Source organism: Heteronotia binoei, chromosome 19 (assembly GCF_032191835.1).
Source record: "Heteronotia binoei isolate CCM8104 ecotype False Entrance Well chromosome 19, APGP_CSIRO_Hbin_v1, whole genome shotgun sequence".
Classification (NCBI taxonomy): Eukaryota; Metazoa; Chordata; class Lepidosauria; order Squamata; family Gekkonidae; genus Heteronotia; species Heteronotia binoei.
Window position 1 is genome coordinate 1,038,856 of NC_083241.1, and position 211,108 is coordinate 1,249,963.

Consider the following 211,108-nt stretch of genomic DNA (forward strand, 5'->3'; position numbering starts at 1 on the left):
TCTTGAGAGCCAGTTTGGTGTAGTGGTTAAGTGTGCAGACTCTTATCTGGGAGAACCGGGTTTGATTTCCCACTCCTCCACTTGCAGCTGCTGGAATGGCCTTGGGTAAGCCAGAGCTCTCTTAACTTGGAGAACCGGGTTGGATTCCCCACTCCTCCACTTGCACCTGCTGGAATGGCCTTGGGTCAGCCATAGCTCTCTTATCTGGGAGAACTGAGTTTGATTCCCCACTCCTCCACTGGCACCTGCTGGGATGGCCTTGGGTCAGCCATGGCTTTCGCAAGAGTTGTCCTTGAAAGGGCAGCTGCTGTAAGAGCTCTCAGCCACACCCATCTCGCAGGGTGTCTGTTTTGGGGGTAGGAAGATATAGGAGATTGTGAGCCGCTCTGAGTCTCTGATTCAGAGAGAAGGGTGAGGTATAAATCTGCAGTCTTTTTCTTCTCCTCCTCCTTCTCCTCTCTGAGGGTCAGGAGAGCCTTGTGTACCACACTGCGGGGGGGGTGCTTCCTTCTGTCATCAGCGGAGGAGGGGGCAGTTTTAGTAGATATTGCCCTCGTTGTTGCAGCATCCTGTACCGTTGTACATCTGACGGTTGTGCTTTAAGAACATAAGAGAAGCCCTGTTGGATCAGGCCAGTGGCCCCTCCAGTCCAACACTCTGAGTCACACATAAGAGAAGCCATGTTGGATCAGGCCAATGGCCCCTCGAGTCCAACACTCTGAGTCACACATAAGAGAAGCCATGTTGGATCAGGCCAATGGCCCCTCCAGTCCAACACTCTGTGTCACATAAGAGAAGCCATGTTGGATCAGGCCAACGGCCCATCCAGTCCAACACTCTGTGTCACACAGTGGCAAAAATTTTTATATATACACACACACTGTGGCTAATAGCCACTGATGGACCCGTGCTCCATATTTTTATCTAAACCCCTCTTGAAGGTGGCTATACTTGTGGCCGCCACCACCTCCTGTGGCAGTGAATTCCACATGTTAATCACCCTTTGGATAAGAACATAAAGCCATGTTGGATCAGGCCAGTGGCCCATCCAGTCCAACACTCTGTGTCACATAAGAACATAAGAGGAGCCCTGTTGGATCAGGCCAGTGGCCCATCCAGTCCAACACTCTGTGCCACACAGTGGCCAAAACCCCCCAAACCCAAGTGCCATCAAGAGGTCCACCAGTGACACTAGAAGCCCTACCACTGTGCCCCCCCCCCCCGAAGCACTAGAACACAGAGCATCACTGTCCCAGAGAGTTCCAATGATAAGCTGTGGCTAATAGCCACTTATGGAGCTCTGCTCCATATGCTTATCCATTCCCCTCTTGAATTTGATTCCCCTCTTTGATTTTGGGAGCAAAGAGCAGGAGATGGGGGAGACCCACTCTGCCATCTCCTTCTGCGGTCTTTGTTATTGGATCCAACCCGTTGTGTTGTATGTTGAGTAAAATATGCATTGAGAGACAAAGAATCACACTTTCCACTGTGTTGGAATAATTCTTATAAGTGCAGTATAACTATAGAGTGTTCGTACTTTTAAACTTAGAGGATTCTCCGTTCTTTTTTTCAGTTTTACATGTGATACCAACAAAGATGAGGCTGAGAACGCGGAAAGCTTCTCAGCAGTCGAATCAAAATTACCCGCAGCGTGCCCTGAGGGTGAAGCGGAAATACTCAGAGGTCGAAGAAAGCCTGCCTGTTGGTGGAGGAAAACCACAGAAGAATGAAACTGGCTTATTGTCTTCAATCAAAAAGTTCATTAAAGGGAGCACCCCCAAGGTAAGTGCTCAGCAGCTGTTAGGGAAATTTTAATTTTCTTTAGAAAACCTACATGCTGGCTCTCCATCCATGGAACCTGCCTGAGATGGCTTACCAAACAAAATATAATATAAACCATAAACACAACTAACAGCCCTGCCAGAACGCAGGGCAGTAGAAAACACCGAGCGGTTTAAAATGAGCACGATAAAACAGATTGCAAGGTGAAAGCAGGCTATAAAATTGATGTTAAAAGATTACACCTTAATTGAACTTCGAAGTAAAAACATTTTATCTCGGTGCCTGAAAGAGAGTAGGGTAGATGTGCCAGGCAAGCCTCAAGCAGGCGGCCATGCTTCAGGAAAGTGCCACGGCTGGAGAAGCCCTGTCTGTGATTGTCACCCTCCTTACCTCTGGACACAGCAGGCAGGGGTACTGAAGAAGATCTGGTCCCTGGCAGTAGGAGAGGAGGTGGCCCGTTAGGCCCCCTGGTGGTCACAGGCCGTTTAGGGCCATAAAACTGAGAATCAGCCTGGAAAGAGAAGGGCAGCCAGTGCAGATTATCAAGCCAGCGACACGGTTCGATTCCTCTGACAGTGTGTTTGTTTAGAGGAACAAATTAACCACCAGGCATTTTGCAGAGTCTTTAAATGGCTGTTGCTTAAACAGTTTGATCCCTTCTCTAAAGACTGTTCCAAGGGAAGGGGTGAGTGTTTCCTCCCCGCTCTTCTGGAAAGCGTGAGAGCAGCCCTGGTGGGTCAGGCAGTGGTCCATCTCTTAGCATCCTGTTTCCCTGCGGCATCTGGTCGGCCCCTGCCGGCAGACAACAGCTGTCCCCGTGGTCGGAATCCAGAGGTCCCTTTTGGCTGCCACGGCTGGATTTCTTATTCAGTTATTTGCTTCGTTTATGTATTCCACTTTTCCTCCTGCTGGGGACTGAAAGCAGCTCCCATCCTTCTCCTCTCCTCCGTTTTATCCTCACAGCAACCCTGCGAGGTAGGCTAGGCAGAGAGGGTGGGGCTGGCTCAGGGTCACCCAACAAGCTTCCAAGGAGGAGGGGGGATGAGAGGATCTCTCTAATCACTGCACACACACACACACCCCGGCTCCCATAATTCCACAATAGATCTATTGAACGCCTTTTTGAAGTACCTCTAAGTCAGTGGGCATTGCACGTCTTGTGGCAGTGAGTTCCACAAACTAGCTACCTGTTATGTGAAGCAGAACTTCCCTTTTGTCTGTCTTGAATCTACATTCAATCAAATTACATAGGTTGGCCCCCAGTTCGGTTACAATGGAAGAGGGGGGAAGACTTTTCTCTATCCAGTTTCTCTACCCCGTGCATAATCTCGTAGACCTCTTAACGTGTCGCCCCACGCTCACCTTTTTTCTAAACTAACCCCTCCCCAGCTGCTTTAGCCTTGCCTTGTGGGGCAAGTGCTCCAACCCCGTGATCATTTTGGTTGCCCTTTTCTGCACTTTTTCCAGCTCTTCAGTATCCTTTTTGAGATGTGGCGACCAGACCTGTACACAGTATTCCCCATGAGGCTGCACCGCACCAGTGGTGTCATCTGCACTGTGGAGCTCCTCTCGGGGGGAGAGTCACCAGGTCTGCTATGTTGAGATTTTCAGGTGGCTGGATTAAAATGTCTTGCTTTCTGTCAGACTTTCCGTGAACACACTGAACTGAGCGACTTCACTTTTGGCGAGTTGCTGGTAGTCTTAGATGTGCCAGTTTGAAGACCAGCTTGCTGATGTGAGCGTGACAATAAATTGAGCGCTATAGTTCTTAGCATGGGCAGCAAATACAGAGGGGGGGGGATCAAGGACAAAAAAAAAATGTTTGTAGTTTGCTAATTCCCTGTATGGAGTTCATTGCCCTCAAAGAAACTTAATTTAGTGCTTTCAGCAGAGATTCATTCTGCTGGGTGTCAAAAGTGTAGTCCGGTCCCTGTGGTACTGATACAGCCCATAACCTCACCCCACATGTCCCAGTCAGGCGTCAGAAAGGTGGGTTAGATTGTTCTCTTGTTGTTGATCAGAATGGAAATGTCCATCTTCCAGAAGAACAGCGAGGGGGGGGCATTCTTTGGATTGGGGAATACAAGGAAGCTGTACCCAGAAAGGGAACACGTTTGACCCACAAGGGCTGTGCTGTCAAAGGTTCTCCTGGCTGAACAGAGCAGGGGATTTCTGTATGCTCCTAGAGCAGGAGTGGCCAAGCTAGCTTAACATAAGAGCCACAGAGAATAAACATCGGATGTTTGAGAGCAGGGAGGGAAAGAGAGGTGGAAGGAAAGCAAATTTTAACTTTATATTCATTCTCCAAACTGCTAGCTCGCTTGGCTTGGAGAAGTGATTGAAATAGAGAAATGCCTTCTCCCAAGCTGGCCAGGGGGGTGGTGGGAGCTTCAAGAGCCACACAATATGTACGAAAGAGCCACAGTTTGGCCACCCCTGTCCTGGAGCGATGCCCTTCTACAGGGTGGAGGAGAGTCTTCATGGCAACTTTTAAGCTGTGGCAATTTTCGAGTGGGCTTTCCTGTACCTTAAGGTAGGACAGGTAATTGATGCAAAATCTCAGGAGTATGGGAGGACGGAAGTATATCAGCCAGCCTCAAAAAAATCTTGACAGCATGGCCTTAGCATTCAGCACTGCTTAAATGAAATGAATTTGAGCCTTTGGTCTTTGTTCTCCATTGCATGAGGTGTAGAAATGTGAGGGGTGGAAATGCAGATTGTTTCTGGCCCCTTTTATTTAAGTCACAACTCCTCCCCCACCCCTCCCCGTTCAGAAATGAACTTTGAAGGATGTGTCAATAAAGTGAGGCAGATGCTGGTGTTCAATGCCATGCTCCCAGAAGTGAGGATCAGTAGAAGTTGACCCAAAAATTTTTGCTGGTAGTTGTCTTAAAAAAAAAACCTGGTTATGATTTGGGTACATTTTCTGTTTTAAGGATGAAAGAGAACATCCAGCTAAGAGAAGTCGCATTGAGCGTGATATAGATGACAACCTGATTAGTTCTACTCCTCGAACAGGAGAGAAACCTAACAAACAGATCTCTCGAGTGAGGCGGAAAAGTCAAGTGAATGGAGGTTTGTGAATGTTTACCCCATTCGTTCCTCTGAAGTCCTTGTTTCTTTGGCACCACTGAAGTTACTAGGACTGTTGGCGCTCATTTAATAAGCGGAAATAACTGAGCTCATAGTAGCAGGACGGCGTTGGGGGTGACTGTAACATGTATGTCGTGTCTTTATTGTGCACTAGCCGGGAATAGGGCGATTAATCAAATGCAATAAATAATAAAAAAATGCTTTTTGACTTTCCCTGAAGCTGGAGTGGGGAAGGGGGCTGCATGAGCGTTCAGACAAACTATAGAAATATCTGATCATGCATTGGTTTCCTCCGCTCCTTATACGCCCTTTCCAGAGAAAGGGAGAGAAACTTCCTAGTTTAAAATTCACTTTAATTTGTTGCGATATCTGAATCGGCTTCCTTAACAAATTGCCCCAGGATTTTACATAAGAAATAAACTAGATTCAAGGGGGGTCATCGTGTTGGTCTGAAGCAGCAGGACAAAGTTTTCGTTCAGCCAGACACCTGAAAGACCAACCAAGTTTGTGTGCACATGCACCTTTCATGCATGTGCACACAAAAACTTCTACCTTGAATAAAACTTCACTGGTCTTCAACCTGCCGCTGGGCTCAAAAGAAAAAAACTTGAATTTGTTAAGCTTCCAATTTGGATGTCAAGACAAGTGACACTCAGTTCTAAACCAGGAAGTCTTCATTGTTGGAGCATGTGAGGCCAGGAGGAGTCCTGCCCAGGGCCACACAAGAACCTCCTCCCTGAGCTGGGATCTGCCTCTTGAGCTCTCAGATTCCGGCCTGCTCAAGTGTGCCAGTCCCCTAGGCAGGCAATGAAGCTGTCTGCTCTCGGCTTGATGTGAGAGCCGTTCTAGGGCATGCTGTTGCAGGGGAGCAAGATCACCAGTGCAGGTAGCGTTTCTTCCTTTGGGAAAACGGGTTTCTCTATGTGCAGCCTTTTCTCCCTATGAATTCATCATTGCAGAAGCACACTTTCTGTTCTTTAAAAAAACAAACAAAACCCAGGACACTCTGGCTATTGCAGCTCTGTCCCAGCTGCCTGGGTGAACTGTGTGTGATTGTTGCACTGTGCCATCATCGCCTGCTGCTTTCTAGCAGCCCTGGGGCTGTGTCCTTCAAGGGGTCGTGCTCACTCATTCGACACAGGCAGTGGTGGCCTGCTGTGATGCGACCGATTTCTTTGCCTGGGAGGCTACCAGCCAGGCAGTCGTGTCAGCTCTGCATAGTGAGGGGCTGTTCTGGTCCGTGGGTCAGACTAGGATCTGGGAGACCCAAGTTCAAATCCTCGCTTCTGCCCTGAAAGCTCACTTGAGAGACCTTGGGCCAGTCATAGGAGCATAGGAAGCTGCCTTAGACTGAATCAGATCCCATCCCATCCCGCCCTGCCCTTGGTCCATCACAGTCAGCACTGGCTACTCCTCACTGGCAGTGGCTCTTTAAGGTCTCAGGCGGAAACCTTTCCTTTCCCCCCCTGCCTGATCCACAGTGTGACACAGAGTGCTGGACTGGATGGGCCATTGGCCTGATCCAGCATGGCTTCTCTTATGTTCTTCTGTGAAACAGAGTGCTGGACTGGATGGGCCATTGGCCTGATCCAACATGGCTTCTCTGATGTTCTTAGCCTTTTAACTGCAGAAGCCAGGGATTGAGTCTGCGGCCTTCTGCATGTGAAGACGATGCTCTGCCCCTCCAGCCACAGTTGGCCCACTCCACCCCACAGGTTTGTTGTGAGGTGAAAATGGAAGAGTGGAGAACCATGGAAGCCTATTTGGCTCCCAACAGAGGAGAAAGAGGGCATAGAAGCGAAGTCCATAAATTCTGCCTGAAGGCCAGGATCCTGGGTTAGGCCGAAGCACATGACAGAGGGCAGAGAATGTTGCCTAGAGGTGTCATGGTGACAAAGCCTTGCGGCATCCTAAGGACACACACAGTTACTGTGACGTAAGCTTTTATTGTTTATTTATTAAATTTCTAGACCTCCCTCCCCAGTAAAGAAGCGCTCAGGGTGGTGTACATCAATAAAAACATTCAGATATTTAATTCACAGTTAAAAGCGATAAAAACAATAATTTCCCTGAGGAGATGGTGCTAAACTACCAAATGATGCCACTGCTTTTTTGGGGGGGGGGCGGGGGGGAGGAGGCAGCAGTGGACATGAGTGCCAGGGGAAACCCTTGCTGCCCTCAACCAGACACCCGAGCCAGAGTCCTAGAAGTTCTATCAGGTGCAATATTGTTTTTCCTTCTGTGCAGATTTTCATGACATGGTTGAAAGCTAAATGCACATCTCTAGTAACGGAGGTTCATGTAATGGCACCTTCCATCATTCGTCACCCCAACCCTGGCGGTAAAATGGCAGCAGGAAAATTGTTGGAGTAGAATGTTGGCTACTAGAAGTGTTTTTTTTTTGTGTGTGTGTGTGTTCTAGAAGCTGGAAATTATGAAATGACAAACCAGCACGTTCGGCAAAATGGAAAATTGGAAGATAATCCCAACACCGGCAGCCCCCCACGAACTACGTTACTGGGGACCATCTTTTCTCCCGTCTTCAATTTTTTCTCACCAGCAAATAAAAATGGCAAGTATTGTGCCAAGCTGCACTTACATATGAAGTACTGTGCAATAGATCTCTTCTTCTGGGCAGGAAATAAGGCTTTTGGTTATTCATTTTTTTAAAGCATCTTAATCTGAAAAGAGAACCTGGTGGTGTCGATCCTCAGGTCGCCTGAGCTGGTTGCAGGGGCAAACTGTCAAGGGGATCTCATTTCAGGAACAGCTGGTTCAGATTCCCCAGGGCAGGCTGTGGAAGCGGAAGAAATCGTGAAACAGCTGGATATGGAGCAGGTGGATGAGATCATCACCAGCACGGCCACCTCAGCCAATGGAGCGTCTTACGCCAGCCAGACGGTGCAGGTCCGGTCAGCCATCGACAACGGCTTGGAGGAGGTGCCTGACCGCGATCTGCCCCCGCTCACAGGTAAGGGCCCTGCGTGTTCTGGGTCGCCTCGGGACACTTAGACAACCAGCTCCGCTCAGCCTTTGCCGGTCCAGTCCCAGTCCGCGCCAGTGAGGAGGCGCTGAGGTTGCTACGCGGTTCATCCGGCTGCCTCTGCCTGAGGAATGCAGCAGGAGGGAGAAACACCTGGGGACTTTGGGGGTGCAGCAGCTTGGACTCAAAAGAAACTGAGGCTGCTAGTCCATCCACTGAGCAGTCGGCTGTAGGAGATGACCCAACTCTCTTGGGTGGGGTATTCAGATGTGCCATACATGTTTTTGTGTTGGTACTTTAAGAAAACCTTGCGTGAAATGACCGGTGATTCTTGCAGCTGGCCTTTTGCAGCCTTTAACCATTTCATTTGGTTAGTCAGTCTCCTTAGAAAGATAAATTGTCAGGATACAGCATAGCCCAGCCTAGTCGCCCTGAGGCAAGTTTTGATCAAATTGGCGCGTAATATAGACTCTGCCGTTTTTGCTCGCTTCTTTGCAAATAAAATCTTTTCTGCCCACTTACTGGCATTCTGGCCTGTGTGCAGATTGGGCGATAGAGGCTAGTTGAGGGTGTTGACAGGGTTAGAGGAGGGCCGTTTCCTGCAGCACTGGCTAGCCATGTGCTGAGACAATGTGTTGGGAGAAAATTGGGACACCCAAGGATCAGGTTAACAGCGGCTTTTTAAAATAGGTGTGCTTCCTGAAACTTTTCAAAGGAAGCTTTTTGGGTTTAAAATAATAGCTGGGAAAAATGCTTTGCAGCTGGTTTGGTAGGTCTGTTAGCAACGCTTGATACCATTGATTACACCGTCCTGTTGCCCCACTGGGAATGCAGGGCAAGTGAGGGGGCGGGAGTGCAGTCGTCTCAGTCATGTGTGTGAAAAGACACAGGGAGTGATCAAGGGAGATAACAGTCTGAGTGTTGGTCTGGAGGAGTGTTGCAGGGCTGTCGTCTCTCTCCACCAAGGCACCTGGGGTTTTTTTTGGCCACTGTGTGACTGGGTGGGCCATTGGCCTGATCCAATATGGCTTCTCTTATGAGCTTATGTTGCAGCAAAGGGGCAGGCAGTGGTAACTCTCCTCTGCGCACGGTCTCTTGCCTTGACAACTCTGCAGGGTTGTCATAAGTCAGCTGTGACTTGACTGCGCACCAGTTTTGTGATACTCTTGTGGCCAAACTTGTGTAATGCAAGAGCCACATAGAATAAATGTCAGATGCTTGAGAGCCACAAATAGATGGGGGAAGGGGGAGGTGGAAAGAAAGCAACTTTAACTTTAAATGCATTCTCCAAGCAGCCAGCTGGCTTAGCTTGGAGAGGTGATTTAAAGAGTCAGATGCCTCCTCCAGGCTGGTCCGTGGGATTTTGGGGGCCTTCAGAGCCACACAATATGTGTGACACAGCGACGTGTTGCTCCCAAGCCACAGTTTGGCCGCCCCTGGTCTAGTAGAATGGTTCAGGAAGGTGCTTTATAAGAAAGAAAGGGACGTTGGAGTTATACTGCTATGTACAAGATACATTATTGCCCTGTTCTCACTGCAGTTTCTATTGATGTGATTTTTCTTCATTGTGTCTGCACTCCACATCACGCCTGATCTGCTGTGTTCATTCAGTTTTATATAATCCTAGTCTGAGCATAATGCTTATTAGGGATCTTTTCATATATTGATTGCATTGGTTTACATTGCGTAATCTGCACTGAGCATCAGTCAGAAAGGTGGACTTATAAATGAACAATGACTCAATGCCTGGGGCTGCCCTCAAGGAGAACTCAGAAACTTCCATTCGTGTGAACGTGAGTGCCTTCTCCCCGCAGAAGCCAGCAAGGATGCTGGCAGCAGGAAATGCACACCGCTGGTCCAGAGGAGGGCTCTTCCTCTGGTAGCTCCCGCCCTTTGGGGTGGGCTGTCCATTGACGTGAGGACTTGTCTCATCTTTGCTGCTGTTCAGAAGTTGCAGAGCAGAGCTTTTTAAAATGGCCTTTGGTTGATTCATGGTTTTGGTGCGAGTACTGTTTTTGAAGCTGTAAAATTAATTTGTTTTGTGGACTGGATTGGACTGTTTATGGAAACTGCTTTCAGTGATATGGAAACGCAGCATATAAATACATTTCCAATAAAACGCTGCTAGCCTCCAGTCAGCTGCTAGAAGAAACATTCTCTCTCCTTTAGATTAAATAAGTGACAACTAATCTTGTTTTTGTAGCACCAGTCTCTCCGGACAGCGGTTATTCATCAGCTCACGCCGAAGCCACCTATGAAGAAGACTGGGAAGTCTTCGATCCGTATGTATTCCTCTTTTATTTCAGTTTGTAGTTCTAGGTGTTTTATGAGATACATTATATGTATGTATGTATTTATGTATGTATATATGTGTGTGTGCGTATACACACAGAGTAGCCCCATGGTGCAGAGTGGTAAAGCTGCAGTACTGCAGTCTGAGCTCTCTGCTCACAATCTGAGTTCAATCCCAGTGGAAGCTGGTTCAGGTAGCCAGCTCAAGGTTCACTCAGCCTTCCTTCCTTCCTTCCGAGGTCGGTTAAATGAGTACCCAGCTTGCTGGGGGGAAAGTGTAGATGATTGGGGAAGGCAATGGCAAACCACCCTGTAAAAAGTGTGCTGTGAAAGCAGCGTCACCCCAGAATCGGGAACAACTGGTGGTTGCACAGGACTACCTGTTTCATTGGTGATTAAAGAAAGTGAATCAACCCTTAAATACTTTATGATACTTTTACTTTGAGCATAATTCTGCCTGCCACAGTTGGGCGTCTGTGGTGATTAAACTGGCATGAAACAACCTCATTCAGCCCCTCATTCTCTTTTCCAAAATGGGTTTGGGGGTTTTGTGTGTCCAGTAGATTATGCCAGCCACTGTACCACAAGCCTGGTGCTTTATATCAGTTTGCTAGCCCTTAACCCTAACTTTGAATTTGCTTCTAAGTTATTCACCCTCTCTGCAGTCACTCCAAAAAGCATGCATTGAAGTCAGCGAACAAACAGTGTCTTGGTGTGTCTTCCTCGCAGCTACTATTTCATCAAACATGTTCCGCCGCTAACAGAAGAGCAACTTAATCGGAAGCCTGCCCTTCCCCTGAAAACCAGAAGCACACCAGAGTTCTCCTTAGTTCTAGACTTGGTAAGGATTATAAATTATGCTTGGCAGAAACTTGAACCTTTGGTTATGGTGGGTGGGTGTTTCCTGTCAGATAACACAAATCAGTTATTAATCTTTTGACCATTAAGTCTTTCTGTTTTCTTCATTCTTTGTAGGATGAAACGTTAGTCCATTGTAGTCTAAATGAACTAGAAGATGCTGCACTTACCTTTCCAGTCCTTTTCCAAGATGTCATCTACCAGGTAATCACAACTTAATCGGGATGAAGGGTAAACCTATTTGTATGAATTAATGGGCAAAATGTTCTCTTGCCCTCCCTATGTGCTGAAAGTTGAGTGGTATTGGTTACATGTCGTTTTCTTGGGCAAGTTTTCAGGTATTTGAAGTTCTGTGGTGCACCGCTTATTTGTCAGTTGCAATATTGATTAGTTTAGGAAGTCAGATGGATTCCTCTTATTGTATTTCTTCTGAATAGCCTTACCAGCAAGTGGAGACAGGAATGCTGGAAGTGTTAAATGGCGAGCAGTCTGCCAGAGAAGACTTTGGCCAAAGGCATCCTTTCTTCCTTGCTCGAGGGAGCTAATCCGTGCTGTGTTTAATTGCTTATTTCTGCAAAAATTAATGAATAAAATCTTTCCTGAGATGCTGATAACTTTGCTCTCTGAGCAGGTCCCTCTCTTCGTTCGTTCCCAGTTGCTGCTTTTTGTGACTAGAGTTGCTTTTGTTGATGGAGTCTGCCAGGTTGCGAGCTGTTGGTTGCTCTTCACAACACTTGCTTAGCTTTCATCTACTGGGCACTCAACAATTCTGTATAGGAAGGAGCAGGGGAAGGAGGAGGAGGATGTGTGTTCCAGCAACTGCCAAAGATGCTGCACTGACCCCGGCTGTTGTTCTCAGGTCCCTATTGTGTGATGTACTGGGAGTAGCAACAGCTTCCCTCCATGTAGTTCGCACGATATTGGACCCCTCTGTAGTATCTTTGGAGAATGGCATCAGGCGCCTTAAACGGACACTTGTCCAGGTACTTTACCCTAATTTTTAAAACTTGTCTTTTGTCTTTTGTTTTATTTTTAAATCCTTCAAAATTCTGGGGCTCAAAATGAGATTAAAAGACAACAACGTGGGTTTCCTGTCTCCTGTTTGGTTATGACCATGTCCACTTCCCTCTTAGACTAGACTGGGAGAAACCATTGACTCTTGGATAGCAGAAGTCAGGGCTGGAATTCTGCTTTGGCATTCCTTCCACCTGTGCAGTCTGTGACTGAGGTGCTCTGTACGTTGGACTGGAGCGCAGCTCAGTAGCAGGCACTGTTCTACAAACGTCCGTTCAAGTGTTTCAAAAGGATGATTCTGTCAGTGATCTGGGACATGTTCGAATTTGGGGGGAAGTTAGAATTTACGCTGGGCAGAGCCCTGAACAGTCTCTTTGGCCTGAAGTGTGTCTGTGATTTCATAGCAGGGGGTTGACAACTCAGCAGACTCCAGCTTCTACAGTTATAGCAGCATTTTCCTGGGAAACTAGTAACTGCCAATCTTTAACCTGTCCACTGACTCTGTTTCATTAAAAGTTTCTTCCAAGTAAACAGGCTGAGATGTGCAGCTAGGAATGCTCCAGAGGTGGTCCTAATCCATAAGCGTTTTGCATTTCAAGAACATTTGGGAATAAATTGCACTGTTTTATTGGTACCAGTTTTCAAATTATATATGCCTTAGGTTCTGGTTCATATCATTTACGGCTATAGACAAAAACAGAGGTTACTTCTTGGGAAACTCACTTCTGCCACGTAATACTTCAGAGATGAAGACTTTAAGCATTTCATCTGTGTCTAAGAGGAATTCTCTGCAAAACTAACTCATTCATCTATTATGATTTGGATTGAATTGCAAGTTTTATATATGCACCAGATAACAAAGTTGGAGTCCAGTGGCACCTTTAAGAACAACCAAGTTTTATTCAAGGCATGCACACTTCTTCAGCTACACATCACATAGTATTCTTTAAGCTTTTCTTGTTGTTTTTCTGCTGATGAGGAAGTAAATGTAAAGGGAGTGTAAAGGGCAAGAAAATATATTAATGGATCGTCAGGCATTTGTAGCCCTTTAAGATAATAACTGAAGTCTCGGTGTTGTCCTGTTTTTTTACTAGATTCTGGAGAGAAACTACCGTTTAGTCAAAGTCAAAATAAGGGTAGCTGTGTTGGTATCCTGTATCTGTAGGTTGGAGCTGAGGTTATTAGAGGCACCAGCTGTTTAGAATGTGTAGAGCTTCCTTGCTAAAGACAGTAGCAATGCTGGGAAACGTGTTCTGTGGCTGATGTGGACTGGTAAGTGTGACTGGGAGGATGTCTTGTGCCTGGCTTTGTTCTGGGACATCTCCTTCTGCTGTGCCTTGAAAACCATGTTTGGTACACTGGGCTTAGCCGTGTAAAGTGAGGATTCTCTGTCACAAAGTTAGTTTAGTAGTCTTTGGCAAGGCGGCCCCTTTTTAACCTGCTTTTTCCATAAGCACGGCACTCAAAAGTGTCGTAGGAATTGCTGGTCCTGAGGGGGGGGCATAACCCAGGTACCATTGTTTACACTTAAAGAAACTTTTTAGAACTTCTTTCCCATCACTTCACAAAACGTGTGGAAACATCGCTTTGTTCTGATTTGGAAGTGCTGCAGACCTCAGTATTGTAATACTGTCTTTCTACTGTTTGTTTTTTCCCCTTATGATTAAATGTACACATAAATACAGAAGGGATTTTTCTAGCGGACAGGTAGTATGCCTAGTGTGGCAATTGTTGCAGCAAACCTTTATTGGAGCTGATGTGAAGGTGATGTTTGTGGAACATGAGCTTGCTGATTTTCTCTTTGCAACTAAATAATGCATTGCTTTTCTCCAGAGGAATATTTTCCTCCCACTGGTGTCCACTGCCTGCCTGCATTCCAGTGTGTCAGACTTGATGCTTTCAGGGGGGTTGGTGCTGGAAGGCTCATTTTATCTCTCACCTATTTTGTGAATATTTTTGTCATTCTTTCTGAATGTTAACAGCTGCAGACTTTCAGTGTGTTTCTGCTAATAGCTGCTCGATGTCCCGTACAGCACAAATGGGATTTCATGCCCTGCTTGGAGTTTTGCCCTTCAGGGTCTTTTGGAGCCTTCCAGGCCTGGGTTTGAGAAGGAGTAAAACGTGCATAGCTGAGAGAGGCTTGTTTCGCTTCTGACACCTCCCTGCACATACTGGCTGTGGCCTGGCAGGATTCTTGGGGGGGTGGGGGGGAGCTTTAAGGCTTGGCAGCTTGATCCTTTGAAATTTCCTTGTTGATGGAAGATGCAGAAGTCACAAGGCGCTAACTAGATAAAACTGTATCGTTAACTCTGGGTGGCAGGTTCTTGAACGTTCCCTGAATGCAAATAGGTTTTGAAAGCTAAGTGGTATAGAAACGAGTTATTTCCTCTTTCTCCAAGGGGCATAAGAATTTATGGATATTGCATTGTTTTCTGACGATGGTACTAACTTGTGAAATATTTCCTTGGGCCTGAATTTAGCATACTAATCTGGCAGAAGCATTCTAGCCGAAGGGGAATTCTCCTGAGGGTCAAAAGTATGCATTTTATTTTATTTTACAAATGACCCTTAACTTGGTGGTTCCATATGTGATATTTCTGGTGGAACCTTAAAACATTTGGACACCAGGAAGTGAAAATAACTCTTTGACTTAAGAGAGTGTCTGCTACATTTGCTGCTGTATCAATAGCAATAAATCACTCCTGGATGTTGTCTCTTAGACCAGCAAATAGTATCATATATTGTAGAATAAATTCTTTTTGCTGACTGTGGTGTTAATATACGTTTGACGGAAGAATTTAACTGGTATCTGTAGTTCACTTCACGTTTGATGCTTTCTCTCTGTTGAACATTCTGTTAAATTGTCTTTGTGTTCTAGGTTTATGTGCGGTTAAGACCATTCTTCAGAGAATTCCTGGAGCGCATGTCCCAGATCTATGAGGTAATGCAAGTTCTCAGGATTGCGCAGGGGTCTCTTTAAGCGATTTCCTGGCTGGGCAGGTGGTAATTGTGTCCTTGCTTCATTTGTAGATCATTCTTTTTACTGCTTCTAAGAAGGTGTATGCAGACAAGTTATTGAACATACTAGACCCTAAAAAGCAGCTGGTCAGGTAAGCCTGGCCACGACCCATTGGGAGCGAGACACACCTTTGCGATGTAAATGTTGATGGTTGCATTTCAGAATTGTTGCCCTCTTGAAGCACACAGCATGCTCAGGAGCTGAACACAAATGTGTGATGATGAAAAGCTGGCATGATTTCAAAACAAAGCCTTGACAATTTCAAAACCATGAGTATGTGAGGTGTTAAGCACCAACGGTATAATTATAGGAAGTTAACTTTGACAGCATGGCTCATGACCTGGTTTGGGCAGCTCCGGAATTCTGCTGCTGCTACTGCCGCGAACCTTTGGGCACAGGGAAACGGGACTTCCAGCTTTGTGGCCAAGGGCAAAATAATGCACATGGGGGCCAAGAATCCCAGCTACAAATACAAGTTGATGGGGTGTGAACTGGCAGAGACTGACCAAGAGAGAGATCTTGGGGTCGTGGTAGAGAACTCACTGAAAATGTCAACACAGTGTGCGATTGCAATAAAAAAGGCCAACGCCATGCTGGGAATTATTAGGAAGGGAATTGAAAACAAATCAGCCAGTATCATAATGCCCCTGTATAAATCGATGGTGCGGTCTCATTTGGAGTACTGTGTGCAGTTCTGGTCGCCGCACCTCAAAAAGGATATTATAGCATTGGAGAAAGTCCAGAAAAGGGCAACTAGAATGATTAAAGGGCTGGAACACTTTCCCTATGAAGAAAGGTTAAAACGCTTGGGGCTCTTTAGCTTGGAGAAACATCGACTGCGGGGTGACATGATAGAGGTTTACAAGATAATGCATGGGTTGGAGAAGGTAGAGAAAGAGGTACTTTTCTCCCTTTCTCACAATACAAGAACTTGTGGGCATTCAATGAAATCGCTGAGCAGTCGGGTTAAAACAGATAAAAGGAAGTACTTCTTCACCCAAAGGGTGATTAACATGTGGAATTCACTGCCACAGGAGGTGGCGGCAGCTACAAGCATAGACAGCTTCAAGAGGGAGTTAGATAAAAATATGGAGCCACAGTGTGTGTGTGTGTATGTGTGTGTGTGTATATATTGGCCACTGTGTGACACAGAGTGTTGGACTGGATGGGCCATTCGCCTGATCCAACATGGCTTCTCTTCTGTTCTTATGTCTGAGGCAATGATGTTCTGTATTCTTGGTGCTTGGGAGGGCTTCTAGTGTCCTGACCCCACTGATGGACCTCCTGATGGCACTTAGGGTTTTTTTTGTCCCCTGTGTGACACAGAGTGTTGGACTGGATGGACCATTGGCCTGATCCAACATGGCTTCTCTTATGTTCTTATGTTCTTTTGGTCAGTTTGGCTTCCTTCCTAAGGTCAGTCATGGGGGGACTCAGCCTCTGTGGAGAAGAATGCATTGCCAGGGTTTACTGTACGAGATTGTCTTCTACAGTAATGGCAGGGGCCTTCACCTTCTGCTCAAGTGAATCATTAGAGCGATGCATTCTTCTTTAGCTTTGAGACTCTCTCTCTCTCTCTTTTAAATTATTACTGCTGCGAGCCTGCTGCTTTGTTTATGTCTGGGCAGGGGGGCCAGCCTTTAGTGATAAAGGGGCTTTCTCGTGAGCAAGAGCTTGACTGCTGGGCAGTGCTTTGAGACGGATTCTTATCCGTGGGAGCCCCGGTGGGTTCCACGGCCCAAAGCAACCGCTTTCTAAGCAAGGGCAGCTCCCCGCCCCCTGGGTTGGCATAGCTGGATGATCTGTGGGGTGGCTTGTAAAGGCCATTCAGAATTGGCAGTTCATCATAATGACTGTATTTCAGGGTGGATAAAAATCAGTGGGTTTTTTTAAAGTCAGGTTGTAATTTTCTTTCTCTTTTAAGTGATAATATTTCTCTTTTAAAATAAAAAAACTTTGAGAATGAATTGAAACTTAATGCCGACGCATAAAATGGAATGGATTCTGTGACAGCAACTTGCGTGTTTACAGCAGTTTGGCTTGTTTCTGAAACGAGGAGCTACAAAGTCTCTCCACTGATTGATAGAAGTGATCTTTTGCTGCTGAATTACCCCCTAATGGCTTTAGGTTTAGATTCCCGGGGGTGGGGGGGGGCGGAGGGCAGTTTATATGGCAAACAAAAAGGGGAAAGAAACCAGTATGGATTCCAGCTTCCCCCTCTCCACAGAAGGTTGTCCTGGATGCAGGGCGTAGAGGGGGGGCAGTGAGCATTCTGGTCGAGATCCTTGGTGGGCCACTTTCTAAGATAGTTGGGAGGTGAAGATTGTTCCGGGAGGGGGGGCGGTCTGCAGCGGATCAGCTGAAGTCGAGGCCAGGAGCGCCTGAGGGACCCACAAGACGGTCAAGGGTGGGTTAAGTCAAATGGGATTCCAACTTGTATTTAATGAAGAGAACTGTGACTGTCGGAAGCTTATACTCTGAAAACCTTGCTGGTCTACAAAATGCTACTGGACTTGAATCTGGCTAACATATAGAATTATATGTAAGAATAATAATAGAATTTTTTTTTTAGTGAAAACAGGTCTTTTCCCATGCACCATTGATTTAAATTAATCTACCCTGACATGTTTGATAGCGCAGAAATATTTGCACTGTCTCCTGTTTGTTTCTGGCCACAATGTAAAGGTTTTGGGCGGGGGGAGTATAATTCAGGAGACCACCTGCCTCAGGGTCTTCCTTAGAGGCCCTTCTCCTGTTGCTCCGCCTTTTGGGAGCTGGATGAGGGGCATCCTGGTGGAGGGAGGGCCTTTTCTGTGGTGGCCCCGCCTCTGTGCAGCATTCTGCTAAGGAGTGCTCACTGGAAGCCAGTGTTGGTGCCTGAACAATCTCCTTCTTTCCTCTCAGGCATCTGGCAGCCCTCTGACTTTGATCATTCTTTGTCATCTGGATTTTTTAGAGTGGGAGTTTGCCATAGATTTTTGGGCCTACAAGTTGTGCCCTGAATGATGTATGTTGCTTGATACCTTGGTTAAGTATTGTGAACTGCTTTAAATATCAATAGTGGAAAAGCCAGAGTTGAAGTGCTTTACCTCCGTAAACTGGGTGGTCCAAGAACGGAACGTCATGAAAAAGGTTGTGCTCAAAACTGAGCCCATTAAGATGGGAGTTGGTTTTGACATTGCGACACCGTGACGATGCATTTTCTCCCTTTTAACTCACCACAGGCACCGACTTTTCCGTGAGCATTGCGTTTGTGTCCAAGGAAACTACATAAAGGATTTGAACATCCTTGGTAGAGACCTCTCGAAAACGATCATTATTGACAATTCACCACAAGCCTTTGCCTATCAGGTGAGTATTTCTTCTTCTTCTTACTCAACTCTCGTAAAACAGAAGAGGGAAAAGTACATTATCCGCTGACATCTGGGCTGTTTAGTGGTCTCTGAGTGGGAGAAAGCAGGGCCACCTCCTTTGTGGACTCTGTCCCTAGCAGAGGCAGCTTCTGAACTGTCTACCATTTCATCCTAAGAGTGGGGTCTTTCCCTCTTCTCTCCCCCGGGTGTACGTGATTCCCCAGGAGTAGAGATGACTCCTTAGCACTCTGCCGTCTGGTATCTGCTGTGCTAGAACTAAGAAAATCCTGATTGCGGGGTTCCCTGCCACATCACAACAAGTGCCTCTGTCTTGTTCTGATGTTCACCACTACACACAATCCCTTGAAGTAGGAAGGCTGGGCTGTTTTGGATCCTGTGGATGCATGAGTGGAAAGAGCTGGTGGCCCACTACCACCGCTATGCTCAGTAAATCCCTCCCCAGCAGAACGCCCTGCAACTAGATTGCTTCCCACGTTGTCTGGCCACATGTCGAGTAGGCATTTGTCTTGTGGGGATACGTCTCCAACCAGCCTGGGCCCAGAGTCTCACAGAGATACCCACGCGGAGGAGAGAGCAAGCTGCTCTTAAGCAAGAACTGGCCAGACCTTTCTGAATTTGGTAGGACGGGGGTGTGGGGGGGGGACTAGTTACAGACTACAGGAAGAGTGGAGGCGAAGGCTGAAGTGAAAGTCTGCCTTCCTCATCAGCTGGTGGAGAAAGCTGCATTGGGTGAATGTTCTGCTGGTGCAGTTTTGCCCGGTTTTCACATTTCTGCCCCCTGCTGGTAGTTTTCCATGCCATGGTGCATTTTTTCAAAGTTCACCTAATACTCAATGAAATACTTCTGGGGTATGAAGCCAGCAGCCAAGGTGGGGCGTGGATGAGGAAGGTGAGGGAAGTTCTGTGTCTGTGCTCGTGGTTCTGAAGGTTGGAGATCATTTTCAGCTGGAAGCGGCTTCAGCATTTTATAAAAATACAAGTTGTTTTATTTATTTATTTATTATTTATTTATTTGTAATTTATATCCCGCCCTTCCCACCAAGTGGCTCAGGGCGGCTTACAACATATAAAACCTAACATTAAAATATAAAGTTTAAACATTTCATACAATTTACATGGATTAAAATTAAACAAGACAGTTCAGGCAATTTACAGATTAAGATTATTAAAACATACAGCAATCTTATCACACTACACTCAGTTTCAGATTTCAATGCCGGTTAGTGAAAAAGCCAGCCGGAAGAGGGCTGTCTTACAGGCCCTGCGGAATTGAACAAGATCCCACAGGGCCCTTACCTCTTCCGGCACCTGGTTCCACCAGATAGGGGCCATTACAGAGAAGGCCCTATCCCTCGTAGATTTCAAATGGGCTTCCTTTGGCTCGGGGACAAGAAGAAGAAGTTGTCTTCAGGCTGTATCAGTTTCGTTGCCAGATGTAACCCCCATGCAGCTCGGGATCAGGGGACAGGGTGTGTTTCAATGCAGAGTCCCGTGTTTTGAGAATGGAGGACTGCTGGTGTTCGTCTTTGTCATGTTGCGTACATTTTATAGGGAATGCGGAATGGCTGTGATTGGTTGACGCAAGAACTGCTGCTGAGTTTATTCTAGTGTCCATGCGTTCTGCATTTAAAGCTACAAAGACAGCCCCCCCCCCCCGAGCTGTTTTTCAGAGACTAGAGGGAAATTTAAAGTATAGTTGGGCTTCCAGAGAGACAAATGGCAAAGGAAACTCTTGGTCAGCTAGGAAGTTCCTGTGAGCTGGGGCTCTTGTGTGTCTCTCTGGTTAGCACCACCCCCCCATCCCTGCCTCACTTCTTTCCCTTTCAAATAAATGCTAGCCCAGAAAATTAACTTGCCTTTGGTTTTTATTGCAGCTTTCAAATGGGATTCCTATAGAGAGCTGGTTCATGGATAAAAATGATAATGAACTCTTAAAACTGATTCCTTTTCTGGAGAAACTTGTAGAGCTGGTAAGTACTTTGGAGACAGATCTCTCTCTCTGCCTTGTGGCTTCGTGAGAGCTCCTCTGCCTGGGCTCCGGAGGCTCAGCGGGGCTTTAAAAAGCCCTCCCCCCCTACAAATGCCCTCTGGTTCCTCTCCCACCCTCTGGTCAGGCAGCAGGATGTGCAGGGGGATGGAGGGTGGTCGGCGTGGCTTCTCTTTTGTGCAAGTGGACAGAAGCAAATAGGGTGGGCATGATCCTGCTCCTCTTTCCTCCTCGCTCCCCTCATACAATCTCTGCACCCTCTTATGTTCCCTGGGCTGTGTTTTTGCTCACAAAATTGCGAGTGGGAGGGCGGAAGGAGAGAATGCCAGGCCTACCGGAGACAGTGCCTCCCTGCTGAGTTTTCTCAGCTTCTGAATCAGAGCTCTAAGAGTTGTTTTGTGGACTCGGATTGTAAATGTTATCAAAAATAAAGATGAGACAACTCACTAACATAGAAAACTCTGTTTCTGACATGAAAATACGGAAGAGGTCACTGTGGTTTGTTTCTCCCTCTTTCAGAATGAAGACGTCCGACCTCACATCAGAGACAGATTTCGCTTGCATGACTTGCTGCCCCCCGACTAGCCCCCCCTCCCCCTCCCCCGGCCTTCGTCAGACAACCGAAGGGGGGGGGGGAATGCAGGAAACTTTTTTTTCCCTTTTGGACTGAAACAAAAAACATTGCCATTACTGTTGAAAGTTTTGCATTTTTGTACCCTGTCTCGCTTTTCTTATCTCTGACGCCCAACAATAATCAAGGGTCACAGAAGGACTTTCTATTTCGCCAACGGAATACAGATTAGTGCCCCATGCAGCAGCAGGTAGGCCGGAACAGAAGCCTCTTTAGAACTAGTGCAACTCCAGGTTTTTGTTTTTGTACAGGACATCTGCCGTTTTTAAAGAATTCTGTATCTGCCACCAGCAGTTTGACCTGTAAAAACACAGGATTTTACGAATAACAGAGATTGAAAATGGACTCTTCTTTTCTCTCTGTTCGGTGCTCTCTAAGTGGGTTTTGTAGCCACTTTTGTGTTAACTTTTCAGATCCTCATTTCAACAGGAATGGCCAGTAAACGTTGGGTTGGGGTTGTTTTTCCTGTTAAGGTTTATAACCTTTTTACATTTTTGACCTGTATTAGATTTTAGACATTCATTATGCATTCCTTTTAGTTGAGGCGGCTTCATAGTGTCTCTCCCCCCCCCCCCCCCCCCACTCCCCCGGAACTAGCCAATTTTTACTAGTTTTTTATTATATGATTGGATGGCCGTTTCCCTGCTTTGTCTGCCGGCATACTGTATATTTGTTTAAAAATATTATCTAGTTTTATTCCATGTAAGTTTCATTTAGAAATTTGCGTTTATATATTATTTTGGGGGTTTTTTTGTTTCTGTAATATTCTACTGTAGTGGAAATCTTTTCAAAAATCAAGAGACTTGGCTAGATAAGAAGAAATATAAGAATTACTAATATTCAGAATATTGAAACCATTGTGATGGCATGTGCTCTGGACAGACTCTCAATGGTTGATGGACAAGAACCAGTACCTCAGAGTCCATGGTGCAGAGGAGTCCTTGTGGAGGCCCGTGGGGTCAGTTCAGCTTCTCCCTGCCTTCAGAGCCCCCCAGGAGTGAAGTACGGTGGGAGCCGTTCAGTAGCTGAGGCTGGCATGGGGAGCGGGGGGTGGGGGGGCGGGACTGGTGGTCCTTCCGCTGTACAGCTGTGACCCTTCTAAATTGTGTGTAGCTTGGATGGGGCCGCCACAGCAACTATGCAGAATCCTGTGGTCCAGTCCAGACCAGTACACTCCTCTGCCACCCATGCAGGTGATATGCTGTCAGAGTGGTTTTCTATGCCCTATGGAAATGGTCTTGAAGCCGTGGTTCTCTAATGCAGCTCACACAAGAGGTGGATATTTTTTTAATGGAGCGTAATCTCCTTTTTAGGAGGCTTTTTATGGAAGGGGAAAATTTGTAAAAGTTAGTAAGTTTGCCTCGAAGCTGCATTAACATGCCATGGGCTCGGGCCGTTTTTGTGTAAAGGATGCGGCAGAACGGCACTTTTTCTAAAGAGAAGTTTGATATTTTGTATGCTTGTTAAAGAAAGTACAGTATTGGAAATTAAAGGTGGACAACTGATAATTGAGAAGTATGTCAATTAATTTTTTATGTATATTACCTGTTTACTTGTACAATTTTATTGTACAAATTACACGCAGCTTCATTTTTCCAATGAGTCCTTAAAATAAGGAAAATCTTTTTAGGAAAACATTTAATTTTTGTATTTTTTGATTTGAAAAGGCATGAGTTATGTCAACTTTTTCCAGTGTATTAATGAAAATTTTAACTTTTCATCAGGTTGAGTGTTTTTCTTACTATATTATCTGTTGTATATGTAGCTAGCACATTGTGTCACTGAACTGTTTAAAAAAAAGTTAGCATGTAGAGCAAGCCTGTTTTGTGGGAAATCATTACTCATTGGAAACAAAATCATGGCGGATTTTCTGCAAAAAAAGTTTTAAAAAACATTTGCTGTCCAGAATGCTGACTTCTTTTGTATTTTGAGAAAGGTTTTTTGTTTGCAGGGAAAAAAATGCTACAGATTCATTTAATGAGAATCTTTGAAATGTATTTAACTTTAGGGCATCGGAGCATCTTTACGCTGTTTATCTTAATGTCTTTATTGAAATAAAATGTACATAATGTTACATTTTTAAATATGTGTGCACATATATATATATCTATATATATATCTACACACATACACACATATATACATGTATATGTAAGTGTGTGTGTTTGTGCAGACGTGACCCCTTTGTCCACTCCCTCCCTGTTTTTCTAATAATGGGGGATAGATAGACTTGATCTGAAAATGTAAAGCTACAAATTTCTCTGTGAGTTCCTTCTCAATAAAAGATGGATTGAAGAATAGTTCTCCCCCAAATACGCCCCTTTGGCTCTTCCTGAGACTTGCCCATTGGCTCCTGGGGGGCGGGGGGGGGGCTCTCTGGTGGCCGAAGCGGTCAGTGGAGCCTCTCCAACACCAGCTGCGACTGGCGGGAGGGAGGGCTCCCCCCCAGGAGCCCTCAGGAGGGGGGCAAAAGATCCTTCCCTGCCCTATGTGATATGTGGGTGCGGAGAGTGAGTGAGTGTGTGTGTGTGTGCGTGTGGGCGCATGCATGTGCTTCTCCATTACCATAACATTTTGTTTGCTATGCTGTATTAAGAGATTATTTTCTACAGTTCACAGATAAATCCAATATAGTAGGCCCTTCCCCCTGAGTAAAATAATTGATGGACATTTTTCTGTGACTCCAAGGAAAAATTGTACAGCTCCTTTTTAGAGTACCTTTTTGAAGCATTTGTGTATTTTCAAGTCAAAGCCAGGGCTGCTTGTAGTTAAGCTAACCAACACCTTATTTCCAGTGTCCCTGTTCTGTGATGTCTGGTCACTGGAAAGAAAAGAATGCGAGCTCTGACAACCTGGATTATTAGAATCGTAGGGGAATTCTTCAGTTCTGTTTAGGACGACAAAATCAACCAGTGCGGGCTGCTCTGTAAATACATATTAAAGTATCGTTTTGTAATTTTGCTGCAAGTCTGATTTTTAATTCCCTTTTTCCCTTTCAGGGGAAACATTACAACTGCTGGTGCAGTGGCTGTTGCTGCTGTCCCCACAACACTGAGAATCTAAGTCTCTTGGGATGGTTGGCTTTGGTTTCACGGAAGAGGAGGAAACGAGGAGCTGTATTTCTAGCTAAGGTCTTGAGACGAATCACTCCCTTGTTTATGGGAAGTTTGTAGGGAAGCCATAGCGGGACCCCAAAGAGTTTAAAGGCAAGTCACCCAGTCGAAGCCATCCTTGTTGAATAAATGTCCAAAGCTGTCGGGGTTGTCCAAAAGCTAATTGTTAGTCAAATCTGGCTTATTGGATGTGCTGAGCGCTTCTGGTTTTATAAGCTGCAGGTGTCCCCAAGGCAGCTGCCGTTGCTCTGACTGGGGCTTGTCAGTTCAGACATCACACCCAAACATGGGTTGCAGGATGATTTCCAGCAACGGGTTCAAATTCTGACATCCTGGCCCATCGTGAAGCATGACCCGTGATGAGGCTGAACTGAGTGTGGTCCTGGGACGTTCCCATCGACTGCTGCTACTAAGCAGGCAGGCCTTTCACCGTGGAGAGTAGGGATGGGTGGATGCCTAGTTGGCCCCAGGAGTCGCAGTGGGGTGGGAGGCATTCCCCATGTGGAAAGCAGGAGGGGCCCCCCCCATGTTTAAGGGGAGGGTCTCATATAGTTCAGAGGGCAGTCGTGTGGACCTGCAGTAGGAGAGCGAGATTCGATTCCAGTGGGACCTTGGAGACCAACAAGCTAATGGGGGAGGGATGAGCTTTCAAGAGTCAGCTCTCCCTCCACCCCTTGCGATCTGGTAAGGGGGATTTTGGCTCTCGAAAGCTCATACCCCCAAAAATCTTGCTGATCTCTAAGGTGCTTCTGGATTCCAATTTAGCCCTCGTGATCATTCAGAGCGGGGCTTGCAACTTTCTGCTCGGCGTTGCTCTAGAACAAACCTGTTTTAGGCCAGCTCAGAGGGGCCCTGACAGAAGGACACTCCCGCTGCCAGGGAGGTGGGGCGGAGCTAAGCCCTGCTTTCAAAACACTGCTCTGCAGCTCCTGACTGCATACAGCAACCACCCTCCTTTTCAGCACTCTCACAGTCACAGGCTGGCTTAGGATCCTAGAGTTGGAAGGGACCTCCAGGGTCATCTAGTCCAACCCCCTGCACAAGGCAGGAAATTAATTCATAAACATGCCCCCCCTTGCCAGAGCTGTGCATTTGGATGAAACTGAGGGGAGGAAGGGGGGGTGTTGGACAGCACAGATGCAGCCTTGAATGGATTTAAATCAAAGTCGCTGTAACCGCTTGCCTCTGGAGTGGTTCTGTTGTGGGGCGTGATAGCATCAGTGGTTTATCTGCTGGATCTATTCTGGAGCAGGTGGGGTGACCCGGCAGCGTGCCTGAGAACCCCCTTCCTCCCACAAGCAGCCAGGCCTGTGCTCCCCGAGGGCTGAGATGAGGGTGGATAGTCTGCTTCACCAGTGGTGTGAGGTGACCAGATTCCACAGCAGGGGGCTCAGTGGTCAAGCTGCAGCCTTTTGAAACATTACATTAGCTACAGAGATTGTCCCTTGCTTGTTGCTTTATGTGCAGCCCTGTCTCAGCTCTCTCCCGTTTATGGTTAGAGCTACCTCAGAAGTGCAGAAATCCCAGTTTTTATTTTCATGGTGAGTTCAGAGTGCTTGCACTTGGTCTCTGTGGAATGCATTCCCTGGTGAAGAATGGCTGCTGGGATGTGGAGGCAGGGGGCACAGAAACGGGGTTCCTCTTTCTCTTTCAGTGGGAAGGCACACCATCACGCACAGGGGGTGGGGAACAGTCTCGTAGCAGAGCTCCCTCCCAGAGCCAGGGACAGACTTCCGAGTGGAGAAGGCTCTTGAGAGAGGCCTGTTGCAGTCCCCAGCAGACAGAGCCGGATGGGCCACTGTGGTGGTAGAAGAAAAAGAAGAATTGCAGATTTATACCCCGCCCTTCTCTCTGAATCAGAGGCTATATCTCCTATATCTTCTCCCCCCACAACAGACACCCTGTGAGATGGGTGGGGCTCTCACAGCAGCTGCCCTTTCAAGGACAGAGTCTCAGAGCGGCCTACAATTTCCTTTCCCTTCCTCCCCCTCAACAGACACCCTGGGAGCTGGGTGGGGCTGTGAGAGCTCTGAGGGAAGCTGCCCTATCAAGGACAACTGTGAGAGCTCTGACTGACCCAAGGCCATTCCAGCAGCTGCAAGTGGGGGAGTGGGGAATCAAACCTGGCTCTCCCAGATAAGAGAGCTCTGGCTGACCCAAGGCCATTCCAGCAGGTGCAAGTGGAGGAGTGGGGAATCAAACCCGGTTCTCCCAGATAAGAGAGCTCTGGCTGACCCAAGGCCATTCCAGCAGCTGCAAGTGGAGGAGTGTGGAATCAAACCCGGTTCTCCCAGATAAGAGAGCTCTGGCTGACCCAAGGCCATTTCAGCAGCTGCAAGTGGAAGAGGGGGGAATCAAACCCGGTTCTCCCAGATAAGAGAGCTCTGGCTGACCCAAGGCCATTCCAGCAGCTGCAAGTGGAGGAGTGGGGAATCAAACCCGATTCGCCCAGATAAGAGAGCTCTGGCTGACCCAAGGCCATTCCAGCACCTGCAAGTGGAAGAGGGGGGAATCAAACCTGGTTCTCCCAGATAAGAGAGCTCTGGCTGACCCAAGGCCATTCCAGCAGCTGCAAGTGGAGGGGTGGGGAATCAAACCCGGTTCTCCCAGATAAGAGAGCTCTGGCTGACCCAAGGCCATTCCAGCAGCTGCAAGTGGAGGAGAGGGGAATCAAACCCGGTTCTCCCAGATAAGAGAGCTCTGGCTGACCCTAGGCCATTCCAGCAGCTGCAAGTGGAGGAGTGGGGAATCAAACCCGGTTCTCCCAGATAAGAGAGCTCTGGCTGACTCAAGGCCATTCCAGCAGGTGCAAGTGGAGGAGTGGGGAATCCAACCCGGTTCTCCCAGATAAGAGAGCTCTGGCTGACCCAAGGCCTTTCCAGGAGGTGCAAGTGGAGAAGTGGGGAATCAAACCCGGTTCTACCAGATAAGAGAGCTCTGGCTGACCCAAGGCCATTCCAGCAGCTGCAAGTGGAGGAGTGGGGAATCAAACCCGGTTCTCCCAGATAAGAGAGCTCTGGCTGACCCAAGGCCATTCTAGCAGCTGCAAGTGGAGGAGTGGGAAATCAAACCCGGTTCTCCCAGATAAGAGAGCTATGGCTGACCCCAGGCCATTCCAGCAGCTGCAAGTGGAGGACTGGGAAATCAAACCCGGTTCTCCCAGATAAGAGAGCTCTGGCTGACCCAAGGCCATTGCAGCAGCTGCAAGTGGAGGAGTGGGGAATCAAACCCGGTTCTCCCAGATAAGAGAGCTCTGGCTGACCCAAGGCCATTCCAGCAGGTGCAAGGGGAGGAGTGGGGAATCAAACCCGGTTCTCCCAGATAAGAGAGCTATGGCTGACCCCAGGCCATTCCAGCAGCTGCAAGCGGAGGAGTGGGAAATCAAACCCGGTTCTCCCAGATAAGAGAGCTGTGGCTGACCCAAGTCCATTCCAGCAGCTGCAAGCGGAGAAGTGGGGAATCCAACCCGGTTCTCCCAGATAAGAGAGGTCTGGCTGACCCAAGGCCATTCTAGCTGGTGCAAGTGTAGGAGTGGGGAATCAAACCCGGTTCTCTCAGATAAGAGAGCTATGGCTGACCCAAGGCCATTCCAGCAGCTGCAAGTGGAGGAGTGGGGAATCCAACCCGGTTCTCCCAGATAAGAGAGCTCTGGCTGACCAAAGGCCATTCCAGCAGCTGCAAGCGGAGGAGTGGGGAATCAAACCCGGTTCTCCCAGATAAGAGAGGTCTGGCTGACCCAAGGCCATTCCAGCAGCTGCAAGTGGAGGAGGGGGGAATCAAACCCGGTTCTCCCAGATAAGAGAGCTCTGGCTGACCCAAGGCCATTCCAGCTGCTGCAAGTGGAGGAGTGGGGAATCAAACCTGGTTCTCCCAGATAAGAGAGCTCTGGCTGACCCAAGGCCATTCCAGCAGGTGCAAGTGGAGGAGTGGGGAACCAAACCCGGTTCTCCCAGATAAGAGAGCTCTGGCTGACCCAAGGCCATTCCAGCAGGTGCAAGTGGAGGAGTGGGGAATCAAACCCGGTTCTCCCAGATAAGAGAGGTCTGGCTGACCCAAGGCCATTCTAGCTGGTGCAAGTGTAGGAGTGGGGAATCAAACCCGGTTCTCTCAGATAAGAGAGCTATGGCTGACCCAAGGCCATTCCAGCAGCTGCAAGTGGAGGAGTGGGGAATCCAACCCGGTTCTCCCAGATAAGAGAGCTCTGGCTGACCAAAGGCCATTCCAGCAGCTGCAAGCGGAGGAGTGGGGAATCAAACCTGGTTCTCCCAGATAAGAGAGCACTGGCTGACCTAAGGCCATTCCAGCAGGTGCAAGCGGAGGAGTGGGGAATCAAGCCCAGTTCTCCCATATAAGAGAGCTCTGGCTGACCAAGGCCATTCCAGCAGGTGCAAGTGGAGGAGTGGGGAATCAAACCCGGTTCTCCCAGATAAGAGAGCTCTGGCTGACCTAAGGCCATTCCAGCAGGTGCAAGCGGAGGAGTGGGGAATCAAGCCCAGTTCTCCCACATAAGAGAGCTCTGGCTGACCAAGGCCATTCCAGCAGGTGCAAGTGGAGGAGTGGGGAATCAAACCCGGTTCTCCCAAATAAGAGAGCTCTGGCTGACCTAAGGCCATTCCAGCAGGTGCAAGCGGAGGAGTGGGGAATCAAGCCCAGTTCTCCCACATAAGAGAGCTCTGGCTGACCAAGGCCATTCCAGCAGGTGCAAGTGGAGGAGTGGGGAATCAAACCCGGTTCTCCCAGATAAGAGAGCTCTGGCTGACCTAAGGCCATTCCAGCAGGTGCAAGCGGAGGAGTGGGGAATCAAGCCCAGTTCTCCCACATAAGAGAGCTCTGGCTGACCAAGGCCATTCCAGCAGGTGCAAGTGGAGGAGTGGGGAATCAAACCCGGTTCTCCCAGATAAGACAGCTCTGGCTGACCCAAGGCCATTCCAGCAGCTGCAAGTGGAGGAGTGGGGAATCAAACCCGGTTCTCCCAGATAAGAGAGCTATGGCTGACGCAAGGCCATTCCAGCAGGTGCAAGTGGAGGAGTGGGGAATCAAACCCGGTTCTCCCAGATAAGAGAGCTATGGCTGACGCAAGGCCATTCCAGCAGGTGCAAGTGGAGGAGTGGGGAATCAAACCCAGTTCTCCCAAATAAGAGAGCTCTGGCTGACCCAAGGCCATTCCAGCAGCTGCAAGTGGAGGAGTGGGGAATCAAACCCGGTTCTCCCAGATAAGAGAGCTATGGCTGACGCAAGGCCATTCCAGCAGGTGCAAGTGGAGGAGTGGGGAATCAAACCCGGTTCTCCCAGATAAGAGAGCTATGGCTGACGCAAGGCCATTCCAGCAGGTGCAAGTGGAGGAGTGGGGAATCAAACCCAGTTCTCCCAAATAAGAGAGCTCTGGCTGACCCAAGGCCATTCCAGCAGCTGCAAGTGGAGGAGTGGGGAATCAAACCCGGTTCTCCCAGATAAGAGAGCTCTGGCTGACTCAAGGCCATTCCAGCAGCTGCAAGTGGAGGAGTGGGGAATCAAACCCGGTTCTCCCACAAAAGAGAGCTCTGGCTGACCCAAGGCCATTCCAGCAGCTGCAAGTGGAGGAGTGGGGAATCAAACCCGGTTCTCCCAGATAAGAGAGCTCTGGCTGACCCAAGGCCATTCCAGCAGCTGCAAGTGGAGGAGTGGGGAATCAAACCCGGTTCTCCCAGATAAGAGAGCTCTGGCTGACCCAAGGCCATTCTAGCAGCTGCAAGTGGAGGAGTGGGGAATCAAACCCGGTTCTCCCAGATAAGAGAGCTCTGGCTGACTCAAGGCCATTCCAGCAGCTGCAAGTGGAGGAGTGGGGAATCAAACCCGGTTCTCCCACAAAAGAGAGCTCTGGCTGACCCAAGGCCATTCTAGCAGCTGCAAGTGGAGGAGTGGGGAATCAAACCCGGTTCTCCCAGATAAGAGAGCTCTGGCTGACTCAAGGCCATTCCAGCAGCTGCAAGTGGAGGAGTGGGGAATCAAACCCGGTTCTCCCACATAAGAGAGCTCTGGCTGACCAAGGCCATTCCAGCAGGTGCAAGTGGAGGAGTGGGGAATCAAACCCGGTTCTCCCAGATAAGAGAGCTCTGGCTGACCTAAGGCCATTCCAGCAGGTGCAAGCGGAGGAGTGGGGAATCAAGCCCAGTTCTCCCACATAAGAGAGCTCTGGCTGACCAAGGCCATTCCAGCAGGTGCAAGTGGAGGAGTGGGGAATCAAACCCGGTTCTCCCAGATAAGACAGCTCTGGCTGACCCAAGGCCATTCCAGCAGCTGCAAGTGGAGGAGTGGGGAATCAAACCCGGTTCTCCCAGATAAGAGAGCTATGGCTGACGCAAGGCCATTCCAGCAGGTGCAAGTGGAGGAGTGGGGAATCAAACCCGGTTCTCCCAGATAAGAGAGCTATGGCTGACGCAAGGCCATTCCAGCAGGTGCAAGTGGAGGAGTGGGGAATCAAACCCAGTTCTCCCAAATAAGAGAGCTCTGGCTGACCCAAGGCCATTCCAGCAGCTGCAAGTGGAGGAGTGGGGAATCAAACCCGGTTCTCCCAGATAAGAGAGCTATGGCTGACGCAAGGCCATTCCAGCAGGTGCAAGTGGAGGAGTGGGGAATCAAACCCGGTTCTCCCAGATAAGAGAGCTATGGCTGACGCAAGGCCATTCCAGCAGGTGCAAGTGGAGGAGTGGGGAATCAAACCCAGTTCTCCCAAATAAGAGAGCTCTGGCTGACCCAAGGCCATTCCAGCAGCTGCAAGTGGAGGAGTGGGGAATCAAACCCGGTTCTCCCAGATAAGAGAGCTCTGGCTGACTCAAGGCCATTCCAGCAGCTGCAAGTGGAGGAGTGGGGAATCAAACCCGGTTCTCCCACAAAAGAGAGCTCTGGCTGACCCAAGGCCATTCCAGCAGCTGCAAGTGGAGGAGTGGGGAATCAAACCCGGTTCTCCCAGATAAGAGAGCTCTGGCTGACCCAAGGCCATTCCAGCAGCTGCAAGTGGAGGAGTGGGGAATCAAACCCGGTTCTCCCAGATAAGAGAGCTCTGGCTGACCCAAGGCCATTCTAGCAGCTGCAAGTGGAGGAGTGGGGAATCAAACCCGGTTCTCCCAGATAAGAGAGCTCTGGCTGACTCAAGGCCATTCCAGCAGCTGCAAGTGGAGGAGTGGGGAATCAAACCCGGTTCTCCCACAAAAGAGAGCTCTGGCTGACCCAAGGCCATTCTAGCAGCTGCAAGTGGAGGAGTGGGGAATCAAACCCGGTTCTCCCAGATAAGAGAGCTCTGGCTGACTCAAGGCCATTCCAGCAGCTGCAAGTGGAGGAGTGGGGAATCAAACCCGGTTCTCCCACAAAAGAGAGCTCTGGCTGACCCAAGGCCATTCCAGCAGCTGCAAGTGGAGGAGTGGGGAATCAAACCCGGTTCTCCCAGATAAGAGAGCTCTGGCTGCCCCAAGGCCATTCCAGCAGCTGCAAGTGGAGGAGTGGGGAATCAAACCCGGTTCTCCCAGATAAGAGAGCTCTGGCTGCCCCAAGGCCATTCCAGCAGCTGCAAGTGGAGGAGTGGGGAATCAAACCCGGTTCTCCCAGATAAGAGAGCTATGGCTGACCCAAGGCCATTCCAGCAGCTGCAAGTGGAGGAGTGGGGAATCAAACCCGGTTCTCCCAGATAAGAGAGCTCTGGCTGCCCCAAGGCCATTCCAGCAGCTGCAAGCGGGGGAGTGGGGAATCAAACCCGGTTCTCCCAGATAAGAGAGCTCTGGCTGCCCCAAGGCCATTCCAGCAGCTGCAAGTGGAGGAGTGGGGAATCAAACCCGGTTCTCCCAGATAAGAGAGCTCTGGCTGCCCCAAGGCCATTCCAGCAGCTGCAAGTGGAGGAGTGGGGAATCAAACCCGGTTCTCCCAGATAAGAGAGCTATGGCTGACCCAAGGCCATTCCAGCAGCTGCAAGTGGAGGAGTGGGGAATCAAACCCGGTTCTCCCAGATAAGAGAGCTCTGGCTGCCCCAAGGCCATTCCAGCAGCTGCAAGCGGGGGAGTGGGGAATCAAACCCGGTTCTCCCAGATAAGAGAGCTCTGGCTGCCCCAAGGCCATTCCAGCAGCTGCAAGTGGAGGAGTGGGGAATCAAACCCGGTTCTCCCAGATAAGAGAGCTCTGGCTGCCCCAAGGCCATTCCAGCAGCTGCAAGTGGAGGAGTGGGGAATCAAACCCGGTTCTCCCAGATAAGAGAGCTATGGCTGACCCAAGGCCATTCCAGCAGCTGCAAGTGGAGGAGTGGGGAATCAAACCCGGTTCTCCCAGATAAGAGAGCTCTGGCTGCCCCAAGGCCATTCCAGCAGCTGCAAGCGGGGGAGTGGGGAATCAAACCCGGTTCTCCCAGATAAGAGAGCTCTGGCTGCCCCAAGGCCATTCCAGCAGCTGCAAGTGGAGGAGTGGGGAATCAAACCCGGTTCTCCCAGATAAGAGAGCTCTGGCTGCCCCAAGGCCATTCCAGCAGCTGCAAGTGGAGGAGTGGGGAATCAAACCCGGTTCTCCCAGATAAGAGAGCTATGGCTGACCCAAGGCCATTCCAGCAGCTGCAAGTGGAGGAGTGGGGAATCAAACCCGGTTCTCCCAGATAAGAGAGCTCTGGCTGCCCCAAGGCCATTCCAGCAGCTGCAAGCGGGGGAGTGGGGAATCAAACCCGGTTCTCCCAGATAAGAGAGCTCTGGCTGACCAAAGGCCATTCCAGCAGCTGCAAGCGGAGGAGTGGGGAATCAAACCCGGTTCTCCCAGATAAGAGAGCTCTGGCTGACCCAAGGCCATTCCAGCAGCTGCAAGTGGAGGAGTGGGGAATCAAACCCGGTTCTCCCACATAAGAGAGCTCTGGCTGACCAAGGCCATTCCAGCAGGTGCAAGTGGAGGAGTGGGGAATCAAACCCGGTTCTCCCAGATAAGAGAGCTCTGGCTGACCTAAGGCCATTCCAGCAGGTGCAAGCGGAGGAGTGGGGAATCAAGCCCAGTTCTCCCACATAAGAGAGCTCTGGCTGACCAAGGCCATTCCAGCAGGTGCAAGTGGAGGAGTGGGGAATCAAACCCGGTTCTCCCAGATAAGACAGCTCTGGCTGACCCAAGGCCATTCCAGCAGCTGCAAGTGGAGGAGTGGGGAATCAAACCCGGTTCTCCCAGATAAGAGAGCTATGGCTGACGCAAGGCCATTCCAGCAGGTGCAAGTGGAGGAGTGGGGAATCAAACCCGGTTCTCCCAGATAAGAGAGCTATGGCTGACGCAAGGCCATTCCAGCAGGTGCAAGTGGAGGAGTGGGGAATCAAACCCAGTTCTCCCAAATAAGAGAGCTCTGGCTGACCCAAGGCCATTCCAGCAGCTGCAAGTGGAGGAGTGGGGAATCAAACCCGGTTCTCCCAGATAAGAGAGCTATGGCTGACGCAAGGCCATTCCAGCAGGTGCAAGTGGAGGAGTGGGGAATCAAACCCGGTTCTCCCAGATAAGAGAGCTATGGCTGACGCAAGGCCATTCCAGCAGGTGCAAGTGGAGGAGTGGGGAATCAAACCCAGTTCTCCCAAATAAGAGAGCTCTGGCTGACCCAAGGCCATTCCAGCAGCTGCAAGTGGAGGAGTGGGGAATCAAACCCGGTTCTCCCAGATAAGAGAGCTCTGGCTGACTCAAGGCCATTCCAGCAGCTGCAAGTGGAGGAGTGGGGAATCAAACCCGGTTCTCCCACAAAAGAGAGCTCTGGCTGACCCAAGGCCATTCCAGCAGCTGCAAGTGGAGGAGTGGGGAATCAAACCCGGTTCTCCCAGATAAGAGAGCTCTGGCTGACCCAAGGCCATTCCAGCAGCTGCAAGTGGAGGAGTGGGGAATCAAACCCGGTTCTCCCAGATAAGAGAGCTCTGGCTGACCCAAGGCCATTCTAGCAGCTGCAAGTGGAGGAGTGGGGAATCAAACCCGGTTCTCCCAGATAAGAGAGCTCTGGCTGACTCAAGGCCATTCCAGCAGCTGCAAGTGGAGGAGTGGGGAATCAAACCCGGTTCTCCCACAAAAGAGAGCTCTGGCTGACCCAAGGCCATTCTAGCAGCTGCAAGTGGAGGAGTGGGGAATCAAACCCGGTTCTCCCAGATAAGAGAGCTCTGGCTGACTCAAGGCCATTCCAGCAGCTGCAAGTGGAGGAGTGGGGAATCAAACCCGGTTCTCCCACAAAAGAGAGCTCTGGCTGACCCAAGGCCATTCCAGCAGCTGCAAGTGGAGGAGTGGGGAATCAAACCCGGTTCTCCCAGATAAGAGAGCTCTGGCTGCCCCAAGGCCATTCCAGCAGCTGCAAGTGGAGGAGTGGGGAATCAAACCCGGTTCTCCCAGATAAGAGAGCTCTGGCTGCCCCAAGGCCATTCCAGCAGCTGCAAGTGGAGGAGTGGGGAATCAAACCCGGTTCTCCCAGATAAGAGAGCTATGGCTGACCCAAGGCCATTCCAGCAGCTGCAAGTGGAGGAGTGGGGAATCAAACCCGGTTCTCCCAGATAAGAGAGCTCTGGCTGCCCCAAGGCCATTCCAGCAGCTGCAAGCGGGGGAGTGGGGAATCAAACCCGGTTCTCCCAGATAAGAGAGCTCTGGCTGCCCCAAGGCCATTCCAGCAGCTGCAAGTGGAGGAGTGGGGAATCAAACCCGGTTCTCCCAGATAAGAGAGCTCTGGCTGCCCCAAGGCCATTCCAGCAGCTGCAAGTGGAGGAGTGGGGAATCAAACCCGGTTCTCCCAGATAAGAGAGCTATGGCTGACCCAAGGCCATTCCAGCAGCTGCAAGTGGAGGAGTGGGGAATCAAACCCGGTTCTCCCAGATAAGAGAGCTCTGGCTGCCCCAAGGCCATTCCAGCAGCTGCAAGCGGGGGAGTGGGGAATCAAACCCGGTTCTCCCAGATAAGAGAGCTCTGGCTGCCCCAAGGCCATTCCAGCAGCTGCAAGTGGAGGAGTGGGGAATCAAACCCGGTTCTCCCAGATAAGAGAGCTCTGGCTGCCCCAAGGCCATTCCAGCAGCTGCAAGTGGAGGAGTGGGGAATCAAACCCGGTTCTCCCAGATAAGAGAGCTATGGCTGACCCAAGGCCATTCCAGCAGCTGCAAGTGGAGGAGTGGGGAATCAAACCCGGTTCTCCCAGATAAGAGAGCTCTGGCTGCCCCAAGGCCATTCCAGCAGCTGCAAGCGGGGGAGTGGGGAATCAAACCCGGTTCTCCCAGATAAGAGAGCTCTGGCTGCCCCAAGGCCATTCCAGCAGCTGCAAGTGGAGGAGTGGGGAATCAAACCCGGTTCTCCCAGATAAGAGAGCTCTGGCTGCCCCAAGGCCATTCCAGCAGCTGCAAGTGGAGGAGTGGGGAATCAAACCCGGTTCTCCCAGATAAGAGAGCTATGGCTGACCCAAGGCCATTCCAGCAGCTGCAAGTGGAGGAGTGGGGAATCAAACCCGGTTCTCCCAGATAAGAGAGCTCTGGCTGCCCCAAGGCCATTCCAGCAGCTGCAAGCGGGGGAGTGGGGAATCAAACCCGGTTCTCCCAGATAAGAGAGCTCTGGCTGACCAAAGGCCATTCCAGCAGCTGCAAGCGGAGGAGTGGGGAATCAAACCCGGTTCTCCCAGATAAGAGAGCTCTGGCTGACCCAAGGCCATTCCAGCAGCTGCAAGTGGAGGAGTGGGGAATCAAACCCGGTTCTCCCAGATAAGAGAGCTCTGGCTGCCCCAAGGCCATTCCAGCAGCTGCAAGCGGGGGAGTGGGGAATCAAACCCGGTTCTCCCAGATAAGAGAGCTCTGGCTGACCAAAGGCCATTCCAGCAGCTGCAAGCGGAGGAGTGGGGAATCAAACCCGGTTCTCCCAGATAAGAGAGCTATGGCTGACCCAAGGCCATTCCAGCAGCTGCAAGTGGAGGAGTGGGGAATCAAACCCGGTTCTCCCAGATAAGAGAGCTATGGCTGACCCAAGGCCATTCCAGCAGCTGCAAGTGGAGGAGTGGGGAATCAAACCCGGTTCTCCCAGATAAGAGAGCTCTGGCTGCCCCAAGGCCATTCCAGCAGCTGCAAGCGGGGGAGTGGGGAATCAAACCCGGTTCTCCCAGATAAGAGAGCTCTGGCTGACCAAAGGCCATTCCAGCAGCTGCAAGCGGAGGAGTGGGGAATCAAACCCGGTTCTCCCAGATAAGAGAGCTCTGGCTGCCCCAAGGCCATTCCAGCAGCTGCAAGTGGAGGAGTGGGGAATCAAACCCGGTTCTCCCAGATAAGAGAGCTCTGGCTGCCCCAAGGCCATTCCAGCAGCTGCAAGCGGGGGAGTGGGGAATCAAACCCGGTTCTCCCAGATAAGAGAGCTCTGGCTGACCAAAGGCCATTCCAGCAGCTGCAAGCGGAGGAGGGGGGAATCAAACCCGGTTCTCCCAGATAAGAGAGCTCTGGCTGACCAAAGGCCATTCCAGCAGCTGCAAGCGGAGGAGTGGGGAATCAAACCCGGTTCTCCCAGATAAGAGAGCTCTGGCTGACCAAAGGCCATTCCAGCAGCTGCAAGCGGGGGAGTGGGGAATCAAACCCGGTTCTCCCAGATAAGAGAGCTCTGGCTGACCAAAGGCCATTCCAGCAGCTGCAAGCGGAGGAGTGGGGAATCAAACCCGGTTCTCCCAGATAAGAGAGCTCTGGCTGACCAAAGGCCATTCCAGCAGCTGCAAGCGGAGGAGTGGGGAATCAAACCCGGTTCTCCCAGATAAGAGAGCTCTGGCTGACCAAAGGCCATTCCAGCAGCTGCAAGCGGAGGAGTGGGGAATCAAACCCGGTTCTCCCAGATAAGAGAGCTCTGGCTGACCCAAGGCCATTCCAGCAGCTGCAAGTGGAGGAGTGTGGAATCAAACCCGGTTCTCCCAGATAAGAGAGCTCTGGCTGACCCAAGGCCATTTCAGCAGCTGCAAGCGGGGGAGTGGGGAATCAAACCCGGTTCTCCCAGATAAGAGAGCTCTGGCTGACCAAAGGCCATTCCAGCAGCTGCAAGTGGAGGAGTGGGGAATCAAACCCGGTTCTCCCAGATAAGAGAGCTCTGGCTGACCAAAGGCCATTCCAGCAGCTGCAAGCGGAGGAGTGGGGAATCAAACCCGGTTCTCCCAGATAAGAGAGCTCTGGCTGACCAAAGGCCATTCCAGCAGCTGCAAGTGGAGGAGTGGGGAATCAAACCCGGTTCTCCCAGATAAGAGAGCTCTGGCTGACCAAAGGCCATTCCAGCAGGTGCAAGTGGAGGAGGGGGAATCAAACCCGGTTCTCCCAGATAAGAGAGCTCTGGCTGACCCAAGGCCATTCCAGCAGCTACAAGTGGAGGAGTGGGGAATCAAACCCGGTTCTCCCAGATAAGAGAGCTCTGGCTGACCAAAGGCCATTCCAGCAGCTGCAAGTGGAGGAGTGGGGAATCAAACCCGGTTCTCCCAGATAAGAGAGCTCTGGCTGACCAAAGGCCATTCCAGCAGGTGCAAGTGGAGGAGGGGGAATCAAACCCGGATCTCCCAGATAAGAGAGCTCTGGCTGACCCAAGGCCATTCCAGCAGCTGCAAGTGGAGGAGTGGGGAATCAAACCCGGTTCTCCCAGATAAGAGAGCTCTGGCTGACCCGAGGCCATTCCAGCAGCTGCAAGTGGAGGAGTGGGGAATCAAACCCGGTTCTCCCAGATAAGAGAGCTCTGGCTGACCCAAGGCCATTCCAGCAGCTGCAAGTGGAGGAGTGGGGAATCAAACCCGGTTCTCCCAGATAAGAGAGCTCTGGCTGACCAAAGGCCATTCCAGCAGGTGCAAGTGGAGGAGGGGGAATCAAACCCGGATCTCCCAGATAAGAGAGCTCTGGCTGACCCAAGGCCATTCCAGCAGCTGCAAGTGGAGGAGTGGGGAATCAAACCCGGTTCTCCCAGATAAGAGAGCTCTGGCTGACCCGAGGCCATTCCAGCAGCTGCAAGTGGAGGAGTGGGGAATCAAACCCGGTTCTCCCAGATAAGAGAGCTCTGGCTGACCCAAGGCCATTCCAGCAGCTGCAAGTGGAGGATGGGGGAATCAAACCCGGTTCTCCCAGATAAGAGAGCTCTGGCTGACCCAAGGCCATTCCAGCAGGTGCAAGTGGAGGAGGGGGAATCAAACCCGGATCTCCCAGATAAGAGAGCTCTGGCTGACCCAAGGCCATTCCAGCAGCTGCAAGTGGAGGAGTGGGGAATCAAACCCGGTTCTCCCAGATAAGAGAGCTCTGGCTGACCCGAGGCCATTCCAGCAGCTGCAAGTGGAGGAGTGGGGAATCAAACCCGGATCTCCCAGATAAGAGAGCTCTGGCTGACCCAAGGCCATTCCAGCAGCTGCAAGTGGAGGAGTGGGGAATCAAACCCGGTTCTCCCAGATAAGAGAGCTCTGGCTGACCCAAGGCCATTGCAGCAGCTGCAAGTGGAGGAGTGGGGAATCAAACCCGGTTCTCCCAGATAAGAGAGCTCTGGCTGACCCGAGGCCATTCCAGCAGCTGCAAGCGGAGGAGTGGGGAATCACTTGCAGCTGCTGGAAGGGCCTTGGGTCAGCCAGAGTTGTCCTGGAAAGGGCGGCAGCTGTGAGAGCCCTGCCAGGCCTGTCGCAAGGGGAGGAGGTCGTGAGCCGCTCCGAGATGCAGGGCGAAGGGCGGGGTAGGGATCCACCGCTGCCTCTTCCGCCCTGCACGAAGCTCCTGACAGCCAGGCCTCGACTGCGCCTGCGCACACAGCCCTCCGCCAACTACCCGGAAGCGCCGCTGGGCGGGGCCGGCTGCTTCCGCTCATCCCGGCATGCCGTGCGCGGCCTCGTTGTGGGCGACGGAGCGCGATGGCGGCCGAGACGGACTCCTGGGGTAGGTGCCCCCTCGCCCCCCTCCCGCCCCCGGCCCCGCCCCCTCTAACGCCTCTCCCCTCCCCCCCCCCCGCAGACGCCGACGCCTTCGAGGCCCCCCCGCCCCCCGCAGGGCCCCTCCGCACCGCCGCAGACCGCTGGGCCGGCGAGGACGAGGACGACGACGTCAAGGTAGGCCGCAGGGAGGGAGGGGGCCGCTGCAGGGAAGGCCCTGCCCCGCTCGGAGGCTCCTCTGCGGGACCCGCTGGGAGGGCTGGGCGGTGGCCGCGACTCAGGGCCGAATGGCATCCCCTCCTGCCCGACCCCAAGGCCAGCATCGCCCCCGCTGCTCCGGAGCTTCCTGGCGCCTCTCTGGGCACGAGGAGCCTGTTCCGGGGGAGGAGCCCGTGGGGTAAAAAAGCCGCCTCCCAAAGCTGGGGCAGCAGCAGCTGGTTGTGTGTGTGTGGGTAGGCCTATATTGCATTGTATTAATACAGCACCATGAAATGGTTTTAAATAATTTAAATATGTAATTATGTTTTATTGGTTTTAATGGGAGTAATGTAATGTTGTGAGCCGCCCTGAGTCCGCTTGCGGAGAGGGCGGGATAGAAGCTTAATGTAATAAATAAATAGAATTAAAGGCAGAGACTCCGCCTGCCATATGGGTTAGCACTGAAAATTTAAAATTAAGATTTGTAACCATATGTTATCAATAAATTGTTAAATACAAGGCAGAGACTCCATGCATCTTCTAGCCGGTTCTCTGGGATGAGATGCTTGTAGGGTGTAAAAAAGCTGCCTCCCAAAGCTGGGCCTTTTCTTTGGGGCAGCAGCAGCTGGTTGTGTGTTTGTGTGTGTAGGCCTATTTTGTATTGTATTAATACAGCACCATGAAATGGTTTTAAATAATTTAAATATGTAATTATGTTTTGTTGGTTTTAATGGTAGCAATGTAATGTTGTGAGCCGCCCTGAGTCCGCTTGCGGAGAGGGCGGGATAGAAGCTTAATGTAATAAATAAATAAAATTAAAGGCAGAGACTCCATGCATCTTCTAGCCGGTTCTCTGGGATGAGATGCTTGTAGGGTGTAAAAAAGCTGCCTTCCAAAGCTGAGCCTTTCCTTTGGGGTGGCAGCAGCTGGCTGGTTATGGTGCGTGGGGGGGGGCACTATTTGGCCAAGAGAGCTGGAAGCCCAGGAGGAGGTCAGGAGAAGCACTGAAGCTTTTGCTGCAGGCAGAACTTCTCATCTTGGGATGGGCAAAGGGCCTCCCTCTTTTCTGAGCAGCTCCTCACTTATGCTAGCCAGTTGAAGCCTTTGGAGGCAGTAATTAAGTCTGCGTGAGTGCCAGTTTTCCAGAACGTGTTCTGCAGAGCCTGCTCCTGACCTGGTCATGTGCACAGGTACAGTCACATGATGGTGGCCACAGCTGCTGCTAGGAGATGCAGCCTGTAGGAGAAGCTGCTTTCTAGTGGAGTAGGAGTCACGTAGAACTGGTTTCAAAATCCTGGCCAGTGGGCATCCTTTCAGGGTTCCAGTTCTCTGTTGTGCCTCAGGTTTCTCAGACCCAGTTCCTTAAGTCAGGAGGGGTGGAGCGAGGGTTGCCACAGTCAACTAGCAGACACAGGTGGCCTTCAAATACTGACCATGGGTGCCACTTGCGGTGGTGTTCTTCTTCCCTCTCTAGGATAACTGGGATGATGAGGAGGAGGAGGAAAAGGAGGTGGAGGTAAAACCAGGTAAGCAGCAAACGATGCTTGGGAATGGTTGGGAGTCCTGACGCCACCCTGTATGCACGGATGGAAGTTCAGGCGGGACACCTGCAGCTCGTCCCTGGCTTAATAGCGCTTCTTTTTCCTGAAGTTCTCAGCATTTAAAAAACAACGATGTTGTGCCCTGTTCGCAGAGCCCAAAGTTTCAGAAAAGAAGAAAATAGCAGAAAAAATAAAAGAGAGGGAAAATCAGCAGAAGAAAAAACAAGAGGAGATTAAAAAAAGGGTAAGGCTTCTTTTAGCGGAGATTGGCGAGCCGCTTTGGTGCCCTGCTGCCAGAAGGAAACCAGGGGTCTGGAGCAGAAACTGCTTTCCCAAGATGGCTGTTACATAGAGGCGAGCGTCAGAGTTTAGGGGAGAGTTTCTCAAAGAATGCCCTCCTAGTCTGGGCTCGTGCCATGTGGCAGCCTGCAGGTTGCTCCAGATCTGAATGGCTGCTGGAAGCATGACGGCCACAAGGCAGCCTCATGGAGACCATTGGGAGAGGTTAGGGCAGAGGGGCACACTGTGGCGTCTCAAAGGTGCACAGTTCCTCTGGGGTAGGTGAGTTTGTGCCTGTAGTTTATCTCACCATCTCTGAGTTGGACTCCTCCTATATGATAACAGTTAAGGAAGAGTTAGATGTAGTATCTATTTGTAAGACTTCTGCATGCTTCTCTCCTTGCTGGTGGGGATATTTAGAAAAACATAAGAAATTGAGGGTAAGAGGAGCAAATGTCCACTGTATAAATCTGGCGCTTGCATTTTCCCTTTCAATTTAGTTGTAGTAAATAGCACTGAAACACTGCCTAAAGGTTCCCGCATGTCATTGAATTTGGGTTTGTGTCTTTTTAGATAGAGGTATCAGAAGAGCCTAAGGAACTTACCCCAGAAGAAGTGTTAGCAGGTAAACTCCGGCTACAGAAATTACAAGAAGAGGCTGACCTTGAAGTAGCAAAAGAAATTTTTGGTGAGTTCCAAGGCAGCTGAAACACAAGCAGACCTTTCTGTGGCGGCGAGGGGTGTGTGTGTATGTGTTCAGCCTGCCGGATTTCGAGGTTGTAGGGCAAATAATCTTTGAAAGAATAAGAATGGTAGTCAGTGAATTGTCTGCCTCCAGAAGACCACGAATGCCCAAAGGGAGGCATCCTAACTTTGCAACTCTGTCATTGGCTGCTAGCTCTCCCTGAGGTTTGGCCTTTCTTCTGCAGGCGTAAGCAACACGTTTGGAATAGATGCAATGAATCCATCTTCAAAAGATGACTTTACGGAATTCGGCAGAGTTTTAAAAGAAAAAATAACACAGTATGAGAAATCCCTATATTATGCTGGCTTTTTGGAAGCCTTAGTAAGAGACATTTGTATTTCATGTAAGTATGTCGGAAAAGAGTTGTTTTCTGTTGGCTCTCTTTTCTTTATCAATGAGTGTGGGGATAACATGGAGATCGAGCAAGGGTAACTGGGCAGCTTTTAAGTCATTTTTTGACACTTACAACCCTTCGGAGGAATTGTTTTTTCTAGAAAAAAATATGTTGGGGTGGGATGAGCAGAGTATTTACTCTTTGTCAAAGCTTTGTTTTGCTCTGGAAAGATCATAAAATGCTCCAGGCACATAAAACTGAAACATCTTGGATGTTTATATTTCTAGGTATAAATGCTTTAGTTTTATTCAAAGTGCAGATATACCTGGGAGGGAGGGTTGCACATTCTACACTTTGTTTTAGTCAACTGAGGTTTTATTACCTGCAGAAACAGACCGTTGGTCATTTCTGTCCCCCACCTGCTTCCTCTCTATTTTATCCAGCCACTGTCAGCTCTCTCAGCAAGTTGCTCATTTCCCTGTAGCAGGGGGTGGGGGGGAGGTTGAGCATGGGCAGGTCGAGAAAACAGGCAAGCGGATTCAGAATCAACTTCCAGCATCCCTAAGGTAGGCCAAAGTTTCCAGAGGAAGGCAAGCAAAGAATTTGACTCTTCCCAAAGAAAGAATATTTCGCAAGAATATTTACAGATACCCCCCCAATCTAAATTTTATGTTGGGGAAAATGGAGTGAAAGCTTTGAGGAAATATGTCCTCCAGATGTGCTCAGAAAGGCCTGTAAATGATCCCCCCCCCCCCCGCTTTTATTTCCCATTTAGTGGAAGTTGATGACTTGAAAAAGATCACAAATTCCTTGACAGTTCTATGCAGTGAGAAGCAGAAACAAGAGAAGGTGGGTCTTTGCCATGCTTGTTTTCTGAATTGGGGCGGTGGCCGCTTCATCTGAGCTTCTGCACCTATTGCTGTGTTGTCTTTTGTATGTTGCCTTTCACTCAGTGTGTTGGCATTTTCCCGTCCATCTCCACTTGCTCATATTACGTGTACACCTGGCACCTTTTAATTGCTGTATGAAAATGAAGGCCAGATTTTTGCATTGAACCAATCTTAAGAAAATGCTAGTTTTATTCAGTATCCTGATAATGCTGTGAACAAGCTAGTCCACAAACGTTCGCCTTCTGTAAGGGAGATCTTTGAGCAGCTTTCTTTTTCACTTTGTGTTTTATGACTATTTCTGGTATTTAAGCAAAGGGTGCGTGTCTGTACACACACGCTCATTGTTCTCCACCCTAAGTAAAGCCGGCCTCTCTGGTCTTCTCCTCTAGCAAAACAAAGCCAAAAAGAAGAAGAAAGGCGTGGTTCCAGGCGGGGGATTGAAGGCGACCATGAAAGACGACCTTGCGGATTATGGTGGCTATGACGGGGGTTATGTCCAAGACTTCGAAGACTTCATGTGACCTTTCTCCTCCTTTCTGTTGTCTTTCTGTTGCCCAGAATTCCGTAAATGTGTAGCACAACTTCTTTCCTTTTAAATTCTGCCAAATGCTACAATCAAAAGTGCAGCAGTGTTTTTGTGCTGGCAGCCTTTCGACGCCGGGCTGCAAAAGCATTGGATGCCCCATCTTGACGTCAAGGGAATAAAATTGAGGCTCGGTTTGCTTTGCTTGATCATAGGACAGGACTTTAAAGAATATTTGACTTCATAGCAGCAGCAGAAGCAGCACCCAGTTGGAACCGCAAGGCCCAAATTAGGTTACCGGCACCACATAGTAATAACCTTAACCGTGCTCTCCAGTTGACTCTCCGCCCAGTTTGCAGCAGGCATGGGGGTGTGTGTGCAGCAGCATTAGTGTTAAGAATGGCTTTCTCTCTCTGTACACTTAGAGCTTGAGATGTTTGTGGGAGAGTGGGCAAGGGCTGCAGCGGGGAGGGTTCTGCCCGTGGCCACACAGCTGTGGAATCCTCCTTCCTTCAGCACTTGAAAGCAGCGACTAACACTGGTTTAGCCCGGATCTGTTGCATTTGGGGGGGAAGCGTGTCTCTCCAGTCGAGGGGGGGGGCCTGAGCGTGTCTTGCTTCGACTCGGTGGGGATTCCTTGCCACCCCGTCTCGGTGGCCACGGCTGAGCGCCGTCTTCTCTCATTTCCAGAACCCCCGCTTATCGAACTGCAACAGTTATGACAGTTGGGCAAATTGTTATGTTAACAATTATGACATCTGCAATGTTTTATAAGAAGTGACTAATTTAATAAAATCACTATTGTGAGGGCTGAGAGCTTTGTCCGCCTCTATTTGCAGTGGGACGGGATCTGCTCCTGGAATGGGGCAACCCCTGAAGCGCGGGCTCCTCAGCCGGGTGCCGAACGTTGCCACGGGCATCTCGAGATGGGCTGTGCAGCTGCATTGAAGCCCCCCTCAAAGAAACACCGTTTGGCAGGTAGAGAGCAGCCAGGCAGTGAGGGTCTGCTTACCTCTGAGGCATGTGACGGCTGGGTGAAGCATTGCTCTCCCCACTGATGGTAGAAGAGGGGACCAAATGCAAGGAAGGGGAAATTCCTGCCTGTGCCAGATGGGTCAGAGTCTCATTTGGAGTTGATGGAGTCAGACTGCAAGACTGGTGGAGCTCATTCCAAATAAACCTGGGCGGGATAATCCTGCATCACTTGGTGAGGACTTGAGATTGTACACTGAGTGGTGAGTACGACAGGGGGAGGGAAGCCCTGGGTTTGCATGGTGGTGGGCAATGTGCCCTCAAAGCTGCCGAGTCTTGTGAGCAAAAAATTCTACTTTGTGAGCTGACATTAAAGTTGTGAGCAGCTGCATCAATTAGTGTGCTCTGGGGTCACCTTTCCTGAGCGAAGACGAAAATGTGTGAGCTGGAGGCTAAAAGCCTGTGAGCTAGCTCACGCTCACTCAGCCGAGAGGGAACACTGCTGGCGGGTCCCCTCTTCCTTCAGCCTCTGCTATCTTCGTGGATTTACAGCATTAATACTGGACAGCCCCAATGGTGCTGATTTTCCAGCTGTATGGGGTGAGTATCTGTGTGTGTGTGTGAGACACCCCATATCCACACAGGGTGGCATACACCCCCTCCCCCCAATACGATGGCAAAATTTTTGGCCGTTACTGTGTATGGCACAGAAGGGAGTTGGCAGAGTGCCGTATTTGGAGTCTCAAAGCTAAGGCACTGGCAGGGATGTGAGACTCTCTGGGCAGATTGACACCGTGTACAAATTGAGGCGGGCGAGAACGGGCACCCCCAGGGAAACAGTACTGTAGTGGAAGGTAAATAGAGGAAACAGGAGGCTCATTCTGCTCCCATTGCTAGCAGGAGGCCATTTGACAAATGGTCCCCCCGATCTCCTGTGGATAGGGAGAAGCTTGCAGCCAGCACAAGACCTCTCCAGACTACTTTGCAGCCGCAAGAGGATGGGAGGGAAAACTTTAAAAAGTTGTTTTGGGGGGGGGGGGGGGAGAGAATCAGGAAACGTGCATTAATGGAGAAGAGAGTTTCCAAGGGGGCAGTGGAGCCATTCATTGCAGGCTCAGATCTCCAAAGAGCCGTGGCCTCCCTGCCCACGGAGTGCAACCAGCCAAGAACAACAGTACAGCTTATTGGGGCTGCGTTGGATTCTTGGGAAGGAAAAGGCTCGGGAAGAAAAAGCATCTGTTCCCGTTGTCTCTGTGACTAAAAGTGATTGCTCCCGATTTGCCAGTAACCCTATAAAGCTGCAGTACTGCAGTTCTAAGCTCTGCTCACAACCTTTCGATCCTGGCGGAAGCTGGGTTTTCAGGCAGCTGGCTCGAAGTTGACTCAGCCTTCCATCCTTCCAAGATCTGTAAAATGAGTCCCCAGCTTGCTGGGGGGAAAGTGGAGATGACTGGGGAAGGCAATGGCAAACCACCCTGTAAAAAGTCTGCCCTGAAAACGTAAAAGCAATGTGACCCCAGAGTGAGAAACGACTGGTGCTTGCACAGTCTTTCCTTTCCCTATATTACAAGTCCCTAAAACAAGAGAACAATGATGGGGTACTTCTTCACTAGAATTTGCTACGACCAACCAGTTTCCCCCCAAAGAGCAGCTCTTTGACCTAGTCTTACATTTCTTCCAAAAGTAGTTCCATTTTTCCTATAGCAAGTTCAGAAAGTGAACATTCGTTACACTCTTTGGATGTCAGAAGAGGGCTGTTATTCTATCTCAGGAGGACCCGGGGTCTTCACAAAGACAAAGCACTTGGGGGGGGGGGTCCTAAGGGGTAAAAGAGCACCTGCTTCAGCCCCTCCTGTCTTCTAGGGAAGAATGATTATTGCTATTGGATTTCTACCCAACCCCTTCCCTCAGAGCAGCTTCCAATCTCCTTCTCTCCCCCCCTCTCCACAATAGACAGCCCGTGAGGCAGGTGGGACGGAGAGAGCTTGGCTCTGGAGAGAACTGTGATTGACCCAAGGTCACCCTGCTGGTTGTATGCGGAGGAGGAATGGGAATCAAACCCAGTTTTCCAGATTGGAGTCCACTGATCTTAACCCCTAAACCAGACTGGCTCTTGGAAGCCATAGTTAGAGCCACAAGGGAATGTGAGGACTGGGCTCCCAGACCCAGGGGGTTCCTACAAGACTGAGCTGCAGCTTTTTAAAAAAAAAATGAAAACAAAATGAGGTCAAGGGTCTCTCTAAACCACGGAAGGTTAGATGTTTAGAAAGCACATTTTTAAACAAAGTGTCCTCAAAACCCCACAGACCAGTTGCATTAAAAGGGGTGGGGGTGACCAGCACCCTGCATGTGGAAACCCAGCAGCAAAAGCCTCCCATTTCCCGCTTCCCTTGCCAAGGGGTCGCTCAGAGCAACAGCAGCAGCTCCGGGCATGAAGGCCTGCAGTCTCTTTGCACAAACAAATCCTTCTTTTCAAAAGTCTGTGCTGAGTGCAGCAGCCAATACTAGCTGTGGGGGGAAAGAGCAAGCCCCTCCTGTCCCAGGTGCTGAAGCCGGGGCTGGCTCTCCCGCGGCTCCAGCTGTCCTTCCGGTGCCCGGCCTAGTTTGCCAGAAGGTCATTCAAGCAGGAGCCTGTCTGGGGGTCCTGCAGGAGCATCGTCACCACGTCGTAGAGCTGGTGGTCGTAAGCCAGCTTGTAGTACACGGAGATGTCCTCACAGTAAGTCAGAAGCCTCTTCAGGTTCTTGAGAGGAGCAGCAGTGCTGCTGGGGTGCTGCTTCAGCCTGGAACAGAAGGGCACAGGCATCACAGGGCTGCCACCTGCCTCTGACAGACCCTTCCCCAGGGGGTTTATATCCTGCCCTCCACTCTCAGGGTGCTCACAATCTCCTTTCCCTTCCTCCCGCACAACAGACATCCTGTGAGGCAGGTGGGGCTGAGAGTGCTCTGGAAGGTGCTCTTTCAAGGACAACTCCTGTGAGAGTTCTGGCTGACCCAAGGCCATTCCAGCAGCTGCAAGTGGAGGAGTGGGGAATCCAACTCGGTTCTCCCAGACAAGAGTGCTTTGGCTGACCCAAGGCCATTCCAGCAGGTGCAAGTGGAGGAGTGGGGAATCCAACCCGGGTCTCCCAGATAAGAGAGCTCTGGCTGACCCAAGGCCATTCCAGCAGCTGCAAGTGGAGGAGGGACGGTGGCTCAGTGGTAGAGCATCTGCTTGGGAAGCAGAAGGTCCCAAGTTCAATCCCCGGCATCTCCAACTAAAAAGGGTCCAGGCAAATAGGTGTGAAAAACCTCAGCTTGAGATCCTGGAGAGCCGCTGCCAGTCTGAGAAGACAATACTGACTTTGATGGACTGAGGGTCTGATTCAGTATAAGGCAGCTTCATATGTTCACATGAGTGAGGAATCCAACCCGCTTCTCCCAGATAAGAGAGCTCTGGCTGACCCAAGGCCATTCCAGCAGCTGCAAGTGGAGGAGCGGGGAATCAAACCCGGTTCTCCCAGATAAGAGAGCTCTGGCTGACCCAAGGCCATTCTAGCAGCTGCAAGTGGAGGAGTGGGGAATCAAACCCGGTTCTCCCAGATAAGAGAGCTCTGGCTGGCTCAAGGCCATTCCAGCAGCTGCAAGTGGAGGAGTGGGGAATCAAACCCGGTTCTCCCAGATAAGAGAGCTATGGCTGACCCGAGGCCATTCCAGCAGGTGCAAGTGGAGGAGTGGGGAATTAAACCCGGTTCTTCCAGATAAGAGTCCGCACACTTCACCACGACACCAAACTGGCTCTCTCAACAGCTCACTGCAGGGCTTTAAGGAGCAAGGGTAGAACTGGGGGCTGCTATTGGGTCACAGTTTAGATGTGAGCAAGTGAGCAGGGACTCCCGAAAGCGCCTCCCCTGCAGCCACAGATTTTGTTAGTCTTTTGGGTGCTCCTGGACTCTGGCTCTTTTCTCCTGCTACAGTTTCAGTGGATTTTTATTGATGCTTAGCTATAGTTTAAGGTAAGTGTAGGAAACCTCCCGAACACCCTCTGTGGGGCGAGAGGCAAGAGGAGGGCGAGGGTGGTCTGGCCCCCCATGCCAGGAGGAGAGGGGCTCCCTCCTTCCAAGCTGCACTGCCCAGTACCCAAACTGGACAGAAAGGGGGCTCCGCAGGAAAGGCCACCCCTCGCAGAGCAGGGCTGGCCTGTAGACTCACTTCTGGGCAATGTCCTCAAAGGTGCTGGCTTTCAGCAGGCCTCGCTGCTTGTACTCCTCCAGGTAGCTGAAGTCACCCTTGACAATCACCTGCTGATACAGGACCTCCGACCAGTCCGGAATGAAGTCGTAGGCATCGGCCACAATGGCAGCCTGGAGAGAGAGAGAGAGACAGAGATTTTGGAGAGGGTGAAGAGAAAGGGGGGGGGGCAGACAGGTTAGCACCCAGGGAAGGGAAAAAATGGCCATTTGACTGTGTATTTCCATTCCTGGTGGTTCCAAATGGGCCAGTCCCTTCTGTTGTCTGATAACACTTCAGGGAGAAGGGCTTCCCTTTTGACTTCCCCAACACTATCACCTGTGAAATCCTACAAAGTTAACTGGGAACAAAGTAGAGTTTAAAAATATTGCCACAACTGGGCAAAACCCAAACTTATTTTTCTTTTAAAGTGAGACATTTACCTGTAAAGTAAATATTAAAGGGAAATGTTATCCCCTGAACTGGGGATAGGATATTTATTTTATTTAGAAATCTCATGGCTGCTTTTCCATTTGGAAGTGCACATAGAGGAAATGAAGACCAAAGCAAATCTCACGCAAGCAGCCGGAGACCTCAGACACCTTGACTGGAGTGTGAAGGATGAGGACAGAATTTCCCTACGTAATAAATCAATAAGCAAAAAGATCCTGGTAGAAATCTGAAGAGCCTCTAATGCTCACATATGTTCACCCAGCCTGTGACTAATGGGATCACATTTTTAAAATGTTGTAATTCTCTTTGAGGCCTCTGTGGTTTAAAAAGTGGGAACGGAGAAGTAAATGAAAGAGCAACAAAAAGTATCAAGGCGCTGAAGCCCTTTCCCTGTGGCAGCAGGCACTGGAGGCTTTTCTGTTTAGGGGAAAACATCACCCAGGTTGGAGGCAGATACACTGATGCACGGCCTGGAGAGAACGGAGAGGCAGGACTGGGGAAAGGGAGCATTTCTTCACACAAGGACACGAAGGTGGCTTCAGCCACAGCACAAAGGAGTGAGAGAGACCCACAGAAACAAAGCTCTTTCTCTCCAGCAGGAGAAGCAACCGAGGGGGGGGGGGTGAGCACCCTCCTTGGCCTACTGGTGAGCTTTCCTGGGGTGTCTACTTGAGCTGCTTCGCTCAAGGGCTTCTGGCCTGGCCCAGCCGGGCTGTGCCCTCCTCTCCCTACCTGGTAGAAGCGGGGCAGGCTGACAATGCACTCGAGCAGATCCTGCTGGCGGAGGTTGATCAGCTTGGTGCTGGGGCTGCTGCCGGTGCTGAGGAAATGGAGCTGCAGGGTGATGAGCTTGGTCAGGCGGCTGCAGCGCAGGGACTGGCGCACACAGAAGTCCTGGGCAGGGAGCAGAGGAGGGCATCAGACGAGCAAGACAGGAGCCCCAAGGACCCCTCCCACGCCCACCTTCGAGGTTGCCACCAAGAGCACAGCAGCAGCCTGGTTCAGCTAAGCCCCTGTTGGAAATTCCTCTGGGCAGCTCCTGGGCAGAGCTGCCTCTCCCAGCCGGAGAACTAGCCTGACCTGCAGAAGCCGCTTTACCCAAGACAGAGCAGAAACACCATCGCTTTGTTACTGAGATTCCTGGAGAACTTCCCGCAGGCTTTTAGCTTAAAAGAGGAGGAAGGAAGAGCCAAGGGAGGGAGGGAGCCTGTTCGGTGGCTTCCTGAGCGAGACCGCTCTCTTTTCCTCTGATGCATGCCTGTTCCTGGACAGGCTATAATCATTTATGACAAACTCACAAAAAGGAGGGACATATTCTTTTTCTGTTAGGAGATTAATCTGGCTCATGGGTTCTCTCCCCTTCCCTTTTCAAGGGGGCAGGCAGATGTACCTGGCTGGCTCTGGCTGCTGTCCTTGCTTGGCCTCCCCCCAAGGGACATCTGTGATGGAGGACAGCCCCTCAAGGCCACCAGGCCTGCGAGGATGGCTTTTTCTTACCTAGCGGTTAGATTGGCGACCATCAGGGGCACCTGCCACGCTCAGAGCCCTTCTCTGTTAGCTCAGGGCAGGAAGAGAAAACCTGAAGCCACTGCACTTGCTTAGCATGGCCGAGAGAGAGAAGAAAAGGCGGCTCCTGACCCCTTTGACATGCAGGATGGGCCAAGCGGCTCCAGAAGTGCAACAGGCCAACTGCCTCCACATGCAGCCCGCCATCCCTGCCCCGCTCACCTTGGAGAAGCTTTCTGCCGCATCCAGGAAGAGGGTGAGGGCTCTCATCAGATGCTTCTTCAGGTTGGGGATGTCCTGGAGGCTCTCCTCTGCAAAGGACGGAAGGACTGCTCACCAGGGAGGGGGGGCAGAGATGCTGCCTGCTTGGGGGCCAGGAGGCCAGCCAGGGATGTGCCAGGCAAGAGCCCCTTGGCACCTTTGTGAGGTCCCAAATGAAGGGGAGGAGGGGGGGGGTCAAAGGAGTCCTGTTATGTGCCAGGCGAGAGACGAGCTCCTGCCACCCGCACAATCCTTTTTGAAGAGAATGCCAATGGAGTCCCCTTCTCCTCTCACCCCACGTCTGGGACTCGATGAGCTTCAGCTGCACATTGGCTGCTGCCTCGTGGTTTTCCCCGATCTCTCGGCACATGCTGAAGCAGAGCGCGATCATGTTGTGCTTCTCACTGTCCCCGGGGCGGCAGCGCTTGATGTAGTCCAGCAAGGCCGTCTTGAGGGTCCCACTCTGTCCGGAGAGGAAAGGAAAGGCCGCACGGGGGTCAAGTGGGGAAGGACAGAGAGCAGATTGGAGGACTGGCAAAATTTGGCCAATGGGGGGGAGGCATTCCAGCAACCACTCTTCCAAAACATTCCGTAGGTCAGGAAGTAACATTTCTCTCAGTGCTTCCAGAGGGTTCCCACAGAACACAGCGGGACTCACTCCACAGCTCACAGAATTCATTCTCACCTCCCTGACCTGCATGGCCCCGGCCGGCCCAATCTTGTCAGATCTGGGAAGCTCAGCAGGGTCAGCCCTGGCTAGCATTTGGAAGGGAGACCGCCAAGGAATACCAGGGCTGGGAGGCAGAGGCAGGCAATGGCAAACCAGAGGAATACCAGCACTGGGAGGTAAAGGCAGGTAGCCATGTTTTCTGTACCCACCGGATCCAATTTCTTCCTCATCAGCACCTCAAAGTAATGTTTTTCATGCAGCAGGTCGAAGATGTAGGTCATCTCGTTGTATCTGCCGATTCCAGTCAGAAGGCGAACCTTGGCAGAGAGAACAGCCCCAGTGAGCATCAGTCCCCGAGGAAAGACTTCGCCAAGTGCTCGTGTCGAGTGCTCTGGGGGTCAGAACACTGAGTGGGGGGAGGCACAAGCCCCACAGGCCACAGCCTGGGGAGTGCTGTTACCCAGGGACCAATCACATGAAGGGGAAGGACAAAGCCAAGCCCTCCATCCCACTCATTTGCTCATTCCTGCAGCGCTCATCTGAGTGGATGGTGCTGCTTCCGCAACAGGAGAAGCAACACAGAAGGAGTGCAAACCATATCAGCAGTGCTGCCACCGCCTTCCCTGCTCGCTGCGGAAGACACCAAGAAGCTGCCCTGCTGCCCCTGTTGCCTCCACAGCAAGGCTTTCTGGAGCACTGACATACCATGAGGCCATACTTCTCCTTGGGCGCCAAATGTTCATCGGTGAGCAGCCGGGCGGCTTGGAGGACACGCGTGATCCCTTCCATGTGGCAGGTCAAGCTAAAGCAGCGGTGGGCAAGAATCAGCAGCTCCGTAGCTGTGGGAGGAGAGAGGCCCACCCCACCCGTCAGCACCAGCCACAGCCAGAGAGGACGGGGCTGGCTCTCTAGGGGCAAGTCCCTCCTTGCTAGGGACACTGTGGGGCTCGAAGCCAGCCTCAGTTTCCCCCATCTGCAAAAGGGGAACAACCGCTCTGGGGGCAAGATGCCTGGAGCAGCTAAGCTACCTCAGGGGTTCCCTCTACAAGACCCCCAGCCTGCCCACCCGCCCGGGAAGCCCCATTCACAGCACCAGGGACTCCCAGCCAAGGAAGAGGCCACCCCAAAAGACAGGGAGAAGAGGAAACTGCGGCCCCCTGAGCCAAGCCCTCCCCCTCAAAATCCCCTCTGGCTCCCAGTAATTACATGGGCATCGTCCTGAACAGCAGAAACAAAAATGGATTCTCTTCCCGGGGTTGGGGCTGGGTCTGACCGTGTTTACTTAGAAGGAATGTTCCACCGCCTGAAGGCGACGGGGGTCCACCCAAGTAAGCACGGCGGCCGTAAGCAGCCCGTGACTCAGCAGTCCTTTGCAGGGGACACATTTTGATTGATTTGAAGGAATCACCCTCTTGGTTGGCACCCACACTTACTGCAGCCAAGTTCCCCGTGTGGCACGGAAGAAATTCTATCCAGGAGCTTCACGCCCACCAGAGTGCAGTCCGGGCAGAGTTTGGCCAGCTGCAAGAACGACTGGCTCTCCTCTGCCGGATTCAGAATGGGGTTTTGCCCTGTGGGCACAAGAACAGACACCGTGAGAAGACACGGCACCCTCTGGGACAGGCCCTAAGGGCAGGGGAACTTGCACCAACCCCCCACCCCCACGGCCCAAGGCTCCCCACAGCCAAGCCATTTTGCTTCTGGACCACATCAGTTCTAATTTTGCTTCCATGGTGAGGAAAAGAACTTGGGTATGGCCATGGGGCACAACATGTGTTGTCCTGAGCTGAATCAAAATGCACCTTTCGCCCAAGAAGCAGCCACAGAGAGCTGAATGTCCCCCGGCCAGCCTGCCCCACTCACCCCCTTCCCCTGGCGAAGGGGCCAGCAGCTCCCGCAAGACCTCCTCAGCCACCAGCTCCGCCACTGCCTCCGGCTCCAGCCCCTGGGTGGTGATGAACGCCTGCGCTTTCTTGCACCTGTCTGGCTGCTGAGAGGACAAGATGGCCCGCAGCAGCTTCTCAGCGTCCTGGGCGGAGATCTCGCTGAACGAGCAGGCCAGCTCCTGCAAAAGCCGCCACAGCAGCAGCAGTGGGGAAGAAAGGTGAAGCTTCTGTTGCCATCTTCTATCGCCTGGAGAACCCAGCGTCCTCCTGGCACTCCTCACTCCACAACCCCCTGCCCAGCTCCAGACAGGGACGTACCTTGGACAGTTCGTAGAGGCAGAGGACCTGCCGGCAGTAGTTCCGCCCGTGCATGCACTCAGCCGTCAGGTCCTGCAGGCTGCCCACAACCTTATCGTCTGAATAGGGGACCCCCATGAAGGACCAGGACTCCAGGCTGGAGGCTGGAACCAAGAGCAAGACTCAGGAGAGCAAGGAACAGGCATGCCCAGCAGAACAGCCCCAGAGAGCAAGCTACCTGGAGCCAGAGGCCAAAAGGGGCTAGTGGTGTTCAGGGCATGTGCCTTCTGCCATCGGGAGGACCACCCAAGCAGTTCAAGAAGGATTTAAAGGCTTAATCAGCCACCCTAGAAAACATTATGAATTGGAAATTTGAAATAGGAGCTAAGTAATGGAAAACTCTTAACAGCCCCGTGGCACAGAGTGGTAAAGCTGCAGTACTGCAGCCTGAGCTCTCTGCTCATGACCTGAGTTTGATCCCAGCAGAAGCTGGCTTCAGATAGCTGGCTCAAGGTTGATTCAGCCTTCCATCCTTCCAAGGTCGGTAAAATGAGTACCCAGCTTGCTAGGGGGAAAGTGTAGATGATTTGGGAAGGCAATGGCAAACCACCCCGTAAAAAGTCTGCCATGAAAATGTTGTGATGCCCCAGAGTCAGAAACAACTGGTGCTTACACAGGGGACTAACTTTTTTAAATTGAAAACTCTACAGAATTAAGAACGGCAACAACCAAAGCTGCTATCATGCTAAATGCTTCCCTTCCCCTGAGAGAGCACCCCCCAAAACAATTAGAAAGAGGTGGATGTGCGAATAGCTCAAACCTCCACCCAACTGAGACACCAACGGCTGCCTCTTACTGCTCTGTGGTTGCCTGTTCTGAAGCTCCCGGTCCCCTTCCTCCTCCTCTTCCTCTTCTCTCCTCGCAAGGATGGCTCGGATCTCCGGGTGACAGTCGTTGCCCAAGGCTTCCCCGGCCGCCAGCGCTCTGCAGTGCAAGACCAGCAGCACGTCTCGGCTGTAGAAGCTGAAGTACCGGCACACGCGGCTGGCTTCGTGCACCCTCCCCTCATCCAGAAGGCGCCCAATCAAGAAACTCAGGGATTCCAGGTCAGCGTCTGGAAGGGTGGTCCACGATGTCTCTTGGGAAGGCAAGTGCTCCAGACGCAGGTACTTGGGGGAGCTCAGGGCAGGAAGCTTGGAAAAAGAGAACTCTTTGGCTAGGGCATCAAAGGAAAGTTCGCCACTCAGGGAAATCTGGTGAGAGAAGCGATCCTTGGCTGGCCCAGAACCCTGGCTCAAGGTATGTTGGGCGATGTGACAAAGCCAGATTTTCCTCTCCGTCTCCTCCAGTTCATCCAGTGGAACTGGATTGCTGGTGGCTAGCCAGTGGCCAGCCAGCGTGAGAAGAAGCCGCCTCTCCTGAATAGGGGCCATTCCCTCGTTGTCCAGGGACTCAGACACCGCGTCTGCCTGAGCAGAGAAGAAATCAAAGGCTGTTTGATTCAACACCCCATTTCTCACAAAGTTCTCCTGGCATTTCTTCCAAAATTCAATCCTCGTCTGCTTCTGAGGCCAGTGGCCGCTCTGTTGCAAGAGATGCAAATTCTGGAGCAACTGCAAAGCGCAAGAAGGATTAAAGAGATGACAATTCTCAGTCACTTCTAAGGAACAATGAAAATCAACATGGGAAATGGGTGTGTGTGTGTGTGTGCGCAGCCTGAGGGGTCACGCACCGACTGAAGAGACCCTCCATTGCCTGGTCTTTCAAGGGTCACAAGGGACCAGCACAGTAGGCTATCCACACACATCTGGGCATACACATATAGGCAGGGAAGGGACGGGAAGGCAGGGCCCTGAGTTTGCTGCAGTTAGTGGGGAAATGCAGCCACCAACTATAAAGAGGGGAAATCCCTGAACATCACTGAGTGGACCTGGCATACCTCTTGGACAACAACATCATCCACAGGCAGCTCGGCCATTGCTGCCACGTCCCGTGCCACAGAAAACAAGCTCCTCTCCTGAAGCTGCTCCAGGATTCTTCTGCACTCGTTTGAGAAGTTCCCAGGAGTGTAACTGCTTAGGAGGGCACGGCTGAATGAGACAGATGAGTCCTTCAGGATCCAGCAGAGGGCACTCAGCTTCTTCATATCTGGCCCTGGTTCCAACAGGAGCACACACACACAAAACAAACAAGATGCTTAACTGGACGGGGCGGCACCCTCCCCACTTAGAATCATAGAATCACAGAGTTGGAAGGGACCTCCAGGGTCATCTAGTCCAATCCCCTGCACAATGCAGGAAACCCACAAATACCTCCCCGTGAATCCAGAGGATCTTCAAGTCAACAGCTTCAAGGAAGGGGCAAAGGTGTATCATGCGGCTCTGCCAAAAATGCCCCAACTGGGGGGGAGCAGGGGGAGGAGTCAGGAACGGAGAGGGAAAGGCCTGGATACAGCCACGGGCTTGTGGGCAGGATACTTGGGGGTTCTTGGACTTGTGTTCAAAGAAATCATCCTCCTTTGCTGACCAGCCAAACATCTACTGGTCTCCAGTCCCCCTAGGAATCAATGGTTCTATTTCTCAGTCAAAACTATCTCGTTTCTGTTTGGTTCGCAAAAATACTTTTAACTCATCTCACAACTGAATTTCTCAAGATGGCATGGAACAGTTTACGTACTTTTTTAAGTTTCAGAGGTCATAAAAGTGCTACCAATTGGCAACAGAGAAGCAGTTAAATGCACAAGTAATAAAATTGCTAGATTATTCATTTTATAGACAAAGGTCCCGGAAAATAACAACATATCTTTCCTGGCTGCCTGAAATCTGAAAGAGTGGAGGCCAGGCAGGAGAACGGGTGGAGGGGAAGAATTCCACCAGTCCAGCAGCAGCACCAAGAAAGACGCCCATCTGCAGCGTCTCTCTCTGGCCTTTGAATATGGAGGCACAAACAGCTGGTTTCCAACCATGACAGGAACAGTCAGGGGAAAGTGGTCATTACAATTTCACTGTCCCGACTTCAAAAGAAGAAGACCAGGCAGCAGCTAAGGAAAGCTTTGGCACAGTTTGCTCCTGGGCACAGGGACCAGCCGGCACGCCTGCATGGAGAACTAACCAAAGTGCCACAACAGTTTCTTAAGTGAACCCCACAAAGAGTGAAGAAGAAGATACTAGATTTATATCCCACCCTATACTCTGAATCTCAGAGCGGTCACAATCTCCTTTACCTCCCCCCACACACACACACACACACAACAGACACCCTGTGAGGTAGGTGGTGCTGAGAGAGCTCTTACAGCAGCTGCCCATTCAAGGACAACTCCTACGAGAGCTATGGCTGACCCAAGGCCATTCCAGCCACTGCAAGCAGAGGAGTGGGGAATAAAACCCTGTGAGATGGGTGGGGCTGAGAGGACTCTCACAGCAGCTGCCCTTTCAAGGACAACTTCTGCAAGAGCTATGGCTAACCCAAGGCCATTCAAGCAGGTGCATGTGGAGGAGGGGGGAATCAAACCCGGTTCTCCCAGATAAGAGAGCTCTGGCTGACCCAAGACCATTCCAGCAGATGCAAGTGGAGGAGTGGGGAATCCAACCCAGTTCTCCCAGATAAGAGAGCTCTGGCTGACCCAAGGCCATTCCAGCAGGTGCAAGTGGAGGAGTGGGGAATCAAACCCGGTTCTCCCAGATAAGAGAGCTATGGCTGACCCAACGCCATTCCAGCAGCTGCAGGTGGAGGAGTGGGAAATCCAACCCGGTTCTCCCAGATAAGAGAGCTCTGGCTGACCCAAGGCATTCCAGCAGCTGCAATTGGAGGAGTGGGGAATCAAACCCGGTTCTCCCAGATAAGAGAGTTCTGGCTGACCCAAGGCCATTCCAGCAGCTGCAAGTGGAGGAGTGGGGAATCAAACCCGGTTCTCCCAGATAAGAGAGCTCTGGCTGACCCAAGGCCATTCCAGCAGCTGCAAGTGGAGGAGTGGGGAATCAAACCCGGTTCTCCCAGATAAGAGAGCTCTGGCTGACCCAAGGCCATTGCAGCAGCTGCAAGTGGAGGAGTGGGGAATCAAACTCGGTTCTCCCAGATAAGAGTCCACGCACTTCACCACTGCACCAAACTGGCTCTCTCAGCCAATAGTAATCTAATCTAGACATGATCAGGGCATGAGTAATTGTGACTAGTCCTACTGGCTAAATGTTTCTGAGTTATACTTTAGGTACACTGCAGACATTGTAAAGATTCCGGTATTTCTTTAGGCTGCCTTGAATAATACATAAAAGAGAAAGATGGATGATGATTTTCGAAACCGACACTCCTTGCTTTTCCAGGAACGTGAGGGGGGCGGGGGCAGAACTAGCAAGCTGACCAAACCTGGTCACAGCACTTTCGTCTGACTCCATTCAGGCGCCTTTAAGAACAACCCAGTTTTATTTGTTGCTGGTCTTCCAGGTGCCTGCCTGAACTCAGACTCTGTTCTGCCACTTCAGACCAATCCAGCCACCCCCCCAATTCAAACTTGGTTATAGGCACTGTGTGCTGCAAACAGAATCTGGCTGCCCCCCCCCCCCCCCGGCAGAGATAGGTTCAGCTGCACCCCCAGTCTTTGAAACCGTTTCTCCAGGGAGAGCAAAGTCCTCTCCAGAAGAAGCTGATCTCAATCCTGAGTGATACTGTCAGTCGATAGCCCCTTGTCACTCCAGCCTGCACTGAGCTTCACGTCACTGGCTCACCCCCAGTCCTTTTAGTTCAAGCCTTACCCATGGCTGTGTTGTAAGCCATTTCCAGAACTAAGTCTTGGTCAGCACTGAGCCAAAGGAAGCCCTAGAACAGAGGTTTCGAACGTATGGCCCAGGGGCCGGATCAGGCCACTGGAGGGCTCCTATCAGGCCCCCATGCAACTGGCTCTTGTCTGCTTCCTTCTCCCTCTCTCTTGCTTCCTTCTGCATCACAGCTTGCTTTGCCAGGCTTGCTCAATCGCACAGGAGCGACAGAGCAAAGTCTCTTTTTTCTCCATTGGCTAAGGCTCCTCCCTTGGGGAAGATGGAAGGGAGAAAGAGCTTGCTTTGCCAGGCTCTCTCAATCGCACAGCAGAGCTACCGAGCCAAGCCTCTCTTCCTTCTATTGGCTTCTACCCCCTCTCATCATCTGGGGAAGGAGGGAAAGAACCCGAGCTTCCTTTGCCCAGTTCCCTCAATCACACGGGAGAGATGCAAAATATTGAATTGTGTTTGTCTGTGTCCTTTATAAAGTTTATATCTCTGCTACCTGGCTTACCTTTCATGACACACATGGCCCAGCCCAGCAAGGTCTCCTTTCGGTCAGATCCAGCCCTTATAACAAATGAGTTCAACACCCCTGCCCTAGAAGCTGCCCACGCAGCAGCCAAGAAACTTCAGTTATGAAAAAGCCGCTGGTCCTTACCGCAAGGGAGAACAGTGTCCGTGTCAGCAAAAATCTGAAGGAGTTTCCGTAACTCGTACTGCGTCCTGCACTGCTGCAGCATCAGCTCCAGGAGAAACAAGACCTGAGACTTCAACCACAGCACAGGCAGAAGGGGAGGCGACTCTTCCTCTGCGGCCTGAAGTTGGTTAGAGACCATCTAAAATAAGTCAGGCCCTAAAGTTCCCCCCATCCCAGTCAAAATGAAGGCAACAAACTGTCTGCTTAAGAGTGCAATGCTGGGTTTGTTCGCTCGGGTGGACTGGGTTGTGGCGAGGGGACTCACTCACCTGCCAGCTCAGCAGGCAGAACTTTGCAGAGTCCTTTCACTTCTCGTGGAAGCCAGACCCCCAAGTTCACGAGCCAAGAGAAAAAGTGTGGAACTTTAACTTCCTACATCTCTGTAACAATCTGAACAAACTGTGGAATGAGCACTGAGGAATCGGAAGACGTTCCAGACCAGCCAGTGCTCCATCCAGGCCCAGAGCGGATCAGAGGATTCTGGAAACCAGCAGGCTCCTGACCACATCCTGGGTGTGAAGGGAACCCTTCAAGCCACCAGGAATGACATCTCTCTCGTCTAGTCTTAGCTAGAGAATTATAAACGTTTGTTATCAAATAAGTATTGGCTGCAAGTTTTATATAAGCTGCCAACGGCAAAGACCGGGGGGTGGGGGTGGTGGTGGTGGTGGTGGTGATTCAACCAGATAATTTCTGCTCTAATTTTTAAAGATCTCAAAATAGCTAAACCTGCTGAGTCTTGCCCAATTTTGCACAGCTAGAATTGAATCTGAAGCAAAATTGGAAACGACTAATTCATCTGTAAACCGGCAGGTTTCTTGCAAAAGAATTGTCAGCTTTATGAACAATGTCTAAACGTTCTGAGTTTCTCATCTTTGAACGCCAACCAGCAATACTCCGTGAGATAATATGAAATTCTGACTTGCCCCAATCGTTTAGTCAATGAAGTGTTTCAATTCCAAGAAGAGCTCCATGCTTAGCTGTTGAGCACCCAAGGATTTGATTTAAGAGGACTTAGGTAGGAAGAGCCGCCCTCAACAAACAATACCCCCCTAGTCCTCCACAAAAACTGCCGTTGGCTGTTGAGCGCCCAAGGATTTGATTTAAGCGGACTTAGAGAAGGAGTCGGCAGTTTTTGTGGAGGAGGACTAGGGGGGTATTGTTTGTTGAGGGCGGCTCTTCCTACCTAACTAAAATCTGCCCTGCCCTCATGAACTGAACCAATTCATAACCAAGTAAGTTAAACCTGACCCCTAGAAAAACACAACATTCCAGTATTTATTTATTAGTTCATTTATTTATTTGATTTATATCCTGCTCCTTTCTCTGGGAAGCAGGGCTCGGAGCAACTAGTAAATACCATGCACCCTGAAGCTCTACAAGCCCATGCCTTTGTCACCAGATATTTAAATTAACGTTTTGCTTACTTTCGAAAGACTCGCGTGAAGCTTAAGGAGTCTGGTCTGAGCTTCGGGGTAATTTCTGTAGTCCATGCACAATTCGTACACCTCAAGCGCCGTCAGCAAGGCAGACTCCTTGGATACAGGAAGAGGGCACACACGTGTTAATAAAAGGGGACCCCAAGCCAGAGGCACCATCATTGAATGCTCCATATAAAGGTAAACCCAGCAGGGAATGTGGAGGGGAGTGACAGAAAACGTGTCCTTAATTCAGAACGGACACCCAAAAGGTTGTCAAACAGAGGTCTGTCGCTTCCCGCCTTCTCCCAGCTCAACCAACATATTGTGTCATGCTTGAGAGGCCTCTTGCCTTCAGAGATCTCAGGTTCTGCTCCACCCAGGCCACACTCTCTCTGTGGCTTTTATTCACGTATGCACCTTGATGGGGGGCTTCCCTGTTTGCTGGGGGCAGAGGAAGGGAAGGGAGGGGGGCTTTCCTTGCCAGGAAACTCCCTTCAGCCAAGGGTTCCCTAGAAATTGCCCTTGTCGCCAGCTGGCACCCCTCAGGGACCCCCTGAGGTGTTGCTCTGACTTCTTCCTGGCTCAGCAGAAGAACCTCTACTTGGCACATGGAAGGTCCAAGGCTCAGTCCCTGGCACTACCACTTAAAGGGTGATGTGAAAGACCTTTCTCTGCCGGAGACCCTGGAGAGCCACTGGCAGCCTGACTAGAGCGGGCTGACATTGACGAGGGGTCTGGTTCAGGAGAAGGCAGGGTCCTGGGTGGGTGGAAGGCAGGCCAGGCCCTCCCTGAAGGCCACCCTCAGGCTCTCTTGCCCAGAGGAAGCTGGCTGTGCCTTGGAGGATCCCCCAGTTGGCCAAGGCAGGGAGAAGGAGGCCTGCCCCCACCCTCAGACTGAGGCCCCATCGCGGCGGAGCACCCCCAAGACCAGGGTGGGGGGTGGGGACGGGGGATGGACAGAGAAGGCCCCAGTTGTCCTGGAGCGGCTCTGATGGCTACTGCCCCCTTCAGAACAGCTTTGCTGATGCAAGTTGTTCCCATGCCTCCCTTGGCACAGAGGATGCCTTCTGACGTGCCGACTGTATGCCAAGCACTCTTCATGGAGTGCGTGCATGCGCGCACAGAGTTCAATTCTGCAGCGATCCTGAGGCTCCAGGGACAGCAGCCTGGTGCCCTCAAGGCCTCAGAGAAGGAGGAGACAAACTGCTCTTGAGACAACATCCCTGCCCTCCAGCAGGACTGAAGGCAGGAACACGTTTCCTGCTAGCCAAGAAAACCAACCAGAGACTCAGAGGAGAAGAGTTGGTTTTTATACCCCACCCTTCACTACCCAAAGAAGTCTCAGAGCGCCTTCCCTTCCACTCCCCACAACAGACACCTTGTGAGGCTGGTGGGGCTGAGAGAGCTCTGAGAGATCTGTGACTGATCCAAGGTCACCCAGTTAGCTGCACATGGAGGAGAAATTGAACCAGGTTCTCCGGATTAGAGTCGGCCACTCTTAACCGCTGCACCACACCGGCTGAGAACCTCTTCCCCAGGCTTACTAGAAGAGCCTGCCCTGGACCAAAATGAGATGCTAAGCAGGCAAAGGCTCCCCAGCTCCAGAACCAATGAAAAACCAGAGCTGCCCCACTCAAACTCCTCCAGGATGGCTGCGAAAGGGAAATGCTCACCTTCAGAAAGAGCTGAAAACCACTCAGAAGAGTTCTAACTTTTTGCCTCCTTAAAAGGACCTGCCAGAGGGTGGCCAAGTCCTGAAGCTCCCACTCGTGGGCTTCCACGGAGCCTCTGATGTGGTCGGTCACTTCATCCATGGTGGAGCCATCCAGAGAAGAGATTATCCAAACACAGAGGCAATGGAGGATGTTGGCCTCCTACCGAATGGACAGATGTGGACAGAAAAGAGAGCAAGAAGGGGAGGGGAGTTAAAGAGAGAAGACCCTCCACTGCTTCGAAAGAAAGGTTAGAAATTCTGCCACAATTCCTTTGCCCAAGTCCCACTGAAACTAACAGGAGTACAAAAGAACATAAGAGAAGCCATGTTGGATCAGGCTAATGGCCCAATCCAGTCCAACACTCTGTCACACAGTGGCAAAAAAAACCCTCAAGTGCCATCAGAAGGTCCATCAGTGGGGCCAGGACACTAGAAGCCTTCCCCCTGTGCCTCCCAAGCACCAAGAATACAGAACATCATTGCCCCAGACATAAGAACCTAAGAGAAGCCATGCTGGATCAGGCCAATGGCCCATCCAGTCCAACACTCTGTCACACAGTGGCAAAAAACCCCCTCAAGTGCCATCAGAAGGTCCATCAGTGGGGCCAGGACACTAGAAGCCTTCCCACTGTGCCCCCCAAGCACCAAGAATACAGAACATCATTGCCCCAGACATAAGAACCTAAGAGAAGCCATGCTGGATCAGGCCAATGGCCCATCCAGTCCAACACTCTGTGTCACATACGAACATAAGAGAAGTCATGCTGGATCATGCCAATGGCCCATCCAGGCCAACACTCTGTGTCACACAGTGGCCAAAAAACCCAGGTGCCATCAGGAGGTCCATCAGTGGGGCCAGGACACTAGAAGCCTTCCCACTCTTGCCCCCCCTCCAAGCACCAAGAATACAGAGCATCCCTGCCCCAGACATAAGAACACAAGAGAAGTCATGCTGGATCATGCCAATGGCCCATCCAATCCAACACTCTGTGTCACAGTGGCCAAAAAAACCAGGTGCCATCAGGAGGTCCATCAGTGGGGCCAGGACACTAGAAGCCCTCCCACTGTGCCCGCCCCCAAGCACCAAGAATACAGAGCATCCCTGCCCCAGACATAAGAACATAAGAGAAGCCATGCTGGATCAGGCCAATGGCCCATCCAGTCCAACACTCTTGTGTCACACAATGGCTCAAAAACTCAGGTGCCATCAGGAAGTCCTCCAGTGGGGCCAGGACACCAGAAGCCCTCCCACTGTGCCCCCCCACCCAAGCATCAAGGAGGGCAGAGACACCCCTGGAGTGACCCCTCTGAGAGCTCCTACCTGGCAGCAGGCTGCAAGCACACTCAGGACAGGAGCGCAGTGCGTCAGGGTTTCGCCCAGGAGGTAGCGCCAAGGGTGGGGCTGGTTCTGGCACCGAAGCAGGATGTGGAAGAGATTGCTGGTGGGGCTGCCCCCCTGGCCTCCTACTCCAGGGAGGGGGGGCTGCAAGCTCTCAAAGGCCAGCCTCAAATGGTCCCGCAGAGGAGGGGCGAAGTCAGGGAGGATGGCCAGCACCTGGGGAAGGGGAAACACACACACACCTCTCCAGTTAGAAAAGCAAAACAGGAGCCACATCAGGCTATGAGTCTTGGAACAAAAGAACGCACACAAGGAATCAGAAACAGCCTGGCCCATGCAGGCACCTGCTTCAAGGGCAAATATTCATTTTCTCTCTCTCTCTCCCCTCCCTTTGCCACCAGAAGCTTGGCTTGTTTATTTTTTTTAATTTCAAAAGGGATTCTCTTCCACCGGCAGTGGGCACCAAGACTACACTCCAAAGTTAACCAATTTTGACCAAATTATCCTGACAGATCAGAAATTAATTTCAAAAATTTACGAATGGCTATTACGAGAGAAAATGTTGGGGGAGGTAGTTAAAGAATCTTGGATAAAATGGTTGGGAGATTTTGGGTTTAATATTAGTTTGGATGATTGGGAGAAAATATGGAAGCGAAATGTAAAACTAATTACGCCGGCTTTGTTTAAGGAAAATCTGTACAAAATGATCTACCGTTGGTACTTAACACCAGACCGCCTAGCGAAAATATATCCAAACTACTCCAACAAATGTTGGAAATGTAAAAAGACTAAAGGATCATTATTCCATATTTGGTGGAATTGTGAGTTTGCTAAAAAATACTGGGTGTCAATTAATATTTGGACACAGAAAATTTTAAAAATTAAATTACACCATTCTCCAGAGCTGTTTCTTTTGAATATTTGTAGAGAGGATTTCCCACCTAAAACGATTAAGGTATTAATGTATATTGTTACTGTGGCAAGAATATTATTTGCTAAATACTGGAAGACGCCTCAAATCCCTTCTAGGGAAGAATTTATTGTTAAACTTATGGAAGCTGTGGAGTTAGACTTAATGACTACAAGACTCCATGAAGGTAATCTACAAAAATGTAAAGAGACTTGGGAACCAATATATTGTTGGGTAAAAAGTAAAGGACTAATATTGGAACAATAGAAATATTACAAATACCATATATAAATCTCTGTTCGTACCCGGGATGCCTGGGAGTATGCTTGTGGGGTGGAGGGAGTTTGGATTTATTTGGAGGATGTATGGAATGTGTATGTAGATGTATTATATGTATTGTATGTATCTGTATTTTTACCTGTTGTATTTGTGTTTTCACTTGGGTGTAATAAATGTGTTTAAATTAAAAAAAAAAAAAAAACAAAGTTAACCAATTAAAAATACTCCACCAGCAGGGCCAGGGTTTCGCCTCCACCCTCCCTGGCTCCTTACCTCGGCTGGCTGGTAGTTGTACCTTTGGGCCTCAACAATAAACTGCAGCCACTCATTCGACCTGGCGCACTCTTTCAGGTAGGAGGTGTTCAGCTTGAGGTTGTGGAGCCTGCAGAACTGGACCACTAATGACCACTGCTTCCGGGCACTGCTGGATGTCCTACGTCAAGAAAGGCAAGGTTATGTTTTTTTTTCCGGCAGGCAGCCAATAGCCACAGATGCAATTCTTTTGGGGGAGGGCGGGGGGGGGGGGAAGAGGGCAGAGGCAAGGATTCATCTAAAAGTAAGGGGGGAAAACAGACATTCCTTGAAGAAACACAGTTAAAGGACCAGTAAAAACCAAGAAGGCCATTTTAACCTCCCACGAACCTTTGAAAGATTCCGTTTGTGCAACAAGCAGAGAGTTGCTAAGTTACTGCTGCAGAAGTCTCAAAGAAGGAGCACAGGCCATAAAGGAAAGAAGGGAAAGCGCATGTGTGCACATCACTGGGGTCATCACCAGTGTTTCCTCTAAGCTGAGTTATTGTGAGCTAGCTCACAGTTTTTTTAGAATCCATCTCACACATTTTTATCTAAGCTCAGGAAAAATGGTCCCAGAGCAAACTAATTTATGCAGTAGCTCACAACTTTAACGCCAGTAGCTCGCAAAGTAGAATCGTTGCTCACAAGACTCCAAAGATTAGAGGGAACACTGGTCACCACCTTCAGGGAAATCTTTCCAAAGAGCAAATGTAGTAACTGGTGAGAAACTTGTTTGCCTAGCCTTCCCTGAAGGGACATTTCAGAGTGCAATTCCATATACAGAAGACTCAAGAATTCAACTTTCTACAGATCAAGTTGCAAATACTTATTTCTTCAGAAGTAATCAGAAGCTCATCTGGCTTAATGTTCCAGCATAACTCATGAGACAGAAACTCTCACTCTTGCACACTGGTTTTTTTAGAAGACTCAGATTTACACCCTGCCCTTCTCTCTGAATCAGAGACTCAGAGCAGCTTACAATCACCTATATCTTCTCCCCCCACAACAGACACCCTGTGAGGTGGGTGGGGCTGAGAGTTCTCTCACAGAAGGTGCCCTTTCAAGGACAACCCCTACAAGAGCTATGGCTGACCCAAGGCCATTCCAGCAGGTGCAAGTGAAGGAGTGGGGGAATCAAAGCCCGTTCTCCCAGATAAGAGTCCACGCACTTAACCAATACACCAAACTGCCTCTCAAACTTTTGTCAAAAGCACCACAAGACAACAGACTACAGAACTCATTCCCCACAGGACCGTGTGCTCGCACCCCACTGCGAGAGGAGGAGGTGTTCCATATAACAGGACACACAACCTCTCCTCCCCAGGACTAACTTTCTGGTCATTTGGAACTACATGGCTGACTCACTTCTTGATGTTCTGATGCTCGACCTTATCCCAAACAGCTTCCTCCAAGCAAACCAGGAGCTCTTCTGCAGCTGTTTTTACTCCCTCCACCAGCTCTGCCAGTTTTTCAACTAAAACCAAAACGGGGAAAGCAATTGCATTACTACGTTTAGATCTTGCCTCCCCCCCCTCTTTGTGGGAATCAAGACATTCTGCGTAAGATTCCCAGAAGAGCTTTCTGCTCCAGGCTCTGCTTAAACTCAGCAAAGTCGCTAAATCACACACTTTTCATGCATATCCTGGGGTTTTTGTTGAGAGTACATTTCTTTAAGTGACAGCTGTCTGTCTCAGCTTGCAAGACTGATCCTCAGGCTGTGGATAAGGGCCCCAGGTTGGTCTTGAGCTTCTCCCAAGTGAGTCTCACAAGGCCAAGAGAGAGGAGATTGTGGAACCCCGAATGAACATGAAATACAGTTCCCACTGCTCCACAAAGCTACACATTTATCCAGGGCTTTTTGTTGTAGCAGGAACTCCTTTGCATATTAGGCCACACACCCCTGATGTAGCCAATCCTCCTGGAGTTTACAGTAGGCCCTGTAAGAAGAGCCCTGTAAGCTCTTGGAGGATTGGCTACATCAGGGAGGTGTGACCTAATATGCAAAGGAGTTCCTGCTACAAAAACAGCCCTGGATTTATCAGATACTAAACATGAAAGACGTAAAGTTGCTTACTGTGAACCAAAGTGAAATTCTCACTTTTTATGCAGAAGCTGCAGCCTCAACCTTTTGGGATTGGGGTCAGCTTCTGCACTGACTGGGCAGGGCTTTCCCTTTCTGCTTTCCCTCCACCCAGTCAAAAAATAAGCCTCTACTAGGCAAGCAGCCAAAAACAGCATATCTGATAGGGGATAATGGTGTACTTGCATTCAAAAAACGCGGCAAGAATACAGCCAATTACAATTCCTCAACCGGGACGGGGGGGGGGAGTGTTTATGCTTCAAACAGGCACAGTGGGACATATATTTCAATGTATCCCTACAGTAATTCTAACATGGCTGTGGATTTTTGTATTCATTACAGGTGGTAGACTTCCTGGAACATCTCCAAGTGCAGTCACAAAGGACCAGCTAAACTCTCCATGCTTCTGAGCGGCTGTTTCCTGAGAGCCCTGAACTCCTCCCATGGCAGCTGGGCCTCTCTGTCCCTTGAGAAAGCCAGTTGTGAGTGCGAGAGGCGCTACCCAAGGACTCCCGGATGGAGTCGTGCTGCGGCTCCTCTCTTCGAGACATGAAGCTCAGGATGACGTTTGCCACTCTGACATCCACCCGGAGCTTGAGGCTGTCCAGGCCCAGCAATTCCAGAAAACAGACACAGGCAGCAGCCATGGATGGAACGTGGAAGAGAGAGAGGGCCAAAGCATAGGCTTCGTGACCGGCCTGCAGAACCCTGGAAGAGGAAGAAGGAGGGCAATTAGCCTGCTGTGCTCAAAGCACAGAGGTCAACCCTGAAGAATGCAAATCTGAGTGAACCTGAAAGGAGAAATCCGAGAAAAAAGTTCTCTCCACAATTCCGGTTGCCTTGAAATACTCACAGCTGCTTCGGGGTTTTGCTCTTTATCAGCTGCTGGACTAAGAAGACCCCAAAAGCGAAGGAGGGGCGCTCGTGCCTCAGGTAGTAGCAGAAGTCCAGCCGCTCGATCACAGCGTATTTGTTGATGAGTTTGGGGCAGGAGAAGTGAGGAAGGGCACTCCCGGCATCTGGACAGAACAAAGAAGAGTCTTTTACAAAGTCTCCGCTTAACGGGATCACATTTCCCACCGCTGACTTGATAGTACTAGATAAGGCTCCAAAACCCTTAAGTACTAGATAAGACAGGAGGTGGTGGCAGCTACAAGCATAGACAGCTGTAAGTGGGAAATGGGGAAAAACATCTGGAGCAGAGGCCCATTAGTGGCTGTTAGCCACAATGTGTGGATGGAACATCTGTGACTGGAGCAGTGATGCTCTGTATTCTTGGTGCTTGGGAAGGGCAACAGGGTGAGAGCTTCTAGTGTCCTGGCCCCACTGGTGGACCTCTGGATGGCACCTGGTTTCTTTGGCCATTGTGTGACACAGAGTGTTGGACTGGAGGGGCCATTGGCCTGATCCAACATGGCTTCTCTTATGTTCTTCTGTCTGGGGCTGGGATGCTCTGTATTCTTGGTGCTTGGGAGGGGCACAGTGGAAGGGCTTCTACCCCACTGGTGGACCTCTTGATGGCATTTGGTTTTTTTGGCCACTGTGTGACACAGAGCGTTGGACTGGATGGGCCACTGGATGGTCTGATCCAACATGGCTTCTCTTATGTTCTAAAGACTGATGTGACTGAGAGTGAATGCTGTCAGGATCCATCCTTTCAAGCTTGTTTGTGAGGCCAGGAGCATAACTAACGCTCTGGACCATACATTGGCTGGCAATTAAACCATTTTTCATTCACAAGAATTTTTTTTAAAAAAGCTTTCAGATCCAGGTCTGCGCCTTGATATTTATCCCTATCCCCCCTCCCCAGTTCCAGGTGCGATGGCACCACTGCGCATCTCCTGGAAAACCACAAAGTGTGCCTCTCTCTCACCCACCAAGGCTGAGGGGGGGGGACATCCTAAAAACTCTTCTATTTGTGAGCAAGAGCCTAGAAGCAGCAGAATGGCCTTCCTCTTGGAAAGAAAGCCCATTGCAAGGGTCTATCCTCAACACAGAGCGACACAGAGCCAGTTTGGTGTAGTGGTTAAGTGTGCGGACTCTTATCTGGGAGAACCGGGTTTGATTCCCCCCTCCTCCACTTGCACCTGCTGGAATGGCCTTGGGTCAGTCATAGCTCTGGCAGAAGTTGTCCTTGAAAGGGCAGCTGCTGTGAGAGCCCTCTCCAGCCCCACCCACGTCACAGGGTGTCTGTTGTGGGGGAGGAAGATATAGGAGATTGTGAGCTGCTCTGAGACTCTTTGGAGTGGAGGGCGGGATATAAATCCAATATCTTCTTTTCTGCTCCTACCATTTGCCAGTGGAGTGACCCCCCCCCCCCCCCCGTCCTGCCCTTGGTGTCTGTTCTCCTGCCTTGGGGACTGAGAACTGGCAGTCCACAGAAGAGACCAAGTGTGATCTTGATGCATCTTTTTGTCTTGTTTGAATTAACCTGATTCTCATTCACTTAGGCTCATTGAGTTGGAAGGGGCCATCCAACTCCCTGCTCAGTGCAGGATCAGCTTAGAGCATCCCTAACAAGTGTTCATCCAGCCACTGTTTAAAGACTGCCAGTGAGGGGGAGCTCACCACAACCTTAGGTAAGCTGATTCCTCTGCTGAACGACTCTTACCGTTAAAAAGTTTTTCCTGATATCCAGCTGGTACCTTCCCACCCTCAATTTAGACCCATTATCGCGTGCCCTCTCCTCTGCTGCCCACAGGAACAGCTCCCTGCCCTCCTCTAAGGGACAGCCCTTCAAACACCTCAAGAGAGCCATCCCGTCCCCCCTCAACCTCCTCTCCTCCAGACTGAGCATTCCCCTGAGCATCCTCACTGCTCTCCTCTGGACCCGCTCCATTCTGCCCTCATCCTTCTTGAAGTGAGACCTGCAGAGCTGCACGCAAGACTCCAGGTGCGGCCTGACCACTGTGGTGTGGTGGAACGAAGACATCTTGTAATTTGGATGCTCTGCCTCTGCTGATGATGACTTTCTCCATAATGGGCACCTAAAATGGCTTACATCATTCTCCCCTCTTTCTTTTTATCCTGTCAACAACCCCTGTGAGACAGAGTGACTTTTACCACTCAGAAGACCAGTTGGTACAATGAAACCACAGGCCTTTTTTTTGCTCAAAAACAATCTCTCGGCAGCTTCTAAAATAGGTCTGCTTAATGGTATACACCTAGATGTGATTTATTCTAATTTTAACGTGGTCACGAGATGCTGGGAGTTACTCACCAGGCATGGCAAGTGAATTTGCCGGCTGCCAGCCAAACAGTTTAGCAGGATCAAATGGAACTAATGCCTGAAAATTTAGAAAACAATGCTAAAACGAACACTGACAAAACTTCCAGGATATTTTCAAACAGAGCACAAAAAAAGATATTAATTCAGTGTAAATTTCCAACAACTTCTGTACATGGTAGAGTTACATTTTCCAGCACTGTCCATATCAAAGAATGCAGCTAAAGACAACATGAAGTAAGAGGCGAAAATCATCTACGCGATATGAAATGCCATTTGTTTCTTCAATTGCACTTGGTTCTTAAATTAAAACCATACTTGGACTCAGCTAGCCCGGCCATGCCATAGTAACCTCAGGGTTAGACTGCTATAACACACTGTATGTGTTTTTTAGTCTGTTATAAGTCTGGTTTGTATTTTCCAGACTAAATACCTGTATTTTTTCATTTGTTTTATTGCAACGCACCTCAGGTGCTTTGCAAGAGAGACAGGGGAGATGTTTCTCCATTAACAGCTTAACACTGTAGCTGCTGCATTAGAGCCCTCTGTTATAACAGGAAACAGTGGCAAGCTATTCTCCTTCTGTCCCTTTTTCTCTTGTATTATATTGCTCTGAATCAGAAATTGCCTTGAATGTGAGAGCAGAAAGGTGGGATATATATAAATCAAACAAACCCCCAAACCTCTTCTTGTCATGCTATCCTACCCTAGAGTTACAAAACCAAGAAGAAGACGAAATCGCCACTGAATCCCTGGCACGAACTACATGGCCACGGCTTCCACACTGGTGGTGAAGGACCATAGAGCTGAAATGGTGTCTGCTTGCCACTGTGGCCCCTAAAGGCATGGGAGTGTCACGAGCCCAGTTACCCAGACCCTGTAATGTCTGGAAGAGATAGACACTCTCACATCAGTCACACCGAGACAAGATATTTCGGGAACTTGCTAAGCTACTGTGGATTTTTTGCATGCTAAGCAGAATATTTTACATGTTTGCTGTGAGAATCTTTGTGTTGCTATATCTTAAGCTGAGAGATGAACCCTATATAATAAAGGCCACTTGCTTTGCATGCAAAGCATTTTCTCCTCAACACGCATGTTGTGTGGTTCATTCCAACAGGTGGAAATTCTACACAGGTGTTACTAAGAGAGGAAATCGCTGGCGATGGGGGGGGGGGAGCGATCTCAGGTGTGGCCACCTTAATTTGTTGAACTCTCTCCTTCTGCAGTACTCAGGAACCTGCAAGAACCACATACCGGGACCCCGCCTTCCTGTCGGGACTCCTCCCACAACCTGCACTGTCTAAACAAAAACTGTGGCTGATTCAGCTATGGCTGCTGTCACTGTGGGCTATACACATACACACGCCCCTCTGGATGTCAAGTGATTGCTGTCTGACAGAAATTGTTCACAATTGGATTGTTTTGTTCACATGGGGAAATCGAGCAGAGAATGACCCAAAAGAGCAGAGGCCGCATGAGGATCATTTTCTGACAACAAAGTCTTGAGTCCAGAGGCACCCTTGAGATCAACAAAGTTTAACTCTGGGTAGAAGAAGAATTGCAGATTTATACCCCACCCTTCTCTCTGAATCAGAGACTCAGAGCGGCTTACAATCTCCTATATCTTCTTCCCCTACAACGGACCCCCTGTGAGGTGGGTGGGGCTGCCCTTTCAAGGACAACTCCTGAGACAGCTCTGGCTGACCCAAGGCCATTCCTACAGCTGCAAGTGCAGGAGTAGGGAAACAAACCCGGTTCTCACAGATAAGAGTCTGCACACTTCACCACTACACCAAACTGGCTCTCTGGTAGAAGCGTTTGTGTGTGTGTGTCTCTTGTGTTTGAAGTGTGTGTGCACACAAAAGCGTCTATCTGCAATTTAACTTTGGTTGTTGGTCTTAAGGGTGCCGCTTTCTCCTTTGCTTTGGGGAAGCCTCAGACCCCACCTTATGAGGCTGTGGCTGAGCTTCAGCCCTCGTGGCTCAATGGCCATACAGCAACAGCACACGTACCTGAACAAGATGGTACAGAGAGACGTCGGAGGGCAACGTGCCATGAGAGGTCAGCGGAGAGAAGAGGGCGGCTTTGAGCTTGGGGTAAGGAGCAAGAGCCATCCTGACCAGCTGGGTGTCCACATTTTGGGCAGGGCTCCCTCCTCCACTCCCACTCTGAAGAATCTGCAGAAAACAATGTGAGAAAGGCAGCCAGGGCAGCCTGCTTCTGCAAGATACAAGGTGAGTCCCTGTGGGGCTGTAAGATGGGGGTGGGGGGTTCCCTACAAAGCAGCAGCTGCTGCTGATACTCACAAAGAAACAGGAATGATTCATTTCACTGACCAGCCACAGAAGTTCTTTTGTACCTGGCTGAAGGCTTTCTCTGCATCCGAGAGGCCAAGAACTTGTTCTAGCCATGTCAAGGCTACTAAGTGGATGTCAAGGCCTTGACTTTTTCTACTAGTCTAAAGGAACAGTGCACTACTGACCCACCTGGTCAATACCTCCCGGAGCATACATTGTAGTCGCCAGGGCCAGAAGCGTCCGTCCTTCCAGCAGCATAGTGCTCACGCTGGCCTGGTTACTGGGAATCAAGATTTGGGCATTTGCCAGACTAGCCTGATAAACCATCTCTGCATCTAGTGGGGGAGGGAGGGGAGAGAAAGAATAATGAAAACTTTTCCTTCCAAACTGAATTGTTATTTAAAGTATTCGTGCATTGCCTTTCTGCCCAGAAGTTGGTCTCTAAGGTGGCTGAAAACAAGAGAAAGGGAAATACAAACAGTAATAATTTCCTCATATTTTTTGCTACCTCTGAGTCACAAATGCCAGGCAGAAAGCAGCCTGTAGAGGAGAAAGAGCACCGGTTGCCCTCGTCGATGACCTCTGTTTTTGGCTGGACATTTCTTTTAAATTTCTTCATAATAGATGCAGAAGCAGCAGTTGGGGGCCAAGCATGCAGGATTCTTTCAAGAACTGACCCACAATACTTATCAGAATCACTGAATTCTCCTGAGCTGTAACTCTCCTGGCAAAGTTCATCTGTCAGGGCAGGCATGAACCCGAATTCAAATGGGCCCAAATAATCCATCTCCTCTCCAAGACTGCAGCCCTACCCACTCCCTCATCTTGGCTGAAAAGGGAACGTGTCCCAAGATTTGACCAAACCCACTATGGTTGTCTAATGGATGCAAGTCATTTTATCCACAAAATCTACTGCAAAGAATCTAGTGAACCTGTATGTTTTCCAAATCAACCGAGCCTATCCTGCCTTCCCCAAATCTTCCCAGCCAGCTCCACAGACTTGAAATTAAGGACATGACTTCTTGCTCTAGACCAGAGATCTCCAATCTTCTGGAGCCTGAGAGCACTGTTGGAATTCTGACCACAAAATGGCTGCTGCTAGAGGTACACAGCCAACAACAAAATGGCTGCTACAGCCAGCATCAGTTAACCAGAGAAGAAAGCAATGTTTTTAAAAACCTGCACAGCCAACCAAAACTCTGCCCACTTTCTCAAGACACCTGATGGGCACCAGATGTGTCAGGGGGTGCCTCAGTGCCCACAGACACTGTGTTGGGGATCCCTGCACCCCCCCCAAACCCCGCCACAAAAGAGCAGCCGCATATCTCTAATAGAGCTGATCAACATGACAACTTGCCAGACACAAAAGTCCCCACTGGGGAGAGATGTTAGGAGCAATAATGCTCTCTGCACTACCACAGCTGTAGTTTCTGGAGGTGTTTTGAAACCAGCCCCACATCCACTGCAGGACTCTCATCTGGAGGACCCCACCTGTCTGAACAGGACACAGCTGGAGTACCCGCTGAAGCCAGGGAAACAAGGTCGAGTCCAGGTGCCCCCCCCAGCTGTGAACCTGACCCTTGTGGGGGTGGGGAGGAGTGCCACCTCATCTCGAACCATCCCTGACTCAGTTATGGGTCCAGATCCAGCTCCCCCCAGGCTTGAAAGAGGTGCAGGAGCAGCAGTGCCTACCTCCGGGATTGCTGGCGATGTCTCGACACCTCACGAGGAATTCAAACCAAGGATGAGCTTCGTGTAGCGCCTGATCGCCCAAAATGGGGCAGTTTGAAGGCGATAAGCTTGAAAGAAACCAAAGGCACAAGCTCAGCTTCATGCAACGATATGCTTCCCCCACCCCCACCCTCCCAAAAAATAAAAAGATGGGGCCAGACTTAGGACCAGGAATCAGCTGTTGGATAAGGAAGACACTTGCCTCTGTTCTGGAGTGTGGAAAACAGTGTGTGTGTGGGGGGGGGCAACAATCAGAAGTTCTCCCTGTCTCTATGATGCCAGCACTCTTAACTGTTCTCCCTTGGGGCTGGCCATTATATCAGGCATCAGCCGCAGGCCCAAACAAAACCCTCCCCCCAAAGGCAGGACAGAGGCTGGGGGCAACAGGGTGTGGTGGTTCTGCTGCTTTTACAGGCAAGATCAAGGAGAAAGGATGAAGGAAGCCATTCTTAGACTACAGAAAACACACACGAAGGGCAGGAATATGGCGACTGTTTTTAAAAGAGTCACCCAAATTCCAACCATTTCTCCTAGGAGATCTGAGGGTCCAGCTATGTAAATTGCAGAACTGGAATCCAGCAAAATACATGTGCATTAAGAGCAATGCTCCCTCTAAGTTGTGGAGTCTTGTGAGCAAAAATTCTAATTTGTGAGCTTCTGGTATTAAAGTTGTGAGCAAGTGATTTGGCTGCTGCATCAATTAGTTTGCTCTGGGGCCATCTTTCCTGAGCTAAGACAAAAAAGGTGTGAGCCAGAGGCTAAAAAACTGTGAGCTTAGCTCACACTAACTCAGCTTAGAGGCAACGCTGGTTAAGAGCCATTCTTCACACATCACACTTCACTGTTCCTATTTTTTTTCCTCAACTACTTGTCTTCTTTTTTTTGCTCCCAAGTTGCAGCCGACTTATGAAGACTCTGCAGGATTTCCATGGCAGGAAACGGGTGTTTTGCTATTGTCTGCCTCTGTATAGCAACCCCGGGCTTTGCTGGCGGTCTCTCTTCCAAGGACTAGCTGGGCCAACTCTGCTCCACTTCTGAGACTTCACTGGGCCATCCAAGTCAGGGCAAAGATAAGCAGAGGTGGTTTCTGTCATGGCCTGCCTCTGTGTAGGGACGCTGGACTTCCCTGGGGAGGGACGGTGGCTCAGTGGTAGAGCATCTGCTTGGGAAGCAGAAGGTCCCAGGTTCAATCCCCGGCATCTCCAACTAAAAAGGGTCCAGGCAAGTAGGCGTGAAAAACTTCAGCTTGAGACCCTGGAGAGCCGCTGCCAGTCTGAGAAGACAATACTGACTTTGATGGACCGAGGGTCTGATTCGGTATAAGGCAGCTTCATATAGGGGAGGGACGGTGGCTCAGTGGTAGAGCATCTGCTTGGGAAGCAGAAGGTCCCAGGTTCAATCCCCGGCATCTCCAAAAAAGGGTCCAGGCAAATAGGTGTGAAAAACCTCCGCTTGAGACCCTGGAGAGCCGCTGCCAGTCTGAGAAGACAATACTGACTTTGATGGACCGAAGCTCTGACTCAGTATAAGGCAGCTTCATATGTCCATAGGTCCACTGACCAGGCCAAACCCTGTGGAGCTTCTAAGATCTGAGGAGATCAATACTTGCTACAGAGATTTAATTTTTGCTACAGATTCCTACCGATAATAGTCTAAATAAGTGTAGAGAAGGTGGTTCAGCCCGTGGTCTAAACAGTAAAGGACAAAGCAGGCGTGGAAATCTAAGCCCGCCGGAGACGAGAATTCTGGGATGGGCTGTGGATTCTGCATCACTCCTCCAGCATGAGTCAGTCTTTGAAGAAGGCACTCGAAATCTTCTAGTTCTGCTGGTGCAAAAATCCCATTTCTGTCAAGAAAAAGACAGCCACAGTTGTATGTAGCGTTTGCAGCTGTCTGTGCGTTTCAGTGGCATTACAAACTACAATGGGAAACCCTGGTAGCAGCTGGATGGTTGGCTGAGAGGAGAAGGCGCGTACCTAGCCAGGTGGTCCAATATTTCATTCCTCATGTAACCGCTGCAAAGGGTACTTCTGTCAAGAGCCTCTGTGGGCAGCACTGGCCAGTTTGTGCAGCCACCGGGGGACTGGCAGTCTGCAGTCCACAAACTGATGTTGCCCCAGTCATGCCAGGATGACAAGTGCGCCCAAAGAACCTCTGGATTGCAGGACTTGAATTCTGAGTTGAAAGAAAATATCACAACAGGTCACCACGGCAGGGACCGTCACAGCAATGCACATCTATGGGGTCAAGATGTTATCAATGGGGAATAAAAGCTACCGGGGGGGAATAAGAATGAATAATAACTCAGAACTGAATTCAGAATTCACTTCCATGTTCAGAAGCGGTCAACCTCTGAAACCCTGAGCCAGGAGGCAGCATCAAGGGAAGGCCTCGGCCTCTCTGCCCTGCTGTTGAACCTTCAGAGGAACTGGCTGGCTGCTGTGGGAGACAGGATGCTGGACTAGATGGACCCTCACTGGTCTGACCCAGCAGGGCTCTTCTGATGTTCAAATGAAGGCCTCAGCCTCTCTGCCATGTTGTTGAACCTTCAGAGGAACTGGCTGGCTGCTGTGTGAGACAGAATGCTGGACTAGATGGACCCTCATTGATCCTGCAGGGCTCTTCTACTGCTCAAAAAAAATCAAACCTAATTGCTATTTCTTTATAAAATATATGCAAAGATCCAAGGTTGCCCCTCCAGTATGAAACCCCATTGCCCATTTCCCCGAGCCTCACAGTGCCCAAAGCCCACTTCTCGAAGAACCACAAAACCACTTGAGACGTGGTGGATCGCTTGCCTTCGGGCAATCGGGTGGGGAGGAGAACGATCTCTCGCGTGACGTGATCCCATGCCTGAGCCCAGCTTAACATCACTCGGTGCTCTTTGTTATGAACTCGGTCCTTATCACTATTCATGAGTGCTTCCCAAGCAGCCGTGTGGGCGGACGGGTCCTTTTCCTTCTCCCATCGCCTGAAAGTGAGGACAAAACATCTTCATGATGGCTGTTTCTTTGGGGGGAAGGCAGGGAGGCTCACCCATCATTTTAACACTTTATGCTTTGCTTCAATTCTGTTTTTCGACTTCTAGAGGATTCTACAACTCTTATCCTACCGTGCAGTATATTGAATGTCCTATCCTGTCAACTGTACAAATAGCACTCTGTATCCTCCACCTTAAGACCAAGTGAGAAAGGCAGACCATCAATAATGTAAATATATAAAAATCTTCCCCTTGTATTTTACTTCAAAGAGACTACGAATCAAGATCTTTTGTACAACACATGCAAACGATGCATGTCACTCACAGAAGTCAACAAGACAAACTGTCACTCTGGATGCAATAATCAATCGGTTCCCCATTCTAGAAAGGATTCCACCCAAAATATAAATCTGGGGTGTTAAGTCAGAAACAGAGGTCAAAGTAATCTCTGTTTCTCCACAAACTGTGCTCCAAAATGTTTGCACCAATGTTCAGGGCCACTGTAAGTGAGAGAGAGCCCCCTTCTCCTTACCACACCTCCAGCCCGACTGACTCACCTGAGATTTTAGCTAATCTTAACAGTGTCAAATGCCACTGACAAAACATTATCAAACAGTTTTCCCTAATCCCTGTATTAAACAATAGTTTTGCCACCTCCTAGAATGCACCTGCCCATGTTTCTCCTGGGACAGTCTGTCCTAAGTCAGCTTCCTGCCTGTTTTTGCTGTCCTGTCTTATTTTACAATTCTTTTGAAGGCACTGATCCATCTTGGTTAGCTAGCCCTTCAAAACTGCCCTTGACCAATCAAGGTCTTTTCAGTTCCATTCAAGGATCTGAACACCTTTGTTCTCCTGAATTCCATTCCTCAGCTGAAAATACTGAAACAAAAGGATTTTTACTGCAGCACTTGTCCACTCAGCAAAGGACATAAAGTTGCCCATTTCTCGGAGACGGATGAACCTCTGGGGACCTGCCTGCATCTTCTGGTCAAAGGTCCCGGCTCTTAATGTCTCCTGCGGTCCCTGGGCAGACCTCTGAGGCTTCAGAGGAGAGTCTTTAAGCCCCAAACCGTTAAAATGTCTAATTCCAATTTCTATTAACACTTCCCATGACATTTATATGGTCTTTCCAAATGAATCAAGATCAAATCCACTGGCCCGTTTCTAACACAATCTTTTCAAAGTACCCTGTGGCAATATATGGCGTGTCACCCACAGCTGATTAATTTAAGTCTGTAGCAGGAACAAGGGGCAGCAGCCAGTGTGAAAATTCCCACCAAGCGCTAAGAAGAAGACTGCAGATTTATACCCCGCCCTTCTCTCTGAATCAGAGACTCAGAGTGGCTTACAATCTCCTATATCTTTTCCCCCACAACAGACACCCTGTGAGGTAGGTGGGGCTGAGAGAGCTCTGACAGAAGCTGCCCTTTCAAGGACAACTCCTGCAATAGCTATGGCTGACCCAAGGCCATTCCAGCAGTTGTAAGTGAAGCAGTGGGAAATCAAACCCGGTTCTCACAGATAAGAGTCTGCACACTTAACCACTACACCAAATTGGCTCTAATTGGTTAAGGCGCACCACAGCCAATGAACGAAAGCTCCCAGCTGGACAGGACAAGGGCTTGCCTCTGCTTCACTAGCACAGGCTGGGATTTCAACTCTTGCACCAGGGTCCCCCCCCCACCCCCACAACACGATGCCCAGGGTGCCTGTTTTTAGAAAGTGGACAGGGCAAGGTGAGGCTTCCGATTGGCTGTGCAGATTAAAAGACATCCTCTTAAACAGATCTTCTGCCTTCAGTGTTGAAGAGTGACTCTATGTGGGTCAGGCATCCCCTCCCTCCCTGACATTTTGTGACTGACTCTGCCATTTTTGGGTTGCATCTACCCCCCCGAATGAGAATCTGAAAGATGCCCACAGGTTCAGGAAGGCCAGAGACCCCTGCTGTGGATTATTGTGCCGCCACATCCCTCATCCTTGTTTTGCCCAAGAAAACGCAGCTGAAGATTTCTTACCTGGACTGGGTGTTCTCAGCATTCTTCCTGCCAACTCTCGAGTAAGCATTCTCCACCTGGTATACAAAGTCGATTGTTTCCTTTTCAGCCTCAGAAAAGTGATTTTCCTCTTGCAATACTTTCACCTGAAGAGTCAAACATGGATTAGCCTTTCAAGCTGAACTCTGCAGCTGGTGGAAAGAGACAGGGGACCCAACCACAAATATGACCAGGGTTAAGAGCAAAGGACGGACTGTGTGTGTGGGGGGGGGAGACACACTACGTATGCAGTGCAGACCATGATGATGTGGCAGAAACCTCCACTTAGAGATTTCTGCCACTGGTGCCAGGGGAAAGGGAACATTCAGTCAAACTTGGGATCTGGGTGGAGCAACGATTAAACCAAGATGGGAGAGTGCAATTAGCACACACAAAACGCCACCGAAAAGAAGCTTTTCTTCACTTACCAAGAAGTCACGGACAGGCTGCTCACTGGTGTAGAAACATATTTTGTGCAGCTGCTTCATTACATCGAATCCCTATCCAAAAAGAGCCAGTGTGGGAGTCACAGTGTCAGTCTAGGATCTTGGAGCCCCGAGTTCAAACCCCAACTCTGCCATGGATGTGTAATGGGTGACCTTGGGCTAGTCACATGCACGCAATCTAACCCACCCTCAGTGTGAAAATGAAACCAGAGGAGGGGTGACTACACACACTGTCCTGACCTCTTTAGAGAAAGGAGAGGGTAGAAATTAAAATGAATATCAGTTCTATATCAAGAGAGCCAGTTTGGTGTAGTGGTGAAGTGCGTGGACTCTTATCTGGGAGAACTGGGTTTGATCCCCCACTCCTACACTTGCAGCTGCTGGAATGGCCTTGGGTCAGCCAGAGCTCTCTTATCTGGGAGAACCGGGTTTGATTCCCCACTCCTCCACTTGCAGCTGCTGGAATGGTCTTGGGTCAGCCAGAGCTCTCTTATCTGGGAGAACCGGGTTTGATTCCCCACTCCTACACTTGCAGCTGCTGGAATGGCCTTGGGTCAGCCAGAGCTCTCTTATCTGGGAGAACCGGGTTTGATTCCCCACTCCTACACTTGCAGCTGCTGGAATGGCCTTGGGGCAGCCGGAGCTCTCTTATCTGGGAGAACGGGGTTTGATCCCCCACTCCTACACTTGCAGCTGCTGGAATGGCCTTGGGTCAGCCAGAGCTCTCTTATCTGGGAGAACCGGGTTTGATCCCCCACTCCTACACTTGCAGCTGCTGGAATGGCCTTGGGTCCTTGAAAGGGCAGCTTCAATGAGAGCCCTCTCAGCCCCACTCACCTCACAGGGTGTCTGTTGTGGGGGGAGAAGATAAAGGAGATTGTAAGGCGCTCTGAGTCTCTGATTCAGAGAGAAGGGCGGGGTATAAACCTGCAATCTTCTTCTTCTTCAATATTGGCCACATTTTCAAAGGAACTTAGGCCTGGACAGCATTTTACAAAGCACTGAATTATTCAAAGTTATTTTAGGACACTGGGCTTAACGTTTGCTAGGCTGAATCTTAAACTAATTTTCCCTTAAGCAAAACATGGAGAGAACTGAGTAAATGAAGTTATTTGTCAGAAGACCCATTCTGTTGGTTTTCTGATGTAGACTTTCCCGGTGACGGTATTGATTTAGCGTTTGAAGCCACAACAGTACCACATGGGGGTTTCTGCAAGTTAATTTTTCACTTGACTGGCGTTTGGGGCCCGCAGCTCACCATGTTTGTTAAGAGCCTGGAGGCTTCTTGGATGTTGCCCTGCCGAAGGCTTCCGTAGGCCAGGTCCAGCCCTATCTGAGTCAGCTCCTCTAGCTTCTGAGCAGGATCGCCAGTCATCCGGAAAAAGGTCTGTGCTTCTGGCAGCTTGTTGTTTAAAACAGCATTGGCAACAATTTCCTGAAAGGGTAAAAAACAACAACACCCAAAGTATGTTTGCAGCACAGTAACTGCTTTTGGAGATTCCTAAAAAATCAAGTGCTCCTTCTTGGAAGAGGCAGTTGAACTAGTTAAAACAATCCAGTACTGAGAAAAGCAAAATGTACTGTTCACCTCACGTTTGGTGTAGTGGTGAAGTGCGCAGACTCTTATCTGGGAGAACCAGGTTTGATTCCCCACCCCTCCACTTACGGCTGTAGGAGTGGCCTTGGGTCAGCAATAGCTATCGCAGGAGTTGTCCTTGAAAGGGCAGCTGCTGTGAGAGCTCTCTCACAGCAGCTGCCCTTTCAAGGACAACTCCTGCGATAGCCATTGCTGACCCAAGGCCACCTACTTCACAGGGTGTCTGCTGGGGTGGGGGGGGAGAGGTAAAGGAGACTGTAAGGCCTCTGAGATTCAGAGTGAAGGGCAGGATATAAATCCAATATCATTTTCTTCAGTCCCCACCCTGATTCATGGAGTTTCTAGCTGCTAAATACGAACTAAACACGGCCCTAGCTGGTTTGTTTTGTACTTATAATGTAACAAGTCTAGAAAGCCTTCAGAGAGGCTGGGTTCATCTACCTCTGTGCTGCACTGCTCCCACGCTTGGCGTTGCTGCACTCCGGGCACATCTTCTTCGAGATCCCAGGGCGTGCTTGGGATGCTGGACTGCTTATGTGGGAACTTTAGCATAAATGCCCGAAGTTTAGTGATGTAGCTGGTTAAAATATTCACACATCCATTCAGATTTTCATCCAGTTCTGTGAAGTATCAGAAAGACGCTCCATCAGGCAATCATCAAATCAACAAGTCGAATCAACACATCGACAACAAATCAGTCATCCCCCTTGTGCTGCTTTTCACATAGGCAGAGGACGGTGTGTGCGCATTCTTTCACGCATGCCAAGGCAGGACGGGGCAGAGTCACCACTAACAACAATCCTATCTGAGTTAACCCATTTGGTGGCACCCTCATTCTGCTGGTCCACCCGGAGACCCGGTGTTGGGATGCAGGGCCGAAGCTGTACTGAAAAGACCAAGATTCAAATCCTTATTTGACTGAGCCTTTCAGCAAGTCCCTCTCTCTCGCAGCCTCTCCTCTCTTTCAAGATTACCGTGCAGCTTAAATAGGGAAATAAAGCTCTGTCTCTCAGACCTCTTTGGTGGAAAAGTACCGACATGAGTAGACAATGAGACCATGGAACTGCTAACATTCAGGGGGTTTTTTGTAGCAGGAACTCCTTTGCATATCAGGTCATACCCCTTTGAATTGCCAATCCTCCTGGAGCTTACAGCAGGTCCTGTACTAACAGCTCTGTAAGCTCTTGGAGGACTGGCTACATCAGGGGCGTGTGGCCTAATATGCAAAGGAGTTCCTGCTACGAAAAAGCCCTGCTAACATCCTTCACAAGCACAGGAACCACACCGCAGCAGCTGGCCCTCCAAGGATCGGGGAGTCAGTTCAGCTGAAATGCAGGCACAAGGAGTTAGCACCGGTACTGTGAACTGCATGTGCTCAGCCTCACCTTCCGTGTGGACAAAAATCTCACAGAGCTGTTTGTTAAGGAAATTCAGCGTGAGGCTCAGCAGCTGCTCAGAGAAGTGTTTGCTCTGCGCTTCCGAGTCGTTTTCTTGGATTGCCAAACAAAGCAGGTCCAAGGCCGGCCTCAGTTCTTCAACGCCTGTAAGAGAAAACACAGAAGATCACCTCAGAGGGCCAAAATATATTTTCATAACAGGAATGAAGTTTGCTTCCATTTTCACTGGGGCAACTGACTGCATGCCGTTTACCCTGTGAGGCATTTTGAAAAGATGGAGTACGATGCTACCCCAAGGGACCTCTCCCAAGCTGACTCATCCGCAGGGTCTTCTCAGCCCCCCTGCAGCCCCCATTCCCCTAGATGCAGCCAGGGCAGCATTAATTCAAAGCAGATGAGCCCTGTTGCTCTCGGGCTCGCTATACCTGCAAAACTTTGCACAAAGAGCAATGCCTGTTTGTACCTTCAAGCTGTTTTACTTACTCTTCAAGTAAAAATCTGATGTGGTGCTCGAAGTCTGGTCTTGCAAGGAGCAAGCTGAAGTGAGACTGAAAAGATTCTCCTTGTTCTTTAGGAAAAAATCCACAGTGTCCAGCTGACGGTTCTCCAAGCCAGCCTAAACAAAAGGGAAGAGGCTGTGAAGAAGTTCAGCTTTGCTGAGGCTTATTACTACTGGCTGCATTCAGATGTCATGAGAGCTGTAGCTCAGAAGCCACCACTCGGTTTCCTGTAATAATTCCAGATGGGTTTACATGAAGCAAAATAAAATAGGAGCCCAGGCCAGGGCACCTTCAAGAATTTCAAGAACTAACAAAATTTGTGGCAGGGAAGGAGCTTTTGGGAATCGCCTGATATCTGAAGAATTGCACAGTGATTCCTGAAACCTCTTACCCTGCCACAAATTTTTGTTAGTCTTCAAGGCGCTGCTGGACTCTGGCTCTTTGCTAAAACCTGTTCCAGCATAAGCTTCCATGAGTAAAGCACCACATTCTCAGATTCACTGAAGCTCATGCCGGTTTATTGTAATACTGGAATGCTGGCTGCCCAAAATGGTTTGCTGGTGGGTGCTAAACTGAAAGAGGGCTTGGCCAAGTATGTCTGTCTCTCAGGCCAGGTATGTTGTCTTTACCTCTAAGGCATGTATGGGAATGGAACATCTTCCCCATCCGTTGAGGCGGCAAAGAGAATCCACCGTGCCGGCGCTTCCATGGATTATCAGCCTGTTTAAGAATTCTTCTTGAGTTAAGCCAAACAGAACCAAGGAGAGGCCAGGCTCTAAAGGTTCAAGTTTAAAAAAGGAGAGATGAGTCATATATATTATGTACCATCAACACATGTGGTGCTTTACGGTTATGAAAGGCAGCACAACCTCCTCTAATTACTTCCTAGCACTTAAGAACGAAGACTTCTTTCTGCCTTGAAAGTCAGCTCCCAGACTGCCTCTTGGTTGCTGTCACTGATTCTCACCTGAAAGAATAAGACTTAAGTGCTCCTCTTGGCCGCTTTCCACAAAGAAGGAATTCCTGCCCACATAAGAAAGCACAAGATCTTGAGTCTCCAAGTCCCACAGAACCAGAGTCAGTCCTTCGCCCTCGCCTGAGAGGGTGAACAATGCACTGAAACCTGTCACAGACTTGCATTCCATTTTCACGCAGCCTTCCGGCTCTCCTGGATGCAGGCTCTTCCACCACCTGTCGCGCTCCTTTGCGGTTTTGTGATCTCTCCTCCTTGTGTTTGAAAAGACGTAAGCGACATCCTGAATAAGGGAGGTCTCGGCAGTTTCATGGACCTTACAGTCACGGTGCTCGAGATGCAGATGGTGTCGATACCAAGGCAAGTAAACATCAGCTACCAAATTCGGAAAATAAACTCTTTTGGTTTTTTCATATAATGAAGTTAAGTGTGCCTTCCAGGACCTAGGGAAAGGAGAAAAAATTTGCCACCATTTTAATTGATGATGCCAAAAGTGTCCAAGACAGGGTAGCCAAACAGTGGCTCTTTCACACATATTGGAAGCATCACCCCGTCTGCTGGCTTGGAAAAGGCATTTCTCTCTTTAAATCACTTCTCCAAGCCAAGACAACTGGCAGCTTGGAGAATGCAGTTAAAGCTGCTTTCTTTCCATCTCTTCTTCCTTCCTTCCTCCCTTCTGTTCTCAAACACCTGGTGTTCATGACTTGTGGCTCTCAAACATCTGATGTTTATTCTTTGCGGTTCTTACCTTAAGCAAGTTTGGCCAGCCCTGGTCTAAGAGAAGCTAAACAGGGTTATCACAACAAAGATATAGATCATTACCTACAACGAGGGCCCCCATGAGCCCCACGGCACCCAGCCATCCACACCTTTCCTGGAGCTGCCAAGTGTTTTTAGAAAGTGGGCAGGGCCAGGTGGGGCTTTGGCCCACCAAGGCTTCTGATTGGCCATTGGAGAATTGATTGGCTGTGCAGAAACACTGCTTTAGCAGCAGCTGTCACCACAACACAAGGATCTTCACTGTGTGACTGAAAGTAAGCTCTAGCAACTGCTTTGCAGCTGGCTCTGCAAAGCTGGAACTCATTTGCATATTAGGCTACATACCCCTGATGGCACCATTGTTTCATGCAGGGCTTTTTTGTACAAAAAGCCCAGCAGGAACTCATTTGCATATTAGACCACATCCCCTGACACCAAGCCAGTCGGAACTGCATTCCTGTGCGTTCCTGCTAAAAAAAAAATAAATCCCTGATTTTGTGGCTGGATCCATCCTGCTGTGCCAAAATTCTAAAGGTGCCCACCGGCTCAGCAAGGTTTGGGGCCTCTGTTCTACATATGGTCTGTCTACTGTAGCTGAGACCACTTCTGGGAGTAATGAAATCAGCGTTCACATATTTGGTGCCTTGGCTCGGAAAGAAGGCCAGGGCTCTCAGCTTACACTCTTGCTGTTTTGCCCTCTTGAATTATTTTAATAGCAGAAGAAGCAGCTCATGCCAGAACAATAAAAGGGAACTCATATGTGAATAATCTGGCTCATCTCCTGCATTTTAAGAGACATAGCAACAGGTGAGTTGGCCTACCTGTCTGTCCGAAATGCCTGGTTAAGAAGTGTCATACTGTAATCAGAGCTCCTGAGATCATCCTCATCCATCTCCTTCAGCTGTTCTACAGGGAGGCTGTCAACATTTCTCTTACAGAGTAAATGCCCAGGATATTCTCTGTTGGAAAAGAGACGTCCCCATTAGTTATCACTCAGCGGCCTCCCAATATTGTACGAATTACCATCCCCCCCACCCCTAAACATAGTATGGGATACAATTACACACAGCTCTTTCCATAGCACCAGTCCAAAAACAAACCCAAAATTTCACCCCTCAAGTGCCTCTCCCACTTACTGCTGCTGTCTTTTCATCTCCAGATGGGTCTCATGACCAATGTTCCCTCTAAGCTATGGCATCTGTGAACAAAAACCCTACTTTGTGAGCTGCTGGCATTGAAGTTGGGAACTCCTGCATGAATTAGTGCGCTCAGGGGCCATCCTTCCTGAGCAGGCTGAGCTAAGACAAAAATGTGTGAGCCACAGGATAAAAAACTGTGAGCTAGCTCACATGAACTCAGCTTAGAGGGAACACTGGTCATGACCATAATCTATATGAGACTGCCTGGACATCAAAAATGACAAATAAAACCAGATTTCCAGATGCTCAAGAGGGACATCTCTGCCAGACTAATTGGTGCCCCAAATTAACCTTACAGAATATACAGATACTGTTAATAACCAGTACGAAATACAAAGATTAGGGAAACTCTTTGGGACAGAGCAATGATAATCCAACTTGGAAGGCACCAAAATATGGATAAATCAGCTGAATAATGTGGCAGCAATGTCTTCTGCAAGCAAACCGACCAACGAATACTGGGGTGATTGATTGGGTTTCACACAAGGAAACTGCCTCGAAAGCTCTTGTGATCCCATCTTCATGATGCAAAGCCAAGAGGACATTGCTTCAAGGAACACTAAAAGGTAAAGGCAGTCCCCTGTGCAAGCACCAGTCGTTTCTGACTCTGGGGTGACGTTGCTTTCACAGTGTTTTCACGGCAGACTTTTTACGGGGTGGTTTGCCATTGCCTTCCCCAGTCATCTACACTTTTCCCCCAGCAAGCAGGGGACTCATTTTACTCACCTCAGAAGGATGCAAGGATATAAAAGCTTTATATCTCTGCTAAAGGTAAAAAGGTAAAGGAAAGGTCCCCTGTGCAAGCACCAGTCGTTTCCGACTCTGGGGTGACGTTGCTCTCACAACGTTTTCACAGCAGACTCTTTACGGGGTGGTTTGCCATTGCCTTCCCCAGTCATCTACACTTTCCCCCCAGCAAGCTGGGGACTTATTTTACTGACCTCAGAAGGATGGAAGGCGGAGTCAACCTCGAAACAGCTACCTGATCCTGGCTTCCGCTGGGATCGAACTGAGGTCGTGAGCAGAGGGCTCCAACTGCAGTATTGCAGATTTTCCACTCTGCACCACGGGGCTCTTCCTCGAGGAACACCATCAAGCAATTAAACCTGAAAATCTACAAGCCTACCTGAAATATAAATCAAGGTCAACCGCCGCAGCACAGCCTGAGGAGTTGGTGATAACAGCAACACTGAGATCATGGGAGACCGTCAGTGAGGTCAGGGGCGACAGGACAGCTGGGTTCTTCTCTTCTGCCCCCTCTGCTTGATAGAGAGCAACATCAACATAGGCCAGATACGTTCCATCTACTGCATCAAAGACATCTGTGCACGAATGTCAAAGAAAATCCCTGGCCCAACCCTGTAAGAAGCACAACATGCAAAGGAAGCCTTGCCATCCCAGGAGTACAGGGAAAGAAGACACAGTTTCCTGTCTGAGAGAGCGGAGTGCAGCATTCCAGACTGTAGTGCTTGTGCCATGCTCTGTGACAGCAAATGACATTGGGCCACCATTAGAAAAAATCTGCTTCTGCTGGGCAGAGCCACTCTCTGCAGTTTCAAATTCTTCTTCCTGGTCAGGTCGGTTCACACCTTCCCCTTTCAATTGCACTTTTTCTATTTGCAGTTATGGAGAGTTGACTTTATGCAATAGTTTCATCAGCTGCTTGCTGTTTTTGTTTCTCTTAATACTATAATTCCTGCAGCTTTCTCACACATATTACTGTAAAGCTTCAGAACAACCCTTGTGACAGACGGAGAGCCGTACCAAGACTACTGGCAAAAGTCCGGTGGCACCTTAAAAACTAACAGCGTTTATTCCAGCATGAGCTTTTGTGAGACAGAGCTCACTGAGGCTTCAGGTGCTACAGGTAAGGCAGGTGGATTATTACCCACATATTACAGAGGGGGCAGGCCCTGGGACGGACAGATCACCTTGTCCCCAAGACCACCCAGCAAGGCTGTGCCAAAGAGATTCAATCCAGGTACTTCACGGTCCACACGTTTTATCCTCTTACCTACCAGGTTAGTTTCCTTGGGCAACTCTTCTTGATAGACTTCAGTTAATTGTTTTAACTGATTTATTATTACAGAATCAGAGTTGGAAGGGACCTACAGGGTCATCTAGTCCAACCCCCTGCACAAAGCAGGAAATTCACAAATACCTCTCCCCACACCCACAGTTACCCATGCCCAGAAGATGGTAAAAAAAACCTCCAGGATCCCTTGCAAAACTGGCCTGGAGAAAAATTGCTTTGTGATCTTAAAGTCGTAATCAGCATTTCCCTAGGTGTGTAAGAAAGGGTCATGAGAACTAAGGCCTGATGTAACCCTTCCTGTCCTCCTTCTCACGATCTCCCTAATTTACTGAATCAGCATTGCTGTCAGGTGGCCATCTAGCCTCTCTTTTAAAACCTCCAAGACGGAGAGCCCACCACCTCCCAAGGAAGCCTGTTCCACTGAGGAACTGCTCCAACTGTCAGGAAGTTCTTCCAAATGCTTAGCCAGAAACATTTCTTATTTAATTTGAACCCACTGGTTCTGGTCCAATCTGGGACAACAGCAAACTGTGCAATCCTCTTTATGGCAGCCCTCCCAGTTGTTGTTGTTGCCTCTCTAGGCTCCTTCAACCTTTCTGCATAGGACTTGGCCCCAGGCCCCTCACCATCTTCATTGCTCTCTCTGGACACATTCCAGCTTGTCTATATCTTTCATAAACTGTGGTGCCCAAAACTGAACAAAATACTCTACATGAGGTCTAATCAGTATGAACCAACTCAAGAACATAGATCCAGGCGAGCAGCTGTATTGCAGCAGAACAAAGTTAGAGTCCAGTTACTCCTTTAAGACCAACAAAGTTCATACCATGAATAAAACTTTGCTGGTCTTAAATGTGCCACTGGTTGTACACTGCTCATGTAGACACTAAACGGACTTAGCTTTACATAGAAATAAGTCTGATGGAGTCCACTGGTGTGAAGCCTCAACTAAATATACAACCCCAGCTGAATATAGCAACAACGTCAGACAGCGGAAATTCTTTAAAGAGACTAGCATTTAATCTTAACTTTTTTAAATTCAAGAGTTGGCAGGCTGCCTAGCTTTCAACAAACTTCAGGTCTATATTCCTCCCACTTAAAGGCACATTTTCCCTATAAAGGATACAGATCCACCCAGACTCATCTAACAAGATGACAACGCCTCTGCAAAAGGAAGCATCCACAATCCTTTCCAAAACTTGTGGTGACAAGTCAAGGAAAAAGCAGTCTTCCACATCTTCGGCCTCCCGCGCTCCTCCCGGAAAAGCAAGGCGCACAACGATAAAGTTGTTGAGCATCAGGAAAGCTCTGTTGTTTTCAAATGAGAGCACTCTCAAAGAAGAGACTGGTGGTAAACCTGAACGAGGAGGTAAAAAGGACATTCTCAGATGCAGCAGCAAAACACAGAAGTAGCCACAAAGCCAGGATGAGTCTCTCTCTCTCACTCCCCCACCCTGAAAAGGGGAGAAGCCACTGTTGGTCTTTCCTATCGTTCAAGCAAACAAGTGCAGACACATGTCAAATAGCTCACTTCATACAATCCAAAGGAGAGTAACATCCTTCAAAGCTCACAGAGACTGCATGGTACATTTCATAAGCGATATGGGAAGTGACCATGGCTCAGTGGCAGAGCAACTGTTTGGCATGCAGAAGGTCCCAGGTTCAATTTCCAGCATCTCCAGTTAAAAGAACCAGGCAATGGGAAAGATGTCCGCCTAAGACCCCGGAGAGCAGCTGCCAGTCTGAGTAGACAATGCTGACTTCAGTGGACTGATTCAGTATAAGATAGTTTCACACATCCAATACCTGCCTAATCAAGTTACATCTCTTCCTCACAAGTTTCAGTCCCTGCAACTCAGAGGGCTGCTAGCTCCCAGAGCAATCCCAATCTATGGCATGGATTTACTCTGCAAGCCACCCCAAATAAACTAGAACATGACTTTTCATATGAATGTTACATTTACAGACACTCACTAATGTTTTTTTGTTCGATCAGCTTCTTTAGCCTGTCTTCACTGCAGCTGTGCAAGAGCATCACTTCACATTTTCGCACCTTTGTAAGAACTTCATACACAGAAAGTTCACGGGTCTGGCTTAGAGTCAGTAGCTTCAGTTTGTCCACTGCCGGATCATTGTCTTCAACATTCTCCCACACAAAGCTGGGAAACAATATTTTAAATACACAATCTTTACCTCTCATTCTTGTCTTCTGAACATCTAAGCATCCTGTGGTTTAGAAAGATATTGCCCGTGATACCATTCAGCATAATATCTGATTTTCTAAATAGATTTATTATCTGTTTTTTCTGCTGAGAGGGGCTTACAGAACAGAAGCACTGACTAACAATTCTAAAAATGATCACAGCATTAGAGAGTTAAGCACAGGAGCTGCCCTGGGCAAATTTCAAGACACAGACTCCAGCAAGCAACAATAACTCATTCTGCCTTATAAAATACAAAATATAACAAAACAGAGATCACAGTGTATTAAGATGTATAAACAGAAAAAACACTGTGACTAATGACTGTTGTGGAAAAAGTTTATCTAAACTCTCTTATTTAAAAAGAGTTCATCTAAAGTTTATCTTATCTAAAGTTTATCTGACTCTCTTATTTAATGTCTCACCCCATTTATGTATCAATGGAATAAAATCTATACTCAAATTACAAATGATTATAATTCACACAAACCCCTCCCACTTCTTCACACTTTATACCACAATGTGGGCAAAGTATATAAGTTAACACATCACAACGTGGACAAGAGCCACTAAGTGTTGTTTTGTATTTATATTTTACAATTTCAACAGGCAAACAAAAAACCCAGTGACTGTTTCCTGTTACTCTGAACTCAAAGGGCAACACACAGAACGCAGGGAAGGTGGGTTCTTATCCTCGCATCAGGATTTCAGAGCAAGTCATGTAAGTAAAACGCATGCTTCATGCACGTCCCCCGCAAGGCCTTCACCGTGGTGGCCCCTGGGCCTCCTTCCATTGGAAGGTGCAGAGAGGAGCCGGAAGTGGGGGCGGGGTCAGGCCTGGCCTTGCCTTGCCTGGGGCGAGGAGGACTTCCGTCCCAGGCACTGCGGGCTGCCAACTCTGGGCGGGGGAGTTCCTGGAGCCTTGGGGGTGGGGCCCCAGCAGGAGTCCTCCCTCCCCGGCTGCCAATTCCTCCAGGCCCCACCGGGAAAGGCTCCCTCCTCGTCCCGACTCACTCCAGGCAGGCGCCGGGCAGGGCGACGAGGGCGGGCCGGCCTCCTCCTTCCCCGGCCCAGCGGAGCTCCCCCTGGGAGGCGAGGGCCAGGGCCTCGTGGCGGCGGCTGAGCTTGGCCCGGGCGAGGGGCCCCGGCGGTGTCGGTGGCGCCTGGAGAGGCAGCAGGAGGACGGGCAGCGCCGCCCGGGCCATCTTCTCCACAGGCAGGCGGGACTACATCCCCCAGAAGGCCCGAGCGCAGGGGCAGTGCACGCCGGGAGGTGTAGTCCCCGCTTCAGGCTCCCGCAGCGCCCATTGGTCCCCTCGTGACGCAGCCGCCCTCCTTCCGGTCCCCGCCCCAGCGGCGGCCGGAAGTGGCCCTCTGAGGCGGATCGGAGCGGGCCGGTCGATGGAGGCTGCCGGGCGGGATGCTGTCGCTGGTGCCGGGCCTGGGGCTGCTGTGGCGGGCGTGGTGGTGGAGGCGGCGGCCCTCGAGCGGGGGCCATGAGCAGCAGCAGCCGGCGGCCGGGCGGGGGAGCAGCGGCGGCGCCATGGAGCAGGAGCGGGCCCTCGAGGTCTACGGTCAGTGGCCTGCGTGGGAGGGAGAAGCCGGAAGGAAGCCCCTCTGCCGCAAATACGAAGCTCTGCATGCTGAGCGCGAGAGTCGCGTGGAAGGAAGGAAGGGGAGGGAGAGGCGGAGAGGAAGCAACTTTATACGTCCCCATATGTTCCCCAGAGAGCGCTGCCATCTAGCTCACAAAATCTTCTGGAAGTCATTAGGGTTCCAGAAGTGCCGTGTTATTAGGTCATTAGGGCTCAAGTGCCGTGTTCTACTGGAGAAAGTTTTCCTTCCAGACGTTTCGTTCTCGGCTGCGGAGAACATCCTCAGTGGCGTTGCAGCCGGAGCAGGCGCTCTGACCTTCTTGGCTGCTGTGCATTGAGTGGGGCCAGGGCTGCTGGAGAGCTGCTATTTCTAGGCTGGAGGGGGTGTGATGAAAGGGCAATTGGTTTGTGGATGTGCCACAGGAGGTGGTGGCGGCTACAACAATGGGCGCATCCACAAACCAATTGCCCTTTCACCACACCCCCTCCAGCCTAGAAATAGCAGCTCTCCAGCAGCCCTGGCCTCACTCAATGCACAGCAGCCAAGAAGGTCAGAGCGCCTGCTCCGGTTGCATCGCCACTGAGGATGTTCTCTGCAGCCGAGAACGAAACGTCTGGAAGGAAAACTTTCTCCAGTAGAACACGGCACTTGAGCCCGGAAGATTCTACAAACCCTAATGATGTTGCCAGCCGTGAAAACCTGAAATCTGGGCCAAAGGAGGCCAAATTAAAAACAACTAGAGAGCAGGCCTTCTCGAGACAGGCACCCCAGTGGTGGAACCAGCTGCCGGAGGAGGTGCGGGCCCTGCGGGATCTCAGTCCGTTCCATAGGGCTTGCAAAACCGCCCTCTTCCAACTAGCTTTCTAAAACAGAACTTGGTAGTAACGTCAAGCCATCTTTGTACATACTGAGACTGTGGCACTGAGATTAAGTTATACTGGTTTTGGACTGTTTATTTAATATATTTAACCTATGAATTGTATTTTAGCTGTATTATCTTGTTTTTTTATTGTTATAACATGGTTTTTACCATGTCCTGCAAGCCGCCCTGAGCCTGCTTCGGCAGGGAGGGCAGGGTATAAATAAAAATTTATTATTATTATTAACTTTAGCTTTAAGTGCATTCTCCAAGCCACTGGCTAACTTGGCTTGGAGAAGTGATTTAAAGAGACGAATACCTTCTCCAAGCTGGCTGATGGGGTGGGGTGGGGGGGCTTCGAGAGCCACACAATATGTGTGAAGGAGCCACATGTGGCTTCCAAGCCACAGTCTGGCCACCCCTGGTATGTAGAATAAAGAACTTTTAAAATGTATATTTTATTTTGTTTGCTTAAATTTTTATCCTGTCCTCTCCCCAAGCGGACTCAGGGTGGCTAACAATCATTTTAAAGCAACAATATTAGATTTCAGTTTTAAAATGGTAAAACTTAAATAATTAAGCAATTAAAACGACATAATAGGTGCCACACAGAAAAATTAATCGTCAAAACCGCAAATCAGGATATGAACTTCCATGGCTTGCTTCTTAAGATATATAGAGCAAAGAAAAAACACGCTTAGTATTTGTGGCAGCAGAAATTGCAAAATTCCTTCTGTTTCCTTCTATTCCAGCACTTTAAAGGCTTAACATGGTTTGGGGCACGGGAGGAGCATTTGAGAGAGTCTGTTCACTTTTTTGGATACAGCTGAAACGTGAGTCCATCTGTCCTTGTATCTTGGAGAGTGGGACAGTGATTTCATATCCAAGATATAAGGGCAAATGTGTCAAGCATGCAAGTTATTTTTAATATAAAGCTGTATTAGTTAGACTGTTACTGTACCATTGATGCATATCAAAGCTATGTAACCCCTTCCTTAGTTCTCACCTTCTGTAACAAATGCAGGAATGCCTGCTTTGGAGATAGTGCCTCCCGAGACAGTTCCCAAGCTCAAGCCTGGGACTCAGGATGTTTCTAACCGCAAAAGATAGTCAAATGCATAGTTGTAGCAATTCACACGCTCATGATAGAATTCCGCGTTATCTTCCCTTTGATGTATCCCTTAAAGCCAGATGCCATACACTGGAATGTATCACTTTCAAGTTGTTCCATCTATGAGCACAATGGATTATCAATAAACTAAGACTTTGTTTCTAAATCATCGCTTGGTTCTTTTGAAACTTCCATGCTTGACAAGATGGACTAATTAACTGTATCTGAAGAAGCGCTTGCTGTTTCCTGTTATCAGAGACAGACTAACCCAGGTACCCTTCTTGACGCCTTTTGGTTCTCATACAGACATAATCCGGACTATCCGGGACCCCGAGAAGCCCAACACCCTGGAGGAGCTGGACGTGGTGACGGAGAGCTGCGTGGAAGTGCAGGAGATCTGTGAAGATGAGTTCTTGGTGACAATCAGGTTCACACCAACTGTCCCTCATTGCTCGTTGGCTACGCTCATTGGTAGGGCCTGTCCTTGCTGTAGAGCCTGTGGGGAAAAGGAGTAAAGCTGCAGCTGTGGGGGGGGGGGGGGGGCTTTGGGGACCAGTGGTTTTGCTTGTTTCATTTGGAAGGGTATATTTGCAAGCAGCACAGAAATACAGCTGAGTTTTGGGTTCCAGTGCTGACTCTAATTTGTGGCGCTTTCCACCACCAAACTGTTCTCTAGCATGTCTGTTAGTTATCTTTTATATGAAAATACAAACCAGTGTATTTAGTAATGAAATAGGGAAGCACTGAACTGCCCTCTTAGAGCAAGCTGCTTGTTGTCAGCAGCTGTGACACCAAACTCTTCTGTTTTTTGCTTGCCAACGAGTCTAGGGACTGGTCCCACATGTGGTTGCAAGGGTTAGTGGCCTGTTAGTGTTTGGATCATTTAAGAAATTCAACCTCCTTTGGCTTCCACGGCAGCCACTACATTGCATGCTGGTGGTGGGTAGGGTTCTCTTGATGTGCCTTCGTGATGAGGCATCAAGAGGCAAGGATTAAATTATTTAGCACCCACTCTCCTGAGGCTGAGGTTCTGGCACAACAGAAGGGTTGCTGCCTCCCGCTCCTCCATTGACTGCAGCCGTGTAATCCTGAAAGAAGGCCCAGTGAAGGGCAAAGTCCAGAATGTTGCAAGAAGCTCTTTGCTGTCTGGTGTGAAATGTTGGGGGGGAGCTCTCACATCTTTTTCCTATCTCTGAACACAAACTGCTCTAAGATAGCAGACAGGTACAACAGCTTGCAGTGTGTGAGCGCTATTTGGAGTTTTTGCATGTAGAAAACAAAAGCATTTTTAAATAATAAGCCAAATACCACAACTTTGAATTCTGTGTGATTTGTAAATAACACATTGTATGCCGTTAAAGCAGTAAAAGGAGTTTAAGTTTCGTAAAGCATTACATATATTTCATTTTTTCCAGTCTTTAGCTAAATCTTGCTTTTCTCCCCGGTGGCTTCAGAATTACTGTAAACTTTACATTCTCTGGCTGAATCACTTCGCTTTGTGACCGTTTGGCAAAGAGATCATTAAATGGTGTTTTTCAGTGTCGCGCAGAAAGAAAATTAATGTCTTTTCAATTATAGGGCTGTGTTTGAGGATCAAGCTTCAGAGATGTTTGCCTTTTAAACACAAGGTATGTTGTCCTTGCATTAGCATTTGTATCAAAAATATTTGAGAAGTGAGTTGCCAGGAACAAGTATGTTCAGATTTCACCCTTTTCCTGCTCTGTCTTCTCCCCCCCCCCCCAATATTTTTTATTCAGTTTGTAATAAAAGGAATAGGGAATACAGAAAAGAAAGGGGGAAGGGAAGGAAGGAAGGAAGAAAATTAATCATATTATTATCTGTGACTTCTGAGGGTGCTGTTGTGGAAAGATACATGGTGAAGCCCATTTTAAGTTCAAGTAAGAATCTAAATGGGCTGGCATCCTAACTTCTGCCAGTGAAAGGAATATGACTCTTTGCCACATGTATGTCCTGCAGTCCTGTCTGACCCTTGTAAAGTAAGTTGCTGGTGTCATGGAGCTCATGTGGTGGAAGGGGGACAGAAATCTCACTGTCTCTTCTGTCAAAGGAGCTGCAGTAACAGAAGGGAGGAGAGGGTGGTTTTTACCTGTGTCCCATGCAGCTCCTGGAAATGTATTTTGCCTGGATTGGAAGACTCAGCTTGGGGAAAGAGAATGGAGCAAAGATCAGTAGTAGTTAGCATTCCATCTGTGGGTGTGCCACTGTCTAGCTTCCCCAAGATAATGGAGACTTCCTTAAAAGACTTTGGTATGGGGAAATTCAGGGTATTTCTGTATTCAGTCCCTCATGCAGAATGTGATTTTGAAAGAGAAGAAAACAAAATGAAGCAGGAGAAAGTGAAGGCAGTGAAACGATGGCATGTTTCTTAGTTAGGAAGGTCCACTGAAAGCAGCAGAGTGCAGGATGCAGCTGGCTCTCACCACCACACAGCCTGCAGCCCTGGTGTGATTTTATTTATATATATCCCGCCCATTCCAAAACGGACTCAGGGCAATTAACAGTCATAATAAAACCAACATCTCAATTACAGTACAAAATATAAATAATTTACAATTTAAAACACAATATTGGTGCTGATGGTGATTTGCTAGAGACCCTTCTCATAGCTGGATACATGTGAGGTTGTAGTGTTTTGAGCCAGCTGTGTGAGTAGCAGTGTGTATTCTGTACAGATACTTGGACTCCTGTGTTAAACGAATAAAACTTCTTTAAACCCGCTCTCTCTCCTGCAGCTGGAAATCTACATATCAGAGGGAATGCATTCCACTGAGGAGGACAGTAAGTGTGTCTTCATTTTGTTTTTCCAAACCATCTGGCCCACTGATGTTCATGCAAGTGAAGGCTGTGTGACTTTGCTAGTGTGGAATATGCTAGGGGCTGATGTAGCCATGCTTTCCACATGTTTTATGCACCTCAGCCCTTTGTGAGAAATAGTTGGCATGAGGAAATTAGTCACCCTAGCAAATTGGTACGCAACAGTTGCAGCATAGAAAAATTTAGCTTGGTACGACAGGACTCTTAAAAAACCCTTTTGTTGGTGGGGGTGGGGTCTAATTTTTGCCTTTAAAGAAAACCTGTTTAAAAATAACTCAGCTGCTCTGGGATCACCAAATTAGGGATGGGGGTAATGTTTGTTTTTCATGTTACTTTGAAGGTTACTTAATATAGTTTGAAAGAATGCAATAAGAAAAAGGGAAGTTATATCCACGGTAGCTTTGGAGCCTTTCATGCCTGGTTTTTGTTCATTAAATTCTAACTGATCAGAGATGCAGCAGAAATGTTTTTTGCCTAAACTGCTATCTATTTACAGCAAAGCAGTTCAGGGCTTTATAGGTGAACTTCATTATCTCCCCCCGCCCCTTTAACTTGAAGCAGGAAGCTGGAACTTGAGTCAGGACTTGTTTTACTTCCAGGGCTCAGTTCAAGAAATGCAAAGTGATGGATGGTCTCTGAGCACTAGCAAAGTGCCTTTTAAAGTTATGGAGTGACTTTAACCAGTCTTTCATAAACTAATATACATTTAATATAAAACCAGGGCTTTTTTTTAAAAGGCAGTTGTGCCTTGTTGTGGCTTTGTGCGTGTCTAATGAGAGTACTTTTCAGCCTTAGAAAGAGGGATCACACTTATGGGATGCAGATAAGTAGCAGAGTCTTTTTCAACTTAACTTTCTGCAGTTTCATTCTGTGCGGGAAAGGACACAAGTAACAGAGTTCTGCACAGAAGGTTTTGCGCACTGGCTCATCCCAGTAATTAGTGGCCATTAATCAATACTGAACCAACTTTGTCGTCCTTCTCTCCGCCCCCCCCCCCCCCAGCCTTGGAAATTGCTGCAGATGAAGAGGCTTTAGTCTGAGTGACACAGTACTAGCCAGTCCTCTGGCCAGGAGGCAAGCTGCAGGGCCCTGCTTCTAGTATCCAGTAGAAAGTGGCCATTCCCTGTGATGTCAGCTTCTGCATTCCTGCTTGTTGCAATTTCAAGACTATATTATGCCACAACAAGATTTCAAGAAGTATAGACACCCACTGCCGCATCTTAAAAGTCTCTGAGAGACACCCAACAAGTTCCAATTCTTGATTGATATGTCATACTTGCACCCCATTTTCCCCCTGACTTACAGTAAATTCTAACATGTACTTTTGTTTATACAGTTCATGTGTTTTATAGGAATGTTTAGTGAATGGGGTTTTCTGGGTGTTCTTTCACTGTTTGTTGCAGTCAACAAGCAAATAAATGACAAAGAAAGAGTCGCAGCTGCCATGGAGAATCCAAACCTGCGGGAGATCGTGGAGCAGTGCGTCCTGGAGCCGGAGTAGCCCTTGGCCTGAGAGTTCGTTCTCAGGCATCTTTAGGGTTGGTGTTTTGGGAAAACGTGGAGGCCTTTGATATTAAAAGGGTCTCTTGTAGCTTCTGTATATATATTTTTAAAATAACTTTATTAAAATAGTTTAAATTAAAAAGGGAGGGGTATGAAGACGCAAAATGGTCAAACTTAAATGAGTGTAAAGGATATGTAACTTTTGATGAGAAGAGATTTTATATAAAGATTGAGCCATTTGCTACCTAATTAATTCATATAATGTTGAAATGAATGCTGCTTTTGAAGGTTATTTCTCCACTTTGTGGTGGTGAAGTATTTTTTTCATAGCATCACTGGAAAAGATGAATAAAATACGATGTTCTTGTAATTGTCTTTCAGTATTAAAGGGTTATTTTGTTGTTTAAGAAGGTACAACAAATCAGATTAAAAAACTGGCATCACTTTGAAAATGGGATTAAATATTGGGTTATAGTCAGAATTTTTGCAGCAATATTTCTGTTCCGTTTGAGCAATTTTAGTGAAGATTAAGTTATAGATACCTATTAAACGGGTTGTAGAAAGAGAATGGGTTCAGGATGGTGTGCGTGGTTCTCCCATCCTCTGTTTTATCCTCACAACAATCCTATGAGGTTGTTTAGACTGAGGATTTGAATGTGAGTCTCTCAGGTCCTAGAATGCTTGTATGCTTGCACTAAATTGGCTTGAATTTATGACTAACTCTAAAATTCCTCGTTGTGTGCAGAAATTCCATTTCCTTACCAGCCAATACAGTTTATTCTTTTGTCAGAGTTCAGAACATTACACCCACGCTGGTTCAGAGCAGTGGTCAGTAGAGCCAGCATCCTGGGTGATACAGTGGTCTACCAGTTACTATGGAGGGCAAAGAGTTCCAAATACATCATTTTAGTAAAACAAATTTTGAATCCAATTAGGCACCTCTACAGCCAGCAGAAGTTTATTCAAGGTATAAGCTTTCATGTGCAGGCACACGTCCTCAGATACATAGAAATGGAAGTTAATGTTTCATATACTTAGGCAGAGACACCTGTTATCTTCCATTTCAGAGGATCTGAGGAAGTTGTGTGCAATAAACTTTTGTTAGTCTTAAAGATGCTACTGGACTCGAAATTTGTTCTATTGATTCAGACCAAAACAGCTGCACGCCTGGATCTGTCATTTTAATAAGTTATTATAATGTATTGAGAAAAGCAGCACTTTATTACGTAGTAACATTTCCCCCCCTGCAGTTAAAAGTTCAGTTCAGTATTGTTCAGCTTCATTAGAATTTGGCTCGTAGAAATGCTCAGCTTTCTCCCCCCAAAATGAGAGGATTCTTGATGCTTTTTGGGGAGGGCAAGAGAGGGAGGGCTTCAAGTGTCCTGGCCCCACTGGTGGACCTCCTGATGGCACTTGGGTTTTTTTGCCACTGTGTGACACAGAGTGTTGGACTGGATGGGCTGTTGGCCTGATCCAACATGGCTTCTCTTATGTTCTTAGGATATGAAGACTTAATTTTCTTTAAAAAAAAAAAAAGCAGTCTGTTTGGATACTTGGTGTCTGCTGAATATTTTTACCCTGCTCTTCTCCATCCCCCTCCATTTTATACCCTACAGCACTCTGTGGGTAGATCAGGCTAAGAGCCGTGTTGACAGAAGATCACTCAGGAAGTTTCCTGGCAGTTGGGATTTGTACTTGATTTCCTGGGCCCCCCCAACTGCTCTTCCACACCAGCTGAAATTCTGTCATGTTTCTGCTTGATGAGAGTAAAGTTGTTAATGGTCTCCAGATGTGTGTTTTAAATATTAATAACCTGGCATCAACAGAATGCATTCCTCCAAAGTTCAAAGCCCTGTTCCTCTTTGCCAGCAGAGGGCCTTCCAGCACTGAGGACCCCTTCCTTCCTTCCTTGCCGTATGTTTCACTATTGGGTGTTTGTCTGGAACATTTCCTAAAAGCAGTGATGAGGGTAGCTATCCCATGGCGAGTTCTCAAGGTTGGATTCTCCCCAGTTGAGTATTACAGAGCAGCTCCGTAACCCAAGGCACAGCAGATAAACCGTCTTTTATAGTACCTAGGAATTCTGTTCATTGACACTTTTGTCCCATCAGACTGAAATTTGGCACAGGCTACCCTTGGCATGTGTAAGCTGCTCCACTTTCAGAAAAATCTTGTTTTAAAAATGTCCTGGTTACAGAAGCAGAAAAACATTTATTGACAGTTGGGCAAATGTCCTCTTTAGTCTTGTCTGGTGGGTCAGCAGGGCAGCTAGCAGCCACTCAGCCACTCCCTGGAAGGGCTGGAGAAGCCGGGGTGTGTTTTTTTTGTTAGCTACGGCTTTCGATGGGCTAGGAAGGTCTTGCCTCAGGAGACTTCAAAAATCTCAGGCTGCCTTTTGGGTGTGGGCAAAGGAAAATAGTTAAAGAATGGTGATAGGATTTTGTTTTCGAAGGAGTGGCTGAAAGAAACCCTTTGCTTGCAGATTTGTAATATCTCGAGAGTCCATTTTTGGGAAGAAAGCTTGACTGTTCTCTGTACTTCTACATTATCAACTGTAACATTATGAATGGGCCGCCCAGCAAGACTATATTGCGCCTGTTAATCCTCTTTTCTGAACTTCTTTATTCCCTTTTCCCTGGGAATAAATAAAAATGTCTGCTCTTTTCCCTCATGGATGCTGGACTTGATTCCATTCAGAAGTCACTTGAGTTAAGTCTGTCAGGTAGAGGGTTGGATCCAGCTTAGTTCTGGTGGCCCCTTCTTACATACTCAGGGAAATGCTGATTGACACTTTGGGGTCAGTCAGAAATTTTTCTCCAGGCCAGGTTGGTAAGGGATCCTAGAGGGTTTTGCTGTCTTCTGGGCATGGAGTAGGGATCACTGGGGATGTGTGGGTGCGGGGGAGGAGGTATTTGTGAATTTCCTGTATTGTGCAGGGGGTTGGACTAGATGACTCTGGAGGTCCCTTCCAACTCTGATTCTGTGATCCTATCACACTGCCTCAGTGTTATTTAAGACCCTGTCCCAAGTGCAAAGCCACTGTGTCAAGGGCCGATATTTCTCAATAAGCAGTCTTTTGTTTTAAATCAAAGCTGTTTTATTGTTAGAAACTCAGAAGCTGTATAAGCCTTGGGAGTAATGACGTATACAGGGTTACACAGTTGCTATATAGGATATCTTCAAAGGTTACATTACAGATGCATACTTGAGTCACGGGTTCAAAGGTTGCTAAACACTATCTTTTTTATTACTAAGGAATTTAGGCTATTAAAAACATCTCCTTTTCTCACACTTCCATAGCAGAAGATAAGAGTTGTCTGTGTGAACCTGTGGGAGAGGCGACTTGAAAGTGGTACCAGCCAGGCTGTAGCATAAACATCCTTGGGCCAGATGGATTTATTACTTGCCCAATTGTTGTAAATAAGGGGGGTGCAGTTGAGAGCTGGTGACCTGCTCTATGTCTTAGAAAAAACCATGTTACAGAAATAAGCGCACTTGACACACTGATGTTTTTGATGCCTATCTGTACTTAAAACAGACCTTTTCATTTTAAATGTAGTCATTCTAAAACATTCCACCTGCCCTTGCTCATTTGGTGGAGCTCTGTTGTAGTAATATACAGTGGTGCAGTTTCAACGTTCCCATTGGTGTTACTCCTTGAAGCTTAGGCCAAGTATGACCTTGTGTTTGGTCATTAAACTCAGCTTTGTGAATGAAGCAAAACTGCTTAGCAGAGAAAGACTGAGCTCCAGCGTCCCAGATTAGCTAGCGAGGAAGACAGCTGGGCTGTTAGGAAAGCAGTTGTGTACACATGAACGCTATCGGGGCTTCCTCTGTTTTTTTTTTTTTGCATCGTGGTGTAATTACACTGTTGTACAATATCCTAATTGCGCAGGAATCCAGTAGCACCTTTAAGACCAACAAAGTTTTATTTGGAATGGAAGCTTTTGTGTGCATGCGTGGTCTTAAAGGTGCCACTGGACTCCAACTTTGTTCCATTGCTTCAGACCAACCTGGCTCTACCTGATTGGGCAGGAGCATTTCCCATTCCTTCCATTGGATCTGTTTTGAAGTCTGAGTTTCCCATAGGTCAGTTTCATACCTCTTTATCTCTGCTACTGAGGGAAGCTGAGGATTAGGGTTGTGGTTTGTTGCCTATGTTGAATTTGTTGTGGTTTGTTGCCTATGGTTGTGGTTTGTTGCCTATGTTGTGGTTTGTTTGCCTATGTTGAATTTGTTCTAATAGTTACTTGCAGAGTTCTTCAGCAGAAGAACTCCTAACAGCACACATTCAAGCAGGGGCTTCTGAGGTTTTGCTCAGCAGTGATCCTGTGTGTTGTGTGACAAACTGTGTTTGAGAGTTAAGAGATCGGCAACTAGTTTGCAATATGGCATGGAAATTAACCGCTCATCTGAAAAGAGCTCCATTTGGGCTGCCACAAGTCCTTTGTGTGGGCCTTAGTACTCTTTAGTTTAAATGAGTTAGATTACTCTTATTATTTCAAACCCGAGGTTCCTTTGCCCCTGTTCTGCTAGTCCAGAGTTGAGAATTCTCTCATTTGAGTGGGATTTCGGCACTTTTAACTCTCAGCCCCCTCCCTTGTTAGTTATTAATCTGTGTTCCTCCAGCACATCCATAAACAATTCCTTGTGATAGTAAAACGAAGCTGTCCCTGCTGATTACCAGAAGAGCACGAGCAAGGGGAGCCTCCAGGTCTGCAGGAGAACAGGACTTTCCTTCTCCTGATCAGACGGAAGGCTCTCGTGCTGTCATGGAAGGCCAAGCACAGCCACCCTCTGCTGCGTTAAGGACTGGGAGCTGAAGGGGGCTGGTGGGAAACTTGCAGTCCACCTCATTAAAGAAGCATCTCTAAGCTGCCCTATGGGGTGGGCAGTGGTGCTTGACCAGGAAGCAGTCTCTTTTCTGACCCTTTAACCTTGGAGCTGTAGGGCAAATTCCCATGGGGCAGGATTTCTGAGCCTTGGCTATTGAACGGCAAGATATTCTGTGGAGGAAGAAACAGACGTGCCCCAAAGCTGGGAAATGCAGCTCTCGAGGGGAACTGGGTGTGGTTGCTGGGGGAGAAGCAAGTTTGTTCTGTAGTACTCAGCTGTGGCCCCTCCATGCTTGGAGCTTTCTCTGGAACTCCTTGATGGCATCTCTTCAGTGGGCATTTTCTTTGCCAAGAAATGGTTCCCCAAAGTTTTTCTAGGTTTGGTGTGATTGCATATTGTACCAGCAGAGTCTCTCCTATTGTATAGGGAAAGTGGGTCAAATGCATTGCTAAAGGCTGCTTTGTAAGCCAGGGGCCCTCTTGCCTACCTTGCAAGGTTCTTGCTGCTGAGAGGCATTATGTTAAGCCTTTGGTCTCACATGTTTCCTGCTGAAGCTGTTCCCAGCATGCAGATGTTCCCAGCTGGTACCCACCTCTGCAAAGAGCCAAGTGCCGCCTCCTGCTGCACTCTCTGTGGGCTGAGACAGCAAAAAAATTGTCACAGCTGCTGTGCAGAGTCATTTCTTCCATATAAAAGTATTTAGACAGCATTGTTTTCTTTGGATGAATTTTCTGGGTTGGCTCTTCCAGGATTTAGAAGGGGTTGGGGAAGGTGAACAGACTCCCAATTCCCTGTGCCTGGAATTCTTGCTTCTTGAACTCAAATTGGGGCAACTGAGTAGTCGGGAAGCTTGTGTGAGATGGGACATACTATTATTCTTGGGTTCAGTGTGTGAATGTGGCTGCGGCATTAGAGGGCTGGCTGAAACTATTCAGAGGGCAGCAGGAAAAGGCTGGGCCTATCACAAAATCAAACTCTCAAGATTCAGTGACTGAAAATGTGTCTGTCCGCAAACCTCTGAACTATTACTTTCTGGTGTGCTTTCTTTGTTGAAATAGTTTGTTAGCTTTAAATTTTTAATTATCCAAAAACTGGTATTTCCCCACTAACATCTGTGCTGACCAGAGAGAAGAATTAAGTTGGGGGTTTTTTTTGGGGGGGGGGGGATTCTGTACTTAAATGGAAAGTGGAATATTTTATGATAGATGGTATGAAAAATTTCTTGGTGAACAGTCCTAAACAGGTCTACTCAGATTCAGGTGGGTAGCTGTGCTGCTCTGAAGTAGCAAAACAAAGTTTGAGTCCAGTCAGGCCCCTTGAAGACCAACAAAGTTTTGTTCCAGGTATGAGCTTTTGAGTGCAAGCACACTTCCTCAGATACAGTGAAACGCAATTTCCTCCACCATTACATATAGGAAGAGAAAGTGGTGGGGTGGGAGTTGTCAGCCCCCCCCCTTCTTATATTCAATTTCACTGTGTCTGTTTGTCTGAAGTCGCAGAGCTAAGTGTGAGTCCAGGGGAACCTTAAGACAACTGGACTCAAACTGTGTTCTGGATCTGAGGAGGTGTGCCTGCACATGAATAAAGCTTTGTAGGTCTACTCAGAGTAAGTCTCATGTTATTCAATGGGGCTTACTTCCCCAAAAGTGCCCTCAGAACTGCATCTTTAGAGAGGCTGTCATCTAAATGTCCTGTGTTTAGATTAACACTTGGAACTCCATGTGTAGTAAACCTACATCAAGGCCTGACTGGGTTCCATGTGTGCTGTTGTCTCAGTCCCAGGCTAAGCAGAGCTACCCTCTTCTGACCCCATTGACTTGAATGGGCACAAGATGGAATTCTGCTTAGGATGGAACTGTAAGGAAGGAGTGGGGGGGGGGGGCTGGAGAAAGCACAAGAAACTGTTCATAATACACAAAACAGGATCTGTCTGAGGCTGCAAAATGTATTTTGCAAAGATTGTCAATAAGCAGACGTCTGGGGGTGGTGGTGTCCACTGTCCCAACAAATGACAGGAAAAACAGAAGAAAATGCACCACACCCCCCCCTTTCCTGTTGCGGCTTCATCTTACAGCAGAGTTTGGGTCCAGCATCTAGTCTCCTCGGTTTTGATTCTGAGGAAGTTTCCCAGAGGACCAAACATCTGCTAAACCAGTTGTAGGAGCTGGAGCCAAATCGGCAAATAAATGGTGGTACAGAGCGAAGCCCAGAAGACTAAAGTGGTGTGACGCAGTCGGCCGAGGCCACAAGCGTCTCTGCGTGGCTCATATCAGGTGCAGCTGCCTAGCGCCTTGAAAGTGCTATAACTCGGTCAAGAGGAGGGAAGAGGAGCCAGGGTTTTTTTTTTTAAACAAATAAATGTGTTTTGAAAAGATTACGGTGCTGGTTGATCTTGCTGCACTGAAGGAAACAAAGATTTTGTTTTATCAGAATGATAACTGCTACCTGAATTTATTTATTTAAAATGGCCTTGTCTCAAGGTGGCTAACAAAACAACAAGAAGTTGCATCCTAACAAAACACCATCTGGCAATATCAGGCCTGGGGGACGGCTGCATATGGACCTTTCTGCATCAAGTCTCAACTCCAGTTTTCAAATCTCGGGTCCTGGTCAAACACCCTTTTATTCAACATTTAAGTCCTTTGAGAATGCATGGGAGAGATACCAGGAAGGGTTCTTATGAACACATCACTGAACTGCCTTGAATTCTGAGTTGTGTTTAGAGAGGAGTTTGGGGGTCTTGCATATACATCGATTTATTCTTGAACAATGATTGGCTTTGATGAATTATCAGTCTCCAGCGAGGTAGGGGCCTCCTTTGTAACATCACGTGAAGCTGTCTCATACTGAATCCGACCCTTTAGGGGTCCATCAAAGTATTGTCCGCTCAGACTGGCAGCGGCTCTCCTGGATTCCATGGCGGAAACTCCCTCTTCTTAATCCACTCCCTACTGCTATAAGACTGCAAGTCTTTGAGTCCTGGTCAGTGCAAAGTCCAGATGTTCCAGGTTTTCTACAGCAAAAAGATTGTTGTTTAGAAATGACAGCAGGGGACTCGGTCCTGGAAGAAGACGAGATGGGATTTAACTCCTGCTTGCGTTGAGTATCTCAGGGCTTTTATTCATGGAGCACAGAGTCAGGGAAGAATCTTCTCCCACCCCAAACCTTGGGTTATTTCTGTGGCCTTCTAGTCCCATTTTTAAAGTCAGTGCCAGCATTTCATGTTTATCGCAAAGTTGGCGATCAAACTGTAGGGGGCGCTGGTGGCCTGCAGGTTGGTGGTGTCAGTGTGAAGGGTCATATGCCCCTCCTGGGCTCTTCCCTGCCTCGCGGAGACAGTTCACCTTTGCACACTTGGTGGTGCTCTGTTTCTTGGGTCGCAAGAGTTCAGATGCTGCCCAGACAGCAATCTGATAGCAAGGCCATAGTTTACAAGAAAAAGTAGTAAATGTCCTTTCTGGGAAAAATAACGCACCGTCTGCCTGCACATCTTTGGATCTGGCTGTGGCTCAGCTCACAAACCTTGATTTCTTGCAGGGCGATAATTTCTAGGTCTGTAATTGCTTTGGGACTGTTGCAGCAAAAGAACCCTTCAGGATACAGAACAGATGGATGTGGCTTTGAAGAGCGCAGCTATGGTTTCAGCGCAGCTTTTTTTTAAAAACGTCAGTCGCTATAGTGACCAGATATGACTCACTGTTTACAGGAAACATTCCTGGAGAATAGTCTGATGAGAGTGATGGTGCCATTTTTTCCAGCCACGTGCGGAAAAGGAATTGTCCAGCAGGGAATTCTCTGCCTGAGCCAGGTCAAGGAGCCTTGTGGCACCAGTGAGTTGTTTGCCACTCTTCCACCCTTCAAATGGAGCCTGAAATCCACCTGCCTGGGAAATTTTTGAGTGAGGATTGGGGGGCTTTATTGTTTTAACGTTCAAACATTTGCTGTTGGGGAGAGGAAATGAAAACAAACTATCCTCAAAGATGGGAAACGGCAGTTGAATTCCCTGGGAGCAACTATCTGCCTGCAAAGATGCCTTTCACACTTCTGGGCAGAAGGAACCTTCACAGTGAGCCTAGGCTTCCGAGCCTGCAGCATTTACTCCCTCTGGCCAGCCTTTCTCTGCTTTTCAGACCTGGGCTGCACCTATGGAACTGCTGCACACTAAACCATCCTTTGGTGTGAGTTCAGCCCCTCCCCCGTCTGTTCTCGGCTTGACCCTGGGGCTTGGGGATTTGCTTACACCAGCTGGTTAACCTATCATTTGAATTGTATCAAGCCCTTTCATGGTATGACCACTGGAAATGGCTGAGTTTCTAAAGCTGGGCATGTTGACATTTCCAGGCATGCCACTTTTCTGGACACGGCTGTCCCACAAGAGGGGAGGCATCCCCCAAATCCTTGAAGAGCTGCCCTTGAGTACCTTGCACTACGCCCAGAAGTCTGTTGTACAGATGCAGATCCCATCGTCTGCTGACTTGCCAGTTCTTGTCTCTGTTCCGCAAAATGTTTTGGGCGCCTGGTGCGTGGGAATATGTCCAGTATATGCTCCAAGACCTTCTGCTTACCAGATGTTTGAATGATGGAAACAGTCACGGGGCTGAGCGCTGGCTCTGAGGAAGGGTTGCATTAAGGGTGAGTGCAATACAAGATTGCAAACCTCTTTACAAATCAAATCACGCTGCCTGCATGACAAATAGGGGTGACATTTGGGACTACAGGGGAGGAGACACAGTCTGGTACTTTTTGCCCTGTACCAGTCGTCTGGATGCCTCTGAAGCAAGAAGAATCAAATGCTATAGCCTTAGACTTGGCAAAAAATGCTCCTCTAGTGTCAAGGGATCAGCAAACATGGTCCTTTCAGCTCCTCAAGTTTCTGTTGCTTCCACATGTAATTTAAGTTCAAGGACACACACAGAGCAATGAAATACACTTTGCTGAAAGTCAATGTTACTCCAGCAAGGTATTCACTAAGGTTTTAAATTCTGTACAGCCAGTTGGCCTCAGCCTGCCCCATCAGCAGCTACAGCCGCCAGTCAAGGTTGCCTTCTGTTTCTTGGCACGTGCCAAGAAAACCTTTGTTTGTGACAGCTAATCGGTCAAGCTGTGGCCTCTTCCAGCTGCTCACTTCCTCAGAACTAGGATCTTACATATAACATGAACGTAAAAAGCTGCATCACTGGACTCTGGCTATGCAGATGGTGTTATTGTTGGGAATTGTCTGGTTTCTTGGACTAGGCGATCAGAACAATGGCGAGCACCTCATGAGTCCTGGAAAGGGCGAGTTTGCCAAGAACCTTGCAAGCGGAATCAAGGAGGCTGCAGTGAGGGGGGGAGGAAACAGACCACGTATTAAGGAACAAGAATGTGTGTGGCCAAGGAGGAAGGTGCTGGGTCATTTGCAGGATGGGGAAACCAGTAGTGTGTGCTGCTTATGGTCTCCGATGTTTTTATACTAAAGCACAAAGTGTGGGAGCCAAATAAGGTGAATGTGAAGCACAAACTCTTGAAGGAAAGTGCAGTCCAGCGGGTTATCAGAACTGTTGGGATGAGATTCATCAAAAATAAGTCATGTCACACCAACCTTATTTCCTCCTTTGATAGAATTACATTTGGGAATATTGCATTCACAGACATACAGATCACAGGAAGTTATCCTTCAGTATTGATCATCCCTCCTTTGGAATGCTGGGTCTGAGCAAACTCGAAGGCAGCCAGAGGAGGGCAGCCAGGAAGACAGGTGTGTGTGTGTGTGTGTAGAAACCCAGCACTATAAGGAAAGATTGGAAAAGGTGGGTACACTTAGCCTAGAGAGATGACTGCGGTCTTCAAAACCCCAAAGGGCTGTCATGTAAGATGGAGCAGATTTGTCCTCTCTTGCCCCAGCGGGCAGGACTAAAAGGGATCAAAATTAAAAAAAAAAAACTTTCAGGAGAACGGGAACAGATCGCATTGGAAAGTTGGTGACTTCTCCTTCATCGGGGGTGGGGGGTATCTTTAAGCAGAGGCTGGGTGGTCATCTGTTGGGTTCCTTCTTGTAGTGGGGTCTGAGGTCACTGGCCCTTTTTAGGAGGATACACATTACAGCCTTCCAAGAAGTGTTGTGGAATACTCTTATCAGCCACAAGACCCGCCCCCCCCCCCCAAAAACAAAAAAAACCTTTGCACGAAACACAGAGGAGGAAGAATCTGGGAAAGAGCCATTCACATGGACTGGATCCATGTCATGACGAGTACAAAAAAGAGGATTTAAAAAAGAAAGGGAAATGCGCTGCTTTTATTTTTATTAAGGTTAACTTAAGACCAATTTCTTTTTTTTAAACGAATGAGAATTACAAAGACATCCTCTTCCATATAGCATCTTCTTGGAAACAGTTTTACTGTTTAACTCGCTTGCCTCTGTGATGAATTGCTGTGGAAACTGCATGGGACAAACTGAAGAGGGAAAGGGAATGGGAGGCTGTGTGTGCACACAGCCCTGCACAGCTGGCTTCAAGAAAAGTCTCTCTCTCCCTGGGACAGACAAAATATACACTGTATGGCCCCTCACTGGGTTCTCTCTCCTGCTGGAAAACCAACCATCTTCAAGACATGGATCCATAAAGCAATATTTTCAGTAGGATTCCACGGGAAAGGGGTTGTGCCCTCCAACCCTAAACAACGATTCCGTGATGCCATCTGAGGCCCCAGAGCAGGGCAAGCTCATTGTCACCCCCGAAACGACAGGGAACTCTGAGCTTTCCTCGCACTCTTTGAATTCCAACGCAGGTTAAAATGAAGAGCCCTGGTTCCTGCCGCTGAGGGCAAATTTGGTTTGAATGGCGGCGGCAAGAAAAACAGGCCCTGCCATGGGGGAACAGCAGTGAAAAGGAGCAGCCAGTTGTAAAAAGCAAGACGTCCGAGAGCAAAAAGAAGTCAGAGAAGCAGCCTCCTCCCTCCCTCCTTCGCTGGGAGGAATTGCGGTGAGCAGAGCAGCCAACCCAATTCCTCTCAGTTTGGTGTAGTGGAGAGCCAGCTTGGTGTAGCAGTTAAATGCATGGACTTTTAACTGGGAGAACCGGGGGTTTGACTCCCCATTCCTCCACTTCCAGCTGCTGGAATGGCCCCGGATCAAGCCATAGCTCTCGCAGAGCTGTACTTGAAAGGGCAGATTCTGGGAGAGCTCTCTCAGCCCCTCCAATATTACAGGGGGTCTGTTGTGGGGGAGGAAGGTAAAGGAGAGTGTAGGCTGCTCTGAGATTCAGAGTATAGGGCGGGGTATAAATCCAATATCATCTTCTCAGTAAGTTTGATTATAGCTGATGACCAGTTTCTGGCATGGGAGGGGGGGGGTGTCTTTCAACTCTCCTTGTAAACATCCTTGAGTGACCTGCCCGCTTCTGGCCTCTCAAGTCAATAATAAGGACAACGAATAACAATGGAGCTACATAGTTTAGATTGCTAGATGCTGATGTATAGAAAATACAAAAATAACTGTTTTGAATGAGTCAGTCAAGCGCCAGGTGCTGGCCCGCCAACACCACGTGAACCTGAGTGTATCCAGGACGATAGCACCAGAGACGCTTTCGCTTCTCTTTTCTTCAAATGCTCATTGGCCGGACATGGAACAGGAAGGCCTGGCGACTTCCGGCCCTTCCCTGGCAGCCCCAAACGCCATCTGGGGAACTTATTAACCACAGCACCAGGCAAGACCCCAACCGGAGAGAGGGGCCGTGGTGAGCAGACAGACTCTGCCCACCCCTGCTGGAAGGAAGGGAGGGACCTGCTTTGTAGAACACCTCAGACCCTCCTGGTCTTCACTGCAGAGTTGCTGGAAGGGAAGTCTTCACCTCCGAGAGGCACGCTCGTTCCCACGGTCCCGGGGGCTGTGGCCGTGTTGGTGGCAAGTCTTACAGCACTGCGTATTGACTGTGGGCAGGTGGCACCTCCCCAGGAAGAGCAGCGTCTGGCAGAAGCTGAAGGAGAGACGGTCCCGCTCACAGACGAAGCCTGCGGCAAGAACACAAAGGCAGCTTTGCAACCTCTCCAGCACACTTCCTGTCCTCCTCCTCCTCCTCCACACGACCCTCTTTCCCCTCCCTTCCCAGGCCTCCCCTCTTTTCATTCCCACTCCACAGCAATCTCTCTCTCTGATTCTCACAATGAGCTCCCTTCCACCCTTCTCCTCCATCCCAGCGCCTTCTCTTTGCACTCTTTGCACTCTTTGCACTTTCATCTGTTTTTTCATTCCATTTGGCCCAGTTTCTGCCCTCCTGCCCCCACTTTGCTGACCCCAGCACATGGGGGGGGGAGGCTGCAGCAGGCCAAAAGAACAGCACCATCTCCACCAAGTGGGCCCAACATCAGTGTTCTCTTGAAGGGGGTGGGAGATCCTCACAAAACTGCAGGGAAAGGCTGCAAAAGCTGGAGAGTGGAATTCCCCAGGGGGAAGTGGGGAGACGGGCTATAAGTACCTGTATTTTGCAGGGGGGCGGTATAAGTGCATGTTGTTTGATTATTTCTATTTGTATCCCAGCCTCCCTGTGAACAGGCTTATGGCAGCTAAACAGATGGTGACCTAGCTGCTGTAGGGGATAAGAACATAAGAGAAGCCATGCTGGATCAGGCCAATGACCCATCCAGTCCAGCACTCTGTGTTGCAGAGTGGCCAAAAAACCCAGGTGCCATCAGGAGGTCCTTCAGTGGGGCCAGGACACTAGAAGCCCTCCCACTGTGCCCCCCCCCCCAGCACCAAGAAGACAGAGCATCACTGCCCCAGATACAAGAACATAGGAGAAACCATGTTGGATCAGGCCAATGGCCCATCCAGTCCAGCACTTTGTGTCACACAGTGGCAAAAAAACCTAGGTGCCATCAGGGGCCAGGACACTAGAAACCCTCCCACTGTGCCCCCCTCCCCCCAAAACACCAATAGTACAAAGCATCACTGCCCCAGACATAAGAACATAAGAGAAGCCATGTTGGATAAGGCAATGGCCCATCCAGTCCAAGACTCTGTCACACATTGGCCAAGAAAGGCCAGGTGACATCAGGAGGTCCACCAGTGGGGTCAGGACACCAGAAGCCCTCCAGTTGGATGGGATGGAGCACCAACTGGACTCTTCTTTGCCCCACAGCTTTGCTCATTCTCCTTGGAATAGGGTGAGCCTTTGGGAGAAGAAGCGTCTGCCTTCTGCAGCCATGTCTGCAGCTACGTGAAAACGTACACTCCTCTCCGCACCTGGCTGAAAAAGCAACAGAAATCTGCCCATCAAATCATTCTGCACAGTTTCAGATTTGGAGAAGGAAGCTTTGATTCTTGGAAGTTCATCCCCCCCCCCCCCCCCAAAAAAATCCTGTTGCTTCCCAAGATGCTCTTGGGCTCAATTCCAGCTGTTCCACCGAAGCCCAACACGGCTGCCCTCTGAAATGCAGTTTCATACGTAAAGTGATGTTAAAACCAATGCTGCAACACGGTTAATCGCAGATTTCCCTACATGGAGGTCCATTTAGAGGGCTCGTTAAAAGCCGTATCCTGGTGCTGATTAATGAAATCCCCCCACGCCAAGCTGATAGAATGCTTGCGCTGAGGTCATGGCTGGAGCCTTGGTTTCTACCTCATGACCCTCCCTCCCAGCACATCACTTTTGCCTCCTCTCCCCCCCCCCCCCCCAACTTGTCCAAAGGCTGCAGCGTAAATCGCTTGGCAGACTCCTAGGAATTTGGGGAGGGCTGAGGGAAAGAGGTAAGGAAGGGTCTGTTGACTTGATGGGGGAAGCAGAGACCTGCCCCTCCCTTGCAGACTACCTCATCCGCATTCCTTGGCCATGCAGTCACAACTGACCCCCCCCCCACCATTGCCTTAAGGCCTCTTTCTAATCTTCCCATTGAAAGACTCCCAGGGAGCCCCCCCCCCCTCTTGATTTGGTTGTTAAGCTTCTCAGAGAAGGGCCCCTGCTGGGTCTCTAATAGCTGGTTCTTTTGTTGAGGGGGGTGGTCAGTGTCAACTCACTGACTGAAGAGGGTAGAGAAAGGGGCTCCTCTTGTGCAAACGGATTAGTATGACTCTTCTCATGGCCCAGGCCTTGGTGGGGAGGGGGAGGCCTGGGCCATGAGGACAGAAATGTGGGTGATCCCCCTAGCAGACCCAGGTGCCTCCAGGGGGAACAAAGTGTGAGAGGACAGGGCACAGGAGTGGGAGGACGTGAGTGGAAACTTCAGGACCATGTTAAATGTTGCATGCAGCCAACAAGCATGCCTCATGCCCACAACGTTAAAAACACTGGAGCAGCAGCGATCCCCCCCCCCATCCACAAAAAGATAGAGAAAAAAACGAAACACAAATGACTAGCAGCAGCCATCATGCCCTCCGGAAAACCTCAAAGATCTTGGCCTGCGTTTCAGGAGAGAGGGAATTCCATCTCCCCTCCCTCCAACATTCTGCCGCCTTCCTTCTGCAAAACCAACTCCTGGGCCCCCCTGCATGTGGGAATGGGCATTTGCTGGTGTGTTCATCCCCAGCTGCTGGTGCCAGACAAACATGACGACAGACAAAGGGGGTTTCCAGGAAACAACGGGGGGGGGGGCAGGCAGAATTCACCCTCGGGTGTGTTTGTGCCAAAACCCGGTGGCTGGCACACTGAAGCAGCTCCCAAGAGACAGGGAAAGGGAATTTATTTATTTAATTCAATTTGTAGACCACCCTTCCCATAGAACAGGCTCAGGGCGGCTTACATCATAAAAACAAGTCAACAGTAAAAGACCAATTTAAAAAATATAAAATCTAAGATTACAAAGATGAAGGTGGCAGAATTCTGCTTCACAGATGTGACCTATTGTCCAAGTCCAGTAGATCTTGTAGCGCTGGGACGGAATGAGGGGGGGGGGGCGGTCACAAGTGATGTCCGCTGCCTCAGCTGAAAGCCTGGCGAAAGAGCTCTGTTTTACAGGCCCTGCAGAACTGAAGCAGATCCCGCAGGGCCCGGATCTCCAGGGGGAGCTCATTCCACCAGGCAGGGGCCAGGGCTGAAATCTGCACTGGGCCTGGACAAACAGGTCAAACTAGCCAATGTTTTGGTTTTGCACTGAAATTAATGCAGACAGCTGCATGGAAGGGGGGGGGTGCAAAGGGGTGGCTTAACCCTCCTCTTGATGGCTCCAGTCCTCCCCAAAGGCCCCTTTCCAAACTCCAAGAAGAAAAGCATCCTTGGGAAAAGTGATTTCAGGTGGACGAAGACCAGGAGCCGGAGAGCCTCCTCGCCTGCTGTTCCTTCACTGAGCTAGGCAGCTGCGTTGTACTTTGGTAGGAGGTTACGGCAGCGATCGATGTGCACAAGGCAACTCCCGGAGAATCTCCAGCTTTTCATTTGTAAAGATGCCTGGTCTTTGTGGCTGTGAAGAGATGCCTGATATTCTTTTGGCAATGCCTGCTGAAGCTCAGAATCCAGAGAGGGAGATGGGGGGAGGGAGCAGCTCCCCCCCCCAATCCCTCTTCCCCGTGTGAGCCTTTGCAAGCCCGTTCCTCTTTGGGAGGTCTGTGGTCACAACTGTCATGGCTTTATTGGCTAGAGGGACAACCCTCAAAGCTAATTAAATGTTAGAGGCAAATCCTTCCTCGGTTCGTTTTGGGATTTCTAACAAGTATCTTGGGCACCTCAGGATGTCTGGAAAACTGACACTGCTACACACACACACCCCTTCCACACGTTATTAAAAATGAGATTTTCTTAATGGTTAAGAGGTACTCCATGCCAGGTAATAATCAGCAGAAATCCCACAAGGCTCGGAAATCTTTCTGCAATATTCAGAAGATTTACTCCTCGGTCTACTGCTGTGTTTTCAAAATACAAATGTGATGTGCGCCCCTTGCTGTTTTCTTGGGTAGGGGAAACATGCCAGACCAGGAAAAGATTTCCCACCGTTTTTAAAATGGGGAGCTCAGCCGTTTTCTCTATGCTGAGAAATTCTCGCCTAGAACTGCTGTTTGCTCCTTGGAAGAAAATATGCAAGCCTCACAGGAGCAGCACATTTTCTTCCGCAGGGTGGAAATCATCTCTAAGAAGCAATGTGGAAATCAGGCAAACAGCACAGGAAGGGTTAATCTTCCTCCCCACCCCACTCCTGGGGCAGCCCTGATTCACGCTGCTTTCTGCAGCTGCCAGCAGCATCGCCCCCCCCTTCCAAAAAATGTGCAAAATTTGTTCACAATCCCTCCATCGTGTGATCAGGACACTCTCTGATGTTTCAGCCAGACTGGCTCCTGCTTCAGCTTGCAATAGCGCCTTTCCTTACACTGAGTGAGGCGTGGGGCACACAGGGAGAGAGGGAGGGGCCCAGGCTGCCTCAACTCCAGCCCTTTCCCTATCATAGCCCCTCTTGCTGGGGGTGGGGGGTGGGAAGAGCATCGGAATGAAAGCAAGAAGCGGGCAGAGAGGCCAGAGCTGAGAATCCCCTCCTTGCATGCAAGAAGTGGGCAGAGAGAACAGAGCTGAGAATCCCCTCCTTGCATGCAAGAAGCGGGCAGAGGGAACAGAGCTGAGAATCCCCTCCTTGCATGCTCTCAAGAGACACTAGGCCCCCTGTGATCTTCTGGAAGGCCTTTGATGCTCTTGGGACTCCAGCCAGCATTCCTCACAAAGGCCTTCTCTCCTGCTCCTCGGGCTGGGCCCCCACTTCCTCCTCTCAGAGCTTTCCTTTCACTGACCTTCCAAGGGGTTCTTCTACAGAGCCCTTTGTATGGGCAAGACCAGGGACTGTCTCTAAGCACCTGGGAGTCCTTCCTTCTCCCTGCACGAGACACCCACCCACCACAGCATTCCAGAATGCAGAGAACTGTCAAGAGGCCTGCAAAACTGCTGATTAGCTGCACTGAGTTATATCACTTCTTCCCGCCAGATGTTCCATGCTATTTTTAAGAACGGCCTCCATTTCACACAAACTGCAAAAGAGAAGTTTGAGGAGTTAAATGGACCTCTGTCCCAACAGCCTCTCTGTTCCTCCATCCAGGGCTGTGCAGAATCCTGGCGTCGTCTCCTGTTGCTGTTCAATTGCACAGTCAAGCCTGACTCTTTGTGACCCCCTGGGCCAAGTCACGCCAGGCCCTCCTGTCTTCCACCATCCTCCGAAGTCCGCTCAAATTCCTGTTGGTTACATCAGTAACGCTGTCCAGCCATCTCCTCTTTTGCCATCCCCTTCTTCTTTTGCCTTCGGTCTTTCCCAGCATCAGGATCTCCTCCAGGGAGAGCTTCCTTCTCACTGGGTGGCCAAAGTATTTGAGCTTCAGTTTCAGCATCTGACCTTCCAAGGAACAGTCTGGGTTGATTTCCCTTAGGACTGACTGATTGGATCTTCTTGCAGTCCAAGGGACTCTCAAGAGTCTTCTCCAGCACCACAGCTCAAAAGCATCTATTCTTCTGTGCTCAGCCTTCCTTATGGTCCAACTCTCACAGCCATACATTACTACTGGCAATATCATCGCTTTGACTGTATGGACTTTTGTTGGCAGGGTGATGTCTCTACTTTTTATTATACTGCCCAGGTTTGCCATAGCTGTCCTCCCAAGGAGCAAGTGTCTTTTAATTTCATGACTGCAGTCACCATCTGCAGTGATCTTGGATCCCAGGAATGTGAAGTCTGTCACTACTTCCCCTTCTATTTGCCAAGGTGTGATGGGGCCGGATACCATAATCTTAGATCTAGACCCCCTCAAGCCAGTGGCATCTCCCTCCCTTCTTCCCTCCCTCCCACTCAGGGTGGAGGGTCTGCAGCACAAGTCTTGCTTTGAAATCAGAGTTGGAAGGGACCTCCAGGATCATCTAGTTCAACCCCCTGCATAATGCAAGAAACTCACAAATACCTTCCCCTAAATTCACAGGATCTTCATTGCTGTCAGGTGGCCATCTAGCCTCTGTTGAAAAACCTCCAAGGAAGGAGAGCCCACCACCTCCGGAGGAAGCCTGTTCCACTGAGGAACCGCTCTAATGGTCAGGAAGTTCTTCCCTTTCACGGGGTGGTAATGGGTGGACTTGCCAGCTCAGAATGTTGCTATTTATTTATTTAAAACATTTTGCTGTTTATTCATTTAACCACAGGAGAAGGGGTTTCAGCATGAATACAAGCAAAAAAATATACTGCTACCAAACAGTACCGCTGAAAAACCATGCAATTACTTCAGTCCTATTATAATTTTATATATACCAGTGTATACAACGTATGAGGACATTGTATACACAGGTATATATAAAGGATTGAAGTAATTGCATTATTTTTCAGTGGTCCTATTGGTAGCAGTGCATTTTTTTTTGCATTTATTTATTTAAAACAGCCTATCTTCCTTACGGAGTTCAAGGTGGCTTGCAAATGTAGATAAAACATATTAAAAGCATTACACCAAAATGTAAAATCACTACTAGGGATTGCTACTAACCTTAAACCAGTGCAGTCCTAAATAAAACCATCAAGGACTAAATGTCCCAGGCCCCTCCCCTGATGTGATGCTTCCCCTGGATGGGTCACCCTCCCTCCCGACCTCCAAGACAATGGACGGGAAGGCATTCCTTTCCATTCCTTTTGAGCAGTACGACTGCAGGATTTCCCCCCCCTCCCCCATGTATGCTGCAAATAAGTTCAGCCCCCCACAACTCAGTCCCCAGGAACTCATTGCAGAATCAGAAGCCAGGCAGCTAAAGAAAGAGACCTGTGAGGCGCGGACACCTTGCAGCACAGCCAGCATTTGGGTTCTGGTGATTTAGACTCTCATGTTGTAGCCTGAACTGGAGAGTGACCAGTTTCCGCCTGCTCACTCTCCAGTTCAGCTATTTATACCCTGACAGACTGCAGCTGCTTCAGCTTAACCTCTCCCCCGCCCCAACTGGCGATTCCTTCCTGGCATTCTCTGCTACGATATTTTTATGACCCTTCCGGCCCCTGATAAGAGAAATGGCTTTATTCATAGGCTGGGCAGAAAATTCACTATGGACATGGTTTTGCTTTTCTAAAAGGGAGGTACAATACATGCTGATTGATTCTTGGGCAGTTCAAATGTGGCTCACAGGCCATTCCGTTAACTAAGGTCAGAGTAGAAGATTTAGAAGGAGAGACTGCATTTTTACCCTGCCCTCCACTCTAAGTCTCAGAGCGGCTCACAATCTCCTTTACCTTCCTCCCCCGCAACAGACACCCTGTGAGGTAGATGAAGATATTGGATTTATACCCTGCCCTCCACTCCGAAGAGTCTCAGAGCGGCTCACAATCTCCTTTATCTTCCTCCCCCACAACAGACACTCTGTGAGGTGGGTGGGGCTGAGAGAGCTCTCACAGAAGCTGCCCTTTCAAGGACAACCTCTGCCAGAGCTAATGGCTGACCCAAGGCCATTCCAGCGGCTGCAAGCGGAGGAGTGGGGAATCAAACCCGGTTCTCCCAGATAAGAGAGCTCTGGCTGACCCAAGGCCATTCCAGCGGCTGCAAGTGGAGGAGTGGGGAATCAAACCCGGTTCTCCCAGATAAGAGAGCTATGACTGACCCAAGGCCATTCCAGCAGCTGCAAGTGGAGGAGTGGGGAATCAAACCCGGTTCTCCCAGATAAACGAGCTCTGGCTGACCCAAGGCCATTCCAGCAGCTGCAAGTGGAGGAGGGGGGAATCAAACCCGGTTCTCCTAGATAAGAGTCCGCACACTACACCAAACTGGCTCAACTCAAGATCCAGAGTTAGCCCAGGCAAGCCCGATCCCATCAGATCTCAGAAGCTAAGCAAGGCCAAGGCCTTGGAAGGGAAACCTCCAAAGAATACCTGGGCTGGGACGCAGAGGCAGGCAGTAGCAAGCCGCCTCTCTGAAAACATCCTAGCCCCAGCCGGAGTTGCCAGAGGTCATCATGACTTCCAGGCACGCACGCACTCTCACACACACACACAAATACTTTTTTTTAAAAAAACACCAAGATCTGAAGCCGGGATCTAATTTTTTTTTTAAACCATGCAAATGCAAAATCCCAACTTTATTCCAGCCTGGTTCCTGCTATTGCTGCTTCACAGCCTCCCCAGCCAGAGGCATGCTTGACAAAAGCAGCACAAAATCAAAATCTCCCTCACACCACTTCTGGCTGGCAGGCACCCCGACCCAGGGCTCCATCCTGCTTCAGCCACCTCTTCATTCATCCCTTGCCCCCCCTCAGGGAACCCTCCTTGCAGAAAGCTCTTCCCCCCCCCCCTGCACTGGAGAAGGGCGGCAAAGCCTTGCCCTTCCCCTAACGGAGGTTTTTATGCAGACGTCATCCACAGGCTCTAGAACTGGTGGGGAGGGCAGGCTGGAGAGGGAGCAGCCCTCTGCGCTCCCCTCCCCTTGCTTCAGGCTCCCGGCTGCTCTGTCCTTGGGGGGCGACAGTCAGATCTCTGGGCTAAGGAAGCCACGAGGGAGGCCCTCCACTGCAAGACCTGAGCAAAGCTGTTAAGAGGATGTTTTGGAGGCCATCGGCTCAAGAGGTTTGCCAGAAGTCGGAAGCGGCTTGATGACACTTGACACAAGGGTCAATCGCCCTTTGGACATCCTTCTCCCGTATTACTTGGAAAGTGCCAGACTGACCATTTGCTGGGCCACCAACTGGAACAGGAGGTTTCCCCAGCAAACACCCACCACCACCACACTGGTGAATCCTCCAAGTACACGGACTCTAAGGAGCACCAGCTGTCCAGGCAACCAGGGCTGGCAGTTTGGTGTAGTGGTTAAGTGTGTGGTCTCTAATCTGGGAGAAATGGGTTTGATTCCCCATTCCTCCACTTGCAGCTGCTGGTGTGACCTTGGGTCAGAGACAGTTCTCAGCAGAGCTGTTCTGCTCAAGAGCAGTTTCTGTTAGAGCTCTCTCAGCCCCACATAACTCACAGGGTGTCTGTTGTGGGGAGAGGGAAGGGAAAGGAGATTGTAAACCACTCTGAGATTCCTTTGGGTAGTGAAGGGTGGGGTATAAATTCAATCTGATGAGGAAAGCCTGAAGGGGCTCAGTCTGAAGGTGTCTCTTGACCGGCACACACTGCACTTCAGGGGTCCACACTCTGCAGCAGGAAGGAACAACCCAGGAGTGGCGAGTCGAGCAGAGACCTCCAGAGGACTCCCCCTCCCAGGATCATGTGACTCAGGCCTCACAAGGCTGCACCTTGGAGGGATGGTGGCTCAGTGGTAGAGCACCTGCTTGGTAAGCAGAAGGTCCCAGGTTCAATCCCTGGCATCTCCAAAAAGAGTCCAGGCAAGTAGGCGTGAAAAACCTCAGCTTGAGACCCTGGAGAGCCACTGCCAGTCTGAGTAGACAATACTGACTTTGATGGACACAAGGAGGGTCTGATTCCATAGAAGGCAGCTTCATGTGTTCACCACTCACCTGGCTCACTGTGGGGGCAATTTTGGAGACTGCACTTCTGGGTCTTCTCGGGGCGCTGCTCGTGATCACACCGGCTGCTGTCCTCTTCTGCCTCCCCAGTCTTCACGTTCACACACTTCACTTGCCTCCTCTGAACGCCTCCGCCACACGTGGCCGTGCACTGCAAGGAAGGAAAGTGCTGAGCCCACCAAGACGCAGACAAGCCAAAGGGCACTTTGTTGCAAGTGACAAAGCTGCCCAGGAACTAGGCACTGCTCGGGGTCAGTTCCCACTAGGAGTTTATCCCGTTCCCTCGCAGGCTGGCTCACCTGCCCCCAGGATCCCACCGTCCACTTGGTGCAGGGGTGGACATTGCAGAGCCTTGTGTTGTTGGGCCGGACGGCTTCGTCGCACCTTCCAGGCTCCGGGCAGGTCACCAGGCGCTCTTGTTCCCCTCCTCCACACAGCTCAGAACACTGGCCAGAAAGAGACAGGCAGCTAAACAAGGCGGGGGCATGGCTCAGTGGCAGAGCCTCTGCTTGGCATGCAGAAGGTCCCAGGTTCAACCCCCGGCATCTCCAGTTCAAAGGACCAGGCAGGAGGGAATGGGAAAGATGGCTGCCTGAGAATGCCAAAGAAACCCTGCCAGTCTGAGTAAACAACACTGACCTTGACACACCAAGGGTCTTCCATATAAAACAACCTCATCTGGCCACTAGGAAGACGAACGCACATGCCTGGTTTCTAGGAAGCAACCCCCCTGGGGCTTCCAGGGCTTCTCTCCTGTCAGCTTCCCACGGGCAAGGACTGGCAACATCCAAGGCTGCCTCCTGCCTGGCTCACCTTTCTGCTCCATGCTATCAGCTGGTGTCTCTGCAAGCCCACTGGCTCTCTCGCTCTGGGCGAGAGCACCAACCTGAGTCCTGGCTGACTGGTCTCGTTTCCTGACTTTGCCCATGCTCCAGCCAAAGTCAGTCATTATTAAACATTTTGTGGCCACAGTGCTTTGTGAAAGGAAGGAACTTTGGAAGACTGCTCAGGCCCCCTGCTAAAGCTGCTGCTTATATGACTCAGTTTGAGCCCCTCCAGAGCTCAGATCTTGCAAGCTTGGTTTTAGCCAAGGCTTGTAACGTGCTCCTCAGCTGGGAAACTAAGCAGAGGATGCCCTTATGCCAAGGAAGACGGCAAAACGATACTGGAATGCAGGCTTCAGTGCTGAATGATGTCACGTGATTTTGTTTTAGAATAGTCAGAAATACAACATGGAAACATCGACACTTGCCTTCCTGTCGTTCTTTTAATTCCTGTTGTTTATTTTTAAGCTGTCATGGTTGCCTCCTAGGCCGGGGACTCTTCTGTCTGCATCATTTCAGGCTGCTCTGTTCTAAATACTTTTATTGGCTGTTCTTACTGGCATGTTTTTTATTGATGTTATTTGTTCTTACTGGTATTCATTGTTTTCACGCTTATTTACCTCATTCTATTTCACTGTTTTACTGTGAGCCGCTTCAAACGGGTTTGGAGAGGAGACAGGCGTAATTGTTTCCCTGAATAAACACACAGAGGGGATCGGGGTTGGGGGCTCCAAGATCAGGGAAAGGACTTACATTTCCACCTGGCGGATGCTCAGGGATCATATATCTACAATGTCAAAAAAAGAATCTGCTATGATGACATGCCACCCAACAGGGCTGGTGGAAGTTGAACAAGATAATGGCAGATTTGGTTCCACGTGGAAAGTTACACTGAAGTGGGAAGCCTCAGGGTCCCTTTTGCCTTTCACCAAACAGTAAACATGGATACTGCAGAAAGCAGAGCTCCAAGCCACACCTCACTCTCCCAGATCATAACCTAAGAGAAGCCATGTTAGATCAGGCCAACGGCCCATCCAGTCCAACACTGTGTCACTTAAGAACATAAGAAAAGCCATGTTGGATCAGGCCAATGGCCCATCCAGTCCAACACTGTGTCACTTAAGAACATAAGAAAAGCCATGTTGGATCAGGCCAATGGCCCATCCAGTCCAACACTCTGTGTCACTTAAGAACATAAGAGAAGCCCTGTTGGATCAGGCCAATGGCCCATCCAGTCCAACACTCTGTGTCACTTAAGAACATAAGAGAAGCCATGTTGGATCATGCCAATGGCCCATCCAGTCCAACACTCTGTGTCACAGAAGAACATCAGAGAAGCCATGTTGGATCAGGCCAACGGCCCATCCAGTCCAACACTGTGTCACTTAAGAACATAAGAAAAGCCATGTTGGATCAGGCCAATGGCCCATCCAGTCCAACACTCTGTGTCACTTAAGAACATAAGAGAAGCCCTGTTGGATCAGGCCAATGGCCCAGCCAGTCCAACACTCTGTGTCACTTAAGAACATAAGAGAAGCCATGTTGGATCATGCCAATGGCCCATCCAGTCCAACACTCTGTGTCACAGAAGAACATCAGAGAAGCCATGTTGGATCAGGCCAATGGCCCATCCAGTCCAACACTCTGTGTCACAGAAGAACATCAGAGAAGCCATGCTGGATCAGGCCAATGGCCCATCCAGTCCAACACTCTGTGTCACAGAAGAACATAAGAGAAGTCATGTTGGATCAGGCCAATGGCCCATCCAGTCCAACACTCTGTGTCACACAGTGGCCAAAAAACCCAAGTGCCATCACGAGGTCCACCAGTGGGGCCAGGACTCTAGAAGCCCTCCCACTGCCCCCCAAGCACCAAGAATACAGAGCATCCCTGCCCCAGACAGAGAGTTCCATCAATACGCTGTGGCTAAGAGCCACTGATGGACCTCTGCTCCAGATGCTGATCTAGTCCAGCCCAACTCCTCTGTAACACTGCAAAGGGTTCTAGGATTCACCACTCTGACCTCATGTGAGTTTTTGGACACCCTTAAGAAATCTGCCTGCCCGCAGTGATTAGACTGGCACTTGAACTCTCTCAGCTAGGCTCGCAGGCTCTCACCTCCCTCCAGGATGAGGTGTACCAGTCCAGGCAGTCTTGGGTTTGGCAGGGCATCCTGGCTAGTGGCTTATAGAGGACGGCCTGGCAGTGAAATGGACGCAGAGGCCGCAGGTCTCGTGTGTCAATGCAGCTGATGTCCCGAACCTTCACACCGCTTCCACAGCTCTTGGAGCACTAGGGAACAAACCAGGCAAAGATGATGATGATGATATTGGATTTATATCTTGCCCTCCATTCCAGATCTCAGAGCAGCTCACAATCTCCTTTATCTTCCTCCCCCACCCCCACAGCAGACATCCTGTGAGGTGGGTGGGGCTGAGAGGGCTCTCACAGCAGCTGCCCTTTCAAGGACAACTGCTGCCAGAGCTATGGCTGACCCAAGGCCATTCCAGCAGGGGCAAGTGGAGGAGTGGGGAATCAAACCCAGTTCTTCCAGAGAAGAGTCCGTGCACTTCACCACTACACCAAACTGGCTGTGCAGTTACAGCTGAACCAGCAGCGCCACCCATGCTATGGATCTCGGAAGCAGCATGCCTGTTTTGGTTTGAATACTTGACTTTGAAGCACTAGCCCGTTGTTATTTTTTGAACCCTGGAAGCATCTGGCCCATAATATGTCCCTCAGTACAACAGAGCCTTGCTATTCATGGGAAATCCATTCCCAGGATCACAGCAGATAGTGAAATCCATGGAAATCCACCATGAATGGTAGCAAATCAACCACATTTCCACAGAGTTTAATGATGGAGTGGTAGGACTAAAAACAGACAAGAAGGCATCATGTGACCGCACCCCCAGTAAGCGAAACCACAAATCTTCAAGCGGAGTGAGTGGGGCCTTCCTTCTTGCCTATCCTGAACAAAAACATCTCTCTTGGAGCTGAGAGGATCTTCCCAAATTGGCTACATTGCGCCTGTGCCAGGGGATGAACCCAATTTCTAATTGCATGCCGTGGGTTCTCTTTAGCAATATTATTCTATTTCTGCTAAAGTTTTGGCAATGTTCAGTATGCATCGAGACGGAGAAAGAAGGGTGAGCAGGAAGAGTTTGGGGGACAGAAGTATTAAGACGAGAGAACAAAGGCATCGAAAAAGACCAAGTGAGGCCCAGAGGCTGCATGCCAGGTTGTCTACCTTGCTCCAGTTTCCAACATGCCAGGAAGAACATGGTCTCAAGTAACACCTGCGGGCAGGGATGGGCTTCCTGGTGGCGCTGCAGTCTTCCTCCTCACCAGAGCTGCACCGCACTGTCCTCCAAATGGCACCCAGGCCACAGGTGGTGGAGCACTAGAACCAAGAAGAACCGTCAGCACCCATCCCCCCCAGGCAGTCCTAGCAGAGTCAGTGGAGACCGGCTGTCACATAAACAAGACCACTGACCACGTGCGTCTCACCTTTCCTTTCCTAAGCCTGCGCCAGCTTTTCCCAGCTGCTCCTGCCAAAGTTCTGTTAGCCTCTGAGGCACAGAAAGACCCAGAGGTAAAAGAGCATCTGATCCAGTCCCCAGAGCTGCCCCTCAAGGACTCTGGACCAGCAGGTGACAGAAGCAGAGAAGAAGAACAGACAATGGGCAGTGCCCCACAAATACCTGCAGAGCAAAGAGTGACACAAGCCTCGTACTCTGAGGGAACACCCTGCCCTATGGCAAGAGATTGGGTCTGCTGGACCAGGAAGGACCAGTGGTTGGGGCTGCACCTGCTTCACTTGCCTCACTCCAGCTTCCGGCTTCCCAGCGGGCCTTAAAGATGGGTGTGGTGGTAGCAGAAGGCACCAAAGAGGAGGCTTCTTCCCTTTCCATTTCCTGCCCCTCAGCTTTGAGGCTGGGCCCACTGCTGCTGCTACTACTAAATGTCCACTGAACTCCATCGGGTGAGTTTTTGCCCAGCACTGCGCTGCTGTTTCTGTCGAGTTCTTGGTCCTTGTGGGAAGAGATGAACTTGTTGTCCAATTCTGCCTCTATTTCATTGGATTTCTCCTGTCTTGGCCTAGGCAGCACGGAAGGGAAATGGCTGGGGGAGGTGACCTCCTGCTCCAAAACACTTGGCTCCGAAAACAACTGAAGATCTAATGCGCTTGGTGTGGAAGATCCAAGCACCTTTTCCCCATGTCCAGCTGAGGTCTCCTGGTACACAGAAGTGGTTGTGGCTGGACTCCCATCACTGGACGTGACACCACTGGGATAGCGCTGGTGGAGCTGCGGACCCGTCTGGTCGTTTTCTGAACTGTGTGAGCTTGTAACGTCGTCGAGGTTCTCTCTCGTTCCTTGAGTAATGGAAAGGCTTGTGGTGGTTTCTGCAGACTGAAAGAACCGGCGAGGGAAGAGAGGGGAAGGCCCACGCATCCTTGCAGCTGGCATCGTGACTGTGCTCATCGGGGCAGCTTTCGTTCCAGACGCAGGCCTGGTGCCATGGTCGCTCCAAGCAATGGCCCCACCTGTGTTGTTTCGTTCTCGGTGCCCTTCCTTTGCAGCATCCAACAAACCACCGTCTGGATTACTGCCATGATCAAGAACCTCTGCGCTCCTGCCAGGACCTTGCGTACTCTCAGGAAGTCTAGCAGGATTTCCCCCAATGCCGCTGCTCTTGCCAAAAGGGGACACAGAAGTCAGGAAGTCCAAGTAAGGCAAGCTGGTGGGAGAGACTGTGTCTGCCATGTCTTCTTTCAAAACTGCAGGTGTAAAAGAGTCTTCTGGGGTGTCATGCAGAGGCACAGGGCCACTGCTGGGAAAAGGAGACCGTCTCCCCGTTGCTGAAGTGGAGAGTCTGTCTTCCAAAAAAGTAGTCTGGATGCCCTCGCTCTTGAGTGTGAAGGAGGTGGCCGTGGTGTTAACAGAAGCATTGTGCAAATCAGCAATAGTGTTCCTGTCTTGAACTTTATCATCTTCAACACTTTGCCCAACGGTAGGAAGCGCTGTGCTTCTGCTCTCTGTTTTTAAGGTAGGGAGAAATCTGGGCTGTGATTCTTTAGAATCCTTCCCGTTGCCGATGGTTTCAGTTCCAACATTAGGCTTGGAGTCCTCTCTCTTCCTGTCCTTTTCATCGACCACATCGTAAGACAGATCTTCGTGGAAGTTGATAAAATTATAATCGTAGTAAAAATCATCTACAAACACATTATTTCCCTTTTTGTTGCTGTTTGAGGAAAAATCTTTCTCCGTTATGACATTGAAGTCTTCAGAGTCGGGTCCCAAAGGAATGTATTTTGGGATGCGGTCGTTGGGAAGGAAGTGGATTTCATTGAATAGTTCCCGGCTTGAAGAGCCGCTGCCAGACCAGTCAAGGAGGCCGCTTTCTGTCTTCTTCTGGCATGGCGGCAAGGAACAGGCCATTCTAGACATCGGCCTTTGGGCGAGATCACAGCTGGCTCTGGAATCACTGGGGCAATAAATTGGGCGCCACTGCGTTCCATTCCCACATGTTGCTGAGCACTGAGAAAGAGAAGAGTAAACAGCAGGTGTATGAGATGTTGGAGGTCAGTACATCACTCTGGCTAGGGGAACGGGAAAAAGAAAAGTTGGGAAACCCTCTAGAGCAGGGGGGGCCAAATTGCAGCTTGGGAGCCACGTGTGACTCTTTCACACACATCCTGCCAGCTTCCACCATCCTGCCAGCTGACTTGGAAAAGGCATTTCTCTCTATAAAACACTTAGAAGAAGAAGAATTGCAGATTTATATCCCGCCCTTTTCCCTGAATCAGAGACTCAGAGCGGCTTACAATCTCCTATGTCTTCTCCCTTCACAACAGACACCCTGTGAGGTGGGTGGGGCTGGAGAGGGCTCTCACAGCAGCTGCTCTTTCAAGGACAACCTCTGCCAGAGCTATGGCTGACCCAAGGCCATGCTAGCAGGTGCAGGTGGAGGAGCGGGGAATCAAACCTGGTTCTCCCAGATAAGAGTCCGCACACTTAACCACTACACCAAACTGGCTCTCTAAACCAAACTGGCTCTCTACACCAAACTCTACTTTGCCAAGCCAAGCCAGCCAGTGGCCTGGAAAATGCATTTAAAGTTGCTTTCTTTTACCTCCACTTCCCTGCTCCCATCTATTTTCCTTCCTTTCTTCATGACTCGTGGCTCTCAAACATCTGATGTTCATGTCTTGTAGCTCTCAAACATCTGACGTTTATTCTGCATGGCTCTTATGTTAAGCAAGTTTGGCCATGCCTGCTCTAGAATGAGAGGCAGGGTGTCCTTTCCTCTGCAAACCCTCCAGCCCTCAGCCTAACCCCACCCTTAAATCTCTGACTGTCCATTTTCCAAGTGACGCCTGACGCATACACTAAACCTAGAGATCTGGGGGCCAGAGATAACTCTGCATTCTTGTTGCCATCCCCATCAATTAATGGCCTTTGTCTGAGCAGGAACTGAACAAGTCTGAATCTTCTAGCTGAAGCAAGAAGCCGTTTTTGTTGAGGGAAAGCAGATCATAGATTCCTTGACCTTTACCTAGTGTTGAAATGACCTGTGTGACAAAAATAGTTTCACTCCCTAAGACGATGCAGATCCCTGCCTGCCTGGCTAAGGGGCAGACGGGGTCTGATTTGGAAGCCCAGAGATGTGTCCAAGGAGAAAAAGATGCAGGCCTCTCCTTCCGTCTCCCTGGGATTATTCCAGATCTGCCTTATTCTCATCTCAGTTGCGGAGCTCCAAATCTCAGCTCATCTATGAGCTAGCTGGAAATCAGCCCCAGAGTATCCAGCAGAGGACCACCCATTTCCTGTGGATCTTGACCTTGGCCTTCCCAAGGCACTGAGCCTCAGGCAGCCTTTGCCCTGCAAAGTCCCTCACCTCAGACCAGTTGCCCACGATCCACCGAGCCGGGCAGGAGACCTCTCGGTTGCAGGGGGCTGTGGCATCCGGCTTGGAAAGGTGCCGGCATTCGGTGGGCTGCAGAGCCCGCTGCTCATCTGGGGCCACGCTCTGAAGGCAGAGGACGCTCCTCTTCATCAACCCAGAATCGCCACATGTGGCCGAACACGCCTGCCACTCTCCTACCCACCACCTGGAGGCAGCAAACAGTCAGAATGAGCAGACCTTAGCAGCAGTTGACAGACTTTAACTCGGGCGGGGGGAGTTCTAGATTGACAGGGCTACAGTTATTCAGCCTTGATCTGGTCAGAGCAGGCTGGCTCCATCTCCTCAGACCTGGGTCAGCCCTGGTTACTACTTGGATGGGAGGCCACCAAGATGCCAAGGCAGGCAGTGGCCAACCAGCACTGTTTGCCTCTTGCCCTGAAAACCTTGGAGGGGGGCGTGCTTAAGTTGGCAGCAATTTGACAGTTCTCACCCTGCCTTTGATGGCCGATTCTAGCCAGATCTCAAGAGATCCTGGAAGCAAAGCTGATTAGCCCTGCTTGGTACTTGGATGGGAGACCACCAAGGAAGTCCAAGGTGGCTATGCAAAGGCAGGCAATGGTGTGTGTCCACCCCTCCCAGGAGGCCGGCTGGAGGTCTTGTAGTGGAGCATCTTCTGCAGAGCAGACAGCAACTATCACTGGTCTCTTCAACAGCCAGAGAAGCACAGAAGGGCCTTTGCTGCTGTCTAAGGATGGGCATGAAACATGAACATGGCAGCTCGTTTCACTTCATGGTTCGTTGGTTTGCCTGAATCGGTGGTTCAGTTTGTTTCATTTTTCTTTTTAAAAAAAATTCTGACTGAATTGTGGTTCGTTGGTTCAGGAGGGCTACAAAGCCCCAGCGCGCCACAAACGTACCCAGTGTGATGATGTCACCAGGAGGTGACACTATCAAGCAAAGGACATTTTCCGGGACAACATGCCTGGTGCAATAGCATCACTTCCAGATGATGTCATCATGCCGGGCATGTCATGGAGCACAAGGAGGATCTCCCGCCAATAACACAGATGAACTGCCCCCCAAAAACAAGCCACTTCATTTCGTGAGTTGCGTGTAGCACAAGTACCTGAACTGATTTGGAATGAACCATGAATTTGCTATTTTAGGCACGAATCATGATTCATACTTTGATTCGTGCCCATCCCTCCTGCTGCCTGATCAAGGAAGCAGTGCTGGAAAGAGCCCAGGTGCTGACCTGGATGGGCACGGCTCCTCGCTGCAGCTCCTCTGTTTGTCATCAGGCCGGCTCAGCATGTCACAGAACTGCTCTTCCACCACCCCGGCCACCTTCTCCACGCAGCGCACGATCTGCCGCTGAACACCTGAGGGCAGAAGGAGACAGTGAACCACCAAGTGCCCCTCTGGGCCATCAAGCGTGCCAAGGACCGCAGGAGATGGCAGCCAAGCCCGCCACCACTCCCCAGATTGCAGCTCCGCCTAGGAGTATGGCTCGGGTCCAGAGAGCTCATGGTGTGCTCCAAACCCCTCACTTCTTATGCTGAAACAAAGCAAGACTCTTTCCCCCAGCTCTATCCTCACATCCATTTGTTGTGTTGGAGGCAGGACCCCACCCCCTTCAGAAATGTTTGCTGAGTCCAAAAGATTCTCTCTTTCACACACACACACACACACACACACACACACACAGATAGCTGTTGTGAGGGTTGGCTGCCCTCCTGCAGGGATGTTTGGAGGCAGCTGGGGGGCTAGCATCGCATGCCTGCAGCTCTCATGCCAGAGAGGCCAAACACGCACCTGCCCATCGCTTGGGGGCTGGGTGGGACACAAAGCCTGGAATGCTGTAATTAAGTCACCAGAAATAGCTGGGGGTGGGGGGCAAGGTCAGCAAATGTCAGGTTGAAGCTGCACATGCCAAGACCCGCTCCCCTCCCCCCCACGGAGCACCAAATAGCCCACAGAGACCTCTTTGTCTCCCTTCCTCCTTGGGAAGGTAATCCTGCAGCAGCTCTCACCCCCCACCATGTTTAAATTATCCCAGGGAAGGGCTAAGTTAAAAATAATGCTGACTATATCAGAGGGAGGAAATTCCCCTCAAAGCAAAAACTCTTTTTTTTTAAAAGCTAACTGGCCCAGTTGCGAGGTGGGTTTTACCCTCCGGTTGCCTTAACCCCTGAGCTCCACCAAGCTCTAAATCCTAGATCTTGGCTTTTTACAAGCCCTGTTTTAACTGAGCTTTTTAAAAAAACCAAACCTCCTATTCCTTAATCTGTGTCTCCATTTTATCTGCAGTGCCCGCTCAGAATAATTTGCTTGTAGTGAATGGGACCCCGGGGCAGGCCAGCCTTGTGGGCCACAATGCCACAGATTGTCTGTGGGAACAAGGGATCCATTGTGGCCGAGCCTGGAGACTCGGTTCAGGGAGTGGCAGCCCAGTCAGATGTATGAAATGCCACCGGGTAGGAGAAGGAGCCTGCAGACGCATCTCCCTCTCTTTGGCTAGAAGTCAAGGCTCTGAAAGAAGACCAGCCCCTCAAGAGCATCAAAACATGGCACCATGAAAGGCCGGGGGGTGGGCAGGGGCATAGGACACCTTTGCTTAGAATACGCTGAAGGAGTAACGCCGTCGTAGAAAAAGAAGTGCCGGAGCTCATTAGCACAACTCATTTGCATATGCCACACACCCAACATCACTGGAAGGTATACTAAAATTTCCACCTGGTTGATGCTCAGAAATGCCTTCTCCAAGCTGCCAGCTGACTTGGGTATGAGAGGTGATTTAAAGAGAGAAATGCCTTCTCCAAGCCAGCTGACAGGATAGTGGGGGGTCTCGAAAGCCACACAATATGTGTGAAAGAGCCACATGTGGCTCCTGAGCCTCAGTTTGGCCACCCCTGGCTAATACTTTGCCCCAGGCGCCCTGGGAAAAGCCTCTCCCTTCCTCCCTCCCTCCCAGATGGCCAAATGTTTTCCTGGAAGAAAAAGGTAAAGAGGGCCAGTGGCTGGTGCCCCTCCAGTCCAGAGGCTGGATTGCCAGGATGCAGGCTGGATAATTCCTGCTCAGCAGCCTCTTGGCCAGCATCTAACAAATATTTTGGCAGGACACCAAGAAGTTATTGCTTCTCTCGCCAGGTTGTGAATGGAGAAATCATCTGTAACTCAACCCCCCCCCCCAATCCTCCGTAATCACGAAGCCACAGGGAGATGATGTCGCCTTCTGCTCTTTGATATCAGACCAACCTCTTCTCCCTTTCCTTCGCGAGCGTGTTTAAAAAGTTCTCTTTGGAAGTCTGCAGGTAACTGCTCTTGCCGCTGATCAGCCAGCACCGGTCTCCTTCTGCCCCTGCCTGGAAAACAGAGGGGCACCTTCTGCCCTCCAGACCTATCGATGGTGGTAGGCTGTGCCCATTCCAAGATGGCATACCAGGAAGTTCCAACTTATCCTCCATCCCCAATATGCTGCACAAAATGGCTTGGAGGATGGAGGTGAGCTCCCCCACCCCCAGCCAAGAACACGTCCAGCCACCCATCCTTCCAGATGATACTTCAACATGCTCCAAGCAGGGAGAATGGCCTTTGCCAGAATGGCCTTCGCCTGCTGAGAGGAGGAAGAAGATATTGGATTTATACTCAGAGTCTCAGAGCGATCACAATCTCCTTTACCTTCCCCCTACACACACACACACAACAGACACCCTGTGAGGTGGGTGGGGCTGAGAGGGTTTTTACAGCAGCTGCCCTTTCAAGGACAACTCCTGCGAGAGCTATGGCTGACCCAGGGCCATTCCCGCAGGTGCAAGTGGAAGAGTGGGGAACCAAACCCAGTTAAGAGTGCACACTTAACCACTACACCAAACTGGCTCTCAGGATAAGTCAGAGAAGTCCCATAAGTGAGCCAAGCTGTATGCTATGGGGGACAACACCCCCTCCCCATATTCTCTGAATTACCAACCAAGAAAGCTCAAGGAAAAATCTCATTCCCTGATTTTCAAACCTTGCCATCAAGCCAATGATGGTTTCAGAGGAAGTGCTTTGACTCAGCACCAGAAACTCCACTTCCAAAGGGGGGGGGGGGAGAGATGGAAGAGCAGTGGGAACTCCCAAGCGCTGGCAAAGCGTCCACCCCAAAGAGGGGAAGCACAAAGACACCTGGCCATCACTTTGGGAATCAAAAGGAGAGTTGCCAAGTTTCAGGCAAGGTAGCTGATCCCTTGGAACACAGCCTGCTTGCCGCCTCTGCAGCTCGGGTTTCTGGGCTAAGCGAAGCTAGAAAAACATCTGCACGCAGCCTGGCAGTCTCATCTAACATAAACAAAAATACAGCTGCTAACAGGCAGTGGTCAGATGGGAAGAAGCGCTTCCCTAAGAAAGAGTCGTCAGTGGAAAGTGGGCATAAAGATCCAGTGGAAAGAAGCCATCTAGATGGGCCACTGTCCCTTGGGGCTTTATTAAGTCTCGCTGAGATTTCTCCCTTCAAAGCCCTTGACTCCTGCTGATCCACACTGATCCATACGCTCATGGACTTGCAGGGCTCCTGGGAGTCAGACCTCATTTGCCTGGAACTTGGAGCTATTTGCCAGCAAGAATGTTTTCGTCTTTTAAACAAAAATGAAAGCAGGGATGTGTGGAGGTGAGTTTCAGTGAGCCTTGGGAGGAAAAACAGCCTTGTTTCCTGATTAATCAGATGGTCACTGTTAGCTCTTCCTTCCTTCCATGCCTACTGCCTCTGTATCCCCCTCCCTCCTACCGCCATCTGCACTCCCCTGCAGAATCCTGACTCTAGAAGGGGGGCGGGGGGAGAAGGCCAGAGGATGTTAAAGATTAATTGCCATATTTTGCCTTATCTCCTGCTTTGGGAAACTTGGCTGTGGGGCAGGGATCTTCCCCAGGGAACAGAGATTTGATATTCAACAGCCAGCCCCAGTTTCCACGGTCAGTCAAGACAGTAACCTTGAAGCCGCTGCTTTATAAAGCAAAACAAAACTGTGTTTTCGAACAGAGGCTTTCAGCAGCTGACCCCCAGCCCAGTCAGGACTCCGTTTCCTGGAAGGACTTCAGGACAAAAGAGCAGAGTCAAGGCCTGATGGCTGTCCAGCAATGCAGCAGCCCGGGGGCACCAGCTGTGCTCCACTCCCAAAGACTCCCAAGGCCAAACATCAGCCCCAGTCCACGCACACAGAGCCCTCCCCCTGCCTTTCCTGAGGGCAATTGCCTGCCGAGCAGATTCAGTGAGGGGACTGGACTGCACCCACTCAGCCCACAGACTAAATCCCTCTTGCAGGGCACACATTCATTTGGGCACTCGTGCTGCTTCCAGCCCCACAGTCCAGACGGGGCCTCACTGCTGGGAGTAGGTTAGGGATGCATTTAAGGGGCAGCTAACTGGCATCTACTTTACCCTCTTCTCTTGGCAAGGTGGAATGTGAGGGAGGCTCTACCTAGAATTTCTTCCACAAGCAGGGCTTCTTTTGTAGCAGGGACTTCTTTGCATATCAGGCCACACATCCCTGATGTAGCCAGTCTTCCTGAAGCTTACAGTAGGCCCTGTACTAAAAGCCCTGTAAGCTCTGGGAGGATTGGCTACATCAGGGGTGTGTGGCCTAATATGCAAAGGAGTTCCTGCTACAAAAAAAAAAGCCCTGCCCACACGCACCAAACATCTTGGGACAGCCCTCCTGCTGTGACCCAGGCAGGTAGTAGGACTGGATTTGTGATACCTGGTGAGACTCAGCATCTATTGGTGCTTTTCCTAAACATCCAAAAGTTGCTCAACACAGTGCATCAACCAGACCACCCTGTGAATATATGGTTGTGCTGCAATTGGAATTGTGGAGCTTTTCCATCTGTGTTCTTAACAGCCACACAATACCACATCCTGGCCAGTCTCAGAGTGGGACGGCCCCCAGCCCAACAGAATCCCCTCCAGCAATCTCATCTTCAGGAATTTTCTTAGTGCCCGAAGCTGACTTTTCCTACTCCCTGGCTAGAATGTTTCACAGTTCCAGCCACTCCTAACAGAATACCAGAGGCATGGGACGGAGCAGCACAAATGGAAAGTGAAACACCCTCACCTGTTCCACAGGTGGCTGTGCATTTCGTCCAGGGCCTGTACTGCCAGAAGAACTCGGCTGGTGTAATCTCATTCTCACTATCAGACTCTCTCTGTATCGTGTATTGGTAGCGGACGCCTGGATTCTTTTCCTGGAATAAGAGCTGAGAGGAAAAGGATTTTTAAAGATATATATTCAGCCACAATATGCAAAAGAGAACTAACTAGGGCTTGAACACTGGGAAAATACAACCAACCACCTGGGAGAAAGATGCTCTGGAGCTATATGGTGGCAACTGCACATTCATTGCACTACGCACACACGGAGAAGGCCTAAATTAAAGAGATTATTATGATTAAAAGAATATTACAAAGACAAAAAGCATTAGACCTACTGAAGGTGTAACAGGAATTAGCTGTTTCCTGTGACAATCCGATGATACAAAAGTTGCCTTCAGGTGAAAGATTCAGGTGGGCAGCTGTGCTGGTCTGAAGCAACAGAAAACACTTTGAGTCCAGTGGCACCTTTAAAACCAACAGGATTAAATTCTGGGTATGAGGTTTAATTCTGGCTATAAGAATTAAACTTTGTTGGTCTTAAAGGTGCCAGTGGACTCAAACTTGGTTCTTCAGGGGACAGCTGCTGAAGTTCTGTGGACTCGAGGCCAAGGCTCAAGGCACAGATCTCCTTCAGGTCTCCTTCAGGTGCCCATTGTTTGGTGGGGCTTCCTGGAAGGGTAGTGATAAGGAAACTGGCTGTTGAATGTGACCATTGTTCCGTGTTAATTGCTGGGAGGGTTGGAAGGGGTTTGAAGACAAGGAAGATCGTTGTTGGCTGTGCTGATTGTTCTGTGGAATTTGCTGGTTGTTCTGAGACTTTCTGCAATTTATAGTCTGTAGGGTGTTTTGCAGAGCTGGGTACCAAGACTGGTACCCAGAACAATCAGCACAGTCAACAACCATCTTCCTTATCTTCAAACCCCTTCCAACCCTCCCGGCAATTAACACGGAACAATGGTCACATTCAACAGCCAGTTTCCTTATCACTACCCTTCCAGGAAGCCCCACCAAACAATGGGCACATCCACAAACCAATTGCCCTTTCATCACACCCCCTCCAGCCTACAAATAGCAGCTCTCCAGCAGCCCTGGCCCCACTCAATGCACAGCAGCCAAGAAGGTCTGAGCGCCTGCTCCGGCTGCAACGCCACTGAGGATGTTCTCCGCAGCTGAGAACGAAACGTCTGGAAGGAAAACTTTCTCCAGTAGAACACGGCACTTGATCCCGAAAGACTCTACAAACCCTAATGATGTTACCAGCCATGAAAACCTGAAATCTTTGAAAAGCTCCACTGTGTTGGCAAACAGCACATTAGTAACACTTGCTTACTCCAAAATACGGAAACAACTGTGCCGCTGAAGGGCACGTCTACACTGCAAAAAGTAAACCAGTTTTCTGTGCTGCTTAACTTGCATGATTTGTGCCACTAGCAAGTCCAAAAGGATTCTCACAAGTGAACAATGCCCAGGGGAGAGCAGAGAAAGAGAGAGACAGAGATTGTGTGTGTGCCTGCATGCATGCTCTACCCATCACTGGGACTATTTTCGGCCAGATCCCCACGCGCAGGGACCAGTGCTACAACCCAGATGCACTCCAGACTGCCTCCCGTGTCAGTTTGCAGAGGTCTGTCCCTTGAGAAAGACTGCAGACTTTTAGCAGCCCGCCTAAATGCTTTTGTTATCACCCAAGTTATTCTTGGAGGCCTGCTCCAGAGGGCATTGCTCCAAAAGGGCTCTTGAGGGACATCCCAAACGCCTTTCAAAAATAGATCTTTCAATTCAGCTGCACAAGCCAAAGAGCTTCCCCAAATATCATTAAGAGCAAGTCATCCAAGCCACTAACGCATGCGTGAAAAAGTCTTCTAACAGAAATTTGAAACTTCTTCACTTTTCCCAAAACAACTCTTAACATTCACCCACCCATTCATCTGCCCTTCCACATGCGGCAGAGGAGGCAAAAGGAACCTCTTGCAGGGGACCCAATCCTGAGACCTGGCCTCTGGTGGATTATCACCATTGGCACAGCACGGCTAGGCAGCATCCTTTGCTTGCCCCACAAAGAGGAAGTAAGCCACAGAGAGCCCAGCAATTGCACCTGATTCCACAGTGGACATCAGCTGATCTTGACATGTCTTTGCCGGATAGATGGAGACACAGGCCACTGTGGACACAGCCTCCCGATGCCAGACAAAAGCCATAAGCAGAATATGCCAAGGGAGGGAACTAAGGGGGCAGAGCTTCCCTCCTGTAAGGAATAGGGTGGTGTGACCCCCAGGAGCAGGGGGCTCCGCAGATGTGGGGGCTCAAACTCCCCACCTGTAGATGATTTCCCTTGCGGGAAGACATGCAAGACCCCAGCTGCACCGCTGCTGGCTCCCTCTGCAGGGGCCATTCCAATGGAATACTGAAGACCTCCCTTTCCTGGCAGGAGGGTTCCAATACTTCTGGGATTGGTTGCTCTACTTCTCCCTTATTTGGGCCTGTAAGCCCTCCATGTCCCCCTGTTGCATCAGGGGGTTGTCCCCCCTCTCCCACACCCAGATGTCCCACCCGCCTTTGAACACCCTCCACTCTCAAGCTGCATCAGAGCCCAGCTTCGATCTGGAGGAGTGTGGAATGAGGGGACCCTCTCTTTCACAAAGGCCCAGCGGTGCACACCCCCCCAAGACCACCCCACCCCCTCCAGGTGTGAGCTGTGTACTGAAGACAAAACAGCTGAGTGGGGACCAGGCAGAAGCTGCCGCCCCCCAATCAAACAGAGACACGGAGTGTCCTGAACAGCACTGAGATCTCCCAAAGAAACTCTGGCAAATGCGGTTGCCAACTCTCCCCTTCCAGCGACCTTTCCTTTATGATGTTCCTGGTGTTGTTTCTCACATGAGAAGATAAGAGAATGGATACGAGGAGGCAGTCTTGCCAAGGGATTCTGGGCTTTTTTCTGCCTTCTTCTAAGACTGAGGGAGGAGGGCAGAAAGACGGCTTTTGCTGCAATGAGGGCTGGGAACAGGCAGGATGCCCAGGTGAAGGTGGGGCGGGAGAGTGACGGACACTTGGATTTGCTTCAGAGCTCTCTACATCGATTTAAAGCCCTTCCCCCATTGACACTTCTACCCTGCAGTGATGTTAAAACTGGGGACTTTGCTTCTTGGCAGAACCACCCATTAACAAAGTGCTAATACGATGGCAAGACAAACTGAACGCCCTCTTGACACAGAGCAAGGACATCCTGTGTGAGAGAGGAGGTCGACCGCCTGGGCTCAGAACTCACAAGCAGCGGAGCAGCTGGGAGGCAACGCAGGCATTCCCACTAACCAAGAAAAGAAGCGCAGGGGTCAGGAAAGAAGGCAGCCCTGGCTTCTGCAGCAGGAAGGAATGTGAAAGTAAACATCTTCCTGCAAAAACAAACCAGCCCTGGAATTCATTAACTCCTAAGCGTTCCCCTCAAAAGCCCAGTTTCTCTGAAGGGAAGGAAGCAGCAGCCAGGACTGGTTTTCTTGTGCCGTTCCTGGGCAGCAGCCCACACTTGTGAGATGGAAACCCAAAGGGCTGGAGCTACAGTTCCAGAGAACCCTGTAAAACTACTGAGAAAGTAGGTCTGCTGGAATCAAGTCACACCATCACTTTGAGGAACTTCCAACTGCTGCAGAAATATGTGGTTCTGGATGCAAATGGTCGGTAAAGGAGGTCAGGCAGAGCTGAAGTTACCAAGGCCATAGACGGTCACTTCTTCTGTCCCGCTATGAGCCTGCCCAAGAAATTCTGCAGATTTTGGCAGTGCCTGAAAAACCTGTCTACTCAGGCAACAGATGAGAGTCTAGAAAACCTCTGCTCTACATCAGTCCGTACTATACCCAGCCACGGGGGTGCTGGGCACCAGTGTTCCCTCAAAACTGAGTTAGTGTGAGCTAGCTCAGTTTTTTAGCCTCCAGCTCACACATCTTTGTCTTGGCTCAGGAAAAATGGCCCCAGAGCAAATTAATTGATGCAGCAGCCAAATCACTCACTCACAACTTTCATGCCAGGAGCTCACAAAGTAGAATTTTTGCTCACAAGACTCCACAGCTTAGAGGGAACATTGCAGTGGGCACCTTTCTCTCCTCCCTCCCTGTACCTCTTCTATGGAGATGACCCCCCCCCCCCAAAAAAAGGAGGCAGAATGATGGAAGCCCAAAGGTTGCTCCAGCTGCACAAGCCACCCAAGTAGTCTGGAGTAATCCGGGCTGGTTTCCCCCCAAGGTCCCTTGCCATGGGGCGGCACAGCATGCTGGAGCAGACCTCTTGGGCTGCAGGCACAGCTGTCAGAGGCCAGCCAAATGCCTCGGGCCACATCTGGGCTACCAGCCGCTGAGTTCTTGTGGTGCAGAGACTGCAGCTCAGGAGATCTGAAGGCTGCTGGCAACCCAGAGCGCTCCTTCCCCCTCCCCAAATCCCAGCCTCCCTGCCCCAGATCTGAGGCCTCTGCCCCACGGGAGCAGTTTCTCCTGAGTCAGCACTTTGAGGCATGCCGCAAAGTAGATCCATTTCAGCTGGACAGGATGGGAGCCAGGCATGGTCTGGGGGAAGGCTGGCGGCTCAGAGCAGCAGGAACTTCCCCACTGCCAAATGCAGCAGCTTCCAAAGAAGAGCTGTAAACACACACACACACACACGGCTCAGAAGCCTGGCTGAGTCTCACTGCATCGGGTGGAGATGGGATGTGTGCTGCTTGGCTAAACTAAGCATCTACAAGAGCCAAGGAGCGACCAGAATTTCTGCCCTTGTGTCCTGGACTGCCGCAGTTAACCATTCTCAGCCAAAGCACACAGAAGAGGACTCTGCCCAGCTGATCCAGCCCCCAAGCACTTGGAAAACCCAGTGGCCATCACTTGCTAAGAGAAGCGGGACTTCGGGATGCTTTCTTATCTGCTATGGACCCATTCTCTTCCTCACTCAGCCCTCCCTAGGTAAAATCCCTCCAGATGGGGACAGCTTCTTCTGTAGAATCACTGCAAGTCATGCAGCTGTTAAAGGCACAAGACCTCTGGTGGGGGGAAAAACAACTGGCAGTTGCCTTTAGAACTTGCAGAGCTGCTCAAAGAAATAAAAAAGGCCAGGATCACACACAACCTTATCTTACACTGTTCATCTCAAAGCCATCATCAGCTGCTGTTGTTTACAGACACAGACCAGAGTCTCTCCCTCTAACCTAAAATCTTTTGCCTTAGAAACAGGGTGAAAAGCAATTCAGTTTTATGCCAGAATGACTGGACCGCCAAAACGACAAGCAAGTGGGTTCTAGATCGAAACAACTCTGGACTCTCCCCACAAGCTAAAATGACTGAACTGAGGCTATTGTACTTTGGTCACATTACGAAAAGACAAGGGACACATTACGAAAAGACAATCGTGCTAGGAAAAGTGGGAGGCGGCAGGAAAAGAGATGGAGGGACTCCATCAACGAAGCCCCAACTCTCAGTCTGCAAGACCTGAGCAAGGCTGTCAAAGACAGGATGCTTTGGAAGTCGTTAATTCATAGTGTTGCCATAAGTCGGAAACGATTTGATGTCGCTTAACAAACACAACACAACTGTGGAAGAGCCGAAGAAGCAGGAAGCTGGTGCTGAGTTCCTGCCTTCTTTGTTTAAAAAAAATATAGAAAGGCCTATTTTTAACTTGTCTTGGCATGAGATTAGCTCACCTTACAAAAGCCCTCTTCAGACCTCAGAATCCCCAGACCACAGTTTGAGAAATGCTGATTTACGTCACACTTTCGCTTGCAAGATGCTTTTGCGAGATTGCCCTTCAACCTTCCTATGTTGCAGGCCTCTGCTCTTCCCATTGTGCAAGTGGGAATCTGAGCCAGAAAGAAATCTGGCCAAACAGCAGTAATAATGAACTGCAAACCACATGACCCATGCAGAACAGAGAACTCGCTCCACTCCACTTTAGCCATTGGCCCATTCTGTCCTCAAAGGAATCCTGACCCTCACCAAAGTACCTGAATCCACACAGGCTCCTCTGTGGGGCCAGGAGAGGTGAGATTCTCCCAGTTTCCTGTTCGCTCATAGGTGAAGGTTGTCCCAGCCACCGGGTAATCCCCATTCCACTGGATGGTCCAGTCACCATTCAGGAAGTATTTCTTTGGATCTTCGCTTCTCAAAGCCAGGAAGTTCTCAGCCTCAGCCACTTCCTCAATCTGGATCTCTCGTGCTCCAGCTGGGATCAACCCAACATCGACATAACCTGTCCAGGAGAATGAACTGTCAAGGGAAGAGGGTGAAGTAACCCTAGCAAGAAAGAGGAGGACAGGCCCTTGTTTCGGAGTTCCACTACAGCTGGACCCTTTGGAGTGTTTGCCCCTTCCCAGGCATTCGGTGAAGAACTCTCAACAAACAGCCAACTGTTTTTGAGGCTGCAGCCCCCTTTGGAATCCTGACGTTTTATCGTGGACACAGCCAGGAGGTAAAGCCAGCCACAAAGTGGCTCCCACAGTGAAAATCCTTGGGTTGTGTTGGTGACAGTGCTGCCAAAGGAACATTTTTTAAAACTTTGCACAGCCTATCAAATCAGAGACCTTCCTGGGCAAAAGTCACACCTGGTCCCACCCACCTGACATAAACACTTGATGGGCACCAGAAGATGTGCCAAGGAGTGCACTAAAGTACCCCTGCACTAAGGGGTGAATGGCTTCTATGAGGCCTGTTTTCCTGCCCAAAAATCTGCTTGAAATGCTGACCTTCCGAAGGTCTTGCTCTTGATCCACAAGCTGCATTTTCTCTTTCCTGTCACCTAGCTGCTATCAGTGTGTACTGTCATCATCACAGCACACCAAAGACGGAGATATTCAGTCCCCCCCAAGAGACAGATCTGGCCCCCAAACTCACCCCGCCCCTCGCTCTTCTCAAAGGTCTTCTTAACAGTTTGACAAGTGGACCCATCCCCTTGGCAGACGCCACACCGGTCCTCCACTGCGTAGGAGTCGATTTCAAAGTCACAGCCGATGTTCTGAAAGACAGGGCAGGGCAGTCAAGGGCAGGCCAGAATCCCAGTCACCACACACATTAACAGAATTACAGCCTTCTGCACCCACTGACTTCACAAGACACTGAAGGGTGTAACTCTGCTTGGGTTCCCACTGAAAGGACAGGGAGTGATGATCAACAGTGGCTACGAGGTCCAGTTTCCAAGGACAATCACATGGTCCAATCAAAAGATGGATCTACTCAGAGGGGGTGTGGATCACACCCAAATACAAATGAATGATCGAAGTAGGATGAATCCGAACCAGACCAGACACTGGAGAAGACAATAATGCTAGGAAAAGTTGAAGGCAGTAGTGAAAGGGTAAAAAACCTGACAAGGTGGAAAGCTCCCGTGGAAGACACCAGGACCCTGCGGGATCTTTTACAATTTTGCAGGGCCTGCAAAGCAGAGATGTTCCAGCAGGCTTTTGCTTGAGGACGGCAACAGTTGCCGGGCTGGCACTCTTTCCCCTCTTGAGGGAGGGGGGTGTCTCCCTGCCCCAGTTCAGAATCTAGAAAGCAGACTGGTAGCAAGTTATAACAAGTGCCATTGGGCTGAAATTGTTTTTAAGCTGATTTTATTGCGGATTATTCATGTTTTACTGTTGTACGTGAGATGGACTGACTCAATAAAGGAAGCCAAGGCCTTCAGTTTGCAGGATCTGAGCAAGACTGTTAACAACAGGGCATTTTAGAGGCCATTAATTCATAGGGTGGCCCTAAGTCAGAAGCGATTTGATGGAACACACATACACACACGCACACCCTGTAAGGAGAAACCAGTATTTTTTGTAACATGCCAACTATCCCAGACCCCTGCTCAAACTACATCCGATAGTATCAAATCTATCCGATAGTATCAAATCTGCATTTGAGTTCTAACTCAACAGATTCTGGCTGGAATCTGCCCTTGAATTTTTTCCCGCTGAAGCCATGCAACCTTTAAAGCTATTACAGAACATCCATGGAGACTCCGCTTCTTCCTCCACTTGTTTCCATTGGTAATGCCTTGATGGTGCATTGACAAGACAATTGGATTGTTCTTGGTTGAGAGAAGGACCAGAAAAATGGGCCGGCACTACCTGCCCGTCCACTTTTCTCCTTGACCAGCCTATTCTTCTCCTTCCACCATGTCAAACACATCATTCCAAAGATCAGAATCAGAGTTGTGATTTTTCTACGCAAGCCCACCTGGCTCTCCTGATGTGGCTGACCAGGCTTTCAGATTCTGCCATCGCCCAACCCCTGCAAAGAGACCAGGCCTCAGCTTACTTTACAGATCCCGTTGATACACATGTCCCGGCTGGAGTTCCCTTCAAAGCAAGGAGTCCCGTCAACAACTGCATCACGGAGCTTCTCTGAGAAGAACTCATTCTCTGGACGACAGTGCAGTTCACAGGGATTAACTGCAGAGGCCAAAGAGAACAAGCAAGTCACTTGTCAGCTCAGCAGCATTCAGCTGCCTCCTTCCTTCCGCCAAAGTCCCTCAGAGATGCAGCACTCAGAAACCAGATCTGGGCCAGCACATGGTCAATGAAGCTTACACAGCAAGATCTATCCATACCTCCAGCCAAGCCCTGTGCTTCAGAGATAGGCCCCTTCCTAAATCCAAAGTCTACTAGATAATCTAATCTGGGTGGAAACTAGTTCCTCACCCAACTATGGTGTTCAGTCAGTCCCTGAGTAGCATGCAAGGCCAAACAAAGGGGGAGGGCAGGAGGTAGGAGAACATCTCTTCACTGCATCTGGATCCAGCTCAGCTGGAAATCCCTTCCCAAAGAACAAAGTATTTCACCGGCTACCACACCAAACACCTTCTTTTTAAACGTGAAAGTCGCCAAGGCTTTGCTAGTTAAGAGTGTTCTTCGCACACTAGCTCTAGATAGAAGTGTGATCCCAGCAGGCAGAAGGCACATGCAGATCAAAGAGCAGATTCCCCCATCAGGGGAGAACGGGATATAAATTTGATAAAATAAAATAAAAATAAATAGGTGACTCGAGCAGGTCAACCAGGCTGCATATAGCAAAAGAAGCACTTACCAGCATTAGGCTTCCAACACAAATGTGCAAAAAGTCCTGCAAACCCCTCCCAATCTTTATCACTCTGCTTACACAATGCAAAAAGATGCTTACTGTTATTAGGAACTGGGGTCCACTTGTACAGTTTTCCTTTGTAGGGTCGGGAATCAAAGTGGCTGCACTGGATGTGGCGGAAAGACAGCTGGTTCACGGGGCAGGTCTTCATGCTGCAAACCCGGAAGCGTTTTCGTTCCCCAACGCAATATTTGCCACCGTATTTTGGCCTGGTGTTCGAAAAGAGAAGCCAGATAAGAGACACAATGCAGGTGGCATTTCCTCCATGTCGAGCAGTCCCTGGGAGGAAAAGACGGTCCTGAGAAGTGGGCAGAAAGCAGATGGAGATGGTTCTACTGCTGAAACTGAGGCGGGAGAATCTGAGCTGGGCCCACTCAGGGGTGGGGGACGGAGGCATGGCTGGCCCCTTGCCCACCAGCTGCCAACCCCACCCCCCAATCTTGTTGTTCAATGCTTCTGCATTCTCCAAAGTCAGCATAACTACATCGCTCCAAAGAAATAAACAAATCGAAGAACAATCTCGACATAAATGCAAGAAGCTTTCAGGGTTAAACTAACACTAAAGTGAGGGTAGATCCAGGTGGACAGCAGTGTTCCCTCTATGCTGAGTTAGTATGAGCTAGCTCACCATTTCTTAGCCTTCGGCTCACCCATTTTTGTCTTAGGAAGGATGGCCACAGAGCAAACTAATTTATGCAGTAGCTCACAGCTTGAACGCCAGTTGCTTGCAAAGTAGAATTTTTGCCCACACCGGTGGGCAAAAAAACAAAGCTGGAGTCTTTGGTGGCAACATTAAGACCAACAAAGTTTTATTCAAAGTGTGAGGAAGTGCACTTGGCACACTGAAGCTCACACTTTGAATAAAACTTTGTTGGTCTTAAAGGTGCCACTGGACTCCAACTTTGTATAGGGGGTGGGGGCAGCTGTTTGTAACAATTGATTTGAACTGCTGGTTTAAAAGAAGTCTCCCCTCTTGGAGCTCATATCTTTCCTGAACAAATTTGCAAAAAAAAATTGTTTTCTATAACAGAAAATATATCCAGGTGGGCAGTCGCGATGGTCTGAGGCAACGAAACAAAGTGGGAGTCCAGTGGCCAGTTGGTGTAGTGGTTAAGTGTGCAGACTCTAATCTGGGAGAACCAGCTTTGATTCTGCACTTCTTCTCCACGTGCACCTGCTGGAGTGACCTTGAGTCAGTCACAGTTCTTGAAAGAGCTGCTCTCTCAAGAGCAGTTCTCTGAGAGTTCTCTCAGCTCCACCTACTTCACAGGGTGTCTATTGTGGGGAGAGGAAGGGAAAGGAGATTGTAAGCCACACTGAGTGAAGGGCAAGGTATAAATCCAATCTCCTTGCCGCCTCCTCCTCCTCCTCCTCCTTCTTCTTCTTCTAATATTAAGTTTTATTCAACATGTAAGCTTTTGTGTTCCTGCAAATATATTTGGTTTGTGCCTCTGCAGAAGCTAATTAATCCAAAATTACATGACTTTTATATAGCAGAATGATGTCTGCTTGAAGACTAAACACAAATATCTGTTTACCAATTCCAGCGGGGCAACTATGTTAGTCTGTTCCAGAAAAATAAAAAAAAAATCTGTTGCCACCTTCTAGGCTAGATCATCTGAATATTTTGAGCCAAAAGCTCTAGTCCATGGAAGCTTAGATTGCAATACATCTGTTCAGCTTTAATGTGCCACCCAGCCTCTTCTTGAAATTTTGGCTTCCCCACCTTATTATTATTGTTGTTACATTCTATTCCACCTATAGCTAAAGCTCTCTAGTTAGTCTACAAGTATAAAACAGTAAAATACATTAAACATAATATTAATACAAAATAACATAAGAACAGTAAAAAATAATAAAGACAGTAAAACCAATGAACAGAGGCACCTAATTAATTGTTTCAGGCCCCTGAATGGTCAAAGAGATCTTTAAAGGCCTTGGTGAAGAGGGCTGTATTCTGGCACAGAAGATGGCAAATTTGGTGTCAGGCAGGCTGCAGCAGGGAGATTGATCTAAAGTCAGGGGGCCACCACCGAAAAGGACACTAAGCAGGATCACTTCCTTGAAAACTAATGAAGCAATCCAATGCCCAGGACTGAAAGGCAAGCGTATGTCATGGTTATGTCCAGGAAACCCAGGTATGCTTCCCCCTTCTACCATGGAAACTCACTGGGACACCTTGGGCCAGTCACACACTCTCAGCCTAGCTTACCTCACCGGGTTGTTGTGAAGATAAAATGGAGGCGGGGGAAACAATGGAAGCGGCTTTGGGTCCCCACTTGGGAGAAGGGAGGGTACAAATGAATAAAATAATGATAAAAATAATATACTCCTGGCCAGTATTGATGTGACGGTGGGACAGTTCTACGTGGACCCCTTGTAGTTTTTGTTAATTGCAGCTACAGTGGAAGAACCCTTGGCACTGGGAACAGGAACGGAGGGGTGTTTACCCTCCCCCCACCACTGCTTTCCTGATGCAAATTTCTCTCCCCCCTTCACTGGCCTCAAGGAAGGAAAACATCTGCATTATCACATGCTGTGCCCTTCATATTCCCTCCCCCCCACACACACACACCCCAGCTGCTGCTGACTTAAACTTCTTCATGTCAACGGCTGTTCTGGGCCCTTATTTAGACATAAATTCCACTGAGCAACATGGGATATTCCTTCCAAATCAAAATGCCTGGCATTCGCTTCCAAGTGTCCAGATCCTTCCAGAAGCAAGAGACTGCAAGGCCACAAAAAGGGAAGGAAATGTCCTTGCTGTCTGCTTTTCTATTTGAGAACAAATCCAAGCAGAGGGAAGGCACGATAGAGAAGGACCAAGGCTGCCCACCTGGGTCCCATGGGTGAGATACAGGATGGCATCTCCCGGCTCCCAGACCACGCAGGGACTTTCTGGTGCTTGGTCCCGCCATAAGATGCAGCTCCCTGGGCCACTGACGGGGTCTGTTCTATTAAATTCAGACCATCTCTCTTTTGATTCTGTAAACAAGTTCATTGTTCACCCAATTTAAATTCTAAAAAAATCTGATTTAAAATTAAAACACCTGATTTGATTTTTGGGAGATTCTGTATAAACAAATCCCGCCCCCCTTGTACCTGTGTGAAGCAATGAAATAAGATGAAGCGATGGCCATAGATTTCCTGTTTGGCTTGGGCAGTATGCTCTGCACAGGGGGGGTGAGGTGGGGCGGCGTGGGGTGGAGGAATGCTGTTGCATGAATTTTTGCGCTGTGTTAGGGAGGGGAGAGATTGGCTGATAACAGACACCCAAATTACAATTATTGCTTTGCTGTCTTTTTATCCTTCCAAAAGAAGCTGCTCATCTCTCAACAGATTTCAATAACAGTTCGAAGCAATTCTGACCAGAGTGACTCATTCACAGTAAAAACAACAGCAACATACAGCATAATGTATGTGAAACCAAGCCCCCTTCCTCCCACCCCTCTGTCCTCTGCTGGAAAACAAGAGCTGCTTTCAGGAGCAGCCCCCCACATGCCTGAATCACCATTGCTGACCGAAGTTTGAAGAAAAATGCATCCAAGCCGGGGGGGGGGGGGGGGGGGAGGGGGGCAAGAGAAGGCCTTCTGATTCTGTGTGACACCACATCCCACCGTGGCCGTGTGAAGTTCGGCTGTGAGGGAGCTCGATGCTCAACCCAAAGCTTTTGCCTTCATGGGGGGGGGGCAGGGGGAGGGGTGTCAAGGAGCCAGGTCCTCAGTGGGGGAGAAAGATGGAAAGGGTCTTGTAGAACTATGCACTAGTCAGATCTCTGTGTGGGGAGGAACGACAAGTGAATGCAACACAATCTGCTGTCCAAACTGAACGCAGCCATGAGGCTGCTGGACAAGTCCTCCCCTAGCCCCAATCTGGCCCTCTGCCCCCTAAGATTCTGCCCCTCCTGCTCAGAGCTGGGGAAGCCACGTATCTAAGAGCAGCAAGTGGTGTTCAGCACTTCATGAAATGCCTACCAAGCTTCACCACACCCAAACAAGAGCCTCGTTTTACTGGAAGGGAGAGGGCTCATAACGCATACCCCCGCCCTAATTTCTCCCCCTCCCCCACACCAGGATGCCACAAACTCCACAGTATTTTCTCTGCCGTGGTTGCCGGGGGGGGGGGGGGAGGGGGGAGAAAGAAGCATTTCAGTCTGCAGTCTCCTTCCCCAGGCCTTTTGAGCTGAGATGTGGGGCAGGCCCCTTTGCTGCTTGAAGAATCTTGAAGGGAGGGAAATTGGGGCAGAAAAATATCCGACTTCCCTCCCCTCCCCAGCCCCACTGCAGATTCTGGCCTCCTGCACCTCTCCAGTGGAATGGCTGCCTGACACATGGAGGGCTTCACTCAGCCAGAAACGGGGGGCAGCAGAATTCTCTCCATGGCTGGAGGGTTGCTTTGCGTCACTGGAGAGCCAGTTTGGTGTAGTGGTTAAGTGTGCGGACTCTTATCTGGGAGAACCGGGTTTGATTCCCCACTCCTCCACTTGCACCTGCTGGAATGGCCTTGGGTCAGCCATAGCTCTGGCAGAGGTTGTCCTTGAAAGGGCAGCTGCTGTGAGAGCCCTCTCCAGCCCCACCCACCTCACAGGGTGTCTGTTGTGGGGGAGGAAGGTAAAGGAGATTGTAAGCCGCTCTGAGACTCTTCGGAGTGGAGGGCGGGATATAAATCCAATATCTTCTTCTTCTTCTTCTACTTGAGAAAATAACATTTCCCTATATCCCTAGTTCCCACACAGGCACACACTTTGCCTATGCAGCTAGCCCCCCTTTCCTCCTGGATTGGTTGGGGGGGGGGGCGGTGTGCGTTTCTGCTTTGCTGTGAGAAGAAGCCAGATAGAGGACAGCAAGGAACTGCCAGTGGGGAGAGAACTGCCTGACCTGGAGGTTCCCTCCAGCCTCCAGTTCCTCCCCAAGGTGGGGAGGGACGGTGGCTCAGTGGCAGAGCATCTGCTTGGCAAGCAGAAGGTCCCAGGTTCAATCCCCAGCATCTCCAACTAAAAAGGGTCCAGGCAAGTAGGCGTGGAAAACCTCAGCTTGAGACCCTGGAGAGCCATGAATGGGGCTGTGGCTCAGTGGTAGAGCATCTGCTGGGTAAGCAGAAGGTCCCAGGTTCAATCCCCGGCATCTCCAACTCAAAAGGGTCCAGGCAAGTAGGTGTGAAAACCCTCAGCTTGAGACTCTGGAGAGCCATGAATGGGGCTGTGGCTCAGTGGTAGAGCATCTGCTTGGGAAGCAGAAGGTCCCAGGTTCAATCCCCGGCACCTCCAACTAAAAAGGGTCCAGGCAAGTAGGTGTGAAAACCCTCAGCTTGAGACTCTGGAGAGCCATGAATGGGGCTGTGGCTCAGTGGTAGAGCATCTGCTTCGGAAGCAGAATGTCCCAGGTTCAATCCCCAGCATCTCCAACTAAAAAGGGTCCAGGCAAGTAGGCGAGAAAAACCTCAGCTTGAGACCCTGGAGAGCCATGAATGGGGCTGTGGCTCAGTGGTAGAGCATCTGCTTGGGAAGCAGAATGTCCCAGGTTCAATCCCCGGCATCTCCAACTAAAAAGGGTCCAGGCAAGTAGGCGAGAAAAACCTCAGCTTGAGACCCTGGAGCGCCATGAATGGGGCTGTGGCTCAGTGGTAGAGCATCTGCTTGGGAAGCAGAAGGTCCCAGGTTCAATCCCCGGCATCTCCAACTAAAAAGGGTCCAGGCAAGTAGGCGTGGAAAACCTCAGCTTGAGACCCTGGAGAGCCTTGAATGGGGCTGTGGCTCAGTGGCAGAGCATCTGCTTGGGAAGCAGAAGGTCCCAGGTTCAATCCCTGGCATCTCCAACTAAAAAGGGTCCAGGCCGGAGAGCCATGAATGGGGCTGTGGCTCAGTGGGAGAGCATCTGCTTGGGAGCAGAAGATCCCAGGTTCAATCCCTGGTTTCTCCAACTCAAAAGGGTCCAGGCAAGTAGGCATGAAAAACTTCAGCTTGAGACCCTGGAGAGCCATGAATGGGGCTGTGGCTCAGTGGCAGAGCATCTGCTTGGTAAGCAGAAGGTCCAAGGGTCAATCCCCAGCATCTCCAACTAAAAAGGGTCCAGGCAAGGAGGCGTGGAAAACCTCAGCTGGAGACCCTGGAGAGCCGCTGCCAGCCTGAGTAGACAACACTGGCTTTGATAGACCAAGGGTCTGATTCAGTATAAGGCAGCTTCATATGTTCACATGTTCAAGGTGGTACTTGTGAGCAGAGTCACTTACGTGGGCTTGTTGCATTGCCGCTCCGCGTTCTGCAGTCCAGCACCACAGGTCCGTGAGCAGGCTGCCCAGGAGCTCCACGCACTCCAGCCACCATTGATGGATTCTGGCCGGTACCCCATATGCACGCACTCCCCATTGAAGCACCACTGGGAAGAAAGGGGGAGGCAGGATCAAGTCAAGCCAGCAGGCACAGCAGATAAACAATACCCTCAATGGCCACTCCCTCTAAAATCATCAGGGGCTCATGAGCACACAGTCCAGTTCAGCTCTGAGATATCAGAGCACAGCAGAGGGCAGAGACCTCGGGGGAGGGGCTGTGGCTCAGTGGCAGAGCAACTGCTTGGCATGCAGAGGGTTCCAGGTTCAGTCCCCGGGATCTCCAGATAAAAGAATCAGACAGTGGATGGTGTATTCATGTAGAAAAGAGAAAGAGTCCAGTAGCACCTTAAAGGCCAACAAAATTTGTGATAGGATATGAGCTTTCATGAGTCACTGCTCGCTTCTTCAGATACAGCTAGAATGTAAGTCCATCTGACCTATATATTGGAAAGTGGAGTGATGCCTGATGTCAAATGTCATTAGCAAGCAAATGACAATAGCAGGCATGATTGGATTAGGTGATATATGCAGAGGGGTGCTAGGTGTGGAGAAAGCAGCACTGGGATTGAAACAGGAAACCTAGGTCTTGATTCAGTCCAGGTGGATGCATTGTTTTGAGCTTCATTATCAGTTGCAATTCAGCAGTCTCTTTCTAATCTCCCTTTGAAATCCTTTTGTAACATAACTGCTCCTACCCTACCATAAATTTTGTTAGTCTTTTGGAGTCTTCCTCTTTTCTACTGCTACAAACAAAGCTACCCATCTTCATGGGTCTTTCAATGTTTCATTAACATTCTTGATAACACCCCCCCAAGGAAAGTAAGAACAAATGAAAGACAAAAAACTAAAGAATGCCTACTTAAGAACATAAGAACATAAGTGAAGCCATGTTGGATCAGGCCAACGGCCCATCCAGTCCAACACTCTGTGTCACACAGTGGCAAAAAATTTTATATATACACACAGACTGTGGCTAATAGCCACTGATGGACCTGTGCTCCATATTTTTATCTAAACCCCTCTTGAAGGTGGCTATACTTGTGGCCGCCACCACCTAGTCGCCATTAGAATACTGTGCCCCAGGGAAAGAATCCCCAAAGCCCTTTGACAGACCTCAGCCTTAAAAAGCATTCTAGAAACAAGGAGAATGAGAGTTATTAGATTTTCCGGGGTGTAAGGCCATGGTCTTGGCATTGTAGAACCTAACATTTCGCCAGCAGCTGTGACTGGCATCCTCAGAGGTATAACACAGAAGGCTAGAGTTCTCTCTGTGTCAAAGTCAAACTCTAGCCTTCTGTGTTATACCTCTGAGGAGGCCAGTCACAGCTGCTGGCGAAACATCAGGTTTGACAATGCCAAGGCCATGGCCATACAGCCCATATAGTCTACAACAACTAAGAGGGGTGGAACTCTGACCATGAAAGCCTTCAATGACATAATGCGAGTCATTCTCCCATTCTCAAGAATGCTGTTCAACAGAAAAGGGACTGCTGCAGAGAAAGAGCGAGCACAGCACATCATTGTGCCCCCCCTCCTCAGAGAAAGACGTTGGAATAATATCCTTTGGCAGCTCCTTTCAGAAACAAGGACAGGGACACAAGCTGCAGGTGCAGCCTCTGCAACACTCGTCTCAAGAGCTGCCTGCTTCATGGGCAGATTTCACACGAGCAGAAGTCAACTTGGGAACTTATGCGGAATCCGACCACTGCAGCAGAATCCTGAGAAACTCTGCCAGCTTCTTTGTTGTTTCAAGCAAATGAGTGTAAATTGTCTTGCTGCAGAATTTGGGCTGCCAAATGCCCACACAGCAGAGTTGGAAAGAAGACCAGGCTTCTCCAATCCCACTGGGAGAACCGGGTTTGATTCCCCCCTCCTCCACTTGCAGCTGCTGGAATGGCCTTGGGTCAGCCAGAGCTCTCTTATCTGGGAGAACCGGGTTTGATTCCCCCCTCCTCCACTTGTAGCTGCTAGCATGGCCTTGGGTCCGCCATAGCTCTGGCAGAGGTTGTCCTTGAAAGGGCAGCTGCTGTGGGAGCCCTCTCCAGCCCCACCCACCTCACAGGGTGTCTGTTGTGGGGGAGGAAGGGAAAGGAGATTGTGAGCCACTCTGAGACTCTTCAGAGTGGAGGGCGGGATATAAATCCAATATCATCATCATCATCAGTGGAAAGGTATGAGAGAGAAGCTGCAGTTTGCAGGGCTCACCTGGATGTTCCATCTGGTTTTCACCCAGCACAGGGTGAGAGATGCCCTTTACTCCTCATGCTGTTTTTCTGCTGATAATTGCCCCCCCAAGTGTTTTGGCCCCATTGGGAAAGCTATGAGTACCTCTATGTGTTCCCTACCATAGGGAAAAGCAGCTTGGAGGTAGGGACTACGGTGAAAACGAACAGGATGAAAGAGACCCTGCTCCGCTGCTCTTCCCCTCCGCCCTGAACATCCCAAAATAATGATGGTAAAAAAGATGCCCCTGAGAGCTGCCCCAGATCTCATTACCTTCTTCTCGTCGCATTTGGTTCCATCAACAGCTGCATCCAGCTTGGAGTGACACGTGTTCCCCACAGAGCACCACAGTGTGCTGCAGACACTCTGGAGAGGGGGGGAAAAGCACAACATTCTCCAGATGCAATCTGTTCAGAACACCTCTGGAAAAGAGAAGGGAGGTTCCTCAAAGGCTTCTTAGTCCTGGCCCTGCAGCTTCTCCTTAGCATTTCTGGGTTGTTGGGGTTTTTTTTTACATTGCACGGCCGCAGGGAAACATGGCAAGAGCCAATTGTGGAAGGGGTTCCTTGAGAAAGAACCTGGAATGAGGAGGGAGAGGAGGACTTCAATAGTCCATGGCTCTTCGCAGAAACCAAAAGGATAGGTCCCTGCCCTGATGAACTTGCAATCCGTATTTCCACAAACAAAGAGAAAAGAAAGGAGAAGAAGGGGAACACACCAAGCCCTAAAGAGAGGAGAGACGGAAGATGCAAGAAGATCAGGGGGTACAGCCCTGGTTTCTTTGTAGGGGAAGGACTTTCTTCTTCTGGAACCCATTTGGTGGATGACTGGCAGGCCGAGCACTTTCAGGTGAGTGGCATCATCATCCTCTGCTGAATGTTGTCTTAAGACTACACAATTCACTAAATGACTTTATTGTACGTTGTGTTTCATGGAGGGTCTTGTTTTGTTTCTATGCAGCCTGCTGAACCTTCTTGGCTAGGAGCGGACAAGTGAGCGGCAGCAAATGCAGTTATAGTTCAGGGGCGGCAAAAATTAGTTCTTGCCTTTGCCTTTGTACAGCAACAATCAAATGCAAAAATCAGTGTAAACGGCTTGCTCAAATCTCCCTCCAATCTCCTTTGAACTGACTTGAGCTAGTTTCCTTCTGAAGGGGGCTTCCATGCAAACATACTCACAACCCCTATTTCGCAACCCTATGTCACATCAGAAATAAACAAGGAGACCAATACCCAGCCCTTCCTTACATCCATGTCGTCGCAGAAGGTGGAATAGGGTCCATACTGAAGCCGGCACTGGTGGCTGACATCGTAGAGGACTCCCGGCGGGAGCGAGGGGTAGTCTATCGCGTCTTTGGCAGGGGGGTCATCCAGGCAGAGCCCCCAACCGCGACTGCAAACAGAAACATGAGAATAAAAGAGAAGACACATGAAAGGAGGCCTGTAATTGGAAAGCAGCAGGGGAAACTATGTACTTTATGGCACTCCATCCCAGCACAAAGCTTGGTGGCGAGGCACCTCAAACCAGAGAGGCTGGAAGCAAGATTTCAGGCGCCACAGCAAAACAGCCAGGACATTTTAAAGGGCAAAGTCTCTGTTTTGGTCTCTGATTAAGGGAGGGGGGCAGGCACCATGGGGGAGGGAAGAACCACGCTTTCTTCAGTGCTGCTGTTTATCTTGCAGTATAGATGGAAGTCTTTGCCTTCTGTGGCTATACCTTCCATTACATATCTTAATATATAGGATACTGTGCTTGTCAGTTCACTGGTCATTTGGATGTCAATGCTACGTGCAAAAAGACCTCTCACCCCACCAGAATCTCGGGGCGGGGGGCTCGGGATGAGCCCATAACAAGCAAATTATTTAATGAGGCCCATTCTCTGTGAGCTGATGTAGAACAACCACGTTCAACCTGCGGGAGTGAGAATGCCTAAGACAGGAGGTGGCTGTCTCTGAGCCGGAAGCAAGTAAACAAAAGAGTCCTATCCTATCCCAGCCCTGCTCTGTTCCGGAGGAAAGACCAGCTGGTGAGAGGAAGAGGAAGCAGAGGAGACATGGAGACAGAAGAGTCAACTAGCTGGAGAGCACAGAAGACGCCGCTGCCTCCCCCTGAGGTGCAAATGCTGAGCCCGGCTACACAACGGAATCTTCCCAGCAGTGTTAAAAAGGCAGCGCTTCCTGCACAAGGAGGGGAGGTGGCCTGGGACAGCCCAGTCTAAACAGATCTTGGAAGCTAAGCAGGATTGGTTCTTGGACGGAAGACCACCAAGGAAGACTTTGCAGAGGAAGGCAAAACCAATCACCTCTGCTTCTTTGGCCAAATAAATAAATCGATTGATCGATTGACTTCTGCTTCTTGCTTGCCCTTTAAAGCTCCTTGCCGGGGTCATCCGAAGGGGGCAGTGATTTGAGGGCACTCTCTGTGCAAGGAGCGGGCAGTGCTGCTTTTAATCAATGAAATGGGGAGAGTGAAAGGATCCGCTCTCCACCCCACCCCCAGCTGCATCAGGACTGCAACATACTGCTTGAAGAGGCTATGAACACCCGGTCACAGGTCACCCCGTCTCCTCCTGCCTGGGCTGCAGCAGAAATCTTTCCCCACCCTCAAAGAGTGAGTCTGGAACTTCCCACCTGAAAGCCACGTATTTTTCCTCCTGAGCTACGAACGGCCCTTTGAAAGCTGCTCAGGAAAAACAGATTTCAAAGACTCTCTGTGGGAGGGGGTGGAGGAACCAGCCTCCAAAGCAGCCGTTTTCTCCAGGAGCAATGATAATAATAATAATAATAATAACTTTTATTTATATCCCGCCCTCCCCGCCGAGGCAGGCTCAGGGCGGCTCACAGACATGGCATGTGCCATGATTACGATAAATACATTATACAATAAAATACATTCAAATAAATTAATTAAAACCACAACAGTTAAAGGTGCTATAGTACAACGCAGTATATATCGGATGGCTAGGTGTCACTTCAGGATTCCGTCTTGAAAAAGGACAGTTTTACAGGCCCTGCGGAACTGATTATCGTCCCGCAGGGCTCGAACCTCTGCTGGTAGTTGATTCCACCAACGGGGAGCCATTGTTGAGAAGGCCTGCTCTCGCGTTGTTTTCAGTTTGGCCTCCCTTGGTCCAGGGATTTTTAGGAGATTTTGGGAGATAGATCTCAGTGCTCTCTGGGGGATATATGGAGAGAGGCGGTCCCTAAGGTAGGCAGGTCCTCGGCCATATAGGGCTTTAAAGGTAATAACCAGCACTTTGTAAAGAACTCGGAACACAATTGGCAGCCAGTGCAGCTCCCGCAACCTAGGCTGCATGTGTTCCCACTGGGGTAGTCCCACTAACAGCCTGGCCACCGCAATGATCTTTGAACATATGAACATCTGAAGCTGCCTTCCACTGAATCAGACCCTCCTGGGTCCATCAAAGTCAGTATTGTCTACTCAAACTGGCACGACTCTCCAGGGTCTCAAGCTGAGGTTTTTCACGCTTATTTTGCCTGGACCCCTTTTAGGTGGAGATACCGGGGATTGAACCTAGGACCTTCTGCTTACCAATCAGAAGCTCTACCACTGAGCCACTGTCCCTCCCCAAATCTTAGTCAACTGGAGACCAGCAGGAGCTCTCCGGATGCCCCTGGAAGGTTCTCTACCCCAGCCAGAGGTTTTGTGCCATGGAGAGGTACTTGCAGGCTGGAGGGGGAAGGCGGCATTTGATTCAGAATTGCAAGAACAATAATAATAATAATAATTTTATACCACTGACGTCACCTTATTTCATTTTTATTTAATGATTTTAACTGTCTAATTTGTAACTGTTTTATTGTGTGGTTTTAATGGTTTATTGTGTTGTAATCCACCCTGAGCCCAACTTGGAAAAGGGCTGACTATAAATTCGCAAATAAAATAAATGATTCAGAACTGCCAGAACCAGTCTGCTTATCACGCCTCCTCCTCTCGACCGGCCTCAGAATTCTGGGCTTGCCATGGGGCATGGGGGAGGCAAGGAATGCTTCTGTCCTGTGAAGAAGGATGGTGCTGTCAGAGAGCCAGAATTGCCTCCAGGGATTTCTCACTTTTCCTGAAACACCAGAAGGTGTGTGTGTGGGGGGGGGGTGGATGGGGAAAGAGCTGTTCACAAGGGACAAAACCTCACTGGCGGGTTGTTCACTGCCTGCCTCTCCCCACCTGGGGGGCTCCCCTTTCCTTTCTGCCTCCCCTGCCCAGCGAACACTGGCTGGAATTTGGCTCAAAGCAGGGCGAGAAGCACAGAGAAGCAGCCCCCAGAGAAACAAAACACATTTGCATCACCGGGGTTCATTCCTGGAACACTTGCAAGTCAAACTGAACCAAGACAAGTGCCTCTGTACATGTTCAGAGTGTCATTTCCCGCCCTACTGAGCCACCAGTCCCCAGCTTTTAGGATTAAAGAGGATCTTTTCCTTGCTGGCTCGCGCTCCAGGGACCCAGCATGAGAATTAGGGCAATGGGGCCTTGGAGTGACGCATGCGGAGAGACTGCCCACTCCTCTCCCAGGGCCATACTGTGTCTGCAAGAGCTACCCAAGGGCCCTAACACTGCCTCCAGCCTTGCTCAGCTGCAAGAAGGCCTGCCAGCCGCTGCTCTCTCGTGCCCTTTTCTTGCCTCCCTTTCCCAGCCAGGCCAAAGGGTCCCGCTGGGCCAAGCAAGAGCAGAGAGAGAAGGAGGCAAGGCCAGAAGAGTCAACAGCAACAGAAGGCTAAATATAAACAGATGCCAGAAGGAATTTGGCTCAGCCCTCCATAGCTGGGAAGCATTTTTGGCCTTGGCCTGGCGCCACTGGGCCAGGGCTGCTCTGAAGCAGGAGGTCCCTGGCTGGCAAACCCGGCCAGGCAGGCGGCACAGAGGGAATGCCAGCCTCCGCTCTCCATGCCACATTCTGCAGAATGCAAACTCTTTCCCCCTTAAGTGCAGCTGCAGTGGACTGAGCCAGTATCCAGGAGGGATCTTCTGGACCGGTACTCATTACAAGCAGAGGTGCTTGCAGGAGTCATCTCCCTGAGGTCCCAAGCCCAGGAGGGCGGAGGTCAGCAGATGTTCCTCTGGGGCAAGGAAGAGACCCAAATCACTCTTTGCAAAACAACATCGACCCTTTGCAGGTCCAAGAGTTTCCCTGCCTCTTCACCTGAAAGCCACCCAAAACCACTCTGACCCACCCACCTGCACACCTGCTTCTCCAAAGCTGAGAAGAGAGGCATCTCTGAGACTTCTGTGTGCTGGCCACCCTGTCCCTTTCACGCAACCCCGAATGGATCCCTGAGCCATTGCCAGCATGAGGAAGAGCGAGCAAAATGGGTATCTGGCACAATGCCACAGTCACGCCACTGCCTTTTTGTATTCCTTGCTGCCCTCAGGAGTCTCATAAGAGCATAAGAGAAGCCATGTTGGATCAGGCCAATGGCCCCTCCAGTCCAACACTCTGTGTCACATAAGAACATAAGAGAAGCCATGTTGGATCAGGCCAGTGGCCCCTCCAGTCCAACACTCTGTGTCACAGAAGAACATAACAGAAGCCATGTTGGAGCAGGCCAATGGCACCTCCAGTCCAACACTCTGTGTCACATAAGAACATAAGAGAAGCCATGTTGGATCAGGCCAATGGCCCCTCCAGTCCAACACTCTGTGTCACATAAGAACATCAGAGAAGTCATGTTGGATCAGGCCAATGGCCCATCCAGTCCAACACTCTGTGTCACATAAGAACATAACAGAAGCGTTGTTGGATCAGGCCAATGGCACATCCAGTCCAACACTCTGTGTCACATAAGAACATAAGAGAAGCCATGTTGGATCAGGCCAATGGCCCATCCAGTCCAACACTCTGTGTCACATAAGAGAAGCCCTGTTGGATCAGGCCAATGGCCCATCCAGTCCAACACTCTGTGTCACATAAGAACATAAGAGAAGCCATGTTGGGTCAGGCCAAAGGTCCATCCAGTCCAACACTCTGTGTCACATAAGAACATAAGAGAAGTCATGTTGGATAAGGCCAATGGCCCATCCAGTCCTACACTCTGTGTCACATAAGAACATAAGAGAAGCCATGTTGGATTAGGCCAATGGCCCCTCCAGTCCAACACTCTGCGTCACATAAGAATATAAGAGAAGCCCTGTTGGATCAGGCCAATGGCCCCTCCAGTCCAACACTCTGTGTCACATAAGAACATAAGAGAAGCCCTGTTGGATCAGGCCAATGGCCCATCCTGTCCAACACTCTGTGTCGCATAGGGGCCAAAGAAACCAGGTGCTATCAGGAGAACTCCAGAAGCCCTCCCACTGTTGCCGCCCCCCACAAGCACCAAGAATACAGAGCATCACTGCCCCAGATGAGAGTTCCAACAATATGCTGTGGCTAATACCCACTGATGAACCTCTGCTCCATATGTTTATCCAATCCCCTCTTGAATCCCTCTATGCATGTAGCTGCCACCATCTCCTGTGGCAGTGAATTCCATGTGTTAATTACTCTTTGGGTGAAGAAGTACTTCCTTTTATCTGTTTTAACCTGACTGCTCAGCAATTTCATTGAGTGTCCACAAGTTCTTGTATTGCGGGATGCATGCATAATCTTGTAAACCTCTATCATGTCACCCCTCAGTCGTCATTCCTCCAAGCTAAAGAGCCCCAAGCGATTTAACCTTTCTTCATAGGGAAAGCGTTCCAAACCTTTAATCATTTTAGTTGCTATTTTCTGCAGTTTTTCCAATGCTAGAATATCTTTTTTTGAGATGTGGTGACCAGAATTTTACACAGTACTCCAAATGAACACCGAATACTGAACATGGAACACTGAACTTGAAACTGATGAGTGTAGCTTTAGGACCGCTGTATGATTTAATGTTCATGTATATTACAAATGTTTACATTTTTAACTATAAATTATGAAATGTCAATTTTAATGTTTAATTTTATATTTTATGTTAGTTTTATATGTTGTAAGCCGCCCTGAGCCACCTAGTGGGAAGGGCGGGATATAAATCTTAAAATAAATAAATAAATAAATGAGGCCGCACCATCAATTTATAGAGGGACACTTCTTTCCCAGAAACGGATACAGTCCAGCCCACCATACACACTTTCTCTTTGCTATCATGATGTCCTATTCCTGCCCCCACATGCAGGAGGCACTAAGCCTGGAAATGGAAATGCATCTCCCCCCCCCCCCACACACACACCACTTACTCCAAAAAGCGGGTGACGTACTCCCTGCTGCAGCGGGACCATGTGAGTGGCGAAGTGTCGTACAGGAGCTGTGGAGACATGATGAAAGGTCTTTTCCCAACTGGCTCACAGTCATTGCCGCTTCCGTCATGCTGAATCCCAAAACTGCAAGAGCACAGCCCCCCAAGGGGGGAGGTGAGCCGTGTACCCATACACAAGCACCAAGGAACTTCAGGCTGGGCAGGGGCGTTGGGCATTCTAGAGAGGGCTCCTCTCCCCAGGCCTTCAGGGGCCGCCCACTATGGATGCCCTCACATATGAACAAATGAAGCTGCCTTATACTGAATCAGACCTTTGGTCCATCAAAGTCAGTATTGTCTTCTCAGACTGGCAGCGGCTCTCCAGGGTCTCAAGCTGAGGTTTTTCACACCTATTTGCCTGGACCCTTTTTAGGTGGAGATGTCGGGGATTGAACCCGGGACCTCCTGCTTACATATTAACATATGAAGCTGCCTTCTACTGAATCAGACCCTCGGTCCATCAAAGTCAGTATTGTCTTCTCAGACTGGCAGCGGCACTACAGGGTCTCAAGCTGAGGTTTTTCACACCTATTTGCCTGGACCCTTTTTTAGTTGGAGATGCCGGGGACTGAACCTGGGACCTTCTGCTGCTTCCCAAGCAGATGCCACTGAGCCACCGTCCCTCACCTCTTCTGCAGGATCTCAACCACACCCCCAGAGGGCATGCAGGGGGTTCTCTTTCTCTTACGTACACACACAGAGAGAGCTTTTGAAGACTGAAATACTCTGATTTTGCTTATTGGTTTTGCATTTTTTCCCCCCTTAAAATTTACCAAAAGCAAAACACAAAATTTGGGGAACCTGAACACACTGCAGTGTTTCTGGAGTTGACAAACTAAAAGTTTGCTTGCAAAATGTAATAAAAGCAGAAGTTAATAGCTGCATTCTGGACAGCGGTAGTTCCGCACTGTGGATCTGATGCCTCCACATGCAAGGTCAAGACGGAAGCAGCCAGTCTTTGCCATACCTGTGTCCAAGCTCATGGGCCACGGTGAATGCCAGAGGAAGCCCCGTGTCCTCGTTGATGTTGCAGCTTCTGTGGGGCTGGCACATGCCCGAGACGTGAGACAGGCCCAGCGTCTCGCACGGACGGTTCATGGCAGCACAGATGTCTTTCCTTCTCCAGTTGGGCAGAAACACATAGATAACAAAGACACAATTACAATCACCAGCAGAAGCACCTGCAGCTGAACCAAAGGAACAGCGCAGTGGCTTTCTGTTTGCAAACTGGAATGCTGAGAAAGGGCTAGCAACCTCTAACTGTACCCCCCACACCAGAACCAAATATGAGTCCAGTGGCACCTTTAAGACCAATGGAGTTGTATTCTGGGGATAATAAGCTTTGGTGTTAGGGTTGCCAAGTCCAATTCAAGAAATATCTGGGGACTTTGGGGGTGGAGCCAGGAGACATTGGGGGCGGAGCCAGGAACAAGGGTGTGACAAGCATAATTGAACTCCAAGAGAGTTCTGGCCATCACATTTAAAGGGACAGCACACCTTTTAAAATGTCTTCCTTCCATAGGAAATAATGAAGGATAGGGGCACCTTCTTTTGGGGCTCATAGAATTGGACCCCCTGGTCCAATCGTTTTGAAACTTTGGGAAGAGGAACTAGATACTACACTGAAAATTTGGTGCCTCTACCTCTAAAAACAGCTCCCCCAGAGCCCCCAAAACCTCCAGATCAATTCCCCATTATACCCTATGAGAATCGATCTCCACATAGGGAATAATGAAGTGCTCAGCAGACCCCCACCCGTTTCTGGCGACTCTGAAGCAAGGGACTGGCCTCTCTACTCACGAGTTGCTGCCAGCTTCTTCACAGCAACACAGACACACCATCTCAAGAGGAAGCCTTTCAATCGGAGACTGAAGCCTCCGAAGGTGCGAAGGCACATGGTCCTTTGGGAGCGGGGCTTCCGCCTGCCAGCCAGCTGACTGGGAGCGGGAAGGAGTCTGGGAAAGTGGAAGATCCCCCGCTGGGATGTGGGGATTGGCAAGCCTATTTGGTGTGCATGCACACTTCTTCAGACACAATGAAATGGAAGTTACCAGTCCATACATATGGGTATAGGGTGAGCAGCAAATTAGCCTACAGCACAGGGAAGATGTTTTAACAGCTCCAAGGACCAAACAGGAATAACAAGCTTAGTTTATATGGTCACTATTAGTTTGGATTTAATTCGGGGGGGGGCGCAATTCCAAGGAGGAGCACAAATATAAAAACTGGAGACTGGTGTGCATACCTTTGGGACTGCCTCTCCCCATATGTGCCCCAGAGAGCACTTTGTTCAGGGTCCCAAAACCTCCTTAGGATCCCCGGACCAAAAGAGGCTCGACTGTCCATCACCAGAGCCAGAGCGTTTTCAGTAACAGCTCCTGCTTTGTTGCACCCCCTCCCTGAAAACATCAGGGCCCTGCAGGACCTGCCATAGTTCCGCAGGGCCTGTAAAACCGAATTGTTTCAACTCACTTTTAGAGGCTGAAGGGAGGTAGCTATTACTCATCATAACTGAGGCAATAACATTCAGAGTAATTAGAAACGCACATCTTGGTTTTAATGATTGTAAACTGTACTGGTTGATTGTATTGTGTAATCTGTTTTTAATGTTTTATGTGGTTTATTTGCTGTTTGTTAGACAGCCGCCCTCAGCCCGTCAGGGGAGGGCGGGATATAAATCTGATAAGATAAAATAAATAAATAAAATGTGCCCTTCTTAACTGCGGAATGCTGAAAGTAATTAACTGAGACCCTGTAGTTATGCTCCATCTGTCTCTTCTCGAGCATGGCAGTAACTAACAGCCTCCTTTTCTTTAAGGCAGGGTGAATGGTTGTGCTGTGTTAAATCTCCTCTGTCCCCAATCAGAGAAACAGATTCCAATTTACCATTCCAAACTACACTACATCCTACTGTTCGTTGCATTGCATTACAATCACTACCCTCCCTACAGGGAATTCTCAAAAGAAGTCATGACCATGAAGTGGTTTAAAATTGTGCTCCCAGGGGCATGAAGAAGAAGAAGATGATATTGGATTTATATCCCGCCCTCCACTCCGAAGAGTCTCAGAGTGGCTCACAATCTCCTTTCCCTTTCCTCCCCCACAACAGACACCCTGTGAGGTAGATGAAAATATTGGATTTATATCCCGCCCTCCACTCCGAAGAGTCTCAGAGTGGCTCACAATCTCCTTTCCCTTCCCTCCCCCACAACAGACACCCTGTGAGGTAGATGAAAATATTGGATTTATATCCCGCCCTCCACTCCGAAGAGTCTCAGAGCGGCTCACAATCTCCTTTACCTTCCTCCCCCACAACAGACACCCTGTGAGGTAGATGAAGATATTGGATTTATATCCCGCCCTCCACTCCAAAGAGCCTCAGAGCGGCTCACAATCTCCTTTCCCTCCCCCCCCCCCCACAACAGACACCCTGTGACGTAGATGAAGATATTGGATTTATATCCCGCCCTCCACTCCAAAGAGTCTCAGAGCGGCTCACAATCTCCTTTACTTTCCTCCCCCACAACAGACACCCTGTGAGGTAGATGAAGATACTGGATTTATATCCTGCCCTCCACTCCGAAGAGTCTCAGAGCGGCTCACAATCTCCTTTCCCTTCCTCCCCCACAACAGACACCCTGTGAGGTAGATGAAGATATTGGATTTATATCCCGCCCTCCATTCTGAAGAGTCTCAGAGCGGCTCACAATCTCCTTTACCTTCCTCCCCCACAACAGACACCCTGTGAGGTGGGTGGGGCTGGAAAGGGCTCTCACAGCAGCTGCCCTTTCAAGGACAACCTCTGCCAGAGCTATGGCTGACCCAAGGCCATTCCAGCAGGTGCAAGTGGAGGAGTGGGGAATCAAGCCCGGTTCTCCCAGATAAGAGGGCTCTGGCTGACCCAAGGCCATTCCAGCAGGTGCAAGTGGAGGAGTGGGGAATCAAATCTGGTTCTACCAGATAAGAGAGCTCTGGCTGACCCAAGGCCATTCCGGCAGCTGCAAGTGGAGGAGTGGGGAATCAAACCCGGTTCTCCCAGATAAGAGTCCACACACTTAGCCACTACACCAAACTGGCTCTCCATACCAAACTGGCATGAGCTACTAGAACATTCTTCTGTGCAAGCTCCACTCTGCAATGGAGGCTGCTGAGATTCTCAGTCTGTTATTTGGTGAGAAAATGCATGTGCCATCTCTCCAGATACCTATCAGAGGCACTTCACAAAGTCAAATCAACACTATCAAAAAAGCAATCATGAAATGATTAATAGTTTTGGAAGATGTTCTTGCCAGCACGAGGACAAACACCAAGCAAAGGAGACCTGGGGTAATTATGTAGCTATGAAATACAAGAAAAGCCCCAGGGTAACAAAAGACTTGAATACTTAACAACACTCTTAAAGTATTAGATATTTGTAATTACAAACAACATATAAAGTAACAAAGCCCACTCTAACAAGGAAAATTCTACGAACAAGAAATACAACAAGCTTTTCTTGTATTTTATAGCACAAGGGCAAAAGCGGAGTGCCAATACCTTGTGAGTAGGACAGCAACATCATGGTGTAGCGGGTGAGTGTCCCCTTTCACGTTGATGGCTTTCTGCCACTTACAAAAACTCCGCAGGGTGTTGTCTGCGTGGTGGGTGATTTTCAGGTCCTCCTGCAGACACAAGGTTGGATACTCTCATTCAGTTAAATGTTTCGTGAACATACTGCATTCCTGTTCAGTGTGTCAGAATTCCCATCCTCCCACCCTTATCCAGATATCAGAATACTGTGAGGTGCTTCAGGTCTCACCAAGAGTTGGGGGCTTCTCAGAACTCTTTGGAAGGTCAGAGACCCTGGGGACAGACCTTGTGACTTGCATGCTGCACTACTGATGGAATGCAGTCAAGTAGCAGCTGAGTTATGGTGACTCGTTTTCCAGGCAAGAAACGAACAGGGTAGCAGGCCATTGCCTGCCTCTGCGTAGCAACCCAGAACTTCCTTTGTGATCTCCCATCCAAGTATTAACTAGGACCAACCCTGCTTAGCTTCTGAGATGTGACGGGCCATCTAGATCAGAACAGAGACACACAGAGATGGTTTGCCTTCGCCTGCCTCTCTGTAGCAACCCTGGACTTCCTTGGTGGTCTCTTATCAAAGTTCTAACCTGGACCGACCTTGCTTAGCTTTTGAGATCTGATGAGACTGGGCTACCCTGGCCCACCCAGGTCAGGCTGTTGTCTTATGAGCACTTTTAAAAATATTATTGCCTGACCTGTATCCTTTTGAAGCCAGGTGAGCACTGCTTCTCTGGCTCATACTCCTGCAGCCACATGCACAATAAATATCAGTGCAACAACAACAAAACCTTTACTACTGTAAGCCATGGCTTGGAAATGTTCCCAAGCAATTGTACCTGCATTTTGCAGGCACCAGGATGACCATAGGCAAAGCCTAACAAACTGCTGTTGAAGGTAATCAGGAGACCAGAGGTCACTGCTAAAACACCAGACCACTTCACAGACTGAAAGGTTGAGTGTCTGGAAGCATCCCCCACAGAACTGGTGAGTATTCTAAGGGGGCATCATGTCAATCTTGTTTTTCTAGCACTGTCCTGGCATAAACAGCAAATACACCAGATTCAGGTAGGTAGCCACGCTGGTCTGAAGCGGCAGGACAAAGTTTGAGTTCAGGGGCATCTTGAAGACCAACCAAATCTAATTCTGGACATAAGCTTTCAAGTACATGCACTCTTCCTGAGATACACTGAAATGGAAATTACCACGCCATACATATAGGAAGAGCAGCAAATTAGCACACAACGTAATGAAAATGTTTTAACAGAGGCAAAGACCAAACATGTTTCTCCACGAATTAAACCCAAACAAACGGCAACCATATAAACTAAGCTGGCTAATCCTGTTTGGTCTTTGAATCTGATAACCACCTTCATTATGCTGTATACTAATTTGCTGTTCACCCTCTACCTACATGTATGGACTGGTAACTTCCATTTCATTGTGTCTGTAGAAGTATGCATGCACATGAAAGCTTATTATCCCCAGAGTCAAGCCCGGTTGATCTTAAAGCAAACATACTAGTCATTTTTCCTTCATAAGAACATAAGAGAAGCCATGTTGGATCAGGCTAGTGGCCCATCCAGTCCAACACTCTGTGTCACATAAGAACATAAGAGAAGCCCTGTTGGATCAGGCCAATGGCCCATCCAGTCCAACACTCTGTGTCACATAAGAACATAAGAGAAGCCATGTTGGATCAGGCCAATGGCCCATCCAGTCCAACACTCTGTGTCACGTAAGAGAAGCCATGTTAGATCAGGCCAATGGCCCATCCAGTCCACCACTCTGTGTCACATAAGAACATAAGAGAAGCCCTGTTGGATCCGGCCAGTGGCCCATCCAGTCCAACACTCTGTGTCACAGAAGAACATAAGAGAAGCCATGTTGGATCAGGCCAATGGCCCATCCAGTCCAACACTCTGTGTCACATAAGAAAAGCCATGTTGGATCAGGCCAGTGGCCCATCCAGTCCAACACTCTGTGTCACATAAGAACATAAGAGAAGCCATGTTGGATCAGGCCAATGGCCCATCCAGTCCAACACTCTGTGTCACAGAAGAACATAAGAGAAGCTATGTTGGATCAGGCCAATGGCCCATCCAGTCCAACACTCTGTGTCACATAAGAACATAAGAGAAGCCATGTTGGATCAGGCCAATGGCCCATCCAGTCCAACACTCTGTGTCACAGAAGAACCTAAGAGAAGCCATGTTGGATCAGGCTAATGGCCCATCCAGTCCAACACTTTGTGTCACATAAGAACATAAGAGAAGCCTTGTTGGATCAGGCCAGTGGCCCATCCAGTCCAACACTCTGTGTCACATAAGAACATAAGAGAAGCCATGTTAGATCAGGCCAATGGCCCATCCAGTCCAACACTCTGTGTCACATAAGAACATAAGAGAAGCCCTGTTGGATCAGGCCAATGGCCCCTCCAGTCCAACATTCTGTGTCACAGAAGAACATAAGAGAAGCCATGTTGGATCAGGCCAATGACCCATCCAGTCCAACACTTTGTGTCACAGAAGAACATAAGAGAAGCCATGTTGGATCAGGCCAATGGCCCATCCAGTCCAACACTCTGTGTCACACAGTGGCCAAAAAAACCCCAGGTGCCACCAAGAGGTCCACCAGTGGGGCTAGAATTCCTTCCACTGTGCCCCCCCCCAAAGCACAAGATACAGAGCATCACTGCTTCAGACAACAATATACTGTGGCTAATAGCCACTGATGGGCCTCTGCTCCATATGCTTATCCATTCCCCTCTTGAACCTGGATATACTTGTAGTCAAGCATAGACAGTCATTTTTCCTTCTGTTTACCTCCTCCTCTTCTAGAAAGATGAGGCGCACAATGGAAATGTGGATGGGGTTACCAATGCTGGCGTCATGGAATAAACCTGCCACCTGGGGGGGGGGGGGGGAAACAACAACAACAGAAGAAGAAGAAATTGTGACAAAGATAGTTCTGCAAGCAGGTGTCACTCACAGGACCCTTTGCAGGACAATGCCCTGAGGTATGCTGGGCTCTGGGTGGCTCAGCAGAAATGAATACTGGAGGAGCAATCCAGGTGCTTCAAACTGGATTGCCCTACAAATTGGATCTCCTTCCTCCTACAAAATCCCCCTCGCCATGTCCCCTCCTGCACTCACCATGTTCATGACAGTCAGGACATACTTCTCCACATTCTCACTCCCGTGGTACTCCACCATCTTGGTGTCGGCAACCACCAAGGTCTCCACCCACTTCTCCTTGCTGATGGAGCGCTGCTTAATCTGTCGCTTCCTCTGCTGCTTCTGTTCCCACCTCTCTCTCCGCTTCTCAGACTTCTTAAGGCTTTCTTGGAATTCAAAGAAGAAAAGAAAGCGATGAGAAGTCTGGGGCCAGAATGACTTTGACAGGACACCAGCAGCCCTCCGCAACCCCCTCCTCTTCCAGAATGGAGATCCGTGTTTTTCCTCCCTCCCTCCTTTCTCCTCCACCTCCTCACCTGTCGCTCAAGTCTCAGGCAGGTACAGGACTGAACAGAAGAACAGCTTTACACCTTGTGTGGACCTTCTGCATAGGAACACGTTCTATAGAAACCATCACAAATGACCCAAAGATGCTTTGGTGAGGAATGTGGCACCCAGATTGCAGACAGGCACTCCTTACAGAGAACATGTTATTCCCACCTAGAGGAAAACTGCCTGCTGATTTGTTTCCATGCCCAATTCAAGGGGTTGGCTTAGGACTTGAAAGCTCTAATAGCCTGCGAATAAATCATCTGAAGGGCTGTCTGTTTCCATACATTCTTGTCCATCAATGTAGGCCTTTGTCACCTTCCCTCTGAGGCAGGCAGACAGTTACAAGCAGCAGGGCCTTTTTAGACATGGCACCCTAGCTGAGGATTGTTTTCCCCACCAAGTTACTCAGCTGGCATAGATTCTGGTACGGATCTGGAGAAGAAGGCTTTTGGTTAACTGGGGTGCTGCTCAGTTCACATTCACTGTTTATTTTGTTATTCTTTCGGGGGGGGGGGTTGGTTTGTTCTCTTAATTCTCTTAATTTAGTTGTTGTTGTTTTTTGCAGGGTTTTAATTACTTAATTCCACTCTTCTGCTTTGATTTTGTTGCTCTGCTGTTGAGGAATCGACACTTATTGCCATTTTAAGGACACAAAGCTGAGAGTGCTTCGGGAGCCATCTAAGCATTATGCTGATGCAGCTCAATTTAATGCAACCACCACAAGAGCTACACTGGTGGATCCCCCACTGGGCAGCAGCTGGGTATTGTCACTGCCCGCAGGACTGCGAGGCCTGACTATTTTGCTGTTATTGTGGTGTGGGGTGTGGGTGTTATATTTTTATCTTTTTTTGTAAGCTGCCCCAAGAACCTTTGGGTTTGGGAGGGGAAGGGATACAAAAAAAATTAAAATAAATTAACCACAACCATACCCTGACTGGTGTGAAACTTTCATGAGTGCAGATTAAAACTTCTGAATTTTGTTTGAGGGAAAAATAACTAAAAGCAATCCTTAGTTTTTGCACACAACAAGCTGCCGTCTTTGAAGAAGAGCTGGCTTTTAACAGAAATGTGTTTCCTGTGAGGGGATTTCATCTGCTACTAAGCAGGGTCTTGACCTGAAGTGAATTCCACATTCAGACCCTGCCAGGCAGGCAAGTCCACGCAGAATCACCCAAATCTCCACAACAGGGTGATGTGGATAAAGAGCATGGGCACCAGGAAGGAGCAGTGAGGGAGAGAGACGGCCTTCCGGGGAGGAGAGGAGTGCCTCCTCACACACCATCTCCCCACTCTGACCGCACCCCAATCATGTGGGCAGCCACTACGAGCTCTAAAAAAGAACTTTTGGAACCACACCCACTCAGAAATTCTGAAAATGCCTCTCTGAATCACATCCAAAGGCTTAGGCGTTCCTCGCATCACAGTCTTTCAGATCACTTGGTGCTTAACTTAAATAAAGGGGAGATCTTTAAAATGGTGTCAGTTCAGGTGACACATTCTGGCACAGCCTCCTGTTTCTGTTCTGTCTTGTAGTCAACCTGAACCCTGTTTTGCTCCTGTCTAGATCTGGTCTCACCACACGCTATCAGGGAATCGCCGTGTCTTTGCGTGGCCTGTTTTTATTAGCCTTCTTCCTGAGAGACAGAACCCTGTGTTCCTTCCCGTGACAGCAGATTTTGTCTGAATTATGAGATAGTTATTTAGTGCATTTTTATGACCCTTCTCCAGGGAAACCTGCCCAAGACAATTTATGGATTACCTAACACCCTTATGGAGGAGAAGTCTAAAAGCAGCCATGGTGACTAAAAGGAACCTCCATGTTCAGAGACAGTCAACCTCGGAATCCCAGAGGAATCCCAAGGAAGACCTTGGCCTTTATGCCCTGTTGTTGGCCTTCCAGAGGAACTGGCTGGTCACTGTGTGAGACAGGAGGCTGGACTAGATGGACCCTCCCTAGTCTGATCCAGCAGGACTCTTCTGAGGTTCTTCTCAAAGGAAGGCCTCAGCCTCTTTGCCCTGTTGTTGGCCCTCCAGAGGAACTGGCTGGCCACTGCGTGAGACAGGATGCTGGACTAGATGGACCCTCCCTGGTCTGACCCAGCAGGTTCTTCTCAGAGGAAGGCCTCAGCCTCCATGCCCTGTTGTTGGCCCTCCAGAGGAACTGGCTGGCCACTGTGTGAGACAGGATGCTGGACTAGATGGACCCTCACTGGTCTGATCCAGCAGGGCTCTTCTCAGAGGAAGAGGTTCTTCTCAGAGGAAGGCCTCAGCCTCCATGCCCTGTTGTTGGCCCTCCAGAGGAACTGGCTGGCCACTGCGTGAGACAGGATGCTGGAATAGATGGGCCTTCACTGGTCTGATCCAGCAGGGCTGAGGTTCTTCTCAAGGGAAGGCCTCAACCTCCATGCCCTGTTGTTGGCCCTCCAGAGGAACTGACTGGCCACTGTGTGAGACAGGAGGCTGGACTAGATGGACCCTCCCTGGTCTGATCCAGCAGGACTCTTCTGAGGTTCTTCTCAGGGGAAGGCCTCAGCCTCTCTGCCCTGTTGTTGGCCCTCCAGAGGAACTGGTTGGCCTCTGTGTGAGAGAGAAGGCTGGACTAGATGGACCCTCCCTGGTCTGATCCAGCAGGACTCTTCTGAGGTTCTTCTCAGGGGAAGGCCTCAGCCTCTTTGCCCTGTTGTTGGCCCTCCAGAGGAACTGGCCGGCCACTGCGTGAGACAGGATGCTGGACTAGATGGACCCTCCCTGGTCTGAACCAGCAGGGTTCTTCTCAGAGGAAGGCCTCAACCTCCATGCCCTGTTGTTGGCCCTCCAGAGGAACGGCTGGCCACTGTGTGAGACAGGAAGCTGGACTAGATGTTCTCCTTTTGTGATCCTAAAATTTAATTGACGACTGATGCTCATTCAAGCTTGTCCTTCACAGGGTCAGGCCCATTTTGATAAGTTTATTTTAGATTTGTAAAAATGAAGGAATTGCATGGCTTAATTCAAGATAAACCAAGATGAAGTGTGAGGTGCTTTTCATATAGTCAGAAAGTCATGCTTTTAAAATACAGGGAAGAAGACGGAAACTCAGCATTACACAGCAACAGTTGGGCAGCTGTTCAGGAGACAACATTACCTTGCACTCCACACATCCTGACATCTGCGGGCTTGGTGTTTGCTACAGCAATGAGTTCTTCTGCCTCATATTCGGAAATGCTGCGTCGATAGATCCTGTGCAGCTGGGCAGCATTCTCCCGCGGCTGGCTAGCAGGCAGCGGCTCAATAAAGAAATCTTGGTTAGCCAGCTGGAAGACACCTTTCTGGAGAGGGTGAGAAGAGCACAGGAAACGTCAGCGCTTGGGTTTGGCAGGATTCTGCACCACCACTCATGGCTTGTTTAGCTTCAGCTCAAATGGATCAAACCGGGAGAAATGAAAGCACAAAGCAAAGTGCCAAGCTGTAAGTGTCATCCAGAGTTTTGCCACAATGCCTTCTCCAGTCCGGAGTGCACGAGTTAACAAGCCATCCAAGTTGACTGAGTACTTAGTTAAAAAAAACGAGGATTCCGACAAAATGCTTTCCCTCTTCAGTTAGGGTTGCCAGCGTTTTCACTGGACCTGCTCCAGTGCCTTTAACAACCTCACACGCAGCCGAAGAGTTCCTTTACTTGCTTTCCATGCCAAGAACAGCTTCACCTGTTGCACTTCTGCTTCTCAGGCTGATGTTAGAGGCACAGCACTGAGGCCAGTCAAGAAGCTGGCAACCCAACTCCAGCCGTGAGGAATAGTTCTGCTGGGAGCTCTACACACAATAAAGCGAGAAATGAAAAACAGCCAAGGTTGATCCTTTGGCTCTACACCCAGCTAAGAGAGGCATCCCATGATATCACTTTGACCAACCCCTTGAAGGGTGGACACTTCCAGGATCAACACGGGTCCCTGGGGGGTAAACAGTTATAAGAGCAGAATAAGTCCTGCAGAAGAGGAACTATGTTTTGAATGAAATGTTCTGCAAGAATGTGTTTTGAAGCTTTTTCTAAAAATGAAATGCATTCGTGGGAAGGGCGCGATATAAATCTCAAATAAATAAATAAATAAATTTCAAAAAAAATAACTTGAAAAGGACATGGAACATATGACACACAATAACATTTGCTGCACCAGATGTTGGACAAAAAAATAAGGTACCCAAGAAGCAATTAACAAGGCTTGATCCTCTCACATATCTGACAGAGATCTGTCTCTGCAGCTCCAAACCATAAATACCACGGAACCCAAGAGGCTTACCAGCCCATCGCAGGTGCTGAGCGCAGCCAGTCCACTTCCCCATTCCTCGTTCTGAACCGACCCAATCATGTGGCAAGGGTTCTGCCCGTCAGCCCGGATCTTGGCACGAGCGATTCCTCCATATCGCCTCTCACTAACAAAGCCCGGAGCCAGAAGGTGGCTGTTCAGGTGCAAGTCGAAGCTCAGCTGATGTCCCCGGTGGTGCAGCTTGTAGAAGGACCGCAAGGAGTTCTGAGAGGAAATGGCCCTTTTGTAGAGGAAACGGTGGGATAGGTTGTAGGAGAGAAAGACTCCCCTCTCGTTCACCTTGACAGGATGGACAATATCGTAGTCAGAGTCTTTTGTGTGCAGGGATCCTGCTGTGAAAAAGATGTCAGAATTATCAGCCTGCAAGAGAAAGCACGGTCCCTCGCGAAGGGCATTCTGACGGGGAGAGGGATGCAGGAACACTGCCGCTGACCTGAAGTCACAGAGCCCCTCAGCTGCAAGCAGAGGGGAGTCCCATGAAGAAGGAGAAAAGACATGTCAGTTCCAACTCCAAACAGGGCAAAGCACCTCAGGGGATGCTAAATGCAAAAAGTGCTGGGAGGAGCGGGGGCTGCTTTTGCTCCATGCTACTTGCCGGATCATTTAAAGTTCTGGAGGTTTTAAAGCTGGTGGAGACAAGAGCGTGAGATGGAAGAACTCCAGCAGCAGAGCCTTTTCAGTGCGTCCCCTCCTGCCCTTGGAGGAAAGGGCTCCTTGTCCCTAGCAGGAGAGGCTGGACCTGAAGTTCAGCCAAGAGGCGCAGCCTCCCCAGGGCCCCGATCCTGCACCCTGAAAGGAGCCAGGGGTGCCTTGCTCACCTCCCCCATTCCGACCCCCACCCCCACCCAGAGGAGTTTTGCACCCCCGGCGGCTGCAAGAGCAGAGGGCCCCCTCCGGGATCCGTTCCGGGCCTGGCCTCTTCCTCCGACTGCCCAGCTCCGGACCCAAGGAAGGGGCTGGCTGGCCGAGCCGTGGATCAGGCGGCCTCCGGGTGTCGCTGCTGCTGCGCCCCAGCCGGGGCGAGGAGAGCTCCACGAGGGGCCGAGGTCCTCTTGCAGCAGGGCGCAAAGCGAGGGGCGCAGCAGCAGCAGCAGGAAGCAGAAAGGGGGCCGCTGCCCGGGGAAGGAGGGGCACTCACCGCGGCAGCCGCCGCCCAGCAGGGCCCCGAGCAGGGCGGCCGAGGCCAGCAGCAGGCCCAGGGCCATGCCGGCCGGTCCCGGGGATGCCCTTGCAGCCGCCGCTTCCCGCTCGGCTCGGCTCGGCTCCGCGCAGCAGCCCCGCCGCCTGCCTGGCCCCGCCCCCCGCCCAGGCAAAGCCTCTGAAGCGACGCCCCCTCCCCACTAGCTTCCTGCCCATGGGTTGCCAGCCTCCCGGTGGGGCCTGAGAAACCCTGATGTGCCCTGGTGATCTCCAGGCGACAGCCCCTCCCCTCTCCAGGAATGTCACAGCCCAGAGTCTGCAACCCCTTGGAGCACCCCAGGAGATGGAGCAGGGGACTCCCTGCTACCCAGAGATGAAAAGCCTGTGCTGCAAGGATGTCAGATGGGGGGGGGGGATCTCAGCAACACCAGTGACTCCTTCCGACCTTCGTGCCCTCCCGCCTTTCTGTGCAGCTGCCCACTTGCCCCGGGCATGGATGGCGGCAAACAGCAGGGCATTATCCCAGGCTGTCTTGCGGAACCATATTCATCATTGCCTTGCCTGGGTTGTCACCAGAGTGGTTCTTTCATGCTGCTCCATAACCAGGGGCATGTTTGGGCATCCCATTTCCCTGCGCTCCAGCAACAAGGGGCATCTCAGTGCCCTCCTTGCATTTGCCCTCCTCCCGACCACATCTCCTCCCATTGGCGCGCAGAGTGGGTTCGCTCCACAGCGCAAGATAGTCCCCTCTGCAGAGAAGGCAGCACAAAATGCCTGCCCACGGCTGTGGAGATTTCTCAGTGTGCTCCTTCCCTCTGCTAGCCTGCATGGCCTGCTAAGCATTCTTCTAGTGCTCCAGGAAGGATTTTCGATCCGTTGATTATATGCTGTGAATGCCTTACCATTGCATCTTTTTTTCCAGTGGACAGGCTTGTGTTGAATGTGGTGGCGGTGAGCTACATAAAAATGTTGAGTGTGGGAGACCTTTGCTTGTTGCCTTTGAAACTTCTCCTTAGCATGGCCTGGCTTGGGGAGTCACAAGCTAGAAGGGGCCAGGAGGGCAGGGCGTGCAGGTGCTGATACCAGCAAGAGCCAAATACACCAAGGCTCCCTTGGATTTCCAGCAACTTGGCATCGCTAGCAATATGTTCCCTGGCAGCCAGGGGGGAATTTCTACACTTGGATGTCCTGACAAGCTATTTAGAACAAGCCACGGCTCACAAGCCCGCTTTGGCTTAGAATCCAGGTTTATAGCTGGACTAGAGTTAGTTGGGGGCCAGCGTTTGCGTGTCCTGACAAACTGGATTGCAAAGCAGAGATGTCTGAAAGCTGTCTGTGTGCTCCGCTTCCTGAGCCTGTTGTTGGTGTAAGTGTGACATCTGGTGGAGAAAGAGGCAGCTGCTCTCGGTTCATGCACATTTTAATGCTGCTGTCAGGCTGGCAATAGAACCACTGAGTAGACCCAGCTGGCAGCTCTGGTGGGGTGAGTGTGATGCCCTTATGGTCCTGCATGCCCAGCCAAGAGAGAGTTGCCTCTTCCTAGGGACTGAGGCCTCCAATCTGTGTAAGAACCCTTTGGGGAACGTGGGACATAGAATGGGAAGGGATCACTTACTGGGAACTTCTCTGCACTGACCTTGGCATCATCTCGGCGACAGCATCCAAATCAGCACTGTGCATCATTCCAAATTCTCTCAGCTTTCTGAATTGCCTGTTAGCCACTGTGGTGAGGTGGCATCAGAGACACATCTGAATGGCAACTGGGTTTCACTGTAGTGCTTCACTTCTGCAGGGCAGGGGGGAGTTAGCTTCCCAGATACATTAAGATGGGGCAACTTCTAGGACACCCCCAGCCTGTGAGCTTTCAGTCTCTGATGTGGATATGCCCTGGCATTTGTGTGTCCTCCTTGTCAAGCATGTGGTTTATACTCAGTATTAAATGTTAAGTCCGATTCTGCTAGTAGAATACTTCCCATATAATTGCATATCAAAGCTAAGGGACCCTCCCTGCTTCTCACCTCTCTTTTCTCTTTCCCACCTTTGAGTAGCAAATGTAGGAATGTCATGTTTTGATAATGAGTGCCTCCCGGAAAGGTCTCCACACTGTAACCATCAACTGTAATAAGAATGCCTGGGACTTTAACCGCAGAGATAGTCGCATATTTGCAGTAATTCACACGTTCTTGTTATGTCTTTTAACTATCATTCCTAAATGCTTTGATGTAACCCTTAAAGCTTCATGCCTTGCTTTACTTTGTATCACTTTCAAGGTGTGACACCTTGAAGCAACAATGGATTATCAATAAACTAAGACTTTGTATTAAATAATTACTTGGTTATCTGAAACTTCCATGCTTGACACTCCTCTGTGGTTGGCAGAGAGAAGCAGGCATCAACATGGAGAAATCTGATGGTAACTATTGGCCAAGGTTATTGAAGAGTGGGCAAAGAGATGGTGCTGCAGTGGCTGCATCCAACTGGGGTGCTGGAGAAAGGGGGTTCCCACCCTCCAGTGGCTCATGTGTTCATTAAAATCTTTATTAGCCACCTTCCTTACAGAGGTCAAAGCAGCTTATGACACTGAAAACATAAAACCAAGATGCCCAAATCGCAACCCAGGGCTGCTACTGAATCAAATGCCCTCATGGATAAAAGTGTCTCCAAGCTGTGTGCTCAAGCTTGAAAGTGGGGTGCCAGGCACACCTCCCTGAGGAGATCACTCCACAATTGTGGGGTTGCCACTGAAAAGACTCTCTCACAGAACCATTGTGGCATGGCAACTATGGGGTGAGGGGGACAACTGCCTTCTGGATTGAAGAATATCACACACACACACACACACCTCGAGCCTTTCCTACAGAATTGTTATACCCTAACTGCCCACAATCAAATAAAAGGGGAGGGAGACACATAAGAGAAGCCATGTTAGATCAGGCCAATGGCCCATCCAGTCCAACATTCTGTGTCACACAGCGGCCAAATACATACATACATATATATATATGGCTAATAGCCACTGATGGACCTCTGCTCCATATTTTTATCTAAACCCCTCTTGAAGGTGGCCATGCTTGTGGCCGCCACCACCTCCTGTGGCAGTGAATTCCACATGTTAATCACCCTTTGGGTGAAGAAGTACTTCCTTTTATCCGTTTTAACCTGTCTGCTCAGCAATTTCATCGAATGCCCACGAGTTCTTGTATTGTGAGAAAGGGAGAAAAGTACTTCTTTCTCTACTTTCTCCATCCCATGCATTATCTAAGCTTTGCATTTAAGACTGGCAGCGTGTCAGCGATGTGCTCCCCAAAGGTCTCTTACTTGGAAACCTGCTGGGCTGGGGCGTGAGGTGAATTGAGATCATTTCTCTTTGGGATGTTTTGACTCCGCAAGGCGCAGATGGAGATAAAAATAAATTATATGTGTGGCTGACTTCTATATGTATACTTATGCACACTTATATATCAAGGGGGGGGGGCTGTGTTGGCCTGAAGTGGGAGTCCATTTTAACGCTTCAGTGTGCTGCCTGCTGTTAAGAGTGGCTCTCAGCACTCTGAGGTGACCTGAGGTGGGTGTGGTGTGGTGTTGCTTTCACTTTTCTCTGCCAGGTGGGTTTCCCCCCCACAGCAGGGTCCCTTTCTTTCCCCTCACAACAGAGCCCCTTTCTCAGAAATGAAAAGAGGGGCCGGACACAAGGCTTGTTTGTCCCACAAAAACTAAGCTTCCTTCTCTCAGTCGACGACCCGCCCATAAAACCAACCCCAGACTGACGGGAGAAAATGGTACTCCCGCCTTTTAAAGTGAGGGTGGCTCAGCCCCGCCCATCCAGGGGAGTTCCCTGGGCTCTGATTGGCTAGCAGCCGCTCGGATTTGCATAAAGCCTAACTGGTAAGGCTTGGCTCAGAGTCCAGGGGAAAGGCGGGACTTTGGGGGGTGATTGGCAACCTGCCCAAGGGCTTCTTGGCTTTATGGGACAATCAGGGGGCTCCAGTCCCCGCATCTTAATTCCCGGCCGTCCGCAGCCTCGTTTTCACGTGCATTTCTGGGTTCTTCCCCATTGCCCTCCACCAACCCATGCATGGCCCCTTAGTGTCCGGCACTTCTCTCTACCCACCCAGAGACACCCCCGCCCTTTCCTTGCTTGCACCCGGTCGAGCTGCTCTCTGACCCGTGCGTGCCAGGGCTGCCCGGCACCTCGGCTGCAGCGGAGCCCCCTGCGTGGCGTGGCCTGGCCCTGGGTGTGTGTGGGCGACCTGGCAGCGTCTTCTGCGAGCCATGCCCCGCGGCAGGGTGCAGAACGCGAGCCCGCCAGCCGTGCACGCAAGTGGCGGCCAATGATGCGGCGCGACGAGGTCCAGGCCGCGGCGGAGGCAGCTCTGCAAGGGGGGCGTCGCGTGCCCCGCATCCCCGGAGGGGGCCGGAAGAGATCTGGGGCGCAGGTTCTTGCATTGCGGCGACAATTCACCCACTCACTCACACACACACCTCGGTGCGAAGAAGCGCCCTGCCACCCCGGGGACGGCTGCAAATCGGCTCCACGCCTGGCCTGCAAAGAGAGGCGCGCGGCTGCAGCAGTTCCCCCCTCCTTTCGGGAGCGGCGGGGCTCCCGTGCACAAGGACGGCAAAGACGCGGAGCAGCCGGGGTCAGGGAGGAGAGCGCCCAGGACTACATCCCCCAGCATGCCCTGAGACGCCGGGGGGCGTGGTGGCGCATGCGCGGGCCGCCGCCCCCTTTGCCATAATGCGGCGACGGCGGCGGCGCAGCTGAGCGGCTCCCGCGGGGAGGGGAGGGGAGGCGGCCGTCGCTTATAAATGGCGCCCAAGCAGGACCCGAAGCCCAAATTCCAGGAGGGTGAGCCGGGCGAGCGGGAGGGAGGGGAGCGGGGAGGCCGCCCGGGAAAGACCCCCCCCACCCTCCGAGGCCTAGCCGCGCATGCGCGCAGCCCGCCTTTCCCCCAAAGAGGCGGCCGCGGGGCCCCCTCGGAAAGGGCGGCTGGGAGGGAGGGAGGGAGGCTGGAGGCTGCCCGCTGAAGGGCCTCTCTCTCTCTCTCTGTCTCTGTCTCCCACCGCAGGCGAGCGGGTGCTGTGCTTCCATGGGCCGCTCCTCTACGAGGCCAAGGTAGGTGCCCGCCCAGGGCGAGGGGCCCCCCCTGCTGAGCTCTCCCGGTTGGGGTCCCCCCCCCTCCTCCACTCGCCCCTGCTGGAGTGGCCTTGGGTCAGCCAGAGCTCTGGCAGGAGTTGTCCTTGAAAGGGCAGCTGCTGGGAGAGCTCTCTCAGCCCCACCCACCTCGCAGGGTGTCTGTTGTGGGGGAGGAAGGGAAAGGAGATGGTGAGCCGCTCTGAGATTCAGAGTGACGTGTGGGGTATACATCCAACTGCTCCTCCTCCTCCTCCTCCGCCAGTTCGGTGCAGGGGTTAAGTGCGCAGACTCTTATCTGGGAGAACTGGGTTTGATTCCCCCCTCCTCCACTTACAGCTGCTGGAGTGGCCTTGGGTTAGCCAGAGCTCTCTTATCTGGGAGAACCAGGTTAGATTCCCCACTCCTCCACTTGCACCTGCTGGAATGGCCTTGGGTCAGCCAGAGCTCTCTTATCTGGGAGAACCGGGTTTGATTCCCCACTCCTCCGCTTGCAGCTGCTGGAATGGCCTTGGGTCAGCCACAGCTCTCTTATCTGGAAGAACCGGGCTTGATTCCCCACTCCTCCACTTGCACCTGCTGGAATGGCCTTGGGTCAGCCATAGCTCTCTTATCTGGGAGAACCGGGTTTGATTCCCCACTCCTCCACTTGCACCTGCTGGAATGGCCTTGGGTCAGCCATAGCTCTCTTATCTGGGAGAACCGGGTTTGATTCCCCACTCCTCCACTTGCAGCTGCTGGAATGGCCTTGGGTCAGCCAGAGCTCTCTTATCTGGGAGAACCGGGTTTGATTCCCCACTCCTCCACTTGCAGCTGCTGGAGTGGCCTTGGGTTAGCCAGAGCTCTCTTATCTGGGAGAACCAGGTTAGATTCCCCACTCCTCCACTTGCACCTGCTGGAATGGCCTTGGGTCAGCCATAGCTCTCTTATCTGGGAGAACCGGGTTTGATTCCCCACTCCTCCACTTGCAGCTGCTGGAATGGCCTTGGGTCAGCCAGAGCTCTCTTATCTGGGAGAACCGGGTTTGATTCCCCACTCCTCCACTTGCAGCTGCTGGAGTGGCCTTGGGTTAGCCAGAGCTCTCTTATCTGGGAGAACCAGGTTAGATTCCCCACTCCTCCACTTGCACCTGCTGGAATGGCCTTGGGTCAGCCATAGCTCTCTTATCTGGGAGAACCGGGTTTGATTCCCCACTCCTCCACTTGCACCTGCTGGAATGGCCTTGGGTCAGCCATAGCTCTCTTATCTGGGAGAACCGGGTTTGATTCCCCACTCCTCCACTTGCAGCTGCTGGAATGGCCTTGGGTCAGCCAGAGCTCTCTTATCTGGGAGAACCGGGTTGGATTCCCCACTCCTCCACTTGCACCTGCTGGAGTGGCCTTGGGTTAGCCAGAGCTCTCTTATCTGGGAGAACCGGGTTTGATTCCCCACTCCTCCACTTGCACCTGCTGGAAGGGCCTTGGATCAGCCCTAGCTCTCTCAGGAGTTGTCCTTGAAAGGGCAGCTGATGTCAGAGCTCTCTCAGCCCCACCCACCTCAAAGGGTGTTTGTTGTGGGAGAGGAAGGTAAAGGAGATCGTGAGCCCCTCTGAGACTCTTGAGATTTGGAATGGAGAGCTACTTTGATGTAGTGGTTAAGTGCGCGGACTCTTATCTTGGAGAACTGGTTTGATTCCCCACTCCTCCACTTGCACCTGCTGGCATGGCCTTGGGTCAGCCAGAGCTCTCACACAGCTGCCTTTCAAAGGGCAGCTTCTGGGAGCGCTCTCTCAGCTCCACCCACCTCATTGGATGTCTGTCGCGGGGTAGGGGGAAAAATAAAAGAGATGGTGACTGCTCTGAGATTCAGAGTGAAGTGTGGGGTATAAATCCAACTGCTCCTCCTCCTTCGCCAGGTTGGTGTAGTGGTTAAGTGTGCGGACTCTTATCTGGAAGAACTGGATTTGATTCCCCACTCCTCCACTTGCACCTGCTGGAAGGGCCTTGGGTCAGCCAGAGCTCTGGCAGAGTTGTCCTTGAAAGGGTGGTTTCTGGCTGAGCTCTCTCAGTCCCACCCACCTCACAGCGTGTCTGTTGTGGGGGGAGAAGATTTAGGTGATTGTAAGCTGCTCTGAGTCTCTGATTCAGGGAGAAGGGCAGGGTATAAATCTGCAATTCTTGTCTTGCAGAGTTGTCCTTGAAAGGGCAGCTGCTGAAAGAGCTCTCTCAGCCTCACCCACCTCACAGGGTGTCTGTTGATGTTCGGGGAAGGTAAAGAAGATGGTCACCACTCTGAGACTCTGAGATTCAGAGCATGGGGGGATATAAATCCAATATCTTATTATTGAGAGAGCCAGTTTGATGTAGTGGTTAAGTGCGCAGACTCTTATCTGGGAGAACCGGGTTTGATTCCCCACTCCTCCACTTGCAGCTGCTGGAATGGCTTTGGGTTAGCCATAGCTCTCACAGAGATGTCCTTGAAAGGGCAGCTTCTGCGAGAGCTCTGTCAGCCCCACCCACCTCACAGGGTGTCTGTTGTGGGGGAAGGAAAGTAAAGGAGAATGTGACCGCTCTGAGTCTCTGATTCAGAGAGAAGGGTAGGGTATAAATTTGCATTCTTCTTCTTCTTCTTCCTCCTTTCCTCCCTCCCTCCTAGTGCGTGAAGGTGGCCATCAAGGACAAGCAGGTGAAATACTTCATCCACTACAGCGGCTGGAATAAGAAGTGAGTGTTTGGTCCCGCCTCCCGTGGCTCATCCAGGCCGTGTCATTCCCCTGCTGCCTGCCCAGGCCTGTAGCTATGGGGGGGAAGGGGGCTTGTGGGAGCCTTGCCCCTTGACTTCCTGTTGAGTGTCCCAACCGAGATGTTCCTGACCTTCCCTCCTCCTCCCTCCTCCTGCCGCTGCCACAGGGGTGAAAGCTGGGGGCTGCCCTCTCCCTCCCCTCGTGGTTTAAATTGCATGGGAGGGAGTACCTTGAAGCAGCCTCTGCTGAGGGAGCAGCCTCCTTTAAATGGGATGGGAGGGGCGGCAGCTGCAATTTAAACCACGGGCTGGGAAGGGGCGGCCCCCAGTTCTCAGCTTTCACCCCTGTGGCCCCTCATGTGGCGGTGGCAGTGGGAAGAAAGGCCGGGTGCCCTGAGTCGCAGCGGCGACATCCATGACAGGGGAGCCGTTAAGACCCCCCCTGACTTTTGTATGCCTCCCAACTTTTAAATCCTGGCTGTGGGCCTGTGCCTGCCTGCCTGCCCTCTTCCCTTTCCCATAGCGGAGGGGGCACTGTCTTCCTCAGCTGGCGCTGCTTGCTCCTTCTGCAAGGTGAAGGGAGCCCTTCCAGGACTGGGAGCAGGCCCCGACCGGACTGTGGCGGGAGCATCCCTCACTCTCTGCCTAGCGTATCAAGGTTAAGTCCTCCTTCCGCTCTGATTGCAACATAGCCACCATAACCAACTGTTATCGGCATAGATTGCCACATAAAAGGGCAACAGAATGGGGAAAGACCTCTTTCTGAGGCGTTGAAGAGCAGTGGATCGCTGACGAGCTTTGTCGGTGCTAGAAGTTCACTGCTACGGTGGGTTCATCAGCTCAAACTCTTTGGGTGAAACGTGTGGGCTGTTGAAACTTGCAAATTACACAGGCTTTGAGTTCTAAACTCTCAGCTGGAAGGAAGACTGTTCCTGTCAGTAGGTGAATTGCATGCGGTCGAAGCAAAGTTGGCTTTGTGGAAGTCATCAGTTTGCCAACTGGGCATAAGCTCTGAAAACTGTGTTCCTTTTACTTTTTCAGCTGGGATGAATGGGTTCCAGAGAGCAGAGTGCTCAAATACGTCGACACCAATCTGCAGAAGCAGAAAGAACTTCAAAAGGCCAATCAGTAAGCATTATCTATTAGTTGCGAGAAACATGTGCATGGTGTTTAGTAGTTGTGGGTCTTGCTGTGTTTTTTATTTAAGAGAATGATGCAGGAGGTGGCAGGAAAATTTTGCTCCACCTTGAAACCTGCTATCTCTGAATTCTTGCAGGCCTCTCAGGTGCAAGATGCCCACCTTTACACCAGGAAGTGTGTAACTTGCTGGTCTCCAGGAGAACTGGTAGAGCATGTCCTGCATGCCTGACATACTTTCAGAGGTGTCTGAGGCAAGGAGAACTGGGAAAAGACACTCTTGTCCCCTGTGCACACTGTGTTCTCCACGGGCCAGTTTTAGATCCACATTAAAAGGCTCTGGATCTTCACAGTCATGAAGAAGAAAAAAGATCTGTTGTGCTACTAAGGTCTGACGCTTCAAGCCTATGAGTAGCTTAATGCACACATGCCTAGTGAGCAAAAGACAAAATTCCATGCCTCGTGTCCTTTGTGGCTCTTTCCTTAGTACAGCACACTTTTTACTCCATTCTTCATTCACATCACAGTCCATATTTGGCTTCAGTCTAGTGTATAGTATCTACACTCTTCTTTGAGATTTCTGCCAAGGCTTCACTTGGTGAAGGAGTGATGAACTGTCATTCTGTATATTTCTCAGTAGGAGGGAAAAAACGGTGATTACAGCAACTTCCTTTTTGACTGCTTGGTGCAGTTTTTCAACCAATAGGTAATAATAGGGAAGAATTATTATAAAAACCAGCCAGGTGGGATACTAGAGGCCTACTGTACAGTGTTTCTGTGTCAGTCCTGCAGAATTTTGAAGACGCATACTGTGACATGATTTTTTGTAAGCCGCAGTCTGCTTTGTTAGGTGCAAATGGACTCTGTGCCATGAGGGGTTTTTTTATCATTTTGGCTGAGCCAGCGTACAGACAGAATATAGCTTTATGGAAAACTTCTGATATACATTATAACAGTGTTTTAGTAGGTTATTGTACAGTATTAAGAGGCTGGATTTTGCTTTGAAACATGGAACTTTCACGATTAAAAAAAAAATTTACTTTTTCTTGCAAGGCGACGTGAACAGTTAAGTATATTGTTCAGTGTCTTATGTACCTGTGGCTTCTATTGGTCTTTCAGTCCTCTTTCTTTGCAAGTTGTGGGATAGGAGGATAACATTTAGGTCTCTGAGCCAGTGACCAGGTGATTGCTCCTCTTATATGCTTTCATTTGGGTTTCAGAAAAGCAAAGCTCACTGGTTGTTTCAAATAAAGATGTTTCATGACCAATTCAAGGATGTGTGTTCCCTCCCCCTTGTCTGTTGTGACATCCAGGAAGGAAACAAATTAAATTAGCAGGGGGGGGCACACTCTGACACCATGGATGCTTGGGTTTAGGTGAAGTCTTTGATCTCTGCAGGCCACACAAGGGGCAATAAGGAGGTATGCGCAAGCTTAATGAATAACTAGGTTTATGCTGACCACAGATGAGTGAGATTTGCATTGAACTTATGAGTGACAACTTGTATATGGGAAGACTGCTATAAGGTTAGTGGGTGGAAGATGAAGGAGGGGGGCAGAAGAAGACAACTGGCGGAGACACAGTGACATTGCAGCAAGTATCTGTCAGTGTGGGGTAAGACTCAAGTAACAAAACAAAGAAGTAGGTGATGTTTGCCTAGCAGTTATGCACATCTAGTTCATCAGGTGGCAAGTCATGAGAAGTTAAGCTTATGATAGTTCATTAGAACGCTTTTTAGCCCCTTTCCAGGGTAGAAAGGTGTGAAAACGCCTCTAATCTATTTGCTGAACTTGTTTTTCAAGGGAACAGTATGCAGAAGGAAAGATGAGAGGGGCTGCTCCAGGCAAGAAAGCGTCTGGTCTCCAGCAGAAAAATGTTGAAGTGTAAGAAACTGTCTGTGTCTCTCTTTTTCACTGTTTTTTCTTCCAAGGACAAAACGTTCTAAAAATCCTGGTGGGCCTATTTGCAAATCTCCAAATTATGCATAATGGGGGACATTACTAGGTTTGGAAAATGTAGCTGATCTTTAGTTACTTCATTGATTAGTGCATCTGGTTTAATCTGTAAAGAACTGGATAAAGGCCGAGTCAACAGCTGCTTTGCAAGACAGACCCGTGAGCCACAGAGACCTCACATTTAGGTTCCAGTGGGAAGGGCTCCCAATTCCATGTCTGGATCAAGGGTTTAAATCCCTTCTACTTGAGTAGGACTTCAGCAGTTAAGCCTGTGCACAGCTTTGTGAGCTCTCAAGGTATAAGCAAGTGCGTGCATCTTCCCTCAGACCTGACTTGGGTTTGAAGAAGCTCCTTTCCAAATGCATGTTTTTAAGAATGCTGAATTGAAAGGTGTGCTGGCAAAACAGGTTTCCCTGAAGTCAGATGCCTCCTGGTAATAAATCCTCTAGAGACTTCCAGAGTACAGCATGGTTCTTGAGTGTTCTTTTACTTGCTAAAAAGCCCCACTGAGTAAACAAGTGTCAAGAGCTGCATCATTCCAATGGTATGACTTCAAAGCGAGCTAGTTGGCTCTCGGGAATTTTAGTGTCTTATTGATTGGGGGGTGGGTGGGTTGGGCCGCTGGACTTCCATGGCCTTACTTTGGTTTCTGCTTCTGTGGAGGAATAGATGGAATATGCCAACTCTTGAGTCTAGCTGGTCTTTTTACTACAAGGTGAAAGGGAAGGGGGAAATAGAAATAACACGTTCCAAGCCAAACCGTCCTGCTTCCCAGGGTATGTTGAACAGGGCTGTAACTTTTAAGCTTAACTGCATTCTCTTAAAGGCTCCGCACGTCAGGTCTGACACTCTCCTTAACTCAACCCCCCATTGTACCTAGATTTTTCAGACGAGATGGAGCGCATACAGTTTGCAGTTTGGAGACCCCTGCAATATCGACGCGGTGAGTTAAGGATGGATTGTCACACCAGGATCTTCATCCTGAAACACCCAGATTTCCTTGAGTAGTCACTGAACATCTCTCTTTCAATACAATGTGGTTGTACTGGGGCCCTGTTGTTCCTCCCTGGAGCTTGTTTGAAGAGAAGGAATTGTGCATTTCCTCACTTGCTAAAGCAGCTCTTGTGGATTCTCAGTCCTGGTCCAAGTTTTTTTTCTTTTAAGAAATCCGCCCTCGGTCACTTGCTGCACATCTGCCAGTAGCTCAGTGGTGCTGAGGGGAGGTGTCACCCTTTGAAGCATTGGAGTCATGGTAGGCGGCAGATGGCATCGGCAACCTCAGCCTCACACCCTGGAGGAGGAGGGTGTGGCTACATTTGGATGATTGACAGCCGCCTTATGAGAGTTTTTGCAGTCTCGCTCAGGAGTTTCTAGCCTTAGCTGAAACTGTGCCTCTTTTTGTGCAGCAGCAAGACACTGGGGGGGGGGGGGGGGAGAGGTCAAGGGAGTTTTTCTGCAAAACGCGTTTTCTTTCGAAGCACCAGTTTGTTGATGGGGCAGTTTCATGCAGTAGCAGTCCATTCTAAACATGTTGATTTGAGTGAGCTTAAATTGGAATAACCCTGCATCGTTTCTCACTCTTAACATATTTACGCACTGCTCTCTCAATCTCTCTCTCAGGAGAGCCAGTTAAATGGGCGAACTCTTATGTGGGATTCTTAACCAAGTTTGATTCCCCACTCCTCCACTTGCACCTGCTGGAATGGCCTTGGGTCAGCCATAGCTCTGGCAGAGGTTGTCCTTGAAAGGGCAGCTGCGGTGAGAGCCCTCTCCAGCCCCACCCACCTCACATGGTGTCTGTTGGGGGGGGAAGAAGGGAAAGGAGATTGTGAGCCGCTCTGAGACTCTTCGGAGTGGAGGGCGGGATATAAATCCAATATCTTCATCTACCTCACAGGGTGTCTGTTGTGGGGGAGGAAGGGAAAGGAGATTGTGAGCCGCTCTGAGACTCTTCGGAGTGGAGGGCGGGATATAAATCCAGTATCTTCATCTACCTCACAGGGTGTCTGTTGTGGGGGAGGAAGGGAAAGGAGATTGTGAGCCGCTCTGAGACTCTTCAGAGTGGAGGGCGGAATATAAATCCAATATCTTCTTCAATTTAAAAAAAATCTCAAGGTGGCTGAAATAAGTTTTTGATTTACTTATGTACAGTGGCAGTAGGGCAGGATGTGTGCAGTTTATTAACTTTGCAGAGGAAAGAGTCACTTACAACTTGCTGTTCTCTAGCAAACACAAGGCGGCTTCTTTAATGTTCTTTGTCTATCAACACTTATCCCTGTGGCCAGCCTTCCTTTGAAGTATTGGGCCTGACCAGCCTTGAAGACAAGTGGGGGGTTGCTTGGTTAAATGGCTGTTGGCCGGCACTCTAAAAGGTCTAGTGCTTGAGCTTGAAGGTATGAAATGGGGGTTTAAAGAGAGTAGGACTGGGATTATCCTTACACTTGTAATAATGTACTCTTCTCTTTTGACAGGAAAACAAAAAAGAACAAACAGAAAAGTAAGACTCCTCTACATTTCTAATCTGCACATGTACTGGATTCCATTAGATTCTCACTGTTGAACCAGCCTTGCCCTGAGCCTCTCTAATGGAAGCGACAGGCAAAGCAAAGGAAAGGCTTGCTAAGGGGAAACCGTATGAGTGATGTGAAAAGCTGGTAGCAGCCAGTTTCAAGTTCATATGTGTTTTAGAAATACTTGTGTTCTGAAAGAAATTATAGGAGTGCATGTAAGATTTTTGCCATTGACATCTGGGGCAGCTTTACATAAAACTGTCAGTTGTGTCCTTACAAACCTGGATTCTGAATCCAGGTGCCATGACTTGTTGGGAATTGCAAAGAAAAACAAAGATGGGAAAGAAACTTAACGCAAAAACTAGAGTAAGAAACCTAAAAGGTTAATCTGCAATTAAAGGGCCGAACATGAGAAATAAAGTGTAAAAAAATCATAAATCAACATACATGTATTTATTGTTGAAAGATAAAACCATTTAAGGGCGTATCATAAGCCTCTGTCCTATGTAAAATCATAAAACCTCAATGGGAACCCACTCAACTTGACCTGATGCGTTTTGACCTAGATTGGTCTTCAGAGGTCAGAAAGGTAAGTACACATATTGGCTGATAATATAGAACAGAGCATACCTATAGCATTCAGTGCTTTTTTTGTATGCCATGTGGTCCAGAATTGATAAAGTCAGAACCTACGTGTTACAACTCTTGGCACATAGGCTCTGACTTTACTTGATCAATTCTGGACCACGTGGCATACAAAAAAACACTGAATGCTATAGGTATTACCTTGATAAGCCTATAGAACAAGAAGCCTCAAGGCTATAGAACAAAGAGGCCTCAAGAATATCTCCAAGCCTTTGTCACTTCACTAAATTTCCTTGTGGTCCAGCATTCTTCTATTGTTTTGAACATGAACATATGAAGCTGCCTTATACTGAATCAGACCTTTGGTCCATCAAAGTCAGTATTGTCTTCTCAGACTGGCAGCGGCTCTCCAGGGTCTCAAGCTGAGGTTTTTCACACCTATTTGCCTGGACCCTTTTTTGGAGATGCCAGGGATTGAACCTGGGACCTTCTGCTTCCCAAGCAGATGCTCTACCACTGAGCCACTGTCCCTCCCCTATTCTGTTCTGTATTATGAGCCAATATGTGTACTTACCTTTCAGACCTCTGAAGGAGACCCATCTAGGTCGAAACGCGTCAGGTTAAGTTGAGTGGGTTCCCGTTGAGGTTTTATGACTTTACCTAGGACAGAGGCTTATGATGGGCCCTTGAATGGTTTTAGCTTTCAACAATAAATACATGTATGTTGACTTATGATCTTTTTACACTTTGTTTTTAATGTTTGGCCCTTTAATTGCATATTAAGCTTGTTGGGTATTGCAGTCAAGTGTAACTGGATTGAAGACTTCTTCAACTGGAAGCTTTCAGTTCCGTTCCATTGACAGGGGGTGGGGGTCATTTGTGGAAGCACAGTAAGCAGCAGGGTCAAGCTACCCTATATATCTGAGGGGTGTATGTCTCCTGTGGAAGAGTTTCATAACGATGACTACACCTGTATCCATCTGTCCTTCCATCACAGAACAAAGCGCAGTATTTCCACATTGGTGGCAAGATGCTTATCAGACCGAACTAACATCTGCAAGGTGGTTGTGTCATAAATCCTGGGGCCTTACAGTAATTCACAATCGTCTCTGTTTTAAGTTTGACAATATTTTTGTTTACGTTACTGCCCGCCTTTTAGCTGAGACTCATGGTGGAATATATAGTGTTCTTCAATGCGGTCAATAAGGCAGGACTTCCAGTAATCAGGGTTAGGGCTGTGGAAATTAAAACAAATGAAGGCCTAGAACAAAGCTGCAAATATTAAGTATTAACGTGGCATAATAAATGACAAATTATACAGCAGGATAATCTATACGGACACAGATAGTATGTACAGTACGTAGTAATGTAGTCCGTAGCAAGTTATATTTTGAACAAAAACATACTGAGGTATAAGCGTATGTTGTAGCCTTTCAAGATGGTACTTGTCACTCAAAGTTTCTGAGTGTTTGTACTAATAATGCCTCAATGTAGAATCTGCCTATCGACTAAAAAGATCAGATGTGATTGTTACATATGTGTGCTTAGATCCTGGAATCGGGGAAGGCAGCAGTACCAGTGAGAACCCTCAGCCTCCCAGGAAAAAACGGGCTCGAGTAGATCCCACAGTCGAAAGCGTAAGCATTTGTCTCACCTGGGGCTTTCAGTCTAGTCTGTTGTCTTACTGCAATTTCTTCTCTTGAGTGTGAAAAATAAGGTATGCCTGATGGGGGTTTTGTTCCCTTTAGCCCCTCAATAAAATCGCAAGGGAAGTGGTTGCAGGCGTAGCAGTCTGCCAGAAGAACTTCCCGGGGCTGTCAATAATCTGTGGTCTTCCCGGCTGTCTGGGAAACGCTTATAGCTTTATACTTGCTTATATCCTCTAAGCCAGCGGGTTCCCAACCTTTTTTGAGTCTGGAAACCTTTTTTTAAGGTCAAAAGAGTTTTGCAGACACCCATTTGATAATAGTTGTATTATAAGTATTGGTTGATAGAGAAAACACATGATGATGGAAAACCACTGTGCTTTATTAATCATAACAGCATCGGCATATTTTTGGAAAAAATACATTCCAGATTCTTGTTGTAATTACTGCCAAGGTAGGAAGAGGAAAAGGGTTTCTTTCCTTGCTGGGAAATTCCCTTAAACCAAGGGTTTCATGGAAAGCACTCTGGTAACTGACTGCCACCACTCAGGGACCTCATGAGATCATCTGGACTGACTCGCTAAGGAGGGAAGCTTCCAGGACAGTACTAGAGCAATAACCAAGTGCCAGGATAGAAACCCTAGGTAACATTGTATAACCAACCTGGAAGCACCAATGCAGTCTAACCCATGGGGAAGGGACTAAGAGAAATATCCCAGAGAAACAGGTTGTACTGAGAGAAGCCCAATGAAGTCTTTATAAAAAGATTTATTGTAAAAGAGAAAAGGAAAAATTACTGGATCAAAAAGGGGGTGGAAAAGGACAAAACCAAATACAGGGAAAAGGTACCAAGAGCAGCAACAGCACAACAAAAAGCAATACTGTTGAGCTACTTAAGCTAAATATACAAATACACCTTACCTAGTCTGTAGCAGGTTCCTCAGAGCGTGCACAGAGTTCCTCGCACTAACAAGTCAAAGGAGACCTCAAGCCCTACTAACTTTCTAGGGACTCACTTTCTGCTGAGGGCTGAAAATTTAAGGGAAATCCTACTTATCCAGATATTTATGGTAAATGGAATTCAACCTAAACCAATCTCCTTTCTAAGAATGGCAAGCTGATTTCTTCAATCCCAGACAAAGCCCCATCTCTTGACGTTGGAGGCTGCTGTTACCAATTAGAGGCATATAAAATACAGTCCCACCTCCATCAAGCACTGGGGTAATGGCTCTGAACTTCCCTGACAAACGGTGCTTTTCACTGTGTTCATTAATGATTTGGAGATGGGAGTAAGCAGTGAAGCGACTGAATTTGAGGATGACACTAAGTTGTTCAGGGTGATGAGAACCAGGGAGGATTGCGAGGTGCTCCGGAGGAATCTGTGGAGGCTGCGCAAGTGGGCATCAATGTAGCAAATGCAAAGTAATGCACATTGGAGTCATTGTAGACAAGTGCAAAGTAATGCACATTGGAGTCAAAATTTCTGGCTATAAATATGTGTTGATGGGGTCTGAACTGGTGAGAACTAACTGGGAGAGATCTTGGGATCATGGTAGATAACTCACTGAAGATGTTTTGACTCAGCGTGCGACTGCAATAAAAAAGACAAGCGCTGTGCTGGAGATTATTAGGAAGAGGACTGAAAACGAATCAGGCAGTATCATAATGCCCCTGTATAAATTCATAGTGCAGCCTCATTTGGACTAATGTGTACAGTTCTAGCAACCGCATCTCAAAAAATATATGACAACATTGGGGAAAGTGCAGAAATAGGCAACTAAACTGATTAAGGGGATGAAACATCTTCCCTATGAAGAAAGATTAAAGAGATTAGGGTTCTTTAGCTTCGAGGAACGAAAATTGAGTGGTGACATGATAAAGGTTTTCAGAATTAAGCTTGGGATAGAGAAGGTAGAGAAAGAAGTCCTTTTCTCCCTTTCTCACAGTACAAGAACTTGTGGGCACTCAATTAAATTGATGAGTGGTAGGCTTAGAACAGATAAAAGGAAGTACTTTCTCGCTCAAAGAGCGGTTAACGTGTGGAACTCACTGCTGCAAGAAATAGTAGTGGCTACAAGTGTAGAGAGCTTCAAGAGGGGATTGGATAAGTCTGGGGCAGTGGTGCTCTGTTGTCTTGGTGCTCGGGGGGCCACAGTGGGAGGGCTTCTGGAGTTCTGGTGGATCTCCTGATGGCACCTGGGTGTGACAGTTTTGGGGGCTGCATGGGGTCATTGGCCTAATCCACCATGGCTTCTCTTATGAAAGTGCAGTTAAAAATGTCCCTCGTGGAGAGAATTCTGATCAGGGGATGGCTGCCTGCTCCTGCCCCCCAATGCTGCCCCCCCAAGGCTTTAGCAGTGGCCTCTTCTCTCATAAGTAGGCAAGGAGCCCTGACTAGGCTGGGGACCACTTGGGGGAAGGGGGGCTCTGGTTGAGACTGACCCTGTGTCCTCTGGAGGAGTCTCTGAGCAGGTGGGCCAAGTTGAGGAAGTGCAGCAACTAGAGGTGGGGCATTTTCTTTGATGGCTTTCACCTTTAAAGAGGAAGAAGAGTTGGTTTTGATATCCTCTCTTTCTCTTCCTTAAGGAGTCTCAGAGCAGCTTACAACTGCCTTCCCTTCCTCTCCCCACAGTGAGGTAGGTGGGGCTGAGCTGTGACTGGCCCAAGGCCACCCAGCAAGCTTCATGGAGTGGAGGAAGAGTGGGGATTTGAACCCGCTTCTCCAGATCAGAGTCCAGGGCTCTTAAGCATTTCGTCACGCTGGCCTTTGAAACGCTCTCTCCCTTGAGGCCTGCCTGGTGCCTGCCCTGTTTCTTTCTTATGCAGGCTTTTAATTAGGGTTTTTTATCTCGCCAGCTTTTGAATGGCTTGCTTCTGTTTTAATATTGTGGGGGTTTTTTAAATTGTAAGCTGCCTCAAGCAGGACTCCGAAGAGGTGACTTAGAAATATTCTAAGTAAACAGTTGTACTGTGGCAAGCAGACTGGTAGATGAAGCGCAGCAGGCCCAACACAGAGCCAGAGGGGCGTGGCTGCCATAGAGGTAACCCCCAGGGAAAAGAGGCGCAGGTAGGGGAAGGCAGAAACACACCCAGCCTGGATGAATTCAGGCACCTCTTGCAATAACTCTGGAACACCCCAGAGTCCCCTGCCCACAGAACGGGACTTAGCTGGCAGAAAGCAGGCAGGTGACGATGGGTCTGGAAGCCACAGGAAATGCATCATTTCACCTTCCTCCTTCCCAAAGGCCCCAATTAGACAGTTGGTGCTGCTTTGGTGCTGCGTGCCTCTCCTGTTGGTCAATAGCAGCAGGACCTGTTGGGGCTGCCATCTGCTGGGTTTCTTGGGGATCTTCCAAACAGGCCACGGTTCTCAGTACTGTGGTGAAGAGTCTTGTGTTTTCTAGTGCCTCTGTGTACAGGATTATGGGGGGCCCTCCTGGATTTTCTGAGTCCAGGAGCAAAGGATAAGCTCTCTGAAACATGCAGTGTCTGCATGTGAGATTTATGACTTGCCTTCTTGACTATTCAGGAAGAAACCTTTATGAACAGAGTTGAAGTGAAGGTGAAAATTCCAGAGGAGCTAAAACCGTGGCTTGTTGACGACTGGGATTTGATCACCCGGCAAAAGCAGGTAACAGTGGGCCGCTAAAATATTTTAAGTCACATATATCTAGTTGTATGTAAGCTGTCTTGAATCAAACAATTGCACCTTTAACAAAGCAGTTTGGGCAAACAAATACGTTGCGAAGTGGAAACTGACCACGTTTCAGTTTATTCCCTCTCCGCCAGGCCAGGCCATTCCTGCTTCTAGTCTCTTACGTTAAAACATCTGCTTTCTTTGCCTGGTGCTAGGAAGGAGAGAGTGCTGTGTTCTCAGCATCCTGATGATGCTTCACTTTAACTCTCCAAACTTCTCACTGCAGTTCATAGGGCTGAATAGGTTGCTTAACTTGGGACAAGAAGGTCTAATCCTTGGGTGGGCTGCTACCCACATCACGACAGCAGTGCAGGTTTTGTGGTGCTGTTGGTGTTGTCCATTCCCAGGAGCAGGAACTCAGCAAAGCCCTTGAAAAAAGAAAGCTGGTGCACTGTGTAGGTGTAGAATTGTATGAAGCAGGGGAGTCCCACTGCACAGATTCCGTGGGTTTCTTCTCCGCTTTGCTTTTTTCAGTGAGATAGGAACGGAGATCAGTGAGGTTGCAGGTTTCTCGTTCCCATCTCTGCCTTCCTTTTTGGAAAGATATTGATATTCATATCTAAAGCCACCGAGAAGGCACAGCTCTTGCCTGCTGATTCTTGCTCTTATCCGCCCCCGCCCAAGCAATCTCTCAGACCAACCAAGGCATCTCTTGATGCAAAAAACTGGGCCTGGTTTCACATTGAATGGGTCCAGAAAAACTGTGCTCATCTGCAACAGAAGCCTGGAGTTGTCTGGCTACCACTCACCTGAGCGTCTTGCCCAGAAAAGGGATACTTGCTCCTGGGGAATGGTTCACATCACCTGTAACCAGAGACGGCCTCTTCGCAAGGGACTTTGCAGCCATTTAATGATAAATTAGGGGCTCAATGCTGTGTCATCTCATTTTTTTCCTTGTCATTCCGAATGCCTGGGCTTCAAAGGTGCAAATGACTTGGTCCCTGGGTCAGGATTTAAAATGAAACCACTGTTGTCTGGCAGATAGTTGCTTTTCTCCAGTCTGTGTTCACTCAGTGTCTGTGGTCTTCTTCAGCTCTTCTACCTTCCTGCCAAGAAGAACGTTGATTCCATTTTAGAGGACTACGCGAACTACAAGAAGTCCCGAGGAAACACTGATAACAAGTGAGGAGGAAGAGGAGGGGTAATTTGCAGAACAGCATTAGGGTTAGAAGAATTCCAGGAGTATGGCTGAAGGTTGCTACCAGGTAGTTCAGGGGGCGTGGGGGATATCCCTGGACAAGAAAAACTCAATGGAATTCTTTTCTCCTTGGTGTTGGTGGCTGCAGCGTGACTTGTACAGAATAACTGGCTAATTTTTAGCGTGTCCTTTTTCTTCTGCACCCAGAGAATATGCTGTTAATGAAGTTGTAGCGGGCATCAAAGAATACTTCAATGTAATGCTCGGCACCCAACTGCTATATAAGTTTGAGAGACCACAGTATGCAGAGATCTTAGCAGATCATCCTGATGCTCCAATGTCACAGGTCTATGGAGCCCCACACCTCCTCCGGTTATTTGGTATGTATGTGTGGGGCCAAAGACTAAGAGGTGGTTCTTACGGAAGACTTTTGTGCTTGTTGTTTGGATTTATGAATTCTGGTGTGTATTTTCCTTTTAAATGGCCAGTGGAAGCTCTTCTGCTTCTCTGAATACCTTGAAGGATGCCGTGGGGCATTCCACTGTTTGGTGTAGTGGTTACATGCGTGGATCTGGGAGAACTTTGATTCCCTGCTCCTCCACATGCACCTGCTGAGTGACCTTGGGTCAGTCTCAGTTCTCTTAGAGTTGTTGCTCTCAAGAGTGGTTTTCTCAGAGCTCTCTCAGCCCCACCTATCTCCATTGTGGGGAAGGGAAGGAGATTGTAAGCCACTCAGACTCTGAAGGGCAGGGTATAAATCTGGTCTCTTCTTTGTGTGCATAGGTCCTGCTCTGTCACATGTACACAGCTTATGCACTTTAGGCCTGCTTTTTCAAAGCAGCAGACAAAAGTCCTGCAAAGCAACCGCAGTAAATAAAAGCCAGGTGAGCGCAGGAAGTACAATCTGATTTTAAAAGTCAAGCACTGTTGCCAGGCTCACCAGTGGAATGTGTAGGTGGTGGCAAAATGTGAGATCTTGTGACATTGCCACAGAGATGGGATTCCTGGGCAAGCAAAGTAGTCTGTGAGGCACCTGGGATGTGGAAACTCCAGAACTCTGCGATGGGAATAGATTTTGCTTTCCACGATGGTATCTTAAGCGTAGATTTTGATGTATTTAATACATTAGTTATAATATTCAAGGTGGAGCAAAGTTTGCATCCAGTGGCACCTTTAAGACCAACAAAGTTTAATTCTGGGTATAAGCCTGCAGCGTGTACATGAAAGCTTATACCCAGAATTAAACTCTTAAAGGTACCCCTGGACTTGTCTTTTGTTCTATTGCTTCTAACCTGGCTACCCACCTGCAGGGCTTTTTTGTAGCAGGAACTTCTTTGCATATTAGGCCACACACCCCTGATGCAACCAATCCTCCTGGAGCTTACAGTAGGTCCTGCATTAAGAGCCCTGTAAGCTCCTGGAGGATTGGCTGCATCAGGGGTGTGTGACCTAATATGCAAAGGAGTTCCTGCTACAAAAAAGCCCCTGCCCTCTTGAAAAAAATATTCAAGATACTTTTTAGCAGTACAGTATTCAGTATACCTTGATAGAGCAGCACCATTTGGCCAATGAGACTTTTGTGTTCCTCCCCCTTCCTCTTCATGCTTCTTGGTGTGTGTGTGCATTTAGAATCTCATGTTCCCTTGGCCTGAAGTCAGCAAGAGTGCCCAGGTTTTCCTTAAGGACTCAGAAAGGTGTTAGACAGGATTAGTTGAGTGTCTTTTTTTGTTTAGGTCCTATGCTTATCAGCATGATATGCTGTCTTCACAAACTAATTAGATTAATTCAGGAGTGTCGTGAGTCATAGAAACGCTTCATTTAACATCTTTTAACTTCTCGTTGCTGCTGCTGCAGTCCGGATTGGAGCGATGCTGGCTTACACACCGCTTGATGAGAAGAGCTTGGCCTTGCTGTTGAACTACCTGCATGACTTCTTGAAGTACGTAGGGCACATGGTCTTGACTTGTGTTAAGTCCAGTGGCGGGGGTTGTGTCTTGCTCCGTGTGTCATCTTGTGCATTCACAGGTAGGGATGCCCACGCCCAAAGCCCTTACCTCTGTCTAAATTGGGTGGCCCGTTCCTGTGTTTAGAGCCCTTGATGAGGGGAAGTGAAAGTCACATCAACATGCAAGAATGGGGGTCTGCTGGAGGGTGGGTTTAGAAGGTCTTTGGATCTTCATCTTGGTCCTCTCTCTCCCATCGGGTTTTCCAGTGAATTCCTCATATTTCCTATATCAGTAGCCTTGTTTTGAGATGATGTAGGGCAGTTGCCTGCCGTAAGCACGCAGGTTCAGAGTTCACTGCCCAGGCTTCAGGGGCTTAAATGTTCTGGAGGTGGGCTAGTGTGTGTGTGTGTGTGTGTGTCCATCACAAAACACCACCTCTGCCCATAGCAGCTGCACTGCTGACCTCTTGACCCCAATAAACTCCCAAGCAATACATCTCAGTAGAGCTTATGCATCGTGTGTCCGTGAATGCTGAATGGTAATAGAGCTGGCGGACATTTGCTCAGAGCAGGGGGAGGCCAGTACTGATGGGATTTCCGTCTCCTCAACCCCACGAACCTGGCAGAGCAGCTGTGGAGGCATCAGAAGGAAGCGAGGCCAGTGGCTGTGCCCACAGCAGGTTTGGCTTGCTTCCTCATCTGCCTTCTGCTTGTCGTTGCCGGACAGAGCTGGGCTGAGCGTGGGAGGAGACTCCTCCTGCAGGCCAGACTTGCGCTGTGGAAAAGCAGGAAGCAGTTCACGGGATCCCTCTGGGTGCAAAGCCTGCTGCACAACAAACAGTGTATGGGCTGGAAACCCTTTCCCCTGCCCAGCAACAGGGCTGCGGGGCAGCGCTTCGGGGTTTGCTCTGATAGTCTTGTTGACTATTCCCGGACCGAGAGAGGTGAAGCTGCAAAGTACCCGTAACCGGGCCTTCTCCTCTATAGCCCCGAGCCTATGGAACCAACTTCCAGAGGAAATGTGGGCCCTGCGGGACCTTGAACAGTTCCGCAGGGCCTGCAAGACCTTCCTCTTCCGACTGGCTTTCGCTGATGAAAATGGAAATTGCTAAGGAAACCGCCATCATAAACATAAACAGCAAACATAGCATTAGCACTTTTACTAATTTTAATTTAATTAAATTTTTAAAAAACTTAAGTAGAATTTTTAATTAAAATGTTTATAATGTTTAAACGTAATTTTCTCTATTTCTGTATAACTAAACCTGAATTATGTTGTTAGCCGCCCTGAGCCTGCTCCGGCGGGGAGGGCGGGATACAAATAAAATTTTGTTGTTGTTTTTTTGTTGTTGTTGTTGTTGATTCAGCTGTGGCTGCTGTTGCTGTTCCCCAGGTGGCACTCTGGTCTTTGGTACATCAGCCCAAAAGAGGAAGATTGATCCTTTAGCGATCCCACGAGGGGGTGGGGGGAAGAGCGATCCTTCCAGAACCTCTGCGTGTTTCTGTTCTTGCCAGGGGGCTCCTGTTCTCTGGCTGCATGAGGTGTAACCAGGTCCTGAAGGATCTGCCTCTATTCTGCAAAACCTAGTTAAAGAAAACCCCTCCCCTGTATCTGCCTTCAGGGGGCGACTTCTGATCTTGAACAGTGTTCCCTCTAAGATGAGTTAGTGTGAGCCAGCTCACACATTTTTGTCTTAGCTCAGGAAGGATGGCCGCAGAGCAAACTGATTGATGCAGCAGTTCACGAAGTGGAATGTTTTTTTTCTCACGAGACTCCACAGCTTAGAGGGAGTATTGCTCTTGATGTGGCCACAGCCCAGGCTGGAAACTAAGGAGACATATGGCTGGATCTGGCTATAGTTCCCCGTGGTCAGATCACATTCTAGATTGAATTACTGCCGTGCACTTTATCTGGAGTGCACCAGAAGGGCCATTAAGGAAGCTTCGGCTGGTGTCGACATTGCATTGAGATTGATAATGGGTTCTTGCCAATGGGGTGTCTGTCTTCAGTTTTCATTCGCTCTAGCTCCGTGCTTCTGGGCTCCATTGTGTGCCTTTTGTTAGCTCCCTCAGAAGCCGTTTTGATAGTGGAGGCAGGATTTAAAAAGAAGTCACATCAAGTTTTGCAGTCCAACCACATTGAGGACTAGATCAGCCCTCTGGTTTTGTTGCTGAACCTCTCAACTCTGATGTTTCTTCTTCTGTGTTCAGATACCTTGCAAAGAATTCTTCCATGTTGTTCAGCGCAAGCGACTACGAGGTTGCACCCCCAGAATATCACCGGAAAGCAGTGTAAGCATCTCGCTCCCGTGTGTGTGTGTCACCGGAAGGGATCCTTGGATTTCTGCAGCTGTTGTGCCCAGTTCTCCGTTTGCCCACTGTCCCCGTCTCACACACGTCTCCGTGCAGTTGACGTCCACGTGTCCAGTGAATAGTGAGTGTGTCTTCAGATGGAACTGACCGCCCGCCTCAGAAGGACTTTTCTTCAGTTCTGAAATATCTCCAAGAGGAAAGCCTTATGGAGTATTTCAGGGAGTTGGCTTGGTGTTGGGACGTCCCTGGAAATGCAACAGACACTTCATGGTTTGCGCTTCTGCATGCTTCTCGGTGATTCCTTGTTCATGAAACCAAGCAGTGAAGGTGTTTGGTAATACATGTTTTCCCGCACCCACCCTTGGGGGGAAAAACTTCGTTTGCCAACAGTAAAGAAGGACCAGTCACCTCTGAGGACTTGCTACTGGGGTGGGGATGGAGCATGTTCCATCTACTTTTTTGGTGTTGGATTGGTAAAGTGCGTGCTGGTCTAAGTGTCTGTGTTTTGCCTCCTTAGCAGCAGAACTGTGCATTTGTTTGTTTTTTGGCTTGGCCTTGAATGCACCTTCTAAGATAGGATGAATTCACATCTTGTACACCTTTCCTGAAACATTATTGTTTTGTTTAAGGGGGGGATGTTTGCAGATCTCCAAATAAACTTTTCTATTTCAGCTGTTCAGACATGTTGGCCCCTGTGTTGCTGCTTGAAGAGTTTTAGTTTGTCATAAAGGGAAGGTGGCTTTTAATTCCTGCTAAAGAGCAAGCCTCAGGGTGTAGTTCCCATCTGCCAGGTAGCTGGAAGAGTCACCTGAACTACACAGGAGAACACTGGCTTGTTCTTGTGGTGTTTAAAAGAATTCGAAACTGATTGTCCTTGAGATACTGAGAAGAACTGAGATTGTTACCTGGGGGTTGGGGAGATTGGTCTGCTGAAGGTGCTTTAATACTTGGTGAGTGAGATTTGGGTTGGGGGGGAAGAAAAGATTGTCTTGTCTCATCTCCCTGTAATTCTCACAGCCCCCCCCCCCCCATTTAGTCATTGTTATTTATGTATCATCTGCAATATACATTGTGCTTTATCCTTATATGAGTGGAAAAGATTCCAAAAGGAGGAGCTTGTCCTGTGAATTTCAAGGGAGGATGGAGCAAGGAAGGTGCAGACCACGGAGAGGGGAGTATTTATGCAATTAAACTGGGTTACGTTCTTGTAAGTAGGAAGGGCCATAAGTAGCAATTTCCCCAATGTGCAGAATTAAGAAGCTGAAAACATTAGCCTGGTACAGGGGTGGCCAAACTGTGGCTTGGGAGCCACATGTGGCTCTTTCACACATACTGTGTGGCTCTTGAAGCCCCCATTGCCCAATCAGCTAGCTTGGAGAAGCATTCTCCAGGAGAGAGAAATGCCACTTAAAGTTGCTTTCTTTCCAGCTCTCTATCCCTCCCTCCCTCCCTTCCTCCCTCCCTTCTTCCCTCCCTTCCTGTTTTGCGGCTCTCAACCATCTGATGCTCATGTCTTGTGGCTCTCAACCATCTGATGCTCATGTCTTGTGGCTCTCAACCATCTGATGTTTATTCTTTGTGGCTCTCACATTAAGCAAGTTTGGCCACCCCTGGCATGGTAGATGGGCATTCCCTTGTTTGAGCTTGGCAGCCCTCCTGCACCCTTGCAGTCACCCCCACTTCATTGTTTAAAGATGCCTCTTCCAGTAGAGGCAGAGGCCAGCTTTTCAAACGCTTTCTCCTTTCCCATGGTATTGCTGGCTGCCTTGCAGTTTTTTCAAGCTTGCTTTATCTACTGACTGCTTGAGGCCCAAACTAGATGTGCATTTAAACAAAAAAAAAAATGCTAAGGGTAGGAAGGATTGGGACCCTGGTGCTTTAACCCTTCCCTGCAACGATTTCCCAAATTTTAAATGCTGTTTGCCCCCGAGGGAGTAGAGGTAGTTTAAAAGTGAGGGAAAATAGGTTAAAAAAAATCAGCGGTTTGGTTGTTATTTGTGCAGCTGGTAGGTCCCACCTTTCTAGAGGTGCTGTGTTATTAGAGTGGTTCCAGTCACTTCTTAGCTAGAAGCTAAACATGGAATGTGCCTCTCAGCTGTGCTGCAGTACACAGTAAGCTTTAATATCTCAGGTCTTGTTTTCCAGGCCGCACAACCTCGGCAAGGCTCCACTCATGGCGGCAGATGCCATTTTTGAAGTGGTCCAGACTGTTGTGCACTTTTTCTTGTGTGTACAAAGATCTACTCCTAATTTGATGCTGGCTTAATTTCAAATGAGAATTTCAAGCCATATGCAACTTCAAGATTGTAAATAGGACCCAGCTGGTTCGAATGCCCTTCAATAGCTTCCAGTTGGTTTCGAGTTTCAGTTAAAGCTGATAGTTTTGACCTTTTGGCACTGTTTTGTGTCTCCCCCCCCCCCTTGGTACAAAGGATGATCACATGGGACAGGGTCACCTTGGTGGTGGCCCCAAGTTCCAACCTTAGAGAGGTTCCATACCTCCTGGCCCTTTAGGCACCAGCTCAAGAGGGCTTGGCAACTCTAGAATTCATGGTCTTCTGAATCAAGTCAGAGTATGACTAAGGAATTAGGCTCCAAGGTTTACAGCCAAGAGCTTCCAGATATAAATCACCGGGGTGTGTGTGTGTGTGTGTTAGAGGTTGAAAGGAGGCAGCTTGCTAACTTGGCAGAGTTCACAAATTCATTTTTGGCTGGGAACAAGTGGCTGTGTGGGTCTCTTTCCACATGAGCTTTTAGAAGTAGAGCTTCCACAGTGACAGCAGGTCGTCAGCTTCCACAGATGCTTATAAATCAGGCGTAATCTCTTTTTTTCCTGAGGGCTCCTTGAGCTGGCACTTCCCACAGTTCTCTGGGGACCACCCCTTTCAAAAGGCTAAAGCAAAGAGCTCAGACTGCCCTAATCTGCCTTGGCATTGCTGCTGTAAGAGCCAGCCCCTGGAGTGGCTAGTGAAGGGAACTGGGGAGGGATGATCCAGCAAGTACCACAGACCCCAAAACCAGTAAGAGCTTCAGAGGTCAACTCAAAGAAGCTGGCAACTGGGGCAGATATTTCAAGATCTCAGCAATTTATTAGCTTCTGTCAGCAACCGGGCAGCTGCACGGGTACAAACTGAACTTTTAGCTTAACAAGATTTTCTTTCTACCTTCATAGGGCTACTAAGGCAGCTAACAGATTCAAACTTAACAAATTAAAAACTCATCTTAAAAGCCATTCAAAGGCAGCCCCCCCCCACCCCGGTAGAATGACAATCATCTACTCCTGGGTTTACATCATGGAGGTGTGAGACCTCCATTTATAGTAGGAGCAGGTCAGAGAGAAACATCCCAAGAGATCCAAGAAAGTGGGTCTCTTTGAGGATACCTTTCTGTGCTTTCCAAAGAAATAAAGTTACTAAGTTAGGCCTTCCAGTGGCAGCTCTGCTTTCTCTGTACTATTTGCTGAGAATTCACTTTGTGCCTCTAATCAGCTGGCCACTAACAGGGCAGTTCTGAGTGGTTCCGAACTTCCAACCCTTCTTCAGAGTCCACTGAAGTCCACAGGCTTTGAAGGGTGAAATACTGTTTAGGGGAAGGATGAATATGGTTGCCAGCAAAGTTCCCTCTAAATTGCAGAGTCTTGTGAGCAAAAATTCTACTTTGTGAGCTATTGGTATTAGTTGTGAGCTACTGCATCAATTACTGTGCTCTGGGGTCATCCGTCCTGAGCTAAGACAAAAATGTGTGAGCTGGAGGCTAAAAATCTGTGAGCTAGCTCATGCTAACGCAGCTTAGAGTTCCGCTGGTTGCCACCTTCATGTTTTGAAGACCTGCCAGACAATGTCAGATTCAAGGAAATTAAAACCTAGAGGCATCTTGTAAGTATTGGCAAACAGTGAATATGTTTTCTTCATTTAAAAGTTTATTTTGAAAAAAAACAATAGGGATACAGAAAAGATAAGGGGGGATTCTGCAACATACCTTTATTTATCATGGGCAATCTTATAATTTAGTGTAAATTTTAACTCATTTCAAATTGTCATACCTAATACATTATATGTATATGAAAATTATGATTGGAAAAATATTAACTTTTAATAACATTAAATGGTGATTTCAAAATACTAAAAATTCAGCTTTAATATTAATTTTTCAACAGGACATAACAAATTTATCTTTTCAAATATCACACATTTTATATCAGACATTTTAATATAAAATTCATGACATTTTCAAAAATATCTTTCTTCTCTGTAATTAGGTAAGGTATGAGGAATAAGCTTTCATATATCTAAATAACTCTTCAAAGGTTTTATCATTATTCTGAAGTAAAATACCCAGTAACATATTCTCAACTTTCATAGGAAATTTAAAACATTTTCTGGATTTCTGCATGTATTTCTCCACCATTTCTTTTTGCATGCCCACCACGTATGTTAGAAAGTTCCATCAACCTCTTTGCATCTCCAGCAGCTCCCTTTTATAATTCTTATCCATCTTTTCAATATATTTTGGAGTGATATACCATCAGTAGCACATCTTATACCAATTTTCTTTTAATGCTTCACAATTCTAGAATATATTTTATGTCTATCAGAAAAGAAACTGTTAATAAAAATACCAGCCTCACAGCTTAAAAAAAACCTATAAAACATTTTAACTAAATGGAAAGTTTGGGCTGGAGAGAGGCTGCAGTCAGAGAGTTCCCTCATCCAAAGGGAAGCTTTGACATCAGTGATATTAGTGAAACCTGAACGTTTGAGTTGGCTATGGCTTCCAAAAAAGAGATCCCACCAATCCATATAACAAGTAAATGGGATGAGGAAGATACTCAAGACAAGGGAAATAATAATTGAAGAACAGATACGTAATTCTACAGCCAAATGTACCACAAGATGGTGCTATTAATGTACAACTGAAGGCAGTTCTCACACCTGCTGTCTTGGCAAGAGCTGTATCACAAAAACATCTCAGGAGTTCGAGAATATGGGTTGAAGTCCTTCAGTTCTCCAAAAACCATCTGAAAAATGGACCATCCATAAAAAAAAACTGCACAAAAGGCTAATAGGAGCTGCAATCAAGCAGACAGGAGGTGCTATTAATATACAACTGAAGATGGTTCTCACACCTACTATCTTGGCAAGAGCTGTGTCACCAAAAATCGGTGTGAATCAACAAGAAATGCTGAGTTGTCATCTGCCTCAAGTCTCGGCAAGAAGACTGGGCTCGTCCTGGGAGATAGGCCACTCCCCCTCCTGGATATTCAAGGAACCAACCCTGTTAAGGAGGAGGAGCCTATTCCTATCAATACAGGACTGTCCCACTCCAGACAATCGGAGAAGTAAATAAAACCCTACGTTTGAACTAAATAAGGAAGAATGGCTTCATGAACACATTGTGGATTCGAGAAAAACTTGAGTTTGAAGAATCCAAAAACAACCTGAACGTGCAAGAACACAAAACAAGTTTGGAACCATCAAAGTTACTAGTCCTGGATCATCCACTGGGTGCTGAAAGTCCTGCATCATCCAGTCAGTACATATCAGGTGAACTTGCAGCATCCATTCCAAGGGCCAAAAAAGAAGCACCCAGATCCAAAAAGTGTCTTCAAGACTATGAGACGCCTAGAAGAGGAATGTACAGAAGATGAACTGAGCTGCTCAGAATGGTTGCAAAAATGCCTTGAAAACCTTGATAACACATGTCCTGAAAAGTCAAGGTATGATATGGAGAAATCACTTCAAGAATCTCAAAGGAAGCTGCAGGAGATTATGACATTATGAGATTATGTCCTGAAGGTCCTGAAATAACATTGAACGATGCTCTTCAGTATTACCAAGACAACACCATGGAATATCTGAAGGTCTCTCTAGTTGACACCCCAGTGATGGCTCTCACTGGGGGTCAGTACTTCCTAGGGAGCTTTCTACAGGAAGATACAGTGCAAGGGAATGGTTTGCAGGGAGCGTAATGAGCATTAATAGTGAAGGTCCTGAAATAGCATCGGAAGATGTTGTTCAGTATTATCAAGGAGTTATGAAAGACCTTCACAATAGAACATCACTTAAAAACTGGTTTTCTCCTTCAGTGGGGGAAGGCATCCAAACGTCTACAGTGGGGGAAGGCGTATTTCATGGGGGGCGGGGTGTGTGTTTTGAAGCAGAAGCACCAGATTTGCAGTGTAGTTGATGGTGCCTCTGAAAAATAAAGTTTTGAAAAGATTGGGCCAGGCAATCCAATTCTGGGGGCCCCAAAAGGAGGTGCCTCCATCCTCCATTGTTACTAATGGAAGTAAAAATGGCTGAGCTAAAAATCCCTGTGCAGCCAGCTAAAGAATTTTGTGCACCAGCACCTCCTAGTGCAGCTTAGAGGGATCTCCTGTCATGGGTATGGTGGAGCTTGGGCCCACTCATCCTTCTGCATGTAGCAGGCAGCGTGAGCATTTCCTCCAAACAGCAAGCTCTCCTTCCCAGCACGGCAGCCTTTCTAACTTCAGCAAAGATTCTCATGGGCTTTGCAGCCAGCTTGTAAGAAGACTTTCAGGCAATGGGGAGATTTCGGCCCCAACGGGGCATGCCACGGATGTTTGGCAAATTGTGTCAGACGGCAGGTTAGGCCCAGGGCACCGAGCATGGCCTTATTTGTATTCGCTCTGAAATGGGGCTGCACGTCGGACGAGGAAAAACAACTGAGGCCCGAGACAGGAGAAGAGTCTGGTATGTCCTTGATTATCTCTCCTCCCCACAAAAACTACAAATAGGCTGGAGCGGGGGGGGGGGGAGACATGTAGCCCCACCAGTGAGAAGCTACTTTTAAAATGATAAAATATCACGTCTACAACCTGCTATAATTTTAGGTCACCCGCAAGCATGAGCTGAATTCTGAGCACGGAGGCATCAGGGCAGGTATAAAATTAGAGACATTATTTTCAGCGTGTGAGGTCCCCAGAGCACAGAAGGGGGCGTCTGAACACATGAAGCGGCCTGAGACTGCACCAGGTCCTAGGGCCACTGAAGTCAGTCTTGTCTCCTCAGACTAGCAGTGGCTCTACAGGGTCCCAGGCAGGTCGTCTTTCGCATCACCCACTCCCAGATCCTTTAACTGGAGGTGCCGGGGATTGAACCTGGGCTGGGCACAACGGCAGCAGTCAAACCCCACGATCTGAAGCAGCGTGCAAACATCAAAAGGGGTGGGGACACAGCACTGGGCACAATAAGCAGGTGGGGGAGAAGCCCCAATCATTTTTTAATTTATTTAGGAAATGTGTCTCCTGTCCACTGGAAGGGAAAGGAGATTGTGAGCCGCTCTGAGACTCTTTGGAGTGGAGGGCGGGATATAAATCTAATATCTTCTTCTTCTTCTTCCAGTGACTGACTCTAGATGACTCAGAACGATACAGCAAAAAGCTAAATTGCCAGTCATTACATTGTGGGGCAAAAACAGACCCTAAAAATAACTGGGAAAGATGGAAGCCTTCCTGTCTAAAAGCAAACATAGAGCTTCCTTTGAGATTCTTGAAGTGATTTCTCCATATCATATCTTGACTTTTCAGGACATGTGTTATCAAGGTTTTCACTGCATTCCAAAAGTGAGGGGCCACCCTGCAAAGACCCTGTCTCACATTGCCCCCCTTCACCTTTGAAGGTAGGGGCACGCAAGCAAGAGCTTATCTGGCAGGCTGGAGACAGTCAGTATGCCTGAAAGTACTTCTACACAGGTGTTTAGGTCTTAGTTCCTGCTTCCTTTTTGCTTGGAAAAGTTGAATGAATAGGGTTTCCAACAAGGCTCCGCCTCCTAGGCCTCTGGAAGTTGCACTGACAAGGCTGAAGCCCCACTGGTATAGTCCTCCATCACTGCATGCCCATGAGATGGACAACTGATCTGGCTGTAAAACTTGATTAAGTCATATGCAAGCCTACAGGATCCAGGCTGGAGAAAGAGAGTTGGCAACCACCCAGCAGAGCAGCTACATGCACACAGGTCATTGTGGCCACAGGTTATACCGCAGGTGACAACTACAGCACTATGAAAGAGATCCATCCCTGCCGAGAAACACCCCTAAAGTTGCCTACTTGTTCCGTCGTTTTAAAAACTGTAGATCCATGTCATGGTAAAGGTGAGGCTGGACTACTGTAATGCACATTACTTGGGTCTGCCCTAGAAGACAACTCGGAAACTCCATCTGGAGCTCCATTGCTAAGAGGAGCGAGGGAGAGTAAGCAACAGAAAGCCAATTCAGCAGTTCCAATCCAATCACACCTTGATTGGCATAACGAAAAGAGATATACGGAGACTTGTCAACCAAACAACAATCAGATATGCCTGTTCAAAGCATAAAAAGATTAAACTAAGATTTAGATCACAATAAAACCTGCTTAAAATAATTTTTAACGTTTTCAGCCAAGAATATGGCAGCAGCTTTTGTGATATCAATTATGTTGTCATTTAATAGGAAACTGCAATCAATCCTATTTTCTTGAATGCAGGACAGTAAGGAAAGACTATCTAACAGAACCTTCCAGAGATTAGTACACAGTTGGCAGTTCAATAAAATATGCTGGATGAAATCCGGCAAACTTGACCCGCATAGATAGTGTCTCTCGCTAAAAGGGACTTGAAGAAATCTCTCATAGAGAACATTGGAGGGAAATGCATTCATCCTAGCCAGCATAAAAGCTCTCCGATGTTGCGGATTATCTAGTTCAGATAAATGTTTAGCCATTTTCCTGGCCATCTGATCAAGTCCAAGTGAGGCAGGAGAGCAAGTATAAAATTGGACAGGGCACCGTTTATGAGATTCTAACCACTGGTTACAGATTAACTCATGGTGTTCATTTCAAGATGCCAGTTATTACCACAAAGGCCTTCATAGCCTAGGATGCATGTTTTGATGGGAGTGCCACTCCCAGAATCCTCCACTGCAGAAGCTTCATTCATTCGAGTCAAGTTTTGCAAAGAGGTATGATCAACAGCTGCCCTCTGATTCTGATATTCATCCTCCAGAGGAGGAATGACCTGTCTCTGAGACAGACCTCCACACTTCAGCTCTTCCAGCAAATGGGCCAAATGCAATTGCCAAGGCAGGCATTTCACATTGCAGAGCTACACAGTGGAGGGCCACACTTTCCTATGCCCATGCAGTTCTTGTCTGTAAATTTTTTTTAAAAAATCATGTTACCTTTATTTATGCATTCTATTGTTTTACTGAACAGTTAGCCAGTGTGCATGGCTTCATTGCTTGTGTTGCACTATAATTTTTTTCTTTATTTTTGTAAAAACCATTGCAAAAACACTTTCTTTTTCATGCATTGTTTGTATTGCACTGTTCTTACACAAGCCTCTATTGTGTGATTCACCTCGAGTCTCAGCAATAAAGATGAACTGTAAATAATGAATAGAGCCCTGAGCCACTTGTGGGAAGGGCGGGATATAAATCATGAATAAATAAATAAAAATAAATAAAAAGACCAGTGGCACCTTTAGGACCAACAGTGTTTAATTCTGGTTATAAGCTTTTGTGCGCATGCATACTTTGTCCAATGTATTAACTACACTGCACACAAGTTTGTACCCAGAATTAAACTGTTGTTCGTCTTAAAGGTAACAATGGACCCAAACGTTGCTCTATTGCATCAGACGACACGGTTGCCCCCCTGAATGTAAGTAACTCCTTATCTTTGGCCATTCTCCACTCTTCAAAGAGGCTCGGCTGTAAACCGGCCAATTTTCCTAAACAAGAAAAGCTTGACTGCAACCTTGGATGCCCACAACTCCAGGTCTGCAGAAGCAATCTGAGGTCTCTGCTGGTCCAGGAAACTATTTCATGCCAAGCTCATTCTCTGGCACCTCCCCCTCTCCTGGGCTGCCTCAGACCCAGATGTTCCAGCCCAGCACTGAGTTTATGAGCAGCTGGAACTGCCTTGGGCTGTCAAACGCTGGGCTCAGCCATCCCAGTGCCATCTACAGACATTGGCAGGCAGCTGCTCAGGCAGAGCTCCTTCCTGGGGCAGCTGCCCAAGATCTTTCCAAAAAAGGGATAACCACAAAGTTTGAATTCAGGCTCCTTCTCTGCCTCAGGCCAAGGCCTTCCCCAAACACAGGTCAGCTGCTGCTCCCAAGAGGCAGACGCCCTCCTCTGCTCACACTTGGCACTTTTCCTCCCTCGGCCATTCTGGGCTGCTTCGTTGTGCTAGTTCTAGTTTCAGGGGCCAAGCTTATGGTTGCCAGGTCTGTTGGAAAATACCCGGAGACTTTGGTGGGGTTTGGGGAAGGGAGGGTCCTCAGCAGGGTACATTGCCCTAGAGTCCACCCTTCAAACAGCCATTTTCTCCAGGGGAGTTGGTGAATTGAGAACTATACTGCCTACGCATGTGGTTTGACTCACACCAATGAACTTGCTCAGCAATGGTTCCAGTTTGAAATGAATGGTGGTCGGAAGAAGGGACTGTTTTGAAGCATGCACAATTTTTAACCTAGGATGCGTGTTGTCCCACCTGAGATGTTTGCATACAAGCCATCTCTTGGGTAGCAGAAACGTCTGAGACCTTTGTGGTGGAAATCAAGAAGTCCTACGGTGTGGCAGAGATTGCGGTTGTGACTCTTGAGTGTGTTGTTAGATATGTGTGCTAGTTATTTGTATTGTGAACGAATGAGTATATCTGAGTTAAAGTGATTTTATGCACTAATTAGTGTTATAGCACATGGTGTTTCCGTTCAGTTTTGCTCAACCTGTACATCCTGTTGTTTCCTGTTTCGTTGCACCCACCTGGAGGCTGGTAACCTGCTGGTGCCTCGTCTAGACAGCTCACCCTGCAGCTGCAATCAAAGACCTGGGCAAAGAAATGCTGCACTGCCCTTGCCGGGAACATCTTGCTGGCTCCCATTTACCTGGGTTTATTCAGCTTGAGGGGTCAAAAGGCTCTCTGGGTCAGACCAGTCATGGTGGAGGGCAAAGGCAGAGCAGTAGGTCATAAGGTTGCAGGAGCTCCTGCCGCTTTATGAGAACATAAGAGAAACCATGTTGGATCATTTCAATTACCCATCCAGTCCAACAGTCTGTGCCATACAGTGGCCAAAAAAACCCAGGTGCCATCAGGAGGTCCACGACACTAGAAGTCCTCCCACTGTTGCCCCTCCCAAGCACCAAGAATGCAGAGCATCACTTGCCCCAGACATAAGAACGTAAGCAAAGCCATGCTGCATCAGGCCAATGGCCCATCCAGTCCAACACTCTGTGTCACATAAGAACAGAAGAGAAGCCCTGTTGGATCAGGCCAATGGCCCATCTAGTCCAACACTCTGTCACATAAGAATATAAGAGAAGCCCTGTTGGATCAGGCCAATGCCCCATCCAGTCCCACGCTCTGTGTCACATAAGAACATAAGAGAAGCCATGTTGGATCAGGCCAATGGCCCATCCAGTCCAACACTCTGTCACATAAGAACATAAAAGAAGCCATGTTGGATCAGGCCAATGGCCCATCCAGTCCAACACTCTGTGTCACATAAGAACATAAGAGAAGCCCTGTTGGATCAGGCCAGTGGCCCCTCCAGTCCAACACTCTGTGTCACATAAGAGAAGCCCTGTTGGATCAGGCCAGTGGCCCCTCCAGTCCAACACTCTGTGTCACATAAGAGAAGCCCTGTTGGATCAGGCCAGTGGCCCCTCCAGTCCAACACTCTGTGTCACATAAGAACAGAAGAGAAGCCCTGTTGGATCAGGCCAGTGGCCCCTCCAGTCCAACACTCTGTGTCACATAAGAACAGAAGAGAAGCCCTGTTGGATCAGGCCAGTGGCCCATCCAGTCCAACACTCTGTGTCACATAAGAACAGAAGAGAAGCCCTGTTGGATCAGGCCAGTGGCCCCTCCAGTCCAACACTCTGTGTCACATAAGAACATAAGAGAAGCCCTGTTGGATCAGGCCAGTGGCCCCTCCATTCCAACACTGTGTGTCACATAAGAACAGAAGAGAAGCCCTGTTGGATCAGGCCAGTGGCCCCTCCAGTCCAACACTCTGTGTCACATAAGAACAGAAGAGAAGCCCTGTTGGATCAGGCCAGTGGCCCCTCCAGTCCAACACTCTGTGTCACATAAGAACATAAGAGAAGCCCTGTTGGATCAGGCCAGTGGCCCCTCCATTCCAACACTGTGTGTCACATAAGAACAGAAGAGAAGCCCTGTTGGATCAGGCCAGTGGCCCCTCCAGTCCAACACTCTGTGTCACATAAGAGAAGCCCTGTTGGATCAGGCCAGTGGCCCCTCCAGTCCAACACTCTGTGTCACATAAGAGAAGCCCTGTTGGATCAGGCCAGTGGCCCCTCCAGTCCAACACTCTGTGTCACATAAGAGAAGCCCTGTTGGATCAGGCCAGTGGCCCCTCCAGTCCAACACTCTGTGTCACATAAGAGAAGCCCTGTTGGATCAGGCCAGTGGCCCCTCCAGTCCAACACTCTGTGTCACATAAGAACAGAAGAGAAGCCCTGTTGGATCAGGCCAGTGGCCCCTCCAGTCCAACACTCTGTGTCACATAAGAACAGAAGAGAAGCCCTGTTGGATCAGGCCAGTGGCCCATCCAGTCCAACACTCTGTGTCACATAAGAACAGAAGAGAAGCCCTGTTGGATCAGGCCAGTGGCCCCTCCAGTCCAACACTCTGTGTCACATAAGAACATAAGAGAAGCCCTGTTGGATCAGGCCAGTGGCCCCTCCATTCCAACACTGTGTGTCACATAAGAACAGAAGAGAAGCCCTGTTGGATCAGGCCAGTGGCCCCTCCAGTCCAACACTCTGTGTCACATAAGAACAGAAGAGAAGCCCTGTTGGATCAGGCCAGTGGCCCCTCCAGTCCAACACTCTGTGTCACATAAGAACATAAGAGAAGCCCTGTTGGATCAGGCCAGTGGCCCCTCCATTCCAACACTGTGTGTCACATAAGAACAGAAGAGAAGCCCTGTTGGATCAGGCCAGTGGCCCCTCCAGTCCAACACTCTGTGTCACATAAGAACATAAGAGAAGCCCTGTTGGATCAGGCCAGTGGCCCCTCCATTCCAACACTGTGTGTCACATAAGAACAGAAGAGAAGCCCTGTTGGATCAGGCCAGTGGCCCCTCCAGTCCAACACTCTGTGTCACATAAGAACAGAAGAGAAGCCCTGTTGGATCAGGCCAGTGGCCCCTCCAGTCCAACACTCTGTGTCACATAAGAGAAGCCCTGTTGGATCAGGCCAGTGGCCCCTCCAGTCCAACACTCTGTGTCACATAAGAGAAGCCCTGTTGGATCAGGCCAGTGGCCCCTCCAGTCCAACACTCTGTGTCACATAAGAGAAGC

At 49.3% G+C, this 211,108-nt stretch overlaps 6 protein-coding genes and 1 non-coding gene across 7 annotated transcripts; 5 read left to right on the plus strand and 2 right to left on the minus strand.

Moving 5' to 3' along the window:
- The first annotated feature begins 1,566 nt into the window (after window positions 1–1,566).
- Window positions 1,567–23,107, plus strand: CTDSPL2 (CTD small phosphatase like 2). The gene is made up of 12 exons (XM_060259927.1): window positions 1,567–1,782; window positions 4,719–4,857; window positions 7,298–7,447; window positions 7,640–7,846; window positions 10,062–10,140; window positions 10,880–10,991; window positions 11,126–11,212; window positions 14,901–14,963; window positions 15,053–15,132; window positions 18,266–18,392; window positions 20,290–20,385; window positions 20,922–23,107. Exons 1-12 carry the CDS (start codon window positions 1,597–1,599, stop codon window positions 20,985–20,987), a joined length of 1,392 nt encoding a protein of 463 aa, XP_060115910.1. The 5' UTR covers window positions 1,567–1,596; the 3' UTR covers window positions 20,988–23,107.
- A 15,793-nt stretch (window positions 23,108–38,900) lies between these two features.
- On the plus strand, window positions 38,901–44,306 carry EIF3J (eukaryotic translation initiation factor 3 subunit J). The gene is made up of 8 exons (XM_060259832.1): window positions 38,901–38,989; window positions 39,065–39,159; window positions 40,655–40,706; window positions 40,874–40,965; window positions 41,574–41,688; window positions 41,930–42,088; window positions 42,855–42,928; window positions 43,359–44,306. Exons 1-8 carry the CDS (start codon window positions 38,965–38,967, stop codon window positions 43,488–43,490), a joined length of 744 nt encoding a protein of 247 aa, XP_060115815.1. The 5' UTR covers window positions 38,901–38,964; the 3' UTR covers window positions 43,491–44,306.
- Window positions 44,307–46,686: 2,380 nt separating this feature from the next.
- On the minus strand, window positions 46,687–91,816 carry SPG11 (SPG11 vesicle trafficking associated, spatacsin). Its single transcript, XM_060260356.1, has 40 exons — window positions 91,626–91,816; window positions 90,385–90,569; window positions 89,537–89,767; window positions 87,502–87,697; window positions 85,998–86,135; window positions 84,412–84,860; window positions 84,074–84,219; window positions 83,428–83,560; window positions 82,933–83,088; window positions 81,989–82,167; window positions 81,209–81,385; window positions 79,933–80,004; window positions 79,487–79,611; window positions 77,290–77,462; window positions 76,468–76,666; window positions 76,134–76,337; window positions 74,453–74,559; window positions 72,950–73,095; window positions 72,476–72,640; window positions 70,455–70,521; window positions 68,088–68,253; window positions 67,737–67,942; window positions 66,520–66,628; window positions 65,134–65,293; window positions 63,654–63,887; window positions 62,292–62,492; window positions 60,625–60,732; window positions 59,159–59,336; window positions 55,686–55,900; window positions 54,603–55,359; window positions 53,768–53,910; window positions 53,427–53,628; window positions 52,997–53,134; window positions 52,269–52,402; window positions 51,773–51,880; window positions 51,188–51,356; window positions 50,855–50,943; window positions 49,859–50,020; window positions 48,656–48,807; window positions 46,687–47,247 (listed from the first exon to the last, which is right to left on the minus strand). Exons 1-40 carry the CDS (start codon window positions 91,814–91,816, stop codon window positions 47,064–47,066), a joined length of 7,254 nt encoding a protein of 2,417 aa, XP_060116339.1. The 3' UTR covers window positions 46,687–47,063.
- A 214-nt stretch (window positions 91,817–92,030) lies between these two features.
- On the plus strand, window positions 92,031–98,889 carry CIAO2A (cytosolic iron-sulfur assembly component 2A). Its single transcript, XM_060259817.1, has 5 exons — window positions 92,031–92,185; window positions 94,484–94,648; window positions 95,756–95,805; window positions 96,931–96,976; window positions 98,416–98,889. The coding sequence occupies exons 1-5, from the start codon at window positions 92,032–92,034 to the stop codon at window positions 98,511–98,513; spliced, it is 513 nt and encodes a 170-aa protein (XP_060115800.1). The 5' UTR covers window position 92,031; the 3' UTR covers window positions 98,514–98,889.
- A 10,726-nt stretch (window positions 98,890–109,615) lies between these two features.
- LOC132587944 (A disintegrin and metalloproteinase with thrombospondin motifs 7-like) lies at window positions 109,616–173,068 on the minus strand. The gene is made up of 24 exons (XM_060260357.1): window positions 172,682–173,068; window positions 171,837–172,223; window positions 170,687–170,870; window positions 167,209–167,396; window positions 166,879–166,962; window positions 164,027–164,151; window positions 160,458–160,607; window positions 159,432–159,575; window positions 153,461–153,605; window positions 152,487–152,579; window positions 149,892–150,037; window positions 143,703–143,872; window positions 142,842–142,975; window positions 141,432–141,552; window positions 140,546–140,790; window positions 134,531–134,672; window positions 129,697–129,823; window positions 128,433–128,646; window positions 125,354–127,072; window positions 124,780–124,932; window positions 123,648–123,821; window positions 121,005–121,151; window positions 120,697–120,856; window positions 109,616–111,337 (listed from the first exon to the last, which is right to left on the minus strand). The coding sequence occupies exons 1-24, from the start codon at window positions 173,066–173,068 to the stop codon at window positions 111,174–111,176; spliced, it is 5,703 nt and encodes a 1,900-aa protein (XP_060116340.1). The 3' UTR covers window positions 109,616–111,173.
- On the plus strand, window positions 148,995–149,066 carry TRNAP-CGG (transfer RNA proline (anticodon CGG)). The gene has a single exon. It is a non-coding gene; the product is annotated as a tRNA-Pro (tRNA).
- Window positions 173,069–177,695: 4,627 nt separating the features above from the next.
- On the plus strand, window positions 177,696–198,463 carry MORF4L1 (mortality factor 4 like 1). Its single transcript, XM_060259733.1, has 13 exons — window positions 177,696–177,852; window positions 178,073–178,119; window positions 180,772–180,839; window positions 181,900–181,986; window positions 183,798–183,878; window positions 184,831–184,893; window positions 186,422–186,447; window positions 188,594–188,682; window positions 192,221–192,322; window positions 193,422–193,510; window positions 193,734–193,906; window positions 195,381–195,465; window positions 197,683–198,463. Exons 1-13 carry the CDS (start codon window positions 177,813–177,815, stop codon window positions 197,765–197,767), a joined length of 1,035 nt encoding a protein of 344 aa, XP_060115716.1. The 5' UTR covers window positions 177,696–177,812; the 3' UTR covers window positions 197,768–198,463.
- Window positions 198,464–211,108: the final 12,645 nt, after the last annotated feature.

What these genes read in the sequence shown, in the direction of transcription:
- CTDSPL2 (XM_060259927.1), top strand. Translation starts at nt 1,597, where the DNA reads ATGAGGCTGAGAACGCGGAAAGCTTCTCAGCAGTCGAATCAAAATTAC. An exon ending in GACTGGGAAGTCTTCGATCC is followed by an intron (nt 10,141 to 10,879) that starts GTATGTATTCCT and finishes TCTTCCTCGCAG; the next exon opens with CTACTATTTCATCAAACATG. An exon ending in GCATGTCCCAGATCTATGAG is followed by an intron (nt 14,964 to 15,052) that starts GTAATGCAAGTT and finishes CTTCATTTGTAG; the next exon opens with ATCATTCTTTTTACTGCTTC.
- EIF3J (XM_060259832.1), top strand. Translation starts at nt 38,965, where the DNA reads ATGGCGGCCGAGACGGACTCCTGGG. An exon ending in AGTAGCAAAAGAAATTTTTG is followed by an intron (nt 41,689 to 41,929) that starts GTGAGTTCCAAG and finishes TTTCTTCTGCAG; the next exon opens with GCGTAAGCAACACGTTTGGA. An exon ending in AGAAGCAGAAACAAGAGAAG is followed by an intron (nt 42,929 to 43,358) that starts GTGGGTCTTTGC and finishes CTTCTCCTCTAG; the next exon opens with CAAAACAAAGCCAAAAAGAA.
- SPG11 (XM_060260356.1), bottom strand. Translation starts at nt 91,816, where the DNA reads ATGGCCCGGGCGGCGCTGCCCGTCCTCCTGCTGCCTCTCCAGGCGCCA. An exon ending in CTGCCCGGCGCCTGCCTGGA is followed by an intron (nt 90,570 to 91,625) that starts GTGAGTCGGGAC and finishes ATTGTTTCCCAG; the next exon opens with CTTTGTGTGGGAGAATGTTG. An exon ending in GCTGAGAACACCCAGTCCAG is followed by an intron (nt 77,463 to 79,486) that starts GTAAGAAATCTT and finishes CCTCACTTTCAG; the next exon opens with GCGATGGGAGAAGGAAAAGG.
- CIAO2A (XM_060259817.1), top strand. Translation starts at nt 92,032, where the DNA reads ATGCTGTCGCTGGTGCCGGGCCTGGGGCTGCTGTGGCGGGCGTGGTGG. An exon ending in CTCGTTGGCTACGCTCATTG is followed by an intron (nt 94,649 to 95,755) that starts GTAGGGCCTGTC and finishes TTTCAATTATAG; the next exon opens with GGCTGTGTTTGAGGATCAAG. An exon ending in GCATTCCACTGAGGAGGACA is followed by an intron (nt 96,977 to 98,415) that starts GTAAGTGTGTCT and finishes TGTTTGTTGCAG; the next exon opens with TCAACAAGCAAATAAATGAC.
- LOC132587944 (XM_060260357.1), bottom strand. Translation starts at nt 173,068, where the DNA reads ATGGCCCTGGGCCTGCTGCTGGCCTCGGCCGCCCTGCTCGGGGCCCTG. An exon ending in GTTGCTGTCCTACTCACAAG is followed by an intron (nt 160,608 to 164,026) that starts GTATTGGCACTC and finishes CAACTGGAGAAG; the next exon opens with GAAAGACATCTGTGCTGCCA. An exon ending in TCGTGGGCAACTGGTCTGAG is followed by an intron (nt 127,073 to 128,432) that starts GTGAGGGACTTT and finishes TCTCTTTCTCAG; the next exon opens with TGCTCAGCAACATGTGGGAA.
- MORF4L1 (XM_060259733.1), top strand. Translation starts at nt 177,813, where the DNA reads ATGGCGCCCAAGCAGGACCCGAAGCCCAAATTCCAGGAGG. An exon ending in TAGATCCCACAGTCGAAAGC is followed by an intron (nt 188,683 to 192,220) that starts GTAAGCATTTGT and finishes TTGACTATTCAG; the next exon opens with GAAGAAACCTTTATGAACAG. An exon ending in ACACCTCCTCCGGTTATTTG is followed by an intron (nt 193,907 to 195,380) that starts GTATGTATGTGT and finishes CTGCTGCTGCAG; the next exon opens with TCCGGATTGGAGCGATGCTG.